Genomic DNA, 278,916 nt, shown 5'->3' with positions numbered 1-278,916 from the left:
TACCAAATATTAACTTCTGCTTTTCTGATGTATCAAATACTTATGTCATGCAATAAAATGCAAATTAATTACTTAAAAATCATACAATGTGATTTTCTGGATTTAGATTCCGTCTCTCACAGTTGAAGTGTACCTATGATAAAAATTACAGACCTCTACATGCTTTGTAAGTAGGAAAACCTGCAAAATCGGCAGTGTATCAAATACTTGTTCTCCCCACTGTATATTGTTTGGAGCTGGCCTCTGAACTTTGACGTTTTGTCCCCATGTGGTTTAGAAGCCTGCTGTGGGTCTCTGCGCTGTCACAGCCGCCCCCATCCCCTCCCTACCTAGGGTGTTGGGATCGACTAGGGACAAGAGTTTGAGGTTTTCAACACAACCTTCTGCTTCCTCATGGCATGTTGCCTCAAGTCCCACCACCATGGAAGCTGGACCCTGAGCTCTCACCCAGGTAGACTAGCTCTGTAATATAACCTCCACGACCCTGCTTTGGAGCCCATTTCCACCTTTTGACATGTTTCCTATTCCTCCACTTCTGGTCTTTTGAAGGAAGGTTTTGTATAGTATTATTACCTCTGCCCATCAGCAGCTGGCAAATATAGTTTTTTTTTACGCGTGCGTTGTTGTGTGAACCGAATTGCTGTAGTAGTATTATTGCCAGGACATCCTGTTTTTGTGGGACTGGTTGGTTGTTTTGCCCCAGCCCTTCTACACAGTAAATATTATGTCTGCTGAATTAAAACCTCAACCTTAGAGGAACCTGGCTCACAGAGATGTTCTGTGTGAGGCCTTGTGAAGCTCAGCACCTTGTCTGTCAGCCTGTCAGTCACCTGAGCTGTTACCATGGCAGCTGGATGTCTGTGCGTGTCTCGGAAAGAGACGCCAAAGAGCGAGTCCTACCTCCCAAATCATTTTTAAATGTGTATTTGTTCGTGAAAAATGTGTGTATGTGTGCTTCCACATAGCCTGTTGGTGTTGAAAGGCTGATAACAATATTCTCCCAGTAGGGAGGAATGTGAGACTCTTGACTGTGGGAAGCTATGGACGGAGGCCAGTGCAAGAGGGACTCTCCCTTCCCAAAGCTGTTGGTTACTTTGTTGTGAATGTGTGGAGGAGTACATGAGCTTTCACCATCACCCTGCCAAAGCACACACAGTCCCAGAGCTCTGAGCTAAAGATAATAACCTTTCTAATGAGCCTGGCCCTCCCATGTTCTTTACTCATGGTGTATATTTATTTTACCTTTATTTAACCAGGTAGGCAAGTTGAGAACAAGTTCTCATTTACAATTGTGACCTGGCCAAGATAAAGCAAATGGGTATTGGTGTCAGTCTAGCATAGCTAGGCTAATGTTCTTCTGCACTTTATTCTGAGTGCATATGGGTGTCAGTCTAGCTCAGTTAGGCTATAGGCTATTTCTCCACTTTACTCGGAGTGCATGGGCCAGGCTAAACAGCAGCTTGTGCACAAGGTTTTGCTCGCCTGAGTTAGAGCTCAGCTAGGCTACTGTGAAATTGTCTGGGTTCTGGTTACCTCTGCTCTCTGTGCTGTTGTTATGTTGTAGATGCCCAGATATGGTTGTCATATTTCACCAATGTTTCTTGACTCTCCATTCTTCTCTCTCTGACTCCATTACTCCAGTTGATGAAGTTGACCACCTGCACAACACGACAGAGGGAGATGGGGACAGCACCCCTCTCCCATGCAAGGGCAAGGGCAAGTTCTCTACCCTCGGCAAGATCTTCAAACCATGGAAGTGGAGGAAGAAGAAAAGCAGCGAGAAGTTTACGGAAACTTCAGAAGGTTTGTGTTCCGGCTTCATTGTGTTTGTTAGTTTTTACGTGTTGCATTCAATCTTTATCAAACGCCTTTCAGTGTGTTTTACTGTCTCCTGGTGATATGTACATGCCATGGCCTTTTCCAGTGTGTCCAGTTCAGTCTGCTTAAACAAGACAATTGTTATAGTGGTTAGAATAATATCCTTTTTATCTGAAGATCTGTAAACTTACATCTTTGACTTCTGGAACGTGAAATGACACACTAAAATTTGAAATATTATCTTCGGTTTTATATGCTATCTGGAAGAAATCTGGGGGGAAAACTCAGTGCGTTAATGCACTGGCTTAAATTCTGTGTGTTGACGGCAGTTCTGGAGAGAAAGATGTCGATGAGGCGACCGAGGCAGGAGCTTATAGAACAGGGAGTGCTGAAGGAGCTCCCGGAGAATGGTAAGAGTGCTGCCACTGGTGATGTCACTCACTCACCTGATCCCCACATGACTCAATCAGCCAGTTCCAGTTGGCTCACTAACCCTTCCACTTGCCCCTAAACTTTGAATGTTTGGCGAAAGATTGCGCCAGAGGGCAAAAGATGGCGCCGAAGGGTAGGGCTGCCGTCTTATCGGCTCTTAACCAACCATGCTATTTTGTTAGTTTTTTCGCGTTGTTCGTAACTTTTTTGTACATAATGTTGCTGCTACAGTCTCTTATGACCGAAAAGAGCTTCTGGACATCAGAACTGGGAATACTCACCTCAAATTGGTCGAGTCGGACGCGAGGGATATACTACGGACACCCGACCATGCCCAGATCCCCGTGATTCGCTGGAAAAGTAAACGTAGGTTTCACGGAAAGAAATCAGGATGCCTTGTGAGGGTCAGGCGACGAGTGGCTAATCTGCCCTTGCCTTCCGTTCTGCTAGCTAACGTTCAATCGCTGGAAAATTTATGGGAGGAGCTGAAAGCACGTATATCTTACCAACGGGACATTTAAAAACTGTATCTTATGTTTCACCGAGTCGTGGCTGAACGACGACATTAAGACCATACAGCTGGCGGGTTATACACTCTATCGGCAGAACAGCAGCCTCTGGTAAGACACGGGGCGTGGGCCTATGCATATTTGTAAATAATAGCTGGTGCACAATATCTAAGGAAGTCTCAGGGTTTTGCTCACTTGTATCTCATGATAAGCTGTAGACCACACTATCTACCTAGAGAGTTTTCATCAGAATTTTTCGTAGCTGTCTACATACCACCACAGACCGAGGCTGGCACGAAAACCGCGCTCAATGAGCTGTATTCCGCCATAAGCAAACAGGAAAACGCTCATCCAGAAACTTGCAAACTATTACAGACTACAAAGGGAAGCACAGCCGAGAGCTGCCCAGTGACACGAGCCTACCAGACGAGCTAAATAACTTCTATGCTCGCTACGAGGCAAGTAACACTGAAACATGCATGAGAGCATCAGCCGTTCCGGATGACTGTGTGATCACGCTCTCCGCAGCTGATGTGAGTAAGACCTTTAAACAGGTCAACATTCACAAGGCCGCTGGGCCAGACGGATTACCAGGACGTGTACTCCAAGCATGCGCTGACCAACTGGCAAGTGTCTTCAATGACATTTTCAACCTCTCCCTGTCCAAGTCTGCCATACCAACATGTTTCAAGCAGACCACTGTAGTCCCTGTGCCCAAGAACAGTAAGGTAACCTGCCTAAATGACTACCGACCCGTAGCACTCACTTCTGTACCCATGAAATGCTTTGAAAGGCTGGTCATGGCTCACATCAACACCATTATCCCAGAAACCCTAGACTCACTCCAATTTGCATACCGCACCAACAGATCCACAGATGATGCAATCTCTTTTGCACGCCACACTGCCCTTTCCCACCTGGACAAATGGAACACCTATGTGAGAATGTTATTATCTGTTCTTTAATAACTCTACCTACATGTACATAATAACCTCGACACCGGTACCCCCCGCACAATGACACATTGACTCTGTACCGGTACTCCCTGTATATAGCCCCGCTATTGTTATTTACTGCTGCTCTTTATTTATTTTTGATTCTTATCATTTAGTTTTTTAGAGATTTTCTTAAAACTGCATTGTTGGTTAAGGGCTTGTAAGTAAGCATTTCACTGTAAGGTCTACACCTGTTGTATTCGGCGCATGTGACAAAAAAAAATTCTTTGATATATGTAAAGTGTAAGCAACATGGTGGACGCTCCACCACTACCCTACATATACCTATCCAGACCCTTCAGATCTGCAAACATTTAAGGGTTAGGGCAGCCAAAGGGGAGGGAGCAAATTGAAAATGACTTTATCTTTATCAGACGAAAGTCCAGTGCTATCACACCTACACAGACAGCATAGTCGATGACAGTAACAGCTTCAAATTCAGCACACTCAATGGCAGTTGAAGAAAGGCAAATTCACTCTCATGCTCCCTTTTAAACAGTATAACTGTATATTTTGGTGAGAAAATGACATAGCGTTTTTCTTGAGCTGGGGAAAGTGGAACGAATTGCACCCTGCAGCGAAATAGCTTTTAAAGTCAGTGTGTTCTGTGCTTTTACTCTGCCGGCATCAGTGTTGCAGAGGCCCGTTTATTAAACATATTTCACTCCATGGGCAAAGCTCTGTTCCAGAGCTGTTGGCAGTTAGGACACCTTTCTCAAACCTTACATTCTGAATAGGGCTGCGAAATCATGTCCAGATGCACCGAGGGAACAAATCCAAAAGTCCATCCTGTGCCCTATTTCAACAAGCCAATTAAATTTGACCATTTATACTCAAATATGCAGAACATTTTGAGTAGAGATGATGGCTTTGTTAGATTTCTGGCTAACCCCTCCCTCACACTTGGTTGGTGACTCAAAGTAGTGTAGTTTATAGATCTTCTTATGTGTGAGTGATGATTGTCTCTGTATGGAAAGTCTCACTGCTTGTATCCATTTTTGTGACAGAAGGGGACGATCCTCACAGCCCCAAACAGCCCTACGTGAAGAATGGCCACACCCTGCCCGTGGGTGGAGGTGGTGGAGGGGGCAGAGGGCAGGAGAACCAGACAAGACCCCCCTCAGACTCTGGGATGAACCCCTCAGACTTTAAGATTAACCCAGCCTGGCTGCCCCAGCCAGAGGACCGCAGGGTCCGCTTCCCCCCGGACGTAGACCGCCATGGGGACCAGGGTGGCCCCAGAGGCTCCGGACATCAGGAGGAGGGCCGGCGAGGAGGTGGAGGAGGACTGTCCCAGGGGGAGGGGAAGTCTAACATGGCCTGGCAGGGCCAGATGATGGGCCAGGTGCAGAAGATGGGACAGGAGGAGGGTAGACGTGGGGGCAGACTACACCCTTCTGACGGAGAAAAGCGGCCGGGCCTGCAGAAGGCGCCATCAGAGGACGGAAGGAGGAGTCGCCCCGCTGAGACAGCATGGAAGCCCACCCTCCCCCGGCACGCGTCCGCAGAGGAGGGAAGGGGCCGTAGAGGTGAGCTATTAACACCGACACATTCTTTTACTTTTAGATTTGTATGTATTGTTGTGATTTGTTAGATATTACTGCACTGTTGGAGCTAGGAACACAAGCATTTCGCTACACACGCAATAACATCTGCTAAATATGTGTATGCAACCAATCAAATTTGATTTGACACACACACACCCTTATTCTGTGGAGAGGGGTGAAGCTGTCCCTAGACACTGATCTAAGGTTTGTGTTTACCCCCTACTACCCTACATTTGAAAAGGATCAGCTGATCCTAGATCTTTGCATAAAGGCAACTTCTACCTGGAGCCTGGTTTTCTGACTGCTCCCTCCCTCCCTCCTTCCAGTCAGTCTTCCTCCTCTTCAGTCCTCTGGTTTGGGCCCAGATATAGACAGGAGTCTCGGAGCCTCTTTGCTCCCCTGAGTCCTGCTCCAGCTATGCGTCTTATTCAGGAACAGAAGGGAATAGAGGGAATAGCTCATCCTCTCCTCCTTTCGTAATTAATGCGGCACTATCGTTTTAACCATTCCTGCCCTTAAAAGCTAATGCCTCTCAGCTCAACCGTAACCCTGCTGAAGAGCTAAAGCTAATTGATACCATTCCAGCTATTACACACTGAGCTAAATGCCATTTAGTGTCTGCTGTTTCTTTTCGATATTATGCTGTTCCTGATTTATCTTAATCTTCTCGCTTTCTCTTTCTCTCTCCCTCTATTGTCTCTTTTCTCTCTCACTCCTGACACTTCCATTTCATCCCTCTCCTTTTCTCCCATTTTCTCTCTCCCTCGGTTTTCTCTGACCTACAGTGCCTTCAGAAAGTTTTCACACCCATGACTTTTTCCACATTAGTTGTTACAGGCATAATTTTTAATTGATTCAATTTAGATTTTGTGTCACTGATCTACACACAATACCCCATAATGTCAAAGTGGAAATATGTTTTTAGAAGTGTTTACAAATTAATAATAAATGAAAAGCTGAAAAGTCTTGCGTCAATAAATGTTCAACCCTTTTGTAATGGCAAGCTTAAATAAGTCACTACAAAGATACAGGCACCCTTCCCAACTAAGTTGCCAGAGAGAAAGGAAACTTTTACAGAGTTTAGAGTTTAATGACTGCGATAGGAGATAACTGAGGATGGCTCAACAACATTGTAGTTACTCCACAATACTAACATAAATTACAGAATGCAAAGAAGGTAGCCTGTACAGGAAACCTGTAATCCAACACAACACACCACGGAGTACCACTCTTCATATTTTCAATTGATTAAACTAATCATGTAAATTTAATTAACTAGGAAGTCAGGGCACCATGGAAAATCTTCAGATTACAAAGTTATAATTTTCAGAATATAACTCTTCAGATATTTTAATATCTGATCAATTAGTCTTCTATTCATTAATTATTCTTTACCTCACACCAGTCATCTGAATGTCGTAAATTGTTGGTTATCTGCACAAACCCAGCCTTTACTATAAATCATCCATACACCAATTTGCTTAGTCATTTATTTAGTAACTAACTAAATAATCACAGAAATGCATAAACAAACAAACCGTAGATATTGGTTACTAACAATGATAGGGAAGATTCCCTAGTGGGCTAAACCGATATGACGGCTTGGTGGACAAAGGGAAGGGGGTGTGAACTGAGAAAGAGCGGGAAAGACAAAATGGATTCATTACACAGTCTATAATTATATACATTGAAATGCTAATCCTTCGCACATGAACGCTCACTCATTTGGGAATAATTGCAATCAATATATATTTACGCCCATATGTTGTTGTGATCTTCTCTGTTGGAATCATCAGTCCGTCTGCGGGAGAGTCAGTTCATCAGAGAGTCTCTGGTTACTCATGGTGGTAGCTCTATCGGCGGCTCCTGATAATGTCGGTTGTAATGGATACATCAGGCGTCCATTGTTCTTAGAGTAGATGTTTCGGCGGTTGTCGGTATTCGCATCCCAAGTTTACATAATTTCTAGCTGCAGACTAGTAATTTGTATCTAAGATTTGCTCTTATTCTATAGGGATCGATAGTCTCAGAATTTAACCATTTCCAGGCGTGTAGCCAATGCTCCACATGGTATGGTTTTCTAATCTTGGTACTCAAACCTGTGCCACCTCAGCTTACACCGAGGTATGCGTGGTCTTAACTATTCGCAATCAAAGCTCACACTGTGGGTTTGCTTAGTCTGAAGAGGATTTTCTCAGGAGGGGCTTTTATTCGTAACAGTAGAAAAGGCAGTTCCATGACGCCAGATCATGTCTGCGCTCACGGGGGCGTGGCCGCTGACTAGTTAAACAGGGACAGGGAATACAAGTCTATCAAAATGAAAGGTTAACATCACATTACATTATTTCACAAAGAGTTTCATCTTTACTCATTCATTTTATACAAGAATTAGATGCAAACACCATAATTGAGAAATGTACGCATTCAGATTAGTAATGTGTGTTTCCTGTACTCCATGAAGTCACCAAATGAAACACACTCAACATAACTGTCCCTTAAGTGTCCATTGACCCTTCCCACATTCTCACAAGTGGACATATAGTTTCATTTTCCCATTTTGGGGATTTAGGAGTTCGGCCACGTCAAATCCTTTGTTCACTCTGTGGTCTCTCTATCTGCATGAAAAGGGGAAGAGAGTCTCCACCAGGAATTTACGACCTGAGATAATAGAACCTGGGTGTAGGAGAGAGTGAGAGAGGGGGAAGCCACTATCTACACCCAGAAAGGGCCACGTCATGACTGAGACAAATTCACCTTTCATCAGGACAATTACCTAAAACACAAGGTCAAAATATACACTGGGGTTGCTTACTAAGACAACATTGAATGTACCTGAGTGGCCTAGTTACAGTTTTGACTTAAATTGGCTCTATGGCAAGACTTGGAAATGACTGTCTAGCAATGTTCAACTTGACAGAGCTTGAATATTTTTTAAAGTATAATGGGCAAATATTGTCCCATCCAGGTATGCTAAACTCTTAAGAGTGTCAGAGTTGTAATTGCTGCCAAAGGTGATTCTAACATGTATTGACTCAAGGGGTTGAATACTTATCTAATGAAGATATATTGCGGTTTTATTTTCATAAATAAAAATAAATAAAAACAATTAACTTTTTTTTCCACTTTGACATTGAGCATTTTGTGTAGATCATTGACAAAAAAAAGGACACATTTTAATCCCACTTTGTAACACAACAACATTTTTAAAAAGTCAAGGAGTGTGAATACCTTCTGTGTTTCCTCTTTTCTCTGTGACATCAGCATGTGATAAAGACTGGTCTATAAATAAACTTAAGCTTTGAGAAATGGCGTGGGATAAGAAGCAGGGTTAGGGGAATGGGGGGGGGGGGTTTGGTAATTACAGCACTGTTTGTCTACACAGCTGATCCCCTGATAATGACAATACACACCGACACACACACACACACACACACACACACACACACACTAGAGTGGCTGAGTGAATGGCACAAATTGTCTCAGTGCTCCAACCCAAGACTGAAACATTTATGATTTTTAGGGAGATGCATAATGTGATGAGATAGTATCTTTTCCATTATTGAAAGAAACAAACACGCTCCAAAAAGCCTAGCAGTGTGTAGCGAGTTGCTTTGTGTACGGTCTTGACACGAATGCGCCCATGTGTGTCTTATGATGATGATTAGTTATTAAATGTATAGTGCTCTTTAACACATGTATGTTATGTAACATATGTCTTGTGTGCTGTGTGTTTTGCAGAATCAGATAGCCATTTTGTTCCTGACCCAGATTCGCTGCGGGATACTCTCCGAGAGTCGCTGCCACCCAAACAGTCCGTTATGCCCCCCAAGTGGCTGATGAGCTCCACCCCCAAGCCCGGCAGCGAAGGGTCACCCTCACCCCACACCCTATCCAACCACCCTGCAACCACATACTCTTCCTCCTCCTCTTCTTCCTCTGCAGTTGCAAAGCCTGCCCGAACTGTCTCCTCTGCAGGCGCCAACACCCAATCTTCAGCAATAGTGTCCCTTTCTCCATCCTCCACCCCCCAGGCGACCAAGCAGCCACCCCTCCCCCTGCCCAAGCCTGTCAACAGGGGCGTTAATGCTGCCATGTTGGGTGAGTAGTAGTACTAGTTGTGGTGGTTGTAGTAGTAGGGGCCTGTTTAATCACAGAATGAAAGAATTAGCCAATGAGATGCCAGGGGAGACCAGGTGCAGCTTGCATCAATGCACACACACATTCACTCATGTGCACGTGCGCACATGCACAATCAGTGGAGCTTCCACGTGTAACTTCTAGTCACGTGTCATATGCATACATGTCTGCAGAAGACTCATGTTACATGCATAGGGGTTACTACAAAGAACACGTGCGCACGTTGCACCCATTCTCTCACACACACACACACTTTGCCACTCTCATCCTTATAATGATGTTATCCCTGCGGCTCCAGCAGCTGTTCCCCAGCCGATGACTTAATAAGACTGAACTATTTTAGACAGCAGCAGCAGAGCAGATTTTCCCTGGCATTGTACTCTCCCAGGAACCCACTGACTCTGGTGGCTCTGAGCCTGCTGCTGCTCAGCTCCATGCGAAGACAATATTGTTGTTTTTGTTTTTAACAGGGGCATTTCTCGTCAGGGGAGTCTGACTTTATTCACTGTTGTTCTCTTTGAGATCTGATACGCCTATTTCCTTAGGACTGTTTAAACACATTTTTTGTATATAATTCCTGTATCATTATTACATGTAGGTTGGTTGGTTGGTTTAGCCTGGAGCTAGTAGGCTTGGAAGTCATTTGCCGTGCGCTCGTTTGTCACCTATTCGCCATCTATAGTCTGTCAAGCTATTTCATATGTACGTTCTAGAATGTGTGTAGACATTTCAGCTGTCATATTATGTAAACAATTCCGATGTATTAAACCATGTCGGATATGTTAAAAAATGGGGCATAGAATACTCTGAAAAATGTGGGCTTTTCATGATGTAGTCATGTAGCAGGAAGGAGAAATGACATTAAGAAGTTGCTTCGTTGATAAACTTTCTGCATTCATAATTTGGTAGAATTACAATACGTTCAGTTATTGTCTACAATTCATTTTAGCCAGTGCATTTTGTTAGGTAATGTTCAAACCAAGGTTATCATAAATTACTGGGAAAAGTTATGGGATACTTGTAGGTTTTGTAGATTTAAAATCTCATCCGGCATGGTACTGAATATGCAATCATTGCTTCCCCAGCTGTTGTTGAAACATATCAAACTGTATATGAATGCTAGCTGAGCCTGTAGTGACTGTTTTCAAAGGTATTTCAAAGGTATTCCACTAGTTAGTTAGGAATATTCCTAACAGTTAGCTAGGTACAGAGTGATTACTTCCAACGGCTAACCTAGAGGGCCCGAAACGGAAGGAGTTTTGATTTCCTCTCTTCACTTTCCCCACTTGGTGCCCCTCTCACAGCCCAGACAAGCCCCTCAGACACTTAGCGTAACACTCTAATTACACAGACCCTCTTCTTCTGGGTGCTGGTAGTGCGTTCAGTGTAAGCATATCCACCTTGGTCGTGTTCATTAGACACCACACGTTTAAAAAAATGTCTGAAACCAGGAAGGACTACCTGGACTGTTTTTAAAATGGTGTGCTACGGTGTGCCCTAATGAACATCACCCTAGTGTATGTGTAGTTATGGTGACCAGATATTGGAAATTATATGGGGCTAGTTGTGCAAAAATGTAGAGAAAACAATGGCATGGAACTATTGTTAACTATGAATTTTTGAAATATTCCATTCAAATACCTGTATTAATTATAACACAGACATTGATTACCCCTCCACAGTTTTCTTAGGCTAGTCATTTTACAATCACCTGTTTAGTAGCCTGGGCCCTCATTTATCAATGTTGCGTACGAACAGAAATGTTCGTAAAACATGCGTGTGATCATTTCTATCATTTCTAAGCAAGGTGTGGGATTCAACAATTTGTACTTAGTTGAAGTTGGAAGTTTACATACACTTAGATTGGAGTCATTAAAACTTGTTTTTCAAACACTCCAAAAATGTCTTGTTAACAAACTATAGTTTTGTGCATGACACAAGTAATTTTTCCAACAATTGTTTACAGACAGATTATTTCACTTCCAGTGGCTCAGAAATGTACATACACTAAGTTAACTGTGCCTTTAAACAGCTTGGAAAATTCCAGAAAATTATGTCATGACTTTAGAAGCTTCTGATAGGCTAATTGACATCACTTGAGTCAATTGGAGGTGTACCTGTGGATGTATTTCAAGGCCTACCTTCAAACTCAATGCCTCTTTGCTTGACATCATGGGAAATCAAAAGAAATCAGCCAAGACCTTAGGAAAACAAATTGTAGACCTCCACAAGTCTGGTTCATCCTTGGGAGCAATTTCCAAATGCCTGAAGGTACCACGTTCATCTGTACAAACAATAGTACGCAAGTATAAACACCATGGGACCACGCAGCCGTCATACCGCTCAGGAAGGAGACACGTTCTGTTTCCTAGAGATGAACTTACTTTGGTACGAAAAGTGTAAATCAATCCCAGAACAACAGCAAAGGACCTTGTGAAGATGCTGGAGGAAACAGGTACAAAAGTATCTATAGCCACAGTAAAACGAGTCCTATATCGACATAACCTGAAAGGCTGCTCAGCAAGGAAGAAGCCACTGCTCCAAAACCGCCATAAAAAAAGCCAGACTACGGTTTGCAACTGCACATGGGGACAAAGATTGTACTTTTGGGAGAAATGTCCTCTGGTCTGATGAAACAAAAATAGAACTGTTTGGCCATAATGACCATCGTTATGTTTGGAGGAAAAAGGGGGAGGCTTGCTGAAGGACACTATCCCAACCGTGAAGGACGGGGGTGGCAGCATCATGTTGCTACAGGAGGGACTGGTGCACTTCACAAAATAGATGGCATCATGAGGCTGGAAAACTATGTGGATATATTGAAGCAACATCTCAAGACATCAGTCAGGAAGTTAAAGCTTGGTCGCAATTGGGTCTTCCAAATGGACAATGACCCCAAGCATACTTCCAAAGTTGTGGCAAAATGGCTTAAGGACAACAAAGTCAAGGTATTGGAGTGACCATCACGAAGCCCTGACCTCAATCCCATAGAAAATTTGTGGGCAGAACTGTAAAAGCGTGTGCGAGCAAGGAGGCCTACAAACCTGACCCCGTTACACCAGCTCTGTCAGGAGGAATGGGCCAAAATTCACCCATCTTATTGTGGGAAACTTGTGGAAGGCTACTCGAAACGTTTGACCCAAGTTAAACAATTTAAAGGCAATGCTACCAAATACTAATTGAGTGTATGTAAACTTCTGACCCACTGGGAATGTGATGAAAGAAATGAAAGCTGAAATAAATAATTATCTCTACTATTATTCTGACAATCTGACATGATATACTTGAGAATGTGCGTACATTTAAGCACACCTCTGACCATGTGTACACACAGCACCTTGTGGTAGAAAAGTCAAACTGCTAATGAAATACCATCCGCCAAATGGTGGAGGAAGGATTGACATACTGGACCAAATCATAAACTATGAAGAAAAAAGATAATACATGAATAGTTTATTAATGTATTTCTTTTATAGACACTTACGTTACTAATCGTTTTCTCAGGATGCTATCGAATTCATAAACATGAAACCATTTCAGCCTAATTGAATAATAAAGTCAATTAGAAAGAGAGTTGAATGTAAGGTTGAAGGCAATTTAGTTAAACCAGTTAAATAACATAAAAGGCAACACTGAGCATTTGTGACTTGTTCAAAACAGCAAATCTTGCATTGCTGGAGGATCTGGCACAAGCTGCATTACGCAGGGAGCGTGTTTTCAGTGAGTGTGCAGTTTTTTTTGCTGAGAGCGACGCTTGGCTTATTAGTAGATTTCGTTTTCCAAGGCATATTGTATTGTATCTCTGCAACCAACTCTCTCCAGTATTAGAAAGGGAGACGAAACGCACCAATGCCATCCCAGTGCGTACCCAAGTCCTCTCCACCCTGGGATTTTTGGCCACTGGAACATTCCAACGGGATTTTGCGGATCGGTCTGACATTTCCCAACCAACCATGAGCCGATTATTGCCTGCAGTCCTTCATGGCATTATTTAATTGACCCCACAATACATACAGTTTCCGTACACTGCTGTGCAACAGGCCAGAGTGAAAAGGGATTTCCATACCATAGCTGGATTTCCCAATGTCATTGGAGCAATTGGCTGCACCCACATCGCAATTAAAGCACCATCATTGAGCAAATTCAACATCGTCAACAGAAAAGGTTTCCATTCTGTCAATGTGCAGGTCATCTGTGATTCACATTTGGCTATGTTGAATGTAGTGGCCAAATGGCCAGGTGAGACACATGATTCATTCATTGTGCAGAACAGTTCAGTCGGCCTTAACCTCCAGGAAGGAGCTGTTGGGGATGGATGGCTTATTGGTAAGTGACTTATGTTTTATTTGCCATGTTAGACCTCTACTGGGAAACAATATCTGAATGTTGTGTTCATAATTGCAGGAGACCGGGGCTACCCATTAAAAACATGGCTGATGACTCCCCTCACAAACCCCTCAAACCAACAAGAGGCAAGGTACAACCAAGCCCACGTACGCAGAAGAACAGTGGAGCGCACCATAGGCCTGCTGAAAGGGCGTTGGCTGTACTTGTCTGGGACAGGAGGCACACTGTAATACCAGCCTAGCAAGATTTGCCGCTGAAATGATGTGCCTTCAAATGCCATTACGTGAATGTAATACAATGTGCAAATTCCTTTTTAGGTTTGCTACATTGTCAAGGATTGCAGTGTGCTCCACAACATTGCAATCAAAATTGGCATTACACTGAATGATCCACCCAGACTCGATGAGCCCATGCCTGACAGGGAGTGTTTCCCACCACCCATAGCTCTGGCACTGAGGACAAGAGTCAATATCACACAAAGGTTTTAGGTATCTGTTCTTCCAAATATTGTAATCAAATCGACAAGGAAAACACATTTACATTGCACCAGTATTTGTCTCTCAGGCCGTTGCATACATCCTCCATCTGCTGTTTGAATCTAATAATTGATGTATTGATCTCGTTGTTTCAGGACTGCGTCAGTCAAAATATGCGGCACAGCTGAAGCGCTTGCCAAAGAGGACACCCTTCTTGTAGGCCTGAGGATGGCTGAGGGGTCAGGCAAATCACCCACGTCTGTAAAGATTTCATGTTTTGTAATTTTGGTTATATTCATTTTGTTACATTTATTTTGTTATATTTATTGTCAAGAAGAAATTATTAGATGTGGGCCATGTCTGAATATGGTTGCGAAAATAAAGCTTGACTTACCAGCAGTTGATGTGTCTGGTATTCCTTCAGGGTCTGGGAGAGGGTCCTCAGTATCACCATCACAAATGATGCCAGACACTGAGGTCTCTCCAATTATGCTGCCAATGCGCTGGTCCATAGCAGACAGTGAAGAGTCACTCTACCCTTTTCCTGTTACACTTATATCTTCCACTTCGGTGATGAAAAGTTCTATTTCTGACGTTTTTTTTCTTTGTGTTCTTTGATTTCTCCATGTTGGCGGACAAAAATGAGTGATGTGACCATAAATTGTCATTTAGGGCGGTTATTTATGTAAATGAGACTTCACGTGCACTAGCACAGTGTTTTAGAACGTGTCTGATTTATCAAGGCCTACTTACAGGTGTCTGTAAATCAAGCATACGAGCGATTGATAAATACCAACTTTTTTGTATTTGTACGAGTTAATTTAGAAGCTTTTCTACGCAACATTGATAAATGAGGGCCCTGGTGGGCATGGTTGTTCATGCGGTGGTTAGATGTTTGTATCAATGATCAAACGTTCTCATGAATGGTCAAACAAGTTTGGTACAGGGAGAGACAATTTGTACATGCAAATCTGACTGGATACAGCATTTTGATTATTGAAATATCAACCTCAATGTAACTTCACAGTTGCATCTTTCTTTCTGAGGGATAATCGGGGATATTTTCAGGGACAGCTCTAGCCGGGGACAGGCCACTAAAGTTGGGGACTGTCCCTGTAAATCAGGGACGTCTGGTTACCTTATACACACTGTATACATTCAGCCAGCCTATATGAGAGCTGAAGGCCTGCGTGTCGTACCTCTCGTCCCCCGCCAGCCTCCACTCTACAGGGGGGTGTGAACCAGAATGACTCCCAACTGCCCCTTTACTGGTCCTGCTGGAAACGCGAGGGCGACTATGACGTCTACCTGTCCCTCCCTGTCTACCTGTGTCGGCGGGACGGCAGAGGCCTGCGGTCAGGTAAAACAAAGGATGCCCACCAATGCCCCTCTTCACTGGCATCGACGCAGCAATGGTGCCCACCCTGTCTCTCTAACGTCTCCCCGAGCCTGCGTTGTGTGTGTGTGTGGCTGTATGCCCCCCCTGTTTACTTCAACCTTCTGGTCACCTGCGTCATCATATTGCATCATCCTGACTTGAAATGCCTCATGCCAAATGCTACCTGGATGCCACTGCTGGACTAACCTATAACGGCCTGGAGTGCTCTCTTATGATCATGCCACGTAAGGTTAAATGAGAGTGAGGTGTGCGTGTAAGTGAGTTTAAGTGGGTGTATGTGGGTGTCTGAGCACCATATGTGTACTACCACCTCTGGCATGTGAATGGGGGAGTAACTGAGTCTCCCATGATGGCTAGCTGTGGCTGCGAAGCGCAGACAAGGCTGCCCCATAAAGGCTAATCCACACATCTGCTCTGGAGCAAGAAAGGAGAGAAGGGCAGATGAAGGGCTTGACTCTGTTTAAAGCAGATGTTATAGTCCAATCCAGTATATTGCATGCTTCATGTCTGGCGCTTAAATCGGTCTGCTGCTGTGATCTATTGTACTCCAATGCAGTATGTGTCCATGGCTTTGTATTTTAATGCTATTTCATGCTGACACATCCGTCAGCAACTGCATCAAGCTTACATATTTAAAGGTTTGCATGCAATCGCAAAATGTCTATTCCAGCTTGGTTGAACAGGTTTTTTTTTCATAATTCTCAGTTCAGAGATGCTAAGAAGCGATGGATGCATACTGGCCAAATCAATTTGTGTATGATCTGTGTGTGTTCTAGAGCATGTGTACTCACTGTAACCTTGATGGCCACATGCACCCGTTTGTAATGTAAGACCCTGTCGGATGCACTCATGTGACCTGGGTTTGTGGATCTATGCATTCATGTGGACTCAGTCATGTGATCTGGGTGTGTATATCCATTCATGTGCACTCACCCATGTTACTTGGGCTTGATCTTACATGTAAATGGAGACGTAAACAAGCATGTGCACTCACTTGATCCGCAGTTGAAAGCCCAGATTTAGGTTAATAAAGTAAGTGAACATGTGTTTTTATCAGTGTGTGTGACACCTTCAATAAACTGTGTTTCTCAATCCCACAGGCAACCTCACCCAGGCCGGTACCAGCCTTGTGCCAACTAAGCCCTCCCCACCGATGCCCCCCAAGAGGACCACCCCTGTCACAAAGCGCAACCCGGAGGACCCCTCTGCGTCCACCCAGTCGGTCCCCTCCCCCTCCCTGCTTTCTCCTGAGGACCATCATAACCACTCAGTCGGCTTCCAGATGCCTCCCCCGTCCCCGCCCTTACCCAACTACATCCCCCCTTCTCCCTCCCGCCAGCATCTGCACGCTCACTACCTCCACCACCAGCACTCKTACCAACATCCCATCCCCCAGCCCTTGCTCTTTGACCCCCCCAGCCCCACCAGTGAGCCCCCCCAGCGTCCGGCCCCCGTCCCCCTGCACATCATGATCCAGAGGGCCCTGTCCAGCCCCGGCCAGGCCCAGCCACATCCCGACGGCTCCCAGCGTTCAGCCCACTCCCTGCTCTTTGAGACGCCGCCCGAGTACCAGGGGGACCGCGGCCGGCCCCTAGCCGTCAGCATCCAGCCTCTGAAACTGTGAGTCCTGTGGATATTTCATCAATGTTCTAGACTTGAGTAAAACACACACCTCAGACATTAGGTGTAAAGTTGGCAAGACCTTATCTAGGACTTATGAATGAATCTAGCCACACAATGTTTCTGTGATGCCAATTATTTATTATCAGCTCCGTCAATAATATGTGACTGGCGGCTTTTCCTATTTCTGTTGAAAACTCATCTGATCTCCATCGCTCCATTTCTCTCTCTTTCCCTCCTCTCTCTATCAGGGCTGAGGATGACTACTCTGAGGAGGATGATGATGAAGATGATGATAATGATGATGATGATGATGAAGAGGAGGAGTACGATGGGGAGCTTCCCCAGCCAGAGCTGGAGCCACGGAGCAGGAGGTGCATGGTGGGAGAGCCCTGCATCAACGTCATCCCCGAGGMGCCCAACAGCAGTGAGGAGGAGGAGGAGGAGGAGGAGGAAGAAGAGCAGGACCTGCAAAGGGAAAACAGCGACTCGGACGGGCCAGTGCTCTATAAAGATGAAAATTCAGACGAGGATGAGGAAGATGAGCCTCCACCCAGTATGTATCTCTGTCTCACTTGAATTGGGTTATGGATAAACATTTATACTCAGATACAGCAGCGTCTTTAAAATACTGTAAAAATAAATATGCCACCTAGCAGACTCGGTGGCATATTAGAAGTGACTTACAGTAGAGTGAGCGCATACTTTTTGTATGTGACTATAATCCCTGTGGAAATTTACRCCCGATTTGGCATTGTTAGCACTGCACTCTTACCAATTGAGACACACAGGATACCTACACAGTACCAGTCAAAAGTTTGGACACACCTACAGTGGTTGCTCCACTAAATGTTTTGCGATTATGCTGCGGGATTTAGAGGTAATTTGTGGTTTAGTACGGTACCCTGCGTCACTACTTCATCGCTCCAGACCAGCGCAAGGGGGAGTTAGAGCACTGATTATGCATGAGTAGGTGTGTTCAAACTTTGGACTGGTATTGTATATCTTTGTATACCTGACTACATCTCTCTGTGGTTCTTGTTCAGGTGCTTTGGCCAGCAGGGTCAGAAGGAAAGACACGTTAGCTTTGAAACTGAGTAACCGACACGCCCCAGAGAAACATGCTCGAGAGGACAAGTCCAGCGGTCACACCGAACGACGCACTCCGGGACACACACCAGGTCACACACACCAAGGGTCAACAGGGCTGACATGGCAGAGCAGGGAGCAATGGGAGGCCATACGCACACAAATAGGCTCTGCACTCACAAGGTAATAGATAAAGCCACACAGTCTCACTATCGTTTTCTTCTCGCTCTTTCCTCTTCTCTCCACATATACACACACCAAATCTAACACAAGGTTGATGTGAACTTCTATCCTCTAGGCGTCTCAGCCAGAGACCCAGTGCAGAGGAGCTGGAGCAGAGAAACATCCTTCAACGTAAGTCTTTCCTACTCCCCATCACATTTTTTCTGACCGGTGAAAACTTTGTGGTGGAGGCATGGAGCGCTTGCCTTCACCCGTCCGATCATGTCTAATCAGAGAACTTAAAGGAAGGGAGGAAGGAATAATGCACTTTTATGGAATTAGAATGGGGCCTAGGTTTTCACCTAATCACAGCTCAATCCCCACTGGTATTTCTCTCTCAGTAAGGATTCTTGTTATTTATATAAATGAGGCCACATTCCAAGAGCATGAGGCCACTTCTTATCAACGTGGATTCGATTTCTTTTATCTCAGTCGGTGTACTTGTGTATTTGTACCTAGTACCTTTATTAAATCCCATTGTAAAATCCTATTTTTGTGAAATAGACAGCAATTGCACAATTTGGTTCATGTCTGTACAGGGTTCTAAACATTGGCTTGACTCTCTCCTTTCCAGCCAAGAACCAGGTAGACAGGCAGGCGGAGGTCCGAGAGATCAAACGTAGACTCACCAGGAAGGTAAGACCAGTGACACACACACGCACTACTGTTACCTGTAATAATATATTTCTCTCATTTAACAGAACATTTACGTACAGAGGATTAACGAGTGAATTGATATAAAACAAGCTGAGAGAAGGTAGTCTTCTTCAAGGGAGACTGGCAATGAGGCCCTTTATCTACTTCCCCAGATAAAGATGAACTTGTGGATACCATTTTGGCTTTCAAAACTACCTCTAACTTCTTTCATACAGAACACAAATTCATCTGACTCTGGGGAAATAGATAAAGGGCGTCATCCCTTTAAACTCTTCATTTAACTCCTCCTCTAGCTGAGTCAGAGGCCCACGGTTGCTGAGCTACAGGCCAGAAAGATCCTGCGCTTCCACGAGTATGTGGAGGTCACCACAGCCAATGATTACGATCGGCGAGCGGACAAGCCCTGGACCAAGCTAACACCCGCCGACAAGGTACAATCAGCTGTCACTCATAGCTCCCTAAATCACGGCTTGTAATGCACTTATTTATTGACACCAGTATATCTTATTGCCCAGAAAAGGAAGTATATATTTCTGTCTTTACTTTAGTATTTAGATGCTGTTTATGCAAGTCTTCACTATATTAACTTTCCCTCCTTCGTCCAGGCTGCCATTCGGAAGGAGCTCAATGACTTTAAGAGCTCTGAAATGGAGGTTCATGAAGACAGTAGGATCTATACAAGGTACTTCCTAGGCCTATGACCACATTGAAAGTTACAGTGGAGCAAAAAGTATTTAGTCAGCCACCATTGTGCAAGTTCTCCCACTTAAAAAGATGAGAGAGCCTGTAATTTTTCATCATAGGTACAATTCCAACTATGACAGACAAAATGAGGGGAAAAAAATCCAGAAAATCACATTGTAGGATTTTTTATGAATTTATTTGCAAATTATGGTGGAAAATAAGTATTTGGTCACCTACAAACAAGCAAGATTTCTGGCTCTCACAGACCTGTAACTTCTTCTTTAAGAGGCTCCTCTGTCCTCCACTCGTTACCTGTATATATGGCACCTGTTTGAACTTGTTATCAGTATAAAAGACACCTGTCCACAACCTCAAACAGTCACACTCCAAACTCCACTATGGCCAAGACCAAAGAGCTGTCAAAAGACACCAGAAACAAAACTGTAGACCTGCACCAGGCTGGGAAGACTGAATCTGCAATAGGTAAGCAGCTTGGTTTGAAGAAATCAACTGTGGGAGCAATTATTAGGAAATGAAGACATACAAGACCACTGATAATCTCCCTCGATCTGGGGCTCCACGCAAGATCTCACCCCGTGGGGTGTCAAAATGATCACAAGAACGGTGAGCAAAAATCCCAGACCACACAGGGGGACCTAGTGAATGACCTGCAGAAGCTGGACCAAAGTAACAAAGCCTACCATCAGTAACACACTACGCCGCCAGGGACTCAAATCCTGCAGTGCCAGACGTGTCCAGGCCCGTCTTGAAGTTTGCTAGAGAGCATTTGGATGATCCAGAAGAAGATTGGGAGAATGTCATATGGTCAGATGAAACCAAAATATAACTTTTGTAAAAACTCACTCGTCGTGTTTGTGGAGGACAAAGAATGCTGAGTTGCATCCAAAGAAACACCATACCTACTGTGAAGCTAGGGGATAGAAACATCATGCTTTGGGGCTGTTTTTCTGCAAAGGACCAGGACGACTGATCCGTGTAAAGGACAGAATGAATGGGCCTGTATCGTGAGATTTTGAGTGAAAAACCTCCTTCCATCAGCAAGGCATTGAAGATGAAACGTGGCTGGGTCTTTCAGCATGACAATGATCCCGAACACACCGCCCGGGCAACGAAGGAGTGGCTTCGTAAGAAGCATTTCAAGGTCCTGGAGTGGCTAGCCAGTCTCCAGATCTCAAACCCATAGAAAATCTTTGAGGGAGTTGAAAGTCCTTGTTGCCAGCAACAGCCCAAAACATCACTGCTCTAGAGGAGATCTGCATGGAGGATGGGCCAAAATACCAGCAACAGTGTGTGAAAACCCTTGTGTGAAGACTTACAGAAAACGTTTGACCTCTGATCCATTGCCGGTACACAGGGTATATAACAAAGATTGAGAATAAAGACTTTTGTTATTGACCAAATACTTATTTTCCACCATAATTTGCAAATAAATTCATTAAAAATCCTACAATGTGATTATCTGGATTTTTTTTCTCATTTTGTCTGTCATAGTTGAAGTGTACCTATGATGAACATTACAGGCCTCTCTCATCTTTTTAAGTGGGAGAACTTGCACAATTGGTGGCTGACTAAATACTTTTTTGCCCCACTGTATATACACAATTACATAATATAGATCTTGCATTAACATACCAAGACATTTGTTTCGATCCCTTTAATTGGCTGCTCTTACAGCCTTGGAAAATACCTTTTTGATATGTTGAGTTGTTGTGATTGATCAAATTATCATTGATGTCCTTTTCTTTAGGTTCCACCGGCCTTAGCATCCACCCCATGCTGGAAAGCACTTACTTAACCAGTGGCCTGCAGAGTCTCTGGAGAGGAGTCGCGGGGTCTTGGTGCTCCCTAAACAGACTTCCCTTTTATGTTGCTGAATGTACTGTACAGATCATCAAGGAAGGCCCTGGAATTGACTGAACGGAAAACAGGGGGACTGAGGACCAGATGCAGTATTTCTATCGGACAGTAGGGGGTACCAAGTGCCAACAAAGTGAAGAGGTGGCAGAGGGGCTTGACCGAGAGGGCTGACTAGGAGCCACTCTGCAGATGTGTGTTATCCTTCAGGGTTCCACTGACAACGACCTTTTGCCACCTCTTTCGATGTTGCCTTTTTTCTGGTTTTACTCTGTATGGCACAGTTAACCCATGTTGCAGAGATGTAAATGTAATAACATTACAGTAATAATAGTCATAATAATGACAGCTACAATAATAAACACATTAATAATAAATGTTAGAGACGAAGCTGCAGAAAGAGAATAAGGAGGAAGACGACTGTGGGATTTGCCATTCCCAAAACTGGAAAAGCTCTGGGATTTTTGTGTACTTGTGTATAGATTTCTGTGATTTCTTAGACTGAAACTTGAGAGTTCTAATAATGACAACTGTAATGCATAATATTTTGATCACATCAGAAATTACTGCTTTTATTTGAACCTGTTTTATAGTGTGCATTTTTACATTTGAATCATTTAGCAGACGCTCATCCAGAGCGACTTACAGGAGCAATTAGGGTTAAGTGCCTTGCTCAAGGGCACACCGGCAGATTTTTCACCTAGTCCGCTTGGGGATTCGAACCAGCGAACTTTTGGTTACTGGCCCAACGTTCTTAACAGCTACCCTGCCTTGCCTGTATTTATATTTGGCTGTGACGTGGGGTGAGCATTTGAGCTTTAACTAGTCATAGGAAAGAACACAATGAGGAGGTAGTTGGTGTGCTATTCTTTTTTTTATTTGTTTCGTAATTTTTTTGCCAGACTGATCCCCATGCTGACAGTAGAATGCTGTTTTTTCATATCACAGATTTCTTCATTTCGCTGCATGAGCCAACAACACACAGTGCAATTATTGAATCAACACTTTTTTTAATTTACGCTTTTTTATTTGTGTTTTTTGTACTTCTCTACATAGGTCAAACCATGCAATGCTGCAAATGATAGCTGTTTTGAAATGCTAAGATTATGATGATGGCATCTTAAATAAAACAAAAGTTAAAATGTTACAAATCTTTACAGAATGTATCAAAGTGCAGTTAGCGTAGATCAGGATTTGATGAAAAAAACACAATTAGTGGATTTTACGGTTGACAGGGAATCATTTCGGCAGGAAAATACTTTTTTATCTGGAGAAATGTTACATGCGTTGTATTCTGGCCAGTAGATTACAGAGTCCTTTAATGTACAGATGCATTTAGGTTACTGTTGTGTATATATTGTTCTTCCTTATTATTTGAAAATAAATGTTAACTATAATAGTATTATAGGTTGCTATTTTTCTAAGCACAAAATATTACTGTATGATTAAACACTACAACAATGGGAATCTTTAAGTGTTCGGTTTTACTTCGTTTTTTTACGAAATTTGGAATTTTAGTAACTGCCTTTAAATAGTCACCTATAATTAAAAACCTTAAATCACTCTTTGAGTCTTGTTGTTGGACTTATGCCGCGTTCACGTGCTAGTCGGAACAAGGAAACTAAAAAAATTCCACTTGCTAACTGTTTGCAGTTACACGTGCCGCGTTCAAACAATTAGCAAGTCTAACATCTTTGAGTTTCCTACTTCCGACTAGCACTTGAATGCAGCATTAATAGCTCACTTATGTGAATAAATATATGCATGCAGGGTAAAGGGATTGTTCACTCCAGAATGAATTGCCTAATTTAGATAGAGTCCCCGTCCCACCTCCCATCTTCAATTGTGAAGTTCCAGCTAAATCCTGTAATTCCAAATGAATGGGACAATATCTAATTCACCTGGGATTCAGGCATATAGCTGAATCACAAGAACCTACAAGTTGATTTGGACTAGTTAATATTTAAAAAATAATAATAATAATTTCTGGGTAACTAGTACCTTACTGTAGTATATTTCCATTAAAATAGTTTTTTTTTAATTACTTTCTAGCAAAACAATATTTCTCAAGCAAGAACATTTTTGCAAGGACTAATCACGTTTCCATCCAGTTTTTATGCGAGTAAGTCATACCGTATAAAAAAAATCACAACGTGTGATGGAAACAGGAAGTTTTGGAACAATTTTATAAATGGTGCCAAAATTTGCAGCAGGTCAGCTTGGTGGAAACACCTCTGTTGGGAAAATGTGCATATTTTCATGATGCGTATTTTAGATATTCGCATGAAAATGTGTCTCCAATTTAATGGAAATCTAGCTATTATCTGGGTAAGGAGGGGAAAACTGGAAACTAGCTCTTATTGGCAGAGGTTTGGAACTCTCTTTGTTATTGGTCTATTAACCAATTTACTGCATGGTGATGTCACCATCGAAAGCTGAAACTCCCACTCATGCAAACCTGCTGATTAGAAGGTCCTGTGTAGAGAGCAACTATCAGGAAATGACACTGAACATGTTTTTTCACTCTAGTGTTTGTTTCATCAGCTGATAAAATTTTGACTAGCTGGGCCTTTAAACGCCCACAACAGTAAAAATCCACTTTTTCGAGATGAAAGACGATAGCCAGAGTTTACCCATGATGTTGCACAACGATGTAAGTCAATGTTATCGTTTAACATTTACATTTAAGTCATTTAGCTGACGCTCTTATCCAGAGCGACTTACAAATTGGAAAGTTCATACATATTCATCCTGGTCCCCCCGTGGGGAATGAACCCACAACCCTGGCGTTGCAAGCGCCATGCTCTACCAACTGAGCCACACGGGACCAAGTCAATGTTATCGTTTAAGTCAATGTTATCGTTGGGGATAATTTGTTGAACACGGCACGTGATTAACTACAACCAGTTTGCAAGTCAAAAATATCAGAGTCTCCTAGTTCTGACTAGATGTGAACTCGATGTTATGCAGTAGTGTGGTGGAGGGTATACAGTTGAAGTCGGAAGTTTACATGCACCTTAGTCAAATACATTTAAACTCAGTTTCACAATTCCTGACATTTAATCCTAGTAAAAATTCCCTGTCTTAGGTCGGTTAGGATCACTTTATTTTAAGAATGTGAAATGTCAGAATAATATAATTATTTATTTCAGCTTTTAATTCTTTCATCACATTCCCAGTGGGTCAGAAGTTTACATACACTCTATTAGTATTTGGTAGCATTGCCTTTTAATTGTTTAACTTGTGTCAAACATTTTGAGTAGCCTTCCTCAAGCTTTCCACAATAAGTTGGGTGAATTTTGGCCCATTCCTCCTGACAGAGCTGGTGTAACTGAGTCAGGTTTGTAGGCCTCCTTGCTCGCACACACTTTTTCAGTTCTGCCCACAAATGTTCTATAGGATTGAGGTCAGGGCTTTGTTATGGCCACTCCAATACCTTGACTTTGTTGTCCTTAAGCCATTTTGCCACAACTTTGGAATTATGCTTGGGGTCATTGTCCATTTGGAAGACCCAATTGCGACCAAGCTTCAACTTCCTGACTGATGTCTTGAGATGTTGCTTCAATATATCCACATAGTTTTCCAGCCTCATGATGCCATCTATTTTGTGAAGTGCACCAATCCCTCCTGCAGCAAAGCACCCCCACAACATGTTGCCACCCCCATGCTTCATGGTTGGGATGGTGTTCTTCGGCTTGCTAGCATCCCCCTTTTTCCTCCAAACAAAATGATTGTCATTATGGCCAAACAGTTCTATTTTTGTTTCATCAGACCAGAGGACATTTCTCCCAAAAGTACGATATTTGTCCCCATGTGCAGTTGCAAACAGTAGTCTGGCTTTTTTATGATGGTTTTGGAGCAGTGGCTTCTTCCTTGCTGAGCAGCCTTTCAGGTTATGTCGATATAGGACTAGTTTTACTGTAGCAGTATAACAGCTGCGTGGTCCCATGGTGTTTATACTTGCGTACTATTGTTTGTACAGATTAACGTGGTACCTTCAGGCATTTGGAAATTGCTCCCAAGGATGAACTAGAGTTGTGGAGGTCTACAATTTTTTTTCCTGAGGTCTTGACTGATTTCTTTTGATTTCCCATGATGTCAAGCAAAGAGGCACTGAGTTTGAAGGTACGCTTTGAAATACATCTACAGGTACACATCCAATTGACTCAAATTATGTCAATTAGCCTATCAGAAGCTTCTAACGCCATGACATCATTTTCTGGAATTTTCCAAGCTGTTTAGAGGCACAGTCAACTTAGTGTATGTAAACTTCTGACCCACTGGAATTGTGATACAGTGAAATAATCTTTCTGTAAACAATTGTTGGAAAAATGACTTATGTCATGCACACAGTAGATGTCCTAACTGACTTGCCAAAACTATAGTTTGTTAACAAAAAAATGTGTGGAGTGGTTGAAAAACGAGTTTTAATGACTCCAACCTAAGTGTATGTAAACTTCTGACTTCAACTGTATGTATGTATGTATGTGTGTATAATGTGTATTTTTATAATGTATTATACAGGGTACATTTGGAAAAGAGACCTACTGTAGGGTCTCAATATATCCTCCCTGTCAAAATAAAGGTTAAATAAAATAACAAATAAAACCACGGCCAGTAGAGAGGAAAGGAAGCTAGGAATGGAGGAAAGGGTTAGAGGAAAGGAATCTAGGAAAGAAAAGGAGTTCACATGTTTGTTGTAGGGATTAACCATAGCCAGTAGATGGCAATAGTATTGGTTTTAGTGACAGGCTAGTTTTAGTCACAGGCTGCTGCAGCTGGATACTATTGACAGTGCATCCCCTCAGCTGATTATCAGCTGTTGTCAGACACAGGTGGGTCTTGAAATACCATTCTCTTCCTCAATAGTGTGCACTGAATTCTTACAAAGGTTGTCTATTATATTGACAAGATATTCGACTGACTGCTCTAACAATGGAAATACATGTTCTCAAACATGGAAGACAGACAGGTGGAGGCGAGATCAGGTGGAACCATTCTAGCCAATGAGAGGGCAGATACGCATGTGAACAACAGACCATAGAGATAGATAGAGGACTCAACTTTGTATCTTGTGAGAGCAAATTTGCAACATGATGTTATCATACTGTAATTGCATCAAATGGTTGTTTTATGCACTTATAACTCTAGTGTGTCTGTGTGAACTGAAAGAGGGCCTCTGAGAGATTTAACACTGACAGCAAATTTACGATATCTTTGGGTGATACCGCATTCCAGACCATGAGTTAATGTTTCTGTTCTATAAGGTACCAGGGAGAGATGGCTTGGGGCCAGACCCTGGTTTCTACACAATGAGAACAGTTTTTACAGCAGATACTGTCTGCTGGGAATTATAAGTATCTTTCATGCAAATCTTAACCTTGTGACCCATTCCATACATCTGTTGTTCGTCATGTAGACTGAAGGGGGAGTATCTTGCCTATATAAGACCTGTGTACCTTTGTCTCGGGGCTCTCAACAAATCATCTGAGGGTGATTCGTCGACCAGCCATCATTATCGTAGAGCACTCAATCGATTCACTTAATATGTGTGTGTTGTATTAACCTGCTCCTTTATTAATAAGTGAATAAAGATTTAGTTTAAGTATTACTCTGACTTGTGTGATAAGTTTGCCTCTCCTCATTTGATAATAAAGAAATTAACCAACACAATCCATGCCATCATAGCGTCTGTGACAGCCACAATGGCGCAGCCCATGCCATCTCCATTTTAAAGTAGTACATTTTTCTTCTTCATTGGCTGATGCGCCCAATTCATAGTAAAGGGAAAGGGGATACCAAGTCAGTTGCACAACTGAATGTATTCAACTGAAATGTGTCTTCCGCATTTAACCCAACCCCTCTGAATCAGAGAGGTGTGGGTGGCTGCCTTAATCGACGTCATCGGCGCCAGGGGAGCAGTTGTTGTTGGGGGTTAACTGATTTGCTCAAGGGCAGAATGGCAGATTTTTCCACCTTTGTGATTGGAATTTTTTTTTTTGCTCAAGGGCAGAATGGAAGATTTTTCCACCTCTGTGATTCAAACCAGTGACCTTTCGGTTACTGGCCCAACGCTCTTAGCCGCTGGGCTACCTGGCGAAAACCCACCCAGTTGACTACATTAAAATGGTGGAAGCCCATTAATGGCAATGTATATCCATAATGAGTCCTTCATCCATCTCTATGACAACTTTGCTGAAATGCCAAATGCGTCCACTTATATCAGTGCATTCGTAACAACCTGACCATTACGAAACTTGTATTCAATCGAATAAGCCTTAGATGCAAATTAGCAATAAAACATTTTGTTGACCAAATTCGACACTATCTCATTAGCTAGGTTTCCATCCAATTGGAGGCAGATTTTCATGCGTTCTAAAATCTGTATAAAGAAAAGATGGGCATTTTCCCACCAGTGGTGTGTCCTAACGGACTTGGTGTGAATAAAAATGACATAGTGCACACCCCAAAAGAATTTGCTTCAGTTTTCATGTATGGAAAAAAACTCAAGTTCAATGTGTTTCCAGTGCAATTTCCACTCTACAGATCACAAACACTGTTGCATTAAATAGCAAACGTGCCTACTCTGGTCTTGGCATGTGAGTTGTTCTAGTCAATAACAGACACAGTGAGAGTAGGCTATGGGGTTAGGCTAGTCTACATGATGAGATTATTATGGCTAAAAGCAATTCATATTTGCATTTGTCAAACAGCAGTTAATAAGCATCGATCATCATGTCAACAGAATAAGACCCTCAATAATTATTGGAAAGGAGCATCAAGCTCATTACCTTGCACTTTCATCACCATGTGAAGTTCATAATTTATTTAATCTGTAGTCTAATAAATTGCACGCTCTCCCGACAAGTCATAGTGGGAGGACCATACATTGCATCACATGACTCCAAGTTTACTTTGATAGTTATTATATCAATATTTGTGCATAAAAGCGTTTCCACTAACAATTCTCTCATAATATATTTAACTGACACAAAAATATCCCACCATGTCAAATGAAAGAATTAGCTGTTGACGTTTTATATAAAATCACGCCGTGATTTTTTGAAAATACAGTATGACTTTATTCGCATAAAAACTGTGGATCTAAACATGGTTACTAACTTCCATACAAAAATTCCTCACTTTGTTGGCTTATTTTTGTGGACAGATTTTGGGCAGTAAAACCTCTCGCTTCGCCTCTTCCTCTTTGATTCTACTAGATGAAACGTGTCTACTCTTAGGAAAATGGGTTCTTTGGGGTTCTATATATCTATATAACCTTTTGATTCTTTGGATGAGATTAAAGAACCTTTTACTAAGCAAGGTTCTATATACACTGAGTATACAAGACATAAGGAACACCTGCTTTTTCCATGACATTGACTGACCAGGTGAAGCCAGCTGAAAGCGATGATCCCTTATTGATGTCACTTGTTAAGATCACTACTATCCCCGCCCTTATGGAGAGGCAGCACGAGCTGATTTCCATACTTTTGGAATATTTCATGATAACAATGTTGAATTACAAATATGGGTTTTTGAGCCAACAATGATGGGTGCAGCACACTTAAGCAGACCAGGGTCCAATTTATCGGCTCCTGTGGATTTCTGGTTGTTAATTGCTAGCAAAGCATCTAGGACTTACATGTATTTTTCTGTAAATAACCTTAAAGAAAAGCTTTGACTACTGTATCATTTATCTGATCATTCATCAAGTTTCCCCTATTAGCATCCAGAAAATAAAAATGTTTTGCCGACGCTGAAGACTTCTATATTGGTCTGCTAATACAGGCAGTGGCGACCCATCATTCAGTTCAACTGTTTAGCAACAAAAAATATATATAATAATTTATTCTGTATATATATATTTTTACATTTTTTTGTATGTTATTTTGGCATTAATACGTGTCACATATTAGTTTGTAAACAATGTAAAACATTTTTTTTTTTAAATGTAGTTAATAAAGCCGCATACAAACATGGTCTCTTTTTTGCTTTCTTGAGTAAGGCAGCTCCAAAATGCAGGTGTTTCAGCCTAGCTCAGTGCTTTCTGTGGTGGTGGGGTAGCCAGCGGGAAAATACGGAGCGTAGGGGTTGGTAATGTTTAGTTGCGCCGTGATTGGCTCAGTGTTGTGTCACTCATGGGGACACTACGTCACTGCAAAATCTACGGGGAGAGCTTTAAAATTCAATCTCTAACTGGGAATTCGAAGTAGGTCTCTCGGGCCTCTTTCTGGAACTCTGACCTGAAGATAACTGACGTCATGATTCAACCTTGTTTTTTTTCCAGAGTTGCCAGTTTTCTTGAAAGCACCATAAATCCAGAGAATGCCAGACCTTGATGAAAGTTTGACAAAATTTGCCAACAAGGACCACTGCGCCACTTTCCTGTTCAAGTGAGCACTTCACAACAAGGTGAGTTCAAAAATGTATTGTATGCATAAATTATGTAATACGCCAGGGAGATATGTATACTGTAGCTAAGAAAGTAATACTAAGTGTATGTTGTGTAGTAAGCTGTTAGTTGCCCATGTGCCTCACCCTAATAATTTGGTCCCTTTCCCCTCATAACTTAGCTTACTGTTCTGACTTGGTGGTGCTCATGTAGCCTATAGCCTGTTTTGGAGAAATGTAATCATTGAATATTGTAAGAGCTTTCATTGTTTGCTTATTTGCCCTATTTATTTATCCTACGGTTCTGACTTGGTGTACAGGGAGAATACTGTAAGAACGGCCCATGTTCTGAATTCTGTCACTGTACATTTCAAAAGTCCTGAACAAATAGTTATATTGATTACTGTCAAGTGTCAGTGTGCAGCGGTGAGGACGGAGTCAGGCGCATGACACAGAACTGAGTAAAATAACGTACTTTACTCGAAAAGAAACAACCATAAAATTCCACGCAGGGAAAACACACCATAACACAGCAGTCTAATAACACTCAACAAGGAACAAACACGCACAAAACATATTGGGAACCAGAGGGTTAAATAGGGAAAATAATTATAACGTAATGGGAACCAGGTGTGTACAATCAAGACAAAACAAATAGAAAAAGAAACGTAGATCGGTGGCAGCTAGAAAGCCGGTGACGACGACCGCCGAACGCCACCCGAACAAGGAGAGGCACCAACTTCGGCGGAAGTCGTGACAATTACGTCCTTCCTAGCTCGCTCATTAATTTCTTCATCAAAATTACGGATTGCCTCTTATCCGCTTGTCGTTCCCTTATGCCATAGTTTGTATATCTCAATTGTCAGTAGAAACCACATTTGTTTAAGCAAGTCAGCCATATCAGCTATGTTTTTTTTAAAGGCAGTAAATGAGGCTGAATGAACTGTTTCGCTGCCAGACCAGGCTCTGCCAGGTGTAGCAGTGGTAGGGATTCACTCCATGGTGCTAAAAAGAAAGCTCTCTCTTTATGTAGACCCTAACATCTTTATGTAGACCCTAACAGTTTGTGGGCACCGTTTGATGCCTTTATAGTGCAATTAATGTATTGTTTAGTGTTGTGTTGTGAAGTGGCTTTGCTGGCATGCATCACACATTATTTAAATATTTTTGCCCCACCATGATTTACATGCTAAAAATCGCCACTGAATACAGGACTAGTAAAGGCCCAGTGCACTACTTTTCTGAAAAAAATGTGTGTTTTTACCAGCATTTGTAACTTGGGCTGGGTTTCTGTATAACACTTTGTGACATTGGCTTATGCAAAAAAGGGCTTTATAAATGCATTTGAATGATTATTATCTGTACAAAACAGTTATTAAAAAAACAAACAAAAAACTTTATTTAACCAAGAAAAGCCCATTGAGACCCAGAGTCTCTTTTTCAAGGGAGACCTGGCCAAGAAGGCATGAACAATCAATACATTACATAATTAAAACATACAGTACAACAACATGATCCAGCCTAAAAAAAATGCATTTACACTCCTCTGTAACAGAGTCTCCCATCAATATTTTTAATTGTTCAGTGGCACTAACATATCTAGATGAGGCATGGATTGTAGATTATTCCACGCGTTTGGTTCACAAGAAGAGAAGGCAGTCTTGCCTAATACTGTGAATGTTCTGGGGACTTTAAGTAGCAACCACCTAGCAGACCGGGTATGGTAACTGCTGGTGGTGAAGGAGACCAGACTACAGAGGTAAAGAGGGAGTTTACCCAAAAGGGCTTTGTAGATGCACACATACATTTGTATCTTTCTGCGCATATAAAGTGAGGTCCAATCTACCATTTGGTACAAGGTGCAATGGTGGGTGAGTGACTTGGCATTTGTAATAAAGCGCAAGGATGCATGATAAACAGAGTCCAGTCTCTGGAAGATGGAGGAGGTTGCGTGCATATACAACAAGTCACCATAATCAGTTACAGAGAGAAAAGTGGCCTGAACAAGCTTCTTTCTAGCCATAACCGGGAAGCAAGCCTTATTACGAAAATAAAAACCCAATTTCAATTTAAGCTTTGTCACAAGATTACCGACAGGAACTTTAATAAATCTTCTTCGGGATCGGTGTCCCTTCCACGGGATGGTTGAGCTAACGTAGGCTAATGCGATTAGCATGAAGTTGTAAGAAACAAGAACATTTCCCAGGACATAGACATATCTGATATTGGCAGAAAGATTAACAAGAATTTAAGCTAACTGCACTGTCCAATTTACTGTAACTATTACAGTGAAAGAATACCATGCTATTGTTTGAGGAGAGTGCACAATTTTGAACATGAAAAGTTATTTAAGGACAACTTGTCATCCAACCAAATACATAGGTATTTGTAGGATGACACTTTTTCAATGGATAAGCCACCAGATGTGACAATGCAAACATTCTCTGGCAGAGTTCTAGCTCTGGTAAAGGTCATGAATTTGTACAAAAAACTATTCAAGACCAGTTTGAGACTGTAAAGGGAGGCCTGAAGTGACTGAAAAGCAGTCTGGAGCTCTTCAACAGCCTGAACCAGGAGGGAGGAGCACATGAATATATAATTGTATCATCTGCATATAGATGTAACTTTTCTGGTTGCATCCCATTTCCCAAATCATTAATAAAAATTGAAAACAACAGAGGAGCTAAAATGGAACCCTGGGGCACACCTCTATTAACTTTTACTTGGTACTCATCCCGGATCCGGGAGCACCCCCCACAGTAAAAAAGATGACTAGCATAGCCTAGCATAGCGTCACAAGTAAATACWAGCATCTAAATATCATTAAATCACAAGTCCAAGACACCAGATGAAAGATACAGATCTTGTGAATCCAGCCATCATTTCTGATTTTTTTAAATGTTTTACAGGGAAGACACAATATGTAAATCTATTAGCTAACCACGTTAGCAAAAGACACCACTTTTTTTACTCCACCATTTTTTTACTCCATCAGTAGCTATCACTAATTCGACTAAATCAAGATATATATAGCCACTAACCAAGAAACAACTTCATAAGATGACAGTCTGATAACATATTTATGGTATAGCATATGTTTTTTTTGAAAAATGCGCATATTTCAGGTATAAATCACAGTTCTAACATTGCAGCCTGCAATCTGAAATAGCGTTGGAAGCAGCCGAATAATTACAGAGGACCGACGTCAATTACCAAAAATACTCATCCTAAAACATTTTCTGAAAAATACACAGCCTACAGCAATTGAAAGACACAGATCTTGTGGAATCCAGGACAATATTTCAGATTTTCTAAGTGTTTTACAGCAAAAACACAAATATATCGTTATATTAGCATACCACAATGAGCTAACATCACCCCCGCATTGAATCAAGGCAAAAGGGCGGATAACGTTATCGCCACCAAAATATATAAATTTTTCACTAACCTTCTCAGAATTCTTCAGATGACAGTCCTGTAACATCATATTACACCAATGCATATAGAGTTTGTTCGAAAATGTGCATATTTAGCATCACAAATCGTGGTTATGCAATGTAATCTGTCAAAACATGGCATGCATTTCTGGCCGGCGCCATCTTGGAAAGCACCTATGTTTACGATTAATTTATCGATTAGATTGACTAAAAAAATACAGGTTGGACAGCTAATGAAAGATGCATTGTTATTATGCAACCGCTGATTTAGATTTTTAAAATTAACGTACTAGACATACATTGTGAGTTACAGCCAGACTAGTGCCGCAAAAAATGGCCGACAACTGCGTTTACATTTTTCCCACATAAATACGGAATAAAATCATAAATAACTCTTACTTTTGGACGAGCTTCCATCAGTATCTTGGGCAATGTGTCCTTTGTCAAAGGATCGTTGCTTTGTTGTAAAACGACCTCTTCAACTTCGGAACTAGCAGCTAACGATAGCTACACGGCACAACATGTCCCAAATCCTCAAACGCAATACTAAGGAAAATTCCGAAAAATAGCAATATACTCGCATAAACGATTATAAATCGGTTTCGAATAACTTCGTTATGATGTTTCTAACACCTATATCGAATTAAACTCACAGACGGATATATCTTTGATCAATAACGAGAGCTTTTGAGCATGCCATTCTGATGTCCTCCCTTGCGTCCTGGCGAGCGTCCAAAAGAAGGGACATCTCACTCCATTGCGTTTTTATAAACTCTGAGAAACACGTAGAGACGCCATTCCACTTCTCATTGGTTACTGACATCCAGGAAGGCGTGCAGTTCATTTCGATCCATAGGGCACACACAGAGGCTTAAAACTGATCCGAGATCAGAGACTATTTTTCAGAGCTTCGCATGTCCGTCATGATTTCGCTGAGAAAGAGTTCTGGTTCACCCACAGACATAATTCAAAACGGTTTAAACTAGAGAGTTTTCTATCCAATAGTAATAAAATAATATGCAATTGTACGAGCAAGAATTGAGTACGAGGCAGTTTAATTTGGAAATGTAAAAAAATTAATAATGCTAACAGCTCCCCCTATTGACAAAAGGTCTCAAGAAAGCTACAATTGTCAGTATTTACACATTGTGTTCTGTCAGAAAGATCGTTCCTAAACCAATTTACTGAGACCAATGTTTCTGAGTCTAGTTAGCAACATTTCATGGTCAGCTGAATCAGAGGCCTTTGATAAATCCACGAACAGAGCAGCACAATGTTGCTTTTTATCAAGTGCATTAATGATGTCGTTTGCCACGGCCATAGCTGCAGTTGTGGTGCTGTGCCCCGATCTAAAGCCAGACTGAACCCCGCTTAGTATGTTTTTTTCAATTGAGTTCACTAGGGATTCATAGACTTTGGCCAGGATAGGGAGTTTAGAGAGAGGACGATAGTTATTAGCATCTGAGGGATCTCCACCCTTTAGCAGTGGGAGGACATAAGCTGATTTACAAGTGCAGGGTAGATATTGGTCAAGAAACTCAAGTTGAAAATGTGAGCCACAGGTTCAGTAATAATACCAGCTGCTATCTTTAAGAGGTAGGGGTCCAGGTTGTCTGGACCTGCAGACTTTTTAGTGTCTATTGCCTTTAGTGCTTTATGGACCTCAGTATAAGAAACAGGCTCAAAGTTAAAATGGTTCACATGAGGGCCTATATCATAGTTGACTGTAACAGAGCTTACATTTGTATCCTGGGCCCCACCATTATCAAAAACTGAACCAGCAGATATGAAGTGCTTGTTAAAAAACCCTTCAATATCTGCTTTATCCTTCACTTCATTTGAATCCATCATTAAATGGTCAGGAAGGCCAGAGGATACGTTAGAAACTGACACTGATTTGATTAGCTTCCAGAACTTGGTAGGGTTGCTTAGGTTCTCTGTGACTGCATTGAAATAGTAATTTGATTTGGACTTCCTGATCCATTTGGTGCATTTTTTTCTTAGCGCTCTGAAGGAGGCCTAGTCAACAAGAGCAGTTGTATGTCTCGCTTGAGCCCAATATATATTTCTCTTTCTAATTAATTATGCGAAGTTATCTGAAAACCAGAGATTATGTCCCTTCCACTGATTCTAAATTTCTTCACAGGGGCATGCTAATCACAAATCGACACAAATGTCATAAAATAGTCCCATTCAGGGTCAACATCGGGAATCAGACTTACTCTGTTAATATTACTGCACAGATCATGTAAGAACGCTTCATCATCAAACTGTCTAAAATGTATTTTAAAAATATAACGGGATTTGGCTTTGGTCATTTGTGTATTTCTAACACAAGCAATTGCACAGTGATCCCTGACATCATTGCAGAATATCCCAGTCGATGTGTATTTGTGAGGGGTATTCGTTAGAATAATGTCCAATAGCGTTGATTTGTAAGGTGCTCTGGGATTCGGTCTTGTAGGCGGATTAATTAATTGAGATAGATTCAGAGAGTCACACAGTTCTTTAAAAACTTCTTCTTAATAGGGGGCGCCATTTCCACTTTGGGAAAAAATAGTGCCCAAATTAAACGGCCTCGTACTCTGTTCTAGATCATATGATATGCATATTATTATTACTATTGGATAGAAAACACTCTGAAGTTTCTAAAACTGTTTGAATTATATCTGTGAGTAAAACAGAACTCATTTGGCAGGCAAATTTCCAAACAGGAAGTGAAAATTCTGAAATGGGTCTCTGTGAAGGGCTGCTCCTATTCAATTGCCTTTWATTTATGGATATGTATGCACTTCATACGCCTTCKACTAGATGTCAACAGGCAGTAGAACGTTGAATGAGGTGTCTAGCCTGATGTGGGACCGAATGAGAGCTTTTGGAGTGACAGGTCAGCCATATTGGCAGTATTTTGCTGCGCACCTGGGAGCACCATATCTTTTTCTGCAATGCGTTAGGTAGACACGAAGAAATGCTCCGTCTGGGACGTTATTGGATACATATGAGAAAAACATCCTAAAGATGGATTTTCAACTGAGTTTGACCAGTTTATTCGACTRTTATTATGACTTTTGGAATTTTTCGTTCCATGCGCCAAACYTTCATGGACARGTGKGCWCCARTATGCWAGCCAAAGTTGCTAATTCGACAGAAGAAATGGACATTCTAAAACAAAACAACGATTTATTGTGGAACTAGGACTCCTGGCACTGCATTCTGATGAAAGTTCATCAAAGGTAAGGGAATATTTATGATGTTATTTCYTATTTTTGTGGACTCTTTGGACTCCAACATGGCGGAGAATGGCTGAGCGCTGTCTCAGATTATTGTATGCTGTGCTTTGTACTAAAGTTATTTTTTTAAATCTAACACAGTGGTTGCATTAAGAACCAGTGTATCTTTCATTTGCTGTACAACATGTATTTTTCATAAAAGTTTTATGATGAGTATTTATGTATTTCACGTTGCTCTCTGTAATTATTCTGGCTGTTTTGGTGCCATTTGTGACTATGGCTGCAATGTAAAACTACGATTTATACCTATAAATATGCACATTTTGGAACAAAACATAAATGTATTGTATAACATGATGTCATAAGACTGTCATCTGATGAAGTTGTTCAAAGGTTAGTGATACATTTTATCTCTATTTGTGGGTTTTGTGAAAGTTATCTTTGCGGTGAAAAAATGGCGTTGTGTGTTTGGCTATTGTGGTGAGCTAACATAAATATATATTGTGTTTTCGCTGTAAAACATTTTAAAAATCGGAAATGTTGGCTGGATTCAGAAGATGTTTATCTGTCATTTGCTGTATTGGACTTGTGATTTCATGAAATTATATTATATGATATCCCTGTGGCGCTAGGCTAGGCTATGCTAGTCAGCTTTTCTGATGAGGATGATCCCAGATCCGGGAGGGGGGGTCCGTAATTAAGAGTCCGATACAGATGTCCCAGTTCAAATCTCCTAAATAATGAATTCAGAGTAATTTAGCTTGTGTAGGACATCAGAGAGTTAAGTGCGTCTCCCGAAGCCGAGGGCGGTCTGTAACAGCCGACTAATGTGATGTGGGAGTCCTTATATATGTTCACTTTAACCGCAAGCAATTCCAAATGTTTGGCTATGATATTCAAGAAAATTTCAGAGGTGTTAAACTCGGATTTCACATAAATTGTAACCCCTCCTCCTTTACTCATCCGATCCGTTCTAAAAAAAACGGGTACCCATCAATAGAAATCGAGTTATTTGACACAGATTTATTTAGCCATGTTTCTGATAAAACCATTACGTGTGCATTTTGTCGTTTTGGCCCATTTTCTAATCATGTCTATTTTTGGAAATGGACTTCTGACATTAACATGTAAGAGGCGTATATGTAAGAGTGGTACAAATGTAATTGCAGAGAGACACTAAGTTCCTGGTGGTATTGACATGATGGTATCGTCGGAGTGCTTGCAAATTGTATGGCATAAAGCATTCAGCCTGTTTAATCCAGGATAGCATTGAATAAAGAGCAGGCAACAGTAACCGATACATAATGCCAGTTTTTAGAGGTATTTCAGCACTGGTGTGCAACGACCAGTAGACGTGTAGAACAAGGTAGGTTTTCTAATTCTACTGCGCTCGCGTAGCAGGTATTGCGCGCAGACGACGGTCCTGACAACGCAAGCTCCAACTCCAGAAAGGTGAAGAAAAAAATAAAGGCCTTCTCAATCTGAAATATTTGTACAAGTAAAATAGAGACTGAGATCTAAAAATAATAGTTGTTATATACAGCATCTACCTTCACATAAAAAGTATTTGCTTCTGTAAACAGGATCAGGGTCATTAAAACATGGAAACTCTTAACTCTGATCTCAAGGATCACACATACAAACGGACAGACTGATTGGCTACCAAATCTGATAATACTTTTGGAATATAATAATACTTGCTTGGTATATGATTTCCAGTCTCTTGAAATACTTTGCAAATGCAACTTATTTCGATGTGAAAACTGAAATGGTCCATTCATTCCTTTTCCATAGTCGCTCTTATCCTGAGCAATTGCATACATTTTCGTACTAGTCTCATGTTGAATTGAACCCACAACCCTAGCATTGCAAGCGCCATGCTCTTCCAACTGAGCCACATCATCACAAACCACTACTTGTCTCAATGTACTCAAATACTGTATTGTGCATTGTTTTTCTTCATGGTGATGGAAAGTCTACATGTACAAACCTAGATGACCAGCCTATGTACAATACAGTAATGTACATTTACATTAAGTGGTTTGTAYGAATGGTAAATTAATACCCTACTAAAAGTGTTTGTTTTCCATGTTATTTGATCAAGAAAAATATTTAATTTGATGTGGATGTTTTGTGTCTTTGCCCATAACTTTTCACATTTTGATGTAAATGTTTGAGGTCAGGGTTTTGTTCTTTCTGGATGCCATTAGAATGACAATTGCAGAGAAAGGAACAGGGCAACAACTTTTACAATTCCAACTATTGAATCCTGCAAGATACTGTTCTAAATTACACAACTACCCTTTTCGCCAAAGCTGAGATGCTGAATTTTTGGGGGGCCAGCCTTGTTGCCCAAGTCTACATTGGTAGCTAATACTAGTAAAGGCCCAATGTACTACTTTTGTGGGGGGGGAAAATATATATATATAATATAGCATTTATCAATATAGCTAATACAGTATGTATATTATATATATATATATATATATATATATATATATATATATATATATATATATATATGATATCATTTTTTGGGGGGGTGCTGCAGCACCATCAGCACACCTTCTTCCCGCAGCTACGCCTCAGTTGCCAGTCTGGGCCTAAGCCTGTGTTCCTGGTCTCGACCCAGTATCTCTTTTATGAATGACTTCGGATAATTCCAGAGTGTACCAGGCATTAGATTTACCTTTAACCCTTAATTAAATCCCTTAAGGGATTATCATTATCCACAATAGTATTGAAGACATCTGCAAAGAGGCTCAAAGCTAAATCTGGTTCAGGGACAGCTGAAATACAATCAAAGTCACTAAAATAAAGATTGTGTAAAAAAGCCTGTTCACGGAAGTTTTTGAAGTTTCTCTGTGATGACACAAGGCTTAGATTTTTGTATTCTCACATCTCTAACACAAACAACTGGGCAATGGTCACTAATACGCCAGTAGAAACATATTTCTCAGAGGTATTCGTTAAAATACAATCAATCAGAGTTGACTTTGAAGGATCTTTAGGGTTGGGCCGTGTAGGCTTAGTCACTAGCTGGCCTAGGTTTAGATCCTTAATACCTACCACATACATGTGTACTCCTCCTTTTTTTTCCTAGATTCTTTTCCTCCCATGCTCTCTCTATTTTTCTGTTCCTCCTTTTTCCTCTTTTCTTAGCGTTCTTTCCTTTCCTACCTTTCTTCCCAATCTAAATGTTCTCTCCCCCTTCCCTATCCTTATCTCATTACCTTTCCTAGCTCCTTTTCTCTGTTCTCTTTTCCTAGCTACCTTTCTTTCACTACATCCCTTTCCTCACCTCCATCCCTATCTACCTTTCCTATATTAATTTAATTATTCCTTTTATTTCCTCCTTAATTAATATAGGAAAGAAAAGGAGGTCACGTGTATGTGGTAGAGATTAACCACAGCCAGTAGATGGTGATAGTATTTGTTTTAGTGACAGGCTAGTTTAAAGCTGCAATATGTAACTTTTGGGGCAAACTGACCAAATTCACATAGAAATATTAGTTATGTCATTCTCTCATTCAAAGCAAGTCTAAGAAGCGCTAGTTCTATTTTATGTGCGCTATTTCTGAGTTTTTGCTTCTTTTACTTTGAGTTTTGTACATCGGCTTCAAACAGCTGACAATACGATATTTTTTTTGTTATGGAAAATATATTTCACAGCGGTTTAGCTCGTACAATGATTATCTACACTAGAAGTGCTTGTTTTGTCACATAAACGTATTAGAACTATTTTAATTTTAGCAACCAGGAAATGGCGGAGCGATTTCTGTGTAGCAGCTTTAAGACCTTGATCAGACTGACAGCCATTGCAGCATAATCGATTCTGCAGTCAAACTGTTTTTAATGGATATGTGTGCAACAAAAGTTCAACATTTACCCTTTGCTACTATTTCTGTCAAGTCTATGCATACGTTAAGACTGCATTCGTTTTTACTTAACGGTACGTTCTAAATAGTACATACAGTGTGCAGTAATAGGCAAGACAGATGTCTAACACGGCCGCTGTCTCTTTAAAAATTGATGGGGCGTGGTCTGTGTGGAACAGTTGTAGACTGGGATAGCATACAGTACACCGCACGAGTGGTGCTTTGTCTCTGTCAGCTACCAAAGTGATCCACGGTACAGGCAAGTATGTCGGTATTTAATATTTTTACTTTGGGGGAAACGCGTATATCCCGTTTATCTGCGAGATGTTTAGTTATTTTGATTCGTGTTGTCGGATATGTTCATCTATGTACCAATGAATCAGCTAGCAAGCGTTAGCCAACTCCTGTTAAATGTTTGCTAGCCTTCCCTTTTAAAATGTAGCTAGATAGTGTTAGCCTTGTGTTAAAATAGCGAACATGATAACACACTTTATGGTTTAAACAAACACATTTTCCAAATGTTAGCCAGCTAACGTTAGCTAGATAAGTTAACGTTGTCATTGCAGTCACTGGCGCTTGTATGCGAACATTAGTTTAGTTCTAGCTGACTAAGTTCTGTATTTACTTTAACAATATACGTTACACCAGTATAACAAATGTACCGACAATTGAGGTCAGTACTAGCTATAGCCATCACCATATTCTTGGGACGTGTATCAATCACATGGCTAAAGTTAACAGGGTGGTTGTTTGCAGCCGGGAACAACTAGCTATATTATTGTGCGCCTTTTCGGTTGTAATGTTGCATACCACCGTACTCATGTCCAAGTCTCGCTGCACGTACATCTTGTGGAACAGCTGTCCGCACTGGTTAGGCTAGCCATTGAATGAATAATAGATAGTCCCTGACATCTGTTCAAGTCCAAAACCACACTGCCCTCTTTCATAGGTCACATTTATTTTGTAACTGATATCCTACTGCAGCAATATTATTGTACCCCAGTATTGGAACTGTTATCTGGAATAGTTCTTCCTCTAATGACCTTCCTAAAACAACTGTTTGCTATATTAAATGCAGTCATTTTCTGTCCCTACAGGCTTGTTTCCCCCTCAAGTCTTCTCACTAGTTTTGTGCAGGGTCTGTTGCAGCCATGCCTGCAAAGAAGGCTCCTAAGAGACAAAAGGAAAGTAAACCAGAGGAAGTAAAGGATCCTAAGAAAGTTAAAGGTAAGCCACGGACTAACTCCATTAAGCCAATGTGAAGTCTATTGTGAGATGTTCGATCTCTTTGTCAAGCCGACTACTTGAACACACCCTAGTATGAGTCCTTTTGAAATAAAATCTTTATCAGTGTCTCTGCCTGTTCATTTTGCCGTTTTCATAAAGATACTACAGTTTGGATTAAACAATACTGTTAGTGTCAGTTTCCCACAGCAGCCATGGGGAGGAGAAGGGTCTGGTTCTAGTGCTGGGCCAAGGGGACGTAGGACAGCTGGGTCTGGGAGAGGACATAATGGAGAGGAAGAGGCCAGCCCTGGTGACACTGCCTGAGGGTGTGGTGCAGGTGGCGGCGGGGGGCATGCACACAGTCTGTCTCAGTGACACTGGAAATGTGAGTGAAGGCGGCAGATCCAACTACAACTGTCAAGATACTGCATCCTATTTCAGTAATCCAGATTAACCATGCTACTGGTCTTTAAAAGCATGCTCAATTGAGAATATTAAGTGCTTTTTAGTTCAGGCCCTGTATTCATGAATTGTCTCAGAGCCGTGTTTATTTCTTCAACAATTACAAAAAATACTCGTCAATGACTTATTTTTCCTGACAACCAAGTGACGATAACGAGATGCGATGCCCTGAAGAAAAACAATAACTGTTGAAAAATATTTTTCGTTTTAGATGACATTTGTAACGAGATCAGAATTCCACGAAATCTTATGATTGTGTCCAATCATGAGCATGCATGCCTTTGTGGAATTTAATGCAATTCTCTGAGGTCTTTCAGTTGCGCTGGCTGATTTTAAGCTGATCTGTCTGTCTCTATCACACACATCTACCAGGAGGTCACTCCAGTCACTTCTCTCTTTTGAGAACCCTTCAATTGTAACTAACCTCAACTAGAACCACACTCTTACTTTCATATAGGCTATTTTTGCTTTGATCACATCAGAAGCTCTTATTTTGTGCTCTGTTATTCATCTGTGATGCTCTCGCGTGCGGCAAATGCGAGGACCGTTGCTTTTTCCTGATTGGAAATGCTAAGGCTATTTGATAAAATGTTAGGAGTACATTAATCATTTTGGCATTGTTGGAAAGCTCAGGTTTTCACACTTAAAAAAGAAAAGAAAAGGGGATTACTGTTATTTACCCACATCACAAGGTTGTGATGGGGAGAAAATGTGAGTTGTATGGGCCTAAATTGTTTAACCTGTAGGCAAGGCTTTGTAGCCAATATGATAAATAATGGCTGGCATTGTAACCAATCTGCCACAAGCAACGTTGCCAGCTATGTGGGAATAGTAGGCCTATTTGGACAAGGCTATCTTAATGTGAACATTTATTGAAGTTGGAGGTAAATATGAATTCTTTCATGGGGGAAGAAATGTAGAGTAAAATGTGAAACTACGAAAGAGGATATTTCTAAACTGCCTGATAGCTAAGACTACAAAGCTAAATCTAAAATGGCTGTCAAAATTAACACTGGCTCATAGAGTGCTGATCTAGGAAAAGGTCACCTCACTTTTATTTAAAAGGCTAAACTGATCCTAGATCAGTACTCCTACTTGGGAGATACTTTGTGAATATACATGCTGTACTAAGATTAATTTGGGGCTGGGAAACCGTATCTTAATGAAATATGACTTAGTAACAAGATGCTTGTCACTGGTGTAGATCTACACGTTTGGCTGCAATGACGAGGGTGCTCTGGGTCGAGAGACTACAGATGAGGGCTCTGAGATGGTGCCAGGGAAGGTGGCCCTGGACAAGAGGGTGGTTCAGGTGTCTGCTGGGGACAGTCACACAGCTGCACTCACAGATGACGGTGCAGTATACATTTGGGGCTCCTTCAGGGTGAGTAGGGGACAGGGTTTAACCGCTGTCAAACACCCAGGAAACTGTTGCGCCATTCCGTTACTCAAATAATCTTAAATTGACTTGCATTTGCATCTGCCTTTAACTAATCAAATGGAATACAATTTTATTTGTCACATGCTTTGTACATAACAGGTGTGGACTAACAGTGAAATGCTTACCTATGGGCTTTTTTCAACAATGCAGAGAAAGAAATTGAAAAAATAATAGAAATTAACATGTAAAAGTAATAATAAATACATAATGAGTAATGATAACTTGGATATATGATATATGCACAGGGTATCTGTACCGAGTTGATGTGCAGGGGTACGAGGTAGGCATGTACAGTTGAAGTCGGGATGTTTACACACACCTTAGCCAAATGCATATAAACTCAGTTTTTCACAATTCCTGACATTTAATCCTAGTAAGAATTGTTTTAGGTCAGTTAGGATCACTACTTTATTTTAAGAATGTGAAATGTCAGAATAATAGTAGAGAATTATTTATTTAATCACATTCCCAGTGGGTCAGAAGTTTACGTACACTCAATTAGTATTTGGTAGCATTTCCTTTAAATTGTTTAACTTGGGTCAAACGTTTCGGTTAGCCTTCCACAAGCTTCCACACAATAAGTTGGGTGAATGTTGGCTCATTCCTCCTGACAGTTGGTGTAACTGAGTCAGGTTTGTAGGCCTCCTTGCTCACACATGCTTTTTCAGTTCTGCCAACAAATCTTCTATGGGATTGAGGTCAGGGCTTTGTGATGGCCACTCCAATACCTTGACTTTGTTGTCCGTAAGCCATTTTGCCGCAACTGGAAGTATGCTTGGGGTCATTGTCCATTTGGAAGACCCAATTGCAACCAAGCATTAACTTCCTGGCTGATGTCTTGATGTTGCTTCAATATATCCACATAGTTTTCCAGCCTCATGATGCCATCTATTTTGTGAAGTGCACCAGTCCCTCCTGCAGCAAACACCCCCACAACATGATGCTGCCACCCCTGTGCTTCACAGTTGGGATGGTGTTCTTCAGCTTGCAAGCATTCCCCCTTTTTCCTTCAAACATAACGATGGTCATTATGGCCAAACAGTTCTATTTTTGTTTCATCAGACCAGAGGACATTTCTCCCAAAAATACGATCTTTGTCCCCGTGTGCAGTTGCACATTTTTTTATGGCGGTTTTGGAGCAGTGGCTTCTTCCTTGATGAGCGGCCTTTCAGGTTACGTCAATATAGGACTCGTTTAACTGTGGATATAGATACTTTTTGTACCTGTTTCCTCCAGCATCTTCACAAGGTCCTTTGCTGTTCTGGGGTTGATTTGCTCTTTTCGCACCTAAGTGCGTTCATCTCTAGGAGACAGAATGCGTCTCCTTCCTGAGCGGTATGACAGCTGCGTGGTCACATGGTGTTTTATACTTGCATACTATTGTTTGTACAGATGAATGTGGTACCTTCAGGCGTTTGGAAATTGCTCCCAAGGATGAACCAGACTTGTGGTGGTCTACAATGTGTTTTCTGAGGTCTTGGCTGATTTCTTTTGATTTTCCCCTGATGTCAAGCAAAGAGACACTGAGTTTGAAGGTAGGCCTTGAAATTCATCCAATTGACTCAAATTAGAAGCTTCTAAAGCCATGACATAATTTTCTGGAATTTTCAAAGCTGTTTAAAGGCGCAGTCAACTTGGTGTATGTAAACTTCTGATCCACTGGAATTGTGATACAGTGAAATCTGTCTGTAAACAATTGTTGGGAAAATGAATTGTCATGCACAAAGTAGATGTCCTAACCGACTTGCCAAAACTATAGTTTCTCAACAATAAATTTGGAGTGGTTGAAAAACAAGTTAATGACTCCAACCTAAGTGTATGTAAACTTCCGACTTCAGGAGTACATGCACTGTATAACTAGGAATAAAGTAACAGATAACAAACAAAAGCAGCAGCATATGCCACCTATCATATACTAATTTCAGGTAACCTGCAATTCTCACTAATTTCACACATTGTCCCATTTGCGTTAGGATAACAGCGGAGTCATTGGTCTACTAGAGCCCCTGAAGAAGGTTACTGTGCCTGTCAAGGTCCCCATGAAAGGGCCTGTGATGAAAATAGCATCAGGTGAGAAAAGGGAGATCTGTCCCTAAGCTTTAACCTTTCTAGGACACACATTCCGCAAGCATTCTACAGACTGTTGACATCTAGTGGAAGGCGTAGGAAGTGCAAATAAATCCATATCTTCCTGGGATTTGAATAGGCGACGAGTTAAATCAACCAGCCTCAGAATCTCCATATCCTGTTTGGAAGTTTGCCTGCCATATGAGTTCTGTTGTACTCACAGACATAATTCAAACAGTTTTAGAAACTTCAGTGTTTTCTATCCAAAAGTAATAATAATATGCATATATTAGCATCTGGGACAGAGGAGGCAGTTCAATTTGGGCACGCTTTTCATCCAAAGTGAAAATGCTGCCCCCTATCCCTAAAAAGTTAAGGTTTCTCTGCAGAAGTTCTGCTTTCCCGGAGGTCTTGACCACATTCAATAAAAATATAATGATTATAACTGACTTGATTCCTTATTCTGCAGGTCAGAGGCATGTTTGTCATACAGCTACCATATAGTTTCTTGCTCAATGCTGCCCTGGTTATAAGACAATATTCATAACCTCTGACCCCCAGGTAATGACCACTTGGTGATGCTGACCGCAAGCGGTGACCTCTACACATCAGGCTGCGGAGAGCAGGGGCAGCTGGGAAGGGTGCCGGAGCTCTTTGCCAACCGAGGGGGCAGGAAAGGGCTGTGTATGTACCAACTGAAACCATTTACTTCTGACAGTATTCATTCAGCTGTAGTTTGGGTGTGAGCACTTGTATGATAAATGGATATCTGCACAATTATTCTCTGTTTTGACTGCTGTGGGTGACAGGACATGCGTTTCTGTATGATTACAGTGCGGTTGCTGATACCTCAGATTGTGAAGGTCCAGTCTAGGGGCAAGGTTCACTTCACAGATGCCTTCTGTGGGGCTTATATGACCATTGCTGTGTCAAAAGGCCACGTCTATGGATTTGGACTGTCAAACTACCATCAGCTTGGTGAGCGTTAGATAAAAATGTATTTGATAACCTTCAGATATACTGTAACAGAACTTGGTTTATCATCCAATTTGAGCTTATTTCATCTTCAACTATAGGTTTCCATCCACTTGGCAAGGTTTTCATGGGAAATTTAAAGATCTTTATAAAGAATATGCACATTTTTACTTTATGGTTATATCAGTATATGCGCATAAAGGAATTCCCATTGCCATTTTTTTTTTATCCGACACGATACTTGCATAGAAAAAGGTTGGCTGGAAACCTGGTTATTTATGCACACTGAGTCTCTATGCTCTAGAATTGCAGTTGGGTGGGTTGGAGAGTGTCACACAGTAACCGTTGACCATAAACTTCTGTACTGTTTCCAGGGACCAAACTCATCAACACATGCTTTGTTCCAATAAAACTTACCTCCTTCAAAAACTCCACCATTAACTGGATTGGCTTCTCAGGGGGACAGCACCACACAGTCTGCCTCGACTCTGCCGGTAAGCGCATTGGGGTCCATCTTTTATTTTAAACACTCCTGATCAACTATGTCAGAACTTGGACTGTTCAAGAATCTGTCAACTGCACAGTGCAGCACAAATTGGGAAGATGTCTCTGTCCCCCTATAGGGAAGGTGTACAGCCTGGGTCGGGCGGAGTATGGGCGTCTGGGTCTGGGCCAGGGGGCAGAGGAGAAGAGCGAGCCAACGCCTGTGGAAGGACTGGATCTAGCCCAGGTGGTGGCATGTGGGGCGTCGGTCAGCTATGCTGTCACCAAACAAGGTGAGGTCATAGCTAGTGTTTCTTCTTGTTTATGAAAAAATAAAAGAATTAACCTGCTGATGCTGTGCATGTCTACGTTATGGTGTGTAATTGTGATGGGAATGACTCCAAGGCCATTGTCTGTATATGGTCCACTGATGTGTGTATCTATTGCAGGGTCTGCATATGCCTGGGGTATGGGCACTAACCTCCAGCTTGGCACAGGTGAGGAGGATGACGAATGGAGCCCTGTAGAGATGACGGGCAAGCAGCTGGAGAACCGCGTAGTACTGATGGTGGCCAGCGGCGGGCAGCACACAATCCTACTGGTCAAAGACAAGCAGGAGAGTTGATGTATCCTCAGGCAGGGGAAGGTTGCCCTTGTTGGTCTGTACCAGAAGGATCTGTGTTAAATATCTACACGTGGGGGAGGGTTTTTTGGCTGAATGTGACTTCCTGTGTTGAGCCAGGTAAGCCGGAGCGGGAACGTGGTGATGGGAAAGGGGCTAGTCTATGTTAGAGGGCTATGATCCGTCCCGCTCAGTGCAAAAATCCCCAAATGTATTTGGATGTGGTTCAGTAGATCGTGATCAACAAGCAAGCGAAACCATTTTTTTAATTTTTAATTTAGTTTATGCTTAGTAATTTTTTTTAATGAGAATCTTTAGGATGCCAGTCTGTATGTTTGCGGGGGAAATAATGGACAAGCCTTTTAATGAAATCCAAGTCACAGCCTTTTAAGAATCCCATTTTTGTTCCAAGCAATAAACCCCTCCACGGCATCCGTAAGATGAGTACTAGTATTTCTTGTCAGCAAGGTCCTTTCATTTGAAAGTCTGGCCTAAGGTGTCTTGAACCATGTAGTTTAGACAGCTGTTCACTGTACCCCCTTGCACAATTATTTGCTGGTCCAATTTGGAAATAAAAGTACAATTTTACTGTTTTGATCTTTCTTTTGATTTGTGTACTGCAATGACAAACTTTGTTCAGGGGTTGGCGCTCGCAATACAGTGAGGGCCCACTTAGTAGATGGCCATAGTGATGACTTGAATACAACAGCCACACATTTATCAGTCCGCCAACATATATTTCTATAAGGCAGCCAACGTAAATTGAAATAACTTGAAGTTGCAAATGATTGTTCTGGGGCATAGATCAAAGCTACAGGCTACCTTTGTGCTAGTGAGAAGGGAAATGTTGCGTCCTTGGATTTTTCTACTGGCTTTCATCTGACTTAAGAAGTATGTGGAATTTCTTAAAAAGCCCAGGTAGCTGCCATTTTTCTCAAAGCTTTGAAATGCTAAAGAACCTCTTCTATGCACTTAATTGACGAGCATGGCCTCATCCCACTGTTTGTATCAAATGTATTTATATAGCCCTTCGTACATCAGCTGATATCTCAAAGTGCTGTACAGAAACCCATCCTAAAACCCCAAACCGCAAGCAATGCAGGTGTAGAAGCACGGTAGCTAGGAAAAACTCCCTAGAAAGGCCAAAACTTAGGAAGAAACCTAGAGAGGAACCAGGCTATGAGGGGTGGCCAGTCCTCTTCTGGCTGTGCCGGGTGGAGATTATAACAGAACATGGCCAAGATGTTCAAATGTTCAGCATGGTCAAATAATAATAATCACAGTAGTTGTAATCAGTTAAGAACAAATTCTTATTTTCAATGACAGCCTAGGAACAGTGGGTGAACTACCTTGTTCAGGGGCAGAATGACATTTTACCTTGTCAGCTCGGGGATTCGATCTTGCAACCTTTTGGTTACTAGTCCAACACTCTAACCCCTAGGCTACCTGCCACCCATATTTAGCTATCATACTCTAATTCCACTGATTTCAAAACTTGATCCTCCAGAAAGTGGAGAACAACACTTATGCAGCTTCACTACACAATACATTTAAAAAAAAAAAAGCCGTGTTCGACAGGATTACCAACACAGACTGACGAGCTCAAATAGCCAGAAGACTTCTATATGGCAGACCAATCTGAACTCATCTCTCGGCATGTCCAGCCCACTCATTATCTCAGCCAATCATGGCTAGGGGGAAGGTTGCTCGCTTTTTCTGTGGCTTAACCAAGGCTCATAATTTAACAATTTTATTCGTATTACAGATGGCATACTAGTTTGATATTAAGGCACATGAAAGTTCACGTTTGAGAAGGCATTTCTGCCAAATAAAATGCATTTTGATTTAAAAAAATGGGACTTGCGACATATGCCTGGGTTCCTGAATCAAGTCACATGCTCTCAATGCAATTTGATAGGAGTGACGCCAAATCCAAAGTGGCTTCCCTTGACACTTTTTTGGTGAGCCAGGATCATTCGCTGTTGAGCACACTCAGTTTAGCTCAACGCTGATTGGCAATTATTTTATACTTTTTTTTTTTTATCAAGGGAGGCCAAATGCTTGCTGACTTCCTTTGCTTTCAATGCTACATGTGGCAACAATGTCATACTCTTTTGGACCAGACAGCATCAGATAGATGGCCTACACATACAGAGACAGAGGGGCACCGTTTCACTCGAATGCTTTCTCCGGTGAGATACAGTACATTCAGCCTATTGTGAATTGAAGGAAAATTATGAAACACAGAGAGACGAAAGATATCTTTTTTTTTTCTCTGTAAATGTTTTGTGGAAGCCTGGCTTCCCCTGGCATCCATGAATACACACCACTGAGGCTATGTGAGAGATTATAGACCTGCAGTCATTGTCCAGATTTCAGTTTCCATTTAACACATCGGAACAGCAGGCTACAGTTCCCATGACGTGCCATAGGTCTATTTGAAGTCCCCATCTTGTGACTGTCAAATTTGTATAGCGCCTCACAATCATCACACATAACACTGCTATCCGTCTTTTACCACTTCACCAAATCTTTCCAAAACATTACTTTTCTGGCCCTCGTTTTATTTTCCACTCTCTGTATACACCCTGTATTACATGCCTGTATTTTGTTTGCCCACACTAGAGTTGAGCTTACCCCTCTATTCTGCCCTCAGTGATGTCCAGTCCCTAATACACACTCATCGACTTGGTTAGTTCCCACACAGACACTGTTAAAACACAACTGAGACTTTTTGCGTTAAGACATGTAACTATTGTTGGTGGACAATTTGATGCTTTCAAATACATGTTTCTTAGCTCATGGTTCTATATTTTTTTATTCATTTTTATTTGTGGCAATGATATTCTGCTCGACCAAAGTCACACTTGCAAGCCCTCAAGTTTGGCCTGTCCGCTCGCGGGACACATCCTCTGCTCTCCGCAAAATTTCTGTGCTCCCGACTGGTCTGTATTCTGTCGGCTCTCATCCTCTGCTCTCTGTTTGCTTGCTCAATGGTGCTCGACAGCACCATCTCGCTCACAATAGACAGGCTGCTTTGAGGCTATACATGTAATGTTTATAACTACAAGGGGCTGTAGAAAGAATCTGTGAACAACATGATTTCTTATATTTGGTCTGTTGATATTTCATGTCTGTCTCCTAATCCTGTCATGTCCTGTCAGGCTACCTTCCAATGTCGTACTTAGAATGCATGACTTCATTCTATGTACTGTAAATATTGAAACAGAGCCTCAGTGAATTTGAAAATATTGTTTTTCCTATTAATAAGAGACATTACAAAGAGTCAATGATTTAAAAAGCCTAATTTCACATAGCTGGAAATGTGAAAAAGGCCAGATAAAAAGGGATGGATCAAAATGTACATAATGGGTACCTGGAGGAAAATGGGGAGGGTTTAGTAATTTTTTAAATTTCAGTCAATGGGAGGGTTTAGTATTTTTTTAATTATAGTCCAGGGGTGTCATGTAACTTGTAATAGATGAATTGTCAATATTTCTCAGTGTTTAAGAATTAGTTGCGTATTAGGCTTTATATAGATGTGTGCCCGATGCCGCCCATTATCTCCGATTCTCAGCTTTGGTCAGCGATGCTATTTAGTATGGCTTCAATCAAATGACCCATGGCCTATAGGCTACAAAGTGCATGCTCGGAGAGGCACAAAGCAAAGTTATATTTCTAAGATTTCTGCTGGGATGGTGTAAATACAACTAGGCTGCATTACACACTGCAATGGATATTTCAACCCTGAGCCCCAGCCTGCTCTGCTTTTGCTGATCAAAAACGTTGTATGCTGCCTAACCAATGGTTGTGCTGTGTAGACCTACGGCGGCAGTTCAGGAGGCGAGTCAAAGGTTCTATAGATTTGTTCATTTTATTAGGCCTATTCCAAAAAATGCACGCAGACTAGCCTAGTCTGTTCAGTTTGAGAAGGAGGACCAGAGGTCAACTTTGCCAGCTTGCTACTAGTATAATTGATTTTATTAAAAACAATAGGTTTCTCACCCATGATGTATTTATCAGACATATTGACCTCACAATAAGCCAGATTCAAGTAACTTAAAATGTGGTGCTGAAATGGACAGCTCATGGTGCTGAAAGTAGGTAAATTCGAGTAAGCATAATTACTTTAAACTGTCTTCATTTTAATTAGACTTTACTAACAACAAAAGGGCTTTGTGTTGGAGCCTCCTCCTTCCTATTTAAGAAATAAGAGTTAGGCCTACTTGTTTGACAGATGAAATTAGGCTAGACTGCTATATCCATAGATTTGTCAGTCAATTCCTCTAGCCACCATGTACTCTTTAAATAGCTTACCTCAGTGCCAGTGAAGGGCTGTTAAGTTAAGACTAGAATTGAGGGGGTATGACAGAGTATACCATAGCCTTTCATTAAAGAAAATGGTATAAAGCACAGGCCTACTCTGTTTAACTTAAGATTTTGAAAATAAAACGGATCTGATTAAATAAAGTGATCTAAAACAACGCTTTGGTCAGCGATGCTTTGCTAGAAACAAGCTGTAAAATACACGAGAAAGAAGTGACTCCGATGCATGTGGGGATATCATTGTTTAGTTTATTTAACATTCAGAGGCTGATCTACAACCTTCTATAGCCCAGGAGACAACATTTACTTTGCTTGGGAAGTAATCTAATTCTGTCACAATCAATTGATTAAGTGATTCACTTTCTGTACAATAGAATATGTTTAAACATAGGCAGCTTTTAGGGAAACACTTGTGACCTTCTCTCATTGGGTTGAGCCAAGGAAGAAGAGTAGCCAGCATGTAAAGCTTACATTTTTCTGCATTGGTAGGCCTACTTTGTCTGGGTTGGAAAGGTAGGCCTGCCTTTTGAAAGTACCATCCTCAGATTCCAAAGGATATCTCAGATTTAATTATTATTGTTATTATTATATTCATTGCAAACAAGACACACTGATTTGGCATTGGAGAAATATGATAAGATGAACACATAGGCCTAGCTCGGTAATTTGTGTGGTATTAAAGATTCTGCTAATGTGTAAAATGTCTATAAAATGCAATTCTTTTGATAGATTCATGCAATGTTTTTACTATGAAGGAGATCTTTCCACCCCTACTCTTGTCCATGGTGGTCTGCGAACCCACAACCTGCAGCCCTGTGAGCTATCAAAATTCCTGCGATGCCATGGTTAAAGCACAAAGAAAAGTTTCTAAAACTGCATATCTAAAGCTCTGTTCTGTCCAAGAAGTGAGGGTAAACGGTAGACATGTTCTCTGCTATTCACTTTATACTTTAATTATTATTTTGGGTATAGGGGAGGGTCACTTGTTTTTTTTTAAGTGTTAAGTAAAATATATTTTGCTGAAGGGCTATCCATTTTCATTTCAGAGGTCCATTTCTCTCCATGTAACCCTCATTATACAGTACCAGTCAATAGTTTGGACATACCTACTGATTCAAGGATTTTTCTTTATTTTTTACTATATTCTACATTGTAGAATAATAGTGAAGACATCAAAACTATGAAATAACACATATGGAATCATGTAGTAACCAAAAAAGTGTAAACAAATCAAAATATATTTTAGATTCCTTAAAGTAGCCACTCTGCCTTGATGACCGCTTTGCACACTTGGCATTCTCTCAACCAGCTTCACATGGAATGCTTTTCCAACAGTCTTGAAGGAGTTCCCACATATGCTGAGCACTTGTTGGCTGCTTTTCCTTCACTCTGCGGTCCAACTCATCACAAACCATCTCAATTGGGTTGAGGTCGGGTGATTGTGGAGGCCAGGTCATCTGATGCAGCACTCCATCACTCCTTCTTGGTCAAATATCCCTTACACAACCTGAAGGTGTGTTGGATCATTGTTCTGTTGAAAAACAAGCGCAAACCAGATGGGATGGGGCATCACTGCAGAATGCTGTGGTAGCCATGCTGTTTAAGTGTGCCTTGAAATCTAAATAAATCTCAGTGTCATCAGCAAAGCACCCCACACCATCCCACCTCCATGCTTCACAGTGGGAAACACACATGCAGAGATCATCCGTTCACCTACTCTGCGTCTGGAACCAAAAATCTCAAAAATTGATTCATCAGACCAAAAGACAGATTTCCACCAGTCTAATGTCTGTTTCTTGGCCCAAGCAAGTCTCTTTTTATTGGTGTCCTTTAGTAGTCGTTTCTTTGCAGCAATTCGACCACTAAGGCCTGATTAATGCAGTCTCCTATGAACAGTTGATTTTGAGATGTGTCTGTTACTTGAACTCTGAAGCATTTATTTGGGCTGCAATCTGAGGTGCAGTTAACTCTAATGAACTTATCCTCTGCAGCAGAGGTAACTCTGGGGTCTTCCTTTCCTGTGGCGGTCCTCATGAGAGCCAGGTTCATCATAGCGCTTGATGGTTATTGTGACTGCACTTGAAGAAACTTTCAAAGTTTTGACTGACCTTCTTGTCACAACACAACTGATTGGCTCAAAGACATTAAGAAGGAAACAAATTAAACAAATTACCAAGGCACGGCTGTTAATTAAAATGCATTCCAGGTGACTACCTCATGAAGCTGGTTGAGAGAATGCCAAGTGTGCTAAGCTGTCATCAAGGCAAAGGGTGGCTACTAAATGTTTATATTTTTTTGGTTTACTACATGATTCCATATGTGTTATTTCATAGATTTGATGTCTTCACTATTATTCTACAATGTAGAAAATAGCAAACGTAAAGAAAAACCCTTGAATGAGTAGGTGTGTCCAAACTTTTGACTGGTACTGTAAATAACATTCACTCTCTAAATGATATGTCATTTGCAAGTGGGTGCTGTTACAGGATACATTTTTCTTCCTCGCCACTTAGTGGTACAGTATATTGACATTCCATTTCACCTGTTATTCAAACACAATTTGACAATTACATAATTTGATAAATTAGCATAATTTCAATACTGTTTACTCATTCAATTATGCTGCAAAGCAATACATATGAAAATAACCAACTCCACTTATTCATAAATATTTATAGACATTTTAGCTGCTCTTTGAAATGTCAGAGCGAAACCCACAAATGACAAATTGTTTTTTGGTCTTTAACTTATCTAGAAAAATGAATTATATTATTCCCTGAAGCCCAAACTGAAGACCAAACGGTGACAATAAAACCTCAGTTGGGGCTTGAGATATTAACAATAAATATGTCTTAATTGAAATGGGTTGCATGAAAAGCTTTCATACTGTATTTCTGATTTGTTCTGTGGTCTTTGCAGATTTAAATAGAATATACCCCAAAACTTTAAGATGCATTTTTGTTGTCTGTGAAATTCATAAAAGGCATCTCCTCAGCACCATTGAATTACCTGTGTTCAACTAGGACAGATTAAATGACACAGCCATCAATCTGGAGACTCTCAACAAGTCTCTTACACAAATGTTTTCAACTCCCATTAATTTATCATTATTTTTTAAATGTAAACTTTATTTAACTAGGCAAGTCAGTTAAGAACAAATTCTTATTTACAATGACGGCCTACCCCGGCCAAACCCGGATGACGCTGAGCCAATTGTGCGCCGCCCTATGGGACTCCCAATCACGGCCGGATGTGATACAGCCTGGAATTGAACCAGGAACTGTAGTGACGCCTCTTGCAATGAGATGCAGTGCCTTAGACCGCTGCGCCACTCGGGAGCCCATCTTAAAAAGTCAATTATAAATCGTAAGTATTCATTTTTGTAAAATTACTCATTGCGAAACATTATAACCCTTCATAGAAAAATGTGGTCTGCAACATCGTCATTGGAGCTGGGCCACATCAGCAGAACTGGAATAGAAAACAAATTAATATTAGTAAATGTATAGATTATTTATGTCTGTGGACCATTGTTATGCCTCAGAGACACCACTGTATGTGCTGGGCTTTATCTGAACTGGTGAGGGAAATGTCTCACCTTCCAGCGGTTCCCGCACTCGTTACACAGAACAAAAGTAGTCATAGGCTCATCAGCGCTGCGGGTCTGCATCTACACACACACCCCAAGAAATACGAAGGCAGCTTTCATACAACAGCATAGGCTGTATCCACTGTATCTCACTGTGTAAAATGGAACTGGAACTGGTAGAGCGAACAAAATAAAACTGATATTGGGTCAGTATGTAGAGCATATGTATGTTTTCAGTGCAGTGAGCCGTGTGTATCTGTTTAAGTAAAATACAGTATATACTTGGTAATAAGCAGAATAGGGTGTGTATGCAGAGTATGGTATGTTTACCTGGTTGTAGGTGCAGTTCTTTTTGTTGCACTTGCTGCACTGAAACAGGTCAGAAATGGTACCGCTGGTTTTGGACAGCTGGTGTTCCCTAATGGCCTCCTTAGTCAGATTGTTCCTGAGCTGCTTCAGCTCATCACTAGCCATCTCCTAGATAGATAGATAGAGTTGAAGTCGGAAGTTTACATACACCTTAGCCAACTACATTTCAACTCAGTTTTTCACAATTCCTGACATTTAATCCCAGTAAAAATTGTTTTAGGTCAGTTAGGATCACTACTTTATTTGAAGAATGTGAAATGTCAGAATAATAGTAGGGAGAATGATTTATTTAATGTTTTATTTCTTTCATCACATTCCCAGTGGATCAGAAGTTTACATACACTCAATTAGTATTTGGTAGCATTGCCTTAAAATTGTTTAACTTGGGTCAAACGTTTCGGGTAGCCATCCACAAGCTTCCCACAATAAGTTGGGTGAATTTTGGCCCATTCCTCCTGACAGAGCTGGTGTAACTGAGTCAGGTTTGTAGGCCTCCTTGCTCGAACACACTTTTTCAGTTCTGCCCCCAACTTTCTATGGGATTGAGGTCAGGGCTTTGTGATGGCCACTCCAATACCTTGACTTTGTTGTCCTTAAGCCATTTTGCCACAACTTTGGAAGTATGCTTGGGGTCATTGTCCATTTGGAAGACACATTTGCGACCAAGCTTTAACTTCCTGACCGATGTCTTGAGATGTTGCTTCAATATATCCACATAATTGTCCTCCCTCATGTAGCTACCTATTTTGTGAAGCGCACCAGTGCCTCCTGACTGCTGCGTGGTCCCATGGTGTTTATACTTGCATACTCTTGTTTGTACAGATGAACGTGGTACCTTCAGGCGTTTGGAAATTGCTCCCAAGGATGAACCAGACTTGTGGAGGTCTACAATTTTTTTCTGAGGTCTTTGCTGATTTCTTTTGATTTTCCCATGATGTCAAGCAAAGAGGCACTGAGTTTGAAGGTAGGCCTTGATACATCCAGAAGTACACCTTCAATTGACTCAAATGATGTCAAATAGCCTATCAGAAGCTTCTAAAGCCATGACACCATTTTCTGGAATTTTCCAAGCTGTTTAAAGGCACAGTCAACTTAGTGTATGTAAACTTCTGACCCACTGGAATTGTGATACATTGCATTATAAGTGAAATAATCTGTAAACAATTGTTGGAAAAATTACTTGTGTCATGCACAAAGTAAATGTCCTAACCGACTTGCCAAAACTATAGTTTATTAACAAGAAATTTGTGGAGTGGTTGAAAAAACGAGTTAATGACTCCAACGTAAGTGTATGTAAACTTCCGACTTCAAATGTAGTTGGATAGACGAAATCTCTGAGGGAAATTTGTCTACTCTACTCAATATTTTGGTAGGTGCTTGACTTTCTTGACTCTCTCTCTTTGATACAACATCTTAGGAATATGTTTGAGGCAAGGGTGGGTCATGGGTTGATATGACAGAAGTTTACAGTACCTCAGCAGACATGATGGCGAAGCGTCTCAGCTCGATGCCTCCAGCCAGGACGTTCCTCCGCAGTCCAGGGTTTTTGGGGTCCTTCAGGTTGCTGATGCGGCTCCGCACCCTGTTTTTATACTTCATATCTGTGGATCCCATCTCTGTGTAAATATGTGCAGCGGAGGATAGTTAAGGAAGCTTTCATCACCGTCTGACTGAAATATCTAACGGTGACAATAAAAGATCAAACAAATATAACATTTGTTATATTCAAAGCTAAGAGAGCAAATGGCAGCTCTGCAAACACACTGCAACCTGAAACCAACCCAAATTGGTAAAATACTTCAGAAACACATGCAGATTTAAAAGGATATGATCTTCAATCTCTGCTGCCATGGAGTCACAGTTTGTCCCAAATTCTTTGAAGTTGTCTGAGGAGATAAAACTGAGGATATTACGTTTCCTCCTTTTCATCTACAAAATCTATCAAGCTGTGTGTAATGTAACCATTAGTAATTTCCATACTGTACTGTATGTGTGAATGAATGTGCATTGAATGAGTCACTTAATGTGTAGATTGATCTCTTTTATCTCTGTGAGTGTCTGTACTTGTACTCCGAGTCATTCAGTTAGTGGCTGGTCTTTTCCCCACCATCTGTACGTAGAGCAGCAGCCAGCATCTCGATGCACTTGTCCCTGATGGTTTCTCCAGTGGCAAGGCAAGGGGACAGGGGAACCCCTGCTGAGCTGAAGGAGGGGGACATGGGACTGGTGGGGGTGGAGGGGATCTTTGGCATCTCTGGTTTCCCTCTCCTGGTCATCGTTTACACAAGCCAGATAGCATATACGTTAATCAAGAGTTTAAAATCTGATCCATATTGATTTCAGTAGTACAGTAGATAGTATTTTCCAGTTAAAAAGGGTACCGTTCAATACTGTCCGTTGAGGACTTTCTCTGCAGAGGGCCAGGGTGAGAGGACTTGGAGCCATGAAATTCTTTCCTGAAACAAACACAGAGACAGAAAAAGCAATGGAGTGAACTAACATCCTTATCTTAATGTGCTCCATTATGCAATAAATAAAAAGGCCTTAATGAAGCAGTAAAATAAATAAGGAATGGAAATGTGCTTTTCTATCTGCATAAGAAAGGGGCCCTCTTACGTCTCGCTAGAGAGCTTCTTAGCTGAGGGTGAGTTGCTAGTCTTGGAATCCACAGAGTCCCTCCTAAAGAGAGGTAGTAAATGAGGAATGATTTGAAAGTGAGAAAAGGGGGTTACTACCCACTGATTGATTCAATGTAATTTCAACAAATAAAATAAAAAATCCATGTGACAACTTTGTCAAGAATGTGGAAAAAGTACACTTTTTTTCATCCAAATTTMAACTAAAATGCAATGACATGGCTCGCTTGCAGTGGTGTAAAGTACTTGAAGGAAAACTCCACCCCAAAATGTGTCTTTTAGTATTTGTTTCATTAGTCAATTGTTGATATAGTCCCAAAATATTTTTATATAATATTTAATAGTCATAATATGACACAAAATGCATCATACAGGCAAGATTGGTTTCAGAATAGAGCAATTCAGAAAAGAGCAAATCAAGTTACAGAACTTTCAAAATGCAGAAATGCATTTTGCTTCATATGACGCAAGATTGCTGTATTTTGAAAGTTGCAAAACGCAGCATCATATGATGCAAAAACCTTCATACAGGCTAGATTTCTTAGTCCATTGTTGATGTAGACCCAAAATAGTTTGTATGTCAGCAATCAAGATGCCTGATTATTGTATTTTTCAAGTTACGTATCTTGAAAACTTGATTGCTGACATACAAACTATTTTGGGTCTAGATCAACAATGGACTAAGAAATCTAGCCCATATGATGGTTTTTGCATCATATGATGCTGCTTTTTTCAAAATACAGCATTTTCTGCATTTTGAGTTTTTCTTTAAGTAAAAATACATAAGTCGTTTTTTGGTGGTATTTATACTTTACTATTTATACACTGAACAAAAATATAAATGCAACATGCAACAATTCAAAATATTTTACTGAGTTACAGTTCATCTAAGGAAATATGTCAATTGAAATGAATAAATTAGGCCCTAATCTATGGATTTCACATGACTAGGAATACAGATACGCATCTGTTGGTCACATATACCTTTAAAGAAATGTTGGAGAGTAGATCAGAAAACAATTCAGTATCTGGTGTGGCAATCATTTGCTTCATGCAGCGGGACACATCTCCTTCGCATAGAGTTGATTGTGGCCTGTGGAATGTTGTGTGGCCTGTGGAATGTTGTCCCACTCCTCTTTAATGGCTGTGTGAAGTTGCTGGATATTGGCGGGAAATGGAACCCGCTTTCGTACACATCGATCCAGAGCATCCCAAACATGCTCAAATGGTGAGTGTCTGGTGAGTATGTAGGCCAAGGAAGAACTGGGACATTTTCAGCTTCCAGGAATTGTGTACAGATCCTTGCAACATGGGGCCGTGCATTATCATGCTGAAACACGAGGTGATGGCGGCAGATGAATGGCACGACAATAGGCCTCAGAATCTCGTCACGGTCATTGATAAAATGCAATTGTGTCCGTTGTCCGTAGCTTGTGCCTGCCCATACCATAAACCCACCACCACCACGGGGCACTCTGTTCACAACGTTGACATCAGCAAACCGCTCACCCACACAATGCCATACACGCTGTCTGCCATCTGCCCGGTACAGTTGAAACCGGAATTCAGCCGTGAAGGGCACACTTCTCCCGCGTGCCAGTGACCATCGAAGGTGAGCATTTGCCACTGAAGTCAGTTACGTTGCCGAACTGCAGTCAGGTGAAGACCTTGGTGAGGACGACGAGCACGCAGATGAGCTTCCCCGAGAGTTTCTGTGCAGAAATTCTTCGGTTGTGCAAACCCACAGTTTAATCAGCTGTCCGGGTGGCTGGTCTCAGACAATCCTGCAGGTGAAGAAACCGGATGTGGAGGTCTTGGGCTCACATGGTGAGACTTGGTCTGTGGTTGTGAGGCTAGTTTGTTGTACTGCCAAATTCTCTAAAATGACTTGAGGTGGCTTATGGTAGAGAAATGAACATTCAATTATCTGGCAACAGCTCTGGTGGACATTCCTGCAGTCAGCATGCCAATTGCACGCTCCCTCAAAACTTCAGACATCTGTGGCATTGTGTTATGTGACAAAACTGCATATTTTAGAGTGGCCTTCTATTGTCCCCAGCACAAGGTGCACCTGTGTAATGATCATTACTTCTTGATATGTCACATGTCAAGAGGATGGATTATCTTGGCAAAGGAGAAATGCTCACTAACAGGGATGTAAACAAATTTGCGCACAGAATTTGAGGGAAATAAGCTTTTTGTGTATATGGAACATTTCTGGGATCTTTTATTTCAGCTCATGAAACATGGGGCCAACACTTTACATGTTGCTTTTAGATTTTTGTTAAGTATATTTTTGGCAACTTAATCCACTACATCCCTAAATAAAATAAGCACTTTTAACATACATTTTCCCTGGTACCAAAAAGTACTTGCTCAGGCAGGACAGAATAATGGTCCAATTCACACACTTATAATGCGTTGTCATCCCTACTGCCTCTGATCTGGCGGACTAACTAAACACAAATACTGCATTTTGTAAATTATGTGAGTGTTGGAGTGTGCCCGTCTGTCTAAAAAAATCTACTAGCATTTACTTAAGTATGACAATTGAGTACTTTTCCCACCACTTTTCGCTTGTTATGTAGATTTCATATTGATGTCACATAATTTGGCTATTCAATCGAATATCAATTAAAACTAGATGCTGACGGATGTACTTCGCCCACTGGGTAGCTCATGGCAACGTATTATGGCATTTAGCAGTAATGACCAGAGAAGTGTCAGTCATAGTATTGAATCTGAAAGAGAGCCGGTACCTACCTGTCTGATTTGGAGTCAGTCGAATGACGTTTCACAGAATGGCTGGGCTTGGAGTCAGTGGAGTCCTTTCTACAACAACGAGAGAGAGAGGAAAACATGTCACCTTGTGACACTGCTGTCTGTTCATCTGAGTGAGTGTTAGATATTGAGAGTGACGAGGTAAAGCTTTAAATTATATCCTGTTTTTACTTTCATTTGACCATTTTACTACTACTACTCCCAACTGATCAGCAACAGCAGTGGTAACTCCCAGGTACTGTTCTCTACTGTGAGCAAGCTCCTTAAACCTGTGAACAACTCTGCTACCTCAGCCTCCCCAGAACGGTGCAATCAATACCTTCGCTTCTTCCAAAGCAAAATTGAAAACATCAATGACACCATCCTGTCCTCTCCAGCCCCTGTAGTTGATCTACACAGTCCTACGCTCCCTGAGTCAAGGTTCTCCATGTTCACCACAGTCACTGCAGCTGATGTAACCAAGCTGGTTAGAACAATAAGGCTCATCACTTGCTCACTTTACCCTATCCCCACCTCATTTGTCAAGACCTAGTTACCTGCTCTGGAGCCTTTTTTTCACAGACAATCATTAACAAGTCCCTCACCACTGGATGTGTCCCTCCACAGCTCAAACTCGCCACAGTCACAACAGTACTTAAAAAGCCTGGATCTGACCCTGACAACCTCCAGAACTACAGGCCTATCTCCAACCTGCCCTTCCTGAGTAAGCTCCTCAAACGTGCTATGTCTAGCCAACTCCAACAACATCTTGCCACTCACAACCTACTCGAGCCCTTCCAGTCTGGTTTCAGACACAGATACTGCCTTGGTAAGGGTCACCAATGACTTCCTCATGAATGCAGACTCTGGGGCTGCCAGCATCCTCATACTGCTGGACCTCAGTGCAGCATTTAATACGGTCAGCCATGCCATTCTGCTGGACCGCATGGAGAAGCTACTGGGCCTGTCAGACACTGTCCTGGACTGATTCAGGTCCTAAGATCACTGATCCGCCAGGGGGGTCCCTGAAGGCTCGGTCCTAGGGCAACTACTGTTTTGGATCTACATGCTGCTACTGGGAAACATGGACTGGGCTTTAACTTTTATGCTGATGACACTCAGCTGTATATCTCCACAAACACTTCCAATGCCACTGCATTCCTCGTCAGTTGCCTGTAGGACATCAAAGTGTGGATGCAGCGGCGTTTCCTGCAGTTAAACTGCAAAAAGACAGAGGTCGTCCTGATTGGCACTCGCATCATCGACTAAATAGGCAGCTACAGTCTCAATATTGATGGTGTCAAGGTCCTCCCCTCCAGTGAGGTTTGCAATCTGGATGTGATATTTGACAGTCAGCTCTCGTTTTAGGCCCACACCAAAGTGTTTCCAAAGTTACATTTTTCCATCTATGGAACATTGCCAGGTTACGACCTATACTTTTACAGCCTCCAGCTGAGCAACTCATCCACACCTTTATCTTATCCCGTCTGGACTATTGTAATACCAAATCTGACACGTGCCTAAGAAGGCTACAATATGTCCAGAACTGTGCTGCATGTGTCCTCACCCACAACTCCCCCATGAGCACATCACTCCAGTGCTGTTCAACCTCCACTGGCTCCGCATATGCTCACACATTGACTTTAGAATCCACATCTACCAAGCTATCCACAACTCTGGACCCAACTATCGGTCTGACCTCACACTCCCTTCGCTCCTACAGGTCCATATCCCTTCAGCAGTACCACAGCAGACAAAACAACTATGGGTGACAGGGTTTTCAGTGGCGCGGCTTCTCGGCTGTGGAACGCACTTCCAGCTTCCAGTCACTGTCAGGGCTGCAGCTTCTGGCCTTGCTTAAGGCACAGCTAAATAACTGAGCTGTTCACAAAAGCTTTCAATGACCTATGTTAATTCTGTTCACCGGATCGGACGACACCTGTATATAGCATTGATTGTTTTCTGCTTTTATTATAATACTTTTTTTTCAGTGCCTTGGGTGTGTGAAAAGAGCTTTACAAATTCAAATATTTCTTTAATTATTTTCCTTCAAAGTTCACATCATACAGGTTTAAAAGTGAGGTCAATAAGTGTTTTTAGAGTGAAGTTCACTACATCCACCAATTATTGTGTACAGAATATGATCCTGCTTATGCAGACCTGTCTTTCTTGCCATCCAGACTTGGCCTTTTAGAACGTTTTGGATTGGAATCTGAGGAGTCCAGACTCTGCCTTTTAGCAGGTTTTGGTTTGGAATCTGACAAATCCTTTCTGAAACAGGAAACATTTGTATGTATGTAACATTTGCATGTATTGCAGCCATAGCTGATTGGCAAAAAGCACACAGCAGTCAGGGAGCAGGCATGCTTGATCAAACAGCCTCACCAGCAGAGGGCAGACTAGATGACAAGGTGGCAAAGCACTGACAAATATACATATATTATTTCCCTAATGAAGACCTCTGCTCCAATGAAGGGGTTAACAAACAATTCTCTAATATCACAAAATACACAACCACAACTCATGTCAGTGGGATTCAATTTAAACAAGCACATAGGCCCACATGCAGTGTATAATTATGCATGCACCTGTGGACTATGGCTTGCCAACCTTTCTTTCTTGGCATCAACAGATGTTTTTTTGGGCACTTTGCTATCGGAGTCTTTTCTGCAAATGGAGAACGGTTAGCAGTGCTTTGCAACTGTTGTCATAATAATCTTAATCTAATTTAACAAAATTACATCATTATCATCATCCGCATTTACAGAATGTCATGATAAATACAGTGCCTTCGGAAAGTATTCAGACCCCTTGACTTTTTCCACATTTTGTTTTGTTACAGCCTTATTCTAAAATGGATTAAATAAAACAATTTCCTCAGAAATCTACACAGAATACCCCATAATGGCAAAGCGAAAACAGGTTTGAGAAATGTTTGCAAACTTAAAAACAAAAATACCTATTCAGACCCTTTGCTATGAGACTCGAAATTGAGCTCAGGTGCATCCTGTTTCCATTGATCATCCTTGAGATGTTTCTACAACTTGATTGGAGTCCACTTGTGGTAAATTCAATTGATTGGACATGATTTGGAAAGGCACACACCGGTCTATATAAGGTCCTGCAGTGGACAGTGCATGTCAGAGCAAAAAACAAGCCATGAGGTCAAAGGAATTGTCCGTAGAGCTCTGAGACAGGATTGTGTCGAGGCACAGATCTGGGGAAGGATACAAAAACATTTCTGCAGCATTGAAGGTCCCCAGGAACACAGTGGCCTCCATCATTCTTAAATGGAAGAAGTTTGGAACCACCAAGACTCTCCCTAGAGCTGGCCGCCTGGCCAAACTGAGCATTCGGGGTAGAAGGGCCTTGATCAGGGAGGTGACCAAGAACCCGATGTTCACTCTGACAGAGCTCACGTCTGGAGGACACCTGGCACCATCCAGCCATTCAGCGGCAGGGACTGGGAGACTAGTCAGGATCGAGGTAAAGATGAACGAAGCAAAGTACAGAGAGATCCTTGATGAAAACCTGCTCCAGAGCGCTCAGGACCTCAGACTGGGGTGAAGGTTCACCTTCCATCAGGACAACGACCCTAAGCACAAAGCCAAGACAACGCAGGAGTGGCTTCGGGACAAGTCTCTAAATGTCCTTGTGTGGCTCAGTCAGAGCCCAGACTTGAACCCGATTGAACGTCTCTGGAGAGACCTGAAAATAGCTGTGCAGCAACGCTCCCCATCCAACCTGACAGAGTTTGAGGGGATCCGCAGAGAATACTGGGAGAAACTCCCCAAATACAGGTGTGCAAAGCTTGTAGCGTCATACCCAAAAAGACTCGAGGCTGTAATCCCTGCCAAAGGTGCTTCAACAAAGTACTGAGTTAAGGGTCTGAATTCTGATATATTTTTTTATTCTTAAAAAATTAGCAAACATTTCTAAACTCGTTTTTGCTTCATCATTATGGGGTAGATTGATGAGAGAAAAAAACTATTTAATTGATTTAAAATAAGGCCGTAACCTAACAAAATGTGTAAAAGTCAAGGGGTCTGGATACTTTCCGAAGGCACTATATAACAGGCACTATTAACTGACTGTTGAGTACTATATTTATCATGATATTAGGAACATGTACTGAAAAGGCTAAACACAATTGAGCACACTCAACATGAATGAGGTAGTATAATTTACAGATCCCAGACCTATCTTTTTTCACATGGTCAGAGGGCGTCACCTTCAGAGAAACGGGTTTGTAATCTGATGACTCTTCTCTGGGTAGCAAACAGCAAAGAAAGTGATGTTTGAAACAAAAAAATGCATTGTATCGAAATGAATAGAATCCATTAAGCATATCTGTCAATAGGAGCAGTTCAACAATGTCACAGAGAACAAACATCGCTGACACTCAAAAGTAACCACACAAAAAAAAAAAAACATGCAACATCACAGCGACCTCTCCTTTTTGACTTCCACTGACGGGCGCTTCATATGAGGGGGAGGATGGAGATGGAGAGGAAGAGGAGCAAATGGAGCATTGGGGTCCGGAGGCTCTTTTCGAACCACAGAAATCCGCAGAGGCTCTTTTCTAAATGTAAAATATTATTTTCAATCACTACTATTCATCATTACTATCAATACTATAGTAGCAAACTCATGTTTCAAGTTTTATTAGTCGTATATAGGGAATACACATGCACCATCCAACGAAACGCTTACTTGCAGGCAGTGGTGTAAAGTACTTAAGTAAAAATACTTTAAAGTACTACTTAAGTAGTTTGAGGGTATCTGTACTTTACTATTTATATTTTTGACAACTGTTACTTTTACTTCACTACATTCCTAAAGAAAATTATATACTTTTTACTACATACATTTTCTTTGACACCCAAAAGTAATTACATTTTGAATGCTTAGGAGGACAGCCAAATGGTCCAATTCACACACTTATCAAGAGAACATCCCTGGTCATCTCTACTGCCTCTGATCTGGCAGACTCAATAAATACAATAGCTTCACATGTCTGAGTGTTGGAGTGTGCCCCTGGGTATCTGTTAAATTATTATTATTTTTAATTGGTGCTGTCTGGTTTGCTTAATATAAGATAATTTAGGATAATGTATAATTCAACTTTTGATAACTGTTTTATTTATTTAACTAGCCAAGTCAGTTAAGAACAAATTCTTATTTACAATGATTGCCTACCGGGGAACAGTGGGTTAACTGCCTTGTTCAGGGGCAGAACGACAGATTTTTACCTTGTCAGCTCAGGGATTCGATCTAGCAACATTTCGGTTACTGGCCCAACGCTCTAACCACTAAGTTACCTGCCACCCCAAGTAAATATACTTTAGTATATTTTTGCAATTACATTTACTTTGATACTTAAAGTATTTGGTTTTAAATATACTTAAGACTTTTACTCAAGTAGTATTTTACTGGGTGACTTTTACTTGAGTCATTTTCTATTAAAGTATCTTTACTTTTAGACAAGTACGACAATTACGTACTTTTTCATCACTGCTTGCAGGTTGCTTCTCGACAATGCAACAACAATAAGAAGTAATAAAAGATACGAATACGAACGAACATAAAGTAGAATAAAATACACATTTTTAACATAAGTATAATACAGGAAGCACAATATATACTGTAGTCCAATATGTCTTATGAAATAAATCTAGATTACGACAGAAGAGAAGCTGACTCTAACCTCTCCTTCTTGACCTCTGCTGCAGTGGGCATAGAAGGATGAGGATGAAGAGGAGGAAGCGGGGAATTAGGGTCAGGAGGATCTTTTTTCCTAAATGAAAAACCAACAAACTAAATAATCCATTGCGATTCTGAAAACTTTAGTCATTTTCTGTGTATCGCTGACAGTTTTCACCAAAAAAGGAAGAACATGCACATAGTTGCAATGTTTTTGACTTTGCTGTGCTGTATAATGTTTAACCTATGATAACAAAACAAAGAGTGAAACAGGGATTTCAGGGCAGTTTTCACTGTGTCTGATAAAACAGAGGTAGGTGATGATCGAACACAAACTATGGACCATAGTACACAACTCAGTCTATTCACAAACAGCATGCCCTCTGACCTCTCTTTCTTCCCCTTCACTGAGGGACGTCTGGACGGAGGGGTGGGACGAGGATGAGAAGGAGACAGAGTGTCTGAAGAATCTCTCCTGAATGGAAATCGAAATATTCCAAATGAAATCTGAGAAGAAAAAAATCTATCCAGAACTAATACAACTAGCACAAATCGAATGATTAAGGAAAGCATGCATAATTTACCATGATCACACTGTGCACCATGCAGAAGTGGGTGCTGGGTAAGTCACTCTTCAAGTCACTACCCACTGGGCACAAACTGATTTAGTTGTATTCTTTAACGTTGATTCTTGGTTGAAATTGAGAAATTAATCTAACATATCAATTATTCATTTGTAAACAAACTGGAAATAAAGCCAGACTAAGTCAGTGGCACAAAATACACATGTTGATGTTCAAATGTTGATATTTGGTTGAGTTGACAATCAAACGATTCAAGATCACTTTTGCAATACAGTTAAGACATTTTGTCTCCAACTAAATAAAAAGTTAAAGAATAGGATTAGGCCAGTGGCTTAGATGAAACTATCCAAGCGTTATATATCATTTAAATGTTGATATTTGATTGTGTTGACAACCAAACAATTCAATATGACTTTTGTAATACAAACTAAAGTAACAGTATTTATTCAACCGTTTTACTGCAGTGGGCAAAACAGGGTCACACAGAGTGTTTCAAATCTACTTTGAAACAAAGGTATACACCTCACACACATGGTTATGGGCTTAAAAAAATAAGACACCTGTACCATGTCAGATATATACAGTTGAAGTCGGAAGTTTACATACACTTAGTTTGGAGTCATTAAAACTTGTTTTTCAACCACTACACAAATTTAGTGTTAACAAACTATAGTTTTGGCAAGTCGGTTAGGGAATCTACTTCGTGCATGACACGAGTCATTTTTCCGACAATTGTTTACAGACAGCTTATTTCACTGTATCACAATTCTAGTGGGTCAGAAGTTTACATACACTAAGTTGACTGTGCCTCTAAACAGCTTGGAAAATTCCAGAAAATGATGTCATGGCTTTAGAAGCTTCTGATAGGCTAATTCACATCATTTGAGTCAATTGGAGGTGTACTTCTGGATGTATTTCAAGGCCTACCTTCAAACTCAGGGCCTCTTTGCTTGATATCATGGGAAAATCWAAAGAAATCAGCCAAGACCTCAGGAAAAAAATTGGAAACCTCAAACAAGTCTGGTTTATCCTTGGGAGCAATTTCCAAACGCCTGAAGGTACCAGGTTCATCTGTACAAACAATAGTACGCAAGTATAAACACCATGGGACCACCCAGCCGTCACACCGCTCAGGAAGGATATGCGTTCTGTCTTCTAGAAATAAATGTACTTTGGTGCGATAAGTGCAAATCAATCCCAAAACAACAGCAAAGGACCTTGTAAAGATGCTGGAGGAAACCTGTACAAAAGTATCTATATCCACAGTAAAACGAGTCCTATATCGACATAACTTCAAAGGTCGCTCAGCAAGAAGCCACTGCTCCAAAACCACCATAAAAAAAGCCAGACTACGGTTTGCAACTGCACATGGGGAAAAAGATAGTACTTTTTGGAGAAATGTCCTCTGGTCTGATGAAACAAAGATAGAACTGTTTGGCCATAATGACCATCGTTATGTTTGGAGGAAAAAGGGAGAAGCTTGCAAGCCGAAGAACACCATCCCAACCGTGAAGCACGTGGGTGGCAGCATCATGTTGTAGGGGTGCTTTGCTGCAGGAGGGACTGGGGCACTTCACAAAATAGATGGCATCATGAGGAAAGAAAATTATGTGGATATATTGAAGCAATATCTCAAGACATCAGTCAGGAAGTTAAAGCTTGGTCGCAAATGGGTCTTCCAAATGGACAATGACCCCAAGCATACTTCCAAATTGTGGCAAAATGGCTTACGGACAACAAAGTCAGGTGTTGGAGTGGCCATCACAAAGCCCTGACTCTGACCCTAAACTTCTGACCCACCGGGAATGTGATGAAAGAAATACAAGCTGAAATAAATCACTCTCTACACTATTATTCTGACATTTCACATTCTTAACATAAAGTGGTGATCCTAACTGACCTAAGACAGGGAATTTTTACTTGGATTAAATATCAGGAATTGTGAAAAACTGAGTTTAAATGTATTTGGCTAAGGTGTATGTAAACTTCCGACTTCAACTGTAGATGTATAAAATGTCTAAAAAAAAATTGTTTGCATCCCAATATTACATCACAGAAATATAACAAACCCGTTTGACATTGAAACACCGTATATATAATTCTATTTGTTTATTAATTTTGAAATTATGAAAAATATTAATAACATTCCATGTGGCCACTAGGTCATTTGACTGCATGAAAGGGCTACGATGAGTAACACATCTATGGCCACATGTTGAGGCTAGCCTACTGTAACTATAAATGTCTTCTTATGTAATCATAGAAAGTGTGCATGTTCAAGATAGCGTGCAAAGGTTGCAGTTCTGTGGAGGTCTTCACAATTGCTATAATAATCTGTGCAGAATCTCTACAGCATTGAACACTTGCACTATGTACTTGTAATGTTATCTCAACTGCAATCCAGGTAATTTGGTAGTGCAATTAGATGAAGCACAGTGATAAAACATGAAGTTGTTTTATAAATACCTGACATTGTTTTCACCTTTTGAACTTTGTTGTGCTTTTAAAATGGTTGAAAGCACACTGATAACGCATTTAAATGAGAACTAAACCAATCTAACATTGTTTTCCCATTGGAATTGAGATATGCTTTTAGATGGTTGCAAGCATAGTGATAACGCATTAGTAATTCAACAAACTTCCGGCTGACTTTTTGAGTGGGTGAATAAAGTTTTAAATCTCAATGATCAACGTCTCCACCAAATATTACCCACATTTCCACGTTGAAATGACGTGGTGTGCCCAGTGGTATGCTGTATGAACAAGTCAGTTAAACAACAAGGTTAGTGTGCAATCCATCTCAAGGGCGTCCAATATAAACATCTCAAACTATACCCTTATATCTGTACAAACCACTCATCATTCAGTAATGCACCAAAGCATCTGAAAGTAATACAGTGTTCTCAGAAAAGTTCCATGCGTAGACACCAGAGTATCTAACCATCCTGACCTCTCTCTCTCCTTCTTCACCTCTTTTTTCACCCCTTTATTCACCTCCCCAGACATACGTCTGACAGGGGGAGGAAGGCGGGGTGGTCGGGGGGGGCGAGGAGGAGAGTAACAAGCGGGGTAAAGATCATCCAAGACGCTTCTCCTGAAAACACAACACATCCCTGAGGCCCAGCCTTTGACCTCTCTAGACTGTATGGAATCAAATTAACAGAGGCATCTCTCACCTCTCAAACCCTCGTCTGTGGTTTTCAACAGGTCTCTCTTGTCGGGGTTCGTACATTGGTATCTCCTTTCTGCGTTCCTCTGTGTGTCTTTCCTTTCTCAGTTCATCTGCGAAACGCTCCCTTCTGGGTTCGTCTGTGTGGCTCTCATTTTTGGGTTCTTCGAGATAACTTTTTTTCTTGGGTTCTTGCACATGTCTTTCATTTTTTGTTTCATGTATAGGTACATGTCTTTCTTTTCTGGATTTTTCGAAGTGTCTCTCCTTTTTGGGTTCTTCTAAGTGTTCTACATGTCTTTCTTTTCTGGCATCTTCTGTATGTTTTCCATTTTTGGATTGTTCTGCATGCCGTTTGTTTTTGAATGCCTCTGTATTTCGCTCCTTTTTTAGGTCAACAGCTCTCTCATCTTTTTTGTGTTCAACATTGTGCTTCTCTTTTTGCCGTTTGTCAGAGTATTCTTCCTTTTCAGATTCAGGATCTGAATCAGAAACATCCAGCCTCTTGTGACTATAGCAAAAAAACACAGACCACACCAGATACCGTATCTTCCCCTTTTCTATGTTTACATTTTTGCCTTCACACGCAGGCAATGGTTTGAGTGAGTGTGTGTGTATGCACCTACCTGGTGTCTTTCTCTAACGGGGACCTGACTGGAGACGCTGTGGATTTGTTGGAGTCAACCCCATTCTTCATCTCATTGGGCCTCTCAGTACTCTGAGTACGTGCAGCATCTAGGGGGCAAAGAGGGTTGAAAATGATGTCTCTACATACTGTGTATACTGTAAAACACAACTCCAGACAGCTCCACTTTCTAAAAGACAGTCTCCTACAATCCTACCCAGCAGTCTCTTCCAGTCCTTGATGAGGATCTTGGCCAGGGAAACGACCTCGTCGTCTGTGCAGTGCTTCCTGATTCCATTCACAGACATGCCGATCCTCGTTTCCTATTCAGCGGAGAGAATGGTTTGTTGCATGTGATCCTTGAAATAATGAGTTTACACTTTTATAATGAGTTCACACTTTTGGAGTAGGCATAACTATATAATCCATTCCCTGTTTGTGGGGAAATTGCACTGACTGCACTGTATTCCTAAAATAGCCTAAAATATTAAACTTCTGTACACCTAAATAATACATAACAGGATATTCCTGGTCCTCTACCTGCAGAAGTTTCAGCGTCATGTTGAAGCTCTTCAGTTCATTCAGCAGGTCCAGAGCACCCTCCTATGTACACAAACATGGAGATGATGGTATTGGAAGTTGTAGCCAACAGGGAGAGGAGCAGAATTATTTATTTTCATTACATATATAGTACCAGGGGTGCAACTTTCACTGGGAACGGGGGGGACATGACCCCCCTCATTCTGAAATTGCATTTTTGTTACCCCCCAGTTTTAGCATTGCATTGTGATACAAAAAGCGGCATCGGTGTGCTTTAGGACCATGCGGACGACTCAGAGTGGTCGGGTAGGCTGTTTGGTGGTTTTAACCAGCTGGATTTAGGACCGTGCGGAGACAACAAAGCATGCGAACAGAGGCAGCTGTTGTATGTGTGTGTTGTACTTTTTTTTCTTAGTTGTAAAAGCAAGCAGAGCAGAAACTGTCTACTCTTTATTTGACTGATGTAGCTGGCAAGGTAACTGCTTTTTGACCTAACAGAAAAAAAAGTATTTATTCCCAGAGCTGAGCTACTACTGTAACTGACATGTAATGTTAGCTAATGTTTCATCCCCTCTCGACTGAAGTTCTGTCTGAAGTGAATGAACTAACTTAGCTAGCTTGCAAGCTATCTAGCTAGCTAGTAGCTACCACATCCAGTTCAGCCTAGCTACCTGTCAGGTAGCAATATCTAACAGCTGTTGTGCAAAAATGTTTTCTAGCTTTTGTTTTGTCTCGTTTCAACAGAAGTAAATTAACTTGGCTCGTTTTCGCCAGTTGATGTACCATTAGAGCTAGCCAAAAGTTGACTAACGTTAAGATATTATTTTCCCCCCAACAGTCAGTATACAGCAGCAATGAAATGTTATTGATCTGTCAGTTTCCCTAGGTAATTCCCTACTTTTCACACTGACAATAATAAACAGCTCTAGAGGCTTCACTGTCATGGTGCACAGTTAGGACACAACACTATTCTCATCATGTCTTAGCAGTATCAGATGGTGACAGATGTCCCAGCAGGGTCAGACAACCAGGGACGACCAGTCTACGGAGCTCAGGTGAATTTTACAGTATATTATAACAATCAATGAATGGATACAAAGTTCCATCTTGAGTTCATGGGTAGTCTACAGTCTGGGATCTGGGAATAATGGTCATTTAAATTATTGAACCATTGATTCTATTCTTGGATAATATAATGTATGAATGTACACCAAGTTAATTGTTTGTCATGCCTCATCTGAGCAGTATCAAATGGTGACAGGGGTCTCAGCAAAGTCAGGCAACCAGGGAAGTCCAGTCTGTGACGGCACTAGAGGTCGACCGATTAATCGGAATGGCCGATTAATTAGGGCCGATTTCAAGTTTTCATAACAATCGGAAATTTGGACGCCGATTTTTTTTTACACCTTTATTTAACTTGGCAAGGCAGTTAAGAACACATTCTTATTTTCAATGACGGCCTAGGAACGGTGGGTTAACTGCCTTGTTCAGGGGCAGAACGACAGATTTTTACCTGTCAGCTCGGGGATTCAATCTTGCAACCTTACGGTTAACTAGTCCAACGCTCTAACCCACCTGCCTTACATTGTACTCCACGAGGAACCTGCCTGTTACACGAATGCAGTAAGAAGCCAAGGTAAGTTGCTAGCTAGCATTAAACTTATCTTATAAAAATCAATCAATCAATCATAATCACTAGTTGACTACACATGGTTGATGATATTACTAGTTTATCTAGCGTGTCCTGCGTTGCATATAATCGATGCAGTGCGAAAAAGGACGGTCGTTGCTCCAACGTGTATCTAACCATAAACATCAATGCCTTTCTTAAATCAATACACCGAAGTATATATTTTTAAACCTGCATATTTAGCTAAAAGAAATCCAGGTTAGCAAGAAATATTAACCAGGTGAAATTGTGTCACTTCTCGTGCGTTCATTGCACGCAGAGTCAGGGTATATGCAACAGTTTGGGCCGCCTGGCTCGTTGCGAACTAATTTGCCAGAATGTTACGTAATTATGACATAACATTGAAGGTTGTGCAATGTAACAGGAATATTTAGACTTATGGATGCCACCCGTTAGATAAAATACGGAACGGTTCCGTATTTCACTGAAAGAATAAACGTTTTGTTTTCGAAATGATAGTTTCCGGATTCTACCATATTAATGACAAATGGCTCGTATTTCTGTGTGTTATTATGTTATAATTAAGTCTATGATTTGATATTTGATAGAGCAGTCTGACTGAGCGATGGTAGGCAGCAGCAGGCTCGTACGCATTCATTCAAACAGCACTTTTGTGCGTTTTGCCAGCAGCTCTTCGCAATGCTCTTCGCAATGCTCCACCCTGTGGAGAGCCTTGCGATTGCGGGCGGTGCAGTTGCCGTACCAGGCGATGATACAGCCCGACAGGATGCTTTCAATTGTGCATCTGTAAAGGTTTGTGAGGGTTTTAGGTGACAAGCCACATTTCTTTAGCCTCCTGAGGTTGAAGAGGCTCTGCTGTGCCTTTTTCACCACACTGTCTGTGTGGGTAGTCCATTTCAGTTTATCAGTGATGTATACGCCAAGGAACTTAAAGCTTTCCACCTTCTCCACTGCGGTCCCGTCGATGTAGATAGGGGGGTGTGCACCCTCTGCTGTTTCCTGAAGTCCACGATCATCTCCTTTGTTTTGTTGACGTTGAGTGAGAGGTTGTTTTCCAGGCACCACACTCCCAGAGTCCTTACCTCCTCCCTGTAGGCTGTCTTGTCATCATTGGTAATCAAGCCTACTACTGTTGTGTCGTCTGCAAACTTGATAATTGAGTTGGAGGCGTGCTTGGCCACGCAGTCATGGGTGAACAGGGAGTACAGGAGTGGGCTGAGCACGCACCCTTGTGGGGCCCCAGTGTTGAGGATCAGCAGAGTGGAGGTGATGTTTCCTACATTCACCATCTGGGGGCGGCCCGTCAGCAAGTCCAGGACCCAGTTGCACAGGACGGGGTTCAGACCTAGGGCCTCAAGCTTAATGATGAGCTTGGAGGGTACTATGGTGTTGAATACTGAGCTATAGTCAATAAACAGCATTCTTACATAGGTATTCCTCTTGTCCAGATGGGATAGGGCAGTGTGCATAGTGATGGCGATTGCGTCGCCTGTGGATCTATTGGGGCGGTAAGCAAATTGAAGTGGGTCTAGGGTGGCAGGTAAGGTAGAGGTGATATGATCCTTGACTAGTCTCTCGAAGCACTTCATGATGACAGAGGTGAGTGCTACGGGGCGATAGCCATTAAGTTCAGTGACCTTTGCCTTGGGTACAGGAACAATGGTGGCCATCTTGAAGCATGTGGGGACAGCAGACTGGGATAGGGAGAGATTTAATATGCCCGTAAACACACCAGCCAGCTGGTCTGTGCATGCTCTGAAGATGCAGCTAGGGATGCCGTCTGGGCCGGCAGCCTTGCGAGGGTTAACACGTTTAAATGTTTTACTCACGTCGGCCACCAAGAAGGAGAGCCCACAGTCCTTGGTAGAGGGCCGCATTGGTGCCACTTTGTTATCCTCAAAGAATGTGAAGAATGTGTTTAGACTGTCCGGAAGCAAGACGTCGGTCTCTGCGACGTGGCTGGTTTTCCTTTTGTAGTCCCTAATTGCCTGTAGTCCCTGCCATATACGACTCGTGTCTGAGCCGTTGAATTGCGACTCCACTTTCTCTATACTGACATTTAGCTTGTTTGATTGCCTTGCGGAGTGAATAACTACACTGTTTATATTCTGCCATATTCCCAGTCACCTTGCCATGGTTAAATGAGGTGGTTTGCGCTTTCAGTTTCGCGCAAATGCTACCATCTATCCACGGTTTCTGGTTAGGGTAGGTTTTAATAGTCACAGTGGGTACTACATGTCCTATACACTTCCTTATAAACTTAGTCACCGTATCCGTGTATGCGTCTAGATTATTTCCGCAAGCTACCTGAAACATATCCCAGTCCATGTGATCAAAACAATCCTGAAGCGTGGATTCTGCTTGGTCAGACCAGCATTGAATAGTTCAAAGCACGGGTATTCCTGTTTGAGTTTCTGCCTATAGGAAGGAGGAGCCAGATGGAGTTGTGGTCAGATTTGCCGAAAGGAGGGTGGGGGAGGGCCTTGTAAGCGTTCCAGAAGTTTGAATAGCAATGGTCAAGAGTCTTAGCAGCGCGAGTAGTACAGTCAATATGTTGATAGAACTTTGGCTGCCTAGTCCTCAGATTTGCTTTATTAAAATCCCCAGCTACAATAAATGCAGCCTCAGGATATGTGGTTTCCAGTTTGCATAAAGTCCAATGAAGTTCTTTGAGGGACGTCGTGGTATCGGCTTGAGGGGGGATGTAAACGGCCGTGGCAATGACAGAGGAGAATTCTCTTGGGAGATAATACGGTCGGCATTTGATTGAGAGGAATTCTAGATCAAGTGAACAAAAGGACTTGAGTTCCTGTATGTTCCTAGAATTACACCATAAGTCGTTAATCATGAAACACACCCCTCCGCACTTCTACTTCCCGGAGAGATTCCTGTCTGCGCAATGTACTGAGAATCCTGCTGTCTTTACAGACTGACAGAGTATCCTGAAAGAGCCATGTTTCCGTGAAACAAGGTATGTTACAGGCCGCGATGTCTCTCTGGAAAGAAATCCTAAGCTCATCAACTTTGTTATCCAAAGACCTTCCTACTGTGTCTTCTACCGTACTTCCCATTCTCTTTGCTGATGATACCAATTAGATTTTATCATCACACAGCCATTTTTATGAACTAATTAATGAAGCCAACTCAGGCATGGCCCAATTTTCTGAATGGTTACAGATAAACAATTCAATCTTCAAAATGTTAAAAAAAAAATCTAACTTCATTGTATTCACTAGCAAGAATAAGAAATATTGTAAAGAAAAAGAGCCAGAATCTCAATTGGTGGGAATGAAATGAAAAAAGTCACATTCACTAGATTCCTTAGAGTTCTAATTGATGAAAAGTTAAATGGAAAGATCATATTCAATTTGTCAGCAGCAAAGTGAGGAAATCTGTTGGTATCTTCAGAAAGATTAGTGGTTTGGTTCATCAGGCTTGCTTCCTAACTCTATACTATAGCTTAATTTACCCATATCTCATTTACTGTAATATTGTCTGGGCCAGTACATAGGCCTCCATCCACACAAATTACTCATCATATTCTTCCAGGTTAATTCTGAAATCCATCTATATAATGGTGTATGGTGAGAATCTTGACCCTTCCCACTGCCGCACCTCACATAGTCAATTCTCTATCAGATACAGAGGTACCATACTCTGGATTAGCTGTCTGAATCGCCGTGTCTCCAGCTCGCCCAGCTACTCACTGGATCCAATGATCACTCGGCTACGCATGTCTCTCCCTAATGTCAATATGCCTTGTCCATTGCTGTTTTGGTTAGTAATTATTGCGTTATTTCATTGTAGAGCCTCTAGCCCTGCTCAATACACCTTAGTAAACCCTTTAGTTCCACCTCCCACACATGCGGTGACCTCACCTGGTTTAAAGGATGTTTCTAGAGACAATATCTCTCTCATCGTCACTCAATGCATAGGTTTATCTCCACTGTATTCACATCCTACCATACCCTTGTCTGTACATTATGCATTGAATCTGTTCTACCGTGCCCAGAAACCTGCTCCTTTTACTCTCTGTTCCGAACGTACTAAATGACCAGTTCTTATAGCCTTTAACCATAACCTTATCCTACTCCTCCTCTGTTCCTCTGGTGATGTAGAGGTTAACCCAGGCCCTGCAGTGCCTAGCTCCACTCCCATTCCCCAGGCGCTCTCATTTGTTGACTACTGTAACCGTAAAAGCCTTGGTTTCATGCATGTTAACATTAGAAGCCTCCTCCCTATGTTTGTTTTATTCACTTCTTTAGCACACTGACAACCCTGATGTACTAGACGTGTCTGAATCCTGGCTTAGGAAGACCACCAAAAACCCTGAAATTTCCATCTCTAACTATAACATTTTCTGACAAGATAGAACTGCCAAAGGGGGTGGAGTTGCAATCTACTGCAGAGATAGCCCGCAGAGTTCTGTCTTACTATCCAGGTCTGAGCCCAAACAATTTGAGCTTCTACTTTTAAAAATCCACCTTTCCAGAAACAAGTCTCTCACCGTTGCAGGCTTACTATAGACCACCTTCTTCCCCCAGCTGTGCCCTGGACACCATATGTGAATTGATTGCCCCCCATCTATCTTCAGAACTCGTGCTGTTTAACACCCTGGCCATCCTACAATCTAAGCTTGATGCCCTCAATCTCACACAAATTAATCAATGAACCTACCAGGTACAACCCCAAATCCGTAAACATGGGCAACCTCATAGATATCATCCTAACCAACCTGCCCTCCAAATACACCTCTGCTGTCTTCAACCAGGATCTCAGTGATCACTGCCTCATTCCCTGTGTCCGTAATGGGTCTGCGGTCAAACCACCACCCCTCATCACTGTCAAACGCTCCCTAAAACACTTCAGCGAGCAGGCCTTTCTAATCGACTTGGAAGGATATTGACCTCATTCCGACAGTAGAGGATGCCTGGTTATTCTTTAAAAGTGCTTTCCTCACGACCTTACATAAGCATGCTCCATTCATAAAATGTAGAACCAGGAACAGATATAGCCCTTGGTTCACTCCAGACCTGACTGCCCTTGACCAGCACAAAAACATCCTGTGGCGTACTGCATTAGCATCGAATAGCCCCCGCGATATGCAACTATTCAGGGAAGTTCGAAACCAATATACACAGGCAGTTAGGAAAGCAAAGGCTAGCTTTTTCAAACAGAAATTTGCATCCTGTAGCACAAACTCCAAAAAGTTCTGGGACACTGTAAAGTCCATGGAGAATAAGAGCACCTCCTCCCAGCTGCCCACTGCACTGAGGCTAGGAAACACTGTCACCACCGATAAATCCATAATAATTGAGAATTTCAAGAAGCATTTTTGCATAGCTGGCCTTGCTTTCCACCTGGCTACCCCTACCCCAGTCAACAGCCCTGCACCCCCCAAAGCAACTTGCCCAAGCCTCCCCCATTTCTCTTTCACCTAAATCCAGATAGCTGATGTTCTGAAAGAGCTGCAAAATCTGGACCCCTACAAATCAGCCGGGCTAGACAATCTAGACCCTCTCTTTCTAAAATTAGCCGCCGGAATTGTTGCAAACCCTATTACTAGCCTGTTCAACCTCTCTTTCGTATCGTCTGAGATCCCCAAAGATTGGAAAGCTGCCGCGGTCATCCCCCTCTTCAAAGGAGGAGACACTCTAGACCCAAACTGCTACAGATCTATATCTATCCTACCCTGCCTTTCTAAGGTCTTCGAAAGCCAAGCTAACAAACAGATCACCGACCATTTCGAATCCCACCGTACCTTCTCCGCTTTGCAATCTGGTTTCCGAGCTGGTCATGGGCGCACCTCTGCCACGCTCAAGGTCCTAAACTATATCATAACCGCCATCGATAAGAGACAATACTGTGCAGCTGTATTCATCGACCTGGCCAAGGCTTTCGACTCTGTCAATCACCACATTCTTATCGGCAGACTCAGCAGCCTTGATTTCTCAAATGACTACTTATCAGACAGAATTCAGTGTGTCAAATCGGAGGGCCTGTTGTCCGGACTTCTGGCAGTCTCTATGGGGGTGCCATAGGGTTCAATTCTCGGGCTGACTCTTTTCTCTTTATAAATCAATGATGTCGCTCTTGCTGCTGGTGATTTTCTGAGCCACCTCTACGCTGACGACACCATTTTGTATACTTCTGGCCCTTCTTTGGACACTGTGTTAACTAACCTCCAGACGAGCTTCAATGCCATACAACTCTCCTTCCGTGGCCTCCAACTGCTCTTAAATGCAAGTAAAACTAAATGCATGCTCTTCAACCGATCGCTGCCCACACTTGCCCGCCCATCCAGCATCACTACTCTGGACGGTTCTGACTTAGAATATGTGGACAAATACAAATACCTAGGTGTCTGGTTAGACTGTAAACTCTCCTTCCAGACTCACATTAAAGCATCTCCAATCCTAAATTAAATCTAGAATCTGCTTCCTATTTCGCAACAAAGCATCCTTCACTCACGCTGCCAAACATACCCTTGTAAAACTGACTATCCTACCGATCCTTGACTTCGGCGATGTCATTTACAAAATAGCCTTCAACACTCTACTCGACAAACTGGATGCAGTCTATCACAGTGCCATCCGTTTTGTCACCAAAGCCCCATATACTACCCACCACTGCGACCTGTATGCTCTCGCTGGCTGGCCCTCGCTTCATATTCGTCGCCAAACCCACTGTCTCCAGGTCATCTATAAGTCTTTGCTAGGTAAAGCCCCGCCTTATCTCAGCTCACTGGTCACCATAGCAGCACCCACCCATAGCACGCTCTCCAGCAGGTATATTTCACTGGTCACCCCTAAAGCCAATTCCTCCTTCGGCCGCCTTTCCTTCCAGTTCTCTACTGCCAATGACTGGAACGAACTGCAAAAATCACTGAAGCTGACTAACTCTCCCTCACTAACTTTAAGCACCAGCTGCCAGAGCAGCTCACAGATCACTGCACATAGCCTATCCAACTACCTCATCCCCATACTGTTATTTATTTTGCTCCTTTGCACCCCAGTATCTCTACTTGCTCACTCATCTTCTGCACATCTATCACTCCAGTGTTTAATTGCTATATTGTAATTATTTCACCACTATGGCCTATTTATTGCCTTATCTCCCTTATCCTACCTCATTTGCACACACTGTATATAGATATTTTCTATTGTATTATTGACTACATGTTTGTTTATTCCATGTGTAACTCTGTGTTGTTGTTTGTGTCGCACTGCTTTGCTTTATCTTGGCCAGGTCGCAGTTGTCAATGAGAACTTGTTCTCAACTAGCCTACCTGGTTAAATAAAGGTTAAATAATTTTTTACATTTTTTATTTTATTTTAATTCCACATTATTTATTACAAGATTTATTTGGGGTTCAGTGAATGATTTGTCCCAAATACAATGCTTTAACTTTTTGAAATATTTAGGTCTAACTTATTCCTTGCCACCCATTCTGAAACTAATTGCAGCTCTTTATTAATTGTTGCAGTCATTTCGGTCACTGTAGTAGCTGACATGTATAGTATTGAGTCATCCTCATACATAGACACACTGGCTTTACTCAAAGTCAGTGGTATGTCTTAAGTAAAGATTGAAAAAAGTAAGGGGCCTAGACAACTGCCCTGGACAATTCCTGATTCTACCAGGATTATGTTGGAGAGGCTTCCATTAAAGAACACCCTCTGTGTTCTGTTAGACAGGTTACTCTTTTTAGCAGTATAGCAGGGGTTGTAATGCCATAACACATACATTTTTCCAGCAGCAGACTATGATCGATAATGTCAAAAGCCACACTGAAGTCTAACAAAACAGACCCCACAATATTTTCATTATAATTTCTCTCAGCCAATAATCAGTCATTTGTGTAAGTGCTGTGCTTGTTGAATGTCCTTCCCTATACGTGTGCTGAAAGTCTGTTGTCAATTTGTTTACTGTAAAATAGCATTGTATCTGGCAAACACAATTTTTTTCAAAGGTTTACTAAGGGTTGGTGAAAGGCTGATTGGTTGGATATTTTAGACAATAAAAGGTGGCTTTACTATTCTTGGGTAGCAAGAATATATTCTTTACTATTCTTGGGTAGCATAATGATTTTTGCTTCCCTGCAGGCCTGTGGGTACACACTTTCTAGTAGGCTCAGATTGAAGATCGGGCAAATAGGAGTGGCAATATCGTCCCCTATTATCCTCAGTAATTTTCCATCCAAGTTGTCAGACCCCGGTGGCTTATCATTGTTGATAGACAACAATAATTGTTCTACCTCATCCACACTCACTTTACGGAATTCAAAATTACAATCCTTGTCTTTCATAATTTGGTCAGATATACTTGGAAGTGTAGTGTCAGCGTTTGTTGCTGGCATGTCATGCCTAAGTTTGCTAAACTTGCCAATGAAAAAAATCATTCATGTATTTCGCAATATCAGTGGGTTTTGTAATTAACCTTCTCACACATGAGTTCCAAATATTTCTAACGGTCACCCCAGCGTGAGTTGTTTTATGCACGTGATGTCAGAATGCCCTCACTGTTCCAAAATGTGATTATTACGCAACAGGACAGTTAACACGCGCTGCCTGCTAATTATCTATAGGCTGTGTTTCAACTTGTCAATTTCAAATTATTCTATAACAAGTTGTACTTTCTAACAACAGTTTGTAGTGAGGTGTGTTCCGCCTCCTCTTTGATTCACATAGAAGTAGTCCATTTCAGCGTTGAGGACAATTTATGTTTGAGGCTTTACTGAGCCAGATAAAAATTCTCTCATCCAGGAGAACCCACCGCACTTCACTCATGTTAGAACATTTTCTTGCTGGCGCTCGCTTTGCCTTCCTTGTTGTTTTCCTTACACATAATAACTTTGGACATGTGTGCGTTCCTATCAAAAGTAAGTTCCTTATTTTCTGTACATCGTGTTGTCGTTTCGACTGTAGGCGCATACAGTATGTATATCCTCATTACACACCACAGATCAGTATGTATGTATGGAGCATAATGTATTTACAGTTTTATTCACAGGTTTTCAATTACTGGTGACAAATAATGCATCCCGATTATTGCATATATTGTAATGGACACCTATGATCTGTGTAAAATACTTTTTTGAAGGTTGTACTGATTATAATGAGCTAAGCTATTTGCCAGCTATGTGTGGCGCCATGTTTGTTGACATTATACAATGCATTCTGGGTGTCAAGTAATCTGCCAGACCAAAGATGGTATAATGAGGTGAAGGAATGGTTCACTCATCTTTCAGGTAAACTTCCAGAAGTGAATGAAGGGAAGTGGAGGATCGTAAAGGACACACCCCCTTCAACATGCATACTATAAACAGACGAAAACTCATCTTGTCTCCTCTTATCATCTTTGGTTGATGCGAGAAAAAAACAAGCATGGCGGCGCGCACATACTACCCATCGTCGGATTACTTTTGATTTCTAGAAAGTGTTTTAATTATAAATAGTAATTTATATTAGCTAATTCATATTGTAGTTTCTGTCAGCCGAGAGATATAAAAATATGACCGCTTGTGTTATGTCAATCTTTCCTCAGTTAGTGCTACGACAAATGTAGCTTACATTTTTCCGGTTTGGATGATTGTGTTTGCTGTAGCTACTTCTGTGAACGTCTTAACATTGCATCCAAAAATAAACTGCTCACATTCTGGACATAACTTTGTAAGGACTTTGTTTGTGCAAAATGTTTCTGAAAAAACTGTGTGGCCAGCTCAAACGCTGATTGTTGCGTCATTCGAAACTGGACATTCTAAATAAGCGTTCTAATCACACCGGTTTGATCGTACGCTCAAARGCTGATTGTTGCGTCATTCGAAACTGGACATTCTAAATAAGCGTTCTAATCACACCGGTTTGATCGTACGCTACAGGGACCACTGTAGAATGATCACACCTGTGTGTTGGTACGTGTGAAAAGGTTAAGTGCCTTATTACGTTATAATAGTTTCTGCATGTCGTGTTGTCATTTCTACTGTAGCATAATATTTTTGTGTATATTCCTTATAACTGCGGCCGCGCGAGGTAACGTTACTCATTTCATAACCTTTATGGTGTTATACTCAATGCTTAGGTAGCTAGCTACATTCTTCTATTAGCTCTGGGAAACAATGCTAATTGCATCAGAGAAGTATTAGCATGTGTTGTATTTTGAAGCTACCCTGGCCTTATGACTCCCAAGTGGCACAGCTGTCTAAGGCACAGCGTCTCAGAGCCTTAGGCGTCACTACAGACTGCGTTTCTATCAAAGTAAGTGCCTTATCACATTATAATAGTTTCTGTATGACATGTTATACCGTTTCTACTGTAGCTCACTGTGTGTATGGAGCATAATATATGTGTATATTCCTTATAACCGCAGACACGCGAGGTAACATTACTCATTTCATAACCTTTATGGTGTTATATTCAATCGTGCTTATGTAGCTAGCTACATTCTTCTATTAGCTCTGTAAAACAATGCTATTTGCGTCAGAGAAATATTGAGTTGTTGTATTTTGAAGCTACCCTGGAAAAATGGAAAAAMATCTTATACCACTTGTTCGTTTTCTGAGTCCATTCCACAAAGCAGTTTATCATGTCCGCCTTATCCACTGCCCCCATTTTGAGGTTATAGTCAAGCACGCAGTCTGGTTTGATTTTTCTCTCTCCCGTCAGGTGGTCCACCTTCCCTGTGGTCGACATGGTTGCTGTATGGACAGTGGAGAGGACATGGATATCTCGTTTGTCATGCCACTTTACTGCCAGCTGTTGACATTTCTTATTTTGTATAACGGGTCATTTAGGATGGCGGTAACATTGTTAATGAAATGCAGTCATCGCAGCAGAACTAGGAAGCAGTCTTGGGAAAAGAGGGTGGCAAAGAAGGGAGTTGCAAACATAGGATCTGTGCTCCAGTATTCTCTTAGGGAGTTCTTCTTTACTATCCCCATGAGAAGGACTGTCACCAGGAAGGTATACATTTCACTAATTGTGGTTGTTCCCCCCACTCCTGGCTCTCTCTTCTCCTGTAGCTCCAAGGCATAGTGATTGGTCCCCTCTACTATGTCTCCCACCAGCTCCTCTGTCAGAAACAACTTGAAGCACTCTGTCTCAGTTGGAAATGGCAAGGGTGTTGCACTCCAGACTGGGACTCATCAAAGCAAACAGCAGGGCCAGGAGGGGTGAAATGGCTGGTGGGTTTCCAGCTACCACAGAACTCCTGTACTTCATCCACTGTCGGTCTGCCTCCATCACCACCAGCATCTTCAAAGGGACCTGGGACTTTGTCAGTGGACAAGGGATCCTCAGATTTAGGGTTCTCAACGGCTACAAGGTTGGGGGGCAGCTCCTCACTGTCACTATCTGATTCCTGACCTTCATACTCATTGTCAGAATTTTAAAAAATCTCCAGAATTTCCAAATTTGTGAGTTGTCTCCTTTTGAAAGACATTGCTAATGCTACAGTTTAGCTCACTAGCTACATACATAAACAACAACACTGAATGGCTCAGAGTGGGAGTGAGAGATTACGTGATTGACTGCCGGCACGTGCCACTTGTATAAATAAATCACTATCAGAAAATGTTTTGTGTGGTAATTATTTATATATTTACTGTTTTAGTCACGTTTTCAATTACTATTGACAAATCATGCATTCCGATTCTTGCATAGATTGTAATGGGCACATATGTGTGTAAAATACTTTTTTGAAGGTACTGATTATGATGAGCTAAGCTAATTCCAGCTGTGTGTAGCCATGTTTGGTTGACATACAATGCATTCTGGGTTTCACGTAATCGTCTGCTGGACCAAAGATGTTATAACAAAATTAGGTGAGTAAGGGTTCATTCATTTTTTGAGGACTTCCGGAAATGAATGGTGGGATGTGAAGGATGGTAGATGACACCCACCCTTGAACATGCAAACTATAAACATACCAAACTCATCTTGTCTCCTCTTATTATCTTTGGTTTCTGTGAGGGAAAAAAAGCATGGCAACGCACAGAAACAACCCATCGTCGGATTACTTTCTAATTCTAAAGTGTTTTACTCAATTATTTAGATCAATGGTGAGCTCACCCGTGATGTGATTAATTATAAATAGTAATTTATATTAGCTAATTCATATTGTAGTTTGTCAGCGATTTATACAAATATGACCGCTTGTGTTATGTCAATCTTTCCTCAGTTAGCGCTAGGACAAATGTAGCCTACTCCGTACGGGAGTTGTAGCGATGAGACAAGATAGTAATTACTAGCGATTGGATACCACGAAATTTGGGGAGAAAATGGGATAAAAAAATTAAATTAAAAAAAAAAATTTTTTAAAAGATGTGATCAATACATGTTGATGATTTCATTCCTGTGCTGTTGTAGGTTGACTGAACCGGAACCAGGTTGCAGGCACTGGTTACAGTTTGAAGCTTTTTCTTCAGTGGGCAGCTGTATTGTTGTCAATCACTTGTTTTCTTTGGTGCAAATAAACTAAACTAAAACATATTATCTATGTGCAGCAAACACTTGACAAGCCAGAAGCTTCAAGTTGTAAAACACAAAAGGAAACATATTTCAATATGTTATGCTCTTGTGAAGGCTGGCTGAGTTCTGGCATAGAGTATGTTCTTTTATGTCTACAGATTCTCTCTTCTCCCTGTTTTTGTTGGCTTGGAAATGTTGATAATTGAGCCTTATCAGAATACATTGTGTAACCTAGCATTTATAGTGGCTAAGAAATGCATTGCCATTAAGTTATGTATCACTAGATTTATTTTTTTACAATATTAAGGCTATACTGTGCAACTTTCAAAAGGTCTGAATGCCTTATATGGAATACTGTATGACAAAAGGAGTCTGTATTGAAAACATGCCCACATCAGGGGAGATACCTATTTAGGCAATCCCTAGCTACTGGGCTGCTCAGTCCTGGCCCTGGGGGTCTGCCGTACTGTTGGTTGTAACAATGGCCTTGGCCTAACACACCTGAAACCAATAATGAATGTTTCACTAAGATCTAAAGCTGAGTGGGGTGTGTTGGGTTGGGGCTCTGCAGGGCCGTGGACCCCTAGGGGCAGGAGGGGGCGATCCAGCTATATTGTGTGCAAGTAAAAAGAGCTCTACAGTACTATTAGGCCATGATATGAATTATAGTGCCCTCCGTAATTATTGGGAAAGTGAACCATTTTTTATTATTTTGGCTCTGTACTCCAAAAGCTTGGATTTAAAATCAAACAATGACTACGAAGTTAAAGTGCAGACTGACAGCTTCCATTTTAGGGTATTTTCATCCATATGGGGGAACCGCTTATAAATTACAGCACATTTTCTACATATCCCCCCAATTTTGGGGGAGCAAAAGTATTTGGGACAAATCCCCTTATATATGTGTATTAAAGTAGTAAAAAGTTTGGTCCCACATTCATAGCATGCAATGACTACATCAAGCTTGTGACTCCACACATTTGTTGGATGCATTTGCTGTTTGTTTTGGTTGTGTTTCAGATTATTTTGTGCCCAATAGAAATTAATGTTAAATAATGTATTGTGTCATTTGAGTCACTTTTATTTAAATAAGAATATGTTTCTAAACACTTCTACGTGAATGCTGCCATGATTATGGATAATCCTGAATGAATTGTGAATAATGATACATGAGAAAGTTAGACGCACAAATATCATACCCCCAAGACATGCTAACCTCTCACTATTTTTGGGGGGGTATGATATTTGTGCATCTAGAACTTTCTCACTCATCATTATTCACTATTCAATTAGGATTATCCATAGTCATGGTAGCATCCACGTTCATGTAGAAGTGTTTAAAAATATATTATATTCTTACAATGAAAGTGACCGCAAAAGGGTCATATTAGATTGTGTAGAAATGCAGGAAATGAGCTCTAGATGCCTAAAAATTCTGAAGGAGGACCTCCAGACCCCCCACCAGGTTATGTCCCCGTACTTCTAAAACCAAAGTTGCACCCCTGTGTTGACTTGGAAGAGCAGAGTGATGGTGGGACCATAGTATTCTTTCATTCATGCTGCAAGCAGGGTTTGTACTGTAGTTAGTAGGTCTACTGTAGCTGCTGCACATGTTTCTACAGTCTGTTTTTATGGAGCATGGTATTATTGAATTCATGCTGCAGGCAGAATTTGTACTGTAATTAGTAGGCCTATTGTAGCAGCTGCACATGTTTCTACAGTCTGTTTTTAAGTGATCACACTTAAAATTACAATTGACGTGTAATCAATGTAATCAATTGTATTAATCATAATTACAACCAATAACAAACTGTGATATTATAATAACTACAAAAAAATATTGTAATAGTAATGTAGCCTAATTGTCAAAATAGTTGTGTTTATGTAGTCTACAGCAGGCGCTGTTAATAAGGAAATTCATTCAAATGTATCAGTGAACGACTTGCATTCTACAATCCGCAAAAATAGCACTGCACAATTGGCCCATACTAACAACAAACAGGCCCATAGTACGCCACTGTCACGACCTTGCGTTGTTTACGTTCGGTTCCATGCATGGAATAGTTGTCGAATACCAGTATGCTTTAAGTCTCACACTTTTGCATTAGTAGTTTTATTCAGTGTGTGTGTATATCGCACGGTCTTGCTTAATAGGCTAAATCTGGACAATTCTGTGCCAAACACCTGTTCAGCATTTGCTACTTGAACAACTGTTCCTCTCGGGACAGTGCACAACTTTTTAAAACACAACCTCGAAATGTAAAACTTTGTATTAATGTAGATAACTATAAAATGGAATATGTCATTGCAAATTCAAAATAAAGCATGTATCTACACATGATTTCATAGATTTGACTGCACGAGGTGACAGAAAAACATGCGACATAAAGAAAGGTGTCAAAATACATTCTCACCGTGTTATTTCTAGACACCATCTTGTCCAGCTTTTTTGCAATCCGAATTAACTCCTCTTCTCGCGTCATAGTTTATGCATGCATTAAACGTACAATAATATATATTATGTAAAATGCTATATAATAAAAAATACGAAATGTAAATGTTCATCCTACGTAGATAGAACTTTACGTTATGGCGCGATCCATGCCATTCAGCGAAGGGGCGTGTCCTCAAGTTACAGGCAGAAGGACAGTTGTCGGATCGTCTGACCATCAGGTCAAAATGCCCATGAGACACATGGCAACAGCTAAATATAGACGTTGCTATGGGTCTGACACTAATATCGTCTTTATATGAAAAATATTGAATAACTTCAAAACGTACTTTAATACAGTGGGCTATGCAAACTGTTTCAGAGGACTTTGGAGTGAACCCCAATGACAATGGGCCTTGCGCAATAGAGCTCACCAGTCTGTAGTCCTAAACACCTGAAATTAGTTACTCTGGTTRTTATAGGGGAAATTAATTGGGAAATAATGGGGTTTTGGGATAAACGTCGAAAATAAGGTCTAAGGTTAACACATCTTATATGTTTTGTTCTATGAGATAAAGTATATAAAGCCTTCATAATTCATAAATGTCATGATATTATGTGCTTGTTTTGATTACATACATGCTTCAAAATTCACAAGAAGTGACGTTAGCTGATGACATTATCTCACAGAACAAAACGTATATGATCTCTTAAGTCTGTGTTAACCACAGACAATTTTTTGTCTTTTATACCCAAAAAACATCAACTTTCCCATTACTATTGCTCTCTACAGTTGCGTATCCAACCACACAGTAAAATATCCCACTCTGTGTGTCTACACTTTAGTTTGAAGATATAATAAATAATTGTTATATGATATACCTTAGAAGTAAACCATGTAGCCTAATGTTTGATTAATACAGTGAAATATGGCAATCATTTATATATGTTTTAGATGACTAACAGGGGGCGCTGTTTTGAAGCCACCGCGCCTCCATCTTGGCAATCCCCCCAACCAGGGACGTCACTTGAGATTCATGGATGGGGGGCTAAACCTCTTTTAGGGGTGTCTGGCATACTCCCTGTCCGTTTATTGTTAGCTAGCAGTCTCAAGCCACAGAAGTAGCTAACATTAACTGAAATGTTAGCTACCAGTAGGCCTAACGATGCATGTACACTAGATAGTGGTAAATTGCCGCGTGCCGCTTAGGCCGCCCATTGTGACTCGGTTGTGGGCGTGCTGGCAGCATATAGCAGCTTTTCGATTGTGCGTCAAGAATTCAGTATAGCAAGTATGTATTTTTTATTTTATTTTTATTTCACCTTTATTTAACCAGGTAGGCTAGTTGAGAACAAGTTCTCATTTGCAACTGCGACCTGGCCAAATAAAAGCATAGCAGTGTGAACAGACAACACAGAGTTACACATGGAGTAAACAATAAACAAGTCAATAACATGGTAGAAAAAAAGAGAATCTATATACATGTTGTGCAAAAGGCATGAGGTAGGCAATAAATCGAATAATTACAAATTTAGCAGATTAACACTGGAGTGATAAATATCAGATGATCATGTGCAAAAGAGATATTGGTACTGGTGTGCAAAAGGCAGAAAAGTAAATAAATAAAAGCAGTATGGGGGGTGAGGTAGGTAAATTGGGTGGGTAGTTTACAGATGGACTATGTACAGCTGCAGCGATCGGTTAGCTGCTCGGATAGCAGATTTTTAAAGTTGTTGAGGGAGATAAAAGTCTCCAACTTCAGAGATTTTTGCAATTCGTTCAGTCGCAGGCAGCAGAGAACTGGAAGGAAAGGCGTCCAAATGAGGTTTTAGCTTTAGGGATGATCAGTGAGATACACCTGCTGGAGGCGGTGTCTGCGGGTGTGGTGTAGCCATCGTGACAGTGAACTGAGATAAGGCGGCACTTTACCTAGCATAGCCTTGTAGATGACCTGGAGCCAGTGGGTCTGACGACGAACATGTAGCGAGGGCCAGCCGACTAGGGCATACAGGTCGCAGTGGTGGGTCGTATAAGGTGCTTTAGTAACAAAACGAATGGCACTGTGATAAACTGCATCAGTTTGCTGAGTAGAGTGTTGGAAGCTATTTTGTAGATGACATCGCCGAAGTCGAGGATCGCAGGATAGTCAGTTTTACTAGGTAAGTTTGGGGCGTGAGTGAAGGAGGCTTTGTTGCGGAATAGAAAGCCGATCTCTTGATTTGATTTTGATTGGAGATGTTTGAATAGAGTCTGGAAGGAGAGTTTGCAGTCTAGCCAGACACCTAGGTACTTATAGTGTCCCATATTTCTAGGTCGGAACCGTCCAGGGTGGTGATGCTAGTCGGGCGTGCGGGTGCAGGCAGCGAACGGTTGAAAAAGCATGCATTTGGTTTTACTAGCGTTTAAGAGCAGTTGGAGGCCACGGAAGGAGTTTGTATGGCATTGAAGCTCGTTTGGAGGTTGGTAGCACAGTGTCCAAGGAAGGGCCGGAAGTATATAGAATGGTGTCGTCTGCGTAGAGGTGGATCAGGGAATCGCCCGCAGCAAGAGCAACATCATTGATGTATACAGAGAAAAGAGTCGGCCCGAGAATTGAACCCTGTGGTACCCATAGAGACTGCCAGAGGACCGGACAACATGCCCTCCGATTTGACACACTGAACTCTGTCTGCAAAGTAGTTGGTGACCAGGCAAGGCAGTCATTAGACAAAGCTGTGATGATACGTTAATAAAGGTTAATAAAGTAAGTGAACATGTGTTTTTTATCAGTGTGTGTGACACCTTCAATAACCTGTGTTTCTCAATCCACAGGCAACCTCACCCAGGCCGGTACCAGCCTTGTGCCAACTAAGCCCTCCCACCGATGCCCCCAAGAGGACACCCCTGTCACAAAGCGCAACCCGGAGGACCCCTCCTGCGTCCACCCAGTCGGTCCCCTCCCCTCCCTGCTTTCTCCTGAGGACCATCATAACCACTCAGTCGGCTTCCAGATGCCTCCCGTCCCCGCCCTTACCCACCTACATCCCCCTTCTCCCTCCCGCCAGCATCTGCACGCTCACTACCTCCACCACCAGCACTCTACCAACATCCCATCCCCCAGCCCTTGCTCTTTGACCCCCCCAGCCCCACCAGTGAGCCCCCCCAGCGTCCGGCCCCCGTCCCCCTGCACATCATGATCCAGAGGGCCCTGTCCAGCCCCGGCCAGGCCCAGCCACATCCCGACGGCTCCCAGCGTTCAGCCCACTCCCTGCTCTTTGAGACGCCGCCCGAGTACCAGGGGGACCGCGGCCGGCCCCTAGCCGTCAGCATCCAGCCTCTGAAACTGTGAGTCCTGTGGATATTTCATCAATGTTCTAGACTTGAGTAAAACACACACCTCAGACATTAGGTGTAAAGTTGGCAAGACCTTATCTAGGACTTATGAATGAATCTAGCCACACAATGTTTCTGTGATGCCAATTATTTATTATCAGCTCCGTCAATAATATGTGACTGGCGGCTTTTCCTATTTCTGTTGAAAACTCATCTGATCTCCATCGCTCCATTTCTCTCTCTTTCCCTCCTCTCTCTATCAGGGCTGAGGATGACTACTCTGAGGAGGATGATGATGAAGATGATGATAATGATGATGATGATGATGAAGAGGAGGAGTACGATGGGGAGCTTCCCCAGCCAGAGCTGGAGCCACGGAGCAGGAGGTGCATGGTGGGAGAGCCCTGCATCAACGTCATCCCCGAGGMGCCCAACAGCAGTGAGGAGGAGGAGGAGGAGGAGGAGGAAGAAGAGCAGGACCTGCAAAGGGAAAACAGCGACTCGGACGGGCCAGTGCTCTATAAAGATGAAAATTCAGACGAGGATGAGGAAGATGAGCCTCCACCCAGTATGTATCTCTGTCTCACTTGAATTGGGTTATGGATAAACATTTATACTCAGATACAGCAGCGTCTTTAAAATACTGTAAAAATAAATATGCCACCTAGCAGACTCGGTGGCATATTAGAAGTGACTTACAGTAGAGTGAGCGCATACTTTTTGTATGTGACTATAATCCCTGTGGAAATTTACRCCCGATTTGGCATTGTTAGCACTGCACTCTTACCAATTGAGACACACAGGATACCTACACAGTACCAGTCAAAAGTTTGGACACACCTACAGTGGTTGCTCCACTAAATGTTTTGCGATTATGCTGCGGGATTTAGAGGTAATTTGTGGTTTAGTACGGTACCCTGCGTCACTACTTCATCGCTCCAGACCAGCGCAAGGGGGAGTTAGAGCACTGATTATGCATGAGTAGGTGTGTTCAAACTTTGGACTGGTATTGTATATCTTTGTATACCTGACTACATCTCTCTGTGGTTCTTGTTCAGGTYCTTTGGCCAGCAGGGTCAGAAGGAAAGACACGTTAGCTTTGAAACTGAGTAACCGACACGCCCCAGAGAAACATGCTCGAGAGGACAAGTCCAGCGGTCACACCGAACGACGCACTCCGGGACACACACCAGGTCACACACACCAAGGGTCAACAGGGCTGACATGGCAGAGCAGGGAGCAATGGGAGGCCATACGCACACAAATAGGCTCTGCACTCACAAGGTAATAGATAAAGGGGGCTGTTGGCCAAGGTTGGAGTCGCCAGGAAGAAGGCATGGCCAGCCATTGAGAAATGCTTGTTGAAGTCTTCGATTATCACAGATTTATCGGTGGTGACCGTGTTACCTAGCCTCAGTGCAGTGGGCAGCTGGGAGGAGGTGCTCTTGTTCTCCATGGACTTTACAGTATCCCAGAACTTTTTGGAGTTAGAGCTACAGGATGCGAATTTCTGCTTGAAAAAGCTGGCCTTTGCTTTCCTGACTGACTGCGTGTATTGGTTCCTGACTTCCCTGAACAGTTGCATATCGCATATCGCGCATATCGTATGAAGGTCTGGTTATTAAATGGGTACATAGCTCAATAGTAATATCCTCTAAAACGCTCTGGTGACAAACAAACTTTGCTCCCCTGTTTCCAATTATCTACATGGCTGGGATAACCTAATGTAAGTAAATACATTAAAAAAAATGTTTTAACGACGTATTATTAGCAAACTAGCTACAGTGCAGGCTAACTCAAATGAGCTGCTAAATCAACAGCTAGTTATCTAGCCAACGTCACATACTGTATAGATAGCTGGCCAAGTGAATTAAATATCAACAGCTACCTACCTCATATTAGCTCGGTATCTTGATGTATTTATCATTGTAAAAAACGAACTCAAAATGCATTTGTAGGTAACTAGCTAACAGCCATGGAGGGTGAAGGGATAGCAGCCCCAACTGTCAAAGTGAGAGAGTAGGCTATTCTGGATAGGGCAGGTACTTTTGTGTAGTTCCTGTCCCTAGAAGTGAGGACAGAGATAATAGTAACATAATATTCAGTACGGTATAATTTGACTATAATGAAGTCTGTTTCTTGTCCTCAGATAAAGAGAGCTATGAAAGCCTGTCTACATATGAAGAGCAGTGGTTCTCAGTCCTGGGGTCTCAAAAGTGGTGTACATTTTTGTTTTTGCCTTAGCACTGCACAGCTGATTCAGTTGATCAACTCATCAAGCTTCGAGTGGTATTAATGTATTAATTCTTTGATATGATCCTGTTATTGTCACATGCTATACCTGCACATGTGTGTGCCCATGCAACTTGATATCCATTGTTTTCATGAGTTGTTATAAGGTATATTATACTTTAGTAATCCACAATGACCCGGTGATGTAAAAGTCTAATATTTACATTGTCTTCCATATTACTACAGATACCTTGTAACTGGAGATTCCTTCAAAACGATTGCCTACAGTTAACATATAGGGCAGCGCAAGGTTGGGTGACCAGGGCCATCTGGGACTGCCTCCTGGGGGAATTCAGGTGTGTGAAGGCTACCTGTGTCCTGCATAACTTAATGAGGATGGACACGAGGACCAGGAGGGGATCTGCAGCTTGCCGCCGTGTGCCAGAGTAGAAGTCTGCTGCTCTGCGGGATGTTAAGGATTGGGTCCAACAACGCAGCAAGAGAGGCAATCCATGTGCAGGAGATCTTAAAACCAACACTCGATCCCTCCGATGTCAACAACTACAGACCAGTATCCCTTCTTTCTTTTCTCTCCAAAACTCTTGAACGTGCCGTCCTTGGCCAGCTCTCGCTGCTCTCTCTCTCAGAATGACCTTCTTGATCCAAATCAGTCAGGTTTCAAGACTAGTCATTCAACTGAGACTGCTCTTCTCTGTGTCACGGAGGCGCTCCGCACTGCTAAAGCTAACTCTCTCTCCTCTGCTCTCATCCTTCTAGACCTATCGGCTGCCTTTGATACTGTGAACCATCAGATCCTCCTCTCCACCCTCTCCGAGCTGGGCATCTCCGGCGCGGCCCACGCTTGGATTGCGTCCTACCTGACAGGTCGCTCCTACCAGTGGCGTGGCGAGAATCTGTCTCCGCACCACATGCTCTCACCACTGGTGTCCCCCAGGGCTCTGTTCTAGGCCCTCTCCTATTCTCGCTATACACCAAGTCACTTGGCTGCTGTCATATCCTCACATGGTCTCTCCTTCATTGCTATGCAGACGACACACAATTATCTCTCCTTTCCCCCCTCTGATAACCAGGTGGTGAATCGCAATCTCTGCATGTCTGGCAGACATATCAGTGTGATGACGGATCACCACCTCAAGCTGAACCCTCGCAAGACGGAGCTTCTCTTCCTCCGGAAGACTGCCCGTTCCATGATCTCGCCATCACGTTGAAACTCCATTGTGTCCTCCTCCAGAGTGCTAAGAACCTTTGGCGTGATCCTGCGACAACACCCTGTCCTTCTCAACTAACATCACGGCGGGACCCGTTCCTGTAGTTATGCTCTACAACATTCGCAGAGTCACGACCCTGCCTCACGCAGGAAGCGGCGCAGTCCTAATCCAGGCACTTGTCATCTCCCGTCTGATTACTGCAACTCCGTGTTGGCTGGGCTCCCTGCCCTGCTGCCCATTGAAACCCCTACAACTCATGCCAGAAGCGCCGCAGCCCGTCTGGTGGTTCAACTTTTCCAAGTTTCTCCACGTCGACCCCGCTCCTCCGCTCTCCCTCACTTGGCTTCCCAGTTGAAGCTCGCATCGTACAAGACATCGTGCGTTGCCTACGAGCTGTGAGGGGAACGGCCCGCTCCGTGACCTTCAGGCTCTGATGCAGGCCTACAAAGAAAACTTCACCAAGACAAGGGCAACTGGTTCATTGCCACTCTGGCCTGGCCTCGCCTCCCTAACCCTCTGAGCAAGTACAGCTTCCCGCCGCTCAGCCCAGTCAAAACTGTTCGCTGCTCCTGGCACAGCAGCCAATGGTGGAAAAAACTCGCCTCACGACGGTCAGGTTCAGGGATCAATCACCACCTTCCGGAGACACCTGAAACCCCACCGTCTGTTAAGGAATACCTTAGGATAGGGATTGAAAGTAATCCTTCTAGACCCCCCCTCCCCCCCTTAAAAGAGTTAATGCACTGTTATTTAAAGTGTCTGTTCCATCTGGGATATCATAAGGTGAATGCACAATTTGTTAGTCGCTCTGGATAGGAAGGACGTCGTCTAATGACTTAATGTAAATGTAAATGTAATCTTCACCTCCTACTCGTTTCTTCGAAGAGCAGGTTGCTGTTTCCCTGGCGAACACCGATAGAACTGACTACACTATGCACACCAAAGCTCTTAGGAGCCATTCACCATTTGCCATTACACATTCCAGTCACATGTCAATGCTGTATATTGATATCACAAGAATTCTCTCCCATATGAATTTTAACTATACTTAGGAGGCGTGCCTGTTTAGTAAGGGTGTGATGTCCTGTAAAAAACAAAACAGGCTATATTTAAATCACGCATATTATTTTTCTTTTAAACAATTAGGACACACGCTATAACCCACACACTCATGTATCAATGCTGGATTTGATGGATGGTGTTGTGCAGTAAACACAGACTCGGTGGTATACTGTAGAACTTCGTAACACCTTCAAAGAATAGGCAAGAGGGCAACCATGGAGAAATAGTAAGACAGACTTCACTTCATTATTTCTATAACTACGCTATATTGTTTGTCCTCGTGTGTCCGTTCATGTTTTTCAGCATAAAGTACTCTGCAGCCACTTAGTGTGGTGTGGACACCAGGTGAGGCCACACCAGGATTCCTGTTGAAAACTGTCGCTTTAAATACCTTATTTTCTCAATAAGTCACTCTCCTTCACTTCATCCCTTTCTCCTCTTCTCGCTAAATCCTCTAGGTTATATCAGCTGTGTCGGTGAACCCCTCCTGCATCTGAACTGGCTACATAAGAGGGCACAGCATGATCAGAGGTGAGCGGTCACTTGGTCAGGTCAACAGGAAGTGTTGTAAAAGAGATGCTTTACATTGAAATATAGATAAAGTAGTCCCAGAGTTAATGATCCAAGGTCAGTTTTGCATTTCACCTCCTGATTGATGACTAACAACATTAGAATAAAAACAAGGTTTAAACATGCTCTCTCTCCATCTGTCTCTCGTCTGCAGATATGTTTTGATGTGAGAGATGTTGTCAACCCCCAGTACTATCATCGCCATCTCACCCGCTTTTAAGATGAGTATCTCTCGGCAGCCCAAAGGTTATGTAATTGTGATGAACTGAGAATATTTAGGTAGCATTGTGATTCATTAATCATATGCTGCCTTCCCTGCTCCTATGTTTTACCTCTTTCCCTTTGTCTTTTACACCTCTCCCGCCACCTCTTTCTTCCTCTGTTTGTGCATTGAGATGTGCAGATGTGCATTGAAGTACAGATTGAACTTGTATTTATAATATTACAATTATAATATTTATAATGCATGTATTTATAACACTTGGATAATGAGCTTTTCAATAAAGCATTTTACATTCTCTACTGGTTGAAATTAAGTCTCATTTGATGAAATACTACACCTATTCTGTGTTTATCAGATCAATGCAGATGAAGGGCATTAGATATTGAGATGAACCGGTTTTAGACTATTTACATGATGCATAGGAAGTGTAGTGTACTGTTTTTCTGTATATATGAATTACAAATCAGCTTTTAACTATTTAAATCCTGTTTCTAGTCTATTAGTTTCAATGTGTAACCATTGATGTCCCAGGACCAAGATTGGTAAACCCTGTTGAAGTGTATAATTGTAATACATACATGCAGACACAGTCATTCGAAGACTGGTAGTTGATACTCCTGGTATTGGATATGACTGAAAAATAATCTCAAAGACATTCATATCTGAACTGCACATTTATTTGCCACGGTAGAGTACATGATCAGTGAATATATTAAAATGTACAGGCTACAATGTGGGGATCTCATGTATGGTAATAACTACATGTATATACGACTTGCATCCTTGGCACAAAGTTATATTCTACTCAATCCATAGGCTTCATTGATGTCATTCAGACTGTTATGAAGTTAATACAACTGGCTATGATAGCTGAGGTTCATAGCTAGGTTCTGAACTAATATGTATACTAAACGTTTGGGTCAATACACAGATCAGCTAGATAGCTAGCTACACATCCATAGGCATACAGGTATTTGTATCCTCCACTGCACAATAAGCAAGAACATAGCTAGCTACGTTTTTTAATATATCTGCAAGGCAAGCTTACAAAATTGTACATTCAATTTGCAGTAAATACTTAAGCTAGCTAGATTCTATACATCCACTGTTTCACAAGACGACAGCCTGGTTTGCTGGTTGTTTCAGGAGTCCCTAAAACATTAAACAACCAGAATTACAATTTCATACTCTTGTCACAACACCCATACATCTAGTCAGCTAGCTGGCTAATGTTAGCTTGCTAAATCGCGATTTTCGTAAATGAACTTTTTATAATAAAAAACGTATGCATAATCGTTTGTCTCTACATTAACATATTCCTGTCAAATACATTTATTTTTGCATGATTCGTTATGACGTTATAATTACATGTGCTTCCATCCTAGTATTTTTGTCAGCCATCTTTGCTGAAGAAAGAATAACATTCACTAGTGCGTGCAGCAGCCTCTGCAGCAGCAGCCTCCCCCAGGTCCTAGTGCCTGCCCTTTAAGATGCGATGGAACGGTTGACGGGGGGGAAAATAAATCAGAAAATATATAGATTTATTTAGGAGGGGCTAATTAATATTTTAGGGGGCTAAAATAGGCCTAGCACGTTGTAAAACATATTTTGGAAGCTTTAGAAATGCATTTATTAATGTCTACATTTCGTTTTGCCATGTTTATTCTATTAGACACCTTAATGCATTATTATAAATTATATTATGTGAGCTAAACATACAAATACAAAATATATATAATAAAACAGTTTCCTTAAAGTATCATTTTTAGATAGAAAGTGTTTGACTGTTACTGTCCCCACTACAACAAGAAAAATACTTAAATACATGTAATTTTGTCCTTACAACATTTAATTGAAATACTGTAGCCAATAGCAATCCAGTGTTTATATACATCATTGAATATGGCATAGGGCGCTATTCATGTGGTGATACACCTCCACTTTAACAATCTACACAGCTCTGACAGCTGCAAAAAAAAAAACTAGTAGGTAGTACACAAGTGTACACACAAGTTGGAGCTTTTTCTAATGTTCTCATGAATTTACTATGGGGGAAAGTTGGAGTCACTTTATTGCGCAGGAATGTTGGAGTCCCTTTATTGTGCAGAAGATGTTGCTCTGGTGTTGGGTTTCTTATCATGAGGACTATTTTGACAAAGTTGTGTGAGATGGGGTTGTATCTTTAGTGTTCTTTACAAACCTTTTCTGTCATCCAAATTAGTAGTTTTAGAGGATTTTACCTTAGATTGGCTTACCCCGGCCTCAGACCATTTTTAGAATATTTGTCTTCGCTTTAACCTGACTCCAGTTGCTTTGTTAAAGAGATGCCTCTCTCTAAACCGCTTCACACAAAGTGTTGATCACTGTCATTAAGGGAGAAATTGTCTGTGGTCAAGCCAATTCCAGTCTATTGTATTGAGGGAATTAATACATAGCATACATCCCAATGTAAATTTAATTTCATGACCTGTTTATTTCTTCAAACTATGTTCAAATCGAAGCCACAGACAATGTTGCAACTTGCAATATAAATTTCAATGAATAGCCTGCACTGCTAAACTTTAGGAACCCATAGCCATTTAATTGGGGGGATATCAGCCTTTTGAACTGTGAACACACATAGTAGAGGGTAAACTCGAACTACCCCCCTTTTACCCTCCTTTGCCAAGTAAAGTTATTTGCATTAGATATACAGTTGAAGTCGGAAGTTTACATACACCTTAGCCAAATACATTTCAACTCAGTTTTTCACAATTCCTGACATTTAATCCTAGTAAAATTCTGTGTCTTAGGTCAGTTAGGATCACCACTTTATTTTAAGAATGTGAAATGTCAGAATAATATTAGAGGGAATTATTTATTTCAGCTTTTATTTCTTTCATCACATTCCCAGCAGGTCAGAAGTTTACATACACTCAATTAGTATTTGGTAGCATTGCCTTTAAATTGTTTAACTTGGGTCAAACGTTTCGGGTAGCCTTCCATTTTGGCCCATTCCTCCTGACAGAACTGGTGTAACTGAGTCAGGTTTGTAGGCCCCTTGCTCGCACACGCTTTTTCAGTTCTGGCCACAAATTTTCTATGGGATTGAGGTCAGGGCTTTGTGATGGCCACTCCAATACCTTGACTTTGTTGTCCTTAAGTCATTTTTCCACAACTTTGGAAGTATGCTCGGGATCATTATCCATTTGGAAGACCCATTTGCGACCAAACTTTAACTTCCTGACTGATGTCTTGAGATGTTGGTTCAATATATCCACATAATTTACCTCCCTCATGATGCCTTCTATTTTGTGAAGTGCACCAGTCCCTCCTGCAGCAAAGCACCCCCACAACATGATGCTGCCACCCCCGTGCTTCACGGTTGGGATGGTGTTCTTCGGCTAGCAAGCCTCCCCCTTTTTCCCCCAAACATAATGATGGTCATTATGGCCAAACAGTTCTATCTTTGTTTCATCAGACCAGAGGACATTTCTCCAAAAAGTACGATCTTTGTCCCCATGTGCAGTTGCAAACCGTAGTCTGGCTTTTTTATGGCGGTTTTGGAGCAGTGGCTTCTTGCTGAGCGGCCTTTCAGGTTATGTCGACGTAGGACTCTTTTTACTGTGGATATAGATACTTTTGTACCTGTTTCTTCCAGCATCTTCACATGGTACTTTGCTGTTGTTCTGGGATTGATTTGCACTTTTCGCACCAAAGTACGTTCATCTCTAGGAGACAGAATACGTCTCCTTCCTCAGCGGTATGACGGCTGCGTGGTCCCATGGTGTTTATATTTGCATACTATTGTTTGTACAGATGAACGTGGTACCTTCAGGTGTTTGGAAATTGCTCCCAAGGATAAACCAGACTTGTGGAGGTCTACAACTTTTTTTTCCTGAGGTCTTGGCTGATTTTGATTTTCCCATGATGTCAAGCGAAGAGGCACTGAGTTTGAAGGTAGGCCTTGAAATACATCCACAGGTACACCTCCAATTGACTCAAATTATGTCAATTAGCCTATCAGAAGCTTCTAATGCCATGACAATTTTCTGGAATTTTCCAAGCTGTTTAAAGGCACAGTCAACTTAGTGTATGTAAATTTCTGACCTGCTGGAATTCTGATACAGTGAAATAATCTGTCTGTTAGCAATTGTTGGGAAAATGACTTGTGTCATGCACAAAGTAGATGTTCTAACCGACTTGCCAAAAGTATAGTTTGCTAACACGAAATTTGTGGAGTGGTTAAAAAGCGAGTTTTAATGACTCCAACCTAAGTGTATGTAAACTTCCGACTGTAGCAGACTGTAGCAGCCTATGATTTATACTCTCCTACAACTTTTCCAAAAGAGAGATGCACACTGCTTACAGGAGGTGCCGGCACCTCTTAAACCCTCACAGAAGAAGCCTGAAAGCCCAATGTCATCAACAGGAAGTTAGTAACCATCCTCCCTCAAACACTGTAGTAGCTATAGAAAAAATGGCATTGGTAGGCTTTTGGAACTAAAGAACAGTTAAATTGTTTGTATTTTCCACCACCGAACATTTTGAAATACTGAATATACACTAGCGGCACACTTGTAATCTAAAGATACATGGAGTACCAATTCGCTGGACTGGATTTTGAATCATGTTGTCGATGTAAAAACTTGTCGGAGATGGACCTCGTTCTTTTTAGAATTTTTTTTTCTTCCCAATACATTTGAATATGTTTCTTGTTTTTAGTTTACTCATCTGTTCATGCACTAGATTGGAACGCAAAGTCTGTTGCAAGTGGAGAAGGTAAGGAACATGTCTGTCCGCCCTGAATTAAGGACCAAAGCTGGTTCAAGAAAATGGTGATGAATAAAAAAGTATACCAGTTTCATTTAACGACCAAAAAATTGGCAGCTGTGCCATACAGGTTGCAAAATAGTTGGGAAGAGATTTTCAATGTACCGATTCCATTGCACATGGTTTATGAACTAATATACATATTGACGCCGAATTCAAAACAATTTTTAAATTTAAATTATTACACAAAATTCTTGCAACCAATAATATGTTATATATTTGGGAGATACAACCATCCCACTTCGGCAGAGAAGAGACAGAATCATTAGATCACTTGTTTTGGTACTGCCCATATGTAGCTTGTTTTTGGTCGCAAGTTCAGGAATGGCTGAAGAATTGCAACATTTACCTGGAGCTAACTCTGTAAATATCACTGCTGGGTGATATGAAAAGGCATAGTCAATTGATTAATAATACTCTGAGCAAAACATTTTATCTTTAATTTACAATCTGTACAAACTATGCCTAAATTTACAAATACAAATCAAAAGGTGTTTGTTTGTGGATAGTGAATTGCATTTGTGGATAGTGATTTACATTTGTGGAAAGTGATTTACATTGGTGGATTGGTACATATTTGTACAGATCATGATACACAAATACTAAATGCATGCTGTGTTCACAATACATTTGGCATGATATTGATCCCATAGACACCAGCCTCCCGATTTGATAATTGCTAACTGTGTGCCTGACCCTGAATTATCTATATAATTATTCTCATCCATTTGTATTGCTCTGGCAGACAAACAAGCCTTAGAGTAAAAAATATAACAAATCCTTGGTTCTCTATAGAACTTTCAGATCTTGTTATAACAAGAAATCAGGCCTCGTCCAAGGCTAGAAAAACGGATGCTGTAGCTGATTGGCAGCTCTTCAGGCAATTGAGAAATAGATGTACTTCCTCAATTAAGAAAGCTAAATCATGCTACTTTCTAAGTTCTATCTCAGACTCTGCTGGTGATCTGTCTAAACTTTGGAAAACAGTTTATGCACTGAAAACGCACAGAAATTAATCTCCCTCCCTACCTAAGCAAGTTATGTCAAGGTCTAGCATCTTTACTGAGAAATGAGATAAGTGATGCTTTTAATCAACATTTTCTCTCTGCAGGACCTTTTATTTTAAGTAAATTGTGGTTTAATCGACTCTGGTCAGTCAATCAACTGTTCTTCCCTCTCCCAGCCTCTAGTTAGCATGATGGAAGATGAGTCAACTACTAGTGAATCTTTGTTTTCATTTCAACGACTCTCTACATGTGATGTGCTACATGCCCTGCTTAAAATGGATGAAACAAAATCCACTGGGGCTTATTTGCTTGATCCTTTCCTGCTGCAGCTTTCTGCTCACCTAATTGTAGAAGCATTGACACATACTGTATTTTTAACCAGACTGTAAAACTGGTTAGAGTTGTGGTTGAATAAAGGACTGTATCTGTGAGAAGGGGATTGGACAGAGATGGTGGTTGGAGATAGGATGAGGAGGACTGATAGTCAGTGTAGGGGCAATTCGACAGCCACCCAAATGGAACCATATTTTATTTCTATCCTCTTAAGAATTTCCACTGTTTGATGGTGCCGGAGGGGAAGGCTGCCGTCCTATTGGCTCTTAACCAACTATGCTATTTTGTTTGTTTTGTCAAGTTGTTCGTACGACATTAAGAACATACAGCTGGCGGGTTATACACTATCGGTGGGACAGAACAGAAGCATCTGGTAAGACACAGGGCAGGGGCCTATGCATTTATGTAAACAACAGCTGGTGCATGATATCTAAGGAAGTCTCAAGGTTTTGCTCACCTGAGGTAGAGTATCTCATGACAAGCTATAGTCCACACTATCCACCGAGAGTTTTATCTCTGTATTTTTCGTAGCTGTCTACATACCACCACAGACCGATGCTGGCACTAAAACCACACTCAATGAGCTGTATACCGCCATAAGCGAACAGGAAAATGCTCATCCAGAGGCGGCGCTCATAGTGGCCGGGGACTTTAATGCTGGGAAACTTAAATCAGTTTTCGCACATTTCTATCAGCATGTTAAATGTGCAGCCAGAGGGGAAAGAATTCTAGACCACCTTTACTCCACACACAGAGATGCGTACAAAGCTCTCCCTCGCCCTCCATTTGGCAAATCTGACCATAATTCTATCCTCCTGATTCCTGCTTACAAGCAAAAATTAAAGCAGGAAGCTCCAGTGACTCGGACTATAAAAAAAACTGGTCAGATTAAGCAGATGCTAAACTACAGGACTGTTTTGCTAGCACAGACTGGAATATGTTCTGGGATTCTTCCGATGGCATTGAGGAGTACACCACATCAGTCACTGGCTTTATCAATAAGTGCATCGAGGACATCGTCCCCATAGTGTCTGTACGTACATACCTCAACCAGAAGCCATGGATTACAGGCAACATTCGCAATGAGCTAAAGGGTAGAGCTGCCAATTTCAAGGGGGGGTCCTCCGACTAACCATCAAACAGGCAAAGCGTCAATACAGGACTAAGATCGAATTGTGCTACACCGGCTCCGACGCTTGTCGGATTTGGCAGGGCTAGCAAACTATTACAGACTACAAAGGGAAGCACAGCCGAGAGCTGCCGAGTGACACAAGCCTACCAGATGAGCTAAATAACTTCTATGCTTGCTTCGAGGCAAATAACACTGAAACATGCATGACAGCATCAGCTGTTCTGAGTGACTGTGTGATCACGCTCTCCGCGGGCGATATGAGTAAGACATTTAAACAGGTCAACATTCACAAGGCTGCAGGGCCAGATGGATTACCAGGACGTGTACTCTGAGCATGCGCTGACCAACTGGCAAGTGTCTTCACTGACATTTTCAACCTCTTCCTGTCTGAGTCTGTAATACCAGCATGTTTCAAGCAGAGCACCATATTCCCTGTTCCCAAGAACAGTAAGGTAACCTGCCTAAATGACTCCCGACCCGTAGCACTCATGTCTGTAGTCATGAAATGCTTTGAAAGGCTGGTAATCGCTCACATCAACACCATTATCCTAGAAACCGTTGTCGCCTATACCTGGAAGTGGTCTTCAACAGAGCGGCCCAGGCTCTCTTCCAGGTACTGTGACAGCGGCGGATGAACATCCGCGGAACGGAGAGCGTCAGGCACAAACATCCGGTTATCAGGGTTCGGCTGGGACCACTGTGCCTCCCGGACCTGTTTCCGGTTATAGCGGCGAGAAAGGGCATCTGGCTTGACGTTCTTGGACCCTGGCCGGTGGGAGAGGGAAAAGTTGAACCGGATTAACAGCAGGGCCCATCTCGCTTGCCTGGAGTTGAGGCACTTGGCGGTGCGGAGATTCTCCAGGTTTTTGTGGTCGGTCCACACAATGAATTGATGTTCCGCCCCTTCCAGCCAGTGCCTCCATTCCTGCAACGCCATCTTCACCGCGAGAAGCTCCCGATTCCCCACATCGTAGTTCCTCTCCGTGGTGTTGAGGCGGTGGGAGAAGGCGGCGCAGGAATGCAGCTTATGGTCCAGCCCCCACGCCGACATCCGAAGCATCAGCCTCCACCACGAAGTGACAGGAAGGGTCAGCATGAACCAGGATAGGAGCAGTGGTGAAGCGGTGTTTAAGGTCCCGGAACACCCGTTCAGCGGCAGAGGACCGCATGAACGGAACCTTGGTAGAGGTGAGTGCAGACGGGGGAGGCCAGGGTGCTAAATCCCCAGATAAAGAGGCGATAAAAGTTGCCGAACCCCAGGAAGCGTTGCAGCTGCACCCTGGACGTAGGCTGAGGCCAATCCACCACCGCTCTCACCTTCTCAGGCTCCATCTGGACACTCCCAGCAGAGAGGATGTAGCCCAGAAAAGGAATGGTGGAGCAATGGAAATCACACTTTTCCACCTTAACAAACAACTGGTTCTCCAGAAGGTGCCGGAGAACCTGTCGGACATGGAGCACGTGTTATTGGGGGAGTGGGAGAAGATGAGGATGTCATCAATGTAGATGAAGACGAACCGGTTCAACATGTCACAGAGAACATCATTCACCAGAGCCTGGAACACGGCAGGGGCGTTGGTGAGGCCAAAGGGCATGACCAGATATTCGTAGTGGCCGCTGGCCGTGTTGAAGGTGGTCTTCCACTCGTCCCCCTCTCGTATCCGCACCAGGTTGTAGGTGTTTCGTAGATCCAGCTTGGAGAAACAGTGGCCCCCTGGAGCGGCTCGAAGGAAATGAGTGGTAGCGGATAACTGTTCTTCACAGTAATGTCATTGAGTCCCCGGTAGTCAATGCACGGGCGCAGGGTCTTGTCCTTTTTCTCCATGAAGAAGAACCTGGTGCCAGCGGAGAAGAAGAGGGACGGATAAATTCTGCAGCTAGGGAGTCCCCAATGTAGGTCTCCATAGCCTTGGTCTCTGGTCCCGACAGAGTACAGACGTCCCCGGGGTGGCGTTGTGCTAGGGAGCTAGGTAACAAAAAGAACATGATGACAATAACTTAACTAACCATTTACTTTATTCTGTGTCATTTCCATGTAAAAGTACCCATGAGCACCAACATGTAAAGTTCATAGGAGCATGTCAAATTGTTCTGGAACGCTGTTTGGGTCTTTGCATGTCAAAAAGGATACATGTCAAATAACACTATTTGATGCGTCAAATAAGCTTGTTGACCAAGCAGGGCCTGAATATGACTGCACATCAAGTAAAAATTTAACACGTTCATGAATTTGTACGTAGTTATTACACATTGATTAAACTATCACTCGTATTTCCTATGTCACGATTCACCGATACGTATACTATGATGCTGGTAAAGTTTTGTCTCGCGCACCTGCTGCTGCCGCACGAGCGCAGACACACTTCCCTTACGAGCGCAGACATACTTCCCCAAGCTCTGGACAGTGCTGGTTATTATTTTAAAAAGCTAGCTAGCTGATGGATGCAAACAATGTTCTTCCCCAAAAACATAGCAAAACGACATCTGTTTCAGTAGCTAGGTGTCATCATCTAAAATACCCATAATTTATAACACAGTTCTTATTTTATTAATGGTGGTCGGGCCCACCTATGTGAAGCTATCCACAATAAGGATTAGCCACAATAGTGAAACTTGCGGTTTGTCTTCAAAATAAAAGTCATTGAAAGTGATGCAAATGAATACAAATAGTGGAATCATGCCATAATGGAATAGTTCATGCTAAATGAGTTTGGTATGTTCTTAAGTAAATTCAACAAAATACAATAATTTGTTAATTTTACAAAAATGTGTTAATCACACTGGATGTATTAGACTTTAGAATTGCATTGGGGGCATACTTATTTCACTGTACAGCCTTACCTATGGATTGTGGATCAATGACATCGGGTATCAGTCTACTCAGTGACACCCAGAGAACATTAGCGTCATAGCTCTTATTGCCGGACTCTGAAACCTGTCATGGAAATATTCAGTCAATAATATTTCTCAAAACCGGAACTTTTGAATTCAAATAGACTTTATTACAAAGTAACAAAGCCGAGCCGTCCCATGGACCAACTGAACTTTCCAGTCTCAGCACTCTCCTTTTATACAGTTGCTTAGTTTCCATTCTCTTATTGGCTCATTAGGGTATAGGTTATATTGGTGGTATGATAGCAATGACACAAAAATAAACAGACATGCACACTCCTAATGTAAGTGCATGTCTAATGGTGACTATAACTGATTAACTAATGTGCCTGTCCAAACGCCTTCACAAGTCCAAGCCTATGGTGCCCATAAATGATTAACCAATGTTCTTGTCCAAAGGCCTTCACAAGACCCAGAATGACCAGGCCTGTGTTGATCCAGCTTTGCACAATCACATGGATTCTGCTTACATTCTGCTTACGCATGTCTAATGGTAAACCCTATATTGATTCTGCTTACTACTTCTAAGAAAACAGGATAGGTACTGGAAAATGTCCAATAAACCACTGTGAATTGAGCCACATTTATTGTGCCAGTCAACCTACTATGTGTATTGAATACTATTCCAGAGGAAAAACCATACGACCTGGATGTTTTGGAGCCTGATAACTCTGAGGAGGACTTCGGGGAAAAAAGCACTTGTGTACTGAGTAGACTGATAACCCATTTCATTGATCCCCAATCCTTAGGTAAGGCTGTACAATGCAATAATAAATGTCAATACAGACAATAGGCTGACTGGAGAGGTGAATTCCCACAGACAAAGTCCTGCAATAAGAGCTACTACGAAGCTAATATTTGCGTAAACTTTTCAGTTGTGTTCTGTAGGTGTCACCGAGTAGACTCATACTCCATTTCATTGCTCCACATTTCAACACTCCAACCTTGTTTAAGAATATCTAGTCTAAATATGGCATGACTCCACCAATTGTAACCTTCTGCATCGCTTTCAAATAGACTTTGCTTTCGAAGGCGAAACACAAATTCCACTCTTGTGGCTAATCCTTGTTGTGGCTAGCTTCACAACACATAACCCGGTCCGGTCAAGCCATACTAGCCAGATGAAGGTAGCTGGCTGTTTATAATGTTTGTTTTGGGCAACAGGGCAACAGTATCTGGCTAGTGTAAGAAATGCTGTCTTCATTGACCTTAACACATAGCTATAATACTGTTATAATGCCTTCCTTATTAAAGCAGACTTTGTTGCAAATATCTTGCTACACCCCACAGTTAAACACGTTCTGCCCGTAACAGATACTAACCTCACTCCCACACACAGGGGAGGATGGCTGACTCAGACCTTTTATGACCACTGATAAGACAGGCATGTTACTATACGAGCACGCACACGCACATGCACACACACACACACACACACACACACACACCCTTGTTTCAGGCTGGGTTTCCAAGAACAAAGAACAGTGCCAAGAACCAATGAGGCATTGACACCAGCGTGGAGGGAACGGGCCTCCACTTACAACGACCAATCAGGAGCACGAACTACCAGAATCTACCTACGTCATTCACTGTATAAAATGTACTGCACAATATGTTACGGGACTCGCTTCTGCTAGTTCCTTCTGAGCTAAAATGAACGAGACCGTGCACGCTTTGCTCAGATATCTTTACATCCGAATAAACTGTCTTACTATACCTTATCCACCTCGTCCAGCGTCTCAACTTGGTCTCATTTCTCAAGTAACGAATCATCAACACTAGCTAGTTATTTCAATAGGAGAACAACAAGTGGCTACCTAGATAATACTGACTCGCATGGATTCCTAAACCATTGCTAAGAATAATGAAAATGACTGCAGTTTCTACAGGTCGTTGTTTTCCGGCTGGTTGCATTGGTGCTATCTAGGTACCACGCTAAAACTAGCTAGCTACTCCAGAAATTGCTAATTACATCTGTGTCAAAGATATTTGCAAACATTTTTGTTCCTGCTCGTTTGATCCTAATCTAATTTCAAACGCTCACACAGACGTTTTCCCATTTGGTCAAACAAATAATGCCTTATTACCGATGCAGTATTGTACAGCTTTGACAGTGATCGTAATGGTGGCGCTTGGCTTGCATGTGCAAATTTGCACACACAACATTCTATAATAGAATTGTGTTATTTGAGCGTCAAGTGTATATTGTTTTTGACATGCAAAGACCCAAACGCGATCCATATTTGACACATCAAATAGCACTATTCGACTGGTCAAATAAGCTTGTTGACCAATCAGGACCTGAATATGACTGCACGTCACATAAGAATTGAACGCGTTCATTACTTGTTTACGTAGTTATTACACATTGATTAGCGATTCGTATGCTATGATGCTGGTAACGTTTTGTCTTGCGCACCTGCCACTGCTGCACGAGGCAGACACTTCCCCACGCTCTGGAACAGTGCAAACAATGTTCTTCCCCTAAAACATAGCAAAACGACACAATCTGTTTCAGTAGCTATAGTTAGTTAGCTAACTATCTAGCTAGGTATCATCTAAAATACCCCTAATTTATAAAAGTGTTCTTATTTGGTTAATAATGATCGGACCGACCTATGTGACGCTAGCAACAATAAGGATTAGCAACAACAGTGGAATTTGAACTTCACTTTCAAAATAAAGGTCCCTCATTGAAAGTGATTCAAATTAATACAAATAGTGGAATTATGCCATATTTGGAAAAGATCATGCTAAAGACTGGAATGTTGTTATATAAATTCAACAAAATACAATAATTTGTTAATTCAAAAAAACATCTGTAGAAATCACACTGTGTCTGTATTAGACTTTAGAAGAGCCTTACCTATACAGCCTTACACAATTTCATTGATCCACAATCCATGGGTATCAGTCTACTCAGGGACACCCACATAACACAACTGTGAAGAGATTAAACACATATTTGCATTGTAGCTCATATTGCGGGACTCAGAAACCACTGTGAAATTAGCCACATTTATTGTACCAGTCAACCTACTATGTGTATTGAACACCAAAAACAATACAACGTGGATGTTTTGGAATCTGATAACTCTGAGGAGGACTTTGGTGGAAAAAGCACTTGTAGACTGATACCCCATTTCATTGATCCACAATCCATAGGTACGGCTGTACTGTACAGTGAAATATGTATGCCCCCAATGCAATTCTGAAGTCTAATACATCCACGGTGCGATTTCAACAGATTTATATTTTTTGTTGTCAATTTAACTAATTATTGTACCTTGTTGAAATCATATAACAACATTCCAAGCTTGTTTGTCTCCCAGTCTCCACTGAGTAGAATTGTCATGTCAGTAGTGTTGCTACTGCAAAACCTCTCAAATGACAACTGAAGTGTAAAACGATCAGAACGAGACTCCTCTGAGGCAGGGGGGGAAAAACTAACAGAGTAGAAAGCTAATGACTTTTAAATGAGCAATGGTGCAGTTCCTACGTTTAATCCTCACAGGAATGATCTACAGAATACAAAACCAAATCAAACAGCCCATAATAGTACAAGCACAGCTTATAGTCATAATAAGTTGTAAAAGCGCTGAACATCTTTGATACAACTGACCTAGCTATAAGAAGTTTCAAATGAATAAATACACAAATGGTTGACTACCACACAGCGGTCCTCCACAACTACACACACAGTTCATTTAAGTATATTGAAGGAAAAGTAGGCATCAATGGACCTACCCCAATTGCTCTACAAACTATAAAAAGTATCTAGAATGTACTAATGGTGTTATGTGGAAGTAGATAACACACCCTTGTGGCCAACAGCATTACCTTCAGTGTAATGTCATGTTACAGATAGTAGTCTATGATAAACGACCAGTTCAAGGGATATATGGTTTCATGCCACTAGTAGCACAGGCAAAGGTCACTTCAAGGCAAAATTACATCTTGCATTGCCTGCAAGCGGTATCATCTTACACTTCTAGAAGTTCTGTGCTTCAAACATGATGTAAATCATTACATATCACATTAATCTGTACCTAACTTCTCTACGAAAAAAACAACATGTAACATTACAGTAAATATACATGAGGAAAAAGAGGGAACCAGGCATCACATTTCAAAATCCAAAGCTAATTTTAAGTTAATTGAACAGTTAACATTGTGTTCAAATGTATTAACTGGCCTCCAAAACACAGAAGAAACTCAGCAAGCAGTAGTGAATTTGTATCAGTGCTTAAATGAGAATAAATGTAAAAGGAACATTCAAATTATTTTCCTAAAGCACATGCTCATTTAGCTTGGAAAATCAAAGTCTAGTACCATTCAGTTCAAACAGAATACCAGAATAAATTCATTATCACATGTACACCCTCTCTCTGCCTCACTGACACTCTCTCTTAAACATAGTGAGAAATAAATATACAAAAGCAAGTCTGAGTTTAAATCCAACAATCAATCTGAACACTTTTTGTGCCTAAGAAGAAGAAAAAAAGAGGTCCAACAGATTATGATGTCTGTAGTGGGAAACAGGCCACCACACCCGGCCAAACACACAGAAATACAAATCATAGAAAAAGGAACATAGAATGCCCACCCAAATCACACCCTGACCAAACCAAAATAGAGACATAAAAAGCTCTCTACGGTCAGGGCGTGACAAATATTTTGATTTGTTTAACACTTTTTTGGGGTTATTATATGATTCCATTTGTATTATTTCATACTTTCGATGTTTTCACTATTATTCTACAATGTAGAAAATAGTCAAAGAAAAACCCTTGAATGAGGTGTTCTAAAACTTTTGACCAGTAGTGTATGTCAATGCAACAGGTCAAAATGGTAAGATTACAAGAAAGGGGCTCTGGGATTGTTTACTTTACAAGGTGCTTATTCCACTTAACGGGACACTGTATAATTTGATGTGTTTGAAGTATGATTCTGTATACTCATGGTTTTATGAAAACTTCCTGCCCAAGTTGCAGGAAGCTCGATTAAGAATTTTTAGGACTAAGATGTAGCATTGTGAAAACTAAGTACATGTTTATTTATTTCTTCCAGGACTGATGAATGTCCACTACCAAGTTTACCAATGATTATGTATCTCTCCCTTTGAAAGTCTTCCTGAAGCAGGTGCCTTAGGAGAGCAGTTATTGAGACTGTGTACTATACAGTATAAAGGTACCTGGATCCGGCTGTTAAGGGAGCTCCCAAATTAAGTAAGGCCCGGACATCTTTTTGTTTTTACCCAACATTTTACCACACACACCAGCACCCACACACAAACTCACCGGTTATGGTGTTAATAGTGCGTTTGATTTGTGTGGGGTCTTTTTATTTTGGTTTTAGTGGATTTTTCACGGGTTAGAAAGGATGCAATTTAAAAGGCACACAAATGAAATTGTAAATTCTCTTGAATTTAAACCGAATGTAAACCTGGTACACTAAATGTTCGAAGTGTCTTTAAATAATGAGTCTGAGGTACAGGGAAAGAAAAGGGAAATAAACAGTCACTTAATGGGGTGGAACTTTGTTTCCATTGAACATGTCATACAAATAAAAGCATTTTAATTAATTATCTGAAGAGTGCTATGGTTCTTTTTGATGACCTCTGTTCTGACTTTTTGGTGAGGCCTGATCACCCTCACTAGAAAGGCTAGAGACCAGGGGGTTGACTTGAATATAATATGTAAACACTGATAATTAGGAAGAAGTTTATCATTTATCAATAGTCCTATGTGTGATTCTGACCATGAGATGGACCGAGAGAGAGCGCTGCCCCTGAATGAGGGACACCTGTCTCTAGTCTATTTTACAATTACTTGAATTACCTTATGGGATACAATTATTTAAAGATGGAGTTATAAAGGGTTGTAGCTATCAACTGCCTTTTCTTTCATGCTTTTTCTCTCAGGAGCGACATGGGTCCATGTAGAGTGAGCATGGAGAGAGATCCAGTCCAAACTTCTCTCATGCTGCTGGGGTACTGGTAGGGAAATGGACAAAGACATAATGACTGTAAAGGACAGTGGCGGCTCAGATGAGAGACATTATCAAGGGCCATCCACTTTGAGCATGTGCCATTAAAAGGAAAAACTGAAACACTATCTGAAGATGAACATGAAACGGCAGGAAAGGAAGAATGAGTGCCGTGAAGGGGGGTGGTCAATTGTGCCCGTAATTGATTTAGGCTTGTCCGAAATTGATTATTTGGGTTAATCAGGTTGATTGTGGAGGTCTGCATACTGCGAAATTTATAGTAATTTAGACCAAGAATGCATTGAGATACCAATCTGTCATTACCACAACTGATGAGAAAAGGGAGGGTCTTAAAGTGATAGAACCAATGTGAAGCACTAAGAATTGTCATTCTAAATTTGGGTTAGATAATTAATCAATAGTTATAATTATGATATGGAAAGGCAAGGCTTCAAAAGACAGAGCTATGCCCTAAAAATGTGAGGAGAGACACTAGATTGTAGCTTGGGCTAACCTTGCCCCAATCTCATTCCTAGAAAGGTTGGTGTGAAACTGTTATAACGTGTTTTCTTTCTCGTGAAATATTATTAACATGCTGTAAGGCGATCTGTGCCTCTCTGGCTGATAAGACTTCAGCAGCTATCATGTTTTCTACTCCTCCAGAGGATGGTGAAACAGTAAGATGCAAACTCTGGATGAGCACCCATTTCCCCCTGTAGATACAGACGATGAGGTTTTCATAATGATTGAAGGTTTTCTTTTAACAAGTTGAGGGTAAGGTCATCTAAACCCTTAACCTGTTTGCATTATGTGGAACACTGAGCTGATGAGCCAGCACCAACCTTTTGAAGGTCTTAGTAGAATTGTTAAACAACAGGGTTTTATATTTTGACTAGGTGGATGTCCCAGGGACAGTTAGGACATCCACATAGGTCAATGCAACCTGACTGTGGTAAGAAATATGGAGACAATGGTTAACATTGAGATTTATTCACCTCTGAATCTACAGATCCATTGTGTATGTGTGTGCATTTTTGATACTCACTCCCATGAATAAAGTATTATGATTATAGTATTACCATACTAATTGGATTGTACAACCCAGAATGAAGGGTTTGATATGAAGTGTCTTTTTTTCTGTGTTGATTTCCCTTATTTTAATAGAGTATAGAATATTTTGATATAGAAGCTAAAATCTAAATGGTTACATTAAAATGTAATGATTATCACACAAGTGATAAAAGGATGGAATATAAGGGGAATTTTAATGTTTGTGCTTTACTTATAACTCATTTCTTTCTTCTATTCATGTGCTGTTCCAATAACCAATTTCTGTGTTCATGTAAGTGGTTGACTGTACAAATCTTCACTATCAGTAGCTGAAATTTGGCAGTACGCCCAGACCGTGTTTTGAGAACGAACGAAAGATATCTCCGTTTCAAGGTCTCAGCTTAGAGAGAAGCCTCGTGAGGTATTGGTCTGTCACATGTTATGAACCAGTATTGGTCGGTCACATGAATTAAACGGTTATGATTAATTAACTATGCTAAATCATGCAAATATAACTTGTCTGTGTATAGCCGTATATAAGACAACTGCTGGGTCTGCCCAGGCGCGCTGACAATAAACAATGATTCATAAGATTCACTTCGAGTGTCCCTATGTAAGAATTTCCACGACAGTAGCACAAGACGTGTTCACAATTTCTTACACCTGTTCACTACTAATACTGTAACACCACAATAGAAAAGGAAATTATCATCACACAAGACTGTCCTGAATTAAAAAAATATCACCCAGTTTCTTCGGCATCTTTCTTAAAAAATATGAACTTACCGGTAACTGAACTGGAGGTCTGGACAGAGGCATCTGTTGGCCAAGGTGAAGATAGTCCTCTCTGTACTCCATCTGCAGGCTGTATTGCCAACTATTTTTCACTGAGATCCGCTCCTTGATTTGTTGCTAGATGACACCACAGCACCAATTTACCTTGCTTTGGCATAACTGCGGTCCCCGACATGGTGGTTTTGCCCCCTCTCCCGCCGCACACCCCTCCCCTTGTGCACCATTTATGTAGACGTCCCCATTTTCCGGGGACAGTTCCCGTTTTTAGTGGCCTGTCTCCGGCTGGAGCTGTCTCCGGAAATGTCCCCGTTTTTAACTGTGCGTTAAAAACAGACTGCAAAGTGAAATAATATTTRACGTGGCAAGAAAGACCGGGCAGCAGAGTCTACCGGTTGACGTCTCAATCGCGTTGTGCTTGTTTTGTCCAGCAGAGGGGGCTGCTAGCTATATCAGCTTCATTCACTCTTCTTCTTCTAACTACTTGCTCGCGCTAGTTTTAGAGAAAACTGCTGTGGAAAACTCGGCCAGAAGCTAGCAAGTGTCAAGTGAATCCATAACATCACCACAAACATCTTTTCAAGCCAGGTAAGCTACACTCGTTTGAAATACTAGCTAATGATGTTATGTCACAACTTATTATATAGATAAATGCTCTGCTTTATAAGGTTTTAAATAGGTTATGCTAGCTAACATTAGCTATGTCGACTAAGTTATCTAGCTAGGTTAGCCAGCTGCTGTCATGGTAGCTAGGTTAAATAACGTTCACATGTAAACATGCAGTGGACGGGCTATTTTGAAAATATGATTATATTAAATTAATGCACAATTATGAGAATATTTGTAGATTACAATTTTAATGGTTTGGCATTATAAGTAGTGTGAAAATATATTTTGACATTTTCATGGATAACATTTGCATAATGTTTTCTGTTAGAGAGTGGAGAGGAGGAAGACTGGATAGGAAGAAGAGTGAAAGAGATAGGGGAGGAAAGATAAAGATATTATTACAGAGCCTGCCAATTTATTATTCCAAACAATGTTTTTGAGATAAAATACAAAAATGAGGCAAGCAATGGGAATCTGTTAACCAAAGTATTTGATCTAATAGTGTACTATTTATTATTAAAGATTGGAGAAGAAGGAAAAATTAAGGGAGTAAAAAGAGTGAAGCGAGGAGAGTGTGGAAGAGTGAGGTGGAAAGGTAAAGAGAAGGAAAGGAAGACGATTGGAGGAGAAGAAAAAGTTGAGAGTAAGAAGAGTGACACAAGGAGAGTGAAGAAGAGCAGACAGAGGAGGTACAATGGCTCTTTCCAAGAAACGGAAATGCCATTTTAATGACAACATAATGAGAGAATTTCCATTTATACGCTCAGGTCAAGACGATAGAATGGTTAACTGCACCCTTTGTAATTCCTCTTTTTCAATTGGCAGCGGGGGAAGAACGGCAGTGGTAGAACATCAACAGACAAAAAAGCATAAAGCCTCTCTGATTGCCCGTGTTGGTATGCCCTCTGTCACCACATTCTTCAAGAAGGTAGAGCCTTRCCAAGAAMAATATGATTTAGRTGTGCAGGAGGGTGTKTTTGCATACCACARTATGCGACACAATCATAGTTACAGATCTATGGACTGCASAGCASAACTGACACGAAAGCTTTATGAGCCGAAATGTACATGTGCTAGGACAAAATGTGACGCCACAGTGAGTAACGTGTTAGCAKCATGGGCAACTACTTTGGTAACACAGGACCTAGACCAGGTTGAATTTGTGTCCCTCGCCATTGACGTGTCCAATCATGGACATGTAAAGCTGCTGCCAATAGTAGTCAGATATTGTAAGATATATGGTGGCAACATCTGTGGAAACAAAACTGCTTGATTTTGTTGAATTGAAAGGAGAAATAGCAGAGGAGATTGCAGCTGAAGTCCTGGTGGTCATCCAAAAATGTAACCTGCAAAACAAACTGGCATTCTCTGCCGACAACACAAATACCAACTTTGGAGGACTGAATAGGCTGGGGAGGGTCAATGTTCATACCAAAGTTAAAAATGCTCTGCAGCGGGAGGTGATTGGCTTAGGTTGTCCTGATCACATCATTCATAACACGGCCAGAATAGCTTTGGATATGATTCCCCTTGATGTTGAGTACCTGCTCAAAGATATTTTCATATTTTCACCGTCAGAGTAGAAAGACTGAAGAGCTTTTGTGAGTTTGTTGGCCAGGAGTACCATAACATTTTAGGACACAGCAATGTTTGCTGGATGTCCATGCTCCCTGTTCTAGAAAGAGTGCTGAAAAGGTATGTGCCATTTTAAATCCTTTTTTCTTTCTGAAGACAAATGCCCTGTTGTCCTGCGAACAATGTTCGAAGATCCACTGACTGAACTTTGGCTGGACTTTGTCCATGGAAACCTGACCGTATTCAGTGACACGATCAAGATGCTTGAAGGCCAGGACCGCTGTGCTGTGAAGTCAGCTGCAATTCAGAGAAACATTGAGGCAAAATTGACTGCAAGACGTGATGACAACTTCATTCCAGTTTTGGTCAGAGGACTTCTGAGAGAGCTAGAGGGAAATGGTGCAATGTCTAAAGAGAGCTTTCTCAAAACATCCCAATCATTCTTCACTACGGCTGTGAACTACTTGCAGGCATTGGGAAAGCACACAGATAATCTAAAAGATTTACATTGTCTCCTTTTAAAAAGGCAACCTCAGCGTGAAGAGATCCAGAAGGTAGCAGCCACACTGCAGGAAAAATGCCCCAATGTGACCATCAATGAGGATGCATTGCTTGACGAGGTTACTCGGAGACACCGCTTAGTCAGAGATGGAGCAAGGTGGTTACCCACTTCAAAGAGAACGACATCCCACACACTAACCTGGCTAGATTAGCGTCTGTTGTCATGTGCTTACCTGGAAGTAGTGCACCAGTCGAGTGTTCTCCCAAATGAATGATATATGGACAGCAGCAAGAAATAGGTTCACTGTTCCTACCATCAAGGCCATGCTTATTGTGAAGACAAACTTCAACCTCCCCTGCCAGGAGTTCATGGAGAAGCTGGCCAAAGACATAGCAATCCTGAATAAGATACATTCTTCCGAGAAATATACAGATTAGGTTGGTATAAGTGGTAACTACATAATATAATCTCATCATCGTCTTATTTCTTTATTATGTTGTTAAGTATTTCACATAGACTATTGTCTGTTTTTTCAATTTTTCTCATGTTCTCTTCTGCTCTTATTCTACCCAGACTACCAGGACCAGGAATGGCTGTTCAGATCGGACAGTTCTGTGTTTCTGTAATATAGTTGTTTTCGCTATCACAGTGTGCCTGTTAGAGTAAATACATGAAACCGGAATTGTCCCCCTTTTTTTATTTCATAGATAATAACATTGGATATTTTAATGATATATTGATCGCCGAACTGGAAATGTCCCTGGTTTTAATTTCAGAAATCTGGTCGCCTTACATTTATGTGACTTATGTTGCAGAGACAGCTTCTCCCGCTCTCGTTTGGCAACTTTTCCCACTTAATTCTGCCACAAATGAAACCATTGGTGTCAACACTCCCTAAGGGTAGCTTGAAACGTAGCTGAATTTGTCACTAGAATCTTTTATTCCCCCAAAAATAGCTGAAGGGGTCTGAACTCACTAAATAGGCTATAGGGGGCTTGCAGTTGTCACAAATCACCTAGCAACTGCACCAGGCGCCATGTTGGAAGACCAGAGTCAGTATGTTCGATGCCTCCAATGGTCCACTTGACTAGCTGCGTTCTGCTACCACTGTAAACTTCGGGAAGATTGCAAATTTTTTCTAAGGACCCAGAAAACTGAGGCAGTGGGAGAACCTATTCAAGTAAGTAAATATATTTAGAAAATTATCAAAAAGTATGTATTATTAGCTAGCTTCGGCTACCGTAGTTAGCTAACTTTACATACTGTATAGCTGGCTAAGTGAATTAAATATCACCTGCTTGCTAAATTCATATTAGCTAGTTAGCTAGCTATCTTGATGCATTTATCGTTGTAACTAAATGCATTTGTAGCTAGGTAGGTAGCTAGCTAACAACCATGGAAGAGGATGAAGGGATTAGCTAGCAGTTCCAGCTGTCAGAGAAGGGAGAGTAAGCTACTCTGGATAGGGCAGGTACCTATGTGAGAGGACATTGTAAAAAATATTCTCCAGTTCCTAGCGAGAAAAACTGAGGACAGAGTGAGATAGCAACATACTATTCAGGGCTGTCTAATTTTAGTATAATGCTGCCTGATTCTTTGTGATGTTTTCTGTCCTCAGAGAGCTGTGAAACCCTGTCTGCAGAAGAGGTCGCAATGAATGTCCCAAGAGAATAAGGCTACATCCTTGTATACCATTGATTAAATGTGTACCTATGTTGGCAAATTTTGTGAACAAAAAAAACTGTTTCAAAGTCACACACAATGTATAAACCTATTACAACTGGAGCCGGCCAACCCTGCTGGGTGTGCACACTTCTGTTCCAGCCCAGCACTAACACGCCTGATTCAATATAGCAAACTTAATAATCAAGTGTGCTATTGCTGGGCTGGAATGTAAGTCTGCTCACCAGGAGATCAGTGGAGCGAGGTTGGTCACTGGTATTGACTTCTTGGGTATGATGCTACAAGCATGGCACACCTGTATTTGGGGAGTTTCTCCCATTCTTCTCTGCAGATCCTCTCAAGCTCTGTCAGATTGGATAGTTAGCGTCGCTGCACAGCTATTTTCAGGTCCCTCCAGAGATGTTTGATCGTGTTCAAGTCCAGGCTCTGGCTGGGCCACTCAAGGACATTCAGAGACTTGTCCCGAAGCCACTCCTGCATTGTCTTGGCTGTGTGCTTAAGGTCATTGTCCTGTTGGAAGGTGAACCTTTGCCCCAGTCTGAGGTCCTGAGCACTGGAGAAGGTTTTCATCAAGGTTCTCTCTGTACTTTGCTCTGTTCATCTTTCCCTCGATCCTGACTAGTCTCCCAGTCCCTGCCGCTGAAAAACATCCCCACAGCATGATGCTGCCACCACCATGCTTCACTGTAGGGATGGTGCCAGGTTTCCTCCAGACGTGACGCTTGGCATTCAGGTCAAAGAGTTCAATCTTGGTCAGTGCTGGGGCCTATCCTGTTTTTAATTTACACGCTCCCTCTCGGGCCAAATCCTCAGACTATAACAACTGCTACGCTAACAATACCCAGGTTTACATTAACACCAAACTGGACACCATCTCTGCTCTAGTAAAACTCAGCAGCTGCCTAGGGCATGGATGAGAGAGAACTTCCTCCAGTTGAACTGTAGCAAGACTGAGGCTATGCTTATTGGGACACCCAAGCAGGTCACCAGTGCTGGAAACATTTGCCCTACAATCAATGGCCAGGCCATTGATCTGTCCTCTCATCTCCAACCTGGGAGTCAAGTTTGAGCCTTTCCTGTCTTTAGATGCCCACATAAAAAAATATGTAAAGTATAATTTCTCCTTCTAAAAAACATTGCCCGAGTCATACCATCACTCTCCCAGCCAGATGTATAGAAACTCATCCACGCCTTTATCTTCTCTCAGAACGACTAAGGCAACATGCTGTTTTGGGGGGGCCACACTACAGAGGCTCCAACTAATCAAGAACAGTGCTGCCAGGGTACTGACTAGGACCAAGAAGTCAGACCATATCACCCCGATCCTGGTCCAACTCCACTGGCTACCGGTCAACTACAGGATCGACTTCAAAATCCTCCTGCTTGTATTTAAAGCCTTGAACGGATTGAGCCCCACCTACATCACCAACCTCACCTCATCGAGCCACCTTGCACACTCCGCTCCAGCCAATCCCTACTGCTTCAAGTCCCCAAGACACGTCTCCAAACTATGGAGAACAGAGCCTTCTGCTCCCTTTACCCTCGCCTTTGGAATACTCTTCCTGTCCATCTGAACTTTTAAAACGGGCCTTAAAGCCAAATTCTAGACTCTTTCTCATAGTCCTAGTCCCAATCTGAAATGTATTTAGTGCCATCCCACTATTGCTTGCCTTGATTCTGAATGTGTTTTATTGGGGAATGGCCGTGGATGTCCGGCTTTTTCTGTGCCTCCTTGGGGACCAATGGGGGACGGAGAACCCACATCAATAGAAACCCTCCGAGCAGGGTGGGATGCTGGAGCCTCAGACACCCTCGAGGCCTGTTGTGAGAGGGAGCTCAGGGGTAGAGGCCTGTGGTAGAAACCCCCTGAGCTGGACCCTCAGGAGACAGGGTAGATGATGGAGCAGGAATCTCTGGAAGCAGGTGGGCGAAATGGTTGGTCAGCAGGATGTCCAGCTCAGACATATTCCTCAATAAGCTGAGTTTCCACATTGGAAATTTGGCTAGTCAATTTTATCCCGGAACTGTGCAAAATAGGTGCAGCTCCTACATGGGATGAAACGTTCACCGTAGCCTCGGAAGGTGGTAGCCGCCTATCTGGAAAAAACAGCATGATCATTACACAGGTGCACCTTGTGCTGGGGACAATCAATGGGCCGTTTTGACAACGCCACAGATGTCTCAGGTTGAGGGAGCGTGCAATTGTCATGATGACTTCAGAAATGTCCACCAGAGCTATTGCCAGATAATTTAATATTTATTCCTCTACCATAACGTAGTTTGAGAATTTGGCCGCATGCTTAACCGGCCTCACAATCGCAGACTACGTGTAACCATGCCAGACCAGGACCTCCACATCCAGCTTCTTCACCTGTGCATCGTCTGAGACCAGCCACCCAGACAGCTGATGAAAGTGTGGGTTTGCACAACCGAACAATTTCTGCACAAACTGTCAGAAACCATCTCAGGGAAGCTCATCTGCATGCTCACCATCCTCAGCAGGGTCTTGACCTGGCTGCAGTTTGGCATCGTAACAGACTTCAGTGGACAAATGGCCACTGGAACGCTGGAGAAGTGCGCTCTTCACAGATGAATCCCAGTTTCAACTGTACCAGGCAGATGGCTGAGCGTTGTGTGGGCAAGCAGTTTGCTGATATCAACGCTTTGAACAGAGTGCCACATGGTGGCGGTGGGGTTATGGTTTGGGAAGGCATAAGCTTCGGACAATGAACACAACTGCATTTTAATGATGGCAATTTGAATGCAGAGGCCCATTGTTGTGCCATTCATCCGCCACCACCACCTCATGTTTCACGGCCCCGTGTCCCAGTTCTTCCATGGCCTGCATACTCACCAGACTGCTACCACTTCCAATTCAAATGAGCTCAAAAAAAGTGATTGACATTTTTGTTTTGTGTGACTATAGACACGTTCTAATTGAGCGAGGCGTCAAAGCGGACAACCCGCCCGCCCGGCTTCATTTGGATCATTATAATTCAAAACAATACATTCTAAAATAAACCTTGCACACTCTCCTTTGAGTTTAGACCGTTTGTTTTTAGACTATCCATAGAAAGGCTTGCTGTCTGTGGTGCTGAAATGCTGCAAGCAGAATCTATCAACAAAAACGCTAATTATTTGTGATGCTTTATTACACAGTATCTCTTTAGTAAACAAAAAAGACAATGAAATGTTATTAACACATGCACTCAAAAGCACAATGAGACAATGGAACTTTCAAGTGAATGGAATAATCAGTGCATCAATGCTGGATTGCAAATCAATCCAATTTTTGGGGGGGGATATTAAAATAAGCAATTTTCTGAAAGTGAGATGGAGTGCAAATAAAACGCTTGAACCTTATTGCCTAACACTAACAGAGGTGAGTAGCCAGTTGCTATCTAAAATGGCACTGTCTATTTATGAAGCAGGCAGAAAATATGGACACGCTTCAGCGCTATTATTATTGCCCTCAAATTGTATTTTGTGCACACATCAGGTCTTCTGTAGAAAGTGTCAGGTCAAGTCCATGGTAAGAAGTTACAGTGCAGTGCCAGGCCCATAAGCCAATAGGAGATGAAGTACCCTAGAATCCATCGCGTGGGGATAGAGCATGTCTTCCAGTGGGACAGTAGATGAACAATGGGGTTTTGGGGTAAGTACAAGAAGACAGTCCTGGGTGTCCCCCGCTGCTGCCCCTTATTGGATGTGGGTGGTGACCTTCGCTGAAGGAGAGGCTCGTAGAGTAAGAGCAGGTGGGCACTGATCCAGAAAGGTACAGGGGAGGAGGAAGACAGAAACCGGGTCAAAACCTGGAGAAATCAGTAAAAGAGAACATTAATGGACTAGATGAGCTGCCTGTATTTCATAAAAATCTTCAAACACGCAATTTGTTTAACATTGTGATTGTTGTTCCCCAACTAGACCTGTTAAAATCCCCTTACATATACATTTTCCACTGATTCGGTCCTTACCTGCACATGCATGCAGAATGTTCCAAATCCCAGGAGCATTGTAGCATGCACCACATATAAAAACACCCTGGGGCTGTAAAATCCAGGTGTGGGTTTGTCTGGCCGTTTGTTTGCCCCTCTGTCCCACAGCCCCATCTCGACACCTGGCTGGGTTATCCCTATAGTACTGTAGGCCGCCACCATGCCCAGAGTTGCCATGGGCAGCGCCAGCAGGAAGTTGGGTATCTGCTTAAGCTGGAAGTAGCGCAGGAAGCCCACATCCCAATACACATCCTGGATATGAGAGTAGAGCAYGGGGAGGGGTCGCAGGCACCAGAGGGGTGGGGGRGCGTTTTCGTCAGGGACCCTGTAMCCTTTATCCTCAGCAAGCTGGATGAGGGCAGGGGAAACCTGCTCCAAGGAGAGGGAGGGTGTACAGAACYCCCTGTACCCATAGTACTGGAAGACCAAGAAGGGGAGSGCAATAACTGCTGTGCCCAATGCAGCCGTGAACAGGAGACGAGCGARGATCCAGGTGTAGTGGAGGCATTTGTMGTGRCTGTTATTGTCCTTACGCAGTCCCCAGWWCTTYMASAGMGCCTGTTGCAGGGGCAGATACAGCAAGAATCCTACATTCACAAGTCCATTGGCTCMRGCAGCAGTYGCTATACTCAGAGCCAGGCAGGCTCMGAGGGTGTATCCTCTCTCWAGGAGAAAGAGGCCKCCGAAGGTCAGTGCAGCAAACAGGCTCTCTGAGTAACCAYCCATCATGAAGACATTGGCAGGGGTGAGACAGTAGAGCAAACTTGAGACTAGAGCAAGACGCCGGTCCTGCAGCACCACACGGCCGAGTCCATACAGTGCTATCACACTCAGCAGGAAGAGGGCGCTGTTACCCAAGGCAACAGCCAGTAGCAGGCGTCCACGCAGTGTAAGACAGCCACTGAGGGGCCGTAGTATAGTCTCTGCAAGCCCCCGCAGTATGACAGGGAACAGGGGGAAAAAGGCATAGTTGTGCTCATACAGGTAGCCCCTCTCAGCAATGAAGAGGAAATGCTCTGCATCCCAGTGGGAAAGGCCCCCTAGAAACCATTGCACTGCAGGATCCAGAAGCAGAGGCTCCTCCTCTGCACGTGGAGTGAATGATTCAGCTTCGTGATCTGGGATTGCAGCATTTAGGAGAGCCTGAAAGGGAGGCATAGCAAACATGAGATGATAAGCACACACCAATGATACTTTTCTAATTGACTAACATCCAAGTCTTTCAGTCTGTGGACGCCATGCTGTAGTTAACCAGCAACTATTGTAAATAAATAATTATTACTGACCTGTATTAGTAGTGACAAGCCTCTTGTGGTTGCGGCGAATTGCAGAACCGTCTTCACGTCCATCTGTCATTACTATGAACAGCCTTACCCATAACAATATCTAGCGCGACCTAGCTTGGTGTGGATGGAACGAAGGCAACACAATTTAACCTCTACAAATACTCGAAATAGACGGTGGCAAATGACAAAACGTTGACATTCATTTACACACGGCCTATTTTTTGCCTTTTTTTTTTTTTTTTTTAACGTTACACATCTTTACCTTTTTGATTAGAGAAGCCAGGTCATAACCATAGAACATAAGGTCGGAAACCTTCACAATCTATTGTTGGAACCAGTTGGTCCGCAAAATGTTACTTCCGGGGGAATTCTCTATTTCAAAATAAAAGTTGGAGTGAAAAAGCGATCGTCTCAAGCTGTTAAACAGAGGGGAATAATATTAGCTTTGAATGATGTTCAGTTATCATTATTGCATAATGAAATTCTACAATAACTTATGACCTTTCATAAATCAACTAATTATGATACCATATAAAGTATAGATTTATCATTTATCAACAATGGACTAGTTTGTCTTGATTCAAATCCTAGAAACTAGTCAGAACCAAGGAAGCTGAGACAAAGGGGGATTGCACACAAGTGTGCAGGATTTTATCCCAGCCCAGTACTAACATAATAACCTGATTCAGCTTATCGATTAGTTGAACCAAGTATTATAGTACTGGGCTGGAATAAAAATACATGCACACCCAGTACATTCACACAGCCAGGGATTGTAGAAAAATTGTACATCTGAGAAAGACACTGCAAGTCCAATGGAACAAAACCAAACATCTTACGAAGATTTAATGTACATTTATTCTTACCACGTGGAACATATAGTATAAAGATTTCATACTGAATAAATGATATTCATTGAACCAAAAAAAAAAGGGAAAAGAAAGGAGGAATTTACATGTTTAGCTACAGTTGAAATACAAAATATCCATAATCGCTGGAGAAAGAATTGTCAAATGGTGTGTTTTCTTCACTAGAGTTTTTTTGTTGTACCAGGAGAGCAGATTTGATCCGAGTTCTGCCGTACCTAAGGAGGCCGTGGACGTGAGAGCCGGAGGGAGAGGGTCTATCAGGCAGGGACTGATGACAGGAACCAAATCATGGGTCACCTTCCATTCCTCATCAACAACAAGTGTGGGAATAGGACACAGACAGAGCAGAGAAACAGGAAGTTGTAATTACAACATCATATATATACAACCACAGCAAAAGCTGCCATTCTTAAATTCCTAAGAGGTGATTTATTTTACAAGGGTCAATTCATACAATCAAGGGCTAAAGAGAGGAGGTAAGGGTGTTGTAGTAGGTTCTCGGTACTTTGGGGAAAGCCTTTTTAGCTTTTAACATGAAAACTAAAATGACCTTTTAACTCTAGTAGAGCTGCATTGGCAACGTTTTTCTGTGTGAAACTTTTTTACAGAATGCCTGACACTCGAGCAGTACGGTAGAGAAAATGCCCTACAATCTACTGCACAGGCCTCCCCAGCGAAGGCGTCTCAACAGCCTACTGAGTGGTAGGCTGACTGGTAAGCATCCAATTACAGCAACTATGCCATCAGATCAGGCTGTTCCTCAGTCTGCTTTACCTCCAAACATGAACCAGTCTGACTCACTCACTGTGCTCTCGAGGGGCACACAAGGGCACACATTATCCCCAAATCTCCTGTAAACGAGACAGCAACTTTGGTTACAGTTTGTTTTTCAGCTATTTATTCATCTTTATTAAAAATACACCCCCCCCCCAAAAAAAAAAAAAATTTAAACATGTGGAACACTCCTAAACCCAGGTTCTCCACTCTGTCATCTAGTTGGCATTAATGTTACAAGTTGTGTCAGTTTGTGGAGTCTCTTGTTTGTAAATCCACCACTGCAGCTTTGTGACGTCCCTTCTCCTTGAGTGAGAACAGCGAAAGGGGGCTCAGAGTGGAATCTGAAGGGTTTGCATAAATTAAAAACAGTCACTTGAACTTTCCCTGCCCCCTACACACATACAAGCCAGGTTGTAACCAGGGGGTGAGGGGGGGGGACGAAACCAAGAGGAGGTGGAGCCAAAGCTCCCTACAGCTGTCATGACTGGCCAATCAGAAAGAGTACATCGCAGATAACATGAGACACCACCGAGTTCATGAGAGGTGACACTGAGAGGTCAAGGAGGCGTGACTCGTAGAGTGTGAACTCTGAGTGGTTCTCCTCCACCTTGGCTAAGGCGTGCAGGGCCCGGGCCGCCCGCCGCATCATGTCATTACTGGTGGGCTCAAAGTGCATCCCCTGCAGGTGCAGCAGAGAGCTCTGGCTCTGCTGTAGCTGGGTGGCCGCCAGGCTGTCCTCCAAGAAGCCCAGGAGGTTACCCACGCTTCCCTTCTGCACGGCAATGGCGCGCGCTGCCATGCTGTCTCCCTGGGCCAGGTTGGCCAACAACACCACCGACATCTCCCTGCAGACGGCCACCTTTCTCTCCCCAACCAGCCGCACCAAGGTCCCATASAGCTTCTCTAACCGACCCAACGGCGGCGTGGCCAYGACCAGGTCCACATTGTTGTCTTGGATGCTCAGCTTGCTGAGYGTCTCCAYGACCAGTCTCTGGGGMGACATTGCGCTGTGMGGCCCCAACGTGGGGAAGGGGTCRTGGGCCTCAGCCGAYGGGCACACYGCCCAGTGGAGGAGGCCGTCCAGCAGKGGAAGGCAGATGCTCTCGGGGTAGATGGAGAGGTCCAGCTGGCCAGAGATGTTGGCKAGAGTGACCAGGCAGTTCTCCCTCAACAGCGACAGGCAGTCCCACCACCARTCYTCCCTCTGGCCAAGYCAGTCATCAGACTCCTCCTCCTTCTCGTAGGTGAGCGGGGCCTGRTTCCTCTCAGGGTGGCGGTGGTGCAGCAGCACTAGGCGACCCAGCAGCAGCATGAGGCCAGGGTGTTTGGACATCTCCTGGTCGTTGCCAGGCACGAAGGAGAGGCTGCGCACGATGTTGGAGACGCAGACGCAGCGGCGGGCTAGAGCGTCCTGCCAGTTGGCCAGTGTAAGCAGTGGGCCCTCGTCCTTGCTGTGAGGCTCGTCCTCCACCACACGCTGGGGAACTTGTTGACGAGGAGGGCCACTCGGTTTGTCGTTCTCCTGCTGGCTCTGGGGCTCTTCCGTCTGTGACGTTTCCTCTGTCTCAGCGTCCGAGTGCTCGGACTTTCCCTCCTTACCGTCGGCTGAGGTGTCGGTTGTTGTTGAGGCCTTCTCTGTGGATGATGGCTGGGAGGGCCTCTGATCTCCCCCACCTTTCTGCTTGTCTTTCTCTGTGGGGGTAGCATTGTCCTTGTCCCCCACCATCTCTGTTCCTAGCCTTTTCCTTTTGGCTGTTGGGACGACCAGCACTTGTTCTCGTGGGACCAGAAATTCCTCCCTCCTCTCAAAGTGGGTCTGGATGTGTTCTGTGCTGTCTCCCCCGCCGGCGCTCCAGTGGAGCAGCCCACTGTCGAACTCCTGCACTTTTCCTCTCTGGCTTGCCCTGCCTGCTGGAAACGGGTCCTTCTTCCGTACCATCTTCAGTGGGAGCTTGTCGAACTTGCTTGCCTGTTTGGGTCTCTCCTGGGGGGTAGCCGGGCCAAGGCCAGGGGGGTCCGATGAAGAGCTGGGCTGCTCAAAGGTAGAGAAGCTCTTCTCCTTATCTTCAGCATCCTTCTCTATCAGAGTATCCCGTTCTGAGCACGACTCCTGCTCATCCTCTTGCTTCACCTGAGCCTGTCCCTCAATTGTCGTCCCGGCCGGCTGTTTTGAACGCTGCACCACCACCTCTTCTTCCTCCTCATTGTCATCATCCTCCTCATCCTCTCCTTCTACCTTCATGTCCTCCACCCCTGGTTCCTCATCTTCCATGCAGCTCCAGTCTCTTTTCAGGGCGTCAGGGTCCAGTAGAGTCCTCTGGCCGGGATCGCCCACCTCGTACTCGCGCAAGATCCCAAAGATCTCGATGAGGCAGCGCCGGAAGTACTCCACCACCAGCTCCAGCAGGCCAGGCAGCTGAGGAGAAGATCAATATTTTGCATTGTATGATATTATGTGCATGACAGAAAATCTGGAAAAGGGTTTGGGAATAGGTCAAATGTAATACATTTGTGAAAGGATAAATGTAAAAACAAAAGAAAAAGCCCTAAATCAAAAAATATTACATTTCTAATTGGATAGGTTTACCATGTAGGGTTTTTATTAAAACCTCTATCCCACATTGTGGCCAGTATAGTAATAATAATTTAGTGGGTGCTTATATTTGCTTACAAGTGTATTTACACTTGTACAAGTGTGTATTAATGTGTTTTGTATAGCAGACTCTCCCCAAGACACCCTCAGAAAGTGGGGTCACATCTAGGGTCTGGCAAAATTAGGTTTAAGCACCTTACTCACGGGCACCATCAGATTTTTCACCTTGTTGGCTCGGGATTTGAACTAGCGAACTTTTGGTTACTGGCCCAAACCTCTACCCGCTAAGCTACCAGTCTTGTTAGCTCACCGAATTGAGGTTGAAGGTGGAGATGCTGTTGTCGTCATACAGGAGGATGTTGATGGTGTCGAGGGCCCACGTGCTCTCAGCCAACAGGCCAGACTTTAGGGACATCATCACCCTCCAAGCCTCTGGGGTCCCTATGGAGATACACAGTATTTTAACTCAAGCGGATACCCTTCACAGTACTGATGGACCACACAATACAAACTCGTTCATAGAGAGCAGAAGCAACCTATCATTGTAATGTCCAAATGTGATCCCTAAATACTGTATAACGCATGTATAATAACATTGATTGTTGGTGGAGTTGTGGAATGTGATAGCCATACCGATATCTTTCGTTGTGAGGCATCGGCGTGGTTTTAGGATGGGGTGGGTGGCCTCCACTGAGCCTGGGGGAAAGGGCATGTCTCTACGGATCAGAGGGGACTGCACAGACTGGGGCACTATGTGAGAGGCAGGAACCGGGGGCCCTGCCTTTTGCATCTTGATGCCACTGTGCATGTAGGGAGATTTACTGGGCGACGTCCGGCTCTCCATGGGGCCCCCGCGGGGCATGGGGGAGGGACTGGACACCTGTGGAATGTGGTTCTGCATGGCCTGAGCAGATTGGTAGTTGGACTGTAGGGTGCGGGTCATGGGCGGGCCCGTCCCTCCAGGGCCGTAGGGGGGCTGCCGAGGGCCCATCTGACCTGGCCCCCATTGGCCCTCGTGGTTCATGCGCTGCTCTGATGACATTTCCTCCGAACCGCGGTTCATGCCGGGGTGTCCGGGGCCCTGGGCTGAGCCCCCTGGGGGGCCACCCTGCCGGTTGGGGTAATTGCCAGGATAGTTCATCTCCCCGCGGCCCTGCCACACGCCACCCTGGGGGCCGTCAGGGCTTGGCTGCATCATCTGAGGGGGCATGGAGGGCTGGGCGTTGGGCCCAGTGGTGGCCTGCATGCGCTCTCTGTTGAAGGGGAAGGGGAACTGGCCCTGGGGACCAGGTAGGCGGCGGTCAGTGCCGGTGAAGGAGCCGCTGCTGTACTGGGGTTGGTACATCTCTGGCTGGCCAGCAGGGGGTGCAGAGGCCACCCCTGGCTGCTGCTGCGGTTGTTGCTGCTGCTGCAGCCCTGCACTGAAGGGCGCACTGTACATCTCACCCTCGTGACGCTTCGCTGGTGGGTAGCCCCCTTCCACGGGACGCTTGTAGTTCTGTATAGAGCAAATATGCTTAGTTAGTTTCATCAGATGAATGTTGATGGCTGTTACTCATATATACAGTAAGTACTACTTTTTGGGGTAATAACACATGGCTCGTGGTTACCACATTACAGTTTGATTTCCAGTGCTTACACAGTGGGTTAGAGCCATCACCTGTTGTTGCTGTGGGTACATTCCTGGCTGTTGATTGGGATAAGAACCACCAGGGGGAGTACCATGGCCAGGATATTGATTACCATAGGAATCATTCCTGTAAACAACCACAATACATCAGCATGACATTCCAAATAAGCCGAGTGCCTATGTACCTAATATTGCTACAGTATACTGCTAGTGTGCCAATAAACCCTCTGAAAAACAACCCAATCTTTACAATATTGCAAGACTATAAATGCTGAGACAGTCAGTACATGGTGTCTGTCTGCACAAGTTTGTGCCAGACCTCTCCTGAGAGAGAGTGGTGCTGGGTGGTGAACTTACCGTGGCTGCTGCTGTGGTGGGTAGCGGTTTGGCGAATACATCCCCGTGTCGGAGTTGACAGGCATCAGGTTTGGCTGCGGTGCACCAGATCCCATGCTGCCCTCTGGGCCCATCCCCTGCTCTGGCCTGGTAAACAACACCATACAGGACAAGGTTGGTTGACCACACTTAGTACGAATCATTTCCATAAAAAAAGGAAATGAGCAGACTTCTTCGCAGTCAAAGATGGTGGCTGTATAGAAATAGAATTATACTCAATATGGCCTCCAGTCCCCCCATCATAGACATATTGACTTGAATGTGGATGTCCTTTATAGTAATTACATTTCTACGATCTAAGCGTGTGTAGGGTCTTACCTCCTTTCGTAGCCTTGTCCGTAAGGTCCTGGTCCGTACTGTTGTCTCTGAGCCATCGACATGTTCCCCATAGCACCTGGAGGAGGCCCACGGTTAAACTGTTGCTGTTCAGCCATCCCACTGTTAGGACCCTGACTGGCAGGCAAGAACTGCTCCCCAACTGGAAAGAAATACACACTCTGTCAGCAAGGGACCCAGCTTCCCAGCACCATCAGTTTCTAGGGATCTTTCTTGTAGCCTCTTCTACCCACCTTTCCGCATGGCACCAAAGGGGTCTTTGTTAGGCCCTGGACCCTCGTAGGGCCCTGGACCCATGCGACCTGGCATCTCTGGGGTACTCATGCCAGACTGGTAGCCAGAGTTAGGGGTCATGGAGTTCCTTCTGGGGAAAGTAGGGTCACTACCGTCAGCAAATGGGTCCTGCAGCGCCACATTGCTCCTAAAAGATAGGGGGACGTTTAGTGAGTAAATAGGGGTTCATCAAAGCGGATAGCAGAATTGGGGTGAATTCCATTTAAATTCAATAAGTAAATTAAACGTCCAATTGAAGAATTGAATCTCCTGAATGCAATTGATAACTCAAAGAGGATGAGATTGAAGCGCTGCGACTCACCTGGCCCCGGGTGGCATCTGGGTGGGGTGTGGGGTGGAGGCAGGTGTGGGGGGCTTGAGGTCGCTGCCCTCGGCCATGGAGCTGCTGGTGGACTGGGGGGTCTGAGGGCCCTGGAGAGAACCGGATCCAGCTACCGGGGAAAAAAAGAGGGACATTTCAATTAGAGTTGACTTTCATCGGGTGGTTCGAGCCCTTGGATGCTGATTGTCTGAAAGCCGTGGTATGTCAAACTATATACCACAGGTATGACAATAATTACTATTTACTGGTCTAATTACATTGGTAACCAGTTTATAATATCAATAAGACACCTTGGGGGTTTGTGCTATATGGCCAATATACTAAGGCTATGCGTTGGGTCGTGGCTAAGAACAGCCCTTAACCGTGGTATATTGGCCATATACCACGCCTTATTGCTTAATTATACAGGTCATTCAATCGACATTTCTACCAATACTAGACTGTGGCGAAATTATCTTTATGAATGCAGCTGCCACTTCATTAAAGCCGTTAGATACATTTAACATAGTGCACTTAGTTGTTATTATGGAGTCAGGTTCAGTACACGTCACTGCATTCTTTACCAGATAGTAAGCTGGTCCTCTGAATTCAAGTAGGTCGATTTATTGCTTTATTTTGATTTCTAAAGTTCTCTTACAAAAATACCCTATCTCAAGGATGGCTAACTCTGGAAATCTCTTCAGTCTCCACAGAGTTAGGTAAATCTCTGTTTATTTTCTTTGCACCCCATGTATGGAACAATCTACAGTGTTCCCTACAACTGGATGTTCTGGTGCCTCTCAGGCAGTTCAAAATGTTGATTGGGAACCTCTTTCCTGATGAATGTGATTTTTGACAAAAATATATTTTTATATTGTATTTTGTAAATTATGCGTATGCAGGGCTCCATTGTGAAAGAGATCTCGGTCTCAATGGGACTCCCTGTTCAAATCAAATACATTAACTTCACAACAACAAAAAATTAAAACCTTTTTACAACGAAAATTAGCGTTTCATATTGGACAAGATCAGGTAGTCCCAACCAGTTTCAGTCCGTTTTCTAACGTTTGATGCCTAATAATTACGACCCAGCATAGTGTGGATAACCGTCTGCACTGACCTGGGGAGGGTGGCTGGACCTTCGCCTGGTTGGCCTTCTTGTTGTCAGTGATGATCTCAGGAGGGGGGTCCTCCCCACGTTCGATCTTGCACTCGAAGGCGTACAGACACTGGATGTACTGCTTCTTCAGGGAGCTGGCGGCGCTGCTTGACGTGCCAACGTTCAGGTTGGTGGACAGCTCACGCCACTTCTTGTTCTTGTTCACCTGGACATAGAGCATGAAGATAGGGACATTAAAACAGGGACCAGAGAGAAGGGGATGAACAAATAATAACCAAGAGATTGTGCATGGTGTGTTTATACGTGTTCTAAGGTGTGTTTGTGCATGTGTTATACTTATTTATTGAACCTACACTACCGTTCAAATGTTTGTGGTCACTTAGAAATGTCCTTGTCTTTTAAAGAAAAGCAAAATTTTTGTCCATTAAAATAACATCAAATTGATCAGAAATACATTGTAGACATTGTAAATGTTGTAAATGACTATTGTAGCTGGAAACGGCAGATTCTTTATGGAGTATCTACATAGGCGTACAGAAGCCTATTATTAGCAACCATCACTCCTGTGTTCCAATGGCACGTTGTGTTAGCTAATCCAAGTATATCATTTTAAAAGGCTAATTGATCATTAGAAAACCCTTTTGTAATTATGTTAGCACAGCTGAAAACTGTTCTGATTAAAGAACTGGCCTTTAGACTAGTTGAGTATATGGAGCATCAGCATGTGTGGATTCAATTACAGGCTCAAAATGGCTAGAAACAAATAACTTTCTTCTGAAACAAATAACTTTCTTCTGAAACTTGTCAGTTTATTCTTGTTCTGAAAAATGAAGGCTATTCCATGCGAGAAATTGCCAAGAAACTGAAGATCTCTTACAACGCTGTGTACTACTCCCTTCACACAACAGCGCAAACTGGCTCTAACCAGAATAGAAAGAGGAGTGGGAGGCCCTGGTGCACAACTGAGCAAGAGGACAAGTACATTAGTGTCTAGTGATGCGGCTGTTTCTCAAACAAGTCCTCAATTGGCAGCTTCATTAAATAGTACCTGCAAAACACCAGTCTCAACGTCAACAGTGAAGAGGCGACTTCAGGATGCTGGCCTTCTAGGCAGAGTTCCTCTGTCCAGTGTCTGTTATTTTGCCTGTCTTAATCTTTTATTTTTATTGGCCAGTCTGAGATATGGCTTTTTCTTTGCATCCCGGAGTCGCATCTTCACTGACGTTGAGACTGGTGTTTTGCAGGTACTATTTAATGAAGCTGCCAGTTGAGGACTTGTAAAGCGTCTGTTTCTCAAACTAGACACTAATGTACTTTTCCTCTTGCTCAGTTATGCACCAGGGCCTCCCACTCCTCTTTCTATTCTGGTTAGAGCCAGTTTGCGCTGTTCTGTGAAGGGAGTAGTACACAACGTTGTAAGATATCTTCAGTTTCTTGGCAATTTCCCGCATGGAATAGCCTTCATTTCTCAGAACGAGAATAGGCTGACAAGTTTCAGAAGAAAGTTATTTGTTTCTAGCCATTTTGAGCCTGTAATCGAACCCACAAAATCTAATGCTCCAGATACTCAACTAGTCTAAAGAAGGCCAGTTTTATTGCTTCTTTAATCAGTACAACAGTTTTCAGCTGTACTAACATAATTGCAAAAGGGTTTTATAATGACCAATTAGCCTTTTAAAATTCTACACTTGGATTAGCTAACAACGTGCCATTGGAACACAGGAGTGATGGTTGCTGATAATGGGCCTCTGTACGCCTATGTAGATATTTGATTTTTGAAAAATCTGCCGTTTCCAGCTACAATAGTCATTAACAATGTCTACACTGTACTTCTGATCAATTTGATGTTATTTTAATACCCCAAAAATTGTATTTTCTTTCAAAAACAAGGACATTTCTAACGGTTGTGTATATTTATCCAGGAATTCCCATTGAGGTCAGAAGACCTCTTTTATAAAGGGAAACCTGGCCAAGAGGGCACCTCAATAGGGAAATAAATAGATCAAACACACTACAGTGTATGCATGCATAGTACAGCACAAACCTACACTGACCTGTGCGAAGCCTCCAATCTCCTTGACCGAGACGTAGAGTCTGAAGAGGTCTAGGGGTTTGCGGCCCACAGCAGGCAGGTTGGTCATGCCCATGGCTTTTTCCTCGATAAAGCCCAGGTAGCGGTCCACCCACATCTTCCTCTCGAGCTCGGGGCCCAGCTCGTACAGACGGGTGATCTTCTCGTTGGTTGTCGTGGAAGAGCTCGACTTCTGGAAGGCGGCAAGAGAGAGCCGTCATGAGGGAAAGGGTTGGGTTATAAACCCATTGGTCTTATTTCCCTTTAGTAGCTAGCTCATTGGCAACTGTAATAACCACGGAATAAAATCAAAAGTATGATGGTAACATGTGTGTTAACGGTTTACAAACAATATGGTTTATAACGTAGTTTCTTTTAACGTACACACAAGCCCTAAACAAAATTGTCCCAAGTGGACAGACAAAGACATTATCTTATCACCTTGGATTTAGTCGGTTCCGCTTTCGGTGTTCCGTCCACTTTGTTGTTCATCTTCTGGCCCTGGTTCATTTTCCCATCCATACCAAACTCTGGACTTGGGGCCAAACCTAGATACAAGGGTACATTGTGGGGTTGAGCACTGTTCAACAGCTTTTGAACAACAATTCTCGGGATCAGGACATATACCAAACAAGTGCTGAATGACCAGAGGCAGCTGACATTTTTTGTATTCTAATTTCAGAGCATTACAGACTAACAAAGATTCCCCCATAGAACTTATTCATACCGCGGCCATTGTTCATTGACCAACGTTATCTTCAAACAGGATAGGAAATGCTCTGGTGAAACCAATGCAAAAACTTTCCTCAAGTGCGACTTAGATTAACAACGACTGCACTAAAACAATATTTGTTTTGGAAAACTCATCCGTCTATGCTAGAACTTTCAGATGAGAAAAAGGTCTATTGTGAAAACACTGCAGACAAATTGCATCAGGCCTTACTTACTGGCCACCCCAAAGCAAACCTATGCCACTGACCACTGTCCCAACCAAAGTCATCCTGCCATATCAGAAATACCTGGGGCACCATGGAGCAACAGTATTGGACAACAGTACTCACCACTGGAGTTATTGGCCATGTTGGGCCCCATAGGGAAAGGCGAGCCGCCCTGCGGGTTCATCATGCCAGGCATGTTGTTCATGGGAGGGCCATAGGGGGCGCCAGGGCCCATCATGCCAGGGGGCATGTTGGGGTAGCCAGGCATCCTGAACGATGAGGGACAACCACACTTTTAGCATGTAGCATGATTTCAGAGTGAAAAACATTCCTCTCCTGCTGAAAAAAATCAGTTATGCAACAATATCACTAAATAAGCAAGACTGTTATGAGTGCCATTGCAAGGGGGAATTCCTTGTTCTTGATACAAACATGTCTAGTGACTTTGTACAACTGTGAAGACTGTAAAGCCTAAAGAGAGAGAAAATATGCTGAATCTGCATCTGAACTTTCCAATGCTTTTAATGTGTTTGGATGTAATGTGAGTGTCAGGTATTCCTCGTAGTGACAGGGGCTGGAGAACATCTCGTCTGCCTCTGCCTGTCTACCTCTCAGTGAGTCTGTCTTCAACTCATCTGCTTTCTCCTGTTCTTTATTTCCTGCTGCTCTAATCACTCCTCCTCTCACTGCCTTTACAGGACCTTCAACGTACAGGAAAATCTACTAGTTAGGACCAGATATCACATACTCAACACATTAACAATGATTATAAAAATAACATATTGGGTGGAGGCACACACCTGTCTATATAACGTCCCACAGTTGACAGTGCATGTCAAAGCAAAAACCAAGCCACGTGGTCAAAGGAATTGTCCGTATAGCTCAGAGACAGGATTGTGTCGAGGCACAGATCTGGTGAAGGGTACCAAAAAAAAGTCTGCAGCATTGAAGGTCTCAAAGAACACAGTGGACTCCATCATTCTTAAATGAAAGAAGTTTGGAACCACAAAGACTATTCCTAAATCTTGCAGCCCGGCCAAAGGGAGAAGGGCCTTGGTCAGGGAGGTGACCAAGAACCCGATGGTTACTCTGATAGAGCTCCAGAGTTCCTCTGAAGATGGGAGAACCTTCCAGAAGGACAACCATCTCTGCAGAACTCCACCAATCAGGCCTTTATGGTACAGTGGCCAGACAGAAGACACTCCTCAATAAAAGGCATGGCAGTCTGCTTGGAGTTTGCCAAAAGGCACCTAAATGACTCTCAGACCATGAGAAACAAGATTCCCTGGTCTGATGAAACAAAGATTGAACTTTTTGGCCTGAATGCCAAGCGTCACATCTGGAGYAAACCTGGTGGTGGTAGCATCATGCTATGGGGATGTTTTTCAGTGGCAGGGACTGGGAGGCTAGTCAGGATCGAGGGAAAGATGAACAGAGCAAAGTACAGATAGATCCTTGATGAAAACCTGCTCCAGAGGGCTCAGGACCTCAGACCAGGGGCGAAGGTTTATCTTCCAACAGGACAACAACTAAGCACACAGCCAAGACAACGCAGGAGTGGCTTCGGCACAAGTCTCTGAATGTCCTGGAGTGGCTCAGCCAGAGCCCGGACTTGAACCCGATCGAACATCTCTGGCAAAACCTAAAACTAAAAACCAAAAGAGCTTGAGAGGATCTGCAGAGAATGGGAGAAACTCCCCAAATACAGGTATGCCAAGCTTGTAGCGTCATACCTAAGAACTCGAGGCTGTAATCGCTGCCGAAGGTGCTTCAACAAAGTACTGAGTAGAGGGTCTGAGTACTTATGTAAATGTAATATTTCAGTTCTTATTTGTAATAAATAATCAAACATTTCTAAAAAAACGTTTTTGCTTTGTCATTATGGGGTATTGTGTGTAGTAGCTTGATTAGGGGGAAAAAACTATTTAATCCATTTTAGAAAAACATGCTGTCCACACCGCCCGCGTCGCATGTGCGAGCGTTGCAAAATTAATATACATATACATGTTATTCAATCATTGCATCCAGACTGCGCGAGCATCTGCATAGCCAGACATTAAAATAGGACTTGGTTCTATTTGTGACGCACTGCAAGTCCTGCCTCTCCCATCTCCTCATTGGTTTATAGGAGCATATACCCACATGGGTGATTGAAGGATGAACTGAGGTCCACACTCCAGTCCAGTTGGTAATGGTAATGCACCTTAAAGTTGGTTGCCAACCACCATATAAAGTCCAAAGAAGAAGCCTGAAGGAGGAGAGATTACTAGAAAAAAACCTTGGTTTACCCTTTTATCTGTGGATTAATTGTCGGAGTACATTGTGCCTTGTGCATTTCAGGTAAAATAACAACCCAATGTTTATAGCCCAGGACAAATTTTTATCCTTTTCGACCTGTCCCCAAATTAATATTGTTGGTTCAGAGTTAGTTTTGATATTTCAACCTGCGTGTCCTGATCGCGTCTAGTGTGGGTGGACAAAATCAACATGCACGCGAGCGAGCTGTCTGGTCAGCATGTAAGGCTGTAACGTAACAAAATGTGGAAAAAGTCAAGGGCTCTGAATACTTTCCAAATGCACTGTACATGTGTAATATGGTTTAGTAAAGAGTACAGCGTACCTGCTGTGTATGGAGTTGGTAGCAGCGTGTTGCATGACTACAGCTGCAGCCTCCTGGGCCTTCCGGTTGAGGCCGGGGGGAGGGCACATCCCTGAGCCCACCTGAGGTGGCATGTTACCCATGTTGGGTGGCATGTTGGGCCCCATGTTGGGGCCATAGGGACGCACTCCCACCTGGCCCGGAGGCATTCTACCAGGGGGGATGCCTGCATACGGCAGCCCCCCTTGCCCAGACATGGGGTTGCCAGGGCCAGGGTTCATGGGGTTACCCATGCCTGGGTAGTTGGCATTGGGCATGTTGTTGTATCCAGGTTGCCGGGGATAACCTGTAGTAGAATGGACAAAAACAATGTGTGTAAAAAATGTATGTTAAAAAATTTAAATAAACACTGCTCGGGTGACATTGGGAAGACTAGTTATATGCGCAAAACAACAAACTAAATCTTTAATCAACTTGGGGTTCTATTGTGAAATGTGTACATGACTGCTAATTTCTGTTGAAGTTGTGCAAGGCACTATACTGAGCTGGCAGTGGATTTGTGCACACTGAGCTATGAGCCTGCCATCACAGTGGCAGCTCTACTGACAGGGGGGGCTCTGCTATGTCAGCTGACTGTTCTCCATGGCTAAAAATAGCTGCGCTAGGCTCAGAGAGGGAGGGATGAGCTGATAGGAGGGAATTCCTATGAGGCAAAAATACATATTCCATTGATTTGGCTGGAGGAACAAACAAGAAGCAACTTGACAGGATGGTGAGATAATAAAGTGGGAAGCATTTATACATTGGCAGTCAGAGGATAACCAAAATGTTAAAGATCAAAATGATTAAAAGTCTATTTGGTATATCAACTGAGTTGTTATTTTTAAAGTGCACCAAATGTTGATATTTTGCCACCAGCCCCTTTCCTTTGTTGCACAGTGTAACCCACAGAACTCACCTTGTGGGCCATACTGCCCACCCTGAGGTCCGTAGCCCCCCATGGAGTTGTTCTGCTGCTGATAAGGTCCCATCCCAGGGTGCACCTGGCCTCCAGAGGACTGTCGTGGTGACAGGGGAGAGGCAGACTGTGGTGAGCCGTAGGGGGGCATCTGGGGGTTTCTCTGCATGAACCCTGGCAGGGTCAGAGAAGAGAGTGAAAGAGATGTTAATCCTCCAACAAAACACTGGAAATCTCTCATAAGACACATCAGAAGCCTTCGGTACAGAAATTTGCCAGTATTTACTTAGAACGTACATGGTAAAATGGCAATTACATGTAATATTATTTGAAGTACCAGAAAGTACCTATTGTTACCAGAAAGTACCTATTTTCTGGTAAGTACCAGGTACCATAAAAGAAAGTGCAGCCTAAGTTTCATTAAAACAGAACACTGTCAGTGATCCCTGCAGAGCGGGGTAGTACTGTGTGAGGGGATTCTCAGTTAGGGTGAACTCACCTCTGTCCTGGGCCATGGGAGACTGGCTCATGGCGGGGTGCAGACTCCCGTCAGACTGTACACTCGATGGTCTAGGCGGCATCTGGGTCCCTAAACAACAATATTTAAGGGACACTTAAGTTAATCCAACAAAATGACCATAGATTGAAACAGTGGAGCTACTGCAGCCAAGCACCTTTTAAAACCGTATCATTTTAAAAGATTATTGGCTGCAGTAGCTCCACTGTTTCAATCTATGGTCATTTTGTTGTCATCGTGTATATGTATAACAAATTGCATGTGTCCTAGTACATGTCAGAAAAACCCATGTATGTGTGCGCACTCGTGTATGTGTGTTCACCTGGCATTGTGGCGGGTGAGAGGGGTCCCGTGCGGGAGGTGGTGGCACTGGCAGGGGAGCCGGCGGGCGACGGCGAGGGCCCTCGGATGCCTGGCAGATGGGGAGAGGTGTGGGGCGAGAATGGCGACTGGGCCAGGTTGCTCTGCTCGCCCTGGCTGCTTGACACACCTGAAGTGCTCACGCCAGGACTCAGAGCGCCATCCGTGCCAGTGCGAAGGTCATCGATGGAGCCTGAGAGATCCTGCAGACACACAAGACAGGAGAGAACGGGACCTACGGTGAGGAGACGCTGTATAAAAACGCCGGCCTGATGGAATCGACATGACAGCCATTAGCTGACTGTACAGTTAGCAGTGAGATGTCTTGATAACGACTCCATGCACTTCCTGTAGCTCTGTCTACTAGCACAACAGAAGCACATACAGGATGCAAGCACAAATTAATCTCCTCAGTCTTGGAAAGCATGGCAGCACACTTTCTACTAGGTTTGGAGACATGTGACACACAGTTATGGTTATTGATCTTGTCGAGGAAAAGAGATAGCATATTAGAGCAGGGGGTTGTCATGGTTACGGTGGATGTGTGCCGACTCAGCACGGAGCAACCCTGCCATGTAAATTTTATACAATCTGATACCGTCGCTTTCGCTCTCGTTTTTATCCAGGCCCGAGCTCTGCTCAAATTTACTAATATTCATCTCCCAGACTGCCACACAACATTTCTGCAAGTTCGCTATGCATGCCCAATGACATCTACAGACACACACACACTCAAATGCCATACAAAATAAACACGGGTAGCATTAATTAACCACAACACCACACACACCGGTTTGACTATGTTAAGACTAAAATGGGTCACATGGAATCACGCAAACATGTTTCAATGCATTATGATTTCAGAACAATGTAATAATTTGATTTATAGACGTATAGTATACCTTTGCACAGGTTGGGTGAGGACTCACGGGTAGGCTGGACGGCCGGCCTTGTACGCTGACGTCCTCCGAGCCACTTTTGGGCTGGTTGGAGGGAGGGGCGCTAGACTGGGAACTGAACGAGTCCTGGGATATCTCCTGGGGGAGAGAACGAGACAATCAGTATTGAAGAGCATTCACATATATGTGTACATGAGAATACACAGTGACAATACCAATGCCTTCCATCTGCTGACCAAGTATGGCAACCGGTACTGCACGTTCAACGACGATATCAAAGGTACCTCAATCAAAAAAACATCAATTGCGCGCACGTGCACGCACACACACACACCAAATTCAGTTGTACCTGCTGTGGTGGAGGAGGGAAGCGTTGGTAAGGTGACTGCTGTGACTGTTGTTGTTGTTGCTGTGGAGGATTCTGGGAGTAGGATGCAGGCTGGACCTGTGGATGCTGGCTGTGACCTGGTGGTTGCTGAGGGGGTTGAGTGGGTGTCTGGGGTTGCTGCTGCTGTGTGGAGAGCTGCTGTGGGCCCTGCGTGGGTGGATAGCTAAGCTGGGGCTGCGACCCTGCTGGGACCTGGGAGCTGGCCTGCTGTGGTGGCTGGCTGGGAGGCCCCTGTTGCTGGGGGTAAGGAGGCTGACCAGACTGGGTCTGAGCCTGGGCCGGGCCCTGGGAGTAGGGAGGCTGAGACTGCGGGGTCCCTTGGGATGGACCTGGCTGCGGGCCCTGGGACTGGGGGGGCATATGGGGCTGCGGATAGGGCGGCCCACCCTGGGCATGTGAGGATGACGTCTGGGAAGGGTGGGACTGCTGAGGGTAGGGTGTCTGACCACCCTGCTGTCCCGGAGGTGCCTGGGGGTAGGGCCCTTGCTGCTGGCCTGGGTGTGAAGCCTGGCCCTGTTGGCTGTAGTAGGGCCCTTGGCCCTGAGGCCCATAGCCTCCTGGTCCCTGCTGTCCATAAGATTGCATCTACACACAAATACATACCAAAGTTAGAAATCAAGCAAATGGGTAAGCATATGACAAGCAAGCCATATAGTAGTGTGTGAAGAGAAGGATGGCTGATTTCGGAGTGAGAGAATGTAAGAATAAGTCAGCTTGATGACACCACTGACCTGCTGCCCGTAATGCATGCTTCCCATAGCCCCAGGGGTGCGGCCCTGAATGGCCACCGGGTATCTCTGGGAGCTAAGTGGACCGTAGCCTTGGCCCGGGTATGCATGACCCTGCTGGGCTCCTGGGGGAGGCCCCTGCCCAGGCTGTTGTGAGTATGGACTGCCCCCCTCGTACGGCTGGCCTCTCATTTTAGCCATCGTATCCATTGCACCTGGGGGCTGTGGAGCAGAAGATCAAATACATGAACAACACTTCATAACATGAACACTATAAAAAATTATGAGAGGTACGGGTGACAGGATGTACCATAGATCACAAAATACTTGGATACGGGCAGATGACTACACTATAGTTTATAAGCACTTTAATTATCTAGCAGGGGTCTCTCATGCAAGCCAACTCAGACATTTCAAGCTTCCCAACACAGCAAGAGCTATAGGGACGCATTTTCCCATCCTGATAGGCAAAAAAATAAAAAATATGACAGAAGGCAAGTCCATAGAACACATGAAAGCATTACAAGAGCAAAGGGAACAAGGGGAGTTTTATTTATAACATTTTTCCCACGGTCATTAACCTTTTTTGTGCAATAGTTATGGAGCTATATATATATATATATATATATATATAACTATTGGGAAGGGTATATATATATATATTATATATATATATATATATAATATATATATATTATATATATAATATAGTTGAAGTCGGAAGTTTACATGCACTTAGGTTGGAGTCATTAAAACTTGTTTGTCAATCACTCCAATTTCGATGTTAACAAACTATTTTTGGAAGTCGGTTAGGACATCTACTTTGTGGCATGACACAAGTCATTTTTCCAACAATTGTTTCAGAAACAGATTATTCACTTATAACTCACTTGTATCAGATTCCAGCAGGTCAGAAATGTACATACACTAAGTTTACTGCGCCTTTAAACATCGTGGAAAATTCCAGAAATTATGTCATGGCTTTAGAAGCTTCTGATAGGCTAATTGACATCATTTGAGTCAATTGGACGTGTACCTTTGGATGTATTTCAAGGCCTACCTTCAAACTCAGTGCCTCTTTGCTTGACATCATGGGAAAATCAAAAGAAATCAGCCAAGACCTCAGAAAATAATTGTAGACTCCACAATTCTGGTTCATCATTGGAGCAATTTCCAAACGCCTGAAGTACCACGTTCATCTGTACAAACAATAGTACGCAAGTATAAACACTATGGGACCACGCAGCCGTCATAACCGCTCAGGAGGAGACACGTTCTGTCTCCAAGAGATGAACATACTTGTGCGAAAAGTGCAATCAATCCAGAACAACAGCAAAGGACCTTGTGAAGATGCTGGAGGAAACCGGTACAAAAGTATCTATATCCACAGTAAAACGAGTCCTATATCGACATAACCTGAAAGGCCACTCAGCAGGAAGAAGCCACTGCTCCAAAACCGTCATAAAAAAGCCAGACTCGGTATGCAACTGTACATGGGGACAAAGATTGTACTTTTTGGAGAAATGTCCTCTGGTCTGATGAAACAAAAATGGAACCGTTTGGCCCTAATGACCATCGTTATGTTTGAGGGAAAAGGGGGGAGGCTTGCAAGCCGAAGAACACCATCTCAACCATGAAGCACAGGGGTGGCGCATCATGTTTGTGGGGGTGCTTTGCTGCAGGAGGGCTGGTGCACTTCACAAAATAGATGGCATCATGAGGAAAGAAAATGATGTGGATTATTTGAAAGCAACATCTCAAGACATCAGTCAGAAGTTAAAGCTTGGTTGCAAATGGGTCTTCCAAATGGACAATGACCCCAAGCATACTTACAAAGTGTGGCCAAAGGCTTAAGGACAACAAAGTCAAGGTATTGGAGTGGCCATCACAAAGCCCTGACCTCAATCCTATAGAAAATGTGTGGGCAGAACTGAAAAAGCATGTGCGAGCAAGTAGGCCTACAAACCTGACTCAGTTACACCAGCTCTGTCAGGAGGAATGGGCCAAAATTCACCCAACTTATTGTGGGAAGCATGTGGAAGCCTACCCGAAACATTTGACCCAAGTTAAACAATTTAAAGGCAATGCTATCAAATACTAATTGAGTGTATGCAAACTTCTGACCCACTGGAAATGTGATGAAAGAAATAAAAGGTGAAATAAATAATTCTCTCTACTATTATTCTGACATTTCACATTCCTAAAATAAAGTGGTGATCCTAACTGACCTAAGACAGAATTTTTACTAGGATTAAATGTCAGGAATTGTGAAAAACTGAGTTTAAATGTATTTGGCTAAGGTGTATGTAAACCTCCGACTTCAACTGTCTGTATGTATGTGTATGTATATATCGCTCATCTCAAATGGAGGGCAGTCTGCCCAATCTTAAATAAACACATCCCAGCTGTGCTTCTGTTTGGTTCGGGGGGGGGGGGGGCAATTCTGGCTCTGAATGAATGACATAAATGGAGGGAAAAGTAGCCTACTAACTGTTCTCTGTTATGATGCGAACACAACTATGAGTCAGGTATCGTCTCAATGGAGAAAGTTTTCTTAAATCTCTAGGCCTCCATCTCAACATTTTAATTTCACTCTATGTAAATCGCTACCCTTAGGCCTATCAGTTTAACTTGCTCAACTCAAAACAACCTAAACAAGGGTCGTCAAAAGATTCCATGTCGATAACAACATTAATAACAACAAATGGACAAGCTAATGAAAACATAAGCATTCATTTACCACAGTCGATTCTTATGGGCTTGGATTCTTTATCTGTACCATTGTCAATGCACACTGCTCTGAGACTTGAGACAGCTCTGGCACGTCACTGCTAAACAAAGGCCTTTAGAAATGGAGGGCAAAAAGCGTTTCTTGACATTTCCCAGCTTCCAGATAATTAATTGAAATAAATAAAAGCAGCACATGGCTAATCTGCATAAGACAGAGTGGAGACTCCCTAGGCGGGGGAGAGGCGGCTGGACGGTCTCTGTGATTGGCCAAGGGGGTTAGAAGGAATTCTTAGTCACACACAGAGACAGAATGGCACATGAGATACAGCAGCTACTCATGCCACACACACGGCTCATGTTCACCTCGCTATGCAGTGTCAACACAGGAATACATCTGTATGTCATTGATAGATGAACCAAACAAATGGGACATAGTGGATGATGTCTCCCTAACATGTTAACATTGGCATGCATTTCCAACCTAACAAAGATCCTATTGATGAACAAAACATTGTCAGGTAGAAGTTTGTTAGGGAGAAGTAAAGGTGAGTGAGTATTACAGCTTTAATATGCTAGTGAGTTATGGCATGTAACCAAAGACAGCCGGGCATCCATCAGATAGGCCACACTGTAGTCTCGAAGCATGTATATATATATAATTTCCTGACAGTTGGTTAGTTCTGGGCGATATTCATGCGTAGATAAAACTGCTCTGACGACCTCAGCTTTCCATGATATTTAAAGTGGTCACGCCCAAATATGATTGCTCCAAATATTGTTCTCAGGTACTGCAGCAAGTTCTTGTTGTAGCCTACATAAGGGTTTCCCAAACTTGGTCCTAGGGCCCCCCCCCTCTGGGTGCACGTTTTGGTTTTTGCCCTAGCACTACACAGCTGATTCAAATAACCAACTCACCATCAAGCTTATTATTTTAAATCCGCTGTGTAGTACAAGAGCAAAAACCAAAACATGCACCCAGGGATGCCCCAGGACCGAGTTGAGGAAACTCGGTCAAATTCAGTTGCTTCCAAATGTGAAAAACCCTGTCAAAATGGTCTGCGCAACCTGACCTTGTCAAATAATGTTAATTTAGCAATGTCTTTATTTCACTCATATCACACCCACAGTATTTGATCCTTCAAATTGTTATTGTGTTAAATGTTTACATTTTTGTGATGGATTGCTCATCTGGCATCTAAAGTACACATCTCAACCACTAAGAAAAATTCCTTCGTTTCAGATTTGTAGCTCATAAATGCATGGTGCAGATACAAAAACTTTTTAAAAGGACTGTAATAATACATTAACTTGAGTGATTTACCTTGCCATTTTACTTTGATCCAAAATGAGAGGAGATAGTGGATGCTTAACAATGAGGGTCAAGATACTATAGCCATTTTCATCTGCCTTTCTTTATAGGATGGTGCAAATACGGTTACTAACTGATACGTGTAGGCTACAAAGTTCCGTAAACTCTTCTATTTGCCATGTTGGTCGTGGTTGCGGTTTTGTTTATGAATCTAGAAATTCAACAGGTATGGGTTAGACTATAGAATGTAAAAAACATTTTTTTTTTTAAGTGGCACACAATATCAAACTGGATTGACAAAAGTTAAATGTGATTAACTTGATCAATGGGCCAAACTCTGACCATCTCTCCTTATTATAGAATGCATGCGGAATAGTGCAAACAGGCATGTCATACGTGTGGGAAACAGATGATTGCAAAGTAGTAATTTTGAGAAATTGTCAAAAATGTGTTAAGTATGAGCTCTCATGGATTTGTGCAGTGTGGAGGAGTGCACTTATCAGGATTTTTTTTGTTTGCTTTACAGCATATGCAATTATAAATGGCCAAGAGCACAGGATGAGGAGCCAATCAGATCTCAGCTAGCATGTCAAACCAAGACCAACTGTCTACTGGGTTTGACAGCAGGATTTTTACCTCCACAATTCAAATCCCAGAGCAAAGCAACCTGCACTCAGTCACTCAAATCACTAGGCCAATGTTTACAAGCAGAATGCAGTGGTGGAAGCAGTTCCTGACAACAGAGGCACCAAATGACACTCATAAATAAATAGGCCAGTGTGTGTTGATTAAAATGTAACATTTTACATAATTTAGTTATTAGTACAGTCCACTTAAAATCAGTTTCAAACACACGTGTACACTTGAGTCTAGGCAACATCAGTGTTCTGGGCTTGCAAATGTTGTGCATTGACTTCACAATTTCCATAATGATCAAAACAGACTTGTGGACATAAAAATGTATTGTCTATTCATAAACATTAAACCGTATTCCAAAACGACTGACGTTAGCAGTGCAAACGATAAGAAATAACCTATTAAGGAATAACTGTTTAATTACGTTATATACCCTCCTGCCAAGAAACAAGTCTGAGTAATGAATATAGGCCTTTAGAGCTTTTTCACCTCTTTCAAGATTCGGGCCTCCATTCTCTGAACGTTCGAAGTTCAATCTCATAAGGAGGATTGCCGAAGAAGAGACGCTTGAAAGTGATAGAATTCATACAAACTAAATAAATACTGTTTAATGAGGTGGTGTTGGAAAAACGAGAGGCAGCCATTTTAGAGTGTCTTTGCAAGCGAACTGGCTCGCAACAATGGCTGGCCTGCTACGTTGTGAACTACATACATAAGATTACACCAAATGTACAGTAATAAAGATTCGGTGGAACATGGGCCTTTACCTGGCTTCTACCTAGGGGTTGCCCTGTACTTCCAGGGCTCATAGGCGGCGGATGATGGGTCCTTTGTTGCCAACCCGGATTCCCCCCTCCATACTGACCGCTACTGCCCGTGTCTGTTGGTCCCTTACTAGCTCCTTCCTGATTACTATATTCACTAGATGGGTAATTTGGATATACCCGCGTGGTGCTTGGAGAGGTTAGGAGCTGGTTGAGGGTTGGGGTAGACGTTGGCTGTGGATTCCCCATATTATATCTCTGATTGTTGTAAGATGCAGCCATTGCTGTGGGTCCTCCTGCTGGTTGCTGCTTAACGTTAGCTGGCTGTCCCCCAGCAGCCGGAGCCTGGGTATTACGCGAGGGGTTCATGCCGTATCCTTGGCCAGAATAGGGAGTTCTGTTCGGGAATGGATTGTAATTGTTAAACTGGTGGTTAGAAAAGCCATGGTCGTGCGAATTGGGTTGATATGGGTCCATCATATTGCTCGACTGCACGGCTGGACCTGCAGCAGCTGCCATGCCAGGGCTTTGTTGTCCGCCATGTTGATGAAAAGGGGCCCGGCCGTAGTGTTGACTGTATCCATAAGAAGGTGGAGGAAAACCGGACCCATGGTGGTGTACCATCCCGGGATGGTTATTCCCCTCGGATCCGATGGAATCATTCTGATTATTAATAGTCCTGGACGGGTTCCCGTTCCCGTTCTTCATCTCTGGTTCCCCTCCTCCCCCTGCATTTCCAACATCGGCCCCGTCCTGCAGATCCCCCCGGCCCGGAGATCCGCGCTCTAATCCCGACTGCTTGTTTTCCTGCTGCTTTTCCCCCAGTATAGAATCCTCATTTGGGTCTCGATCCGGCTTCTTTAGTTCGGAAGGCGGGCTTGTGTTGAGAGTGGCGGCGCTGGCGACCTGAGCGGCCATAATACCCCCCTCTCTCGGCGAGTCAGTCACAATCAAACGCTAGCATTGAATATAAATAATTGTTTATAACCATTTATCCTTGTCCCGACTCATTCCCACCCCTTTCACCGGACCGAATCCGGTTGTCTCCTGATTCCGATGTGAAAATAATTGTACACGTAATAATACACCTCAAGGATGCATAAACAGACATATATTCTGGGGGTTCTATTACTGGGCGAGAGTAGACGCAAGGAACGGAGCGAACCAGCACGAGGCTCCGCGAGATACAGCCATTTTACTGAGCCGTACAGACAGAAGTAAAGTACGGATTGGAGCTCAGTGGGAACACGGAGTGGATTCGTTCAGTTTTACCTTGCATACGGGCACAAGAATGGTTGCATTTGTAAAGTGATGTTTGGGTTTTAAATGTGACTATTCTCAAAACATGCATCATTTCTTTGTTCCGTTCTATCGACAGTTTTTGAACAATTCAACATGCGACAGGCCAAGCAGGCACCTGATGATTGAGTGATTATGTTTCATGATTTGGAAGTCTGAATAATAATTACTATTAAATACATTGTTTCATTATGATGTATCCACGTTCAATGAATATCGTTTGGTTGAAAGACTCCTGCTCTGGGCAAGGACTGAGGGGGTAGCATTTCACCAGTGTCGATGTGTCATCGTGTGCGAACTGCGGAGCGCATACTATGGGATGAGGTCGCAAGAATGAATGAGGAAGTGAAAACAATTAATAAGATAGTCACACATATCAGCTACAATCTGGTCATTTTAGCATGTTCTAAATATCAAAATTCAGTTGGGCCTAAAATTAATATTAGCTCAGAATTGTAGAGGGAAAACCTTGCCTGAACGAGACTAATGCACCCTCTCACTAATTCCACGCCCTCTCCCTACCCACCCCCTCTCTGTCTGTCTCTCTCTCCTAACGGCAGCCGCGCAAGCAGAAACACTCCTCTTGTGAGTGTGGGGGATGGGCAGTGAACACAGCTTTCTCAGCCGCCAACATTGAACTACGCTGGCCAACCCTGACCTTGCCCTGAGGTGGGGAATCCCACTCACAACAAGAGTTTGTTAAAATATATATATATATATTAACATGTTGCATCTTGTTTTTTGAATGTATCAAAATTCCTTGAGGGGTGGGGGGTGAATTGGGTTGTTGCATTTAAGCCATATTCGGATCAATGTGAGGTTAATCTACAGTCCCCCCATGCACACACAGACACAGTTGTAAAGGGAGAGCTAATGAAAAAGGCAGTAAGTGGCAGTCAGGAGGCACAATCACATGTATAAACATTGACAACACACTTCATGAATGATGGTACTTTGCCCAGTACTCTAAAATTACCAAAATCCCTTGAGCAAGGCACTTAACCCTAATTTGCTCCAGGGTTGGCGTACTACACTATGGCTGATCCTGTAAAATAACACATTTCACTGCACCTATTCGGTCTATGTGACAATAAAGCATCTTATAGATTTGTATACCAGACAAGCTAAGTTACTTCTATGCTTGCTTCGAGGCAAGTAACACTGAAACATGCATGAGAGCATCAGCTGTTCCGGACAACAGTGATCAATTCAAAAACTTTATTTGTTACATGCGCCGAATACAACAAGTGTAGACCTTACCGTGAAATGCTTACTTACAAGCCCTTAACCAACAGTGCAGTTCAAGAACAGTTTACCAAATAGACTAAAGTAAAAAATAATAATAAAAAGTAACCCTAAGAATAACAATAACGATGCTATATACAGGAGGTACCGGTACCGAGTCAGTGTGAGGGGGTACAGGTTAGTTGAGGTAATTTGTACATGTAGGTAGTGGTGAAGTGAATATGCATAGATAATCAACAACGAGTAGAAGCCGTGTACATAAGGGGGGGTGGGGTAAATAGTCCGGTGGAAATTTTATTAATTGTTAAGCAGTCTTATGGCTTGGGGGTAAAAGCTGTTGAGGAGCATTTTGGTCCGAGACATGGCGCTCCGGTAACGCTTGCCATGTGGTAGCAGAGAAAACAGTCTATAACTTGGGTGACTTGAGTTTCTGACAATTTTATGGGCATTCCTCTGACACGCCTATTATATAGGTCCTGGATGGCAGGAAGTTTGGCTCCAGTGATGTACTGGGCCATACGCACTACCCTCTGTAGCGCCTTACGGTCAGATGCAGAGCAGTTGCCATAGCAGGCGGTGATGCAACTGGTCAGGATGCTCTCGATGGTGCAGCTGTAGAACCTTTGGAGGATCTGGGGACCCATGCCAAATCTTTTCAGTCTCCTGAGGGGGAAAATGTTTTGTTGTGCCCTCTTCACGACTGTCTTGGTATGTTTGGACCATGATAGTTTGTTGGTGATGTGGACACCAAGGAACTTGAAATTCTCAACCTTCTCCACTACGCTGAGCTGTAGTCAATGAACAGCATTCTCACATAGGTGCTCCTTTTGTCCAGGTGGGAAAGGGCATTGTGGAGTGCGATTGCGTCATCTGTGGATCTGTTGGGGAGGTATGCAAATTGGAGTGGGTCTAGGGTGTCCGGGAGGATGCTGTTGATGTGAGCCATGACCAGCCTTATGGCTACAGATGTGAATGCTACGGACGGGAATCATTTAGGCAGGTTACCTTCGCTTCCTTGGCACAGGGATTATGGTGGTCTGCTTGAAACATGTAGGTATTACAGACTCTGTCAGGGAGAGGTTTAAAATGTCAGTGAAGACACTTGTCAGTTGGTCCGCACATGCTTTGGGTACACGTCCTGGTAATCCGTCTGGCCCAGCGGCTTTGTGAATGTTGACCTGTTTAAAGGTAAAGGTTTTGTTCACATTGGCTACTGAGAGCATTATCACAGTCATCCAGAACAGCTGGTGCTCTCATGCATGCTTCAGTGTTGCTTGCCTTGAAGCGAGCATAAAAGGCATTTAGCTCGTCTGGTAGGCTCGCTGTCACTGGGTAGCTCGCGTCTGGGTTTCCCTTTGTAGTCCGTAATAGTTTTCAAGCCCTGCCACATCCGATGAGCGTCAGAGCCGGTGTAGTAGGATTCAATCTTAATCCTGTATTGATGCTTAGCTTGTTTGATGGTTTGTCTGAGGGTATAGCTGGATTTCTTATAAGCGTCCGGATTAGTCTCCCGCTCCTTGAAAGCGGCAGCTCTAGCCTTTAGCTCAATGCGGATGTTGCCTGTAATCCATGGCTTCTGGTTGGGATATGTACGTACAGTCACTGTGGGGACGACGTCGTCGATGTACTTATTGATGAAGCTGATGACTGAGGTGGTGTACTCTTCAATGCCATTGGATGAATCCCGGGAAACATATTCCAGTCTGTGCTAGCAAAACAGTCCTGTAGTGTAAGCATCCACGTTATCTGACTACTTCTGTATTGAGCTAGTCACTGGTTCTTCCTGCTTTAGTTTTTGTTTGTAAGCAGGAATCAGGAGGATATAATTATGGTCAGATTTGACAAATGGAGGGCGGGGGAGAGCTTTGTATGCATCTTTGCGTGTGGAATAAAGGTGGTCTAGGATTTTTTCTCCTCTGGTTGCACATGTGACATGCTGGTAAAAATTTGGTAAAACTGATTTAAGTTTGCCTGCATTAAAGTCCCCGGCCACTAGGAGTGCCGCTTCTGGGTGTGCATTTTCTTCATTGCTTATGGCCTTATAGAGTTGGTTCAGTGCGGTCTTAGTGCCAGCTTCATTCTGTGGTGGTAAATAGACAGCTACGAATAACATAGATGAGAACTGTCTTGGTAGATAGTGTGGTCTACAGCATATCATAAGGTACTCTACCTCAGGCGAGCAATACCTTGAGACTTCTTTAATATTAGACATCACACAACAGCTGTTGTTGACAAGTAAACACCTCCCCCACCCCTTGTCTTACCAGACGAAGCTTCTCTGTTCTGCGGTGAATGGAAAATCCCGACAGGTCTATATTATCCGTATCATCGTTCAGCCACGTCTCGGTGAAACATAAGATATGACAGTTTTTAATGTCCCGTTGGTAGGATAATCTTAAATTGTAGGTCATAGATTTTATTTTCCAATGAATTCATGTTAGCAAGAAGAACAGATGGCAGTGGGAGTTTACTCGCTCGCCTACGGATTCTCAGAAGGAAGCGGACCCTCCGCGGACCCTTTTATTCAAGCAAATTATTGGGATCTGGGTCTATTCCAGTGAAAGCAGTATATCCTACTCGTCGGACTCATTAAAGGAAAAAAAGTTTCTTGCAGTCCGCAGTGAGTAATCGCTGTTCTGATGTCCAGAAGTTATTTTCGGTCATCACACTCTCCGCAGCCATTGTGAGTAAGACCTTTCAAATAGGTCAACATTCACAAGGCCGCAGGGCCAGACAGATTACCAGGATGTGTACTCTGTGCATGTGCGGACCAACTGGCAAGTGTCTTCACTGACATTTTTAACCTCTCCCTTTCTGAGCTTGTAATACCTACATGTTTCAAGCAGACCACCATAGTCCCTGTGCCCAAGAACACTAAGGTAACCTGCCTAAATGACTACCGACCCGTAGCACTCACATCTGTAGCCATGAAGTGCTTTGAAAGGCTGGTCATGGCTCACACCAACACCATTATCTCAGAAACCCTAGACCCACTCCAATTTGCATACAGATCCACAGATGATGCAATCTCTATTGCACGCCACACTGCCCTTTCCAACCTGGACAAAAGGAACACCTATGTGAGAATGCTATTAATTGACAACAGCTCAGCATTCAACAACATAGTGCCCTCAAAATTCATCACCAAGTTAAGGACCCTGGGACTGAACACCTCCCTCTGCAACTGGATCCTGGACTTCCTGATGGGCCGCCCCCAGGTGGTAAGGGTAGGTAACAACACATCCGCCACACTGATCCTCAACATGTGGGCCCCCTCAGGGGTGCGTGCTCAGTCCCCTCCTGTAGTCCCTGTTCACTCATGAGTGCACGGCCAAGCACAACTCCAACATCATCATTAAGTTTGCTGATGACACAACAGTGGTAGGCCTGATCACCGACAACGACGATACAGCCTATAGGGAAGAGGTCAGAAACCTGACCGTGTGGTGCCAGGACAACAACCTTTCCCTCAACGTGATCAAGACAAAGGAGATGATTATGGACTACAGGAAAAGGAGCACGCCCCCATTCTCATCGACGGGGCTGTAGTGGAGCAGATTGAGAGCTTCAAGTTCCTTGGTGTCCACATCAACAAACTAACATGATCCAAGCACACCAAGACAGTCATAAAGAGGGCACGACAAAACCTATTCCCCCTCAGGAGACTGAAATGATTTGTCAAGGGTCCTCAGATCCTCAAAAGGTTCTACAGCTGCACCATTGAGAGCATCCTGACAGGTTGCATCACTGCATGGTATGGCAACTGCTCGGCCTCCGTCCGCAAGGTGTAACAGTTTAACTTTAGTCCGTCCCCTCGCCCCGACCCGGGCGCGAACCAGGGACCCTCTGCACACATCAACAACAGTCACCCACGAAGCATCGTTACCCATCGCTCCACAAAAGCCGCGGCCCTTGCAGAGCAAGGGGAACCACTACTTCAAGGTCTCAAAGCGAGGGACGTCACCGATTGAAACGCTATTAGCGCGCACCACCGCTAACTAGCTAGCCATTTCACATCGGTTACAAAGGCACTACAGAGAGTAGTGCGTACGGCCCAGTACATCACTGGGGCCAAGCTTCCTGCCATCCAGGACTTCTATAGCAGGCGGTGTCAGAGGAAGGCCCTAAAAATTGTCAAAGACTCCAGCCACCCTAGTCATAGACTGTTCTCTCTGCTACCGCAAGGCAGGCGGTACCAGAGCGCAAAGTCTAGGTCCAAGAGGCTTCTTAACAGCTTCTACCCCCAAGCCATAAGGCTCCTAAACATCTAACCAAATGGCTACACAGCCTATTTGCACTGCCCCCCTCCCCTCCCCCTCCCGTACGCTGCTGCTACTCTGTTATTATCTATGCATAGTCACTTTAATAACTCTACCTACATGTACATATTACCTCGACTAACCGGTACCCCCTCTATATAGCCTCGCTATTGTTATTTTACTGCTGCACTTTAATTATTTGTTACTTTTATTTCTTATATTTTTTGTTATTTTTCTTAAAACTGCATTGTTGGTTAAGGGCTTATAAGTAAGCATTTCACTATTGTATTCGGCGCATGTGACAAATAACATTTGATTTGATTATAACGGCAGTCGGGATATGACCTTTCAAGGTACTACAGTCTGCCATTATTTTTCCAATGTTAGCACCATCTGTGTCTGCGCCTACATCCCCAACTGATATGAGAAGAGGCATCTATATAGAGGTCCATACTAAATATCAATCTTAAACGGACATTTTTAATACCAGGGAATAATAGCAGAAAAACCTGGAAGGATTTTGACCTTTCACTAAGGACAAAAGGTCTCAGAGAGATGGAAAGAATTGTCCCCGTTCTCTCAAAGCCACTATACTGTTAATACATAAGGGAAGAGGCAGGAGTTGTTGTCCCTTTGGAAGACATGCAGGGCCTTCCCATCCCAGAAAACAGACACAGGGCCAGTTGTGCAGAAACACAGATTTACTGTGGCTTCCTCTCCCCTCCTCAGTTTTTTTTTGCTTTGGCCACCTGTAAAAGCTGGAGTATAATTTTCTAGGGATCTAGGGAAGGGGATTTGGATACACTGGTGCCATCTCCTGGTCAGAAAGAAACTTAAAACAATTACAGTACCCAAGATCTCCTATTTATACTTAACAAAAATCAAAATCATGTTGGTTTCATGAGCTGAAATAAAAGATCCCAGAATCTTTCCATACGCACAAAAAAGCTTATTTATCTCAGATGTTGCGCACAAATTTGTTTACATCCCTGTAAAATAATATTTCTCCTTTGCCAAGATAATCCACCACCTCAACAGGTGTGGCCTATCAAGAAGCTGATTAAACAGCATGCTCATTACATGGGTGCACTTTGTGCTGGGAACAATAAATTGTCACTCTAAAATGTGCACTTGTCACAACACAATGCCACAGATGTCTCAAGTGTTTAAGGAGCGTGCAATTGGCATGCTGACTACAGGAATATCCACCAGAGCGTTTGCCAGAGAATTGAATGTTCAGTTCTCTACCATATCAATTTGTAAGTCGCTCTGGATAAGAGCGTTGGCTAAATGACTTAAATGTAAATGTAATAAGCCGCCTCCAACGTTGTTTTAGAGAATTTGGCAGTACGTCCAACCGGCCTCACAAGCACAGACCACGTGTAACCACGACAACCCAGGACCTCCACATCCGGCTTCTTCACCTACAGGGATCGTTTGAGACCAGCCACCTGGACAGCTGATGCAACTGAGGAGTATTTATGTCCATAATAAAGCCCCTTTGTGGGAAAAAAACGAATTCAGATTGGCTGGGCCTGGCTTCCCAATGGGTGGGCCTAGCTCCCAAGTGTGTGGGCAGGCCCACCCATGGCTGCGGCCCTCCCCAGTCATGTGAAATCCATAGATTAGGGCCTCATTTATTTATTTCAATTGACTGATTTCCTTATATGAACTGTAACTCAGTAATATCTTTGAAATTGTTGCATGCTGCCTTTATATTTTTGTTCAGTACACATAACTGTAAATAAAGGTATATTGTCACATTAGACCAGAGTTATGCTTGGCCCAGTCTCCTTCACCAGCCATGTGTTTTAATCAAATCAAATTTCGGGAAGCCATTTGATTACCTGTTCGGGAGTCTTATGGCTTGGGGGTAGAAGCCGGTGCCTTTTGGACCTAGACTTGGTGCTCCAGTACCACTTGCCGTGCGGTAGCAGAGAGAAAGTTGCAGAGGGAGGTGTTTAGTCCCAGGGTCCGTCCTTAGTGATGAGCTTTGAGGGCACTATGGTGTTGAACGCTGAACTGTAGTCAATGAATAGCATTCTCACATAGGTGTTCCTTTTGTCCAGGTGGGAAAGGGCAGTGTGGAGTGCAATTGAGATTGGGGTAGTATGCAAATTGGAGTGGGTCTAGGGTTTCTGGGATAATGGTGTTGATGTGAGCCATGGCCAGCCTTTCAAAGCACTTCATTGCTACAGACAGGAGTGCTACGGGTCGGTAATCATTTAGGCAGGTTACCTTAGTGTTCTTGGGCACAGGGACCATGGTGGTCTGCTTTAAACATGTTGGTATTACAGACTAGGTCAGGGACAAGTTGAAAATGTCAGTTAAGACACTTGCCAGTTGGTCAGCGCATGCTCAGAGTACACGTCCTGGTAATCTATCTGGCCCTGCGGCCTTGTGAATGTTGACCTGTTGAAAGGTCTTACATCAGCTACGGAGAGTGTGATCATACAGTCGTCCAGAACAGCTGATGCTCTCATACATGCTTCAGTGTTGCTTGCCTCGAAGCACGCATAGAAGTTATTTAGCTCGTCTGGTAGGCTTTTGTCACTGGGAAGCTCACGACTGTGCTTCCCTTTGTAGTCCGTAAAAGTTTGCAAGCCCTGCCACATTCAACAAGCGTCAGAGCCGGTGTAGTACGATTCAATGTTAGTCCTGTATTGATGCTTTGCCTGTATTGATGGTTCGTCGGAGGGCATAGCGGGATTTCTTATAAGCGTCCGGGTTAGAGTCCCACTCCTTGAAAGTGGCAGCTCTACCCTTTAGCTCAGTGCGGATGTTGCCTGTAATCCATGGCTTCTGGATGGGGTATGTACGTACGGTCACTGTGGTGACAACGTCATCGATGCACTTATTGATGACTCTAAGTAGGGTTAGTTTTGACTGCCAATATCCTGACAGTGTATTGTTTTTACATGGAATAAAGGTTTACAAGAAAGAAATTATCCATGGATAAAACATATCAACATTCATCTATTTATTGGTTTGCCAACAAGCCTCTGGACACTGCTGGTATGAACTGTTTTCTGAGCATATGAAAGTCAAGATTACTTCTACCTTTCTAGATGTTCAGCAGCATTCATTCCATTTAAGCTACATCTTTGAAAGGTTAGCAGACAACAAATCAGGACAGTGTGACATACTTTGGAGATAGAACTCCATTCCATGTTTTGAAAACAGCTCTACTCTATGAGCTAGGTGAATTACCAAGGTGGTTATAAGTGTATATTTGAAACCTCTATCATTTTACATCCTTAAAGCGAGCATCCAAATCAGGACTGGTTAAGAATCTTGCCTACTACGTTGCACACGTCTATTGTTTTAATCCGCCTGTGAGCTTCTTTCTGTTGGCTATCAGCTGCCACCTTTGGAGAACAAAAGGTTCCTGAATAGATTCTGGAGAGAAATGAAGGGAACAGCTGCATCCAGGGACCAGTACCGATGCTGCTGATCTGACTCAAGCTCCAATCTGAATTCTCCCTCTGCCTCTTCCTTATCTAAATGTGTCACAGGTCTGGGGTAGATAGGGAGATGATGCTCAGTTTGAGATAGTCCACCTCACCCTCTCCTGGTCTGCACCTATTACACAGAGCTATAGGTCCACACAAACACACAAGAGGGCACATCTGTAAATGTCTGTTGTACATGCATGTAAGACCAACTTTATTAATTTAAAAAACACGTAACAGTTGATTTTTCTGATCTGCAAAGGGATTCATACCCAATGTACAGACTGAAGGGCTGACCAAACTGCCCTCACACACCAGGGTATTTCTCATTACAAAATGTAAATAATTTTCTGTAGTCCAGAGCTCCTGGATTTGTCCATCTTTTTCACTGGCAGAATAAGAGATGAGCATTTGCATCCAACTAAACAACACACTGTAGTCTGTACTAACACTGGAATTATAACCCAGCCAAAAAGCCAAGGATATATCAATTCAAAATCTTAACACAGATTGATCCAATTCTTGGATTGTGGGGTAAGAAGCAGTTGGCTTYGATTCTCTTTGCAGTCTGATGCTTCTAACCATTTCTCTCCTCTATATAACCAGAACCAGCCATATCAAGCTAAAAGAGTGAACATTTACGTGTTCAGTAAACGAGCGAAAGAAGAATAGCATTTGCTGCGTTTGACACACCACTTCCACTGGACAAATGTACTGTCAGTCCTTTGCTGGCACAGTGCAAGCAACATGGAGGTCAGCAGCATCCATTGATTGGTGTCTGGTGATTTACAGATCCATCACCACCTCCTCCACAGTCTTTTCACCATCTCCAACATACCTCTCTTGCACTCCTAGAGATCTAGGGGTAAAATTTAAGAAAATCGAATCAAAATTATATTTGTCACATGCACCGTTAACAACAAGTGTAGACCAACAGTGAAATCCTTAGGCGTGTAGACCAGTCATCTATGGTAAGCAGCACTCTACAGACAGATCTGTTAAGAACAGAACACACTATTCAAACTCAAATAATTGTCATCACTTGCTGAGACTGCTTAAAAAAAAGGTCCAAATGCAACAGTTAGTATCACAATATCAAATCCTTTCTGGGTAACTATTAAGTACCTTACTGAGATCGTTTCTTTTTACAATTTTTAAATAAAAACAAAAATTGATTCTCAGCAAAGATCAATTTCTCAAGCAAGAATTTTGCGAGGACTGTCTGGGAGTGGTCTAAGTGGGGAGGGGAAAACGGAAAACTAGCTGTTATTGGCAGAGAGGTTTGAAACTCTCTTATTGGTCTATTTCTGTGATAATGCCCGAGAAGCCGGTGTTTGGATTAATGATAATGGTGCCAGAGGAGATGGCTACCTTTTTACGGTTCCCTAACCAATTGTGCTATTGTGTGTTTTTTCACGTTATTTGTAACTTATTTTGTACATCATGTTTCTGCCACCAGAAAAGAGCTTCTAGATATCAGGACAGCAATTACCCACCCCGTACTTGAAGATTGTCTATTTAACAAGTCGGACGCAACGGATTTACTCCAGACACCCGACAAGGCCCTTATCCCCGTCATTCGCAGGAGAAAGAGACAGAGATATCAGGGACGTAGGTCTGGGTGCCTTGGAAGGATCAGACGGCAATTGGGTAATCTGCCTCTACCATCGGTCCTATTAGCCAACATACAATAACTGGATAATAAAATAGACGAACTACGAGAACGTATATCCTACCAATGGGACATTAAAAACTCGGTTTGAACGACGATATAAATAACATACAGCTGGTGGACTTTACGCTTTTTCAGCAGGATAGAACAGCCGCCTCTGGTTAGACAAGGGGTGGCGGTCTATGTACATTTGTAAACAACAGCTGGTGCACGAAATTTAAGGAAATCTGGAGGTTTTGCTCACCTGAAGTAGAGTATCACATGATAAGCCGTAGACCACACTATTTACCAAGAGAGTTTACATCTATATTTTTCGTAGCTGTCTATATACCACCACAAACCGATGCTGCCACCACAAACCGATGCTGGCACTAAGACCGCACTCAATGAGCTGTATATGGCCTTCAGCAAACAGGAAAATGCTCATCCAGAGGCGGAGCTCCTACTGGCCTGGGACTTTAATGCAGGGACACTTAAATCCGTTTTACCTAATTTCTACCAGCATGTTAATGTGCAACCAGAGAGAGAGGGGGGGGGGGGGGCACTAGACAACCTTTACTCCACACAGAGACGCATACAAAGCTCTCCCTCGCACGCCATTTGGCAAATCTGACCATAATTATATCCTCCTGATTCCTGCTTACAAGCAAAAAATAAAGCAGGATGCACCAGTGACTCGGTCAATAAAAAAGTGGTCAGATGAAGCAGATAATTACCTACAGGACTGTTTTGCTAGAAGACTGGAATATGTTCTGGGATTCTTCCGATGGCATTGAGGAGTACACCACATCAGTCACTGGCTTCATCAATAAGTGCATCGATGACATTGTCCCCACAGTGACTGTACGTACATACCCCAACCAGAAGCCATGGATTACAGGCAACATCCACACTGAGCTAATGAGTAGAGCTGCCGCTTTCAAGGAGCGGGAGACTAACCCGGAAGCTTATAAGAAATCCCGCTATGCCCTCCGACGAACCATCAAACAGGCAAAGCATCAATACAGGACTAAGATTGAATCGTACAGGGCTTGCAAACTATTACAGACTACAAAGGGAAGCACAGCCGCGAGCTGCCCAGTGACACGACCATACCAGACGAGCTAAATTACTTCTATGCTCGCTTCGAGGCAAGTAACACTGAAACGTAAGACAGAATCAGCTGTTCCGGACAACTGTGTGACCACGCACTTCGCAGCCAATGTGAGTAAGACCTTTAAACAGGTCAACATTCACAAGGCCGCTGGGCCAGATGGATTACCAGAACGGTAATCCGTGCATGCGCTGACCAACTGGCAAGTGTCTTCACAAACATTTTCAACCTGTGCCTGATTGAGTCTGTAATACCAACATGTTTCAAGAAGACCACCTTAGTGTTCTTGGGCACAGGGACTAAGGTAACCTGCCTAAATGACTACTGACCCGTAGCACTCACATCTGTAGCCATGAAGTGCTTTGAAAGGCTGGTCATGGCTCACTTCAAAACCATTATCCCCAGAAACCCTAGACCCACTCCAATTTGCATACCGCCCCAACAGATCCACAGATGATGCAATCTCTAATGCACTCCACACTGCCCTTTCCCACCTGGACAAAAGGAACACCTATGTGAGAATGCTCTTCATTGACTACAGCTCAGCGTTCAACACCAAAGCTCATCACCAAGCTAAGGACCCTGGGACTAAACACCTCCCTCTGCAATTGAATCCTGTACTTCCCGACGGGCCGCACCAAGATGGTAAGGGTAGGTAACAACACATCCGCCCCGCTGATCCTCAACATGTGTGCCCCTCAGTGGTGCGTGCTCAGCCCCCTACTGTACTCCCTGTTCGCTCATGACTGCATGGCCAAGCACAACTCCAACATCATCATTAAGTTTGCTGATGACACAACAGTGGGAGGCCTGATCAACGACAACGATGAGACTGACCTCTTCCCTATAGGCTGAGACCTGGCCGTGTGGTGCCAGGACAACAACCTCTCCCTCAATGTGATCAGGACAAAAGGAGATGATTTTGGACTACAGGAAAAGGAGGACCGAGCACGCCCCGATTCTCAGCGACAGGGCTGTAGTGGAGCAGGTTGAGAGCTTCAAGTTCCTTGGTGTCCACATCACCAAAAAACTATTATGGTCCAAACACACCAAGACAGTCATAAAGAGGGCACGACAAAGCCTATTCCCCCTCAGGAGACTGAAAAGACTTGGCATGGGTCCTCAGATCCTCAAAAAGCTATACAACTGCACCAGTGAGAGCATCACTGCCTGGTATGGCAACTGCTCGGCCTCTGACCGCAAGGCACTACAGAGGGTAGTGCATACAGCCCAGTACATCACTGGGGCCAAGCATCCTGCCATCCAGGACCTCTATAGCAGGCAGTGTCAGAGGAAGGCCCTAAAAATTGTCAAAGACTCCAGCCACCCTAGTCATAGGCTGTTCTCTCTGCTAATGCACGGCAAGCGGTACCGGAGCACCAAGTCTAGGTCCAAAAGACAGGGTCTACTCCTAAGCCACAAGACCCCTGAACAGCTAATCAAATGGCTACCCAGACTATTTGCATTCCCCCCCCACCCCCCTCTTTTACACTGCTCTTACTCTATGTTTATCATCCTTACATCCTCATTTTAACTCCACCTACATGTACATATTACCTCGACTAACCGGTGCCCCCGCACATTGACTCTGTACCGGTACCCCCTGTATATAGCCTTGCTATTGTTATTTTACTCCTGCCCTCTAATTATTTGTTACTTTTACTTATCTATTGTTTACTTAACACTTTTCTTTTCTTAAAACTGCATTGTTGGTTAAGGGCTTGTAAGTAAGCATTTCACAACACCTGTTGTATTCGGCGCATGTGACAAATAACATTTGATTTGGAGAGTATAGTGCTCAGCATATGTGGAACTCCTTCAAAACCGTTGGGGAAAAATTCCAGGTGAAGCTGGTTGAGGGAATGCCAAGAGTGTGCAAAGCTGTCATCAAGGCAAAGGGTGGCTACTTTGACGAATCTCAAATCTAAAATATATTTTGATTTGTTTAACACTTTTTTGGTTACTACATGATTCCATGTGTGTAATTTCATCGTTTAAGTCTTCACTAATATTCTACAATGCAGAAAATAGTAAAAATAAAGGAAAACCCTTGAATGAGTAGGTGTCCAAACTTTTGACTGGTACTGTATGTATGTATGTATGTATATATATATATATATAATATAAATAACACATAGGAACATTTTGTTTTGGACTGAACTGGACCTTTAAAACCTTTTACATTTAAAATTGCTTTGTTTCATAGGTTGAGCATGTGAAATAGACTGGTTAATAACAAATACATAAATCAATATAGCAGCTGTGAGTAAAGGATACAAGGTGAACTGAAAGTCTGCTCCCACAGCGGCTGACATCATTGCATGCCAGGTTCCTCTCCTCCAGGTCTCCGAAGCTGTAGCCGTTGGCTTTGTCCACTGTCCGCAGGACCTGCGTCATACTCTCCCTGTCCTGGAGATAGAGCAAAGTGCAGGATGTCAGTGGTTAAGTGGCAAAAAATGTAAACGCAAGCTTCATCCTCCAGGTTGAGACTACAGTGTTTTACCCTTACCTCACCTTCTAAAATGGACCAGTATTTATTGAGTTTAGACAAAGTGTTATCAAGGTTGTGTTCACTAGTAGGCAAGAAGTGGAATAAAAATATCTGAAACAGAGAGGTACTGAACTTTATGTCCCATAATAAATATGACCCAGAACCAGCAGATGCCCAAGAACCAGTGAACTTCTAAAAGGTAGCAGCAGTCTCACCTGCACATTGAGAGGCACAAAAGAGACAAGGCCGTAGTCTTGTATGACCCCTGCGAGTTTCTCATTTAGTTTGAGGAACTTCTTAAAGGGTCAGCAGCCAAGTGATCCAGCAGTTATGTCAGGTCCATAACATCTGTGTAGAAGTCCAGGTTGAAGGCTATCCCAGAGACAAAGTGCAAAAATGAAACAAATCCCCCAGCTAAAGACAAACTGTCAAATCAAACACTTGAGGGAAACTGAGGGAATATAGCCATACAAAGCCCATATTCATCATCACTCAGGACGTCTTATCAAATCAAATGTTATTGGTCACATACACATGGTTAGCATCTCACCCAGTTTGCCGTACTGCTCGATGAGGTCCATCTTGGAGAGGATGTTGGCGTGGGGTAGCTCCACGTGCAGCATGGTGGACAGGGAGGTGCACAACACCGAGATGAACTTAGCTGGGTCAGCGCAGTAATGAGAGTCCACAAGGTGCACTGCAGTCAGCTGAGAGTGTTTAAAGAGGGAGTGTTAGTGAGACAGTGCAGGGATTCAATTATCTGGCCCAGGGTATCCCGGTGGGGCGGGTTTGCACCGGGTGAAATATGATGACATTTGTTTTTGAAACGGGTTGCCCCCTTGGAGGTGAGCCGGGTTGGCTTCTACTTTTATTAAAAGCAAAAGTGATTGCTTTTAATAAAAACGCTTTATCTGCCTTCCCAATGAAAACTAGTTTGAAAATTAAAACATATATTTTATGGAAAGAGATGCATTTCTGAACAATGAACCATGCTGTTCGATTTGAGAAGGGCGCTCCTCCCTCACCGATTTTGCCCGTTAACGTCACAGGCCATTGACTGGTGCACCGCTGCTCAGGTTATTAGAACTAACTCAGTGATATGAGCACAACCTATAGGCCCTATGACTCAACACTAATAAAGCACAAGCCCATAAAACATCAATACAAATAGCTAGGCCTACTTGTCAAAGCCCCAAATTCACCATCAATACAGCAAACAATACATTTCTTAAATTAGGCTAAATTATACTGAATGTGTCTTGCGTGGATTGACATACTACACAGTGTTTATTTGGGGGAATCATTCATACATTCATACTAGGAATCACAACATTCCAGCACCAAAGGGCACAAACATTTTAGAATCCTGAAGCATCTCACCCTGAAGTTCCACTTGGCCAGCTGAGAAAATATTTTTTTCACTGAGTTCTGGTGGGTGTACAGCTCCACCTGACCAGGACAGTCAAACATGAAGTAACAGTCACTATGTTCCTCTAACTTGGATTCCAGACAGTCCAGATTGGCCTCCAGGTACTCCATGCAGTACAGGAGTCCACCATTGGGCCCCAGCTTCAAACCCTCCATCTAGGGTGACCAGCTCTGAAATATCCATGGCACAGGGGTATGGGAGCCCTTCATTTGCAGGGTCCATGTTCAAAAAATGTAAGGTTAAATTACTACGCACCTTTATAGGGTTACGCTGCGAAAACACCGACAACGCCATTGCATTTTGGTACACCAGAATTACATTAATTCCCAATTAAACACTGCGTTTGCCTTGCAGCATTGCGTTGCAGAGGCAGTCGCAGTGCGTTCGGTGTAAATTGGATTTATCGAATGTATGCGTCAAACTGTTTGCGTAGACGGCTTGACAAATGGTAGCAGAAGCTGAATGTTGAACTTTTGTTGCATACATATCCAGATGATGCTGCATACTATTTTGCGCAATGACGCTGTCGGTGCGTTAAATAGTCTATTATTGGGCTAGCTGAGGAACGCTGCTCAATTCCGTTCTCTTATATTGAGGCGGAGTTGAGTTTTGATAACTTTTGCTAGCAACAACAACATCCGCCTCGATTAAAGAGAACGGAGTTGAGCGTTCATCAGCCATTATGGGCCTAGCGCAGGGTTTCCCAACCTCGGTCCTCAGGACCCCAAGGAGTGCACGTTTTGGTTTTTGCCATAACACTACACAACTGATTCTAATAATCATCAGGCGTTTAAAAAAATATCAACCAATCATCAGGATTTGTATCGGCTGTGTAGTGTTAAGGCATAAACCAAAACCTGCACTCCTTGGGACCCCGACCGAGTGGATATAATATGTGGAATGTTCCAACAACTTCGTAAATAACAAGGTTGCCAACAAACACAAAGTTGTATAGCGGCAGCATGAAATACCAGGTAGGGAGCTGGCAATTTCGTTGAGTTTTTCACACACCACGTTTATTCCGAAAAATGTTGGTCCTCACACTGGTAGCCTATGGACAAACAATAATAATAAGCTACGTGGTGAGTTGATGCCTATTCGGCAGCTAGGTAAATTGATCATGCTACTTTGTATGCGTTTGTTGGCATCCTTGTTATTTACGTTATTTAAGTTTTTGAACAGATTCCTGATGGAACGTTCCACAAATTATACCTACCATGGGAAACTAGCCAGGTTAGCGCAGATACGTGTAAACATTTTACGGACTAACATCTTTAAAATTAATATGAACATTTTATAATTTTGCTAGTTAGCACCAGTGGTAGAAGTACACAATTGTCATACTTCAATAAAAGTAAAGCTACCTTAATAGAAAATTACTAAAGTAACAAGACTTTTACTCAAGTAGTAACGTTAAAGTATTTGATTTAAATGTACTTTTCAAAAGTAAATGTAATTGCTAAAATACTTAAGTATCAAAAGTAATTTCAAGTTCCTTTTAGTAAACAACCAGGTAGCACATTGTTTTTCATGTATTTTTTTTTCTTTAGGAATGTAGAAGTAAAGTGTCAAATCTAAAAAGTAACGATATCAGCCAAAACTATAAGTAGTACTTTAAAGTTGTTACTAAAGTACTTTACAACACTGGTTAGAATAGCATTCAATGCAATGTCATGCGAAGTGATGATGCGCTAGCTAGCTATTCATATTGCAGCTAGCTTGCTAATTAGCAGCGTAGTAAAAGTATCAAGACAATAAGCTAAAATAGCTAGCAAAATGCTACTCAAAAGACATAAGAACAAATAAGTGTTGTAAATGTACTAACCAGCACCAACTTCGCCACCTGCCGCCGTTAAATTTGGTTATTGGAAAACCTGGACAACACTGCTGTGAAACGGGTAAGAATAAGTAACTACTTCCGTGTCACGGTTTCCGGAATCGTTCAGAACAAAAGTCCCACCCTGTATACTAAGTAAAGGAATAGTTAGGGCCAAAATAAGCACAATTATCGATATCTTTGACATCATACAAAGAACTACGTATTTCTATAAGATACTATGTAAGAAAAAAATGTTCAAGCCTAAATGGTCAATGTTTTTTGTGTGTACGTGTATCATTAATTGCAACTTAAAAAAGTGTATTGTGACCTGACTAGATCATAAAGGAACAATTGTCCAGACAGAGGTTTGAGTTTACGAATTGACTGTTTCTTAACCCAACTTTACACAGGCTACTGTTTGGCCGCAGCCCGCGCCAAATAAATGAAATATACCCCACAAACCAACCGTGACCTTCTCTTGTGAAGCCAAGACGTAAGAGAGAACAATGGCTAAACCTGGTCTTAACTTCCAATGCTTCATCCCCCTGTCCAACCCCCCCCCCCCCCCCCCCCCCTCCACGCCACTCCGCCAACCACCAGGATGCCCAGCATCCTCGACTTTGGCGATGTCATCTACAAAATAGCTTCCAATACTCTACTCAGCAAACTGGATGCAGTCTATCACAGTGCCATCCGTTTTGTTACCAAAGCCCCTTATACCACCCACCACTGCGACCTGTATGCTCTAGTCGGCTGGCCCTCGCTACATATTCATCGCCAGACCCACTGGCTCCAGGTCATCTATAAGTCTATGCTAGGTAAAGCTCCGCCTTATCTCAGCTCACTGGTCACGATAACAACACCCATGCGCTCCAGCAGGTATATCTCACTGGTCATGCCCAAAGCCAACACCTGCTTTGGCCGCCTTTCCTTTCAGTTCTCCGCTGCCAGTGACTGGAACGAATTGCATAAGTTTATATTGTGTTATTGGGGCGGCAGCGTGGCCTAGTGGTTAGAGCGTTGGACTAGTAACTGAAAGGTTGCAAGATCAAATCCCCGAGCTGACAAGGTACAAATCTGTTCTCAACTAGCTTACCTGGTTAAATAAAGGTAAAATAAAAATAAATGCATTTACCCAGACTGTTTGTTCCTGACTCTATTCTAACCACCTCTCGCTGGCTTTGTCTTCATGTTACCTGATGAAATTGCTGTACAATATGATGTTGTTGCCATCTAATACACATTCAAATGTCATAAATCAACACTGCAGAGCTCCCTGTCCTCTGCAGTGCCCTGATTGTATGTGTGCATCTACACCCTGGCCCATCTACTGTTGCTAGCCGCAATTATAACCTGTGCTCTGATATCTGCTTCACTGATTTCTGCTCTTGTAAAAGCCTGGGTTTTCTGCACGTTAACACTAGAAGCTTAAAATGTATCAATTGAAAGTGTGTGTTCACAGCTCCAGTCCAGATGTGTTGGTCATTACTGAGGCGTGTTTTGAACACTGATGTTAACCTAACCTATAAACCTTTTCAGCAAGACAGTGGCAATCTTTACCAAGGAACACCTTCAGTGCTCGGTTGTCTCAACCAAGTCTGTCCCCAAACAGTTTGATTTGCTGGTTTTAAGCATAAACTTTCAAATAGCTCTTTGTTGACTTACGAACATAGTCAACCGAAAGCAATTTACCTACACATTATACTCTGTCCAGCATACATAGCAAGCACACATATGAATTGCCTAGTGTAATCACATTTTCAGATAAATATACATATACAAGATTTACACCAAATGATCCAAATCTACAGTAGCATATACCTTTTGAATTAGTCAAACATGTGTTTTCTGATGCTTCATTTGTTGTGGTAGCATATAGAAGAGCACAAACATACAGAATTTCCATCGATGCAATGACAAACATTCATCTGGTGAAATTCCCAGTCCACCTAAGTGCCTACCATTGCCACTAACTAGAAAGGATTAGGATACAATAAGAAATGGAAAGTGGTTTTAGTGGTGGGATTAAAGATGTTTACAACAATCAGGTGACATCTCACAATAATTAAAATAATGTATTAATGGCTACTGTTTCTTTTGTTAGCCAAGAATTGTGTAACCTCTATTAGCAAACAGATGTTCTGACAAAGGTCTCAGGAGCAGTGTTCATTTGGTGGTGTTTTGAGGTAGTGCTAATACCTGTGAATGTGAAATCATCACATTGGGTAGCCATAGCAATTGACATCTAAAAACAGAGTGACAAATGGTACAACCATAACATTAAGTTGTAGAATAATGGACTCCTTACAGCTATATGAAATGGAGATTGAAGACATTATGCACTGACTGCAAAAATAGCTGACATGTCATGGAGTTGTGGTGGCTATTAGCCTCAACTATGAATTCTGTCATCGATGCCCTGCATTTATAAAACAGACCGATGGCAGCATTTCTGATATCTATGAATGTTTGTTTTCCAGAGCATTCCTTTTGGAGGAAGTATTAATCGATTTTGTCTCAAGGCTATGAGAGAGTGAATGTTGTATGAGTTGACGTAAAACAAAGTACTTAGAAAGTTGGAGCTGAATAATGAATGAAAGCTCTATACTTTCATATGAATTTAAGATAACTTATTAATTTTGAATGAAATAAGTCACCTTATGAATTATTGTTTTTACATAAGTTATTAAAAGTATTTATTACTAATGAGTTCAAGGAAGTCATGAGTTTGAGGACAATCAAATTTTATGGAATGCGTTTTGTGTATTAAATGATGCATAAAATGAAGTCATCTTATCAATTGTATTGGAAGGTTTATTGAAAGACAATCTTTATGGACATATTCTGGATTTGAAATGATAATAATCTGTTAAATGTTATATGGTGCATGATTCTCTAAAATTCCATTTTGTCTTTCAGGAACTGAAAGCCTGGGACATTTGAGATGTGATGTGACTCGCCAAGGGCATTTGCTGAAATCAGAAAGAGAACCAAGTGGAAGTTGTTGATCTTTTTGTAAATATATTGTTTAAATTCATGAGTATTATTTTTAATCAATTTTTTCAATTTTTTCAATCTGTTTTTCAATTTGTCATTCTGGGTATTGTGTTTAGATTGAGGAAGAAAATGAATTGAATCCATTTTAGAATAAAGCTGAAAGTAACAAAGTGGAAAAGTCAAAGGGTCTGAATACTTTCCAAATGCACTGTAATTTGTAATTGATGAAATGTCAGTACTTAAGTGTTTTGGAATTAGTTGCTTATTAGGCTATATATCGATGTGTGCCCGATACCACCCTTCATCTCTGATTCTCTGCTGGGCACACAACATCAAGTGCGTCCATAGCCGTGGGAAGATGTTTGGGGCTAGGGGTGCTGAACATTTGACCTGTGCTATAGACGGCTATATCGGTCCGCTAATACAGGACTAGTAAAGGCCCAGTGCACTACTTTTGTGAGAGAAAAAAAAAAGCATATATATATATACACTGCTCAAAAAAATAAAGGGAACACTAAAATAACACATCCTAGATCTGAATGAATGAAACATTCTTATTAAATACTTTTTTCTTTACATAGTTGAATGTGCTGACTACAAAATCACACAAAAATTATCAATGGAAATCAAATTTATCAACCCATGGAGGTCTGGATTTGGAGTCACACTCAAAATTAAAGTGGAAAACCACACTTCAGGCTGATCCAACTTTGATGTAATGTCCTTAAAACAAGTCAAAATGAGGCTCAGTAGTGTGTGTGGCCTCCACGTGCCTGTATGACCTCAATAAGACGCTCGGGCATGCTCCTGATGAGGTGGCGGATGGTCTCCTGAGGGATCTCTCCCAGACCTGGACTAAAGCATCCGCCAACTCCTGGACAGTCTGTGGTGCAACGTGGCGTTGGTGGATGGAGCGAGACATGTTGTCCCAGATGTGCTCAATTGGATTCAGGTCTGGGGAACGGGCAGGCCAGTCCATAGCATCAATACCTTCCTCTTGCAGGAACTGCTGACACACTCCAGCCACATAAGGTCTAGCATTGTCTTGCATTAGAAAGAACCAGGGCCAACGCGCACCAGCATATGGTCTCACAAGGGGTCTGAGGATCTCATCTCGGTACCTAATGGCAGTCAGGCTACCTCTGGCGAGCACACATGGAGGGCTGTGCGGCCCCCCAAAGAAATTCACCCCACACCATGACTGACCACCGCCAAACCGGTCATGCTGGAGGATGTTGCAGGCAGCAGAACGTTCTCCACGGCGTCTCCAGACTCTGTCACGTCTGTCACATGTGCGTTGTGACCTGCTTTCATCTGTGAGAGCACAGGGCGCCAGTGGCGAATTTGTCAATCTTGGTGTTCTCTGGCAAATGCCAAACGTCCTGTCACGGTGTTGGGCTGTAAGCACAACCCCACCTGTGGACGTCGGGCCCTCATACCACCTCATGGAGTCTGTTTCTGACCGTTTGAGCAGACCCATGCACATTTGTGGCCTGCTGGAGGTCATTTTGGCAGGGCTCTGGCAGTGCTCCTCCTAATCCCTCTTGCACAAAGGCGGGGTTAGCGGTCCTGCTGCTGGTTGTTGCCCTCCTACGGCCTCCTCCACGTCTCCTGATGTACTGGCCTGTCTCCTGGTAGCGCCTCCATGCTCTGGACACTACGCTGACAGACCCAGCAAACCTTCTTGCCACAGCTCGCATTGATGTGCATCCTGGATGAGCTGCACTAACCTGAGACACTTGTGTGGGTTGTAGACTCCATCTCATGCTACCGCTAGAGTGAAAGCACCGCCAGCATTCAAAAGTGACCAAAACATCAGCCAGGAAGCATAGGAAACTGAGAAGTGGTCTGTGGTCACCACTGCAGAACCACTCCTTTATTTGGGGGTGTCTTGCTAATTGCCTATAATTTCCACCTTTTGTCTATTCATTTGCACAACAGCATGTGAAATTTATTGTCAATCAGTGTTGCTTCCTAAGTGGACAGTTTGATTTCACAGAAGTGTGATTGACTTGGAGTTACATTGTGTTGTTTAAGTGTTCCCTTTATTTTTTTGAGCAGTGTATATAGTACCAGTCAATAGTTTGGACACACCTACTCTTTCAAGGGTTTTTCTTTATTTTTACTATTTTCTACATTGTAGAATAATAGTGAAGACATCAACTCTATGAAATAACACATATGGATTCATGTAGTAACCAAAAAAGTGTTAAGCAAATCAAAATATATTTTATATTTCAGATTCTTCAAAGTAGCCACCCTTTGCCTTGACAGGTTTGCACACTCTTGACATTCTCTCAACCAGCTTCATGAGGAATGCTTTTCCAACAGTCTTGATGGAGTTCCCACATATGAGTACTGCTTTTCCTTCACTCTGCGGTCCAACTCATCCCAAACCATCTCAATTGGGTTGAAGTCGGGTGATTGTGGAGGCCAGGTCATCTGATGCAGCACTCCATCACTCTCCTTGGTCAAATAACAAAGACACGGCGGTTGGAACCAAAAATCTCAAATTTGGACTCATCAGACCAAAGGACAGATTTCCACCGGTCTAATGTCCATTGCTCGTGTTTCTTGGCCCAAGCAAGTCTCTTCTTATTGGTGTCCTTTTATTAGTGTTTTTTTGCAGCAATTTGAACATGAAGTCCTGATTCTCCCAGTCTCCCTTGAACTGTTGATGTTGAGATGTGTCTGTTACTTAAACTCTGTGAAGCATTTATTTGGGCTGCAATTTCTGAGGCTGGTAACTTTAACGAACTTATCCTCTGCAGCAGAGGTAACTCTGGGTCTTCATTTCCTGTGGCGGTCCTCATGAGAGCCAGTTTCATCATAGAGCTTGATGGTTTTTGCGACTGCGCTTGAAGAAACTTCCAAAGTTCTTTAAATTTTCTGTATTGACTGACCATGTCTGAAAGTAATGATGGACTGTCATTTATCTTTGCTTATTTGAGCTGTTCTTGCCATAATATGGACTTGGTCTTTTACCAAATAGGGCTTTCTGTATACCTTCTCACAACAACTGATTGGCTCAAACGCATTAAGGAAAGAAACACACCTGTTAATTTAAATGCATTCCAGGTGACTACCTCATGAAGCTGGTTGAGAGAATGCCAAGAGTGTGCAAAGCTGTCAAATCTAAAACATGTTGATTTTTTTTAAACACTTTTGGTTACTACATGATTCCATATGTGTTATTTTGTAGATTTGATGTCTTCACAATTATTCTACAATGTAGAAAATAGTACAAAAAGAAAAACCCTGGAATGCTACCCTTATTACGTCTTTCATATTGTTAAACAAAATTCTAAGTCTGCCAACATTTCCTCATAAAATGTTACAAATTTTGACCATTGGTATAAAATATTTTACCATCATTGCGGTACTTTATTTTGAAGGAAAATCGCTGAGGTCACGGCCTTATTCTTGCAGGCGGAAGGCAGGTCTAGCCAACTACTACTGGCTAAAATAATTACTTCTGGTTCAATCATACTATGGTAAAATTTACAAATGTGTAATTCATTTAGGAGACAAGAAAATAATTTAAACAAATTCCATGTATGATAAATGCTTTAATATAAACAAAGCATGAATTCTAATGGGAAAAAAGGTAATAATAGCAATAAGAAAAATTGTATCAACATGTAAATACAGTGTTGTCATCTTTTTGGCCCAATGCTGCTACCTGGCTGCCAGCCTCTGTACTTCATGCTCGTTTTGTGATGGCGTCTCAATAAGGGATCTCCTTGGTCAATGTCTTTGGGTTTATCATACACCGTGGATATGCACAAGTCTGGTTTGGCCTTTTCACAAGTAGGAGCTCAGCTTCTCTCCATGGTACCTGCACAAAACAGCATATTGTAATCAGGGTTTTTATTTGCCTGGATGTCAACAAGAATAACTTGTAATATCCCTTAACTGTTCGTTACTCCCCTACATATCCAAGTTACAAAGGCTATAGATTTAAATATTATTGTAATAGTAAATGTTGCACTCACCCAAAGCCCCTCTTGCATTTGGGATGCTGTCCTTCATTCTCCAGGGCTTCTGGAATCCTGACCCAGGCCCTTTCCCTCCTTCCAGCCCTGCTTCTCCATCACCCGGCGACCAACGCCCTAGACAACGACAACAACATACAAAGATCAGTACTAGTCCTAGTACCAGACTGTGGAAAAAGCCATTCCTGCTTTCATGAGGAATTCAGACCACGCCAGTTACATTCTGCACACTAAATGAGAACAGAGCAATAGGTAAATGGGTAGACATTCCAGCAAATGCCATTGGTAGACATTCCAGCAGTACCTGATGCGCCTTAAGGTCTCAAAATGGCCCCTGGAACATAATGGTTAAACAATGAGCAGATTTTTTTTTTTACATTTAAAACTCATCTCCTGCAATTCTACACAGTTTGACATTACTTATGTCTCAATGAGTATATGGAGGGGTATTTTCAAAACACAGTATAAGTGGAAAGCCCCCTCCCCCCTGAATATTGGACATATTCCCCCCAATCCCCCTTGGCAATTTCGCGTATGCTTCAGACACACTGAGTTACACATGCTGAGTAAAAATGTTTTCAGGCCGAAAATGCAAACACAAGCTTTTCTCGGCAGTGACTTTTCTACCAAAACCAAAGTATGGATTGCAGTCACTCCTTATAGCAGTCTAATCTTGGTTTGCCCAGAAAGTCAGTTTGTAKATTTTCTGCTCTGCTAGAGCTGCCCTTTTAACTGTAAGTGCTGTTATTTAGAAGTCAAAACATCTAGGAGCAACAACGTCTCAGTCGCGAAGTGGTAGGCCACACAAGCTCACAGAACGGGACCGCCGAGTGCTGAAGCACGTACAAATCATCTGTCAGTTGCAACACTCACTACTGAGATCCAAACTGCCTCTGGAAGCAACGTCAGCACAAGAACTGCTCGTCGGAAGCTTAATGAAATGGGTTTCCATGGCAGAGCAGCCGCACACAAGCCTAAGATCACCATGCGCAATGACAAGCGTCGGCTGAAGTGGTGTAAAGCTCGCCGAAATTGGACTCTGGAGCAGTGGAAACTCGTTCTCTGGAGTGATGAATCACACTTCACCATCTGCCCCAATGCATAGTGCCAACTGTAAAGTTTGGTGGAAGAGGAATAATAGTCTGGGGCTGTTTTTCATGGTTCAGGCCACTTACTTCCAGTGAAAGGAAATATTAACGCTACAGCATACTATGACATTCTAGACAATTTTGTGCTTCCAACTTTGTGGCAACAGTTTGGGGAAGGCCCTTTCCTGTTTCATCATTACAATGCCCCTATGCACAAAGCAAGGTCCATACAGAAATGGTTTGTCGAGATTGGTGTGGAAGAACTTGACTGACCTGCACAGAGCCCTGACCTCAGCTTCATCGAACACCTTTGGGATGAATTGGAATGCCGACTGTGAGCCAGGTCTAATCCCCCTACTTCAGTGCCCGGCCCCACTAATGCTCGTGGCTGAATGGAAGCAAGTCCCCACAGCAATGTTCCAACATCTAGGGGTGTCCACATACTTTAGGTTATGTAGTGTAGTTCCTTTAACATCCTGTGTTGTGTGTTTTACCATTGATATGCTCTAGGCTATTTTTAGACCTTAAGGAGCATCAGGTACTGCTGGAATGTCTTCCAATGGCATTTCCATTTTTTTTGTGAAAGATTACTGGTCAGTCAAAACATTTATAAAGTATAAATTGCCCACACTTTAGATAAGGCCACGCAAAAAGACTTAACTAATGATTAGTAAACCTACATTAAATCTCTTATGAATGGAGTAATCATTAATAAATAAACTTTTTACTAATCCATTATAAATGCTTTATTAAGTGGATTGGCACAAGGACTTCCCTACCTTAGAACTTCTCAAAGTTGCCCCATTGGCTGATCTTGTCCTCCAGACCTGTCCTCCAGCCCCCCCTCAGCCTCTTCTCATACCGCATGCGGACGTAGTCACCGGAGTCCATGTCACCCCATCTGTGTGGAGAGGGTGGCCCCCACGAGATTTATTCTCTATGTACACCATTACTACCTTTTTTCACTTTGTGCTGTTGTCTGTGCCTAACAATGTCTGTACCATGTTTGTGCCGCTGCCATGTTGTGTTGCAACCATGCTACGTTGTCATGTGTTGCTACCATGTGTTGTCGTTTTAGGTCTCTTAATGTAGTGTTGTCTCGTCTTGATGTGTGTTTCGTCCTAAATGTTGAATCTCAGCCCCGTCCCTGTAGGAGGCCTTTTACCTCTTGCTAAGCCATCATTGTACATAAGAATGTGTTCTTACATTGGACTTGCATAGTTAAATAAAGGTTAAAAATGTTCCTTCAAATGTCTTAAGACAGTGGGCCTACCTAGTTCACTCGGATTTCAAATCAGTCAACCACGTTTCCATCCAGTTTTGCCAGGAAAGTCTCAACAGCTGTGATGGAAACAGGAAGTTTCGGTACAATTTCATAAAATGCCAAAAGATTATTTGTTCCTTCGACTTGGTGGAATCTTTTTGTGTTGGTTAAATTAATTATGCGAGAAATGGCGGTGGAAACGCCTTTATGCGCAAATATTGATATTGAATTAATCTTGGGAGTCACGCGAGGACATGGTGTGTGGTTCTCCCACTACGGTTCAAAACCATGAAGTTTAAATTAGGATACAGATTAAATAAATTATGGTGAATTTCACAGGCTGGTGAAAGTACATGGTATTAGCTTGATGCTCCGCTCCAATAAATGTTGAGGGTCTTATTCTTATTCGATGCTTGACTGCCGTTTTAACAAATCAAAACATTCTCGCTCTAATCTCATCATGTAGACTAGCCTACCCATACTGTATCTGCAAACTGTTGGCTTGTGCCAAGACCCGAGTAGGCGCATTTGCTATTTAACGCAACATTTTTGTGACAAAACTATGCGATGGAAAGACATTGAACGTTACATTTTTTATTCGGTACATTAACATTTAAGTGAAAAAGTAAATTTTGTGTGCACTACGTAATCACGCACTGATTTGTATCTGCAGTTTGGTGGAAACATGCAAAAATCCCCACTTAATACATTGTGGCCCAATTTTATATACACCATCCCAGCAGCGCAAAAACTCATGAAGGAAGTACATTTTCTTATAAATATTACTTTGGCCTGTGCTTTTTCCGAGCACGCTATTCATATAGCCTTTGCCTATAGCCTATAGTGTAGTCTACGAATCATTTGATTGAGACTACACTAGGCGCACTTGATATTGTGCACCTAGCAGAGAATCAGGGGGACAGCATCGGGCACACATCGAGATATAATAAGCAACTAATTCTCAAACACTGAGCAATATGACATTTAATCGATTACCAATTACATGACCCTCCCCTGGACTAAATACAAAAATACTAAACCTTCCCCCTGACTGAAATTGAAAAAGCATTACCCTCCCCCATCTCCTCCGAGTCACAAGGTAAGACCATTTGTCCCCAAACTACTAGAATATAAAAACGGCGAAGGGCCATGTTGCACATTTTTGAAGATCAGCACACAGAGGGGCAGTGTTGCTACTGTGATCCTGAGTTCATGGAGTGCCTTGTAAGGGTGAAGGAGATTGTGGTGGAAGGCCAGGATCTCCATCTCCTATGTGGAGGCAATTTAAAGGAGTGATACTGTATTAGAAGATAAGGTAGTGGAGGCCCCACAGCCCATTGAGAATGTCTGTTGCCAGTCAAGAAAACAGGATGGAATTTTGGGGGGGATTTTGTGGCGTTCATTGCCACAGTTCTAAACTATACGGCACAAGTGACAAATAAATAAATAAACTGGTGAGAAAAGTTTCTGGGCCTGCAAGAGTTTTCACCGGAAGATCTACAAAGTATACTGGCATCGGAAGATGTCCCACCCTCCAAGGCTCCTGAGCCTGAGTAGGGATCTGAGTTTTTAAAACATTTTAACAGAAGAAAAATGTTTTTATTTGTTTAGTGTATTTTGGTAGTTTGTATGAAGATACAATTTTACCCACAATGCTCCAGTTTTTGGGGGCTCTTATGTTTTCATCCTGCACAGTAGGTGATGACAATACACTTTTTTGGGTTGTAGTCTGCCAATAAACCCCAAAGAAGAAGATAATCATGCACTTACCACTGCTGCCACATGGTGCCACTGTTGTCCTTTTGTAAAGAGGTGCTCTCAACCTTCAGAACTTGATGGGTATGGGGGCTTCAAGGCAGACAAATTTTACTTGTAGCATGATTGCATAAGTATTTGTTCCCTGTGGTAATGACATTGCATTTTCCACGTAAATGTTAAGTTGATCGATTAAGTGGGACATCTCTATGATAATTTAGATAGCTTAGTGATCGGCAGCACCTCATGGGAGCTAAGTCCTCAATGCTCAGTTTCACAATCCCCACCATTTCACTCGATTCTGTGTTTATTGTTTCAGTTTTGGGCCAAAGCCCTATTGTGCAAGCATTAGTCCGCTTAGCCTACTCCCCAAGTGCACTTGGAGAGTCATTCACTCATGAACAATCCCTGTTTTCAGTTGGAACACACACCGTACAAACAAATGCACATGTATACATATGCAGACCCACGCATTCATTCATACGGACACACGCACACACGCACACACCTCTCAATCTTTCTCCATCTTCTCCCCCTTATACACCCCTAGTCCTCCACTCTAGTTTCCTCTTTGCTGTCTCCTGAGTTATGTAAATGGAGAGTGAAATCTTTGTAAACATGAATCCTCAAAGTACTATGATACAAACATTGACAGCTGCTCACCCCTGACTGCTTATGTGATTAGGCTGAAATATGTAACTAAATCGCGAACCGAACCTCTCTTGTGACGCACCCCCTGAAGACAAGTGTTTTTTATAAAGTCTCTTCTCTTCGCTGGCTCTTGGAGCTTTATCTTCAGCTTCGTCACCATGGCAGCCAATTCCATAAGTGATATATAACTCTGCAACACATACAGTAATCAAACGGCCACCCATACTATTACATAGTCACTTTACCCCTACCTGCATGTACAAATTACCTCGACTAATCTGTACCCCTTCACATTGACTCGGTACTGTTACCCCCTGTATAAAGACTCGTTATTGTTACTTTATTGTGTTACTTTTTATTGCATTTTTTACTTTAGTTTATTTTGTAAATATTTTCTTAACTCTTAAACATTGTTGGTTAAGGGCTTGTAAGTAAGCATTTGACAGTAAGGTCTAACTACACCTGTTGTATTTGGCGCATGTGACAAATAACATTTGATTTGAGTATTTATGATACTGTACATCTAACAGTCGATGTATGACTGTACATACATATTGCATGTTTTCATTCAATTAACTCAATCTACCCTTGACTCACAACTGTTCTGTTCATGTTTTGTCATCATCCCCACCTGCCTCAGCTCTCAGTGGGGCTGAAGACGGATGGAGTCCCTGTGTTCCTGTAATACAATGATCTGTTCTGTTTTGGGGAGAGGCACGGCACGTGTGTTGGCCCTCATCGGGGTAGAGTCCTCAGGGGTTGACCAATTCCTGTGGCCATTCCTGAAATGCCCTGGATGAGAGTTACAGTATATGCTCTGACTCTTTTTTTTTGCTTTTTTTTTGCTGTAACGGTATGTTACTAAGATCCACTGTGGAGCTCAGGCAGTGATTGCTGTGGAGCTCAGGCCGTGATTGCTGTTTACAACTGGAGAGAGGCATGTTGCTGTGGGAGGTTGGCTCTGCTGGAAAGGAAACAGGATGATGAGTGGATGAAAACATCTTAAGGAAATAGTGGGGATAGGGGATGGCTGGATGTATGTGGTATGTGGTAGAGAGTGAGAGGGATGTGTAGATGAGTGCATTGTGTTGTAGAGAGGGGGGATGAGTGTGAGGTAGTGCTGCCACAGTTACTGTATAATTGTGTAACCAATGATTATGGATGAAGACCGTCATGAAACTAAAATAAAAGTGAGGTGAGGGGGGAATGAGTGTGTCTTGTTGTAAAGAGGTAGGAGAGAGGGGGATGAATTAATGTGTTGTGTCGGAGCGTGAGGAGAGAGAGAGGGAATTGTCTGCGGGAGACTCGGCCCGTAGCATTCACGAAGGGAGATAAGGTTAAAATAAATGCTATCACAGGAGAGGTAGAGAAAACAGCCCACAGACACTCTGAAAGCACACAGGCACACACACACACAGTAAGAACAAACGGATAGGAGAAGGTCATTGTTTTAAACTGAGGTTGTATGCAAGTATATGAGTGAGAATAGTAACCCGTATTCTAGCAATGTGAGAGTTTTATGTGTGGATTGTGTATGTGTAACTGTGTTTTTCTTTGTCACTCCATCTTCTAGCATAGCCATCAAACTGTATAGCCATCAGAGCCCAATGAACAAAGGCAACAAAAACAAAATTAAGCTCCATTGAAGGGGAGAGATGAGATCTGGAGATAGGAGCAGAGAGCTTCCACTGCTATCAAAGACTGTCAGTAGCATGCAGGTGCACTAAGGATTGGGCCAAGGTGTATCAGCTATGCTATCACTGTCCTACAATACATTACAGCACCTCTATGACCTCTTTACGCTGGCCTCTCTTATCATTGCTCTCTCTCCTTACTATAATTTTTTTACCAGCCCAGTACACATGAGTGCTTACATTTAAACTTACTACATGTACATACCACAGCACTATGCAAATAGACAATGCAATAGATGTATAACTTCAGACCTCATATGTAGTGAAATGCTATACCTCATGGAACTATGGTTCCCCCATGGCCTTTTCTTGTGTCTAGATTTGGCATTACTTCACTTTCACACTCATGGACATGGAAGATACTGCATGTTTAGCCTCTGTCTCCTTCTCACTCTCTCTTTCTTGTTTTACAGAGGGATTTTGAGTGTTGTTTAAGTGTGTTCCACATGATGATAGAGACTCTACATCTCACTTCTGGATCTTTGAAATTATGTTGAGAAACACTGTAGGAGAGAGGAGTGGAAAAATGGGATGTTGCTGTCAGATAGTTTGTGTTGTACATGCTCTAGCAACCATTCTCTGTAAACCTGGCTGTCTGTCAGGTCCTAAGTAGATATGAGCTGCCAGTTACCACAGCTCAGTAATGGCCTCCACAGCCCTGTCTGTCTCTGAGGCAGAATATTGGCAGTTGTTGTCATCATCATCATCATTATTGTTATATTGTCACAATAAGCCAAAGTACGTCAAGCTCTGAGAGCCACTTTGCACAGGCATAAAAGTTGCAACATTGCATGTTGTCATGGACACTACTACTACCCCTGTTACATATCAAAATGTGAATCATGGTGTAAAATTAAGTAACTCCTGTAGTTACTGTTTATTCAATTCAATAATTCAACAGTATTTTGTTTGACCATTTTGACTAGTCACAATGGCTAGGTGACCCGTTTTTACAGCAGGTCCAGCCTTGCAGAAGGGTGTTACCTGGGTGTCTCTGTCTCACAACTGTTTCTGTCAGAGAATGAACTTCTCCCTGCAGCTGGAGGCTACAGTAGGAGCACATAAATAAGCCTGCAAGCATATACACAAAGAGATATATATGACCCGTTTCAGGAAACTAGGTATATGTCACAAGTCACGATTTCACACATTCTTATCCCAGAGCTGTTTGCTTTGCTAGTTAGAGCCTAATGTTTCCTAGATAACATTGAACCTGGTTGGTTAGGTCCCAGCAGATTCATGCAGGGAAGTAACAACATGATTTGGCACTATGTTCATTGTTGTTTAACTAGCTAAAGTTAGCTGGCTGGCTCATTAGCTAACGTTACGTGACATGTGTGATCTTACACGTTGTTTACCGAGCTAGGTTCATTGTATACCTAGCTAGCTAGCTACATGCCTTAAGCTAAAGTGTACTGTTAACTAACTAACGTTAGCTGGCTGGCTCCCTAGCTGACATTATTTAACTTCTTATGGCTGCAGGGGCAGTATTGAGTAGCTTGGATGAAAGGTGCACAGAGGTGCCCAGAGTAAACAGCCTGCTCCTCAGTCATAGTTGCTAATATATGCATATTATTATTAGTATTGGATGGAAAACACTCTGAAGTTTCTAAAACTGTTTGAATTATGTCTGTGAGTATAACAGAACTCATATGGCAGGCAAAAACCTGAGAAGTTCCACTTCCTGTTTGGAATTTTTCTGAGGCTGGTAGTTTTTCAACCAAGCTCTCATTGAAATTACAGCGAGAAATGGATGACTTTTCACTTCCTACGGCTTCCACTAGATGGCAACAGTCAATAGAACTTTGTCTGATGACTCTGCTGTGAAGGTGGGCCAACTGAAGTCAATGTAATTCTCCGGTTGGAACGTTATTCAAGATGTATGTTAACAACATTCTTAAGATTGATTCAATACATCGTTTGACATGTTTCTACTGACTGTTACGGAACTTTTGGATATTTCGTCACGTTATAGTGGACGCGCTTTGTGACTTTGGAATTGTTTACCAAACGCGCTAACCAAAGTAGCTAATTGGACATAAATAACGGACATTATCGAACAAATCAAGCATTTATTGTGGACCTGGGATTCATAGGACTGCATTCTGATGAAGTTCATCAAAGGTAAGGAAACATTTATCATGTATTTTCTGGTTTCTGTTGACTCCAACATGGCGGCTAATTTGGCTATTGTTCTGAGCTCCATCTCAGATTATTGCATGGTTTGCTTTTTCCGTAAAGTTTTTTTGAAATCTGACACAGCGGTTGTATTAAGGAGAGGTATATCTATAATTCCATGTGCATAACTTGTATTATCATCTACATTTATGATGAGTATTTCTGTTGAAACGATGTGGCTATGCACTATCACTGGATGTTTTTGGAACTAGTGAATGTAACGCGCCAATGTAAACTCAGATTTTTTTTATATAAATATGAACTTTATCAAACAAAACATGCATGTATTGTGTAACATTTTTATTTTGAGTTGGCTGCAATCCCGGTAACGGCTAATGGCTGCAATCCCGGTAACGGGATCGATATGACAACAGCCAGTGAAAGTGCAGGGCGCCAAATTCAAACAACAGAAATCTCATAATTAAAATTCCTCAAACATACATGTGTCTTATACCATTTTAAAGGTAATCTTGTTGTTAATCCCACCAAAGTGTCCGATTTCAAGTAGGCTTTTCAGCAAAAGCACCACAAATGATTATTAAGAACGATGCTGAATGGGTGTAGACAAAGAAGAGCTCTTCACCAAACCATTTAAAGGCCATTTTCTCAAAAGTGAGTTTACAAGTTTATCAATTTCAAATTTTGCTACATAAGACTGAATCCAGGTGGTGAGTCAAATATGAGGGACACATATACAGTGAAATGCAAAGTGGTTACAGAATATGGCAGATATGGGTACATTTTACACTGACACAGTTTTGTAATAGTAAGGAGGCTGTAACTCATACTGTACTCTGGGTTATTATTACACAAAAGCAGGTGTGAAAGAGCCACACCCAGGTCTGCAGAGAAGACAGCTGGCCTTAGGGAGCAACTTAAGCAACTTTGCACTCAACGTATCACTGGGTGCTGTAGGTGTCCTGCCCTCCAGGACACCTACAGCACCTGATGCCACAGGAAGGCCAAGGACATCAACCACCCAGGCCATGGCCTGTTCACCCCGCTATCATCCAGAATGCAAGGTTCGTTATCATCCAGAAGGTAAGGTCTTAGCAAACTGTTGGAAAAATGATGTTTGACCAAATACAATGCTATTTCTTTGTAAACAAATTAACAACAGACTTTCAGCATGCTTTGGCACAAATTACTGATGATTGTTTGAAAGAAATTAATAAAAAGACGATTGTGGGAGCTGTACTGTTAGATTTCAGTGCAGCCTTTGATATTATTGACCATAACCTGTTGTTGAAAAAACTTGTGTTTATGGCTTTTCAACCTCTGCCATATTGTGGATTCAGAGCTATCTATCTAATAGAACCCAGAGGGTGTTCTTTAATGGAAGCTTCTCTAATGTCAAACATGTGAAGTGTGGTGTACCGCAGGTCAGCTCACTAGGCCCTCTACTCTTTTCTATTATTACCAATGACCTGCCACTGGCATTAAACAAAGCATGTGTGTCCATGTATGCTGATGATTCAACCATAAATGCATCAGCAACCACAGCTAATGAAGTCACTGAAACCCTTAACAAAGAGTTGCAGTCTGTTTTGGAATGGGTGGCCAGTAATAAACTGGTCCTGAACATCTCGAAAACTTAGAGAATTGTATTTGGTACAAATCATTCCTTAAGTTCTAGACCTCAGCTGATTCTGGTAATGAATGGTGTGGCTGTTGATCAAGTTAAGGAGACTAAATTACTTGGCGTTACCTTAGATTGTAAACTGCCATGGTCAAAACATATATATTCAATGCTTGTAAAGATTGTGAGAGGTCTGACCGTAATAAAGATATGCTCTGCTTTTTTGACACCACACTCTAAAAAACAAGTTCTGCAGGCTCTAGTTTTGTCTAATATTGATTATTGTCCAGTCGTGTGGTCCAGTGCTGCAAGGAAAGACCTAGTTAAGCTGCAGCTGGCCCAGAACAGAGTGGCATGTTTTGCTCTTAATTGTAATCAGAGGGCTGATATAAATACTATGCATGCCAGTCTCTCTTGGCTAAGAGTTGAGGAGAGACTGACTGCATCACTTCTTCTTTTTAAAGAAACATTGTGTTGAAAATCCCAAATGGTTTGCATAGTCAACTTACACACAGCTCTGACACACACACTTATCCCACCAGACATGCCACCAGTGGTATTTTCCCAGTCCCCAAATCCAGAACAAATTCAAGAAAGTGTACAGTATTATATAGAGCCCTTATTGAATGGAACTTCCTTCCATCTCACATTGCTCAAATAAACAGAAAACCTCTATTTGACCTAGATAGTTTGTGTGTATGCATTGATATGTAGGCTACGCGTGCCTTTAAAAAAATGTATGTAGTGCTGTCCTTGAGCTGATCTTGTCTATTGATGTTCTGTATTATGTCATTCTGTATTATGTTTTATGTGGACCCCAGGAAGAGTAGCTGCTGCTTTTGCAACAGTTAATGGGGACCCTAATAAAATTCCAAATACCTAAAATACCAGTACAGGTGCATCAAAGCTGTGACCGAGAGACTGAAAAACAGCTTCTATCTCAAGGCCATCAGACTGTTAAATAGCCATCATTAGCCGGCTACCACCCGGTTACTCAACCCTGCTCCTTAGAGTCTGCTGCCCTGTGTACATAGTCATGGAATCACTGGTCACTTTAATAATGGAACACGAGTCACTTTAATAATGTTTACATACTGCTTTACTCATTTCATATGTATATACTGTATTCTACCTTATTTTAGTCAATGCCACTCCGACATTGCTCGTCTTAATATTTATATATGTCTTAATTCCATTATTTTACTTTTAGATTGTGTGTATTGTTGTCAATCGTTAGATACTACTGCACTGTTGGAGCTAGGAACACAAGCATTTCGCTACACCCGCAATAACATCTGCAAAATATGTGTATGTGACCAATACCATTTGATTTGATTTGATTAGCCTCATCTATATCTGCATCTCGGCCAAGCGTACTGGAAGTGGCTGGGGCTGACTGGATGAGAAGGTACAAGACAGATGGAAGGGGTTACTCTCCTGCTCTGTCCTAATCAGCCAGGTGACATGTAGCCTGGAGCTGTGAGGAGCAGGATGGAGGGAAATACAGATACCACAGAGAGTTTAGGTCAAGGCTAAGGTACTCAGACAGAGGCTGGTCTGACATTCACTGTACGTTCATGGTGAGAAGATGATGGGCTCTATTTCCGTCTGGCGCAAGCCAGCGCAATTGTCAAATTAAGCAATTTAGTTTTCTCATTTGCTAATTTGACCTGTTAAAGCCAGCGCTCTTCTATTTTCAAACCCTAGCACCAGGATTGGTCATTTATCTATTTTATATGAGCTCACTTGCGCTGAGGTGAGAGGTGTGGCAATATCTGAGGTGTGTCCTAAAAATCATACGCCAAAATGCCAATTTCAGTATGCGTTGGTGGGGATATTTAAGACCAACCGAAAGCTGCCCACTGGGCACGCACTGGTTGAATCAACATTGATTCCACGGCATTTCAATGAAATAACGTTGAACCAACGTGGAATAGACATTGAATTGACATCTGTGCCCAGTGGGTGGTCTTGGCAGAGTTTCCCAAACTCGGTCCTGGGTGCATGCTTTGGTTTTTGTTCTAGCACTACACAACTGATTCAAACAACCAACTCATCATCAAGCTTTGATTACTTTAATCAGCTGTGTAGTGCTATGGTGAAAAACCAAAATGTGCACCCAACAGGTGGCCCCAGGACTGAATTTGGGAAACCCTGGGTTATAGCATGGATTTTGACATATGGAAACTCAGCCTGTCCAGCCTTGACACATAGTGCCCATAAAAACGTTGTATTTAGTAACATAATAATTAAAAAACAGATATATGATTCTGTTTAATTTGATAAAAAACCAAGCATAGCCTCACCTCCTCTTAATGAAGGCAGTTTTTTTGTCCTGCCCAATGCATTCGCAAAATCAACTATCAATAAAAGGGTTTGGCACGTGAGACCGCTTTTAAATAAATCTTAATCACCAAAGTTTTATTAAAAGTAGCAAAATAGTGAGCGAACATCCACTTTTTATCTACAGTATGTAGGCTATTACATTATTTTAGCCAACTCCTGTTGTTATTTTGGATATGCGTAAAAACCCCTCCATGTAGGCTATATGCCCATCGTGGAATGAGAGATGAGTAAATACCATGACATTTGAATTTAGAAACATTTGTTAAATTCCTGTAACAATTGCTTGTTTTCCATTGTATATGATTAAAAAAACAGCCCTTAGTAGGTTACCCTTACCCCCTTACCCTACTATAATGAAAGCTGGTTCAACAGCAATGACTCTAGTGTCTTTCTTATCCTGACTATGCATTGGCCAAGTAGCCTATCCATAAAAGGTTTCTAAATGGTCTACTTGTGAGGCTTTTGCCGACATGCTTTTGCATTATTCAAAATTCACATTCACCTGCAGTGCATACTCCATTTGGCTTGTATCCATCCCCGTTTCCAAAGAGCGCCTCTTGTCCGTTTACCAAAGACACACTCCTCCAAATGTATTTCAGTTATTCAGTCCTATAATGCAGTATCAACAGTAGGCCTAGGCTAAATCTTGCTATTTGAGAATGTGCCTCACACATACAATACAATTTACTCGAGTCTAATATTTTTATATTTGATGGGAAACTCACCTGCTAACTCACCTGGGCCGGTGGTGGGTTTTCCAGTCCTGTGGGCACGCTCCACCTCAATCTTCCTGTGGTCCATCATCAATTTCTCAGAGATCATTTTCCTCACTTTGTCCTCAGACTCCGTCCAGGTTTCGTGGAGATTCTGCAATTCCCTCCACAACCATGTTATTCCTCCTTGATTGTCCCGCGAGTCTGATTTATCCATCATTGTTATCATGGATTCACACACAAATAAAGGTCAAATAAATCAAAATAAACACAGGGTCATGATCAGGAGGATCCTGTCTTTGTTCCTCTGCAGACCGATTGGAAGTGCAGACCGACGACAGTCCAAGGTCTCCAGAAGTAGCTCCACGCCGCTCTGATAGGAGCAACAAGGGTAGACCTCCAGTGAAGTTTCAAGATGAATACGTCTGAGTTTAAGATGCTATACCGAAGGGACCGGCATATGAAAGCAGGGTGAAAAGTAAGGGATAGTTGATTGGTTAAGATCAATGCACATGGGGACAACCATTCGATAGGTTAACAGAACCAAGGCATTCTAAGGAAGGTCCAATAAACCTCCTTGTTATTCAGAAGAGGCGGGACTAACAATCACATTCTGTGCGATACTGGAGAGATGTAAAGGAATGCTGAATAGATTGCCATGATAAAAAGCCTACACAACAAAAATAACCTCACAAAACAGTTAAAAATAATGTGACTTACCTGAAATCATTCTCATTCTCATTCTTCAGTGCTACAAGTGGAGCAAGAGACCATCAACGTTTTGCTGGGGCATAGAAGATTGGCTAGCTTGCAATGGCGTTGGGGCCGGAGAGTCTTTAGCTACAGAGAGGCGAGTTAGCAGCAGCATGGGATCGGGACCAGCAAAGTCAAGGATCGGGACACAGAATAGCGCTGGAAGTTGCAGCTCGAGGAAAGAGGACATTGAACTAAAGCAAAGGCAAGTAAAAATGGTCACTATTGGATTTAGACTTAACGTCATTCATAGAATGGGATAGCAGCAGAAGTGTAATGGTGCCGAGAAAATCTTAAGTGTTATTACATAGAGCCGGGAAGAACTATTGGATATCAGCGCGACACCAACTTACCAGCACTACGACCAGGAATACGACTTTCCCGAAGTGCATCCTTTGTCCGAACCACCCAGGGCATTTGAACTGATTCCAGAGTCTGACCCACAACAACGAGCAGTCTTCTGGTCAGACTTCGGAGGCGAGCACACCACCCACCGCTTCCGAGTATATTACTCTCTAATGTCCAGTCTCTAGATAACAAGCTAGACGCAATTAGGGCAAGGGTTGCTTTCCAGAGAGACATCAGCGATTGTAAAATACGGAAACACAGCTCTCTCGGGATATGCTGTCAGAGTCGATACAGCCACCTCGATTCTTTGTGCGTCGCGCCGGCAGGAATAAACAGCTTTCTGTGAAGAAGAAGGGCAGGGGTGTATGTTTCATGATTAATTCTAACAATATACAGTCCTTTTGTTCACCTGACCTAGAATTCCTCACGACCAAATGCCGACTGTACTATCTCCAAAGGGAATTCTCCTCGGTTATTGTCACAGCCGTGTATATCCCCTCTCCTCACGGCCCTGAAGGAACTTCACTGGACTTTATGCAAACTGGAAACCATATATCCTGAGGCCGCATTTATTTAAGCTGGGGATTTTAACAAAGCAAATTTGAGAACATGGCTACCTAAATTCTTTCAGCGTATTGACTATAGCACTCGCACTGGTAAGACACTGGATCAATTCTACTCTAACTTCTGCAATGCATAAAAGGCCCTCCCCCGCCCTCCTTTCGGAAAATCTGAACACGACTCCGTTTTACTCCTCCTATCCTACAGACAGAAAATCAAACAGAGTGTACCCGTGCTAAGGACTATTCAACGCTGGTCTGAACAATCAGAATCCATGCTTCAAGATTGTTTTGATCACGCGGACTGGGACATGTTCCGGGTAGCCTCTGAGAATAAAATTGACATATACGCTGATTCGATGAGTGAGTTTATAAGGAAGTGTATTGGAGATGTTGTACCTACAGTAACTATTAAAACCTACCCTAACCAGAAACCGTGGATAGATGGCGGCATTCACGAACCACTGAACCACTGCATTTAACCATCGAAAGGTGACTGGGAATATGGCCTAATACAAACAGTGTAGTTATTCCCTCCGTAAGGCAATCAAACAAGCGAAATGTCAGTATAGAGACAAAATGGCTCAGACACAAGACGTATGTGGCAGGGTCTAAAGACAATCACGGACTACAAAAGGAAAACCAGCCATGTCACAGACACCAACGTCTTGCTTCCAGACAAACTAAGCACCTTCTATGCCCGCTTTGCGGATAATACAGTGCCACCGACGTGGCCCGCTACCAAGGACTGTGGGCTGTGCTTCTCCGTGGCCGACGTGAGTAAGACATTTAAACCTGTTAACCCTCGCAGGGCTGGCGGCCAAGACGACATCACTAGCCGCATCCTCAGAGCATTCGCAGACCAGCTGGCTGGTGTGTTTACGGACATATTCAATCTCTCCCTATCCCAGTCTGCTGTCCCCACATGCTTCAAGATGGCCACTATTGCTCCTGTACCCAAGAAGGCAAAGGTAATGACTATCGCCATGTAGCACTCAATTCTGTCAGCATGAAGTGCTTTGAGAGACTAGTCAAGGATCAAATCCCCTTCATCTTACCTGTCACCCTAGACCCACTTCAATTTGAATACCGCCCCAATAGGTCCACCGACAATGCAATCGCCATCACACTGCACACTGCCTTATCCCATCTGGACAAGAGGAATACCTATGAAAGAATGCTGCACATTGACTATAGCTCAGGATTCAACACCATAGTACCCTCCAAGCTCATCATTAAGGTTGAGGCCCTGGGTCTCAACCCCGCCTTGTGCAATTGGGTCCTGGACTTCCTGACGGGCCGCCTCCAGGTGGTGAAGGTAGGAAACAACACCTCCACTTCGCTGATCCTCAACACTTGGTCCCCACAAATGTGCGTGCTCAGCCTCCTCCTGTACTCCCTGTTCACCCATGACTGCGTGGCTATGTACGCCTCCAACTCAATCATCAAGTTTGCAGACGACACAACAGTGGTCTTGATTACCAATAACGACGAGACAGCTTACAGGGAGGAGGTGAAGGCACTTGGAGTGTGGTGTCAGGAAAACAACCTCTCACTCAACGTCAACAAAACAAAGGTGGTGATCGTGGACTTCAGGAAACAGCAGAGGGAGCACCCCCCTATCCACATCGACGGGACAGCAGTGGAGAAGGTGGAACGTTTTAAGTTCCTCGCCGTACACATCACGGACAAACTGAAATGGTCCACCCACACAGACAGTGTGATGAAGAAGGCGCTACAGCGCCTATTCAACCTCAGGAAGCGGAAGAAATTTGGCTTGTCACCTAAAACCCTCACAAACATTTACAGATGCACAATTGAGCGCATCCTGTCGGGCTGCATCACCGCCTAGTATGGTAACTGCACCGCCCACCGCTACCATACAGAAGGCGAGGTCAGTACAGGTGCATCAAAGCTGAAAAACAGCTTCTATCTCAAGGCCATCTGACTGTGAAACAGCCATCCCTAACACAGAGAGGCTGCTTCCTACATACAGACTTGAAATCAATGGACGCTTAAATGGATCACTAGTCACCTTAATATTTCCACTTGAATAATGTTTACATATCTTGCATCACTCATCTCATACGTATATACTGTATTTTATACCATCTATTGCATCTTGCCTATGCCGCTCTGTCATTGCTCATCCATATATTTATATATACAATTCAAGTCTGAAGTTTACATACACCTTAGCCAAACACATTTAAACTCAGTTTTTCACAATTCCTGACATTTAATCCTAGTAAAAATTCCCTGTTTTAGGTCAGTTCGGATCAACACTTTTAAGAATGTGAAATATCAGAATAATAGTAGAGAGAATGATTTATTTCAGCTTTTATTTCTTTCATCACATTCCCAGTGGGTCAGAAGTTTGCATACACTCAATTAGTATTTGGTAGCATTGCCTTTAAATTGTTTAACTTGGGTCAAACGTTTCGGGTAGCCTTCCACAAGCTTCCCACAATAAGTTGGGTGAATGTTGCCCCATTCCCCCTGACAGAGCTGGTGTAACCGAGTCAGGTTTGTAGGCCTCCTTGCTCGCACACGCTTTTTCAGTTCTGCCCACACATTTTCTATAGGATTGAGGTCAGGGCTTTGTGATGGCCATTCCAATACCTTGACTTTGTTGTCCTTAAGCCATTTTGCCACAACTTTGGAGGTATGCTTGGGGTCATTGCCAATTTGGAAGACCCATTTGGAACCAAGCTTTAACTTCCTGACTGATGTCTTGAGATGTTTCTTCAATATATCCACAACATGTTCCTTCCTCAAGATGCCATCTATTTTGTGAAGTGCTCCAGTCCTCCTGCAGCAAAGCACCCCCACAACATGATGCTGCCACCCCTGTCTTTCACGGTTGGGATGGTGTTCTTCTTCTTGCAAGCCTCCCCCTTTTCCCTCCAAACATAACGATGGTCATTATGGCCAAACAGTTCTATTTTTGTTTCATCAGACCAGAGGACATTTCTCCAAAAAGTACAATCTTTGTCCCCATATGCAGTTGCAAACCGTAGTCTAGCTTTTTTATGGCGGTTTTGGAGCCGTGGCTTCTTCCTTGCTAGCTACTAAAAAGAACTGCAAGCAGTTTAGCACATACACCTGCAGCACCCCGGTGAAAATACATTTATAAAACGCTTACCTTGACATGGAACTTAGAGTTTCAATGTTGGATAGTTATATTCAGCTAGCTAACATAGCATATCTCTGTTGAGCTGGGTATTTGAGTAGTCTAAACTGGCCAGCTGCATTCACTAGTGAAATCGGGAAAAAAATACAAAACAATTTAGCTTGTTTTGTATTTAGAGAGGCGAGCACACCACCCACCCATTTTTGAAGAAATGTATTTGTTCAAAACGGTTCTATTATTGTCTTTCTCTCTCTTTGAGTCAACTACTCAACACATTTTATGCATTTTATGCAAGCTAACTGTAGCTTACAGTGCCTTTGGAAATTATTCAGACCCCTTGACTTTTTCCACATTTTGTTACGTTACAGCTTTATTCTAAAATTGATGGAATAGTTTTTTTACTAATTTATATATATATATAAAAATATAAAATAACACTGACCCTTTACTCAGTACGTTGTTAAAGCACTCCTCTTGTGTATGACGCTACACACTGTATTTGGGGAGTTTCTCCCATTCTTCTCTGCAGATCCTCTCAAGCTCTGTCAGGTTGGATGGAGAGCATTGCTGCACAGCTTTTCAGGTCTCTCCAGTGATGTTCGATCGGTTCAAGTCCAGGGTCTGGCTGGGCCACTCAAGGACATTCAGAGACTTGTCCCGAAGCCACTCCTGCATTGTCTTGGCTGTGTGCTTAGGGTCGTTGTTCTGTTGGAGGGTGAACCTTCCCCCAAGTCTGAGGTCCTGAGCGCTCTGGAGCAGGTTTTCATCAAGGAGCTCTGTACTTTGCTCTGTTCATCTTTCCCTCGATCCTGACTAGTCTCTCAGTCCCTGCCACTGAAAAACATCCCCACCGCATGATGCTGCCACCACCATGCTTCATTGTATGGATGGTGCCAGGTTTACTCCAGATGTGACGCTTGGCATTCAGGCCAAAGAGTTCAATCTTGGTTTCATCAGACGAGAGAATCTTATTTCTCATGGTCTGAGAGTATTTAGGTGCCTTTTGGAAAACTGCAAGCATGCTGTCATGTGCATATTACTGAGGAGTGGCTTCTGTCTGGCCACTCTACCATAAAGGACTGATTGGTGGAGTGCTGCAGAGATGGTTGTCCTTCTCGAAGGTTCTCCCATCTCCACAGAGGAACTCTGGAGCTCTGTCAGAGTGACCATCGTATTCTTGGTCACCTCCCTGATCAAGGCTCTTCTCCCCCGATTGCTCAGTTTGGCCGGGCAGCTAGCTTTAGGAAGAGTCTTGGTGGTTCGAAACTCCTTCATTTAAGAATGATGGATGCCACTGTGTTCTTGGGGACCTTCAATGCTGCAGAAATATTTTGGTACCCTTTGCCAGATCTGTTTCTTGACACAATCCTGTCTCTGAGCTCTATGGACAATTCCTTCTACCTCACGGCTTGGTTTCTGCTCTGACATGCACTGTCAACTGTGGGACCTTACATAGACGGGTGTGTGCCTTTCCAAATCATGTCCAATCAATGGAATTTACCACATGTGGACTCCAATCAAGTTGTAAAATCATCTCAAGGATGATCAATGGAAACAAGATGCACCTGAGCTCAATTTAAGTCTCATAGCAAAGGGTCTGAATACTTATGTAAATAAGGTATTTCTGCTTTGTATTTTTAATATATTTGTAAACATTTGTAAAAACCTGTTTTCACTTTGTCATTAAGGGGTATTGTGTGTAGATTAATAAGAAAAACATATTTTTCATACATTTTAGAAGAAGGCTGTAACCTAAAAATATTGGGGAAAAGTCCAGGGGTCTGAATACTTTCCGAAGGGACTGTATGCTTTCAGTACTAGATTCATTCTCCGATCCTTTGATTGGGTGGACAACATGTCAGTTCATGCTGCAAGAGCTCTAATAGGTTGGAGGACGTCCTCTAAAGGTTGTCATAATTACTGTGTAAGTCCATGGAAGGGGGTGAGAACCAATGTACCCAGAGGAGGATGGAAACTAGCTGTCCTCCGGCTACACCATGGTGATACCCCACAGAGTGCTGTTGAAGCTACTGTGTACCTTCATTGCAAAATAGTGTGTTTTAATCAATTAATAGGTAACGTGAATATATTTAGTATAGTTTTATCTAAAAATGATAACGTTTTTAATGTTTCACTATTTTAATTTTTATGAAATTCACTGAGGAGGATGTGTTATATAGATGCTTCCAGAATTAACCTGGAAGAATCCATTGAAGGGTTTAGGACTAATGAGTATTTGTTGAAAAAAGTGCATAATTGGTGTACATTAATGTTATAAATACACAAGATATTGAGTTTCTTAAACAAAGGTTGCAGATGGAGCCAAGTGGCTAGTCTTGCAAATGTATTTTGTATGATGAGTAATTTGTGTAGGTAGGAGGCATATGTACTGGCCCAGACAATATTACAGTAAACTAAATATGAGTAAATACGCCAAATAAAAATGTGATTCACATTTAAAAATATATATTATTATAAAAAATATATAAACAAAAATCTTCATATTTTCAAACAGTCCATTTAGATTTTCCAACGGGGCTAAACATTTGGGTGAGTTTTTTTCTCTCGCCTGAGTAGCCTCATTTCAATTAAACCATCTAGCGTTCAGCGAAATAACAACACAATGTCAAATACTGGTAGCCTAGTCAAATAATTAGCATCCAATCACATTAACCGTTACTCTCTCATGGGAATTCCACTAACAGTCCGTATGTAGTCAAACGTAGCTGCTGCTCACTCCGTTTGCTCTAAAATTGATTAATGGTTAAAAAAAGTAAAGGCCGCGTCCATAGAGATACATACCAGCAGTACTACACCTGCACCTGTCGACGACACAAGTCGTTCTGCTTCCACGAGCACATCCAGTTACACAAGCCTACCAGATGAGATAAATTACTGCTATGCTCACTTAGAGGCAAGTAACACTAAATCATGCATGAGAGCATCAGCCGTTCTGGACAACTATGTGATCATGCTCTCCGTAGCCGATGTGAGTAAGACCTTTAAACAAGTCAACATTCACAAGGTTGCAGGGCCAGACGGATTACCAGGATGTGTACTCCGAGAATGCGCTGACCGACTGGAAAGTGTTTTCACTGACATTTTCAACCTGTCCCTGACTGAGTCTGTAATACCAACATGTTTTAAGCAGACCACCATAGTCCTTGTGCACAAGAACACTAAGGTAACCTGCCTAAATGACCACTGACCTGTATTACTCACGTCTGTAGCCATGAAGTGCTTTGAACAGCTGGTCATGGCTCACATCAACACCATTATCCCAGAAACCCTAGACCCACTCCAATTTGCATACCGCCCCAACAGATCCACAGATGATGCAATCTCTATTGCACTCAACACTGCCCTTTCCCACCTGAACAAAAGGAAGACCTATGTGAGAATACTACAGCTCAGCGTTCAACACCATAGTGCCATCAAAGCTCATCATTAAGCTAAGGACCCTGGGGCTAAACACCTCCCTTTGCAACTGGATCCTGGACTTCCTGACGGGCCACCCCAAGGTGGTAAGGGTAGGTAACAACACATCCGCCACGCTGATCCTCAACATGGGGGGGTCTCAGGGGTGCATGCTCAGTCCCCTCCTGTACTCCCTGCTCACTCATGACTGCATGGCGAGGCACGACTCCAACACCATCATCAAGTTTGCCGATGACACAACAGTGGTAGACCTGATCACCAACAACGATGAGACAGCCAACAAACTTTCATGGTCCAAACACACTAAGACAGTTGTGAAGAGGTCACGACAAAACCTATTTCCCCCTCAGGAGACTGAAAGGATTTGGCATGGGTCCTCAGATCCTCAAAAGGTTCTACAGCTGCGCCATTGAGAGCATCCTGACTGGTTGCATCACTGCCTGGTATGGCAACTGCTCAGCCTCCGACCGCAAGGCACTACAGAGGGTAGTGCGAATGGCCCAGTACATCACTGGGGCCAACCTTCCTGCCATCCAGGACCTCTATAGCAGGAGGCGTCAGAGGAAGGCCCTAAAAATTGTCAAAGACTCCAGCCACCCTAGTCATAGGCTGTTCTCTAGACTATTTGCATTGCCCCCCCACTCTTTTACACCACTGCTACTCTCTGTTGTTATCATCTATGCATAGTCACTTTAATAACTCTACCTAAATGTACATATTACTTCAACTAACCAGTGCCCCAGCACATTGACTCTGTACCGGTACTCCCCGTATATAGTCTCGCTATTGTTATTTTACTGCTGCTCTTTAATTACTTGTTACTTTATTTCTTATTCTTATCCGTATTTTTTTAAACTGTATTGTTGGTTAGGGGCGTAAGTCAGTATTTCACTGTAAGGTCTACACCTGTTAAATTCGGCGCATGTGACTAATACAATTTGATTGGATTTTAAATGTAGCCTATTGAAATATAATCAAATAACAAATGGCCTATTGCAATCATCGACGGCACTACATTAGTGCCAGCTGATGTCTCGTTAAACCATCAATATCCGCTAAATTCACCCGCACAGCTGATCTCAATTGATCTTCATTATTGGTCACCTCATTACCTCGCCCCTTAAAATTATGACGGTGTTACCTTAGTCAGAGAGCTGTATAATGACGAAATGCTCATGTCTCCGCCCTAACAATAGGAGTCGTTGTCCTAAATGCAGGAAGGCAGGCGACAAGCTTAGGTCTGCATAGCGAGCGTGAGCCCTCTCACTTCGCCTCTTCTTCTCTGCCTTAGTCCTGCCTACAACCAAAGTCTTTAAAGATATGTTCACCCTCTGGTTGGTATTGTCATCAGAACAACTAAGTCCTTTTTTTAACAGACTAAGGGTGATTGATCTATTTGACAAGCATTCCGTACAATATAAATCAAGTATTTCCTTGTTTACCACTGCAAATCTACTGTGGCAATTTACCCGACACTGTATGTAAGGAAACTAATGTTGGTGTTACTGTTATTATTTTATTAATTTCCATTTTATGATATCCAAAAGTGTCTGGTATGGTCCTTTTCTTATCAAGATTTATATTTATATTTAAAATGTGTAACTAAATCAAGGGGATCTAGATATTTGTGCCAGAAGTGTATAAGCCGGAATCGAACCCACGTCGACACAGCAGGCCTATACGTGCACGCTGAAGGTAGCGGCCCTAACAACCACTAAACCAACCCAGGCCACAATTTAATTAACTTTTGACAGTTAATTTGTAACCTTAGGATACACTCCACACTTGTAGTTCGGTGCCTACTGGAGACCAATATCTATCTGGTGTTATCAAGCTATATAAAACAACAGTTGTTGATGTGTATGGCTGCATTTCAGATACATTTTGTACATTTGAATGTTGCAGTAATAGGATGTAGGCCTAATGTTTGAGCGAGATTTTTTTGATAGCAGGCGTGATCCCAATGACTCGACTGCCCCCGCACGGAAAGAAAGAGACATGCTCATTTTCAAGGAATCACGAGGCTCGTTTGAATTTCCCGATGCAACAGGAAAATTCTCTGCGACAAAAGAGTGATGCATGTATTTGTGTGTGTGTGCTTGTGTTTGGACAATACTCCAGAGGTCTCAATGGAAGAGTTAAATGAGAACAAATAAACAATGGAGGGAATCAGGCTTTAGCTTAGTGTCATCACCATCTATCTATCTATCTCTACTGTGTTGCAATACAGCGAAGTGGTCACACAACTATAGTGTGAGAAAGACACATCAGAGTATAATAGAGCCTAAGGACTCTGATCTCTCCGACTATCACATAATCTGTCCAATGGCCATGCCACTGCACATAGAAGAAAGTCGGACAGAAAAACACAATAAAATCTTCAAACATACAATAACCAGGCTATGAGCTGTAGCAGAGCAATGGAAGAATAGAACAGTGGTTCCCAACTCCGGTCATCAAGTACCCCAAACAGTACACCCTTTTAATTGTAGCCCCAGACAAGGACACTCAACTTGTCAACTATTCATTCGGCCCTCAATGAGTTGAATCAGGTATGTTTGTCTGAGGCTACAACTAAAATAGCCTCAGACAAGATTAGAACATTGGCAAATGCCACTGGATAGTGTTTGTCCCTGGTTGGGAGTGTGTGTGTGCGCAAGTGTGTATTTGTATTTGTGTGTGTACATGTGTGTTTGTTTACTTGTGTGTGGCCACGGTTCATAACTGAGGGATGATGAGAGAAGCATGAAAGGAGCACGCGTTGTCATCACCTGGTGTCCTATTCCACACAACCCTCATGTGAGATGTCCTCTTTGTCCCATCCATGTGACATGTTACAACAAAACAAAGTAAAAAACAGTGTAAGACTGTTTGGCCCCTATTGGTTACATTTTGTATTACATAGGCCTTATACCAGAGTAACAACTGTGTTATGTGCTATGTAATTACATTGTAATAATCTTGATACAATGTAACATATAATAATACAATGAAATACATCTTCTAGTCTCGTGTGGCTCAGTTGGTAGTGCATGGCCCTTGCAACGCCAGGGTCGTGGGTTTGATTCCCACAGGGAAAAAGTACAAAAATGTATGCACTCAACCTCTGGATAATGTATAATTTCTTCATGTGTTTTAACCTCCGAGACTACACACATTGACATATCCAGCAATCTTTAAAATGTGAGACACACACCCTGACCCATGGAAACACAAAACAGACAGATACAGCCTCCCTTGAAGTGAAGGTTCTGTGATTTAGGCTGTCTGAACAGCTTTTTTTTCTTGTTGCCTCCTTTCTTTCAAGCACTGTGCAACAGTGTAATGATGTGGACATTGCAGAATGGAGTTGGGAAATTGAGCCCATCTAGTGCTCACCTTTGCGTCATTGAGGATTTGATACGATGCTCACAACAACACACCTGATTGATAATCCTGCAATATCACAAAAAACGTTGTGGTACAGGGGGTAATATTACTTCAGGTCTCAAGGATGGTCACAAAACGATGCTAAGCTAGCTTCAACTAGGTTGAATCTGCTACATCCAGGTGCGTCAGGGTCATTTCTGTCACATGATGTACTTCATGCTACAGTTTTGAGATACAAAGAACCCTCACTGGCTCAGAGAAGCTGTACTGTCTCTGGTAGGTAGGGTAGGTGAAGATCGTAAATAGAAATAGCTTTTGAGAAGTGATGACGAGGATGAGCTCTGGATGAGGAGCTTACAAGGAGCTTACAAGGAGCTTACAAATTCTTTGTAAGAATTTTTAAAGAATAAAAACATTCACGACAACAACCAAACACTAAAACAAATGGCATGATGAGTTATGTCACCAGAGCACAGAGAATCAGATTATATCTGAAAATAGAACCACTATCCACAGTTATTAGTCTACTAAAAAACTGTTGAATTACGTCAAAACGTGTTTGTTTTTTTGTCATTTGCCTCCAGCAAATTTCATTGGCATTTGTTTTTTTAGAACAATCACCAAGATGCTGGGTGTTGACTTGTGAAGATCTTGGCTCTGTGTGTAAGATATACAGTACCAGTCAAAAGTTTGGACACACCTACTCATTCAAGGGTTTTTCTTTATTTGTACTATTTTCTACATTGTAGAATAATGCTGAAGACATCATGAAATACATATCATGTAGTAAACAAAAAAGTGTTAAACAAATAAAAATACATTTTATATTTGAGATTCTTCAAAGTAGCCACCCTTTGCCTTGATGACAGCTTTGCACACTCTTGGCATTCTCTCAACCAGCTTCATGAGGTAGTCACCTGGAATGCATTTCAATTAACAGTTGTGCCTTGTTAAAAGTTAATTTGTGGAATTTCTTTCCTTCTTAATGCGTTTGAGCCAATCAGTTGTGTTGTGACAAGGTAAGGGTGGTATATAGAAGATAGCCCTATTTGGTAAAAGACCAAGTCCATGTTATGGTAATAACAGCTCAGATAAGCAAAGAGACACGACAGTCCATCATTACTTTAAGACATATTGGGCTCCTGAGTGGCGCAGCGGTCTAAGGCACTGCATCTCAGTGCTAGAGGTGTCACTACAGATCCTGGTTCGATTCCAGGCTGTATCACAATCGGCCGTGATTGGGAGTCCCATAGGGCAGCGCACAATTAGCCCAGCTTTGTTAGGGTTTGGCCGGGGTAGGCTGTCGTTGTAAATAAGAATTTATTCTTAACTGACTTGATAAATGAAGGTCAGTCAATCAGGAATATTTCTAGTCGTAAAAACCATCAAGTGCTGTGATGAAACTGGCTCTCATGAGGACAGGAAAGGAAGACCCAGAGTTACCTCTGGGTCTCTGAGGACCTCTGAGGATAAGTTCATTAGAGTTACAAGCCTCAGATTGCAGCCCAAATAAATTCTTCACAGAGTTCAAGTAACAGACACATCTCAAGATCAACTGTTCAGAGGAGACTGCGTGAATCAGGCCTTCATGGTTGAATTGCTGCAAAAAAATCACTACTAAAGGACACCAATAATAAGAAGAGACTTGCTTGGGCCAAGAAAAACGAGAAATWAAAAATTTGTCCTTTGGTCTGATGAGTCCAAATGAATATAAAATATATTTTTATATGTTTAACACGTTTTTGGTTAATACATGATTATATATGTGTTATTTCATAGTTTTGATGTCTTCACTATTATCCTACATTGTAGAAAATAGTAAAATAAAGAAAAACCCTTGAATGAGTTAGTGTGTACAAACTTATGACTGGTACTGTAAGAGCTTCAGTAAACTCATAAAGTAGCTGTCTTGTGTTGTTCTAACCTACTGTACTTCATTGCTAGCTAGTAAAAAATGTATTTTCCGTTGTAGTTATCAGTACCTTTTACCCTACATATTGGGTAGCCTCTATACAATAGAGTATTCAACTAGATAGATTGGCAGGACGTCTTAACATGTGTCTGCACAGCAGTATGCAGGTGTCTATATGTGAACAGACTATTATCTGTGCAATGGAGAATGAAGCATCAGACACACACACACACACACACACTTACATATCCATGTTGTGACATGTAGAGGCAATGCCACCTCTGTCTCAGTCATCTGTGTGTTGATGGAGCTGATGGAAAGATGTCTGCCTTTGCCACGCTCAGGGTCAAGGGTCAGAGCTCTATGAGAGGGAGAGTGGCGGAATGTACACACCAGCTCCACAGAAAGAAACACTCAGATTCCTGCCCGCCACAAACGCTCCTTAATGAGTGTTGAGAGACTTTGGTTCCGGACGGTAGAAGAGTGTGAATTGCGACTCCACCCTCTGCTGCCTCGATATTCAATACACTCGGCATCTTCAATTGTATTTCATCAAATTACCATTAAAAGCCTCTCCAACACTGGCCAGTCTAAAGTCTAATTCACAGACTCATAGACAGCTAATGTGCACAAATCTATGAAACAAAAGGATTCTGTCTATAGGCTGTTAACTGTTGTGATATGACAGGGAGATGAGTAATATCCTATGCAAATAAAATAGCCACTGAAATAAACCGGATATCCACTCGAGATACTGACGATGGAGGAAAGGGTTTAATCTCTATGTTAAAACTATTAGCTGTTGGTTGTGCAGTATGTCTTCCAACAGCCAGTCTTACAAAACACAGTACAGTAAGCTTTTGTTTTGTAATCAGAGCTCTATCTTTCATTCAGAAAACGAATGGATCATTACCGGATTCTTAGGGAGCGAGAAGCAGGCAAAGTTGGCCAGGCAAACACATTCACTCCAGACTAACTGAAGATTCTGCCAGCTCGGAATGATTTAGACACCAATAGGCTACAGTGATGGGTCCAAAATGTAGCATTTGCTAATTTGTCTTTTACCAAAATTGTAAATGAGCACATTGCTTCATCGATCCAGTTGTAATCGTACAACACGGGAGCTTTCTGAACATTGTTGGTGCCTGGAGAAAGGTCACGAAAGTACTGATGATAGACTAAAAACGTGAATTGAATACATGGCCATATCCGTGTATATATTGTTGCATATCTCTGTACAGTATGTGTGTTTTCCATTGCGTAGGGTTGGTATGAGTAGTGGGTGTCCCATTCATCAGATGTGCATGCAGTTCATAGATCTGAAATCCTGCTTGGATCTAGAGGCCTGGGCCTTAAGTGGAAGAGGGTTGCGCAACAATAGAATCTCTTTGAAAAATGTTTGCCTACTTTTGAGAACAGCTGTATCAGTGGCCACATCGCCCGGAGATAGGCATCTGGCCCCTGTGTGTATGCGGTGCTCACTACTGTCGATGCTGGGTTGGCTCTAATGGACACATTTACCTGCCTTCCCCAGACAGCCAACACAATCTAGTTTAAATGCAGGGGCGGGTATTTTGACCAAATCCTTTCAAACGGTGCTGTGGAAGAATGTCTGGAGTGATGGAAGTCGATAGCCATGCAGAAGGGAAGAAAGGGAGGTTGTGGTACTTCGGGGGAATAGAAATTAAGCCTTGCAGAAAGAGAGATGGGATGGGGAGAGCCAGGGTGGTGATGGGGTTTTGAGCTCAGTGGGTTAATGAGTTAGCTAGTTCACTAAATCACCCAAACTACTCAGAGGACATGTTTGAGAGGTTCCATGCTGTGAGAGTTTTCTGCTCTTGGTAGTTTGAGGGAGTCATCTTGTCTTATACTGAACATTCCTCCTTTCCTATGTTTTTTTCTGGATCTTGTAGCTTCTTGACAAATTCCTCCCCTAAAATTCTCTGGGGATAGATTTACATTAGAAAAAGGCTGCTCAAACACAACAGAAGTCAGAGTTGGTCTAGACATGGGTACAGAGACAACAAAGACAGGGAGAGCCATGGGAAACTGTGATGGCGCCAGAGGGGAAGACAGCCGTCTTATCGGCTCTTAACCAACCATGCTATTTTGTTAGTTTTTTTTGCGTTGTTTGTAACTTATTTTGCACATAATGTTGCTGCTACCGTTTCTTATGACGGAAAATAGCTTCTGGACATCAGAACTGCGATTGCTCATCTCAAACTGGATTAAGAGTTCTTCTTCAATGAGTCGGAAAGTAGGGATATAATACAGACACCCAACCAGGCCCAGATCCCCCTCATTCGTTGGAAAAGGAAACAGAGATTTTGCGGAAAGAGATCAGGGTGCCTTATGAGGATCAGGCAACGAGTGGCTAATCTGCCCTTGCCTTCCTTCCTGCTAGCTAACTTTCAATTGCTGGAAAATAAATGGGACGAACTGAAAGCACGTTTATCCTATGAACGGGACATCAAAAACTGTAATATCGTATGTTTCACTGAGTCGTGGCTGAACGACGACATTGAGAACATACAGCTGGCGGGTTATACACTATCGGCAGGACAGAACAGCAGCCTCTGGTAAGACACAGGGCGGGGGCCTATGCATTTACAGTGGGGAGAACAAGTATTTGATACACTGCCGATTTTGCAGGTTTTCCTACTTACAAAGCATGTACAGGTCTGTAATTTTTATCATAGGTACACTTCAACTGTGAGAGACGGAATCTAAAACAAAAATCCAGAAAATCACAGTGTATGATTTTTAAGTAATTAATTTGCATTTTATTGCATGACATAAGTATTTGATCACCTACCAACCAGTAAGAATTCCAGCTCTCACAGACCTGTTAGTTTTTCTTTAAGAAGTCCTCCTGTTCTCCACTCATTACCTGTATTAACTGCACCTGTTTGAACTCGTTTACCTGTAAGAAAGCATATCGTGAATACACCTGTCCATCACCCAATCAAACAGCTCAACCCTCCCACAATGCCAAGAACCAGAGAGCTGTGTAAGGACATTCACGGGATAAATTGCTAGACACGTGCACAAGGCTGGATGGGCTACATGGAAATAGCAAGCAGCTTTGGTGAGAAGGCAATAACTGTTGGCGCAGAATTTTAGATAAATGGAAGAAGTCGAGACTGACGGTAATCACCCTTGTGGTTGGGGCTCATGCCAAGACTCACCTCGTGGGGGCATCAATGATCATGAGCGAAGGTGAGGGATGCAGCCAGAACTACACGGCAGACTGAGTCAATGACCTGAAAGAGAGCTGGGACCACAGTCTCAAAGAAAGCCATTAGTTACACACACTTACGCCGGTCATGGATTGAAAATCTGCAGAGGCACTGCGCATGGTCCCCCTGCTGCAGCTCAGCGCATTCCAGGCCGTCTGAAGGTTTGTCAATGACAAATACTGGAGATCCAGAGGAGGAATGGAAGAAGGTCAATGGTTGGTCGATGAGACAAGAAATAGAGCTTTTTGGGTCTACACGCCACTCGCTGTTGTTTGGAGAAGAAGAAGATGCGCAGTACATACCTCAAGAACACATCCAGAAACCGTGAAGCATGGGATGGAAACATCTTTGTCGTTGGGGAGCTGTTCTGACAACGGGGACAGCTACTGCACCCGTATTGGAGGGAGAGGATGGGGCCCAGTGTAGGCGCGAGATCTTGGCCCAACTACCACTTTTCCCTCAGAGTAAGAGCATGAAGATGGTCTGGGCGGGTCTTCACAGTCATGACCTGAAACACACAGCCAGAGACTAACTGAAGCGATTGGGCTTCGTAAGATAGCATCTCAAGGCTCCTGAGTCGGCTCTACCAGTCTCCATGACCTGAACCAATAGAACATCTTGAGGTGAGCTAAGGAAGTCCGTATTGCCCAGCGACAGCCCGAAACCTGAAGGAATCTGAGAAGGTCTGTATGGAGGAGTATGGGCCAACATCAATGCTGCAGTGTGTGCAAAACCTGGGTCAAGGAACTGACAGTGAAACGTATGATTTCTGTTAAATTCAAAAAAGGTTTTTCTGTACCGAAATATTCAGTTCTGCTTTCTGATGTTCTAAATATACTTTATGTCCCATGCAAGTAAAATGCAAATTAAGTTATCTAACAATCATACCACGTGATTTTCTGGATTTTTGTTTTAGATTTCCGTCTACTCACAGTTGGAAGTGGTATCCTATGATAAAGAATTACAGACCTGTAGCAGCTTTGAGTAGGCAAAACCTGCCAAAATCAGAGCTGTAGTCACATAACTGTGTTCTCCCCACTGTATGTAAACGACAGCTGGTGCAAGATATCTAAGGAAGTCTCGAGTTTTCGTATGCTCACCTGAGGTAGAAGTATTGATAAGCTGAAGAACTTAACCTTGGAGAGTTTTCCTCTGTGATAGTTTTTGTAGCTATGTACATACAAGACCCGACGATGGCTGGCAAAGACTAAAACTTCACTCAATGAGCTGATAACGCCATGAAGCAAACAGAGTAAACGCTTCATCCAGAGGCGGTGCTCCTAGTGCGCGGGCGCAGCTTTTAATAGCAGGGAAACTTATAATCAGTTTTAACCTCATTTCTATCAGCATGCTGTAATATGTGCAACCAAAGAGGGAAACGATTTCTAGACAGCCATTTATCTCCTACACTCACAGAGACTGAACTCCAGACCAGAACTCTCCCTCCCTCCATTGTGGCAGATATCTGACCAAAATTCTATCTCCGATCTCCTGCTTACAGAGCCCAAAGTTAAAGCAGGAAGCACCAGTGACTCGGTCCATAAAAAAGTGGTCAGATGAAGCAGATGCTAAACTACAGGACTGTTTTGCTAGCACAGACTGGAATATGTTCTGAGATTCTTCCGATGGCATTGAGGAGTACACCACATCAGTCATGGGCTTTATCAATAATTGCATCGAGGACGTCGTCCTCACAGTGACTGTACATACGTACATACCCCAAAAAGAAGCCATGGATTACAGGCAACATTCTGTGCTAAATGGTAGAGCTGCCGCTTTCAAGGAGCAGGACTCTAACCTGGAAGCTTATAAGAAATCCCGCTATGCCCTTCAACAAATTATCAAACAGGCAAAGCATCAACACACGACTAAAATCAAATCGTACTACACCGGCTCCGACGCTTGCCAGATGTGGCAGGGCATGCAAACTATTACAGACTACAAAGGGAAGCACAACCGAGAGATGCCCAGTGACACAAACCTTTCAGACGAGCTAACTAACTGCTATGCTCGCTTCGACACTGAAACATGCATGAGAGCATCAGCTGTTCCGGACAACTGCGTGATCACGCTCTCCGCAACACATGTGAGTAAGACCTTTAAACAGGTCAACATTCACAAGGCGGCAGGGCCAGACGGATTACCAGGACGTGCACTCCGAGCATATGCTGACCAACTGGCAAGTATCTTCACTGACATTTTTGACCTCTCCCTGTCTGAGTCTGTAATACCAACATGTTTCAAGCAGACCACCATAGTCCTGTGCCCAAGAACACTTAGGTAACCTGCCTAGCACTCACGTTTGTAGCCATGAAATGCTTTGAAAGGCTGGTCATTGCTCACATCAACACCATTATCCCAGAAACCCTAGACCCACTCCAATTTGCATACTGCACCTGCAGATCCATAGATGATGCAATCTCTATTGCACTCCACACTGCCCTTTAACACCAGGACAAAAGGAACACCTATGTGAGAATGCTATTGATTGCAGCTCAGCGTTCAACACCATAGTGCCCTCAAAGCTCATCACTAAGCTAAGGACCCTGGGACAAAACACCTCCCTCTGCAACTGGATCCTGGACTTCCTGACGGGTCGCCCCCAGGTGGTAAGGGTAGGTAACAATACATCCGCAACGCTGATCCTCAACACAGGGGCCCCTCAGGGGTGCGTGTTCAGTCCCCTCCTGTACTTCCTGTTCACTCATGACTGCACGGCCAGGCACGACTCCAACACCATCATTAAGTTTGCTCTGAGGTACCGGAACAAATTGAGAAAAAAAGTGTCTAACACAACATAGCAGCCAAGTAGCCTACTATCTATTTTGGTGAAACTGACAGCCCTCTCCAAGGTGCTAATTAATTCAAAGCATTTTAGACGTCACTGCAGTATGCCCACATACTTGAGTATAGCTGTGGGACTTACACAAGTACGAATTTCTTATAGTCTAATTTTCAAGACATCAATGTAGAGCATTATTTTGAGACGACACTGCAGAACACCCGCTATATGCACACATACTCAGCGGTGGGGCTTACAAGACCTGAATATCATATAATTGTCAAGACATCAATGTAGCAGTAGAACAAATATCACAATATCGGAATATAACTTCAAATCAAATAAATCAATGTAGACTACAGCAGAACACACATATGATAATATATTGGCCTCCTGCCTATGTGATAATATGAAGCCTATATTCAGATTACCTTCACAGCACAAAACAAGTTTGTAAAGGAAAAAAATACATCCTAACTTAGTTTTCAAAACCTCCCGCAATGACTCTCCCCATGGCAAGTCCATTTAACTCATGAAAGTCAACTTCTTGCTCAAAGCCATGACCGGGCATGTGGCTGTCACGACTTCCGCCGAAGTCGGGTCCTCTCCTTGTTCGTGCGGCACTCGGAGTCGGCGGTCTTCTAGCCATCATCGATCCACCTTTAATTTTCCATGTGCTTTGTCTTGTTTTCCTCACACCTGGTTTCAATTCCCTCAATCATTTGTTGTGTATTTAACCCTCTGTTCCCCTCATGTCTTTGTGTGGGATTGTTTATTGTAAGTGCTTGTGCGCGTGTTGTTTGGTGCGCAACGGGTTTTTGTACCCAATTATTCTTGTTATTTATATGCCGTGGGTTTTGCTATTAAACTGCTCCGGCTATTACCAAGTTCTGCTCTCCTGCGTCTGACTTCCCTGCCACTGATTACGCACCCCTTACAGTGGCTGTGATGTTTAGCCTCCTTCTAAGGCTGTTCTGAAGACTCAATTTTTTTCATTTTAAGAGTTAACCTGGATGTCCTCTTTAGCCTTGTCTACAAGGCTTTCTGCCACCCAATGCACCTTGGTTCAGGCATGTTCAAAAACCTGAGGCTGTTTGTAGTTTTTTTTACGTCAGATGCATAAGATGTTAATTTACTATACATCCCACCCACTCTAGTTAAATCCCTCCAGTAATTTCTCGACCCAAGCTCCTTACCTTTTTTGCATGTTTTACAGCCCAACTTTGAATTCTGAATGACAAGCCAGGGGTTATATGTTTTCTTGTTCTTGAACTGCAAATTACACCTGCTCTGAGCACTTCGTCGTGGATGCACTGCCCCCCTCCCCCCCAGCTCCCCATCTCCCTCTTCCGCTGAGTCTGACTTGCTAGTAGGCCTACTAGCTAGAGGAAGTGCCGGTGGTGATGCTGAACTGGCAGGATTAGCAGTGCTGCTAGCTAAGGCATCGCCATCAGGAACAGTTTGCCCCTCACTCCTCTCCTCTGGCACTTACGGTTCTCTGGGTCATTCTGGGTTTGATTCACCATCTTTCTCTGGATTTGTGGATTTGAAAAATTACAAACTCAATTGCCTTTTCTTATCCATTTTTTATTTGGCTTTCCCTCACGATTCAATTCAGTAGGGAGACGACTAGACTAGGCTATGTGACATGATTACTTAGGGACCTCTTCACTAGCTGACCACCACTACCAAGATCTGTATCAAGAGCAGTTACTTACCCCACTGGCCCTCCCCATAACCTCTATGTACAAATAAGAGAGCTGGTCTGGAATCAGTGTGGCAGGATAGGATGATTACACAGAAGGATCACCGCGCGTTTACATGATGGTCTTTCTGGGGGGCGGGAGAAATAACAAGGAGGCAACTCAATTTAATGCTGATCGCTTTTATTAGAATATCTACAGTGCAAACAGAGAAATAATGAATAAATCATGCCGCGAGTGGTACCGGATCCGGGGAAAATAGGTGCCCGGAACAACAAAGTCAAATCTGAGAGGTACAGGATCCGTCTCAAATTAAGCACTGGCTATACAATATATAATATTCTCCAAATGTTCTCCAAATGAGTCCCTCTATATCACAGGGGTAATAATAGGGGTAATAATAATAATTGTATAACAGTTCACCCATACATTGACCTCTGACCAAAGGCTACAGTGGGCATGTCTCGCCTCCAGAGTTGTGACGTCCCTATCCTAAAATGGAACAAAACCAACGAGTTGGTCACAACTCAATCGACCCAAAAAAGGGGGACTTTCATAGTTTAGGATTAAGTTGAGCACTCTTTCACTCTCTTTTTGAGTTCACATGAACACATTTACATAGAAAGCAGCCAATGAGGTCACCTCTCTGCTTGTAAATCTGTCCTGTACATTACTGGGCTGTGGCCCCCTGGCCCTCAGTCCACAACATCCCTTTGATTTCTGACACTCGTAGTGAAACCCAGACTTGTTGAAGAGCAGGATCACCTCACCTTCTGCAGAACAACACAATACCTTCAAACAAGAGCAGGTGTCAAAAAAACCAAAAGGAGACATCAGCTCTCTTTGAAAACATCATGGGTTGATTTCTCTCTCACATGCAATCAGAAATGTTTGTATGGTGTATTGATATTTTGATTGTTTTATGTCTCCCCCTCTTTGGAATTTGAGAATCAAATCTACAATTTCCAAAATACGGTCTGTTTCACTTTGAGTGCGGGAAGTTTCAGAAAGAACAAGACAGCTAAAGAATGAACAAGTGGGACTTGTCAATGTTGACCTGAATGGGGGATAGTAAAGGGGTAGTAAAACATTTACATGTTTTATTAATAGACTATGACAATAGAGTGAGGCCACTGTTCAATGAAATGCAAATAGGCTGCTTTTCTAATCTTTGCATCAATGAAAAAAGTAGATTACTGTAGCCCCTGTGACAAAGCATGCATTGTTCCCATGCCCGCTCCCTCTTTTTACGCACATTAGCAGTCACATTTCCTGAAAGAATCCCCCAAAACGTGGTTTAAAGTGTCTGGCCATCCTCTCACGCTATTCTCACGCTCTGATATTCAACTGAAACATGGAGCTGGACAAACAGGGCCCACGACTGGGGGTAGAGGAGAAATTGGATGACATTTCTGTCTTATGAAAAGAGGGGCCCTGATATTTCAATGTGAGTGAGAGGAACAATGTGAGTATATTGGTTCTAATGTCACAGTGAGAAGGGACGGGGAATGCGTGAGGTTAGGGTCTTGCCTCGCCCTGTCTCGCCCTGCCCTGCTTGGACTAACAGTGTTAGGACATATAACAATGTGTAACAATATATTTGGGGCATGTTGGGATATGTTTGGGACATATAGGAACATGTTTGGGACATGTAAGTAGCTATTTGGTCTGATCGTAACTCCAATCTAACTCCATCTGCTACAAGGATGATGTCTGATGGTCAACTCAAACAAACACTGTAGACTAAGACAGGTGCTTCGGACCTAGGAACTTTTATTTTATTTTTTATTTGCATCTCACTGCACTGAACACTCAATGATGTGCTTTGGTTAAATTGACAGTGTGCATGGAAATCAAGTTGATGCGATTGCTTGGATCACTCCTGAAAGCCTCCCTTTTTGTAAAATGAGGTAGAAATAGCCTTTAGGCCAAGTGAAAGATCCACTTCCTAGACCAGAAAATCCCTTTTGAGTCCCTTTCTCATCAACTCAAATTCAGCTCGACTCAAATTGAAGATGAAAATATCAACAATCAGCTTTCATGCTCCTCCTGTGACGTGATCTGGACTGGCTGCTGTGTGCCAGCGACGTAAGACTTCACCCCATGAGAGCTGTAGGCTGGTCACAAGAAAGAGCCGTCGATTTCAGACATTTGAAAAGGTCCTGAGGGCCACTGTGCCACGGCATTTCACAATTCTCTAGCAAGCAGGGAGAGTACTTGATTCTTAATGAAAACAGTGCATTGTTTTTTTGTTTTTTGCCTTCCCCAAACCATAGCCTTAACCACTCGGAAATAATATCTCAACTTAACCCATTGAGTTGTTTCTGTTTTAACCCTGTAACCACACAGAATTAACCCCGTAACCACACTGAATCCTATTACGGAAAATTCTGAAGTGGAACTATGAGATCAGACCAGGGAGCAGAGAGCTGTGCCAACCAGAACCCTGTTTCCCCTGCACCCACTACCCCTCGCCCCCCTCCTCTGGAACAGTTGACATGCAGAGAGACAGGGGCCTACGTGCAGACTGGCAGCATCTCTTCTCAGCCCCTGTCCTCTCTCTATTAGAATCCGCATCACTCCCTCTCTCTCCCTCTCCCCTCCCAGTGTGTGTCAAAATCACCCCATATTACCCCCTTCACACCATTGTCCCCATGTAACAGTGGCAAACACAGGCACAATGGCATGCTAATTCAAACACACACAAGCTGAAAAGGCACTCACACACACACACACACACACACACACAATACACAATTACACACAAACACAAACTCAGTGCATCCTGCATACGATTACCACATTAATGGTAATCTTTTGCAGGATGCGTCACTGGCAGCATAATAGTCCATAAGGGCCCTTATAGTTCCCATTCAAATGTGTTTGACAACATTCCCGGTTTCCCCCGATTTAACTTTTATTGTTTTACTTTTGTGGGTTATTGTTTTACTCTTACGGACTGAGAGACCACCTGAATCTCTGATACAATCAAATCACATTACCAAAGAAATGTTGTCTAACTGTTGCTTGCTAACTGTGGATAGTAATTTATTTTCCCCTACTTTTTCCAAGTATTTTACACCATACATTATTACTCTGAGAGTAATCCAGGGGTTTTTGGGTATTCATTGCTTTTCCACTTTGTGCTCTAATGGCAGGGTTGTACAACGGGAGGGCTCAGGATGGCCAAAATAATTCCATCAAGTACATTTCGTGGAACATCAAAGGGGCTAACAACCCTGTGAAACGTAAGAGGGTGCTGACACATTTAAAGACTGAACGCAAATTTAGCATTTCTATAAGAGACTCACTTGAGGACTAGTGAGTACCTTAGGATTTGCAGGGACTGGGTTGATCAACTGTTTCACTTTCGTAGTAAATCAAGAGGTGCTGCCATTTTGGTTGATAAATCTACTCCCTTTGTAGCTTCTGAGGTTATTGCTGAATCTAAGGGACGATGCGTCATAGTAACTGGTAAACTGTTCTCTACCCCTCTTGTTTGGCTAGTGTTTATGCTCCAAATTGGGATGACACAAGTTTCATTTCTACCTTTTTATCTGCAATACCCAATTTAGATTCCCATTCGTTGATTTTAGGGGGGGATTTCAACTGTACAATATCCCCAAGTCCTCACAAAAAACTACAGGCTCATCTAAATGTGCCCTTATTCAATATTTTCTTCAGAAATATGCTATGTGCGAGGCCTGGTGTTTCCTACACCCTACAGAAAGACAATATTCCTTTTTTCTCATGTTCATCAAACATACTCCCGCACTGATTACTTATTTTTGGACCAAAAATGTCTGCCTAACCTTCGGAGGTGTACTTATGAGAGTATTGTTATTTCTGACCATTCACCATTAGTGCTTGAGCTAGAGTTTCCCCAGCACCTTCCTATGTGTTATCAATGGCATCTTATCTCCATTTTACTCTCAGATAAGTAGTTTGTCAATTTAATTTATTCTGAAATCATGTTATTCCTAGAAATTAATTCAACTCCAGGTATGTCCTGCTCTTCCATATGGGAGTCCCACAAAGCATACCTACATGTACAAATTATTTATTATACAGCCAACAAAATCAAAGCTCGCTCTCAGCGTCTTCGAGACCTGAACAAAGCCATAGCTACATTGGATGAGAAGTATGCTACATATCCTTCCTCTGATCTATATAAAGAACGCCAGCTACTCCAATCTGAATATGACGACCTCTCTTCCAGACAAGCTGAACAATTACTCTTACGAGCTCGATACAGAGTGTATGAGCAAGATGACAAGGCCAGTAAACTCCTTGCACATCAGATCCGTAAATCTGAGGCCTCACGTTTAATCCCACAAATAAGGAACCTGTCTGGTGCTACCACAGTTATACATAAAGAGATCAATTATCAATTCAAACAATTTTACTTTGCGCTATACACCTCTGAATCTCCTCAAGACCCTTTGTTGATTCATTAATTAATTGATGGTCTGAATATACCTTCAATTGATACAGACTCCATGACGGTTTAGAAGACAAATTTACACCTGAGGAGATTGCAACTGCAGTGTCTGCAATACAAAGTGGTAAATCACCGGATCCGGACGGTTTTCCAAACAAATTTTACAGAACGTTTTCCAGTCTTCTTTGCCCATTCCTGTCTTGATTATTTGCAGAGTTCCTTAACACATCAAAGCTACCACCTAGTCTTTATCAGGCTTCAATTTCATGACTATTACAGAAAAACAAGGACCCCTGGAATGTGGTTCTTATTGCCCAATCTCGCTTTTAAACTGTGATTACAAAATCCAAGCCAAGCTCTTAGACATCCATATGGAAGGCTCGCTGCACCAAATAATACACTCTGACCAGACTGGCTTTATGAAAAATAGGCATTTGTTTTTCAATATTAGATCCCTTATGAATATACTGTACTCCCCAGCATCGGGGGACCCAGAGGTGTTGGTCTTGCTGGGACTACCTAACAATGGGACTACCTAACAGCCACCCTTTATAAATTTGGCTTTGGTCCCAAATTCATTGCGTGGATAAAGATTATTTATTTCTCTCCCATGACTTCGGTATGGACTAACAACTATTTTCCTTTGTACCGGGGATCCATACAAGGTTTTCCACTCTCTTCCTTGTTGTTTGCTTTGACAAAAGAGCCCTTCGCCGTCGCACTGCGCTCTAATGGGCTCGATTGCCAAAGCAAACAACAAGGTTGAGAGTGGACAACTCTGACTGGATCCGCAGTGCAAAGGAAAATAGTCAGAGGACAAGTTGTTAGTCCATACCGAAGCCACGCGAGGGAAATATAGAATCTTTATCCATTTTAACAAAGCAAATTTGAGAACATGCCTACCTAAATTCTATCAGCATATTGACTCTAGTACTCGTGCTGGCAAAACTCTGGGCCACTGTTACTCTATCTTCTGCGATGCATACAAGGCCCTCCCCCACCTTCCTTTTGGCAAATCTGACCATGACTCCATTTTGCTCCTCCCTTCCTATAGGCAGAAACTCAAACAGGATGCACCCGTGTTAAGAGCTATCTAACGCTGGTCTGACCAATCGGAATCAGCGCTTCAAGATTGTTTTGATCACGCGGACTGGGACATGTTCCGGGTAGCCTCAGAGAATAATATCGACGTGTACGCTGATTCGATGAGTGAGTTTATAAGGAAGTGCATAGGAGATGTTGTTCTCACTGTGACTATTAAAACCTACCCTAACCAGAAACCGTCGTTAGATGGCGGCATTCGCGAACCACTGAACCACTGCATTTAACCATGGAAATGTGACTGGGATTATGGCCGATTGCAAACAGTGTAGTTATTCCCTCTGCAAGGCAATCAAAGAAGAGAAATGTCAATATAGAGACAAAGTGGAGTCGCAATTCAACGGCTTAGACATGAGACGCATGTGGCAGGGTCTACAGAAAATCACGGACTACAAAAAGAAAACCAGCTACGTCACGGACACCTTGCTTCCAGACAAACTAAACACCTTCCTTGCCCACGTCGAGGATAATACTGTGCCACCGCCTCGGCCTGCTACCAAGGACTGTGGGCTCTCCTTCTTCATGGCCAACATGAGTAAGACATTTAAACGTGTTAACCCTCGCAAGGCTGCTGGCCCAGACAGCATCCCTAGCCACGTCATGAGAGCATGCACAGACCATCTGGCTGGTGTGTTTACGGACATATTCAATCTCTACCTATCCCAGACTGCTGTACCCAAGAAGGCAAAGGTAACTGAACTTAATGACTATCACCCCGTAGCACTCACTTCTGTCATTATGAAGTGCTTTGAGAGGCTAGTCAAGGACCATATCACCTTACCTGTCACCCTAGACCCACTTCAATTTGCTTACCGCCCCAATAGGTCCACAGATGATGCAATCACCATAACGTAGCACACTGCCTTATCCCATCTGGACAAGAGGAATACCTATGTAAGAATGCTGTTCATTGGCTATAGCGCAGCATTCAACACCAAAGTACCCTCCAAGCTCATCATTAAGCTAAAAGCCATGGGTCTCAACCCCACCCTGTGCAATTGGGTCCTGGACTTCCTGATGGGCCGCCCCCAGGTGGTGAAGGTAGGAAACAACATCTCCACTTTGCTGATCCTCAACACTGGGGCACCACAAGGGTCCGTGCTCAGCCCCGTCCTGTACCCATAACTGTGTGACCATGCACGCCTCTAACTCAATCATCAAGTTTGCAGACGACACAACAGTGGTAGGCTTGATTACCAACAACGACGAGACAGCCTACAGGGAGGAGGTAAGGGCACTCGGAGTGTGGTGTCAGGAAAACCTCTCACTCAATGTCAGCAAAACAAAGGAGATGATCGTGGACTTCAGGAAACAGCAGAGGGAGCACAGCCTTATCCACATCGATGGGACAGCAGTGGAGAAGGTGTAAAGTTTTAAGTTCCTCGGCGTACACATCACGGACAAACGGAAATGGTCCACCCACACAGACAGTGTGGTTCAGAAGGCTGAATAATGTTGCTTGTCACCTAAAACCCTCACAAACTTTTACAGCTGCTCAATTGAGTGCATCCTGTATCACCGCCTGATACAGAAACTGCACCGCCCACAACCACAGGGCTCTCCAGAGGGTGGTGCGGTCTGCACAACGCTTCACTGGGGGCAAACTACCTGCTCTCCAGGACACCTACAGCACCCGATGTCACAGGAAGGCCAAAAAGATCATCAAGGGCAACAACCACCCGAGCCACTGCCTGTTCACCCCGCTACCATCCAGAAGGTGAGGTCAGTACAGGTGCATCAACACAGCTTCTATCTCAAGGCCATCAGACTGTTAAACAGACATCACTAACACTGACAGGCTGCTGCCTACATACAGACTTGAAATCATTGGCCACATTAACAAATGGATCCCTAGTCACTTTAATAATGCCACTTTAATAATGTTTACATATCTTGCATTTCTCATCTCATATGTTTATACTGTATTTTATACCATCTATTGTATCTTGCCTTTGCCGCGCTGTCATTGTTCATCCATATATTTATATTTATATATTCTTATTCCATTCCTTTACTTAGATTTGTGTGTATTAGGTAGTTGTTGTGGAATTGTTAGATTACTTGTTAGATATTGCTGCACTGTCGAAACTAGAAGCACAAGTATTTTGCTACACTCGCAATAACATCTGCTAACCATGTGTATGTGACCAATAAGATTTGATTTGATTTGGTGATGCTATTCCAGGTATACTCATGACGGGCTTAGAACAGAAAGTTTCGCTATATGCCGACTCTTCCTTTTGTTTATCTCCAACCCTGAGACCCTGACCACATGCCTTATCACTCTCAGGGTACAAGCTGAATCTAGGCAAGAGTGAGATTTTTCCTGTAAATCAGGCTGCTTTAAAGTGCTCTTTTACAAGCTTTCAGTTTAGGATTGTTCAGGATCAATTCACCTACTTGGGAGTTAAAGTTAAAGGAAATATTCAGATTTGTTTAAGGAAAACATTGTTTCTCTGTCGGACTCTTTTTCTACCTCTTTCTCTTATTGGAAGGGTTAATGTCATTAAAATTAATGTGTTGCCCAAAATTTATATATTTATTTCAATGTTTACCCATTTTATRCCAAAATCTTTTTTTAATTCACTGGATCAAATGTTGATGTATTTTATTTGGGATGGCAAGGTAGCACGGATTGGTAGAAAACCTTTAGGTACCCTGCTGCTCATAGGTACCCCGCTGTCAAGAATTCAGTTGGACACTGTTGCTTATACAACGGCTAATACTCCAGAACTGAAAGATGGCAGTTCCTCCATCTTATAAATATTGGGTGGGAGATGTGCTGTGCTCTTTGAAATTATTCAATACACGTGGGAACTCCAAACTGTTTTATGATGCTTGGGCTCCATTCCGGTCTTACTTTCAACAGTCCGCCCTCTGATGGCATTCTTATTAAAACAAAAATAAGTCTGTATTTGACACCCCTGTGATTTACTGGTTGGAGGAGTATTGCTTTGTGTTTTTTTTTCTGAGGACATTGAGGTTGGTGGTGTGCATATTGAGTCTTAGTGAATGTGACTTGTCTTATTCCTCTTGCCCTGTCAGAGCCTAAAATGTGAGCTTGTTTTGCCCAGTTTTTTATTCTCTTTACTCTTACGTTGTATTTTTTAAAATAAAAAAGCATTGTAAACTATATTTTTGGTCCTATGGACGGTCAGTCTGTGGCCATGACTGTCTGTGAGTGTGAGTGGTTACATTTCTCCACCCCTATCCCTCGTCTGTTTACAGTAACAATGGTGAGGTGACCGCTCTGTCCTGTATTAACTACAGCTTGCCCTTTAACCTTTCTACCCACACCCCCAGTGTGTTTAAATTGTCCAAAGTACAGTATCTTTAGTTATTATTATAGTAATTTTTTTCTAGTTGAGAATATTATTTATATTGTTTATTGTGTTGTCTTATGTGTGTTAAACTGAATAAATAGTTTTCAAAAGAAATGTTGTCTAACAGAAATCTTAGGCTTATGTTGTCAACTGTAGAGTTTCAAATAATACGTTTTCCTTTTGCTCATGCAAATTAGGTGTAATGAAGTTACTCTTAGAACCATACTTACTGTAAAATGCAAATATATGTGACATTCTGTACAGTCAACCAATAGTTTTGATTAAGGTTAATACGTTTATAAATCCAAGGGGATTCGATTAGGAAGTGTGTGACATCACTGTTTTCATTCTGTCAGTGTTGTCAGGCTTGTTGGCCTCTGTTATGTTGCTCCTCACTTCCTGTGTGTTACCATGGGACCCAAAGAGTCCTCTCTTGGCCCTTCTTCTACCTCCTCGGATCACCAGGACAGGAACACATACACTTTGCTTATACAAAACAAAACATAAGACTACACAATTCTTTCCTGATCATGAATATTTCTCAAGCACCATATTAAATACTGTGTCAAACACCAATAGCAGATTACAGTAACCAATACTTGAAGCAGAGTGAAGAGAAGTGGTTATGAAAGTCAGGGTTGATTGTGACTACACAGTGCAACCTGTCTGGACACAAAGACAGACAGCAGGTGGCCTCTGGAGGTCCTTACAAACCATGGTCCTTAAGAACCACAGGACTGATTCAGAGAGCAACTGAAGTGAGCGTCCTAATCATGAAGACTGCAACTGGGAACCCCCCAAGGAGGGGTAAGTGATGAAGAAGGGGAATGACCTATGGATGAAAATAGTCTCATGAGTTTAACTACTTATGGCTGGGGGCAGTATTGAGTAGCTTGGATGAATAAGGTGCCCAGAGGTGCCCAGAGTAAACTGCCTGCTCCTCAGTTGCACACTGTTACACTCCCCAGTTGCTAATATATGCATATTATTAGTATATTTGAATAGAAAACACTCTGAAGTTTCTAAAACTGTTTGAATGATGTCTGTGAGTGTAACAGAACTCATATGTCAGGCAAAAACCTGAGAAAAAATCCAACTAGGAAGTGGGAAATCTGAGGTTGGTCGATTTTCAACTCAGCCCCTATTGAGGATACAGTGGGATATTGGTCATGTTGCACTTCCTAAGGCTTCCACTAGATGTCAACCATCTTTAGAAACTTGTTTGAGGCTTCTACTGTGAAGGGGGGCTGAATGAGAGGGGAATGAGTCAGAGGTCTGCCAGCAGCCACGAGCTGGTCATGCGCATTCACATGAGAGGTAGCTCCCGTTCCATTTGCTTTTCTGAAGACAAAGGAATTCTCCGGTTGGAACATTATTGAAGAATTATGATAAAAACATCATAAAGATTGATTCTATACATCGTTTGACATGTTTCTACGGACTGTAACGGAACTGTTTGACATTTCGTCTACAACTAGTGAAGCGCTTCGTGATTTTTGATTTGTTTACCAAACGCGCTAACAAAAGTAGCTATTTGGACATAAATGATGGACATTATCGAACAAAACAAACATTTATTGTGGAACTGGGATTCCTGGGAGTGCATTCTGATGAAGATCATCAAAGGTAAGTGAATGTTTATAATGTTATTTCTGACTTCTGTTGACTGCACAATATGGCGGATATCTTTTTGTCTTGATTGGGCTCTGAGCGCCGTACTCAGATTATTGCATGGTTTGCTTTTTCCGTAAAGCTTTTTTTTATTTTTTATCTGACACAGCTGTTGCATTAAGGAGAAGTGTATCTAAAATTCCATGTATAACACTTGTATCTTTGATCAACGTTTATTATGAGTATTTCTGGAAATTGATGTGGCTCTCTGCAAAATCACTGGATGTTTTTGGAACTACTGAACATAACGTGCCAATGTATACTGAGATTTTTTTATATAAATGTCATGATGTTGCCTGCTTGGGTATTGCAAACCCCATCCCCCTCTCCCTGCCTCTCCCTTTCCACCACAACCCATGCGGTGATCACAGAGACGTCGTAAATTCCTGAGAATCTCCTCATGGCCAAACAGTATTAAGAGAGAGGGTAAAATTTCAGGACAAAGGAATTTTCTCCCACCTCACAGAACTTGAGGTACGAACATATTTCATGTTCCTGCAAAAGTATAAAAGATCGTTGGGGAGTCCAGCTATTAACATGCCCATTGGTCACCACGGGGGAAACTCATGAGAGACTGTGGGACTACATTACCATACCGCTGTTTATATAATAACCTCAGATATGAGGTTTACACCTGTTTGCTGTATAAAATGAATGAGTGAGTATGATACTGTTTGTATAATTGTGTAATATGATTTTGGACTGTTTAATTAAGAAAATACAAATCCCTTTTTGATTTGAACTAAACCCGAGGACCCGCCCCTGAGCCAGTTGGGTCAGACAGCAGGAAGGGGCTGTCCTTGGATATCTGAATAAAAGTAAACTCTGAGAAATTATCATTAGACCATGTTTTCTCTCCAGGAGGAGAACGAAGGTTGAGTACCATTGCTGAATCTTTAACCATACCACGTGGTTAAACTCTTAGCCGAATGAGAACAAGTCTTTGATATTGACTACTAGTCTGCAGCTAGGAATTCGGTATCATTGAACGCGAAGAAAGACAACCGCCGAAACATCCATTCTATAACGAATGTCACTGAACTATCCACAATAACCGAGACAGAAGGAACTCCAACCAAAACGAACTTCTCTCCAACGATCAAGACGACACACACCGAGCGTAACTATATATATATTGATTGCAATTGTTCCCGAATGAGTGAGCGTTCATGTGTAAGGATTAGCATGTCAATTGTTATAATTGTGAACTCTGTAGTGAATTCTTAGTCGAACGCAACTTTCCCTTTGTCTAACAAGCCGCTATGCCGGTTCAGCCCACTAGGGCATATTTCTCCCATAATTTCATGTAACTATTTTAAGTTTGTTTGTTTGTTCATGCATTTCTGTGAATTAATTAGTTAGTAATAAATAAATGATTTAAGACAATTGATGTATGGATGACTCATAGTGAAGACTGGGTTCGTGCAGATAATCAACAATTTACGACGTTTGGAATGAGACTAACGTGAGGTAACGTAAATTAATCATTAATTAGAAGACTATTGATCAGATATGAAAATATCTGAAAGGTTATATTGGGAAATTATAACTTTGTAATCTAATAACTTTCCCTGGTGCCCTCGAATTCAGAGTTAATTAGTTACGTTATTACTCAAGTGATCGCGTAATCCCTAATTACAGGAATCTTTGATAAAACTATAAGTGTTCAATTTAATGATAGCAAAGACACGACATAAATATGAACTTTACCGAACAAAACAAACATGTATTGTGTAACATGAAGTCCTATGAGTGTCATCTGATGAAGATCATCAAAGGTTAGTGATTAATTTTATCTCTATTTCTGCTTTTTGTGACTCCTGTCTTTGGATGGAAAAATGGCTGTGTTTTTCTGTGATTTGGCGGTGACCTAACATAATCGTTTGTGGTGCTTTCGCTGTGCTTTCACAGCCATAAGAAGTGTTAAGGCTTTGGTTTTGATACCAACTGTCTGGGAAGACAAACTGAATTATGACCATGGATTTTCTCATGGGTGTTGGTCGCTCTACTACGTCTTTGTGTTAGTTCGTAGGAGGAGTGTGCCAAGATGAGGACATGTGGTGTACCATTACCCAATACATCTAAGAGAGGCCCAACATTTGAGCCTTCATGCTCTCTGAAGTTTTCACATATGCCATTAATACATTTCAAAAAATGGTTTGTAATGTTTGTTTTTGCAAATTTTAATGCGAAGGCAGAATGATACGAAAAGGATCATCCGTTTTTTTTCTCAGATGGAGGTCAATTGTATGACTTTGATGATGTCATAATGTGTGAGTCTGGTTGCTGAGCCAGGCCTGGTGCTAGTACCTGGTGGCTGATATATTTATATTTTAGTCATTTATCATACGCTCTTATCCAGAGCAACTAGGGTTAGGTGCTTTGCTCAAGGGAACATCGACAGATTTTTCACCTAGCTGGCTAGGGGCATTCGAAACAGTGATCTTTCGGTTACTGATCCAATGCTCTTAGACTACCTGCCGCCCTGAACGTTATTCACCAGCCCAAGTTAAATAGTGTCTTTAATCACAGGCACAGTTTTATGAGGCAGGTGGGATACTTTTCTCTTACCGAACCTTGGGGAAATGTGTGCTCTAGTGAACAAGGTCTGCTCGGAATTATGACCACGTTAGTTTAAAAAAATTAAATGTTTTGAAGATTGTACCTTACCCACCCACACACAGATACACACACGCACATGTACTCAGACACACACACACACACACACACACACACACACACACCACACACACCACACCAACACACACACACACACACACACACACACACACACACACACACACACACACAGCTGGTAGCTCAGCATCTCGCCAGGCCTTGCTTGCAAGGGTTGTTGATTAAGAAAAGAGAGCAGCAGGATGGAGTTAACTGAATTTCCTCTGGGAGTTTATAGCAGCCGTTAGTTCTCCCATGTGTAAATGAACATGAGTGAAAACAGCTGCTTCACGTTAGCTTTCTTTCACAAGACATCCACAGAGATATACGCTAATAACCCTCTGTGGCACTGCATCCATCCTCTGTCATGCATCTCTCCTTCTGTCCACTTGTCCATTAAATCTTGCCCCACTTCTCTTGCTTGTGCTACTTCTCTAGTAGTCCTTAATCACAGTCATCACACATGGAGAGGTTGAAGATCAGAAAACCTCAGTCTCTTACACACCTCGTTAACTGAGATTTTATTACATTTAAATGACTTCGAGTCCTTGAAAGCGCTATATAAGTTCCATGTATTCATATTTATTATTATTACATTGCCACTTTTATACAGTAGTTTGGGTTTTGAGAAGGCTCTTTCTCTTATGGTGGAAGTCTCTGCAGAGGCTCTTCATAGTTTGCCAGCCATGAGCCGTCCATGTGGTGCTCATGCCAAGATTACAGGGGGACGTTGGAGGGGCGGGGGACATTGCCAGGGGGCAACGGGGGACACCCCTCAGCTGGAGGGTGAGAGGAGGAAGTTCTTTGTGTGACATCATCACTTCACAACTCACTGCTTCAGGGGACTGGCATGGGGACATGGGTGATTGCAACCCTACTGACCCAAAAGGAAAGCAGGGGCCTGGGTCTCTCTGGGGTGCCCCAGCAGACCACCCCAACACAAGCTCTGTATCTCTGTTGACATCATGGGCTGGTAGACTACGTATCCTTCCTAATGTCAAAGCTGTCGGATGTGAACTGCTACTATTGATTGGGCATTCACTACGTGCCTCTTTGATAGTGCAGGAAAAAGACAATTCGTGTTTCTACTGTGACTGGGACAATGTATGCCTATACTGACTGTGCAGGGGTGGGAAGTATTGGTTGAGGGGAAAACGTCACGTATATTCATGTTTGGGCAGAAAGGAATGGTGTGACAATATGGAGGGTGAGGGATTGAGCAGGGAATGCATGTGTATCTGTTGTGACACCAGAGGTTTTGTGTTGGTGTGCGTGTGTGTGCATGCATGCAGCAATCCTCCAGATAATTTGGTGTTCTCTAGGAGTGATGTAAAGGTTGTGCACTTGCAGTGGGCCACACACTCAGTAGGGGGCACTCTTGCTGCAGCAACAACAGCTGTCTCTTGGGTGGAGAAATAGGTCACTTGCTCTGTCCAGCCATGGTCTCACCGGCCAGGGCACAACATCCTGGTGTACTACCAACTGCTCTAACCCTACTGTCTATGGATACTGCATAACTGCCCTTTTCTTTAAAAAAAAAATCTGGTTTAGTGCACTGTCACGGCAGTCCCAAGCCGTTACATTTCTAAGGAGTTGACTGTATGCTTAGGGCAATATTCTTCAACCTTGGTGAAAATTAATACTTGAATGAATACTAGCGCTAATCCTAACCCTAAACCTATTGCCTGTGAAAGAGTTAACGAACACTAAACTGTCTCAAATCCCATGAAAGTGAATCCTGTAACTGTTTGGGAGTTGAAAGGGTAAACTTCATTCCTGACCATGTCCCTAACCCCTAACCCGACTTTCTATGTATAACTGCCCAGTGCTTCTCTGAAAAATCCTGTCCTTTAAGTTCAGTGGAAATGAGTCCCTGTGCATATGGTAGTAGAATGGGTTAACTGTATAAGCTATATGGTGGGATAAGCACTGAGATTTACTGTCTGTGGGAACCCGAGGCTGAGGGTGGAGGAAGGTTTTCAACCAGACAGGAAGCAGCTGCCCCGTCATGAGTGTTTGGGGATGTCTTACCGTCGACTGAAGGCAGAACACAGCAAAGTCTCCCCAGATCTTTACTCAACCATTCTCTATTTGTCTATCTGGTGGCAATGAAAATGAGTGCTTGATGTTGTTTTACATTGACAGATATGGTGGACACCATGGACAGCTCATTGTAGTGTTCCTGATATTACTAAATCTTGTTCTGAGGGTGCTCTGCCTTCAGGGTGAAAGAAATGTAATTGGTTGGACTATATGTACAGTATGTGTTAGCCATGATGGGGGACATTTTCATGATGCAAAAGAGCACAGTCTGTGTTTTGCATTGGGAGTGGGGCTTTGTTGGGTCAAATGTAGTGTAGTGTAGATGCAGGGCATCAGGAAGCAGGTGCAGATGGTGAGTTTAATAATAATGAACATGACGGGTACAAAACAAGAGAAGTGTCTGGACATGGAAACTGAACCAATGCTAGGGAGTGCTAGATAAAGCGGGAGTATCTGGAGAGTGATGGAGTCCAGGTGTGCCTCATGATGGGGCCCAGGTGTGCGTAATGAGTGTTGCCAGATGCGCATAAGGATGGGTTGCCAGGACCAGTGGTTAGTAGACCGGCGACGTCAAGCATTGGAGAGGACGTAGATGTGACAGTACCCCCCCCCCGACACTGCAGTGTGACACTGGCCAGGAGGCGGTCCTGAGGGCGAGGAGCAGGCCGGTTCGGACAGCGAAGGTTGAATTCTTGAATGTCGTCCACCAGAACCCAGCACCGCTCCTCTGGACCGTACCCCTTCCAGTCCACCAGGTACTGGAACCGACCCCCACGACGTCGGGAGTCCAGGAGTGATCTGACGGCATAGACGGGGCTCCCCTCAATGTCATAGACGGGGCTCCCCTCAAACGGCATAGACGGGGCTCCCCTCAAACGGCATAGACGGGGCTCCCCTCAAAGCTCCAAGGGAGGCAGAGGGGTGTTGTGGGGGACGGCATCAGCCAGGGAACCACCGCCCCGAGGAGGGAAACATGAAAAGATGAGATCCGGTAGTTAGTGGGGAGTTGTAATCTGTAACTTACCAGGTTGACCCTTCGAAGGACCTTGAACGGCCCCACAAACCAGGGACGCGGCTTCTTCCAGGGCAGGCAGAGCAGGAGGTTCCTTGTAGAGAGCCAGACGCGATCACCAGGATGGAACACGGGAGCCTCACTGTGGTGGCGATCAGCCTGCTCCTTTCTGACGGCAGACGGCGCGCTGGAGTCTCACGTGGGTATCGTTTCATACCTCTTCTGCATACCTGAACCACTCATCCATCACAGGAGCTTCAGTCTGGCTGGGAGTCCACGGCGCCAGGGTCGGCTGATAACCCAGAGCACACTGAAAGGGAGTCAGCCCGGTGGAGGAGTGTGACAATGCATTCTGGACGTATTCAGCCCAAGGAAGGAATTGAGCCCACTCCCCCTGCTGGTCCGGACAATAACTCCTCAGGAACCTCCCCAGCACCTGGTTCATCCTCTCCACCTGTCTGTTAGATTGAGGCCGGTACCCGGATGTGAGGCTGACCGTCACGCCGAGCATCTCCATGAAAGCCTTCCATACATGTGATGTGAATTAGGGTCCACGATCAGAGCCGATATCCTCCGGATGGCCATAGTGCCAGAAGACCTGATGGAACAGTGCCTCAGTGACCTGGAGAGTGGTGGGGAGACCAAAGAGAAGGATGAAACAGCATTATTTTGAGAATGTCCACAACCAAAATGGTGGTGAAACCATCAGAGGGGCGATCAGTGACGAAATCAACGGACAGACGAGACCACGGACGCTGAGGCATGGGAAAGGGAAAGAGTTTACCTGCTGGAGCGTGCCAGGGAGATTTAGATTGAGTACATACTGAACATGAGTTGACATAGTGTTCAACGTCTTGCGCCAAAGTGGGCCATCAGTACTTCTCAGAGAAGGATTGAGTGGTGAGGGTGATACCTGGGTGGCCAACAGCGAGGAATGTGTGTCCAGGTCAGCAACTCATCTCTGACCCCTGTGGGGACGTAGACGTGCTCCGGATGGGAAATTGGCAGGAGCGGGTTTCCTCCCCAGAGCCTGGCAGATGTCAACGGACAGCCAATGGAGGGAGGCGAGTGGTGAAGTGGACACCGACGCTCCTGAAGAAGGTTATCTGGACCTCCTCGCGCAGTCCACTGCAGAATAGAGGGCAGAGCACCGGCTCACTCCATCCACTGGAGGGTACCACAGTCCGAAAGGTGAGGGCATACTCCGCAGCGGTCTGTGCACCCTGCTGGAGTTGAAAGTCGTTCACCTCCCTCTCTGCCCTCTGGAGGATGGTCGAAGACCACCCTGAACAGAGCCATGAACCTCTCATAGGAACCCAATTCATTCTCTCCTATCTCCCAGACTGATGGGCGAAATAGAGGGAGCACTGGAGTAAGAAGCCATGGCATTTCAATGGAGTACTGTCATACTTCTCCGGAAGGGAAAGGCGGGCATCGCTGACCTGGGTGGATGGCTGGGTAGGCTCAGGGACTGGCTCACTGTGACGACCCATGGTAGGAGGCCCTCTGTCAGAGGATTGGAGAACCTCGCTGGTGGTGTCGAGGTGGTGGAGAACATGGTAGAGCCAGCTGGTTGTGGTGTTGGTCGAGTAGATGACCCTGTTCTTCGACCGTCTGGAAGATGGTGTAATCATCTGCTGCTTCCATAATTTCTGAGGCAGTATTCTGTAACGTAGACGCAGGGCGTCAGGAAGCAGGTGCAGATAGTGAGCTTAATAATAACGACCACGGCAAGTACAAACCAAGAGCAGCGTCTGGACATGGAAACTGAAACAAAACTGCCTGAAGAGTGATGCTAGGGAGTGCTAGATAAAGGGGGAGTAATCAGGGTAGTGATGGAGTCCAGGTGTGCCTCATGATGGGGCGCAGGTGTGCGTAATGAGGGTTTCCAGGTGTGCGTAATGACTGGTTGCCAGGACCGGTGGTTAGCAGACCGGCGACGTCGAGCGCTGTAGAGGGGAGCGGCGTAGACCTGACATGTAGCATCTATCATTCTCTTTTTCTGTGTTTGTTGAATGTGTTCAAATACAACACAACCTTAGAATGAGGGCAGGTTGCTTCCTAGAATCAAAATACAATAGTGGATATTTGAGTTACCCCCCATCTCTAGCCTGCAGCCCAGGGCTGTGTATGTTACTAATTCAATTTGGTGGTTGCATTGCTAAGGACCCACTGTTCCAGGATCACACGTGACACTCATGTTAGACCAACACGTGCTGCAGAGGTTCACACCAGAAATCAAATTTACTCTCTACACCTCCTGGGGTAATGCAAAATTCAGATCAATATGAAACATGTTATGATTACATTATATTCTCTCTCTGTTACGTGCCCCCATTGATTTATCCGGATATTTTCCCTGATTCTATGTATTTGTTTTCTGTAGAATTCTGTCAAGGTTCCCTTTTTGAGAGAAACGCTTGACTTTGGAAAAGACCCAACTTACTTTTATCTGTTTATGTTCACACACATGCTTTATACAGTTTATTCTCTCTCTCACCCTCCACCTCCGCTCTCTATCTCTGTCTCGCAAATGCACACACACACTTAGGAACGCATACACACCCTCTGAAAGGTCAGTCTACCACAGCCTGTGTGTGTGTGACATTAACAGGAGGTGGTCAATCTTTGAAGGGGCTGACAGACGGTGTATATTTCATGCTGTTGTATTTATGTGTTTATTGTCAGGGTGTCTTTAACATCTTGCCGATGACGCAGCAGCACCAGGATCAGATGTTGAGCAGCACATTTCCTCTGTTGTCTGGCTCACTGCGCTGCAAGACATCACATGATCTATGTAAAAGGAAATCAGAACCAACCTTGGATGGCTTTCAGCAGCCCTACTTTTAAAAGGGTCTGTCATCCGGAACCATCTGGCTTGTCTGGTTCTGGGCCCAGGCTGCAAAATGTCTATACCTGTCAGCTCGGTTTTTTAGGAGACCTAGTAAAAATCCCTTAAAACGCTAATTAGCAATTTGTTACTTTTGTGTGATATCCAAAACACGGATCCTTATCAAAAGTACACTCTGCTTTGCATTTGGCCATATGACTGCACTGGGAGGCTCAGGGAGCCAATAGGAACTAAAAGTAAATCACAATGACACATCTGCACTGTGTGTGTGTGTGTGTGTGTGTGTGAGAGAGAGAGAGAGAGAGAGAGAGAGAGAGAGAGAGAGAGTGTGTGAACATGTGTGTGTGAAACACTGTGTGTGTGAAACATGTGTGTGAAACACTTCAAAGACTTGGAATCTCCTCACTAAGGCTGTTCCGGCTGATGTGGAGTGAGACTTACCCCTTTCTCCCTCTCTTCCTCCCTCTCTCCTTCCTTCCCTCCCCTCGCCAGCTCCACATGGAGGATATGTCCAGCTGCTTGGGCTTGATTTGCAGCAGGGCCTTGTGGAAAGGAAGGTGGCCCCCGATGCTGCTTGTTTTGGGGGGAAGCCCACATGGAGGCACCAGAGAGGTAGAGGAGGAGAGGAAACAAGGGGAGAGGAGAGAAGAGGAGAAGAGATGATGAGAGGAGAGGAGAACAGAGGAGAAGATAGGAGAGGAGAGGCAAAAAGAGATGAGACGAGAGAGGGGCCCTGGCCCTGAAGAGAGCTCTATCAGGCCTCATCATGAGCCTGCCATGTGTGCTTCCCTGCCTCCCTGACTCAAACAGAACAACAACACAGTGAAACATCAAAGGGCCCATCACACACCCTCCGCGCTCACTCCACAATCCATGTTTACATGAGATCATGGCAACCCATCCTTTTAATGTCTGTGGGTTCCCAGCTGCAGAGCAGGACCAGGGTGAGGCAAGTGTTGGAGATCCACCCTAAAAAGCTTCCCTGTGGCCTCAACACAGTCGGTGAGCACATTTGGTCATGCACGGGATGGCACTGAGTCATCCAGACTGACCATCCTTAGAAGACAAACAACAATAACACAAAGACACAGACACAGATTCATATGCACGAGCGCGCACACACACACACACACACACACACACACACACACCCCAACCCGGGCACACACACACACACACACACACACACACACACACACACACACACACACACACACACACACACACACACACACACACACACACACACACACACACACACACACACACACCAAACCCACAGCAACATGGAGACATGTATTCCATGGGAGTGTGTTCTTTGTGGGCCCTCCCGGCTGACCTTGGGGGGGAGAGGAGAGTACAGTGAGGAGCGGAGTGAGGGGCGAGGGGCTGGTTGGTGGGGGGACGCCCAAGCATCTGGATCTCATCAGTAGATCTCACAGAGGGGCGCAGCAGCAGGAAACACATACAGAAACAAAAGGGCTGCTTCCATCCAGGTCTTAAAGACCCCAGAACTTAAAGACCCCAGGCCTGCAGAGACCCACCTCAGGAGAACTTGCACAGTGGTCAGAGTCGTACCTTTTTCCTACTACTGAGATGAGCCAAAGCGAACCAAGCTGTACAGTGCTGTCCTGGTTGCTGTAACCGTGCAGGAAAGGACAATGTGAAGAGAGAATATCTGAGCCAGCACATTATGGTTCGGGTCAGCATGCTAATGTGAAGAAGATATAATGTAGTTCTGATCACAACTTAGCACAGCTCTGCAGTCACGGAGCCACAGGTCCATTCTGCAGTTAGCGCCTGTTTTTCCATTGGGATAGAGGGTTGAAGTCTCCCCTCTCAAAGCTGCCCTACACAGACCAGGGCTGCAGCCTAGCCCCTGTTTCGCTGCATTTGGACAGTTTTCTCTAGAAACTTCCAAATATTTAGTCTGAGAACATCTGTACAACAGGCGGCTTGCCATCAGGGCTAGCCGGATAGAGAGACACATGAGGACAATTCACCACAAAACCAGAGAGAGACACACAACTTCAGGGGTGTCAAACATATGTCCAATATTTCTTATTAATATTTTCTTTGAGGGGGGAAAAAAACTCAATATACTTTAAAATGACTAAAAACCAAATTGAAACTGTGAGACAATATATTATGTAACAACAACAGAAGAGCTGCGGTTTGTCCAATGTTGCTGGGAAATTACCTCTCAATCTGTTTTGCTTAGTCACTTATGTATCCATAAAACCATTGCTAAGATACTTTCTCTGAAAACATTCTATGAACATTTTCAAGAGAGAGTCCAGAAGGTCCTTGTTGTATCTGTACCCTTTTCACCATTATAGATCCAGATTACTCTTCTAAACCATTCTCTAAATGGTATGAAATTCCATCTCTGTATACTTTGGTTCCATATCGAGGTTAACTTGAAGGAGCTCCTTAGGAGAACGGTACATGAGACACATGGGACCTCCAGCAGCTCTCCATGTGCTTGCTCCATTAAAAGAAACACTCAGTGAATTCCACCCTTCACCTTCCATTTATTCAGCTCAATATAATCTGTATGTTTTTACATGGGTAACAGAATGCCAAATGCATGTGTGTTTAGGCACAAGCTTGGAAGAAAAATCTAAATAATATTGTGATATTACCAAAACAAGTCTGTCTATTGTGATGTGACGCCATGCTGTTCGGAGCCTTATCGGTTTCCTCCTCTACTCTTCTTTTGGCTAATCACATTATTTTACATCCACATAGTTTCTTCTCAGACAGGACAGCATGTCCATGATTCATTTCACCAAGGCTAAAGTCATCCAGGAGCTGTGGGGCATCTGGTATGTTGATATTTGTCAAGTACAGGAGGCCATGCCATGTATTGTATGGTCTGTTGCCCTTCTCTAGCAAAATATGGAATGATGTGCGTGTCTGTTTGTGTGTGCATGTGTGTGCCCGTGAGCGAGTGAGTGCATGCATATGTATGTGTGTGCACGTGAGTGAGTGCATTCATATGTGTGTCTGTGAGCTTGTGTAGGTGAGTGCACGTGTGTGTGTGTGCATATCTGTAATTATGTGTATTGTGTGTGTGTGTGTGTGTGTGTGTGTGTGTGTGTGTATTCACATCTCTGGGTATGCATGCATTGTGTGTATTCACTGTGAGCTCCAGCTGCAGCTGGCCCCTTGCCCACCCAGCTGAGCTGCCTATAAGTCCCGTCCATTCTTCCCAACCAGACATCTCTGCAGCAAAAAGTTGGTCAGTCTGTAATATCTGCCTCCTGGCGTGCACTCATGGCAACCGGCCAACCGTGCTAACAACTCAAAGCTGCTGCTGTCTCCGCTGGAAATTCAGTTCGGTTGTTTTCTGGGTGCCTCGTCTCATTCTGAGTAAAAATGGTAGAATAATATTACTATTGCTAAAAATAACAATATCAGTTTGGGATGAGCTTTAAAGCCCTTTGGTAAATGTTGTGGAAAGGTTGTATGTGAGAACATGTGTTTTTCTGTCAATGGGGAGACAGTTAAGTTTGTAGACGAGCGAGAGAGATCTGAGAGATATTTGTTGTCAGTAAATTTCCACCTAAAATTCCACCTGGAATTGATCTTCCCAGACAGGGAATCTCTTTCCGGTTAAGCTCAGACCACAGCACGAGAGTGAACTTCCCTCAACTCAATATATCTTTTTTTTTTTTACAATTACTGTCATGGGATCATTGCAATTATGATATGTTATAGATACAGAGCAGTATTTCATTTGTTCAGCTTGATTCAGTATGATGCATATTTTCAATAGCACACGTTTAATGAATGGCACAGCTCTCTTTCACGCTCTGTTTTACCATGGAAAGGAAACACATAAGTCTCCAGTTCTTTTCATTGGTGTTCAGTTCTGTCAAACAACGTTTGGTTTGGCAGCTGCATTGACAGAAAACCCCCCTTGACTGAAATATTGATTTCCTGGTGCTTCACTTTATATTGTTTTTGCTTTCTCAAACAGTACCAAACGAAAAAATTACAGAATTAACAATTTTGAACCCCATGTTGGACAACAATCTCAGCAGAATGTAAAAAATGTAAATAAACGTTGTAATGCTGATTTATCCTGCATGCTTAGCTTCTCTGACTGTATTTTGTACCTACTGTTAGTACAGGGACTCACAAGGGAAATAGGACAGAGTGCAGGGAGGTTACATGATGATAGACACGCATCACAGGAGTTTGGCTTGTTGATGGATGTAATATCCACTAGTCTGGAGATGGTCTAAAGCAACAGAGTGATCTAAGTGAACATCTTATATGAATTAGAATATGTTAAATAGATTGTAGCGAACGGTGACAGTGCAACACCCCATGTGGGTCTCACAGCCCATAGGCAAAGTCACTAACCACTGCTCCAAGAGGATTACCCACTTGGGGGAGATTGTAACTATTTTTACCTAAGTAAAGGGTCACTACAATAGAATTATGGAATTATTATATTGTTTATGATGATATATCTAATATCTATAGTCTTACATTTAGGGCTCCTCATACTGTAACGATTGTCACTCTAATGTCCCATACCATGTGTTCATTATGTGCCCTATGAAAGACACAATGCGTTCTACTAATCCCTAAATTACATTCCAGCAGAGGCTTGTAAGGAAAAAAGAGCTAATTGAACAGATGCCCTGTTTAGCAGACCAGATTGTGACAGAGCGACATTGCTATCTCTCTGCGGTTCCTGGGACGTCAGCGTTGGTGGACCTCAACACTCCCCAGGGGTACTCAAACTCTTCCTCTTCCAGATGTGTGTGTGTGTGTGTCCTACATGATTATGGGTCACTTGGTTCTTCCTGTGTTCGTTTGGTGACATCTGCTACAGTCCGCAGTCCCCTCATCCCCTTGCCTCGGTGTTTCTCTCTTTCTTGTTCCTTTTCCCACACTGAACCTCTCTCTCCATCCCTCCATCTTTCGGCTCTGAGCAGCTGTGCATAGTTAGTTTTTTTTTTTATATAGTAATAACACATCTGTTACCTCTGGCGACTTCTTCCCGTCACATTGGCGTCACTTTCGCTGTGTGATGTCCTCTTTAAGTTGTGGGTGACAAGGACCCCAATGAAGCTATAGGACTTTTTCCTCTACCAATGTTGGTCCTGTGAGGCTCTCTGGAGCTCATGGGTACCTCTGATATCTCCCTGGGGTGTAGTTAACGCTTAGGAACCAAACACGCATACACACCTGGAGCATGTCCCCCTATGACCCCTCTTCCATGGAAAGCCCACCTACCCTGCTTTCCTCTCCCAGGAGCTTAGGAGTTCACCCAGATATCTCTCAACCATCTCCCTCTCCCCACTCTCCCCTCCACTCCCGCTCCTCAGTCCTTCTCTCCACTCCTCTTCCTCCCGTTCCCCACTCCCTCTCTCCACTCCTCTTCCTCCCCTTCCCCCTCCAGTCATCTCCCTCTCCCCCGCTTCTCTGACATCTGGGAGAAGTTAAGAGCATCAGGCAGGGTTTGACAACCTCTCAACATATAAATTGTGTGTTTCTTTCAACACCGACATATTCATTCCCTCTCTGTGTGAAACCAGAGCCGGGAAACAGTCCACCTGGCCTGCTTGGCTATTTTTCATTTTTCGTTTACCTCACACCGTTATATGGAATCCTGTGTATCAAGGGCTGTTTTATTTGATAGTAAAAACTTTACTCAACACCAGCAAATGTCAAGAGACTATGTGAAATGGACGTGACAGCTTCAGGTGATGTACACTCTTTTAGAAAAAAAGGTGCTATCTAGAATCTAAAAGGGTGTGAACATAGGGTAACCCTTTGAAGAACTTTTTTGGTTTGAGGTAGAAGCCTTTTGGCACCAGGTAGGACCTTTTTAGGTTCCATGTAGAACCCTTGTTCTAATGTTAAGTGATCAGGACTGTTTGGTTAGATTGACAACTTGATCATCCACCAAAAATCACATTATGGCATTTTCAGTTTTTCAGATATCTGATATCAGATATTTGCCATTAAACCTTTTAGCCGTATTGAGATATATTCCCATCATTAGCACACAGCACAAGTCACAACCATTGATTTATGTTCTCCAGTTGTCTTTGGGTTACTCCGGGCCAGTTGGATTACCCACCCCCTCTTCAACCTCACAAGAACCTGGACACTGGGGTGTGGAGAACCTCAGTCAGAGAGTAAAGAGAGGTGAATGACTGGCTAACTTAGTATATTGCTGTGTAGTTGTTGCTTATTGTACATCCACTCAGACTGGTGACTTCACTTACGTTGCTTGGTTATTGTATACTCGCTAAGTTTATGTCTAGGTTTAGTCTCTGTTCTGTCATAGGGATGTAGTGCACTAGTTAAGTGGTGTGAATCTGGGTAATGAGACAAGACAATGGACAATCCGGCGCACAGACTGCAGACTAACAGCATTATGTGAAGCAAACTCGGATAAAGAAGTCTGCTGGTGCTGGGCAGAGTCATAAAAAAAATGTGACAAGCTCTCTAAGACTTCCCTCTCCCCTCTTTCTTCCTCTCTCCCCCACCCTCTCGTACTCTCTCTCCATCCAGGGCTTTGTCAGTGGATGGAAAAGTACTGGAGTGTCTTGCAGCCCAGAGAGAGAGAGAGCGAGAGAGAGAGAGAAGAGAGAGAGAGAGAGAGAGAGAGAGAGAGAGAGAGAGAGGAGAGAGGATGTGTGGGTGGGTGTGTGTTGTGTGTTTGTGCATGCATGCATGTGTGTGTGTGTGTGTGTGTGTGTGTGTGTGTGTGTGTGTGTGTGTGTGTGTGTGTGTGTGTGTGTGTGTGTGTGTGTGTGTGTGTGTGTGTGTGTGGGGTTTGGTGGTCTTGGTGTGTGTGTGTGTGTGTGTGTGTGTGTGTGTGTGTGTGTGTGTATGTTCTTTTCGCTCGTTTTTCCATTCAGGGTAGAGTGGACTGACCAGAACCAGAGTAGCCAGATCTCCCTTGGCATTCCAGCGTAACCAAACCCCCTCACCTCTCCTCTCCTTCCCTCTCCCTACCTACCGCCACACTCAGGACAATCATGTTTTAGGAAGACTCCAAGTAGAGAGGAGAGGGAGATTTGAGAACATCAGGTAAGGGAGTAGAGTAGTGATCGACCAAGCAGCCACACATAGGCCTGCACTCCGTAACAGTTATCATGGATGCCCCAAGAGTAAACCAACAGAGCGAACACACAGCACGGATTAGGGGGTAGATAAATAGAGCCATGAGAGAGTTGATCCCATGGTTAAATATATACCCAGGAGGGGGACTTTCACCATGGGAAAGCCCTGGATCCCTGGGGGCATCCGCCTCCTGCACAGCCAAACACAGATACACCCGCCTTGGGGCAGATACATGGACACATGCAGCAGACAGTTGTTGGAATCCATATACTGTGCTGTATGGTTCAGGTCCAATTGTGGTTGAAATGAACATAGTTTCTTTCATTATTGTGTGCAGAGAGAGAAGGGGTGAATATTGTGTAGTTCTATACCATGACGGACGGAGGGCACTGTCGCACTCCTGACAGTGGCAGTAACAAAGGGAAAGGACAGAGAGAGTGAGTGCATGCATGGTGTCTGGCATTAAGGTGAGCAGCACAGCTAATCTCTTTCTGATGCAAACATTATCCTTATTGTCAGGACGCCATCTGAACAGGAGGAATGCTATCACGTTACCTGCTGCCAGATTGAAACAGAAGCCCTTCTTTGCTGCAATGTGTTTTGTATTTTTACTTAAGAAGGATCCAGTTTTTTTWATTTTACCTTTAATTAACTAGGCAAGTCAGTTAGGAACAAATTCTTATTTACAGTGACAGCCTACTAGGGAACAGTGGGAGAACTGCCTTGTTCAGTGGGAGAACAACAGATTTTTACCTCGGGGATTCGATCCAGCAACCTTTCGGTTATTAGACCAACACTCTAACCACTAGGCTACCTGCCGCCCCAAGGTGGCAGTTACTCTTCCTGGGGTCCAAACCAATTAAGGTAAAAACAATAAAATAAAACAGTACTTTATTACACCACTACATATCTACAACACAACATTTATAATACAATCATACATACATGTTTGTAGAGTGTGTGTGTGCTAGTGTGTGTGTGTGTGCGTATGCATGTGTGTGCCTACATGTGTGTGTCTCTTTACAGTCCGCGTTGTTCGATAAGGTGTAATTTAATCAATTAATGAATCAGAGTTTACTGCTTGCATGATTTACTTGATGTGTAATTGAGTTACATGTAGTCATGGCTCTGTGTAGTACAGTGCAGGGGTTTGTGTAGTACTGAGTCTGTTCTGGACTGTGAAGAGACCCTGGTGGCATGTCGTGTAGGGTATACATGGGTGTGTGAGCTGTGTGCTAGTCATTTAAACAGACAGCTCGGTGCTTTCAACATGTCAAAACCTCTCACAAAGACAAATATTGATGCAGTCAAAATAACTTCTACTTTGAGCCAGGAGAGATTGACATACATGTCATTGATGTAGCTCTCCATGTACATTTAAGTGCCAGCCGTGCTGCTCTGTTCTGGGCTAATTGTATTTGCCTATGACCCTCTTTGTGGCACTTGACCATATGCCTGGGCAGTAGTCCAGGTCTGACAAAACTAGGGCCTGTAGGACTTTTGTTGATAGAAATGTCAAGAAAGCAGAGCAGCACTTTATTACGGACATACCTCTCCCCATCTTAGCCACTGTTGAATCAATATGTTTGACCACCATGACAGTTTACAATCCAGGGTTACAACAAGCGGTTTAGTCTCTTCAAGTTGCTCAATTTCCACACAGGCTTTACTCAGTGCCAGTGGCAGGTCATTCGTAAAGATTGAAAACAAGTAAGGGGCCTAGACAGCTGCACTGGGGAATGCCCGACTCTACCTGGATTATGTTGGAGAGGCTTCCATTAAAAAGTACCGTCTGTGTTCTGTCAGAGAGATAACTGTCAATCCATGATACAGCAGGGGATGCAAAGCTATAACCCAGGAGTTTTTCCAGCAGCAGATTATGATTGATAATGTCAAAAGCCGCACTGAAGTCTAACAAAACAGCTTGAATAATCTTCTTATTGTCAATTTCTTTCAGCCAATTATCAGCCTTTTGTGTTTGTGCACGTGTATGTGTGAGTATGCGCATGCATTTGTGTGTAAGTGTATGTGTGTAAGTGCATGTGTGTGTAAATGCATATGTATGTGTGTGTAAGTGTATGTGTGTGTTCGTGCATGCATTTGTGTGTGGGTGTGTGTATGTGTGTATCACTGACTTGACGAAGACACCTAGACCTAAACATTCTCTGCCCATGTGGTCATGTTTGACTATTAGTATATATGGTTTCACTGTCTCGGTAGATCAGGCCTCCATTGTCTCAGAGCGATAAGCTTCTTAGCATAGGGGCAGTGTGACTCGTGCTCAGCCCAGGGGTGTTCAGCGGCAGATCATGGTGGCCCCATGCCTATATTTGCTGGCAGTGCCCCATCCACACGTACCCAGTCATCCCTGTAGCAGCGTCAGGGACCAACTTGACGGGACTGCTGACCTGAACCGAGTAAATCACATTCACTAGGACCTCCCTGAGTCACAAACCTGTACATCTGTTTGGCTGCATGACACCAACACAATCCCAGCCTCCCCAGCCCATAAATCACCAGGGCTGGACAGTACTGATTGGCCAACAGTACTGCTTGGCCATCAACACAGTTGACATTAAAGCACGTGCAATGGGGCTGCACAAAGAACATGGTGGAAGTGTTTAAACAGCCTGTCACGCTCAGAAACGACCAGTGATTGAGAGAGAGAACAGGAAGGACGGTTCAAACATTTTCACCTTCTGTTTCGTATGCTCCCATCAAGCCTGATACTCCCATTGACTCAAATCTATTTTTATGCAGTATCACGCTGTGAGAAATTGAAAACTGACTTTTTCTATTAGAGTATCGTGAAAAAACGGAGCTTTAAACCAATCACAACCTCTGTTATGTTCGGCACACAGAGTACGCACACTTGTGACGTGTGGTCTTACTGGCTTAATGGACATTCTGGAATAAATTATTTACCTTGACAGTATTATTAAAAGTTTCAGAAAGATTCACACCAGTTCACTTTTTCGACATTCTGTTGTGTTATAGCCTGAATTTAAAATAGATTGAATTTAGATCTTGTGTTACTGGCCTACACACAATACCCCATAATGTCGAACTATAATATATATTTTTAGAAATTCTTGAAAATGTATAATACAATGAAAAGCTGAAATGCCTTGAGTAAGTAAGTATTCAACCCCTTTGTTAGGGCATGTAACGGTCGTCGTATGAAGAAGGTGTGGACCAAAGCGCAGCGTGGGTAGTGTTCATGATTATTTATTAAAAAACTGAACATTGAGACAAAATAACAAAATATAACAACACGAAACAGTTCTGTCTGGTGAAGACACAAAAACAGAAAACAACTACCCACCAAGCATCGGTGGGGAAAAGCTACCTAAGTATGGTTCTCAATCAGAGACAACGATAGACAGCTGCCTTTGATTGAGAACCACACCCAGCCAAACACAAAAAAATACAAAACATAGAAAATGAACATAGAATGCCCACCCAAATCACACCCTGACCAAACCAAAATAGAGACATAAAAAGCTATTCTACGGTCAGGGCGTGACAGGGCAAGCCTAAATTAATTCAGGAGTAAAAATTTGATTAACAAGTCATATAATAAGTTGCATGGACTAACTTTGTGTGCAAGAATAATGTTTTAACATGATTTTTGAATGACTACCTCATCTCTGTACCCCACACATACAATTATCTATAAGGTCCCTCAGTTGAGCAATGAATTTCAAGCCCAGATTCAACCATGAAGACCAGGGAGGTATTCCAATGCCTCGCAAAGAAGGGCACCTATTGGTTGATGGATAAAACATTTAAAAAGCAGATATTCCATTGAGCATGGTAAAGTTATGCAATACATTGTGGATGGTGTATCAATAAATCCAGTCATTAAAAAGATACAGGAGTCCTTCCTAACTCAGTTGCCAGAGATGAAGGAAACGGCTCAGGGATTTCACCATGAGGCCAATTGTGACTTTAAAACAGTTACAGAGTTTAATGGCTGTGATAGGAGAAAACTGAGGATGGATAAACAACATTGCAGTTACTCCACAATGCTCATCTAAATGACAGTGAAAAGAAGGAAGCCTGTAAAGAGAAAAATATTCCATAACATGCATCCTGTTTGCAAGGGACTGAAGTAAAACTGCAAAAAATGTGGCATAGAAATTAGCATTTTTTGGGGGGCAAATCCAACACAACACATTGCTGAGTACTACTCTTCATATGTTCAAGCATGGTGGTGGCTGCATCATGTTATGGGTATGCGTGTCATTGGCAAGGACTAAGGAGTTTTTTAGGATAAAAATAAATGGAATAGAGGTAGCACAGGCAAAATCCAACAGACACTGGGAGACAAATTAACATTTCAGAAGGACAATAAACCAAAACGCAAGGCCAAATTGTCACGCCCTGGCCTTAGTTATCTTTGCTTTCTGTAATATTTTGGTTAGGTCAGGGTGTGACAGCGGGGATGTTTGTGTATAGTTGTCTCGTCTGGGGTGGTTGTATGGTATAGGGGGTTTTGGTAGAGTGTATGGGTTTGTGTTGAGTGTAGGTGTCTAGGTAAGTCTATGGTTGCCTGAATGGTTCTCAATCAGAGACAGCTGTCATTCATTGTCTCTGATTGGGAGCCATATTTAAGGCAGCCATAGGCAGTAGGCTTTTGTGGGTAATTGTCTATGTGTAGTGTTTAGTGTCAGCACTATTTGTTTGAATAGCTTCACGGTCGTCTGTTTGTTGTTTTTGTTCGTTTGTAAGTGTTTGTTGGTCTTCATTAAAGAAGATGTATTTCTCTCACGCTGCGCCTTGGTCCACTCTGCCTCATTACGATGATCGTGACAAAATATACACTGGAGTTGCTTACCAAGATGACATTGAATGTTCCTGAGTGGCCTAGTTACAGTTTTGACTTAAATCTGCTTGAAAATCTATTGCAGGAATTGAAAATGGCTGTCAAGCAATGATCAACAACCATCTTGACAGGGCTTGAATACTTAAAAAAATATTAATAAGCAAATATTGCAAATATTGTACAATCTAGGTGAGCAAAGCACTTAGAGACCTACCCAGAAAGACTCTGGGGATTTATCAGATATATCTAATATCAGATATCTGAAAAACTGAAAATGCCATAATGTGATTTTTGGTGGATGATCAAGTTGTCAATCTAACCAAACAGTCCTGATCACTTAACATTAGAACAAGGGTTCTACATGGAACCTAAAAATGGGATTTTAACATGTATTGACTCAGAAGTGTGAATTCTCATGTCACGTTCTGACCTTTATTTCCTTTATTTTTGTCTTTATTTAGTATGGTCAGGGCGTGAGTTGGGGTGGGTAGTCTATGTGTGTTTTTCTATGTTGAGGTTTTGAGTTCGGCCTGGTATGATTCTCAATCAGTGGCAGCTGTCAATCGTTGTCCCTGATTGAGAATCATACTTAGGTAGCCTGGGTTTCACTTTTGAGTTGTGGGTGTTTGTTGCCGTGTCAGTGTTTGTTCGCCACACGGTACTGTTTCGTTCGTTTGTTCACTTCGTTTGTTGTTTTGTATTTTGTAGTGTTCTGTTTGGATTAGCATTAAAATTCATCATCATGAACACTTACCACGCTGCGCCTTGGTCCTCCTCTCTTTCACCCGAAGACGAGCGTTACATCTCATGTACAGTAAATAATTTTTTGCTGTTTCATTTTCAATAAATTTGCAAAAATGTCTAAACACATTTTCACTTTGTCGTTATGAGGTATTATGTGTAGATGGGTAAGGAAAAAAATCTATTCATCCATTTTGAATTCCAGCTGTAACACAACAAAATGTGGAATAATGTACTTAAGTAAAAATACTTTAAAGTACTACTTAAGTGTTTTTGGGGGTATCTGTACTATACTTTATTATTTATATTTTTGCCAACTTTTACTTTACCACATTCCTAAAGAAAGTAATGTACTTTTACTCCATACATTTTCCTTGACATCCAAAAGTAATCGTTACATTTTGACAGGAAAATGGTCCAATTCACACACTTATCAAGAGAACATCCCTGGTCATCCCTACTGCCTCTGACCTGGCGGACTCACTAAACCTAAATGTTTCGTTTGTAAATTATGTCTGAGTTTTGGAGTTTGCCCCTGGCTATCCGTAAATTAAAAAAACAAGAAAATGGTGCCGTCTGGTTTGCTTAATATAAGAAATTTGAAATTATTCATACTTTAACTTTTGATACTTGAGTACATTTTAGCAATTCAATTTACTTTTGATACTCAAGTATATTTAAAACCAAATACTTTTAGACTTTTACTCAAGTATTTTACTGGGTAACTTTTATTTTAGTCATTTTCAATTAAGGTATCTTTGCTTTTATTCAATTATAACAATTGAGTACTTTTTCCACCACTGGGAATAAGTCGAGGGATATGAATACTTTGAAGGCATTGTGTGTGTGTGTGCATGTGCATGGTCATGTGCATGTGTGTCTGCGTGAGGTCGCTGTCACAAATTTCGCCATTGCCTGCCACGCCACCTCTTGCACCGCCTCCCTCCTTGTCCTCAAGTTTTGGAGAAAAAAAAGAGAGAAAAGAATGAGGAAGCATAGAAAGAACATATGAATTTAGGGAAGATCCCTCTTTCTCTCTATGGCACATAAATAGCTTAAGCAGTCCTAATCTTTACCCCCCCACCCGGTTTTTCCTCCTAGATCAAAGAAAACATCTACCTTAGGATCTGGCACCTCAATTAGACGGATTAGTATCAAATTGAGTTTTGATTTGCTCCCCGTTGTGACACTCTCTGCAGGGTGCCATACTGGGGAGAGAGAGCACGTGAGTGGCCCAAACGCACTCACGCACGCACGCACGCATGCACACACACACACACACACACACACACAAATCCTCTCAAGGTGGGAGGACTTTGGTTAAAAGAGGGGCCCTCCTTGCAAGGAGGCCCCGGAAACATGCCTTTAATATGCCCTCTTCAGGAACAATAGCTAGTGGCTCTTTTCTCCTTCTCTTTTCTCTGCAGTTTGAACCACTGGAGAAGTGGGCGAAGGAGCTTGCCAAATGACTTCTTACACATAACCAAAAGTATTGTTTTTTTTAAAGGGTGGGATAAACAGCGGGAAATCTACTGACAGTTCTCATTGTTTCAGTCTCATGCTTTGATTATTTTATTGTAGAAGCCCCTCCCAATGCCACAGACAGAGAAAGAGGAAGAGGGAGAGGGTGATATAATGAAAGTGTGGCTGAAATGTTGGAAAGAGGGGAGGAGAGAGGCAATAGGGGATTAATAGAGTGAGAGGAATAGAAGGATATGTGTTGAATGTGACCTTTTGGCTGTGATCCGCTTCACTTGCNGACTTCATACACAAAACCAAAATTATTGTTTTTTTTAAATGGTGGGATAAATAGCAGTTCTCATTGTTTCAGTCTCATGCTTTGATGATTTTTATTGTAGAAACCCCTCCCAATGCCACAGACAGAGAGAGAGGAAGAGGCAGAGGTTGATATAATGCAATTGTGGTTGAAATGTTGGAAGAAGGGGAGGAGAGAGGCAATAGGGGATTAATAGAGTGAGAGGTAAAGAAGGATGTGTGTTGAATGTGACCTGTTGGCTGTGATCCGCTTCACTTGCGCTCCAATCCTCCCTGGAATGAGAGACTAACTTTAAAGGAGTAAGGATGAGAAGCTGGAGAATAGAAAGCAGAGGAGAGGGAGAGAGAGAGAGAGAGATACAGAGAGTTGAGGAGAGAGACTGTCTGCTGAGAGACAGATGAACCGACAAGGGACATCCGAGAAAACATTGAGAGTGGCTTGAGTGAAAGATGAATGGCCAATGCAGTCAAAATTCAGTTTTTCTTGTGTTATATATCATATTGTACAACAGCTGATGAAACTATCTGTGTTATTTCCTGATAGTTGCTAGTCGAAAATACAATCTACTGTACACAGCACCTTCTAATCAGCAGGTTTGCATGGGAGGGAGTTTTCGGCTTTCCATGATGATATCACCATGCAGTAAATTGGTTAATAGACCAATAACAGAGTTCCAAACCTCTCTGCCAATGCCAGCTAGTTTTTAGTGAGACAAAGTATATTTCTATCATTACTTGAGTGGGAATGCGGAAAGGGTCCTATTTTCGATGACACCACTGACATCAGAGAGGAGAGCTGGGATTTGACTACGCATCCACCAGGATGTGATATCACAGGGGAATCTGTGGTGGTCTCTGCTACGTCTCACTGCATGACCAACAACCGTCAAGTTTGCCAGTGACATCAGAGGGGAGAGCTGGGATTTGACTAAAGTATGCAACCACCAGGATATGACATCACAGGGGACTCTGAGACCAGAGACCAATTAATTTGTGTCTATGTGCATTCACATTCATTCAAGCGACTGTGTCATTATCACTTCCTCCACGACTGAATGAAAGTGGGGATTGCCTCAAGCATCGGTGATGCAAAAATAATAAATCAAAATCAAATCCGTTACGTGGTGATAGTGAGTGTGTGTGTGTGTGTGTATGCGTAACCGTTTTCTAGTAAGTTTGTGGTGAATAAGAAGGAGAGAGGAAAAGAAAGAGTGACTCAACATACATAAAGATAAGAGTCATTGTGGCTAAGTTAGAGTGACCACGTGTGTGTGCCTTCGTGCAATGTTCATGTGTCTCAGGGGAAATGCTTGGTTTTAAATAAAACTGTGTATTGCTTTAGTTAGTCATTACCAGTGACTGATAGATCATTGCTGCTGCGGTCATTCATTTATCATGAACCTAATATACCTGATTCATGTCTGTCAATGACTCTGTTTTTCTGACTCTCTGTTTCTCTAATTCTCCATCTCACAGACTCTCTGTGAGTAGTGAATAGTGAACAGTAATGTCACCATAGGCTAGGGCTGCCGTCTTATCAGCTCTCAACCAATTATGCTATTTTGTTTGTTTTTTCGCGTTGTTCGTAACTTGTTTTGTACATAATGTTGCTACTACTATCTCTTATGACCGAAAATACTTTCTGGACATCAGAACTGGGATTACTCACCTAAAATTGGACGAGGAGTTCTTCTTCAATGAGTCGGACGTGAGGGATATACTGCAGACCAGGCCCCAATCCCCGTGATTTGCTGGAGAAGGAAACAGAGATTTCGAGGCAAAAGATCAGGGTACCTTGAAAGGATCAGGCAATGAGTGGCTAATTTGCCCTTGCCTTCCATTCTGCTAGCTAACGTTCAATCACTGGAAAATAAATGGGACGAACTGAAAGCACGTATATCCTACCAACGAGACGTTAAAAACTTGTAATATCGTATGTTTCGCCGAGTCGTGACTGAACAACGACATTAAGCCATAGAGATGGCGGGTTATACACTCTATCGGCAAGACAGAAAAGCAGCCTCTGGTAAGACACGGGGCGGGGGCCTATGCATTTATGTAAACAACAGTTGGTGCACGATATCTAAGGAAGTCTCAAAGTAGAGTGTCTCATGATAAGCTGAAGACCACACTATCTACCTAGAAAGTTTTCATCTGTATTTTTCGTAGCTGTCTAGATACCACCACAGAGCGAAGTTGGAACTAAAATCACACTCAATGAGCTGTATTCTGCCATAAGCAAACAGGAAAACACTCATCCAGAAGCGGCGCTGCTGGTGGCCAGCGACATTAATGCAGGAAAACTTAAATCAGTTTACCGAATTTCTATCAGCATGTTAAATGTGCATCCAGAGGCAAAGAAATTCTAGACCACCATTACTCCATTCACAGAGTCACGTACAAAGCTCTCCCTTGCCCTTCATTTGGCAAATCTGACCATAACTCTATCTTCCTGATTCCTGCTTACAAGTAAAAATTAAAGCAGGAAGCACCAGTGACTCGGTCTATAAAAAAGTGGTCAGATGTAGCAGATGCTAAACTACAGGACTGTTTTGCTAGCACAGACTGGAATATGTTCTGGGATTCTTCCGATGGCATTGAGGAGTACACCACATCAGTCACTGGCTTCATCAATAAGTGCATCGAGGACGTCGTCCTCACAGTGACTGTACATACATACCCCAACCAGAAGCCATGGATTACAAGCAACATTCGCACCGAGCTAAAGGTTAGCGCTGCCGCTTTCAAGGAGCGGGACTCTAACATGAAAGCTTATAAGAAATCCTGCTATGCCCTCCGACGAACCATCAAACAGGCAAAGCATCAATACAGCACTAAGATCGAATCGTACTACACCGGCTCTGACGCTCGTCAGATGTGGCAGGGCTTGCAAACTATTACAGACTACAAAGGGAAGCACAACTGAAAGCTGCCCAGTGACACAAGCCTGCCAGACGAGCTAAATAACTGCTATGCTCGCTTCGAAGCAAGTAACACTGAAACATGCATGAGAGCATCAGCTGGTACGGATAACTGTGTGATCACGCTCTCTCCTTTAAACAGGTCAACATTCACAAGTTCGCTGCGCCAGACGGATTACCAGGACGTGTACTCTGAGCATACGGTAACCAACTGGCAAGTGTCTTCACTGACATTTTCAACCTCTCCCTGTATAAGTCTGTAATACCAACATGTTTCAAGCAGACCACCATAGTCCCTGTGCCCAAGAACACTAAGGTAACCTGCCTAAATGACTTCCACCCTGTAGCACTCACGTCTGTAGCCATGAAATGCTTTGAGAGGCTGGTCATGACTCACATCCACACCATTATCCCAGAAACCCTAGACCCACTCCAATTTGCACACCGCCCCAACAGATCCACAGATGATGCAATCTCTTTTACACTCCACACTGCCCTTTCCCACCTGGACAAAAGGAACATGTGAGAATGCTATTCATTTACAGCTCAGCGTTCAACAGCATAGTGCCCTCAAAGCTCATCACTAATCTAAGAACCCGGGGACTAAACACCTCACTCTGCAACTGGATCCTAGAGTTCCTGATGGGCCACCCCCAGGTGGTAAGGGTAGGTAACAACACATCCACCACGCTGATCCTCAACACGGGGGCCCCTCAGGGGTGCGTGCTCTTTCCCCTCCTGTACTCCCTGTTCACTCATGACTGCTTAGCCAGTCACTCCAACACCAACACCATCATTAAGTTTGCCGATGACACAACAGTGGTAGGCCTGATCACCGACAACGATGAGACAGCCTGTAGGGAGGAGGTCAGAAACCTGACCGTGTGGTGCAAGGACAACAACCTCTCCCTCAACGCGATCAAGACAAAGGAGATGATTATGGGCTACAGGAAAAGGGCTGTAGTCGAGCAGTTTGCGAGCGTCAAGTTCCTTGGCGTCCACATCGCCAACAAACATGCTCCAAGCACATCAAGGCAGTCGTGAAGAGGGCACGGCAAAACTCTTCCCCCCCAGGAGACTGAAAAGATTTGGCATGGGTCCTCAGATCCTCAAAAGGTTTTACAGCTGCACCATCGAGAGCATCCTGACTGGTTGCATCACTGCCTGATATGGCAACTGCTCGGCCTCCGACCGCAAGGCACTACAGGGGGTCCTGAACAGTTAATCAAATGGCTACCCAGACTATTTGCATCCCCCCTATGCTCTCTGTTATTATCTATGCATAGCCACTAATAACCCTCATAAAATCACAAGTAGCGATTAAATATTCACTTACTTTTTGAAAATCTTCCTCTGATTTGCAATCCAAGGGGTCCCAGCTACAACATGCATGGTTGTTTTGTTAGATAAAATCCTTCTTTATATCCCAAAAAGTCTGTTTGGTTATATGTTTCTATTGAATCCTCAAGTACACTAAAATGTAGTTAAACTATAATATTTCATATGGAAGAAGTATGTTCAATAGGAGATTAAAATTAGCAAGTGCGTGTCCTCTTCATCGCGCGCACAAAGACTGATATCCAACTCTGACTCCCAGTACCAAAACTCAAAATTCTTCCACGTTTGGGAAGAAACAAGCCTGAAACCTTGAACAAAGACTGTTGACATCTATTGGAAGCCAGAGGAATTGCAATCTGGGAGCTGGAATTGCATTGTAAGAGCATGGGCTCTCAAAAAAAACGTTCCGGTTGGTTTTTCTTTGGATTCTCTCCTGCCATATCAATTGTGTTACAGTCTCATACCATACAAATTATATGCATATCCTGGCTTCTGGGCCTGAGTAACAGGCAGTTTACTTTGGGCATGTCAGTCAGACAGGAAGTGGAGAAAAATAGACCCTAGCTTGAAGAAGTTTAATATGAGTGTAGTGAAATTCTTGTCTTCTGGTTCCGACAGTGCAGTAATATCTAAAAAGTAATCTAACAGTTCCACAACAACTGCCTAATACACACAAGTCTAAAAGGGGTGAATGAGAATATATACATTTAAATATATGGATGAGCGATGGCCGAGCGGCATTGGCAAGGTGCAATATGTGGTATAAAATACAACATATACATGTGATATGAGTAATGTAAGATATGTAAACATTATTAAAGTGGAATTATTTTAAGTGGAATTGTTTAAAGTGACTAGTGATCCATTTGTTAATCACGTAGTAATGGATTCTTCAAAGTAGCCACCCTTTGCCTTGATGACAGCTTGCACACTCTTGGCAATCTCTCAACCAGCATCATTAGGTAGCTACCTGGAATGCATTTCAATTAACAGGTGTGCCTTGTTAAAAGTTAATTTGTGGAATTTCTTCCTTCTTAATGTGTTTGAGCCAATCAGTTGTGTTGTGAATAGGTAGGCTTGGCATACAGAAGATAGCCCTATTTGGTAAAAGACCAAGTCCATGTTATGGCAAGAACAGCTCAAATAAGGAAAGAGAAATGACAGTCCATCATTACTTTAGGACATGAAGGTCAGTCAATGTGGAAAATTTCAAGAACTTTGAAAGTTTCTTCGAGTGCAGTCGCAAAAACCATCAAGCACTATGATGAAACTCGCTCTCATGAGGACCGCAACAGGAAAGGAAGACCCAGAGTTACCTCTGCTACAGAGGAAAAGTTCATTAGAGTTACCAGCCTCAGAAATTGCAGCCCAAATACAGTGGCTTGCGAAAGTATTCTCCCCTTTGGCATTTTTCCTATTTTGTTGCCTTACAACCTGGAATTATAATTTATTTTTGGGGGGGTTTGTATCATTTGATTTACACAACATGCCTACCACTTTGAAGATGCAAAATATAGTTTTTGTGAAACAAACAAGAAATAAGACAAAAAAACTGAAAACATGAGCGTGCATATGTCACGTTCCTGACCTGTTTTCTGTTAGTTTTTGTATGTGTTAGTTGGTCAGGACGTGAGTTTGGGTGGGCAGTCTATGTTTTCTGTTTCTATGTTGGTTAATGGGTACCTAATATGGTTCTCAATTAGAGGCAGGTGGTTTTCATCTCCTCTGATTGAGAATCATATTAAGGTAGGTGTTGTCACATTGTTTGTTTGTGGGTGGTTGTCTCCTGTGTCTATGTTGCACCATACGGGACTGTTTTCGGTTTGTTTGTTCGTTTCGTTTTATGTAGTCATTTTTCCTGTTCGTGCGTTCTTCGAGTTACATGTAAGTTCTTACGTTCAGGTTTGTCTACTCCGTTTGTTGTTTTGTTTAGATTCAAGTGAAGTTCGTGTTTGTCTTTACTTAAATAAATCATGTCAAATCGCAACGCTGCAGTTTGGTTCAATCCCTGCTCCTCCTCTTCGGATGAAGAGGAGGAGGAACGCCGTTACAGCATAACTATTCACCCCCCCCAAAGTCAACACTTTGTAGAGCCACCCTTTGCAGCACTTACAGCTGCAAGTCTCTTGGGGTATGTCTCTATAAGCTTGGCACATCTAGCCACATTCTTCAAGGCAAATTTGCTGCCGCTCCTTCAAGTTGGATGGACTCCACTGGTGTACAGCAATCTTTAAGTCATACCACATATTCTCAATTGGATTGAGGTCTGGGCTTTGACTAGGCCATTCCCAGAACTTTTAAATGTTTCCCCTTAAACCACTTGAGTGTTGTTTTAGCAGTATGCTTAGGGTCATTGTTCTGCTGGAAGGTAAACCTCTGTCCCAGTCTAAAATCTCTGGAAGACTGAAACAGGTTTGCCTCAAGAATTTCATAATTCCTTCAATTCTGACCAGTTTCCCAGTCCCTGCCGATGAAAAACATCCCCACAGCGTGATGCTGCCACCACCACGCTTCACTGTGGGGATGGTGTTCTCGAGGTGATGAGAGGTGTTAGGCTTGCGCCAGACATAGCATTTTCCTTGATGGCTAAAAAGCTAAATTGTAGTCTGATCTGACCAGAGTACTTTCTTCCATATGTTTGGGAGTCTCCCACATGCCTTATTGCGAACACCAAACGTGCTTGCTTATTTCTTTCTTTAACCTCTTGGAAATAGGGCACGCCATTTCCACTTTGGGAAAAAATAGTGCCCAAATTAAACGGCCTCGTACTCTGTTCTAGATCATATGATTTATTATTACTATTGGATAGAAATCACTCTGAAGTTTCTAAAAATGTTTGAATTATATCTGTGAGTAAAACAGAACTCATTTGGCAGGCAAAGTTCCAAACAGGAAGTGAAAATTCTGAAATGGGTCTCTGTGACAGGCCTCACCTATTCAATTGCCTTGTATTTATGGATATGTATGTACTTCATACGCCTTCCACTAGATGTCAACAGGCAGTAGAACATTGAATGAGGTGTCTGGCCTGATGTGGGACCGAATGAGAGCTTTTGGAGTGACAGGTCAGCCATATTGGCAGTATTTTGCTGTGCACCTGGGAGCACCATATCATTTTCTGCAATGCGTTAGGTAGACACGAAGAAATGCTCCGTCTGGGACGTTATTGGATACATATGAGAAAAACATCATAAAGATGGATTTTCAACTGAGTTTGAKCAGTTTATTCGACTTTTATTATGACTTTTGGAATTTTTCGTTCCATGCGCCAAACGTTCATGGACACGTGAGCACCATTATGCTAGCCAAAGTTGCTAATTCGACAGAAGAAATGGACATTCCAAAACAAAACAGCGATTTATTGTGGAACTAGGACTCTGATGAAAGTTCATCAAAGGTAAGAGAATATTTATGATATTATTTCGTATTTTTGTTGAATATGTGGACTCCAACATGGCGGAGAATGGCTGAGCGCTGTCTCAGATTATTGTATGCTGTGCTTTTTACTAAAGTAATTTTTTAAAATCTAACACAGCGGTTGCATTAAGAACCAGTGTATCTTTAATTATTTGTCCAACATGTATTTTTCAGCAAAGTTTATGATGAGTTTTATCTGTTAGATTACGTGACTCTCCAAAATTTCTCCGGACATTTTGGTGCTATTTGTGAGGATGGCTGCGTTGTAAAACCCAGATTTGTAGCTATAAATATGCACATTTTCGAACAAAACATAAATGTATTGTATAACATGATGTCATAAGACTGTCATCTGATGAAGTTGTTCAAAGGTTAGTGATTAATTTTATCTCTATTTGTGGGTTTTGTGAAAGCTATCTTTGCGGTGAAAAAATGYCGTTGTGTTTTGGGCTATTGTGGTGAGCTAACATAAATATATGTTGTATTTTTGCTGTAAAACACTTAAAAAATCTGAAATATTGGCTGGATTCACAAGATATCTTTCATTTGCTGTATTGGACTTGTGATTTCATGAAATTATATTATATGATATCCCTGTGGCGCTAGGCTAGGCTATGCTAGTCAGCTTTTCTGATGAGGATGATCCCGGATCCGGGAGGGGGGGTCCGTAGATTAAGCAATGGCTTTTTTTCTGCCCACTCTTCCATAAAGCCCAGCTCTGTGGAGTGTACGGCTTAAAGTTGTCCTATGAACAGATACTCCATTCTCTGCTGTGGAGCTTTGCAGCTAGTTCAGGGTTATCTTTGGTCTCTTTGTTGCCTCTCTGGTTAATGCCCTCCTTGCCTGGTCTATGAGTTTTGTTGGGCAGCCCTCTCTTGGCAGGTTTGTTGTGGTGCCATATTCTTTCCATTTTTTAATAATGGATTTAATGGTGCTCTGTGGGATGTTCAAACGTTTCAGATATTTTTTTATAACCCAACCCTGATCTGTACTTCTCCATAACTTTGTCCCTGACTTGTTTGGAGAGCTCCTTGGTCTTCATGGTGCCACTTGCTTGGTGATGCCCCTTGCTTAGTGGTGTTGCAGAGATCATGTGACAGATCATGTGACACTTAGATTGCACACAGGTGGACTTTATTTAACTAATTATGTGACTTCTGAATGTAATTGGTTGCACCAGATATTATTTAGGGTCTTCATAGCTAAAGGGTGAATACATATGCACCCACCACTTTTCAGTTTACATTTCCTTTTTTCTGTTGAAACAAGTTATTTCTTTCATTTCACTTCACCAATTTGGACAATTTTGTGTAGGTCCATTACATGAAATCCAAATTAAAATACATTTAAATTACAGGTTGTAATGCAACAAAATAGGAAAAACATCAAGGGGTGTGATTACTTTTGCAAGGCACTGTAAATGCTTCACAGAGTTCAAGTAAGAGACACATCTCAACATCAACTGTTCAGAGGACACTGTGAATAAAAAAAAAATGTTATTTAGACAAGTCAATTTAGAACAATTTCTTATTTTCAATGACAGCCAAGGAACAGTGGGTTAACTGCCTTGTTAAGGTACAGAACGACAGATTTTTACCTTGTCAGCTCGGGGATACCTGCTGCCCCATCAGGACTTTATGGTCGAATTGCTGTGAAGAAACCACTACTAAAGGATACCAATAATGAAAAGAGACTTGCTTGGGCCAAGAAACACGAGCAATGGACAGGTGGAAATCTGTCCTTCGGTCTGATGAGTCCAAATTGAGGTTTTTGGTTCCAACGGCTGTGTCTTTGTGAGACGCAGAGTAGGTGAACGCATGATCTCCGCATGTGTGGTTCTCACCGTGAAGAATGGAGTAGGAGATGTGATGGTGTGGGTGTGCTTAGCTGGTGACATAGTCTGTGATTTTTTTAGAATTCAAGGCACACTTAACCAGCATGGCATCCCATCTGGCTTGCACTTATTATTTGTTTTCAACTTGACAATGACCCAACACACCTCCAGGCTGTGTAAGGGCTATTTTAGCAAGAAGGAGAGCGATGGAGTGGTGCATCAGATGACCAGGCCTCTACAATCACCCGACCTCAACCCAATAGAGATGGTTTGGGATGAGTTGGACTGCAGAGTGAAGGAAAAGCAGCCAACAAGTGCCCAGCATGTGGGAAATCCTTCAAGACTGTTGGAAAAGCATTCCAGGTGAAGCTGGTTGAGAGAATGCCAAGAGTTTGCAAAGCTGTCATCAAGCAAAGGGTGGCTACATTGAATAATCTAACATCTAAAACTACATGATTCCATCTGTGTTATTTCATAGTTTTGATGTCTTCACTATTATTCTACAATGTAGAAAATAGTAAAAATTAAGAAAAACCCTTGAATAAGTAGGTGTGTCCAAACTTTTGACTGGTACTGTATATGTTATGGGATGTAAAGACATTATGGATAGTATGTGGATAGATGATGTAGTATATCTGAAGAATACGTGGATAGAATACTATATATACAGCAATAGTTGAATAGGATGGACTTGAATACAGTATATACATATGAAATGGGTATGTAAACATTATTAATTAAACTGACCAGTGACCAGTGTTCCATGTCAATGTACATAGGGCAGCAGCCTCTAAGGTGCAGGGTTGAGTTCAGGGCAGAGTGCTGGGTGGAGGCCAGCTGGTGATGGCTGTTTAACCTCTTGACGCTAGGGGACAGATTCAGCTCGCGCTGTATGTCGGCTGGTCTGTAGAGTTAAAACAATTTTCAGCCGTGTAGCCACCGCTCCACGCTGTCTGGTCTCAGTACAACGTTTCTAACCATTTCAACGTGTGGACCATGGCCTCAAGTGTTTTTGGTCTTGTAGTTTTAACCATTCGTGACGTCCGGTTTACACCGACCGTCTGCTTGGTCTTCTAGGTGAGGTTATCTTCTTCTGTAGAGCTTGAGAATTTCAAAGTTTCACCATTTCAAACATATGGACTACCGTCCCACGTTTTCTGGTATCAAGGTACCGGTAACTCTGAAAGTGTACGCATCCTATGTATCAGGTTTACATCTAAATGTTGTAAAAATTATATGAGTAAATATGAGAATACTTTTGTGATAGCAATGTGATTTTAGCCTTCTAAATTAGAATTGTTTTTCCATATAAACTTGTGCCAAGTCAGTAGCCAGGCCCAAGTGAGCTCAGAGTTTGTGTCAGCATGACGGAACGTCCCCTTTGGCCAGAGTGCTTAAAAGGACTCGCTAAGAATTAATATACAGACCAGAAAACGTGGGACGGTAGTCCATATGTTTGAAATGGTGAAACTCTGAAAATCTCAAGCTCTACAGAAGAAGATAACCTCACCTAGAAGACCAAGCAGACGGTCGGTGTAAACCGGACTGGCTACACGGCTGAAAATTGTTTTAACTCTACAGACCAGCCGACATACAGCGCGAGCTGAACGTTACGAAATGGTTAGAAGCTCTGAAACTCTCAACTCTCAACACGAGTGAAGAAGGTAAAGACGAGACCAGAACATTCACAGTCTGCAGTTGTGCATGAAAAAGTGGTCCTAGAACTTTGACTAAAGACACGAGGGGAGAAGGAAGACAATCCCCTCTGATTCAACCGTGGGTACATCTAGGTATCTATTCTAATGAACACTCCAAGACCAGAGAAGCTCTATAACTAAGAAGGACATTGTGACCTCTGGTGGACAACCAGAGCCTTACATCGAGCCACTACCCATAGAGACGACAGAGAAAGACAGCTACGTGTAAATATATATTGCATTTCCAATCCGAATGAGCAATGGTTAGGGTGCTAAGTATTCTGGTTACTGTGAGTGTGGTTTCCAAATGTATGTTCGATAAGTTGACTCGCTTTCTCTCCCTCTCTTTATCTTTCCCCACCCACTTTCCATTGTGTAACAAGCCGTCATATCGTGTCAGTCCACCAGGGACATTTATCTCATGTGTGCATGTGTATTCTGTAATTATTTAGTTAGTTAGTAAATAAATTATTCCGCCAATTTGTGTGTTGCAGATTCATCAATAAGGGATGGGTTCTTGCAGATATCAAGAAGTATGCGACGTTCAAATGAGCCTGATATGAGGTAATAATAACTAATAATTGACTGTTAATTATCTATATATAAGAGATATCTATATATCTTTAGAGTTTAAGTCGGGAGATAGTAACTCGTTAAACAACATTTTCCGTGCTGCCCCAAATTCTTAATGAGTTAATTGTTACCAGATTAATTTAATCGAGTAACAATTATTTTTTATTTATTTATTTTATTTTACTTTTATTTAACCAGGTAAGCCAGTTGAGAACAAGTTCTCATTTACAACTGCGACCTGGCCAAGACAAAGCAAAGCAGTGTGACAAAAACAACACAGAGTTACACATGGGATAAACAATCTTACAGTCAATCACACAATAGAAAAATCTGTATACAGTGTGTGCAAGTTAAGTAAGGAGGTAAGGCAATAAATAGGCCAATAGTGGCGAAGTAATTACAATTTAGCAATTTACACTGGAGTGATATATGTGCAGATGAGGATGTGCAAGTAGAAATACTGGTGTGCAAAAGAGCAGAAAAACAAAAACAAATATGGGGATGAGGTAGGTAGTTGGTTGGATGGGCTATTTACAGATGGGCTGTGTACAGCTGCAGCAATTGGTAAGCTGCTCTGACAGCTGACTCTTAAAGTTAGTGAGGGAGATATGTCTCCAACTTCAGTGATTTTTGCAATTCATTCCAGTCATTGGCAGCAGAGAACTGGAAGGAAAGGCGGCCAAAGGAGGTGTTGGCTTTGCGGATGACCAGTGAAATACACCTGCTGGAGCGTGTGCTACGGGTGGGTGTTGCTATGGTGACCAGTGAGCTGATATAAGGCGTAGCTTTACCTAGCAATAACTTATAGATGACCTGGAGCCAGTGGGTCTGGCGACAAATATATGTAGCGAGTACCAGCCAACGAGAGCATACAAGTCACAGTGGTGGTTAGTATATGGGGCTTTGGCGACAAAACAGATGGCACTGTGATAGACTGCATCCAATTGGCTGAGTAGAGTGTTGGAGGCTATTTTGTAAATGACATCGCCAAAGTCAAGGATCGGTGGGATAGTCAGTTTTACGAGGGTATGTTTGGCAGCATGAGTGAAGGAGGCTTTGTTGCGAAATAGGAAGCCGATTCTAGAGTTAGCTTTGGATTGGAGATGCTTAATGTGAGTCTGGAAGGAGAGTTTACAGTCTAGCCAGACACCTAGGTATTTATAGTTGTCCACATATTCTAAGTCAGAACCGTCCAGAGTAGTGATGCTAGTCGGGCAGGCGGGTGCGGGCAGCGATCGGTTGAAGAGCATGCATTTAGTTTTACTAGCATTTAAGAGCAGTTGGAGGCCACGGAAGGAGTGTTGTATGGCGTTGAAGCTCGTTTGCAGGTTTGTTAACACAGTGTCCAAAGAAGGGCCAGATGTATACAGAATGGTGTCGTCTGCGTAGAGGTGGATCAAAAAATCACCCGCAGCAAGAGGGACATCATTGATATATATATAGAGAAGAGAGTCGTCCTGAGAATTGAACCCTGTGGTACCCCCATAGAGACTGCCAGAGGTCCGGACAACAGGCCCTCCGATTTGACACACTGAACTCTATCTGAGAAGTAGTTAGTGAACCAGGCGACGCAGTCATTTGAGAAACCAAGGCTGTTGAGTCTGCCGATAAGAATACGGTGATTGACAGAGTTGAAAGCTTTGGCCAGGTCGATGAAGACGGCTGCACAGTACTGTCTTTTATCGATGGCGGTTATGATATCGTTTAGGACCTTGAGCGTGGCTGAGGTGCACCCGTGACCAGCTCAGACACCAGATTGCATAGTTAGTTGGTTGATCAAATAAATAACAGTCATCAGATTAATGATAGTCACGGCAACATATTACCTCAATTACCTCAACTACCTCGTACCCCTGCACATTGATTCGGTACCGGTACTCCCAGTATAGTCTCGTTGTTAATATTTTATTGTGTTACTACTTACTTTAAAAATGTGTTCAAATTTTTCTTACTTTTTAACTCTGTTGTTGGGAAAGGGCTCGTAAGTAAGCATTTTACGGTAAAGTCTATACCTGCTGTATTCGGCGCATGTGACAAATAAAATGTGATTTGATCATCATCATCGGTATCATGAACATCAAAATCGTTGTTATCACTGTTATTACTTGGTGACAACATATTTGTATTATATTTGTTGACAATGCGGAAAGAGCACGATTCGGTCCTTAAATGGACCGGTGGTGAGGTGTAGTAATGACAAACCTGGCTCTATCAAAAGCACGGTATCATAAGCACACTGATAGAGTCATAGCTTTTATCTCATCCTTGGTTTCTCTCAACTGGGACAGTGTAGTGTTTACTGTCACAAGCACGTTGGTTCTGGTGAATACAGGGGACGCGTTTAAAGTGCCCAAAGTGGTTATACTAAAATTGTGGTCAATAGCGGGACACGTTGGCTGCTGGGAAAGGAAGAAGACATTTCCAGACAATGCCTGTCCACCCACACCTATTGAAAAACCACAGGCAAGTTATGACATTACAGTACATGTTTACTGTCAAATTGAGACTCTCTAGCCATGTTGAGGAAAACATCTTGGCCTTGTCGTTCTTACCATACCTTTTGGCGTTAAACCCCTGGCTACAAGAAAGTGTTTGTGTTATGGTGTTGCTTTGAGTCACAGCGTATCATATGTTTCTTGTTGTTATGGTTGTAGTCCAGAACTCCCTGTGTCCTGCTTTGGCATGGCTGAGTCTGCCTACCCTTCAAGACATGAGCTCACCATCTTCCTCTCTCACGCCCAACAGAACACACCCAGCCGTTGGCACAACAATATCACAATGGTACTCAGCTCTGTAGACTGACAGCGTCAAAGACTCAATAAATAACACAATGGAGCGTTGGAAACAGAGTGAAAGGGAGAGAATGAGAAAAGAGAGGCGGAGAGGTAGAAATAAAATGTTATTTGATAAATTAATAAAGAATTGAAGTGATACAAAAGGATTGCTGTGGGCTTATGGACCTGTTGGTATGTAAATGTTTTGAGAGTAAAGAAGGAAAGTGAGGTGGTGCAATACTCTGTTTAAAGGCCTTAGAGCGCTAATATAAAGCAGCCAGGAAGGCCAGGTCACTTAGAGTCATGTTCCAAGCCTCAGACCCCCAAACTCAGACCAGGTTCATTTTCCCCAATTCAGTCATGGCAAGGTTATCCAAGGGGCGGGTAGGTGGGACATGAAAAAGGACATCATGCTAGGTTGGAAATTATTTTTGGAGAGCTGCAACAGTGGTGGTCGCTGGTTGGTCAGTGATCTAGGTGTGGGGAACATGTGGCTGAGAGGCCCAGTGTTAGATTGAGAGGCCCGTTGTTAGATTCTGGCCTGGAGGGGTCAGTGGCGTTGGGGCTTCCATCACTCAGCAACCAGCAGCTCATGATGTTTGTAGAATGGCTTTACCACCGCATGGAGAGGGAGAGGTGAGGAGGGTTGGCACACCTTACCCTAAACCCTCTTACCTGAGGCCCAGAGCAGGGAGCCAGGCAGGCTGGAGAATAACAACTGGCTGGGAGTCATTCACACATCCTCTGACATTCACAAATGCAAACATTACCATGGAAAAACAACCCCTACCTAATTCAATTTTAATCTTGAGTGCTGGTACATCTTTTGCTGGTTTGTGCGTGCATGTGTACATGCACAATTGTGTAAGTGTGAACAGCTGAATATTAACCCGGGCTTCCTGCGTGCCACAATATTGTGATAGCCTACTGAGATAAAGCCTAGGCAATAGATTGGGGAGCTAATACAAGTATTATGGTCTTATGCAAGGTTACTTATCATTTGAGCGTGGTTGTATGAACCACTTCCGTTACACATGTACATGTGTTTGAACGCACTTGCATACGTGCAGATGAGGCCCTCTTTGGTTCGTTGCTCACTCAACGGACATGTCCATCCAGACACCATTTCACCGAGGCGAGCATCCCCTGACCCCACAATGAATACGTTGTCATAGATTCAGATTTTTACGAGACAATCTCATTTTGCTTGTTTATTTTCCCATTTCCAAAATGGACATATGGGTGGTTGTTTCTAATAATAATGTGAATATGTCTTTCTGTCAGCATGAGCAGTTTTGGACTTCATTAGTAGAATGTGGTCCATCTGGCTTTGGCCAAGTTGCTTACTCTCTTACCCCACTGACACTACACAAAAACCTAGCCAAGCCAGCCTCGCATGCTACGTCCAAGACATGGGCCAAGAGACTATATTTCAGGAGCAACATCATATTTGTTATGAACCATTCTCTAGTTATGTGTCTGAATTCCTTGATATTATTGCCCTGTTTACTTTTCTAATTTAGAGCCTGTACAAACAGAGAAGGACCCCGAGGATTGTTGCCCCGGCCAAATAAACTATGTGGTGCTAAATTGAGCGCAAGGTTATGGACTGTAGCCGACGGGGACAGTGTGGATCAGTGCAGAATCGAATTGTTTTGGACCAGACTGGGCTGCCGACTTGGAGGCGCTGACAGCTACGATTGATTATGCAGTGGAAGAACAGAACAAAGAAGGCGGAAAGAGTTGATTTATTGAGAGAGCTAAATTAGATTCGTTTGATACACAGTGTGTATACAGGACCTTGCCTGTGGAGTTTTAAAGTGATCCTTGACAGAGAACTATTTGTTTTCTTTGATTTCCTCAAATGACTTATTCAACTAGTGTTTTCCACTTTTGCTAGATGTAAATGAATCATGAATGTGACCTGCTCAGTACCTGCATATGCATACAATTAAAATCTACAATGTGTAATATGTATGATAGATCATTGGTCATATCAAGATAAGCTTTAGAGTAATGGTCTAATATTGGAAATACTTATCATTTATCTAGGACTTGGGTCAAAACCCAGACATGACATGCCCCTTAGTGTGAAAACAGATTGCATGTTTATGGAAGACATGTACAGTAAGAATGAGGAAAATATGTGCCTCCCTTCTCTTCCTCGGAGCTGTTTTGAATCATGACAGTGACTCTAGCCCAGTGCAAGTGTGTTGAGTGGTAATTGTGGTAGTAGACTGTCCAGTCATCCTGTGCGGTGTGGAGACATCTTGGACTCCCCTGACATCCGGTTTCCATCGCCCCTCCAGCGATGTGTATCAGACAAAACAACTTCTGCTTCCTTCCCTGGGGTGAATAATGCTGTGTCACGAAGCAAGTGTGCTGTAGGGCCACATTACACAAGGTCATCCAGTTTACCATTACTCTCTCAACACCTAATGCACGCTTCCATTACGTTATGGGGGAGGGACGGCCTTAATGTCACCAAAAGTGAGATGCTTGTCTTTGTTCAATGAGGTTTTTGCCTCAGGTTTCCACACAGTTGGTTGACCAGGAACCATCTTAATGTTTTTAAGGGTGTAGAAACATGTAAGTTGAAGTGATATTTCCTCCAGCTTGAAATTATTATGTATGGAAATTATGAGTGTTTTCATTGCAGTGGCCTCATTCTTCTCGTAAAACAGATCACGTGATGTGTTTTTCTAGTCATCTGGTTGCTGGACTAAGGTTTTACTTCTTCACCCTTGTCATTAAAATCTGTGATTACCCTTTCTGAAGGTCAGAACCTCTAACCCTGACCAATGGAGGACCATAGGAGGAACAATGAATGGTGCACATGTCATTGAAGACCAATCACAGGTTAGCATTAAGATTCTAACTTAACCATTTGACGCGTAAGATCATGTGTTTATGATTATTGTTGAGTGGTCCATGCAGCGTACGCTCTCTAATATGTGATTGGAACAGTTGCAACAGAACGTATGACGCAACAAACGCGTCTAAATAGCATTGTTGTCTGAACATCATCTAAATATCAAAATATATATTTTTTTTGTACTGATGGAAAATAAAGGTCAAACTTTTTTCCTCAATTTTACCTTTTATTTTTAAAGATAAATGTGAACTTCATCATCCAAGCATCACACAGAACACATCCACAGCCATACTCATTCCATAAACCAGTCTAAATAACAGGTTTGCCCTGACAGAAAACAAAACATAAGTTAGTGACCTAACAGCTAGACTAGTTTACAATGTACCACATCTCTGGTGAGTACAAGAGACTAATGTAATGTTGTTTAGAAAATAAACGCGTGTCAGCTAAGCTAACAGCAGTTCAATTCTTTATGATGGCAGCCATGTTTGTTTATGTTTGATTTGGCAAAAACTCCCTAATCCCAGAATGCCATTCACTATAAGACGCAATTAAACAAAGTCAAAGATGGCTGCGCTCAATACCTGAAAATATGAACTTAGTGTAGTCACTTTTCAGCATATTACAATCCGTTGATGTTCTTGTTACGGTGTATACAAGAACTGGAGCACATTACTTGACAAGTCATTTACCGTTTTTGACAATTCACAAAGCAAATAAAATGTTTTCACCTCACAGATCATCACACCAAATACAAGCCTACTGCCTAGCCTAACCATTTGTGCGAAAGCTAAACTGGAATGAAACCATTTTAGGGGGTTTGTGGGGGGGGGGTTCATTTAATTTGTGGGGGGTTTTCAAGTCCATTTTGGGTAGAAGTGGAGGAAGGTATCGTGGGGGGAAATTTTACTACGATGGGGGATTTATCAATGAATGGGGCAAGCACAAAATAAGTTTATCCGCTAAATAAAAAATAAAAATCCTGGAAAGGGGGGTCGGAGCTGGCAACCCTGACGTAACAATCTGATGCCGCGTTCAAAACAACTGGGAACTGGGAAATCTCAGACTACCAACTTCAGTGCGTTCAAGACAACTAGGAACTCAGGGAAAAAACGAGCTCTGACTAGGAAAAATTGTTTTGAACGTTCATCCAATTCAGAATTCCAACACGGGAACTCTGGACTCCTTCTAGAGCCCTGACTTTCTGGCCTCGAAGATCATTGACGTCATGATTTTGCCTAGTATTTTTCAGAGTTCACAGAGCACCAAAAGTCAGTCGAGTGAACTATCCCTTGTTATAACATCTTTGGTCTGACAGACACTTACGTGACAACCAGAATGCATTGTATGATGTCAACAAACATTGGGGCCACACATAGCCGGCAAATAGCTTAGCATTAGCTCATCATATTCAGTTCAACATTCAAAAAAGTATTTTACATGATGTGTCCATTACAATCTATGCAAGAATCAGAATGCATGATTTGTCACCATTACTTGAAAACATGTGAATAAAACAGTAAATACATTATGATCCATACATACATATGGTGTGTTACAGCAGAAACGACAACACGATATGCAGAAAATAAGCCACTTACTTTGATAGGAATGCACACATGTCCAAAGTCCAATTTGTAAGAAAACACCACGAAGGCAATGCGGGCGCCAGCCAGAAAATGTGCTGGGGGAAAACGTTTGTGCCTGTTCTGACTAGAGATGTGCAATATCTTCATATTTGATCTGGGAAACACTAGGGAAGTGCTTGGGCTCTTGTTGAAGAGAGAAGTCTGTCCGCAACAGAGAAATGGGCTACTTTTTATGCGAAAATAAATAAAACTTGTTAGAAAATAATTAGAAATTGACGAGTTGAAACATAGCCTATAGATAATTAGCAGGCACCATGCCTTGGTTTAAGGGCAGCGCTGCCCTTAAACAGGGTAACTGTCCTGTTGTGGAACAATCACATTTTGGAACAGTGAGAGCATTCTGACATCACATGCATGAAAAAACTCATGCTGGGGCGAGGGTTAGAGATATTTGGATCTCGCGTGAAAATGTTAATTCAACACAATGAGTGTACAGGCCTGCGAGGTAGAAGCTGTAACACACCAATCACAGAGAAGGAGAAGACTACTTTTTCAAACATTAACCAATCAAAGACTTTCTAGAAAGAGCATTCACTCACAGGGGAATAGGAAATGACCTCACTGGTCAGTCTTCTGCCCAAGGGAAGTAGTATCAAGGTGCAGCCTACCACTGGAAAACAATTTTTTTATTACCCCTCTTTGTCATTTAACCCCACGAAGGAAATTGCTGACTCAGTCTTCAGACATAATTGATGTGATATCCTGCAGAATTTCCCCATCTGAAATGTTATTTCTTCGTCTGTGTCAATAATTTAAAGACTCCATTTCTCACTACTTTGATGGAGTTTTTCACAACCTATTAAGATTTCAGATGGATTTGTCAGCTGCGATAAAACACTATGCAGTAAGGTAAGTGTAGACCAGCCACCTCTATGTATCTACCTTACGCTGCCCACCCCTGAGCACTGGAGTGCAGTTAGATGTTAAACTCATCAGTGAAGGTTTATAGATGCCAGGTATCCTGTGGTAGTGTGTTGTGTCTTGTCCTCCAGACAGTGGCGACTGTCTTACATTTCCTGGTGTGTGGGTGTGAGTGTTCAGTGGCAGGTCTGGGTTTATGACCCCTCACCTCTGTGACCTCAATATTTATGGCTCCTGAGTGGCGCAGTGGTCTAAGACACTACATCTCAGTGTACGAGGTGTCACTGTGGTACCTGGTTCAAATCCAGGCTGCATCACATCCAGCTGTTATTGAGCGTACCATAGGGCAGTGCACAATTGGCTGGGCTAGGCTGTCAATGTAAATACAAATGTATTCTTAACTGTCTTGCTTAGTTACAGTTTTTTTTTTACAATCACTTTGGCACTAATTTCAGAACCTTCATTGAACTAAAATCATCTGTTCAAAATGACACAACTTAACATCAAAGTATTACCATTTCAAAATGCAATTCACACATTACATCTGAGATGACTGTCTATTAATTTCATTACAATGATCTAACTATCAATTGATACAACTGCTCAAAATGATAAGTAACTGTTGCATTACTCTTAATGCATAGTTTTATGGAAACTGACAAACAATATTCCATGTTTAGATCATGAAAGCTTCAGGATAACGAGATCCATTGACACCAAATACTGTGGAACATGAACCAATTGGACTACATTATCTATGGATGTAATATTTCATCATCATTCTTTATCAGACACTGTTTCTATGGTCCCATGTATCACTTTTCCAGACCATGTTTTCAGATTTGACATTACTGTACACGCACCGGCCACTTTATTAGGTACACCTATCTAGTACTAGGTAGGACACCCTTTTGCATCCACAACAGCCTGAATTATTCACAGTGTTGTACGTTAACAGATGCACTTCTGCACACCACTGTTTTAAACGGCTGTTAATTGAGCATTTGTGGCCTTTCTGTCAGCTTGAATGAGTCTGGACATTCTCCTCTGACCTCTCTCATTAACAAGGTGTTTTTACCCACAGAACTGCCACTCACTGAATGTGCTTTGTTTATCGCACCATTCTCTGTAAACTCTAGAGACTATAGTGCATAAAAATCCCAGCAGGGCAGCTGTTTCTGAGATACTGGAACCAGCATGTGTGGCACCAACAATCATACCACGGTCAAATTTGCTTAGATTATGCATCTTGCCCGTTCTAATGTTTGGTCGAACAACAACTAAAGCGCTCTACTCTATATACTCTATATATTGAGTTTCAGGCAGCCACATGATTCGCTGTTCGGAAGGAGCCGGCTATTTGCGTTAGCACGCAGGTGTACCTAATAAAGTGTCTGGTGAGTGTATGTATGCAGGCCCTTGTAATTGCTTTTCCAATACTGCCAACTCGTTACTGATGATTGATTTCACATTGTGGTACGAGTATATAGTGAAATGAGTGGTATCCACCTACAACAACATAGTGATAACGTGGAGCCAGCAGGTGATCCAGGTCACAATAGAGGTCAAGCAGTGGGAGGAGGAAGACGAGGAAGACGTGGTGGTCAAAGGAATGGCAGGGGACAAGCACCCCTTCTGAGAGGTGGTCGTGGGCCTCATTTGAGAGGTGTGGGGGAACGTAGTAGAGGACAAGGCCACGGACCAAGACAGCGGCAGCAACAGCAAAGAGTGTCCAATGAAATCCGAGCAATAGTTGTAGACCATGTCATAAATCATGGCATGACAATGACTGAGGCAGCTACAATGATTCAACCAAACCTCAGAAGATGAACCATGGCCTCAATCATCAGAACTTTCTACAATGAGAACCGGTAAATCTTCAGCATGCACTAAACATTAGGCTACTCTCAATTGTCAAATTACTGTATGCTGCATGCCAATGTGTACCACAGAGTAGGTGATGTAACTAAATGTGTTCTTACTGTAATTTTCTCTTCAGAATTGAGACTAGGCCAAATAGGGGAGGCAGAGGCAAAATTCTGACTGACAACAACAACAACAACAACAAGAGCGGGCTGTGGTCAATTTGGTTCGGGCCAGAAATGATATTCGCTTTACAGAAATTCTGCAGCACATCTTGGACAATGACGACATGTTAAACAATGTGGAAGCCATAGGTTTGCCAATTGTTGCATGCATGCTGAAAAGGCACCAGATGTCTCTTAAACAGCTATACCATGTGCCTTTTGAAAGAAATGCAGACAGAGTGAAGCAACTGAGGACTGAGTATGATCAGGTTTGTTCAGTTTCAAGATGTCTGTTGTGAAATATTTCCCCAAAATTCTACATCATTGTAATCAATTCTCTTTCCAAAATGTATTTTTAGTGGGTGATGGTGCTGATGAAAACCATCACAAATTCCTATTTTTGGATGAGGCAGGCTTCAACCTGGCCAAGACAAGGAGGAGAGGTTGGAATTTCATTGGCCAGCGGGAAACCAAATACCTAGACAACGTTGGTGCCAACATCACCACGTGTGCGGCTATATCGGAAGATGTGTGGTGGAACGCAGACCTCGTATTGGATCATATAATGCAGTTCTTTTTGTAACCTTACTTGATGAGCTAAATTAGGTCTGTAGAGCTGATGGCGTGACCTATGCGATTGTGTGGGATAATGTCAGGTTCCACCATGCTCAAATGGTGCAAGCATGGTTTCAGGCCCATCCACAATTTACCACCCTGTACTTACCTCCATACTCTCCTTTCCTTAACCCGATTGAGGAATTGTTCTCCATGTGGAGGTGGTAGGTATACGATAGGCACTCTCACAAACAAGCCAACCTTCTCCAGGCCATGGATGGCGCATGCAATGACATCACGGCAGACCGGGGTCAGGCCTGGATTCGCCATGCACAAAGATTTTTCCCAAGATGTTTGGCAAATTAAAACATCCATTGTGATGTGGATGAGAACCTGTGGCCAAATCCACAAGGCAGGGTTGATGGAAATATAGAAGTACAGTAATCAATCCTTTGTTTTGTTTTTATACAGAAAGCCAAGTGAGGAACACTGCTGTTGATGTTTTACTGTTGTTTTTTTCTTTTTTATAGCTAATTATTTTTGATTTGATTCAAAGAAACCTATGTTTGTATTTCATCAATAAATGTCAAATTTTGTTCAATGATTCCACTGTGTCTGTAGTATTCTCTCTACTAGTCCTTTTGCAGTGATGAATTTATGTGTAGTACCATAATGAAACATGTATCACAAATTTTGTACTACAATATTTACACAGTGAAACTATCGGTATCTTGTGTGTGGGTGATCTAAATGAATGTTTCTATGGTATTTCATGATAAATTTGTTATTTGAACCAATGAGTCGGCAAGTGGAAGGTTTATTTAAAGATATTAATGCACAATGCAATGTTTTGAACATTGGACAGCCTGTGTTACAAGTGATGACTGTTTTGAATTTTGTGTCTAGAGTTTAAAAAAATGACCATAAGGTTCTGAAATTAGTGCCAAAGTGATTGTAGAAAACTGTAAACAAAGGTTAAATAAAATAAAATAAATAAATAGTAGCAGGATGGCCAAGGAGGCAATGATCCATGGTCAATGGGAGCAACAACACCATCACCCTGAGACTGTGGACATACCCATCAAGCCACCATGGTCCACTCCAGGGAGAGCTAATGTGTGGGCCATCTGGGGTAAGGGTGAGTGCCATCCAGGATGGGATGGGTTGGAGTAGGGAGGACAGAAGGAGGACATCATGCTCTGGGGACCATGATGAGGCATGTTTACACACCTGGGATATTTATGGAGCCTGCTGAGTGGAGACTTCTGTGTGTGTGTGTGTTCGTGGGTGTGTGGGTGATGAGGATTGGACAGAGACAGCCCAAGCCCCACAGCTACCCAACACTGGGTTTACATTACTGACACTAATGGCCACCACTAAAATATGACGGGTGAGAAGGGAAGGAAGAGGAGGAAGAGATGGAAAAGGTAGAAAATGTGATTTCCATGTATGGTAAATCATTATTAGTAGTTGTTATAATTGTGTACATTCAACTCCTCTTGGCCCAATTCATCATTCTAGAAACAGTTTGCCCAAAAACAGACATGATTCGTAGAAACAATGGGGGTGAGGTGTCACAGATTGGCATTTTATAGACAGATAAGAGAGGATTGCATGTAAGCCCTTAGATTTTTTTATTTTACGAGGCAAGTCAGTTAAGAACAAATTCTTATTTTTAATGACAGCCAAGGAACAGTGTGTTAGCTGCCTTGTTCAGGGGTAGAACAACCGATTTTTACCTTGTCAGCTTGGGATTTCATCTTTCAACCTTTCAGTTACGAGTCCAACGCTCTAACCACTAGGCTACCTGCCGCCCCAGGTAGCCGAGTAGATACATTTGTCAACAGAAGATTACGAAAGATGTCCCACATGTTGAAAGTCAGAAAGCCAACCAGAGGTTGGTATGTCAAAACAGTCCTAGATGGAAATAATTATTGCTGTGCCTGTAACTTGTTGGAATATTTTCAACCCAGTATTCTTTCCTTTGATTCAGAGGTCAATATTTATATTCCTGCAGGTGACAAATTGTATGAACCTTTTTCTTTGTACGTGAGAAAGTTAAGTAAACCTCTTGACAAGCAGTTCATAACTAGTGTTAGCGCAAAGACTGGATGTCTCCAGGATCAGCTAGCATTAGGGCAAAGACTGGATATTACTTCCGGCGCCGACAGAGATGGCCGCCTCGCTTCGCGTTCCTAGGAAACTATGCAGTATTTTGTTTTTTTTGTGTTATTTCTTACATTGGTACCCCAGGTAATCTTAGGTTTCATTACATACAGTCGGGAGGAACTACTGAATATAAGAGCAACGTCAACTCACCATCYTTACWACCAGGAATATGACTCTCCRGAAGCGGATCCTGTGTTTTGCCTTCCACCCAGTACAATGGATCTGATCCCAGCRGGCGACCCTAAACAACGACGCCGTAAAAGGGGCAAACGAAGCGGTCTTCTGGTCAGGCTTCGGAGACGGGCACATCGCGCTCCACTCCCTAGCATACTACTCGCCAATGTCCAGTCTCTTGACAACAAGGTTGATGAAATCCGAGCAAGGGTAACATTCCAGAGAGACATCAGAGACTGTAACGTTCTTTGCTTCACGGAAACATGGCTCACTCAAGAGACGCTAACGGAGTCGGTGCAGCCAGCTGGTTTCTTCACGCATCGCGCCGACAGAAACAAACATCTTTCTGGTAAGAAGAGGGGCGGGGGTGTATGCCTTATGATTAACGAGACGTGGTGTGATCATAACAATAGACTCAGTCATTCTGTTCACCTGATTTAGAATTCCTCAAATCAAATGTCGCCGCATTATGTACCAAGGGAATTCTCTTCGATTGTAATCAAAGCCGTATATATTCCCAAGCAGACACATCGATGGCCTGAACGAATTTATCTGACTCTTTCTAACTGGAAACCACACACCTGAGGCAGCATTCATGTAGCTGGAGATTTTAACAAGGTAATCTGAAAAAAAATCCTAAATTCTATCAGCATATCGATTGTGCTACCAGGGCTGGTAAAACCTTGGATCATTGTTATACTAACTTCCGCGACGCATATAAGGCCCTCCCCGCCTCCTTTCGGAAAAGCTGACCACGACTCCATTTTGTTGCTCAGCCTACAAACAGAAACTAAAACAGCAAGCTCCTGGCTCAGGTCTGTTCAACGCTGGTCCGACAATCTGACTCCACGCTTCAAGACTGCTTCGATCAGTGGATTGGGATATGTTCCGCATGGCGTCCAACAACAACATTGACGAATACGCTGATTCAGTGAGCGAGTTCATTAGAAAGTGCATTGACGATGTCGTACCCACAGCAACGATTAAAACATTCCAAACCAGAAACCGTGGATTGATGGCAGCATTCGCGTGAAACTGAAAGCGCGAACCACTGCTTTTAACCAGGGAAAGGTGACCGGAAACATGACCGAATACAAACAGTGTAGAGCTTCTCCGCAAGGCAATCAAACAAGCTAAGTGCCAGTATGAGGACAAAGTAGAGTCGCAATTCAACAGCTCAGACAACAGAGGTATGTGGCAGGGTCTACAGTCAATCACGGATTACAAAGAAAACCAGCCGCGTCGCGGACCAGGATGTCTTGCTCCCAGACAGACTAAATACTTTTTTGCGCGTTTGAGGACAATACAGTGCCACTGACACGCCCGCTACTAAAACCTGCGGCTCTCCTTCACTGCAGCCGAGGTGAGTAAAACATTTAAACGTGTTAACCCTCGCAAGGTTGCAGGCCAGACGGCATTCAGCCGCGTCCTCAAGAGCATGCGATACCAGCTGGCTGGTGTTTTAAGGACATATTCATCATCCTTATCCCAGTCTGCTGTTCCCACATGCTTCAAGAGGGCACCATTGTTCCTGTTCCCAAGAAAGTTAAGGTAACTGAGTAAAGACTACCGCCCGTAGCACTCACTTCGTCATCATGAAGTGCTTTGAGAGACTAGTCAAGGACATATCACCATCACTACCTGACACCCTAGACCCACTCCAATTTGCTTACCGACCCAATAGGTCCACAGACGACGCAATCGCAGCACACTGCACACCATCTGGACAAGAGGAATACCTATGTGAGAATGCTGTTCATCGACTACAGCTCAGCATTTAACACCATAGTACCTCCAAACTCGTCATCAAGCACGAGACCTGGGTTCGACCCGCCCTGTCAACTGGGTCCTGGACTTCCTGAGGGCCGCCCCAGGTGGTAAGGGTAGGAATAACATCTCCACCCCGCTGAACCTCAACACTGGGGCCACAAGGGTGCGTTCTGAGCCCTCTCCTGTACTCCCTGTTCACCCACGACTGCGTGGCCATGCAGCTCCAATCAATCATCAAGTTTGCGGATGACACTACAGTGGTAGACTGATTACAAACACGACGAGACGGCCTACGGGAGGAGGTGAGGGCTCGAGTGTGGTGTCAGGAAATAACTCACATCAACGTAAAAACAAAGGAGATGATTGTGGACTTCAGGAAACAGCAGAGGGAGCACCCCCAATCCACATCGCGGGACAATAGTGGAGAGGGTAGTAAGTTTTAAATTCCTCGGCGTACACATCACGGACAAACTGAATTGGTCCACACACAGACAGCGTTGTGAAGAAGGCGCAGCAGCGCCTCTTCAACCTCAGGAGGCTGAAGAAATTCGGCTTTGTCACCAAAAGCACTCACAAATTTCTACAGATGCACAATCGAGAGCATCCTGTCGGCTGTATCACCGCCTGGTACGGCAACTGCTCCGCCACAACGTAAGGCTCTCCAGAGGGTAGTGAGGTCTGCACAACAGATCACCGGGGCAAACTACCTGCCTCCAGGACACCTACACCAGACGATGTCACAGGAAGGCCATAAAGATCATCAAGGACAACAACCACCCGAGCCATGCCTGTTCACCCGCTATCATCCAGAAGGCGAGGTCAGTACAGGTGCATCAAAGCTGGGACCGAGAGACTGAAAAAAGCTTCTATCTAACGGATCAGACTGTTAAACAACCGACGACTAACATTTAGTGGCCGCTGCCAACATACTGACTCAACTCCAGCCACTTTAATAATGGGAATTGATGGAAATTATGTAGAAATGTATCACTAGCCACTTTAAACAATGCCACTTAAATATAATGTTTACATACCCTACATTACTCATCTCATATGTATATGTATATACTGTACTCTATATCATCTACTATATCATCTACTGCATCTTGCCATCTTTATGTAATACTTGTATCACTAGCCACTTTAAACTATGACACTTTATGTTTATATACCCTACATTACTCATCTCATATGTATATACTGTACTCTATACCATCTACTGCATCTTGCCTATGCCGTTCTGTACCATCACTCATTCATATATCTTTATGTACATATTCTTTATCCCTTTACACTTGTGTGTATACGGTAGTAGTTGTGGAATTGTTAGGTTAGATTACTTGTTGGTTATTACTGCATTGTCGGAACTAGAAGCACAAGCATTTCGCTACACTCGCATTAACATCTGCTAACCATGTGTATGTGACAAATAAAATTTGATTTGATTTGGAAGTGATCCCGAAGAGTTCCAATCTTTGTGCTAAGATAGCATTGGCTTGTGAAACTACCTCTAACTTCCTTCATACTGGATGCAGAGACATACAAACAGTATCCTGACTCTGGGGAAGTACTGTAGATATAGGACCTCATTGCCAAAATCCCAAACTATCCCTTTAATCATGATAATTAACAATTGCTTCAACATCTTTTGTCTAATATCCTTGTAGCTTAATAGTTAATAGTGTGTGAGTCCCATTAGAGTGCGGCTGACAGATCCCACATAAAAAATACTACAGTTTACTATAGAAACAGTATTATGGTGTAGAATACTATACTATACTATACACTGTAGTATATCTTGATCGTGTAGTGTTTACTATAGAATTTTGTAGTATACTGTAAAATACACTACAAACTGTAGTAACTTTCAGTCATTACAGTTTTTATCAATAGCATACAAGCAATTTTGTGATCTGTGTTGAAATATCTATAGCAGAATAGCAATGATCAAATGCCCATCATTCTGCACCTTTGGATAGTTGTACTTCCAATTTTGATCATCATGATTTAGTGACTGCAAAGAAAATGTCTACTGGGACAAAATAATAATTACAGGATAAGCTATTTCACATATATCTCAGATAGGACCCTTGGATCTTTCTTACTTTTTAACTCCACATGGTTAGGAAAGGGCTTGTAAGTAAGCACTTCACGGTAAAGTCACTTCACGGTAAAGTAAAATCGACTGGGATTTTTAAAATACAGACTAACTTTCTGTTTTGTCTGCTTGGATTCAAGCGATAAGTAAGGTTGCATTAATCTTATTGCAGGCAATCAAGTTCTTTTGAATGTTCTTGATGAATGTATTTGTAATTATAATATTTTAATATAGTTTTGATGAATGCATTTATGTTTTAAAAAGGCAACTACATTAAAAGAAAATGCATTTACTGTTTGGCAAAAGGCCCCAACTTCTGAAAATCGACTACATTGGTTTAAAAAAATGCTTGTAGGTGATTAAGAAAAACTGTAATAACACTTACTACTATATTATGTACTATATAATTTTGTACTACATTGCAATAGACTGTCCCATAAGTAATATTATCATAGTGTACTATATATAGTTTTTACTATATTTGATCACAGTATATATGGTGCGTACTATGGTAGGCCTAAAAATAAATGTATGTGTACTTTGATAACTTTGTAAATAATAGCATTTATTTATCCATATTACTCTACTGTGCATTGACAGTCATGTACACAATTAATGAGTTGTACCTATAAATATGTAGCCATTGAAAAAATCTGATGTATCATGGTGGAAAGCTGAAAATCATTCCATGAGTAAGATCATTTTATTTATGGAAATGTTTGCGCAAAAACGGAAGCAAGAACACTACGTTAATTCTACAGTAAAGTCTGCAAAAACACTACAGTGAATACTATAGTATATAAATATAGTAATACTAGAGTATTTACACCATACAAAACTAGCGCACACACAGATAGCGCTGAGTAGCAGGCTCTCCATGCTTGAGGGCTGGATGTCACACCGCTTCAGAAGGGTCTTGCTGTGGTACTTGAGGCGTTTCTTTAGTGCCCCGGCAGACCTCTGTCCATTTACGCACATGCACACACATACACACATACACAACACTCTCACACATACACAACACTCTCTCACACACATACACAGCACTCACACACAAACACAATTTCCCCCTCATGTACACTGGAGCCACACCTACTTTCCCCGTAAACTCTGACAGAGTACAGATCATCATCAGTCTGTCTGGGTAGGTGAGATGAGAAGGCAGAAGATAAGGTATTTGGATGTTTCACTCAACTGGATTTGTGGACTGGTGGAATGGGCCATTGATGGTGTTGGGATGCATGGTATTTATGCTTGGAGAGGGAATACGGTAACATTATGAGTGTTCGGTTGCCCTGATTGCTTAGGGGGCTGATCACGGCATTGGGTAGCAGGGCCTGCTGAATTCAAGTCAGTGTGTTCAAATAAACAGTGTTCATCCCAGATAACTCTGACAATGTGGGACTATAACTATGACTCAGCTAGGTCAGTACAGTTGAAACAGTTAGTCAAACTGATCCTGAGGTCCTGTCTGCCCTTGTGGGGGTGTCTGGGTTGGCAGGGGGAAACTTGTAACCACTGAACTCACTGGGCTTCAGAATACTTACAGATACAGACACACACGCACACACACACACACAACTCCTGGAAACACATGCCTTTCTTCCACTAGATGCCAAATTAACTCAACCCGTTCCATTTAATTTTATTCCACAAACATTGAGTGATGGTCCCTTCCTAGTGTAAGATGAGGATAAAGGCAAGGCACTCTAGCATGACTAGCAAGACCTCTAATTCTACCAACATGTCCCCATTGACAAATTGTTTGCTGTTGTTGGACAAGTGTTGGCTATTCCTTATATCTTTGTAAAGGTACCATGTGGTCTCACTTCTCTCAGAATAGTGAAGCTGGGACTGGGTGAATGGTTGAGTACTTGCATAAGGTCACTATCATGTTTACTTGTTATGCTGAAGTGGTTCTAGGATCATTGGTTTAATTTATACTGTACTCTAAGTCTGTTCCTGGAGCTAAATGTGTATCGGTATTTTGACCCTTTGAGACACAACTTAACTCAATGTGAACTCTCTGAACCATTGCCCTCCAACTCCTCATAAACATCCTAACTAGTAACCCAACCAAACATCTCACAATGTGAAACAACAGCTGAGAGCACTGGGTGAGAGGGAACCAGGGTAGAGGAGGTATAAAGAAGAAGAACATTTGTCAACTGGGTCACCCTCATCCTCCCTCCCTCATCTATGTTTTGCCATCCCCTTTCACCCTGATCAATTACACCTCAGTTGTGTGATTTCAATGTTTTGTAGTCAGAACAATCCTCCCTCTCTCCCTCTTTCTCTGTTCCTTGTTCTCTCTCTCTTGCACCCTCTTTCACACACACGCACACGCACACACACACGCACAAGCACGCGCGCACACACACACACACACACACACACACACACACACACAAATGAGTCATTCCAACTCAAAAAGCACAAGAAAGAAGATTCCGATAATGTTTCAGGAATGCTAATCGTATCTGTTTCTAACTACAGAAAAGATTTCAGAACAATCTGAGATGGTGGGTGTCATTGCTTGGAATGACCCACCAGCCAGGACGTTCAAGATTGAAGTCGCAATTGGACGTCTATCCATGTCTTGAGGAAAGGAAATGCTTTCAAAGCCAGCCACTAGGGGCAACAGTGAACGATATTACCATCAAGTAAATAGGCTTTGTTTTGGCTAGTGTGTTTTGGAGGTGGATGGATCATGGACACTGTTAATATACACTGCTCAAAAAAATAAAGGGAACACTTAAACAACACAATGTAACTCCAAGTCAATCACACTTCTGTGAAATCAAACTGTCCACTTAGGAAGCAACACTGATTGACAATACATTGCACATGCTGTTGTGCAAATGGAATAGACAAAAGGTGGAAATTATAGGCAATTAGCAAGACACCCCCAATAAAGGAGTGGTTCTGCAGGTGGTGACCACAGACCACTTCTCATTTCCTAATGCTTCCTGGCTGATGTTTTGGTCACTTTTGAATGCTGGCGGTGCTTTCACTTTAGTGGTAGCATGAGACGGAGTCTACAACCCACACAAGTGGCTCAGGTAGTGCAGCTCATCCAGGATGGCACATCAATGCGAGCTGTGGCAAGAAGGTTTGCTGTGTCTGTCAGCGTAGTGTCCAGAGCATGGAGGCGCTACCAGGGACAGGCCAGTACATCAGGAGATGTGGAGGAGCCGTAGGAGGGCAACAACCCAGCAGCAGGACCGCTACCTCCGCCTTTGTGCAGGAGGAGCACTGCCAGACCCTGCAAAATGACCTCCAGCAGGCCACAAATGTGCATGTGTCTGCTCAAACGGTCAGAAACAGACTCCATGAGGGTGGTATGAGGGCCCGACGTCCACAGGTGGGGGTTGTGCTTACAGCCCAACACCGTGCAGGACGTTTGGCATTTGCCAGAGAACACCAAGATTGGCAAATTCGCACTGGCGCCTGTGCTCTCACAGATGAAAGCAGGTTCACACTGAGCACATGTGACAGACGTGACAGAGTCTGGAGACGCGCGTGGAGAACGTTCTTGCTGCCTGCAACATCCTCCAGCATGACCGGTTTGGCGGTGGGTCAGTCATGGTGTGGGGTGGCATTTCTTTGGGGGGCCGCACAGCCCTCCATTTGCCGCCAGAGGTAGCCTGACTGCCATTAGGTACGAGATGAATCCTCAGACCCCTTGTGAGACCATAGGCTGGTCGGTTGCCCTGGGTTCCTCCTAATGCAAGACAATCTTAGACCCATGTGGCTGAGTGTTCAGCAGTTCCTGCAAGAGGAAGGCATTGATGCTATGGACTGCTCGCGCCGTTCCCCAGACCTGAATCCAACTGGACATCATGTTCGCTCCATCCACCAACGCCACGTTGCACCACAGACTGTCCAGGAGTTGCGGATGCTTTAGTCCAGGTCTGGGAGGAGATCCCTCAGAGACCATCCGCCAACCTCATCAGGAGCATGCCAAGGCGTTGTAGGGAGGTGATACAGGCACTGTGAGCCACACACACTACTGAGCCTCATTTTGACTTGTGTTTAAGGACATTACATCAAAGTTGGATCAGCCTGTAGTGGTGTTTTCCACTTTTAATTTTGAGTGTGACTCCAAATCCAGACCTCCATGGGTGATAAATTTGATTTCCATTGATAATTTTTGTGTGATTTTGTTGTCAGCACATTCAACTATGTAAAGAAAAAAGATTTAATAAGAATATTTCATTCATTCAGATCTAGGATGTGTTATTTTAGTGTTCCTTTATTTTTTTGAGCAGTGTATATATATATATATATATTTTTAAATATTGTAACACTATTCCAAACCTTTACTCTTACCTCAATCATTTTGAATGAGTGCCTAAACTTACCCTTAACTTGGAGAAATGGAACGATACAGAACATCAAGAACAACAAATCAAATCAAATCAAATGTATTTATATAGCCCTTCTACATCAGCGTGATATCTCAAAGTGCTGTACAGAAACACCAGTCTAAAACCCCAAACAGCAAGCAATGCAGGTGTAGAAGCACGGTGGCTAGGAAAACCTAGAGAGGAACCAGGCTATGAGGGTGCCAGTCCTCTTCTGGCTGTGTCGGTGGAGATTATAAACAGACATGGCCAAGATGTTCAAATGTTCATAAATTGACCAGCGGATGGTCAAATAATAATAATCACAGTAGTTGTCGAGGTGCAGTAAGTCAGCACCTCAGGAGTAAATGTCAGTTGGCTTTTCATAGCTGTATCATTAAGAGTATCTCTACCGCTCCTGCAGTCTCTAAGAGTTGAAAAACAGCAGGTCTGGGACAGGTAGCACGTCCGGTGAACAGGTCAGGGTTCCATAGCCGCAGGCAGAATAGTTGAAACTGGAGCAGCAGCACGGCCAGGTGGACTGGGGACAGCAAGGAGTCATCATGCCAGTAGTCCTAAGCATGTCCTAGCTCAGTCTCCAAGAGAGAAAGAAAGAGAGAAAGAGAGAATTAGAGAGAGCATACTTAAATTCACACAGGACACCGGATAAGACAGGAGAAGTACTCCAGATATAACAAACCGACCCTAGCCCCCCGACACATAAACTACTGCAGCATAAATACTGGAGAGTGAGACAGGAGGGGTCAGGAGACACTGTGGCCCCATCCGATGATACCCGGGCCAAACAGGAAGGATATAACCCCACCCACTTTGCCAAAGCACAGCCCCCACACCACTAGAGGGATATCTTCAACCACCAACTACCAACAAAATCTTGACATTTGGAGCAACTTAGAAGTGTGACATTTGGAGAACGTGGATAAAAGTTGAATTCTGAAGTCAGACTGTAAGAGCGTTACACTCCCCACTAGGTCCAGACCACCCACTGACTGTCTAGGAGCTGAATCATGAAACACTTAACAATACTTTACAATAAGTGTGGGAGGGAATTTATATTGTATACGACTATGTTCTCCTGTTAACATCCAACACTATCCGCTGCAACAGATACAAATCTCTGAGCAGGTGTATTCATCTACGCAAGCCAGCGTGAGGCTGCATAAGTTTTCTACACACCGTGTGTGTGACGAGGGGAAGAGGAGGGTCTCTGTGGTGAGATCCTCCCTGTGATCTGAATGGCTACTCAGCTCTAATCTCCCACTAGACCAGATTGGAGCAACAGTGTATACTGTTTACAGCAGATTGACTAATGTTTCCAATGCAGCCTGGCAGCTGGTCCACCGGATGAGGGGATCCTGACCGCCAGGGAGAGTAATTCTCCCACCAGCTGTGACTCACAGCCTTTCCCATTACACCCCTCACACGTCACACTCACTAATCAGGGAACCACTGGGGCCAGAGCAGCCTATGTTAGTGTGTGTTTGTGTGTATGTGTGTGTGTGTGAAAGTTAAAGTGGAAGTGAGAGTGTGTTTAGAGAAAGTTATGCAACACCTTAGAAGCTGTGGAATAGAAAGAGACAGAGTGTGTGGGCACAATGTGCACTCTCACTCAGTTTGCGTCTGTGTCTGGATGAATATAACATGACTCTTTGGCCCAAGAGATTCAAGTCTCTTTTCACACTTTCCATTGCTTGCAACCGAACAGTTTGGCCCCTACGACTTCCACAAGTGCCACAGGACTCGTCTGAAGGTATCTCATACAAATTAATGGACGTATGGAGGTAGTTTTGTGCCAACAAAAATAGCGGGTTAAATATGTGCCCCCCAAAAATTTAATATTTCCTGAGCTTTTTTATATCTTCTAGATATAGGACAGAAACTTAAAAACCTTATTCCTTATGAATTTTTGTATTACTGTCTTTTTTGCCATTTATGAATGTGTTATTCAATGCGTTTATATGGGCTATAGTAATAACGGCCAAATTCAATATTTTATGCCCCCATTTTTGGGGGGAGGGGATACTAAAAGGGTCCTAAAATTCTAAATCTAATAGCTTAACGACCCATGGTATGACCATCTTAAAACAATTCCATATGTTACATTAATCCAACCAAATTGTATCACCCCCCTCTCACTCCTCCTGTCTCTCTTTTTCTCTCTCCTCTCTCTGACACTTTCTTCTCCCCAGTCTATGTACAGAGATGCTGAGTTGTTGAGGGTTGGAATAACAGCATAGTCATTAAGCATATGACCCTGTGTGACCCTTGACCTCTTGACCCCTATTGTAAATGGTGTCCTGGTGTGACCCAAGTGGGTGTTTGGGGGGTCCAGTGAAAAAGACCCTGTCTCCCCAGCACTGGGGGGGGAAAGACATGAAATCACCACCATGTCTTTATTTACCCCTAAGAGGCCACACACACCCCTGTGTCTTTATCAACCTCTGAGTGGACCACAACTTCAAGGCACATCTTCACCCTAAGTGTCTTTATTTGTTCTTCAGTCTTTGCTGTCTATAAAGAGGTGGTGCTGAATATTTTTTGGGGCCCGAGCTACAGATGGCTATTAGGTCTGTTAATATAAGACTAGTAAAGGCCCAGTGCAGTACCTTTGTGATATTTTGTGTTCTTCTAAAGATTTTTTATATTTTTTATTAATATTTATTTTTTATAAATATTTTTCAGGGGGACTGCAGCACCCTCAGCACCCCGACTTCCCGCAGCTATGTATCAGACACATGGTCAGACAGCTCAGAAATGTGGAAGTGTGCCAGCCCATCAGATAGACACTGAAGCATTAGCCAGGCCACGTTCTATATAATCTCTACCAGTCTACCACTGTGTCAGCCACCGCTGATGTCCTGCCCCTGTAATATACCCCTGAGGTCAGCCCTCTCTTCTCTCCCCGCTCCCTACAGAGTTTAATATTCCCTTCTCAACGCTGAAAGAAAAAACAGATAGACACTTAGGATATGGATTTATGGAGTAACCTAAAAACGATTTGTAGACTGTATGTAGAGCACACTGACGCTTAGTTTGAACATACTGTGTCACCATACTGTTTACCCACTGGGCACAGAAATCAATTCAACGTTTATTCCACATTGGTTCAATGTAATTTCATTGACATTACGTGGAATTTCATTGAAATCAAAATCATACACGTTTTAGCAGATGTTATTGCGGGTGTAGTGAAATGCTTGTGTATCTAGCTCCAACAGTGCAGTAATGTCTAACAAGTAATATCTATCAACACACACAATCTAAAGGAAAGGAATGGAATTAAGAATATATAAATATTTGGACAAGCAATGTCAGTGTGGCATAGGCTAAGATACAGTAAAATAGGATATAATACAGTATATACATATGAGATGAGTAATGCAAAATATGTAAACATTATAAACATTATGTAAACACCATTCAATTACTAAATTACATTATTAAACTACGTGTGAACKACGTTGTTGTTGTGCCCAGTGGGTAGTGACTAACCATTCTTACCGTCAAAAGTGAGTAAGGCCTCCTTGTAATGTCTGTGGGCTGACCCTGAACATTAAAGTTTGGTGAGAGTTTTGGGAATATTCATGCTTGCTCATAGCCGTGTCCCATATATTGTTGTGCTATTGACA

The 278,916-nt window shown here is 42.8% G+C and overlaps 6 protein-coding genes, 3 long non-coding RNA genes and 1 pseudogene across 31 annotated transcripts; 5 read left to right on the top strand and 5 right to left on the bottom strand.

Annotated features, from left to right (window-relative positions):
- Positions 1-111: 111 nt before the first annotated feature.
- Positions 112-23,274, top strand: LOC111965321 (phosphatase and actin regulator 4B-like). 4 transcript variants are annotated; one of them, XM_023989426.3, is made up of 14 exons: positions 112-451; positions 1,642-1,803; positions 2,148-2,228; positions 4,762-5,283; positions 9,040-9,399; positions 15,478-15,621; positions 16,761-17,280; positions 17,532-17,836; positions 18,327-18,552; positions 18,668-18,723; positions 19,166-19,227; positions 19,542-19,679; positions 19,854-19,930; positions 21,701-23,274. In XM_023989426.3, the coding sequence occupies exons 1-14, from the start codon at positions 394-396 to the stop codon at positions 21,714-21,716; spliced, it is 2,727 nt and encodes a 908-aa protein (XP_023845194.1). In that variant the 5' UTR covers positions 112-393; the 3' UTR covers positions 21,717-23,274. The 4 variants fall into 4 exon arrangements, with proteins under 4 accessions (XP_023845194.1, XP_070300175.1, XP_070300174.1 ...); XM_070444073.1 differs by lacking the exon at positions 112-451 and having other exon boundaries at positions 1,361-1,803; XM_070444074.1 differs by lacking the exons at positions 112-451; positions 2,148-2,228 and having other exon boundaries at positions 1,360-1,803.
- A 17,642-nt stretch (positions 23,275-40,916) lies between these two features.
- Positions 40,917-48,616, top strand: LOC111965320 (regulator of chromosome condensation). 3 transcript variants are annotated; one of them, XM_023989425.2, is made up of 10 exons: positions 40,917-41,005; positions 41,844-41,973; positions 42,171-42,358; positions 43,640-43,819; positions 45,850-45,946; positions 46,505-46,627; positions 46,778-46,921; positions 47,293-47,412; positions 47,542-47,694; positions 47,851-48,616. In XM_023989425.2, the coding sequence occupies exons 2-10, from the start codon at positions 41,898-41,900 to the stop codon at positions 48,024-48,026; spliced, it is 1,257 nt and encodes a 418-aa protein (XP_023845193.1). In that variant the 5' UTR covers positions 40,917-41,005; positions 41,844-41,897; the 3' UTR covers positions 48,027-48,616. The 3 variants fall into 3 exon arrangements, with proteins under 3 accessions (XP_023845193.1, XP_023845190.1, XP_023845191.1); XM_023989422.2 differs by having other exon boundaries at positions 42,165-42,358; XM_023989423.2 differs by having other exon boundaries at positions 40,923-41,009; positions 42,165-42,358.
- A 3,962-nt stretch (positions 48,617-52,578) lies between these two features.
- On the bottom strand, positions 52,579-89,097 carry LOC111965318 (transcription elongation factor A protein 3). Of its 14 annotated transcripts, XM_070444076.1 has the most exons (21): positions 88,857-89,097; positions 72,325-72,387; positions 72,002-72,107; positions 71,786-71,894; positions 71,167-71,670; positions 70,941-71,084; positions 67,795-67,881; positions 67,411-67,500; positions 66,154-66,285; positions 65,903-65,971; positions 64,314-64,370; positions 63,864-63,974; positions 61,707-61,775; positions 58,924-58,986; positions 58,689-58,763; positions 58,415-58,575; positions 58,138-58,193; positions 57,781-57,936; positions 56,269-56,415; positions 55,948-56,019; positions 52,579-55,820 (listed from the first exon to the last, which is right to left on the bottom strand). In XM_070444076.1, the coding sequence occupies exons 1-21, from the start codon at positions 88,923-88,925 to the stop codon at positions 55,812-55,814; spliced, it is 2,349 nt and encodes a 782-aa protein (XP_070300177.1). In that variant the 5' UTR covers positions 88,926-89,097; the 3' UTR covers positions 52,579-55,811. The 14 variants fall into 14 exon arrangements, with proteins under 14 accessions (XP_070300177.1, XP_070300179.1, XP_070300178.1 ...); XM_070444078.1 differs by lacking the exon at positions 63,864-63,974; XM_070444077.1 differs by lacking the exon at positions 64,314-64,370 and having other exon boundaries at positions 88,857-89,096.
- A 1,617-nt stretch (positions 89,098-90,714) lies between these two features.
- LOC111964760 (phosphatase and actin regulator 4B-like) lies at positions 90,715-93,474 on the top strand. Its single transcript, XM_070443840.1, has 5 exons — positions 90,715-90,754; positions 91,686-91,805; positions 91,919-92,198; positions 92,450-92,754; positions 93,245-93,474. The coding sequence occupies exons 1-5, from the start codon at positions 90,715-90,717 to the stop codon at positions 93,472-93,474; spliced, it is 975 nt and encodes a 324-aa protein (XP_070299941.1).
- Positions 93,475-108,032: 14,558 nt separating this feature from the next.
- LOC111965317 (uncharacterized) lies at positions 108,033-115,280 on the top strand. Its single transcript, XR_002877502.2, has 3 exons — positions 108,033-108,427; positions 112,807-112,906; positions 113,602-115,280. It is a non-coding gene; the product is annotated as an uncharacterized lncRNA (long non-coding RNA).
- A 1,854-nt stretch (positions 115,281-117,134) lies between these two features.
- Positions 117,135-122,912, top strand: LOC112081100 (uncharacterized). Its single transcript, XR_011480044.1, has 3 exons — positions 117,135-119,374; positions 119,813-121,441; positions 121,474-122,912. It is a non-coding gene; the product is annotated as an uncharacterized lncRNA (long non-coding RNA).
- Positions 122,913-122,989: 77 nt separating this feature from the next.
- LOC111965316 (GPI mannosyltransferase 2-like) lies at positions 122,990-125,498 on the bottom strand. Of its 2 annotated transcripts, none has more exons than XM_023989407.3 (3): positions 125,159-125,498; positions 123,852-125,015; positions 122,990-123,689 (listed from the first exon to the last, which is right to left on the bottom strand). In XM_023989407.3, the coding sequence occupies exons 1-3, from the start codon at positions 125,219-125,221 to the stop codon at positions 123,399-123,401; spliced, it is 1,518 nt and encodes a 505-aa protein (XP_023845175.1). In that variant the 5' UTR covers positions 125,222-125,498; the 3' UTR covers positions 122,990-123,398. The 2 variants fall into 2 exon arrangements, with proteins under 2 accessions (XP_023845175.1, XP_070300172.1); XM_070444071.1 differs by having other exon boundaries at positions 122,990-123,639.
- Positions 125,499-126,933: 1,435 nt separating this feature from the next.
- On the bottom strand, positions 126,934-149,624 carry arid1aa (AT-rich interaction domain 1Aa). Of its 4 annotated transcripts, none has more exons than XM_023989403.3 (20): positions 148,375-149,624; positions 142,936-143,154; positions 142,166-142,789; positions 141,820-141,954; positions 140,880-141,120; positions 140,540-140,629; positions 140,041-140,214; positions 139,104-139,428; positions 136,607-136,752; positions 135,987-136,093; positions 135,523-135,738; positions 133,475-133,679; positions 132,355-132,484; positions 131,993-132,180; positions 131,742-131,901; positions 131,385-131,510; positions 131,037-131,154; positions 130,031-130,895; positions 129,708-129,838; positions 126,934-129,220 (listed from the first exon to the last, which is right to left on the bottom strand). In XM_023989403.3, exons 1-20 carry the CDS (start codon positions 149,287-149,289, stop codon positions 127,283-127,285), a joined length of 7,053 nt encoding a protein of 2,350 aa, XP_023845171.1. In that variant the 5' UTR covers positions 149,290-149,624; the 3' UTR covers positions 126,934-127,282. The 4 variants fall into 4 exon arrangements, with proteins under 4 accessions (XP_023845171.1, XP_023845173.1, XP_023845172.1 ...); XM_023989405.3 differs by having other exon boundaries at positions 131,058-131,154; XM_023989404.3 differs by having other exon boundaries at positions 135,529-135,738.
- A 9,186-nt stretch (positions 149,625-158,810) lies between these two features.
- Positions 158,811-166,743, bottom strand: LOC111965313 (GPN-loop GTPase 2-like; annotated as a pseudogene).
- A 6,941-nt stretch (positions 166,744-173,684) lies between these two features.
- On the bottom strand, positions 173,685-176,564 carry LOC111964743 (uncharacterized). The gene is made up of 4 exons (XR_002877428.2): positions 176,484-176,564; positions 175,990-176,111; positions 174,123-174,239; positions 173,685-173,965 (listed from the first exon to the last, which is right to left on the bottom strand). It is a non-coding gene; the product is annotated as an uncharacterized lncRNA (long non-coding RNA).
- Positions 176,565-278,916: the final 102,352 nt, after the last annotated feature.

This window comes from Salvelinus sp. IW2-2015, linkage group LG6.1 (genome assembly GCF_002910315.2).
Source record: "Salvelinus sp. IW2-2015 linkage group LG6.1, ASM291031v2, whole genome shotgun sequence".
Lineage (NCBI taxonomy): Eukaryota > Metazoa > Chordata > Actinopteri > Salmoniformes > Salmonidae > Salvelinus > Salvelinus sp. IW2-2015.
The sequence above is the reverse complement of the archived record's forward strand: the minus strand, read 5'-3'. Positions and strand labels throughout refer to the sequence as shown.

What these genes read in the sequence shown, in the direction of transcription:
- LOC111965318 (XM_070444076.1), bottom strand. Translation starts at nt 88,925, where the DNA reads ATGACGCGAGAAGAGGAGTTAATTCGGATTGCAAAAAAGCTGGACAAG. An exon ending in CACAGACGAGGGTTTGAGAG is followed by an intron (nt 71,085 to 71,166) that starts GTGAGAGATGCC and finishes TTGTGTTTTCAG; the next exon opens with GAGAAGCGTCTTGGATGATC. An exon ending in TCGCCATCATGTCTGCTGAG is followed by an intron (nt 56,416 to 57,780) that starts GTACTGTAAACT and finishes CTATCTATCTAG; the next exon opens with GAGATGGCTAGTGATGAGCT.
- LOC111965320 (XM_023989422.2), top strand. Translation starts at nt 41,898, where the DNA reads ATGCCTGCAAAGAAGGCTCCTAAGAGACAAAAGGAAAGTAAACCAGAG. An exon ending in AGGGGGCAGGAAAGGGCTGT is followed by an intron (nt 46,628 to 46,777) that starts GTATGTACCAAC and finishes GTATGATTACAG; the next exon opens with TGCGGTTGCTGATACCTCAG. An exon ending in AGTCTGCCTCGACTCTGCCG is followed by an intron (nt 47,413 to 47,541) that starts GTAAGCGCATTG and finishes GTCCCCCTATAG; the next exon opens with GGAAGGTGTACAGCCTGGGT.